The 231,326-nt window shown below is 45.6% G+C and overlaps 6 protein-coding genes and 2 long non-coding RNA genes across 14 annotated transcripts; 2 read left to right on the top strand and 6 right to left on the bottom strand.

Annotated features, from left to right (window-relative positions):
* Window positions 1-4,168: 4,168 nt before the first annotated feature.
* VMA21 (vacuolar ATPase assembly factor VMA21) lies at window positions 4,169-6,143 on the bottom strand. 2 transcript variants are annotated; one of them, XM_081336820.1, is made up of 4 exons: window positions 6,028-6,143; window positions 4,949-5,058; window positions 4,405-4,550; window positions 4,169-4,261 (listed from the first exon to the last, which is right to left on the bottom strand). In XM_081336820.1, exons 1-3 carry the CDS (start codon window positions 6,078-6,080, stop codon window positions 4,408-4,410), a joined length of 306 nt encoding a protein of 101 aa, XP_081192946.1. In that variant the 5' UTR covers window positions 6,081-6,143; the 3' UTR covers window positions 4,169-4,261; window positions 4,405-4,407. The 2 variants fall into 2 exon arrangements, with proteins under 2 accessions (XP_081192946.1, XP_081192945.1); XM_081336819.1 differs by lacking the exon at window positions 4,169-4,261 and having other exon boundaries at window positions 4,348-4,550.
* An 18,431-nt stretch (window positions 6,144-24,574) lies between these two features.
* HMGB3 (high mobility group box 3) lies at window positions 24,575-35,611 on the bottom strand. Its single transcript, XM_081336676.1, has 5 exons — window positions 35,477-35,611; window positions 31,777-31,940; window positions 30,204-30,343; window positions 29,103-29,277; window positions 24,575-26,225 (listed from the first exon to the last, which is right to left on the bottom strand). The coding sequence occupies exons 2-5, from the start codon at window positions 31,924-31,926 to the stop codon at window positions 26,073-26,075; spliced, it is 618 nt and encodes a 205-aa protein (XP_081192802.1). The 5' UTR covers window positions 31,927-31,940; window positions 35,477-35,611; the 3' UTR covers window positions 24,575-26,072.
* Window positions 35,545-37,657, top strand: LOC308673184. Its single transcript, XR_014027595.1, has 3 exons — window positions 35,545-35,767; window positions 36,367-36,556; window positions 36,888-37,657. It is a non-coding gene; the product is annotated as an uncharacterized lncRNA (long non-coding RNA).
* Window positions 37,658-48,403: 10,746 nt separating this feature from the next.
* On the top strand, window positions 48,404-73,893 carry CD99L2 (CD99 molecule like 2; the record flags this gene model as incomplete). Its single annotated transcript, XM_081336785.1, has 11 exons — window positions 48,404-48,473; window positions 56,532-56,597; window positions 58,589-58,627; window positions 59,511-59,603; window positions 60,810-60,893; window positions 61,906-62,001; window positions 64,967-65,032; window positions 67,638-67,664; window positions 68,580-68,699; window positions 72,209-72,274; window positions 73,665-73,893. The coding sequence occupies 11 exons, from the start codon at window positions 48,404-48,406 to the stop codon at window positions 73,730-73,732; spliced, it is 795 nt and encodes a 264-aa protein (XP_081192911.1). The 3' UTR covers window positions 73,733-73,893.
* An 8,223-nt stretch (window positions 73,894-82,116) lies between these two features.
* MTMR1 (myotubularin related protein 1) lies at window positions 82,117-110,167 on the bottom strand. 3 transcript variants are annotated; one of them, XM_081336289.1, is made up of 16 exons: window positions 109,977-110,167; window positions 108,919-109,024; window positions 104,221-104,271; window positions 102,600-102,675; window positions 101,184-101,278; window positions 100,093-100,200; window positions 98,406-98,504; window positions 96,928-97,011; window positions 95,222-95,371; window positions 94,256-94,444; window positions 93,618-93,803; window positions 92,928-93,134; window positions 91,860-91,952; window positions 91,061-91,174; window positions 87,960-88,136; window positions 82,117-82,881 (listed from the first exon to the last, which is right to left on the bottom strand). In XM_081336289.1, the coding sequence occupies exons 1-16, from the start codon at window positions 110,138-110,140 to the stop codon at window positions 82,723-82,725; spliced, it is 2,058 nt and encodes a 685-aa protein (XP_081192415.1). In that variant the 5' UTR covers window positions 110,141-110,167; the 3' UTR covers window positions 82,117-82,722. The 3 variants fall into 3 exon arrangements, with proteins under 3 accessions (XP_081192415.1, XP_081192416.1, XP_081192417.1); XM_081336290.1 differs by lacking the exon at window positions 104,221-104,271; XM_081336291.1 differs by lacking the exons at window positions 108,919-109,024; window positions 109,977-110,167 and adding an exon at window positions 106,888-108,827.
* Window positions 110,168-110,803: 636 nt separating this feature from the next.
* On the bottom strand, window positions 110,804-134,592 carry MTM1 (myotubularin 1). Of its 4 annotated transcripts, none has more exons than XM_081336292.1 (15): window positions 134,491-134,592; window positions 129,015-129,102; window positions 128,801-128,873; window positions 127,617-127,711; window positions 125,699-125,809; window positions 125,234-125,335; window positions 124,587-124,670; window positions 122,659-122,808; window positions 121,168-121,356; window positions 118,535-118,720; window positions 118,202-118,408; window positions 117,341-117,433; window positions 116,142-116,255; window positions 115,151-115,327; window positions 110,804-113,049 (listed from the first exon to the last, which is right to left on the bottom strand). In XM_081336292.1, exons 2-15 carry the CDS (start codon window positions 129,078-129,080, stop codon window positions 112,879-112,881), a joined length of 1,818 nt encoding a protein of 605 aa, XP_081192418.1. In that variant the 5' UTR covers window positions 129,081-129,102; window positions 134,491-134,592; the 3' UTR covers window positions 110,804-112,878. The 4 variants fall into 4 exon arrangements, with proteins under 4 accessions (XP_081192418.1, XP_081192420.1, XP_081192419.1 ...); XM_081336294.1 differs by having other exon boundaries at window positions 110,804-113,046; XM_081336293.1 differs by having other exon boundaries at window positions 129,015-129,105; window positions 134,491-134,568.
* Window positions 134,593-135,122: 530 nt separating this feature from the next.
* MAMLD1 (mastermind like domain containing 1) lies at window positions 135,123-214,819 on the bottom strand. Its single transcript, XM_081336835.1, has 5 exons — window positions 214,594-214,819; window positions 163,936-165,534; window positions 139,296-139,526; window positions 138,964-139,045; window positions 135,123-138,267 (listed from the first exon to the last, which is right to left on the bottom strand). The coding sequence occupies exons 1-5, from the start codon at window positions 214,645-214,647 to the stop codon at window positions 137,252-137,254; spliced, it is 2,982 nt and encodes a 993-aa protein (XP_081192961.1). The 5' UTR covers window positions 214,648-214,819; the 3' UTR covers window positions 135,123-137,251.
* On the bottom strand, window positions 159,594-162,139 carry LOC308673272. The gene is made up of 2 exons (XR_014027617.1): window positions 161,946-162,139; window positions 159,594-159,799 (listed from the first exon to the last, which is right to left on the bottom strand). It is a non-coding gene; the product is annotated as an uncharacterized lncRNA (long non-coding RNA).
* Window positions 214,820-231,326: the final 16,507 nt, after the last annotated feature.

Below are 231,326 nucleotides of genomic sequence, written 5' to 3'. Positions count from 1 at the left end.
AGACATTGCAAATAGCTGTAAATACAGGCTGGTTGTCAAAGACCCAATGTGCGATTAAGTGAGTTTGAGGCCGGGAGGGGCACCTGTCGGAATTTCCAAATCAGGTCATAACTAGCTGTCGGGAGGTCTGCCATAACTTGGAATTTTTGTAAGCCGAGGACCACTTTGGCACCGATTTGTTTGCATTTTTCCATTTCTGGTCAACCAGAATTCCCTCTAATTTTCCCTTCCACAAATTAACTAGTTAAGACACCGTTTGGCTTTGAAACTCAGACAGGGGCAAGAATGAGAATGAATCACTGGGGGTGGGGGGGAGGAATTAAGCTACATAGGCCCATTGCAGCAACCGGGCAGTTCAGTAAAGTGTCGACTTGTTTTTAAATTGCAAGGATTTGTTCTTAAAAGAAAAGTTGATCAAAACAGCACACCTACTCACCTTAACTCTCCCAAAGGTGATTTTTCAGGAGGCAACTGGACTTTCTTGTTTTTCTTTGAAGACGTTTGAAGAAAGTCGTTTTCTCCTGGAAAAAAAACACCTTTGGCACAACCATGACCTAGAGCAGGGGTCTTCAAACTTGGCCCTTTTATGACTTGTGGACTTCAACTCCCAGAATTCCTCAGCCAGGCACATTGGCTGAGGAATTATGGGAGTTGAAGTCCACAAGTCATAAAAGGGCCAAGTTTGAAGACCCCTGACCTAGAGGAATGAAAATCTCCATAGGCCAGGGGTCTGCATAGCTGGCTGAGGAATTCTGGGAGCTGAAGTCCACAAGTCTTAAAAGTTGTCCAGGTTGCAGACCCCTGCCATAGGCATTACATATCCCACTCTGCTGAAACTCAACAGTGACCCCTAATGGACAGAAGAAGTCTTTTATTGAGAGGTCCTTGTTGCTCTCTTGAGCTTGGTTTGGTTTGCTTTCGTTCCATGACTCAAACTAGGTAACATTAACGGTGATAATATCATCAGTTGTGACAGATTTTATTTTCCTGGGCTCCAAGATCACTGCAGATGGGGACTGTAGCCAAGAAATTAAAAGACGCTTGCTCCTGGGGAGGAAAACCATGGCAAATCTAGACAGCACACTAAAAAGCAGAGACATCACCCTGCCAACAAAAGTGCGTATAGTCAAGGCTATAGTCTTCCCAGTTGCAATGTATGGCAGTGAAAGTTGGACCATAAGAAAGGCTGAGCGCCAAAGAATTGAGGCCTTTGAACTCTGGTGCTGGAGAAGACTCCTGGGAGTCCCTTGGACTGCAAGGCGATCAAACCGGTCAGTCCTAGAGGAGATCAACCCTGACTGCTCTTTAGAAGGCCAGATCCTGAAGCTAAAACTCAAATCCTTTGGCCACCTAATGAGAAGGAAGGACTCACTGGAGAAGAGCCTAATGCTGGGAAAGGTTGAGGGCAAGAGAAGAAGGGGACGACAGAGAATGAGGTGGCTGGATGGAGTCACTGAAGCAGTAGGCGTGAGCTTAAATGGACTCCGGAAGACGGTGGAGGACGGGAAGGCCTGGAGGAACGTTGTCCATAGGGTCGCGATGGGTCGGACACGACTTCGCAGCTAACAACAACAACAACAATCATCAGTTACCTAGTTTGGGTCATGAAGCATCTGCGAGAAAACAACCAAGCTCAGAAAGCACCAAGAACTCCACAATCCTCCTCCTCCTTCTTGCACTGATGATGTTGCCTAGTTGGGTCATGATATATCTGAAGGAAACAACCCAGCTCAGAGAGCACCAAGGACCTTTCCTTTCAACCCAGAGCTACAAGTATTCTCCTTTATCGGAACCATTTTATTATCAGAATCGTATTTCAACCCAAGCCCAACCATCTTCATAATTGGGCATGTGACAGAATTGCTTTCCTTCCAATCCACCCAGTTACAAATGCTTGCTATTCATCGGTCTGTCCTTCCAGCACATTACCCTTAAGAGAGCTCCTTCATTAGACTGTGGTCGGAATATGATTTTTTCCCAACTGCTTCTGAAGAACCAGCTGTGAGGCTCCATCACTGGAAGTTTTGAATTGAAGGTTCATCAATCAATTCGTTCTGGTGGTTTGAGAATTCATAGCCTGGGCAGAGTTGAATCAAAAGACTTCAAGCCTCATGATTCTATGAATCACATACCCTCGTCTGCAGGAAGTAACTCATGTGCCAGGGACAAGAAACAGGAACTGGGGAAAAAGAGTCATAACTGAAAGCATGTTTCTGCTGCAAACCTTTCAAGAATTGATTCCTGCTGTGTTAGGACTGCAATTCCCTCCAGTTCTCAGCTACCATGCCGGTAGTTCCTATCACCATCTAGAGCAGGGGTCTCCAAACAGGACAAGATTTGTGGACTCCAACTCCCAGAATTCCCTAGCCAGCTATGCTGGCTGGGGAACTCTGGAAGTTGAAATCCACAAGTCTTAAAGTTGCCAAGTTTGAAGACAGTTAAAGACAGTTGTATATTCCACGGCACTGTGGGAGTTACTTTTCCCATCTGAAGTAAATACAGACTGGGATCACATGACACATGATTTACGCAATTTATTGTATAAATCAGATAACTGGGTTTGCACAAAACCTGACATCAGAAATCACAGTTTCCATACCCCAATGACTGAGTCTCACACAACGTGCTGTGTCAAAAACCAACCACTTAGTGCAACGTGGGAAACCCAATCATATCCTCGGTTGGAGTTCAGTGCAAGCAGATAACACAGATACATCCCATAATATACATCCAGACCAGCCAATGTACAAGGAAGCGATCAACGTCGGAGAAACACTGATGGTACAATATTTACAACTCGCTGGCTATCAAGGGATAATCCAGAAACTACTATACAGCCATTTCAATTCTTTGGGCTCACCAGTGAATCTGTATGACTGCATTTGACTGTAAATGCAACATCTGTAATACAACATAAACTTAATCAGAGAGGAGAAAATACGATCAGTGGCATAGTAGAAAAATATGGAATTTAAAAAGGGCCATGAGATCATTGTAGTGCAACATAAGCACCAGCTACATAATTTGGAAGCGCTCCCTGACAAAATGCAAATCTTGTTTGCAGCATCCTTGACTTGAAAAGCATGCATTCAGACCTGAAATATTTTTAATGTTTGATCTGAAAGGGAAAAGAGGTGTGTCTCTCTCTCTGGGAAACTCTCACTGAGCATCTTGAGTCCCCAAAATCATCGGTAAGAACAACAGGAGGAAATCTAGAACTCCAATATAATCAAAATTTATGGGAAATAATTCAGTTTCAAAGAAAGCACGGCTCCTGATCAACATTTGTGAAAAGTTCATTCCGCCAATTTGTGGGAACCACACGTTACTTGTGAAGAAAATCCTACACAAAAAAATTCCAGTCATGTCAGAGGCACCTTTGCAGCAGCACCAGTTGGATATCCAACCATCTCACCAATGAAAGGGGAAGGGAAAGAAAATGTTTTGTTATTTCACAACAAATAATGTACAACGTATTATGAATCCCCACACACACACACACTCCAAAACTGGCAACAGGAAGTTCAGGCTGAATTCCAATTTCAAAGTCGTTCAAACACATGATGTGCATGGTTTTCAGCAGCCATAAAAGAGGAATGATGTTCCCTTGCAAGACATTAAGGCAGTAAATTAACAGGCTGCCAACAGAAAGAGGCTGAAAATAGCAACTGATCAATCCAAAAGACATGTGATAAAACAAACTGTAAATTTCAACAGGGAGACATTTTCGGATGGCCAAATAATATTGCAAGACAATGAAATTGGTCATAAATGTATTACATCTTCATCCATTAAATAAGCAAGTCTCATCCTTAAGGGAAATTATTCCTTAATAGTGAATAACGGAACTGCATTCAAAATCATGGCATTTGATAAAACCCGGTATCTAATTTTAGGAGGGGGGGGGAGGGAAATCGCACATGAATAGCTACTACAGAGAGTAATGGTTGAACTTGGCATCATTGTTCTGCCATCAAACAAAATAAACATCCGTTCCAAAAACACCTGCACTTCTTAGCCGTTAAGACCAACCGTTCCAATGTCGGATCGAATCCAAAAATTGGTCTCCTTCCAGAGGACGCAGGAATCCAATCCGTTCACTGATACTGGAGGCTCACAAATTACCCTGGATGTTACCAAGTCTACTGAAAGCGTTATCTAGAGGTGGGTTCCAAAGTCATTTCTATTTATGGCGCAAAGAGTCAGTGTACTCAATTGCTCATCTTGCTGGTTTTCCCAACTCTGCTAAATTTTGCGACCCCTGAAATCACAGATCCATAGAAACAAAAATGAAATTTTTCCATCCCACCAATCCTATCCAAACAGGGACTTCTGAAAGGTTCTGTCTTTGAGGCTGTACCACACCCATAAATCTTCCATTGTCTGTCAGGCAGCAATTGACACCTGTCAGTCCTGCTTGCCCTCCCGCCACTGACGGGAGCCTTCATTCCATGCCACATACACAAAAAGAGCAAGGACAATGTGAACAGCAACCACGGCAACAATTGCAGCATAAAAGTAGCTGTCTCTGTTGGACATTCCAAAGATACCTGAAAAAAAACACAACAAAAAGACAAAAACATTGAAAACTTAACATAATGCGTACAGATTAATACAGAATGTTCTTCCATTCTTTTGTTAATTGAAGATTGTGACATAACCAGTTGTAAAATGTGTCTAATGCTCCCTGAAATTATTTCAAACCTGTATCATTCAAAAATAAAAACAGCTGCTTGACACCATGTAATAAGGTATATACATTCCTTATGTTTTAGTAAGAGCCCACAATGCAATGTTGCTCAGACTTGGCAACTTTAAAGACGCATGGAATTCAACTCCAAGAAGTCCACACATCTTCAGCTTGCCAAGAAAGACAAGCACTGTTGTAATGTAGTGACCCAGAGAGATGCAATGGAAAAAAATGTATTAGAAAACAAAAGACAATTACCTTCAAATACATACGCCTTTGTTGAGAAATACAATCCAATCGGTAACATAATCATTAAAGCTGTGAAGAAGAGCAGCGTCCTTAGCGTTGAGGCTAATGAAACTTCACTTCTACAAAAAAGCAAAAAAGCATTCTGTATCAAACAGAGCAGAGCAATTGCTTTAGCATGGAATATTTTAATTTTTTAAAGTATTGCCAAGAAATTGGGTTGAATCGTGGCCTGGTTATCATCTACCATAGATTAAAAAGTTTTCAGGCAATTGTTTTTTACAGAGCAATCTAATTTGAATTATTGCTGGGTTTTGAGATGTACACATCTTATTGCATTGGTACCAGTGAAGATACTTTCTTCAAGTTAGGCAAACATTTTATTTATACAAAAATAAACTGATATAGCCAATCTTAAATTTTAAAACCTACAGGAATCAACCAATGTCAGAAAAAACTGACCCACACTCTCTTTCTGCTTAGAAATGAAACTATCTTGGTACAGCTGCAAAGATCCAGTATTAGATCTCAAAAATATACCGTTATAAGATTGGGACTGGAAAACTTCGGATTCATCCAGAAACCTCACCAACTGACCTTGGCTTATCATTTCTGAGCCCCAGACCTTTTACCGCAGGGGTCTTCAAACGTGGCCCTTTTATGACTTGTGGACTTCAACTCCCCAGAATTCCTCAGCCAGGCACGTCATTAAAAACAAACTTTTAAGATATCGCGTTCTATTAACATTTAACATGGCCTACTGTACCTATTATCACCTTTTTTCTCTTAGGAATTCTGAAGTCCACAAGTCATAAAAGAGAAGGCTGCCTACCCCTGGCTTAAGAAAACACTCCCAATATTCAGAATATCATACCCTGAACTGTCCTGCAGCCCGGGATAAATGCGAAATGCCCACTCCTCCTTCCAAGCAGCCCAGCCCTCCTTCCCCTATGAAGAAAAAGGGCCAGGTATGCGAGGGGAGGGGGGGTCCCTCCATTTTGAAACCGGTCCTCCAATTAATTCCTCCTTCCTTCCCCGCATGGCTGAGCCAGAGCCTCCCCCCGCCCCAAGCGCGGCTCCCCCGTCCTCACCGGGCCTCGGGGGGCGAAAGCGCGTTCAGCGCCGCCTTCTCGTAGCGCTCCATGGCCGAACGCCGCCGCCGCCGCCGCCGCCTCCTTCTTCGACAGCCAAGGGAGGACGCGAAGGAGACCCCTTCCGGTCAGCTGACCGCGCCTTTTCCGGCCTCTCGGCTCCTCGCTCGTCACATGACCAGAAAGTAGCGAATGGTGGGCGGGGAAAAAAAAATATGAAAGCGTCTCACTGGCATGGAAATTCCTAGAGAGGCTTCCAGGGGGCGGAAATATCTGCAGCATAGAGAGGGCGTGCCAGAGCGTCCCCAATGCTTCTCCTCTTCTCCCCCCACCGCTCCCCACCACGTGCCATTTGTAAAGGGTGCGATTCCAGCTTCCAGAGTTCCCAGCCAGGCTGGGAATGATGGGGGTTGGAGTCCGAAGGTGTGATTGGAAGCGAGAAACTTTTGTTTTGCTGAATAGGAACGTTATAATAATTTCAGTGTTATAATAAATTTAAGTCTAAATAAAAGAAGAAACGGGCGACTGAGGAGGTGTCTGAGGAGCTGCCACAAAGAAAGAGAGAAGCAACCTGGAATTAAGGAGAAACTTCCTGACACTGAGAAGAATTAACCAGTGGAAGAGCTTGCAACCAGAAATGGTGGGCACTCCCATCACTGGAGATTTTTAAGAGACTAGACAGTCGCTGATGGTATATGTTCTCCTGCTTGAGCTGGGGGCTGGACTAGAAGACCTCCAAGGTCCCTTCCAGCTCTATTCTATTCTAAATGTCTTATGCCACCCAATTCCCAGAGACTGGTGCATGAGGGTACCATATTTGCCATCCTGACAGGTGAATGCAGAATTGAATCTGAAGTCTTGCATTGCATTTCTTAGGATGGGCTCCGCTGTGCAATTGGGATGACCTTTTAAGCACCCCAAATAGGATTCAAGTTGGCAGAATTTCCTTCGCTGAGTCGTGCCCAATTTTAGGACCTTTTTACCACAGCTAAGGGAATCACTGCAATTGTTAAATGACTCATGCTGTCCTTAAGTGAATCCAGCTTCTCTCATTGACTTTGCTTGTCAACGAGCCAACTCGGAAGGTCACAAATGGTGATCACGTGATCCCAGGAGGCTGCATTGTAAATACTTGCCAGTTTCCAGATGCCCATGGGGATCCGGTCACAGTTTTAAGTGTGAGAACCAGTTTTAAGGCACTTTTTTAGTGCAGTTGCAACTTTGAATGATTACTAAACAAATGGTTGTAAATTGACTATTATCTGTATTTATTTTGAAAGGAAAGGGAGAGAAAAGGTAACAGCAAAAGGGCAGAGTGACTATGATGTCCCCAAGAGTTGGGAACACATAACTTACATTTTAATAAATGTGGATCTCTACAGCAATAGAAAGAATGGTCAATCAGAGGATGCTCCCTCCTGAGATTGATCTATTGCAGGGGTAGGCAACCTTGACTCTTTTATGACTCATGGACTTCAACTCCCAGAATTCCTGAGCCAGCATAGTCATAAAAGAGTCAAGGTTGCTTACCCCTGAATTGCAAGACTCCATCTATAAATATGTCCTTCTTTAGATCTGTCCATGGTGCTGATCTCTATTTACCAATAAACACGGAATTGTAGTCAGAAAGCTCACTTGGAATTAGAAATACAGTAGGTATTCCAAAGCCAGCCTGTGACTTGGGATTCCTGCTTAAGGAACAGGTGGCAGCCTTCATGTAAATCCATGTTGTGTGCTAGTTGAGATTATTTTTGCATTAGGGCAGGCATGCCAAACTGCTGGCCTGCGGGTCAGATGTGTCACGCCGAAACTGCGCCCACCCCATTTCTGGCAATGGGGGAAAAGTCACGAGATGTCACGAGACCTCACATGACATTGCGAGTTTGACATGCCTCCATTAGGGGGTCTTGTTCATGACCATTCACTGCTGGAATTATGTCCAGCTTGCAACTGATGCTGTTTAAAGCCTGTGTCATCTAATGTAGCATTTCCCAACTTTGGTGACTTTAAAATGTATGGACCTCAGCTCCCAGAATTCCCCAGCCAAGTTATAAATGGTTAGCCTGTTAAATGGGGGTTAATTTCCACCATCCACCTGTTCTGCTTTTTTAATTGAGGGTGCTTAAGCCGCAGTGGCCACATTACTGGCTGAGAATCAGAATAGAAATTATTCCGGTAATTGTTTTACGGAAAATGAATGTATGGAAAACCCAGGCATCAGTTGCAAAGCTGGACACAATCCTAGCACCGATTGTCCTTGAAAAATTATGAATAGCCTATAAAATGTAGCTCTCGCATCACCTTGGGTCCTTTAAAAGACTTGATGTGGTTTTGTTTTTTAATATGGCAAAAAAGGAAAATCATTAAATGTATCCAAAGTACTTACTGTTAACTTCATTTAAGTAATTTAATTTTAATTCATCTTAACATATACATTTTATGATATCTAATTCACTTTTATCTTCAGATGGCCCACTGAGAACAACAACAAAAAACCCAGACATTTCTTACATGGAGGAATAAAATACAGAATGTGTGAGGCAATATTCTATAAGTATACAAGATGGTGATTTTGTGTTTCAGAAAGTACGTGAGAATTTAGAGCACCAAAACAAAGCCGCAACCCCAGTGTGATTTACAACACATATCTCTTACCCATAGAAATAAGATGCATTAAATCATGAACAATCTTACAGCGTGGAATTCAACTCTTAATTTATTGCTCTTCAGCCATATGCCTTAATGAGATCTTAAAAAAATATCAAATGCAAGACCTTTTAGCACAGAGTGCAGCCCATCTTCCAATCTTCAACACCACTAATTAAATATATTTGCTATTGAGACAAAAATGTGTTTGGAGAACTTGGAACAACCATGTTTTATAGCAGGGAATTTTAATAAAACACCATGTTTTCACCTACTGCTCCAATTTTTTAAATTTCCCACGGGACAAAGAAATGCACAATTTAACTCATCAAATGGGTAATAAATTAGTCAGGAGGTGCAGAATAAAATTATTCACAAGCCAACTCAAGATTTTAACTGCAACTGGGAAATTAGGAATGATCCAGTGGCATTTATAATGGGAGAAAAAAACCAGATTCTGCTATAGGTGGACAATTCTTTTGTTTTTTTAGAAAGGAAAACAAAACTCTTTTCATGCATCCAATTATTGTTCATTACTTTGTTCTTATTTTCAGGTCTGGAATACCACACAGGGTGCCAAATGGATTTGATTATTTGCTCGAACTATAAACCCATCCAATTCATATAGTGATCCTGGATGGTGTGCAACAGAAAAAAGCAACAATAAAATGGGGAAAAAACCAAGTAACAAAAAACCAAGTAACATTATATAAACCGAAAATAGAAAATGATGGCCGCTATAATAAGGACGACAGAGAATGAGATGGCTGAATGGAGTCACTGAAGCAGTAGGTGTGAGCTTATTGGACTCCAGAAGATGGTAGAGGACAGGAAGGCCTGGAGGAATGTTGTCCATGGGGTCACAATGGGTCAGACACGACTTCGCAACTAACAACAACAACATAATAAAGAAAATTAAAAGGGGACTCAAAATGACAAGTCATAAGTCAAGGATTTCCTGTACCCAGGTATAAATTTGCAGCTCTTGAAGGCTGCAAATTAGGGAAGCTACCTACTCATCACATCTAACAAAGCTGAACTGTAGAAGACTATGTGTGAATTGTCTCTGGTGCATAGGTTTGGTGCTGAATTTATGCATTTCCTCCCTCTCCTGTCACACCTTGGCTGTTCTCTCAAGGGCAGTTTTGTGACAGATAACATTAACATTCGGATTCTTCCTGCCGAAAGAATCACTTAGACTTTTCTAAACAAGCCGAGATTTCTGGCTCTGCCTGACAAAGGTTGGTTAGGAAAAGCACAAAACAGCTACAGCATATGTTCCTGATCACTTTCACCCATTTTGCTTTTGAAACATGAAAACAAGACTGGACGAAGGCTTCTATGCAGGGTTATGCTCATTTCCGCAAACATACACATTTTTCAGGGGGAAAGCTCGTTCCCCGAACTTGTGGTTTGGTTTCTGAACATTTTGCTACCAGCTAGGTAACACCTTCAGCGGAGTTTAGGTGGTGTGAGTGTTCTTCTGCTTATAAGGGCTTCAGGTGTGGGTGTGTCAAATGAGGGTCTGTCATGGGTCTTCTGATGGGTCAGGTGTGACCCATCACAGAATCTATCATGGACCCACCCTTCACGGTCATATGTCATTTTTTTCAGTGCCACTGTCATTTTGAATGGTCACTAAGTGAATGAACTGTTGTAAGTCAAGGACCTCCTATATTTTAGGTCTCAAAGGTTTGCAAAGGAAGCCCAGGTCCAACTCTGATTTTAAAACTTGGATAAGGTTTACTCCGACCCCCCAGGAGAGCAAAGCAGCTCTTCCTTCCCCAAAGGCTTCCGAGTCTCCGATCTCAGGAGGAAACGTTTGCCAGAATTTGACGGCTGCCAAGCCTGAGACAACCCAATTAAGAGAATTCTTTATTTTGCAGGGCGATTCAGACAGCTCGCTTGCAGAAGTGTGATTTTGTGGGGCTGCTGGGAAGCCTCAATTACTGTTCCGTCTTGGATGATGATGATGATACAGGCTTCACATTCTTTCCAAGGCATCTCTGCGCTCTTGGACGAGCCGCGCACGGCCAGATCGAGCCCGCTCTTGGGCTGCCTCAACTAGCGCACGAAACAGCAAGCCTGTCACACACCATCCCATAAGGACAAAAGAGAAAGAATTCTTCCAGTTGGTGGGATTCAACCGGTTCGCACCACTTTGGCAGAACCATTAGATAATTTTTTTTGTTGCCCAGGCCCGGGAATGGACTTTTGGAAGCGGCATCCACATGGAGAACCGGTTGTTCACATATTTGAATCCCAGCATTGAATCCTTCCGTCAGGGTGTGGCCCCCCCCAAACCCTCCCTTTTTGCAACTTGCAGGTCTCTCCACCCACCCACCCCCTCCAGAAATGGCTTTTCAAGTACAACATCAATGGCTGAAAAATATGCAATGGGGGGGGGGGGTCTGCAGCTTTTCATTGCAGAAATGAAGAGCGTTCCTAGAAAACCTGGCCCCACCTATTTCTGGGAGAGTCACCTACCCTTGACTCATTGACTGTGGCCCTCAGGCCTCCAAATTTATTGATTTTTTAAATGAAGCTCCTGGAACTTTAAATGCTGCAAGGCACCCGGAGTCAATGGCCACAGCGATTTGTTTAATAAATAAACAAAATAAAACTGACCTATTGGTTGAATGTCTTATGTGCACAGGGGGCTTAATCGCCCTGCCAAGAACAGACAATTCAATGAGGAGAGAAATGCAGTACACATGCACACAAACACATACACACTCCTACCTTCATCGGAGACCAAACTGTGTAATGTTAGAAATAATATGCTTGTAATGCCTCAGCCAAACTGTTCACCAACCAAATCTTTTGATGAAGACAGATAGGTGGTGAACATTAAAAGGAGACATGGTTCTCTCGTATGTTTTCTAGTGACTAAAACCAGAGTTTTTCTGAAAAGCCTTGATTTGGGACAGAGAGCGCCGACACCTGCTGCTATAAGACCACCGGAAGGTACCCTCACATCTGCAGACTCAGCGTGCCAAATAATAATTTCATTGGAAAAGCAAACCAGCTCTGGCTGCCAGTTTCACTAAGATAATAAATCTAGTTTCATCCTTACTTTGTTTAATCTGCTGTCAAATTAGCCATAAAGACTCTGAGTGCGATCTCAAAGAAAGATACGGGTTTTCTTTACTGGAAGTAGAGCTGGCATGGATTCAAAGAACTTCAAAAAAATGATAGAGGCTACAAAGGTTTATGAAACTGGGAAAATAAGCTCAGAAGATAGGATTGGCTCGAATTCCTGGCTTGCTAAATGCTGGAGTTTTCCTGTATTAAGTCTAAGCAGCAGCAACCTAGCGAAAATTTCCACCATCCAGTCTGCTGCCTCGGCTAATGTTCATTATTTTTTCCCCCTGTTAAAATGCAACATCAAACCTTTGCTTGCATTCCAACGGGAAGCCCCTCTGTCCAAGTTGATGATGTCACAATCAAATTCTGACATCTTCTTCCCTTGTTAGCCTACTTTTTCTGCAAATTTCCAAGGCTTGTGCCATGATGTTTCCACCCGGATCGCAGGTCAGCATCTCAGAGAGAAAAAAGGCACACCACATTCAGGGTGTCCTCCCGGCTCCACCATTTACGTTGATTAAACGGGATAGATCTAAAACAGCTCGAACACATTACTTGCGGATGCAACAATTATGTCAGGCAAATCCAGACAAAGGCTTTCATGCAGGAGAAAATTATTTTTGAAACTTTCTTGTTTCTTTGAACAGCAGCCAGGTACGGCAAAGCTCTGCGCTCAGGGGTAAAGAGCAAGCTCCGGGTTCAATTCCTACCATTTCTCAATACAGTGAAATCCCAAGGGTGCTTTTTCAAGGAGGCAACTGGACTTTCTTGTTTTTCTTTGAAGACGTTTCACTTCTCATTCAAGAAGCTTCTTATCACCACCATCCAGTCAGAGCCGAAGAAGCTTCTTGGATGAGAAGCAAAACATCTTCAAAGAAAAACAAGAAAGTCCAGTTGCCTCCTGAAAAAAGCACCTTTGGGACAACCACGACCTGGATGACGGAGAATCTCCACAGACATAATACAGTGAAATTTTTATTTTTTTTTATTTTTTATTTTAATTCCATTTATATCCCGCCCTTCTCCAAAGACTCAGGGCGGCTTACAAGCTTAGCAGTAGCCTTCATTCTATGTATATGCCTGCTTATTAGGGCTTTCATACACCCCCTCCAAGCGGCATTATTACAAAGTCAGCTTAATTGCCCCCAACAATCTGGGTCCTCAGATGTTTTGAAGACAGATAAAATGTTTTGAAGACAGATAAAACGGGAGTGGCAAACTGTTTTGATGGCCGAGGGTCTTGCTTAATTTGAGGAGGGAGGGGTGATGACAGAGCAGAGGCAGAATGAGAATAAAGACATGGGTGTAGAGAGATTCAATGCCACCATTCACCAAACTGCTGGAAATCTAGGCCACCAAGCAGTGGTAACAATCCCCTTTTCACATGTCTTGAAATTAGTTTAGCAGCTGCTATTCAAACCCATTTTTTCTGATTGTTTCCTTCCCGCGCCACTCAAAATAGACTCTGCAAAACAACTTTTAATCGGAATTCTTTTTCCCCTTTCCCACTTGGTGGCCTACATTAAGAAGATTTACTAGGGCAGCAAAGACATTTCTCAGGGAAGGTAAACAAAAGCAGAGGATTCTTCGGGAGTGTGTTATGCGATAATAGCATGTGGATTTAAAAATAACCCCAGGAAATGCATTTTCTTTGCAGCAGAACCATGCAGTGGACTGGGGAAAAAAACAAACCGGAGGGCTCCTGCCTCTCTTCTCTGAGGATTTCCTAGGCAGCATTTCTTACCCTCCTTGTCCCAGGAAACTCCACACTCTCCACTACACAAAAGCGCGAGGACTTGCAAAAGTCATAATGCAACCTTTATTCAGCCTGATTGGTTTTTGGACGAGAGACCACCAGGAAATGCCAGATCTCTAGGAGAAAGACCAGGAAGTTGGGGAAATGGATCAGAAAAAGAAAAAAAGACCAGGGGCGAACTACTTCCCTGTGGAAAGAAACCAGCCAGAAACTTCCCAAGAGTCCAATTCAAAGGCAAACGGGCTTTTTAGTTTGAGAAAAATCACACCCTCCTCCGGGAGGAAGCATGGATGAATTGAGCCAAAGGACAACGGTAAAGTACAAACTTGGAATGCTTGGAAAAGAGGCACAGGCTAAAAACCAAAGTCTTCCCAAGAGGGCGGTCCTTCCACCCGCCCAGACCCTAGCCAGCTGCAATAGCTTTTCTGTTGTGCAGTTGGTCAACGTGTTGCGAGCCTTCACACATCCCATTCTGCCTAAGAAGGTATAAAGGTAAAGGTTCCTCTGCACTTGCGTGCTAGACGTTTCCAACTCTAGGGGCCGGTGCTCATCTCCGTTTCAAAGCCGAAGAGCCAGCGCTTGTCCGAGGACGTCTCCGTGGTCATGTGGCCGGCATGACTAGACGCCAAAGGCGCACGGAACGCTGTTACCTTCCCACCGGAGTGGTCCCTATTTTTCTACTTGCATTTTTACGTGCTTTCGAACTGCTAGGTTGGCAGAAGCTGGGACGAGTAACAGGCGCTCACTCTGTTACACGGCACTCGGGATTCGACCCGCCAAACTGCCGACCTTCTGATCGACAAGCTCAGCATCCTAACCCGCTGAGCCACTGTGTCCCATAAGAGGGTATAAACTGACCTCTAAATCTGGTAGGGGACCTCCTTCTTTTTCGCAATTTTTTTCCCCTTCCCTGCACTTTGCAGGAAGAAAAAGATTGTTCAGACAACAAGAGGCCAAGTGACACGTGTCTTGGTTCCAGTTCGCTGGTATTGCCTCCGGGCAAGAGAGCGCCGCGACTTTGCCTTCCCTCCCAGGGAAGTCAACCCCGCCGCCGGACCCCACTCACCGGCACCGAGGGGGTCACCATCGCGTCCGCTCGGGATGTCGCCCACGCCGGCGAAGCTCGGGAGGGGAAGCCAAGAAGTGGCGCACCGGGCAGCCAGCCGCTCGCGTTGCAGCCCAGCCTCCCTCCGAGGGCGCAGGGCGGCGGGGAAGGGGAAGGGGGGCGCTCGGCAAGGATGCAGCGCTGGGCGAGCGGAGCTTCCCTTTCGTTCAGGCTTCCCGGCCGGGCGACCCTTCCAAAACGAGCCGGACTCCAAACAGCTCGGATTTCACGCGCGTCGGATTGCTAGGAGCCGAAGGGCGCGCGGATCAGCCGCGCGTAAAAACGCGTCTCCAAAGGCGCGCGGCTGCCAGCGGCTCTCCCCCCCCTCCCTCCGGAGGAATCCCCCTCCCAGTCCCAATCATTTAAAATTTTTAAATCAGGTAGACTTGAAACGCCTAATTCCAGCCGCTTAAGCAAAACAAGACCCTATTTGGGTCAGAATTGCGCGGGCAAGTCAGACTACATTCCCCCATCATCCCAGCCTGGTTTTCTACCGCGTTTCACCTTTGCATCTCCCATCAACTTGCGTAGTCTACCCCTCTGAGACACCCGCCGGAGTGATTTTGCTTTAATTCATGCCGCTTGTTCAATTAAAAAGCATCTCTTTGCAGCACAGATTTTTTTTCTTTCTTTCTTCAATTGCAGCCAGCGAGCAAAGGTTTAGCACTTACGCGGCTTTCTACCTCTCCCTCCATTCCCAAATGCTCATTTGCATTCATAAATTGTCACCTCAAAATACCAGTTGCGATTATTTTCCTTCTTCAAAGCGCGGATCGCATCGCCCAAAGACGTGGCACTTCTAATCTCTCCGCTAAAACAGGCGCTGCTTAAGGTAATCTGCAAAGTGCATTGGGGGGGGGGGACCGCAAGGGATTTCCTTCACTGCTTCTGAGGCTTCGGCCAAAAGACCGTTCTGGGAAGAGGGAGATATGTGTGAATGCGGTGAGGAGAAAGGTGGCCGGGAAAATATTAACGAGGGGGGGGGGGCAGACGACGTTTCAAATTCGTGTGTGTCACATCTAGCGAGCAGAGATCTTCAGAGCCCTTAGCCAGGGATGGAGAAAGCTGTTTCATGGTGCCACCACGTGGACTGAAGCAAGTGAAACCCAGGAAAATTTGAGGTTGGCATCGGGGTTGATGGCATTTAAAAAAAAAAGTGAGTGGTGAAGAGCCTTCTACCTTGCAAGGCGAAGATATTCTGGAGGAAATTACTAGGGGGTGAGAAGGAGTAGCAAGTATTAGAAGTGATTGGATGGATGGATGGATGGATGGATGGATGGATGGATGGATGGGAGGGAGGGAGGGGTGGGTGGGTGGGTGGGTTGAGGAAGGGAGGGAGGGAGGGAGGGAGAGAGGGAGGGGTGGATGGGATGATGTACTATTAGCCATTTTTAACTCCTAGCAATCACACAGATTCTCTCCATGATGATCACTCCCTAACCTGGTCCGTGAGGAGCCTAATAATAAATAAGTAATAATAAACCTTTATTGTCAAAGTACAACATGTGTACATTGAGATTAGCTGAGCTTCCCCCCCCCTGCTCTCTCCCCCCAACACACAGTGACAACAAACCCTCCATCCCACCACACTGTGTGAACCAACTACACCACACACCGGCCTCCCAAGTCAATTCTGCATAAGATTATGTCCAATGGTGCATTCATTGTCACCGTTACCAAATTCATCCAGCTGGTTGCTGGTTGTCCTCTTCGGCTCTTCCATCTACCTTTCCCATCATTATGTGCCCTTTTCATAGAGTTGGGTCTTCCCAAAATGTGTCCAAACCTAGATAAGGTCACCCAGGGTGAAGACCCCCCAAAGCCAACTGGGCTATGATTGAGAAAGGAGGGGGGTATCACCCTTGTCCCCCTCCCTGCAGCCATCTAACCATACAGGAACCAGAATCGAGTTTCGACCAGCTGAAAATTCCCTTTCCAGTGCCGCCTGCCACAGCTGGCACACTGGGGCACACCAACCTCCCCCATGCTCGTGTCAGTTGAAAAAGCAACGGGTGGGGTGGGGCAGGGGAGAAAAAGTGTCCGAGTCAGACTTCAAACAATGGGGGCCAAATTTGGGCCGCTGCGAATGCAAACCTTAACACGAAGCCTCGGCTAGCGAAAGCTACTGGCCGGTCACATGGACCTCACCGCCTCTTCCTCCTCCTCACTGGGAAAGGACAGTGAGGCCATTTGTCTTCTTTTAAAGAAAGAAAGGGGGGGGGTTTCTTCCTCCCCCTCCTCCCAAGTGCTCACTTCCTGTTCCTTTGGCTTTTTCATGACGCATCTGTGGGGAATGTCAAGAAACCAGAGACCAGGGAACAAGAAGGGGATTGTGCTATGGCTAAGCTTAGATGAGGCCTATCCAGATTGTTCTCTTCCTTCATCGTCTCCTCCCTTCTTGCACCAAAGGTTCAACAGAATAACGGAGTTGGAAGGGACCTTGGAGGTCTTCTAGCCCAACCCCCTGCTCAAGCAGGAAACCCTATACCGTTTTCAGACAAATGGCTGTCCAACGTCTTATAAACCTCCATGGATGGAGCATCCACAAGTTCTGGAGGCAAGTCATTCCAATCGGCAGGAAATGTCTCCTTAGTTCTAGGTTGCTTCTCTCCTTGATTAGTTTCCATCCGTTGCTTCTTGTCCTGCCTTATAGAATAGGTCGACCCCTCTCTCCTTTGGGGCAGCCCCTCAAATATTGGAATGCTGCTGTCTTGTCACTTTGGGTCCTTTTCTCAACACTAGATGGACCAGGGGTGACATGAAGTTTGAACGGCTTTCCCACGTCAGATGGGATCTCCTTGCCTAGAGGAAGAATGATCATTCTCATCCACAGGAATAAATCTGGTAGATTTTCATGGATCCAAAGCTCTGCTTGGTTCAACATTTGGCCTCTAATGAAGGAGCACACAAGCCCCCTTAGATACCAAGAGGGCCCACTGCTGTCCTCCATCATCAGAAACTCCCTGCGAATAATGTGGTTTTTTTTAATACCATTCTAATGCTTTCTACCATTTTTATTGTTTTAATTTTAATCGTATGTTTTTAATTTGCAGGCTCATTGCCGAGATGGGTCGCGATAGAAATCAAGTCAAATCAATCAAGAAACTAACACGCTGCAAAACTTTGGAGTAGGTTTTTTTAAAAAAAAAACCAAAACAAAACAAAACAGGGGTCTTTCACCGATAAGGGCAGGTGGCTATTAATGGGGAAGGTCCCCCTTGTCAGGATTTACAGCTGCTCCTCCCCCCTATCCTTACCCCATCAATTACAGGAAAACAGGCTTTACAGCCCCAAACCAATTGCTCTGTGAGAGCCTAATGGATGTACTTTAGCAGAGATTTTCTTCTCCAGCAACAGATTGGATAAAAAGCATTCCAGAGCAGCTTTTGGTCGGAGAGATAAATGGAAACAGGGAGAGCGGGAAAGAAGGATAACAAAGGAGTCTATACATTTTGCAGACAGGAGAGACAATTTCTAACTTACCAGGCTCTGCTTTGCAGGACAGGTATTCCAGTTCATCAATAGGCCATCTACATTTTGTGCAGAAAGGGCGCAGCTTGGTTGGTCCCTGGAACTACCCACCACTATGTACAGGCAGTCCTCGACTTACGAAGACAATTGACCCCAAAATTTCTGTTGCTAAGCAAGACAGTTGTTAAATGAGTTTTGTCCCGTTTTGTAACCTTTCTAAGCGAATCACTGCAGTTGTTAAGTTAGTAACGTGCTGGTTAAGTCCATCTGGCTTCCCCATTAACTTTGCCTGTCAGAAGGTTCCCCCCATGAACAGGGGAATCACATGACTCCGGGACATGGTCATAAATGTGAGTCAGTTGTCAAGTTTCTGAATTTTGATCACATGACCATGTGTGAAAAACGGTCATAAGCCACTTTTTTTTCAGTACTTCAAACAGTCCCTAAATGAACTTTCGTAAGTCAAGGACTAGCTGTAACTGATTTAATGTTTATAGCTGTTCTAGTTGTTTACACCTCCCAGAATCCACTGTAGTTGAGCAGCCAATGCAAAGAAATAATAAATATTAACTGCAAGCTTACAAAATATAGCAAGATGGACCCTTGTCAGTTACTGGCAATAATATAGAAAAGAGAGTCTTATCTTCCAAAGATCTAAACCTTGATTCCAAAACCTCTCCAGAAATTGCCATCAAATTTCTCTGGTAAGATTTTCAGCATGAGAAGGTATACAGTAAATTCTCACGTACAGAATTGTATCCAGAGGGAAATTGTGTTAATTGCATGGAATTTGTTTTATCCTTGCTGAACACCAAGTAAATTAAACTGCCTCCCGTTCTTAGGCTGATGTTGGCTCCCAGACCCTTTGTCCTTCTTGGGTTGTGGTCTTCAGCCACAACCACCTAAAAGAGTCCCCCTGTGTATGGTGCACATGTACAAGAAGTGTACATCCCACAAGAATTGCAGAATCCTAGCTTGCAAAAAGCAGCTTTGGGCCGTTTTTTGCAAAGAAGATTGGATTGGTGCAGGGCAACAGGATCGGGGATCTAATCGGCCAGTTGAGTAAGATCTTTGGATCAAGCGAGAATTTAGAAGCTTCTTTTAAATGCTTTCTTCCAGCATATTGGGTGGGGGGGAATGACAGCCAGAAGCTTCTGTGTATTGATTCTGGTGCAGGCTGTAGCCATCTGCCATCTGTTACCCAAACAAGACAGAAAAATCAATTTTGCACTACACCAGCTCCCCCAGAAAAAAAAGTAAAAAAAAAGGGGGGGGTTAGTAGGATTATTTGCCTTGGAATTGGGGGTGGGTGGAGGACAGATCAAGACACAATTGTTTCCTGTCTTATCTGAAATGGAAGAGTCTGCAAAAGCAGGCCTCTTGTTTTATTGCTCAAACAATGGATGTTCTGCTGATCTTTGAGGCAGACACATCCAGCCATGGGGAAGATGATAACTCTCCATGCACAGACATCTAAACCTCATTAAGGATGGTGATCAAGATTGCCGCATGTGTGCCTGTGTTGTGCCTCCTGCTAGAGAAACAAGACTTCTGGAAAATATTGAACACCATCAACAACGACAAAAATCTTCAGCAGAAACTCATTTAGGCCTTTAGTACAGAACAAATCCTGAAAAATGTTTTGATTGTAAGTGAAAAAAATATTCTCAGATGGGCTACTCTGATCTACCAGAAAAAAAGGTCACAAATGGGAGTTCTGAACACATACACATATCTACCTATGTAGATCTACACCCATACAGAACTATATTTACACAAACACGTGTGTTACTCTGTGTACAGTACTACTGTTTCCAAAACTCTTTATCAGTGGAGAACTATTGCAGAAGTTTCTAGAATTAGTAAATTAGTAACTTCTCCTCTTTCATATTCTATAAAGCAGCAGCTGATATCCGAGCAATAGTGAACCCACTGCTACCATCTGTTTGCAATACTGTTTGTATTTATTTGGGTCAATGGCAACTAAGTCCCACACCAATGTCAGGCGGAGATGACTTTTTCCATAGAGTTGAATGGATAGAGTAGTCACCCGCTCAGTAATGGTAGAATGGCTGCCTTTACTTTAGGCTGTTCTGACCATGTAACTCAATGGTATGGTGGATTTGAAGGTGGTCCTTCTTTAACAATGCTAACCAGACCAGAACTCTAGCATTAAGCGATGCTGTCGTAAGTCGAAAAACCACGTGACTGCATGGCTTAGCAATGGCAGTCCCTGTTGCTCTGAAATGAAGACTGTGGGGAACATTAAGCCAAGAGCTCAGGTGACTGACCGGAGACTTCCCGCTGGCTTCCCCATTGACTTTGCTTATGCAAAGCCAGCAGGGAAGGTTACAAAAACACGATTGTGTGACCACAAGACGCTGTGATGGCCCTCAGGACAGGTCATCACTGCACCCTCTCATTCAGGCTCATGGCAAGTTCTAACTGACCGAGCGTAAGTTCAAATTGAGCAAACCGCCGTTAAATGAGGACCACCTGTAATCAGGGTAAGGAAGACGCCACACAGACTCTCCTGCTGTTCCGTTTCGCAAATCAGGGTCCCCCTCAACCATCTTGCTTTCCCCCTCACTCCCGCCCCCTGCCGGACAAGGCCACCTGCAATTTGCAGCTGCTGCCTGAAGATGGCAAAACAACCCCACATTCCTAGTTTCATCTAAATCATGGGGCGTGTGTGTGTGTGTGTGTGTGTGTGTGTGTGTGTGTGTGTCGAGGGGAAGATCCATTTCAGCAAATGGAGAAGACTTGCAGTTAGGTGTTGTTGATTTATTATTATTTTTTGGCAAACCTTAGGATGCCCCAAGGGTCGTTATTTTCCTAGAAAGAGAAGTTAAGAAATTCCAAGGTCTGGGAGCCAAAAAGACAAAACGGGGCACCACTGTCCTTGTGCTGCAGTGGATTTTGGGGACCCGTGTGCAAAATGCAGAGACCAAATTGCCTTCAGTTGCACCGGGAGGCAGACAGACAACTCCCCCCTGGCTGTAATAACTTATGCTGAGCCCGTTTGTGGCCTTTTATCTTTTTTTTTTTGCTGCTCTTACCGTCTGCTCAGATTACTCCATTTTTATGTTTGTCAGCGTGGCATGTGAGAGGGATAATTTGTATGCCATGGATTAAACGGGTGGTGTAAATTATTAAATACCTAATTCATAGAGGCATTACACATACCGTATGCAGTATTTTTTTTTTTTACCCCCTTTCTTGTCTCTGGTGGCATCGGCTTGGTTTTGTCGAAGTCCCTTCTTCCTGGACCTTTTAGCAAGGAAGGAAAGGATCTGGGTTTGTTAGACAAGGAGGTTTTCCTGCAAATTAATTTTCTCCCTTTTATCCCACACAAGAGTGACCCTGCAGATCCTGGGAAAGAGACATTCTTCTCCTCTTGACAGGCATGAAGCCATGTGAAGGATTGCTTTCTTATCTCTGGTTGAGGCAGGAGGCAAGTCTTCCCACTGAAAATAAGCAATGTAGAAAACTAGCAAGCCCAACCCCAGGTTCCTCACTTTCCCACCAAATGCTAGCAGTCATAAATAAGGGAAACACGCAAACGTTAAAATGCATGATTTTCAAAGACTTGCCTATCCTAGAATCATTGGCTTCATTCTACTCAACTCACTGGCCAGGATAGGACTTCCCAGACCATCTGGGATCGATGTCTGTTCAACCTTGGCTTCAAAACCTCCAACGATGGAGCGTTGTAGGTCGATTCCAGGAGGCAGGCAGTTCCCCTGCTCACTAGCCCACATGGTCAGTTAACTATTTGGAAAAAGCCAAAGCCAGAACGATGGTTCACACAGAGTTACTCCATGCCATCTCTTCTGGGACAACCAGGTCTGCAAGGAAAGCCACTGAAAGCATTCAGACACACCACAGGCGCTCTCTTCTACACCCTTCTGGATCCCAGTTGCTTTTATTCATCGGGGGAAGGATCCCTAAACTGGAAGTTCCAGATTCAACCCCGAGGGTTTCTTTTAAAGAAAGGGAGCTGGGGATATATTTTGAGATCCACGTCGATCTCTTAAAACCCGAGATCGTGAAGAGGCAGGGCCAAAGCAGATTCTATTCAATCCACAGAAGTATTCTAATGAAGAGCTTCTCATCAGCAACAGGTTTAGGGATGGTCCTTTGCTAAATCCACCTGTCTTTCTCCTGCAAAAAAAAATAAATAAAAAATAAAAAAATCAATTCCTTTAGTCTGGGTCAAGATACATCTTTCCTGAAAAGGGAACAATTTTTGTACGTGTATTGCTAGCAAGAGGGAATGGAGGGCTCAACCCAGGCAAAATACAAACAGGAAGCGGATTTTTGCAAAAGACCGATTGCTGAGGGCAACAGTTAAGGATGTGGAAGCTGAATCAATGGGAGGTTTAACTTCAGCTGAAAAGGTGTTTTGGCTTTTGAATCAAGAGGGATGACGGACCCAGAGGGACAGGCGGCATTAGTTTCCCAGTCTCAGGAACTTTCAAGATGCTTGGACCTCAGCTTGCAGAATTTTGTGTGTGTGCGCTTAAAGTCGAGAACTACGTGTATATTTTTTTGGTTTACATGCTTAGTTTCATACAGGGAGTCCTTGATGTATGGCCAGAATTTGAGTCCAAAGTTTCTGTTGCTACGTGTGACATTTGTGAAGTGAGTTTTGCCCTGTTTTACGACTTTTCTTCCCACGCTTGCAAAGTGAATCGCTGTGGTTGTTAAGCTAGTCACACAGTTGTTAAGTGAATCCGGCTTTCCCCGTTGACTTTGCTTGGCAGAAGGACGCCAAAGGTGATCACGTGAGCCCCCCTCGGGACATTGCGACCGTCCTAAATACGAGTCGAGCATCCAAATTTTGATCACGTGACCACAGGGATGCTGCAAGGGACGTCAAGTGTGAAACAGTCATAAGTCACTTTTTTCAGTGCAGTTGTAACTTCGGTCACTAGATGAATTGTTGCAAGTCAAGGACTGCCTGTTTGCCAATTCACGTTTCTGTATGTTTCTGTATTTTTAATGTTTCCGTGCAGAATATTAAAGTTTATATGACAAAGCCAAATCAGTAGGCCAAAATGTACTACTGATGCCATTTCAAGGACTAATGATACGTTTCCACCATGCAGTCTGCCTTGAGCTTTTTTGTCACACTAAATCTTCCCATTCAGTGCAATATTAAAAATTTAATAAATAATAATAAATTTCTGCTCCGGGGCTGCTGCTGCTGTGCGCCCCTCAAATCCTGCTCAGATCCTTACAACTCGAACCCATTTCCTTTCTGGCTTTGATGAGAGCTCTGGACCTGCTTACATGGCTCCAGTGGTGACATTTTACAGATGTTTTAAGGGGAAAAAAAAGACTTCACCTCTTTCAACAAGGAAAAGACCAGAAGTGAGCATAAAGTCCTTACTTTTTTTTTTTGACAGACACAAAGTAGGAACTGTTAGTCCTTCCTTATTTAAGTGTCACTGGGTGTTTTTTTTAAATTCACCTTTTAAATAAATTCTAACATTCCAAGTAGGAAGTTTTTCTACCATGAAAAAAAAAGTGGTAAGAAAAACCCGTTACAACCTTCCCTGGAAGGTCCTAGGAAGGACTATTTTCAAGGCCTTGTGGATTCTTCTGCCAGTCAACCGCCATTTCATTTGATGGTTTTGGAACCTCACAAGACACCGCAGGTAATCAGTCCCGAGTTACAAGCAATGCTGGAACCAGGATTTCCGTCGCCACGCAAGGGGCTGGTTGTGAGTCGTGCCGTATCTGGCTTTGTTAAATGTGCAGAGCCATAAATTATCTGCATGCCAGCTTTATAAAAATTCTTCCTATTTGTTCCCACAACAACCCTGTGAGTTGGGCTGGGCCGAGAATGAGTGATTGGACCAAAGCCAGCCAGCCAGCCAGTTTTCAAGGCTAAGGCGGGACTAGAATTGACTGTCTCCTGACGATTGGCCCAGAACCACCGAGTTGGCTTTCATGCCTACCAGGGGACTAAAACTCTGTCTCCTGGTGATTGGTCCAAAATCACCCACCCAAAGCAGGACTAGAACTCATGATCGCCTGGTTTTCTAGCCTGATGCTTTAACCATTAGATCAAACTGGCTCAGTAAACTATGGTTTTGAGATGCAAGGGACTGGGTTGAACCTCCTGTAGTACATCAGACCCAAAGAATCTGACAGCTACATCCATTCTTATCCACCCAAACGAGATGCCTCTAAAATCTGGGTTCCAGATCACCACGTTATTTTGATTCTGGAAACTTGAAGGTCACAATGGAAGGCATTCCGACTTGTTAGTGAAATTAAGGCAACCGTTAACAAAGCAGAAGGGTCTTCCTTTCTCAAAACACCAGACTCCCCCTCCCCACCACAAGGCCACTGAGTTGCAGACCCAGGCCGACACACCAGTAAACACTCCTTCACCTTGTCTGATGACCAGCCGACTACCGGAAGGAGCTCAATGGGGAAAGAGAAAGAAAAAAATGCCATGACAGTTGAAACACAAGACAAAAAAAGGCACATTTTAATATTTACAAAGCATAGCATTTGGGCCATGAACGCACCCCACACACATCTATAAAGAAATCTCCGCTCTCCTTTCGTCACCTACCTTTGCAAATGGCGGCTTCGCACCACCGTAATGTATTCCCTTAGCTTTTGATTTTTTTTTCTTTCAAGTAATAAGATTCAAATTTGCATAGTGTCTTTGATCAGCAAACCCGCTCACGTGGCCGTCTTTCCTCAGATCAGCTGCCCATCCTAATCGTCGTTCTCGTGAGGCGGGAAGCGGCGCCATCCGCCGCCATCTTTTAATCCGCGGCTCAAGACATAACCTCGTTTAAAAGCAGGAACTCTAGAATATGGTCGAGAAGTTTTAAAAACGTAATACTGTTTATTTTTGCTTCAAAAACATTTCAGCATTCTAAACATACAAAAAAAACCAACGTAATGTTTGTTGCAATTATTTTTCTTTTCTTTTCTCTTTCGTTTCTTTTTTTTTAAGTACAGAGGCGTTTTTGAACTCTTCTGCGCCCTCCTCACTTTTAAAGCTGACCACGGAAGGAGACTTACAGGCTTGGTTGAAAAACTACCCCGGCTTTAAACTAAAAGGAAAAGAAAAAAGGAAAAGAAAAAAAAAAGGAATCCATACAATTTCTTGTTTTATCTCATGCCGGCTGAATCCCCCCCCCTCCCTTCTTTCACAACTAAGGATGGCTGCAGAATGCTATTTCACTATATACAGAGAGACAACTTTTAAGCTAAATGTACGCTCACCGTAGTGTAAATTAGATCTACTTTCGTGGTCCACGCTTTGAGACGCGGCCTTTTCCGAGGGGGGGGGGAGAAAACCCACAAAGAACCTTTCCCCCCCCCCTCGCTTAAAGCCATTTCCCCCCCTTCTCAGGGGCCATCAAAGCATGAACTACAAGAATTTGTCTAGTTTTTACAAACTATAGATATGTACAGTTTATAACCCAGGATTTTTCTAGCCAATAACCACATAGTTAAACACCACCTTACAAATTAAAAAATAAGATGCTTGAAACATTTTTAAATGCTTTGTTACACCGACAGGAAAAAAGTGCACAGAGTTAGGAGAACACGAGAGCGTCTTTGTTTCCATTTGCTTTTTTTTTTCTTTCCCCCTCTTCCTTTTTGTTTTTAAAAATGTTTGGAAATATGTACAACTTTGTTACACAGTCAGGACCCCGGAAGAGGGTCCCTAGCTACTGAATGTAAACCAGGTTACAATGGTTATTATTTCATATTGTTTCTGCGTTTTCTTTTTTCCCCCAAGAGCGCTTTTATTTATGGACTTCCAAAAAGGCTACAGTATTGTGATCAAAAAACCAAATTTGGGTGGTAAATCTTAATAAAGGGCAAATAAGGCACCATCTCAAGCAAGAGGCGCCAGTTTTTTTTTCTTTTCTTTTCTTTTCCAAATGGTGTTTCCCCTACTCTATGGTATTCACATGGAAACAAGGATTATACAGTTTCTCATTCATCATCTTCCTCCTCCTCCTCGTCTTCATCTTCCTCCTCCTCGTCGTCTTCCTCCTCCTCTACTTTTTTCCGGGCAGCTGCAGCAGTCTTAGCGGCTGTGCTCTTAGCTCCATCGAACTTGCCTTTAGATTTGTAATCTGCAACATCCTGTAATATCAAAGAGAGAAAGTTTGGTTCCCTTCCGCAGCACCAACACGGCATTTGCAATTCTGGCTGGGGGGTTAGGGAAAGAGCCAAAAATTAAACCTGGGTTTATTGGCCGAGCCAAGGCGGTGGGGCTTGTTTTATTCACTTTTTTTTTGTTTTGTTTTACAACTGCCTGAATTTGGACATGGAAGGACCCAAAGCTCCACTGCCTTGGTGGAGCAGTGGGCTAATGCCGGCTTAAGTAACACCAGCTGCCTGCAATTAGTGCAGGTTCACATCCCACCAGGCTCAAGGTTGACTCAGCCTTCCATCCTTCCCAGGTAGGTAAAATGAGGACCCAGATTGTGGGGGGCAATAAGCTGACTTTGTAATAATGCCGCTTGGGGGTGTGTGTGAAAGCCCTAATAAGCAGGCATATACATAGAATGAAGGCTACTGCTAAGCACATTGATTTGTGCTTCTTAGATTGTAAGCCGGCCTGAGTCTTCGGAGAAGGGCGGGATATAAATGGGATTTTTTAAAAAAAAGCTGATCGAGTTAGCAGAGATGGTTAAGTTGACTGCTTTGATTAAAGAAAAAAAACCCTCAACACAATTACTTTTATTTCTACTTGGAAAAGCTTCTGGATTTTATGCTTGAGGTAGGTGGGGGGAAAAATGAAACTTTTGATTTTGGGTTTTACCGATTAGATTGGTTTGTTGTTATAGAAATGGCCAGTTTATGTTACTACGTAAAAGTAAAAAGTTGAGGTTGGATACTAATCTCTTATTCTATTGCACCAAAAGGTGTAAGTCAGCATCTTTTCTTTCTCCCCTTTTCCCTTCCCCCTCTCCTATTTTCCTACTATTTTCTTTTGCATTTTATATTACAAACCAATACAAAAAAAAAACCTGCCTGAATTTTCACCCGATGCCAAAAACTGATGCTCACCAGCCACTCGCTAATCAGAGGCTCCTTAGCTAACCCAAAATAAAACACAGAAGAGGAACGAAGATACTTAGAAAGTTTTACTTCACAAGGAGAACTGTAGGGACTCCTCTTGGCTTTGTCAACATAACTAGCATTAAGCAGTCCCACAGATACTATGTGGTTGTTTCTACAACCCAAGGTTCATCTTTTAAGCACATTTAATGGCTTAATTCTTTTTAGCAGAACTTGGGAGGAAGCAAAAACAGTCAAAAACGGACTTCACATATCACTAAATTTAGGGAGTTAAAAGTCAGTTAAAGGTCACAAACGTCTCACATTACCTGCTTTTGACTTAGAAAGGGGAAAAAAAATTCAGTCACAGGGTGATTCTTTTAACAATCTCCTCACTTAGCAACCAAAGTTCCAGTCCCACCTGTGCTCCCAAGTCGAGGACTATCTGTAGAAGTTAAACTAGACACCTGGTGATTTCATGGTGTGCTCAACCTTTTGTTTTCATGGCCATAAGCAGGATGGCCTTGTTTTCTTTCAGGATGTTTTGAAAATTCCCAAGTCTAGCATCCTATTTCCAATAGCAAAATAGAATCCAGTAGAAAATATCTATAGCTCAAGGTCAAACACTTGGCGTTCCTTCAGCTTGGATGCTTTCCTAAGGATTAGCAGGTGCTCTACTACCAGTCGAAGTTACATCACCAGCGCAGGGGAGGAGTAGCATTCAACTTGGCCTGCCCATCTTAGCTGGGGTGTGGTTTCTGCTGCTGTTTCCTGCTTGTCTGGGTGTTGGCAGCCGAGAGGATTTGCTCCAGGCTACTCTGAAGTTGCACCAGATAAACGATCAAGGGAGAAACAATCTCCTAATCAAGGAAGAAGCCACACCTCAACCAAGACCACTCCCTCATTGCAACTGATGAGGTTACCTAAGCAGGTAATGAAATGTCTGCAGGAAAAACCAAGCTTGAAGAACATCAAGAGCCCAATCCTCTTTTACCTGCTTGGTTGGACTCCTGGAGGAAAAGCAGAATACGACAAGCACTAAATGCCAGTCTACCGTATCGCTCTGTTACAAGGGTGCTCTATTTGGATATAAACCTGAAACAGGCTTTGGATCTGGTTTGGGTGCTCCATTAATCATCACGATATGCAACAAGCACATTCATATCGGACTCGAAGCCCCATTTCTGCTTCACTCCTGGATATTGAACACGAGCACCTGCCATATGCAATATAATATTGTGATTCTAAGAGAGGAGAATGTTTGTAGCTCAGGATTGAACTGTGGGCTCCTCTGTGCTGTCAGAGCTTGGTTTTCTTGCAGACATGTAGTTACCTAACTAGGTAACATCATCAGGGCTAGAAGAGAGTGGGGTTGCCCTTATTTTTATAAACCAGTGGCTTGCCCTGTCAAGTTTTTGGTGGAAATAATATTGATGGTTAGTCGATTAGGATGTTGTTTACTTGATTGTTGGTCCACCAATACTGACAGGGCAAGCCACTGGTATATAGGCAGGCAGCAAACCACTCTCCCTTCTAGCACTGACGATGTTACCTAGTTTGGTAATGAAACGCCTGCAAGAAAACCACCAAGGTCAGAGAGCACCAAGGACCCCAAAACATAGTGATTAAACCAGCATTGTGCACACGCATTCTTAGATTTGCTCCCCAAATCAAGAATGGCATCATGTATTTGCTTGCCCCAGCCTGGCCATCACCTTCTCCCTGAACCAGGGGTAGGCAACCCTGGCTCTTTTATGACCTGTGGACTTCAACTCCCAGAATTCCTGAGCCAGCATGGCTCAGCTTGGAAACCTCTCCCTTTCCCTTCAGCATGGCTGGCTCAGGAATTCTGGGAGTTGAAGTCCACGAGTCATCAAAGAGCCGAGGTTGCCTACCCGTGCCCTGGACCAAAGCTACCCAGAATCCCTTCAGACTGCGACAGCTGCCCAACCTTACCTTCTCATACTTCTCCTTCAGCTTAGCAGCTTTGTTGTTGTACGGCTGCTTTTCGCTGTCACTGAGGTTGTTCCACATTTCGCCCAACTTCTTGGCTACATCTCCGATCGAAATGCCTGGATTGGTGGACTTGATTTTGGGACGGAATTCCGAGCAGAAGAGGAAAAAGCCAGACCTTGGGGAAGGGAGAAGATACAGGAGAGCTGAAAACGGGAGAGGGTCAGAAACTCTGAAGCAAACTAGTGTGAGGTAACTGGACCAAGGACCTAATGAGGCCCACAACTGTGTAAGAATTGTAATGCACGAGTCTCGAGCTTGCACGCCTTTATTCTGGTTTCTGACACAGATGTCAGAAGGAGCTAAAGAGGACCAGCTGGGACTTGGCCAAAGATCCAGGTCTGATCTTCACAGCCCCACCAAAAACTCCCCAAACACATCTGGGTTATGCTCAAGCAAGGTTGCAGTCCATACGCTTTAGCTAAGCTCAGTCCAAGCAGCTGTCAACATCCCAATAAAAGCGGGCAGGATAAATCGTCATTTGACGGATATTAACCCAGGTAAGATACTTATAATATTTTAGAAATCTGAGAATTCTCCATTTTAAATCTGTTTTTTTTAAAAATAAACAGGCAGGACTTGAGGAGCTATCCCTTAATAAGGCTAATCCTTATTAATAATTATTAATAATCCGACTGCAGTGATTTAGAATATAATGCCTTCTCTATCTTCCTGTATCGTAGCATTCAAAAACATCTGGATTGATCAGAAGAGGACATTCATCAAAGCAGGCTGCAGACTGTTGTATCAGTTACTCCCTACAAAAACCTCAAGTTTGGGATTAAGGCTTTTTAAAGTTTAGGAGGATTGGAAGAATTTAAAAAAATTCCCCCACTACGACCATTAAATTACCAGCTGGCTAGCTTTCACCCATGCAGACAGCAGCTGAAAGCTGCAGCCGCTTTAAAAAGCAGCTTCTTAAAGCTGCTGTTACAGTTCAGGAACGCCACGCTAGATCCATCCCCCGCCTTATTCAACGACATGCTTCCAAAAATGCCAAATTTCAGAACTGAGAAGGTTGGAGTGAAGGAGGCGGTTACTTACGGCGGCCTTTTGGGGGCATTTGGGTCCTTCTTCTTCTTCCCCCCTTTTGCCGGACCATAATCTTTCATTTCTCGATCATACCGTACTTTGTCAGCTTTCGCCATCTCATCAAATTTCCCTTTCTCTTTGCTCGACATGGTCTGAAAGACAAAACAAGAGTCCTAAAAAAGGATACTCAAAACACCAACCGACTCTAAATGAAGTCCTCAAAGTAGGTAGAACCACAGTTGAGGACAAGATACCCAAACTGAGAAGTGGGGAGAAAAATCCTTTGATGGGGTTTTTCAGGTCTCCGTCTAGCATCAGAAGAGACACCAACCAAGCACCTTGGCAGAGTGAAGGGTTGTGATTCAGAGCCAATCTCCCAAAGACAATATAGTGTACGGGGATGTGGCCTACCCACCATGCTTTAAAGCAGGGGTCTTCAAACTTGGCCCTTTTATGACTTGTGGACTTCAACTCCCAGAATTCCTCAGCCAGTCCACAAGTCATAAAAGGGCCAAGTTTGAAGACCCCTGCTTTAAAGCAACCATACAATATTTTCTGGGATTTTGTAGCTGCCAAAGAGGACCTTCTTCTGATTAGGACTTTCAGGGGATAAAAATGCAGCCGTTTTAAAGTATGGAAGATGGCTACTGCAGCTGTGTTCCACGTGCTCAAAAAAAAAAAACTTTGGGAAGATCAAATGTGAAGCTCTCCAGCTAACTACACAGTCTCAAAGCTGGCTAAGATATCTTTAACCACCAGCAGTTGGGTTAGTCTTCAAGCGGGATAGATAAAAATTCACTTTCTAGGAGTCGCTAAAAAAATAAAATAACCTGAAGAACCTTCTCTTTGGTATGGGTTACGTGAGCTACAGAGAGTATTCCAAACCAGTGAGCAAGAAATCTTTTCTTTTTCCCAGAGAAACAAGCCAACATACAACTGAGTAGAGTTCGTGCATCACCCCACAAAGTCCATTTGGTTTGAACTTGGGGACCGCTGTTCAGAAAGCATAGCTTAGTGCAGTCAAACCAATTATAGCTTTATAGCTTGGTGTAGCTAAACCAACTATAGTTTTATGCGTCCTGGGAAGCTGAATTTCTCACCTTCAACAGGGTAGTAGTGTTGTCACATCAGAACCCTAACTACGAATTCAGTTGAAATACAAGAAAACCAGAGATGTAGGTGAAATTCAGAAGGCTTGTTCAAAATAATTGGGCCGAGCCATCTTTTCATCAAGGGAACATCTAAAATGTTGATACCAAGTGGAAGACCCCCCCCCCAAAAAAAATATTGCCACAGTGGGCATGACCAACCATGAAAACACCCACAAACCTCCTTCTCTGGACACGGTGCCCATATCATAATTCGCTCCATCGAAAATAGGATTACAAGGAAGCAGTTTTGTTAAGGCCACAAATAGGAGAAAGTTGAAATAAGTAAGGAAAGGGCTCAGCTGCAGGGGGGGGGGTGAAATTTGAAATTTATTTCACCAGAAGTTTAATAGATGCTGAATTACTTGGCCAGCTATCCTGAAGATCTTTGGAATAGCAGGGAGGGAAGCACCAGAATTTATTCTCGGAGACCATACCTTCCACCGCTCCGAACATTTCTTGGAAAACTCTGCAAAGTTGACAGGAACTTCTGGATTTTTTTTCTTATGTTCTTCACGGCAGGTTTGCACGAAGAATGCATAAGCAGACATCTTTCCTTTTGGCTTTTTGGGGTCGCCTTTCGCCATTTTTAAAGGAAACACTTCAAAGCAAACAACAATTCAGCGTTTAAAATCAATCTTACATCGCCCTGTGCAGCCAAGACAATATACAAGGCTGTCCTCGGCTTATGACAACTTGAGCACCAAATTTCTTTTGCTAAGTGTGTTTTGCCCCGTTTTAGGACCTTTCTTGCCACAGTTCGTTAAGCGGATCATTGCAGTTGACAAGTTAGTAACCCGGCTGTTAAGTAAACCTGCCTTCATATTGACTTTGCTTGTCAGGGGGTCACAAACGGAATCACGGACCCCGCAACTGTCACAAATACATGTCAGCTGCCAAGCCTCTGAATTTTGATCACGTGACCATGGGGACGTTGCAATGGTTGTAAATGTAAAAAAAATGATCATAGGTCACAACTAACTGTTGTTAGGTCCAGGACTACCTGTGCACACCCTGCAGTCCTTCAATTGGTTAAGAAACGGGGAAATATTTTTTTAAATACGATACGTAAAATTTAAAAAAAAATGCTTTCCTCAGGAAAATCCCCAACACGCTCAACCCTTTTGCAGTCCATCCATCCCTTTAAAAAGTCTAATCGCTTGCCTCTTTTGCTGTTACGGCATGCACCATCCTCGATTCCCCGTCCCGCCCTCGACTGACAACTCATGAAAAAAAACAAGTGCAAACCAGCCAGGAATAAGCCAGAATATTTCAAGATATTAAACACGTGGGTGCCCACTTGTGGACTTGTAGGCTGGGGCTGGCCCACCCACTCCGATAATAAACTTCTGGAGAACTTCAGCCTTCCCATGTCAAGATAGTAGCTGCAGGCGATCTCTCCCTTATCTGGAAAACAGTTCAATCCCATTTAAAGATCCCCCCCTTAATTATTGCACACAACAGAGGACTGCAGTGCCGCTGTATCCAAAGAGATTGTGGTCATTAAAAGGTTGTTGGCCATTAAGAGGCTGGTCAGCCCAGCAGCTGCCTGCTAAGTTTGGAAAGAGGAAATTTTTATCTCCTTACAAGTTTCCTGCAAAGGGAAAGGATTTGCCAGGTCAAGAAAAAAGAGCAGAGTTGTTGGTTTGTTTTTCCTGAAAGGGGGGGGGGCAGAAGCAGTTTTCCTTTAGCTGGGGAGATGATTAAAACCCTCTTTCCCTTTTCCTGCCTGGGAACCTTTGCAATCTCGGGTTGCAAAAAGTTGAAAATCCTTTAAAAAAAACACCAAAAAAACACAAGTACTAACTCAGCACGCCTCCCCAGGAAAAATCCCCTCCCCTCCCCCGTTTTGCAAAAGTTGCCTTTAAAAATAAAATAAAAAACACACCACCCATGCCCCAGTTCTATATATACATCTTGGTTGTTGCACCACCACAATCTGTTTTAAAAAAAAAACAACAACACCCAAACACACACACACACAAAAGTTTCAAAGCAAAAGAAACGGGATTTTGTTCCGCTCCGGCCCTGCCTCTCCACCCCAAGGTCATTGGGAAAATAAATATATATATATGTATATATATATTTTTCCCCCCTTGTTGCGGGGGGGGGGAAGGTGGAACAACTGCCGAGGCACGTGGCCCCAATAGCCCCCCCCGCCTGAAGCCGCCCCCCCTAGAGGGGAACCTGCCCCGGGCTGCGCCTTTTTTTGGGGGGGGGTTGTTTTATTTTGCGGGCGCGCCGTGGAAAAGGGGGCGAAAAAGCCCCGTTTCCCCGGTCCCGATAATTCACCTTCCATTTTGTGAATCGCTTCTTGATGAAAGAAAGTGCCGCTGAAATGGGCCCCGGGGGGCCGCTGGGGGGCCAGCCGGGCCCGGGGGGTCCTGGGGGGCGCGGGCGAGGGTCCGCCGGCGGGGCTCCTTGGCCCCTTCGCGCAGGCAGCCCGGCTGGCGAAGGCAGGGAGAGCGCTTCCCCCTCGCCCATCACGGCCCCATTCGCTAAAATGGCTTCTCGAAAGGCTCGGCGAGCTGCTGGAAAGGGCTTAACAAAGCCACCGGCGCTCGTCTCCGCCGATTCAGCCCCCGGCTCGGCCAGCCCCGGCGGCCAGCCGGCTCGGACCCGGCTCGTTTGGTAGAAAAAGCGATGCTCTTTCCAACCAGCCCGGTTGCGGGCCGGAGAAAAGCCGGGGGGGTCCCGAGAAAGCGGTCGGAAAGCGGCCTCCCCCCCCTCACCCACACTCCCTGCTTAGCGCAATCGCCTGTCTAACAAAGGCAGCGCGCAGCCATTACAAGCCTCATTCCCTCGCGCCGAAGGGAGGGAAAGGGCGGAAAAAAAAGCCCAAGCCGGGCTCCCAGCGGCCCGCGAAGGGCACGAGCGGAGAGAGATAAAGCACGGGGGGCGGAGGCGAAAGGTTTGGGGGTTCGGGGGACCCCCCGCGCGGATTTCGCCCCCGCGTCGCTCTCCCTCCCCGTCTCTGCCCGTCTTTCTTCCTTGAGGTCTGCTAGGCGAACGCCAGCCATATTAAGGCACACACAGCAAAGCCTACGGCGGCAGCCCAGGCGCGAGGAAGGGTCGGCTCGGGCTCTGGCGGCGGACGGAGGGCGGCCCAAAGGACCTTTTCCCAGAGGGGAAATGAAAAGGAGGCGGAAACGAAAGGTCGGGGCCCGATCCCAGGCGGCGGAGAGAAAAAAAACGACAAAGGCGGGAAAGGGGGGGGGAGGGAGGGAAAGGGGGCAGATTTATTTCGCTCTCCCCGGGACGCGCAAGGACTTCTCCCCGGTCGGATGCTCAAGGGGACACCCATTAGCAATGCAAAAGACACGGCAGGGCATTGCGCACCGCCGGGCAACTTGGCCGTTGTTTGTCCCCCCCCCCACCCGGGCCGGCGAGAGACACGCGGAGGCGAGGCGGACAAGCGCAGGGTCAGCCCAGCCCGGAGCCGGATTCCTGCCCATGCGGGCTTCGGCCGCCGCTGCACCAGCCACGTTCCGCTAGCAGGAGCCGCGGAAAACCCACGCTCTTTCCTCGGGGGGGGGGAGAGGTTGCGCGCGTGGCTGCGTGGACGGAGGGGGAACGAGAGCGCTATCTCGGGCAGCCAGACGCGTTCCCACGCGCGCCCACCCTGCAGATTAAGGCAAACCCCCCCAGGGAAGAATTCCTAGCCCCCCCCTCTCCCGAAAGACGCCTCCGAAACCCGCACACGCGTCCCGAGCCCCCCCCCCGCCCCACACGAAGCAGGGGGTGGGTGGGTGGGAAGAAAAACTCCCGTGGCAGCCCGACCCGGGACCTCTCGGGTTTTTCGCCCCTTTCAAAATTAGGGGAAAGAGAGAGAGAGAGAGAGAGAGAGGGAGGGCGGGGGGGGGGAGAAAGAAAAAAAAGAGTCAGAAAGTTGATGGGAAAAGAGGCGGAGGGATAAAAGCCGGGATTTGCAAAAAGGGGAGGGGGAAAAAAACGACCCCGCAAAAATATACACATTATATTTAAAGGTTTTTTTTCCCAAAAAAAAAGAGGGAAAAAAAAGCAAGAGGGGGGGGGGTAGGAAAAATAAAAGGCGGCGCGGCCGGGAAGAGGCTGGGCTGGGCTGGGGCAGCTGCCGCCCCCGGGAAAAAGTTGCCGAGCGGGGCTCCGGGCGCCTACCTGTATTGTTCGCGTGAACGTCGGCAGCCGCGGAAGGAAGAAAGCGAAGCGCACACCCGACGCGCTAAGACTCAGCGCTCCTCGCCGCCGCCGCCGCTGCCGCCGCTGCTGGTCAGCCTCGCGTTGGCTGCCTACGAGAGCGGCCTGATTGGCTGCGGGGCTCTGCCGTTTAAAACAACCTCCTCGCCTGCCCATTGGCCCGGCCGCTGTTGAATATTAAGCAGCGGCGCGCGCCCATTGGCTGGGAGCGGGCAAGTCGTTCATTCAAAAAGAACAGCCGCTCGCTCCCAGGTAGGCACACACACCGCGCAGCGACGCCGGGGAGAGGGAGGGAGGGAGGGAGGGGGAGAGAAGGAGAGAGACACGGAGAGAGTGTGTGTGGGGGAGAGAGGGAGGGAGAGAGGGGGAGAGGGAGAGAGTGTGTGGGGGGAGAATGGATGAGAGGGAGGGGAAGAGAGAGGGAGAGAGACGGGGGGGGGGGAGAGAGTGTGTTTGAGAGAGAGGGAGGGTGAGAGGGAGAAGAAGAGGGAGAGTGTGTGTGGGAGAGAGGGAGGGAGAGAGGATGAGAGGGAGGGGAAGAGGGAGAGAGACAGGGGGAGTGTGTGTGTGGGAGAGAGGGAGGGAGAGAGGATGAGGGAGGGGAAGAGAAGGAGAGAGACACGGGGAGAGTGTGTGTGGGAGAGGGAGGGAGAGAGGATGAGAGGGAGGGGAAGAGAAGGAGAGAGACAGAGGGGGAGAGAGGGTGAGATGGAAGGAGAGAGGGAGGGAGAGAATGGTGGGCAAAGAGAGACAGAGAGAGAGAGGAGAAGGGAGGGGGACTTTGGGGAAAATGGGACAAAAATAAAAGGGGGAGCTGCCAAAAGAGGAGGAGGTTTCCCCTTTCTCCCTAGGCTACAGGGCTTGAGACAGACGAGGCTGCAGCACCCACGTGGGAGTTTGCGAAGTTCGAGTGAGTGCCGAGACTCTGAATCTGAACCCGGATCTGGAACAGAGATGACTTAAGAGAGAGAGAGGAAAGCCCAGTTAGCCAGGATTCACTCCGATTCAAAGGTGCTTGTCGGGTCTGCTGGCACTGTTGGGGTGAGTGACCCCAAAAGAAAGAGCATTCATACCTAAATCTTTGAAAGCAGGGTCTCTCAACCTTGGGAACTTGAAAAAGTATGTATGGACTTCAACTCCCAAACACTCAGGCTTTTTAATCCCCAATTGTGTCATTTCTTGACCTTACGAGCAAGATGCACTAAGCGCCTGTTTGATCTCCAGGGCCTGTGGCCTTGATAGCCAAGTCTCACTGAATTCAGCAGGGCTTACTTCTAAATAAAGATTCAGAATATTGCAGCCTTGAATGTATTTGCATGATCTGAAGGGCTTAATGTGACATTCACAGCCTTTTCTCTCTCTCTTTTTTCAGAACCCTCTGAGGCTGGCTGAGATGGGGAGTGGAGTAACGGGACTACATTTTTAAAGACATCGCCCCCCCCCCCCCGTAAAAAAAGATCTCTGCGCTGAGCTTTCGAACGGATCTTATTGGAAGGGATTTTATTTTGGCCCCAGAAAACCGGACGGGAATTAGATTGACTTCAAGGAGATCCTGATTTTTCTGCTTAAATCTTGACTTCTTTCTAATACCTGCATCCATAAGAGTTTCACATCTGCCGCCCCCACCACCCCTGCAAGGAACCAGTTCTCTGAATCTCGCTAATTAATATCCCCAGTCCACCCCAGTCACTTCCCAAGCAAATGCAAACACAGCACTAGAAAAAGGAACTCGCGACCGATCCTCGCTCTTACAACCAACGCAGAGTCCCCACGGACACATGATCAAAATTCAGATGCTTGACGACCGGCCTGGATTTATGAAAGTTGCAGCGTCCCAGGGTCACGTGATCAGCACTTGCGACCTTCCTGGGTGGCTGCCGGAGACCTAAATCAACGGGAGAGGCTGGATTCCCTTAACGCTCATATGATTTGTTTAACAGCCGTGGCAAAAGTCCTAAAATCAGGCCTGACTCACTGAAGAACTGCCCGGTTTAGCAATGGAAATTCTGCTCCTGGTTGTGGTTGTAAGTCTGTACTTAAGAGCACTTAAGGAGTTAGCAGCAGAGTAGGTGCAAGGTTTCTAGGAATAAAAAGGTCGGGATGTGAAGAAACACCAAGAGGCAACTCAAAGGGGCATGAGGGTCATCACAAGATAGGGAGGGTCGGTCTTCCAAGTAAATTTAAATGTATAAAAATGTGCACTCGTAGACCAAACAATAAAAATATTGGTGTGTGTCAAGAAACTATCAAGAAACAAAGAGGCATGGAGTCATCAGATTAGGAAGGAAGGAAAAGAAGGAAGAGTCTTCCAAGTAAATTTAAATGCATTAAACTATACACTCATAGACTAAAGAATATTGGAGCTAGGAATGCCGTAGCTAAATCAGGAGAAAGGGACATGGCTGCATAAAAACAAGGCCTCTTCTGTGCTTTTCTCCAGTTTTGATTTTCCATGTGAAACTAATGGCGTCTGTGTGGATCAAACATATAGCTGAACGTAAGGCCTCTCTAATATATGCGGGATGACACAGTAGATTTGTTTGTTTTTTTCCTTTTTAGGGAGACCCCCACTTTTAATGTATCTGATTGTTACCTCTATTTTTAGTCTGTCAGGGGAGATGGGGAAATTACAGCAATCCCCGAGAACAGAAGTGTAGCTGTATTTGCTTTGCTGCTAATGATTATCTAGCAGCGAAGGTCCGGTTTTCCCAGGAAGAGAACGGAATGACATCTGTTGAATTTCTGCCTTGTGAAATTGTTCAGAATCTGAGGAGCTGCCCTGGGGTGGGGGGAAAGGTGGCAAATGTGTCTTCCCCCCCTTCCCCCCCCATTTTTTTTAAAGAGCCATTTGGTTCTCCAGTCAAGGCTGTTGGACTTTGATTAATGACAGCTTTGTTTTCAAGATGTAAGTGAGCTATTAGTGAGGTATAAATCGTCAAACTAATGCAAATGTTTCTCAGCCTTGCCAATTGCCAACTTTAAGACGTCTGGACTTCAACTCCCAGAATTCACTAAATGGAAGGTCTGTTGAGACTCCACGGGAGGCCCAGAGCACTTGTTCTGCACAACCACAGGCCACAAACAAAACTGGTCCTAATTAACTTTAATAGGACCATCCACACGTGCATTTAACAGGTCCTGGCAAGGGATTGTCAGGCTTTTATCCGAAACTCCCTTGAACAATGAACTGGGAATAAGCCTGGAATTGATACTCGGTTGCTGCCGTCCCCTACTGATTGTCCTCGGTTTACAACAGTCTGTTTAGTGACCGTTCAAACTTACGCCGGCACTGGAAAAGGTGACTTTGGGCCTTTTTTCATAGTTACCACCTTTGCGGCATCCCCAAGGTCACGTGATCAAAATTCGGATGTTTGGCAACTGCTTCGTATTTACGACCGACACTGTGGTCACCTTTGGCAACCTTCTGACAAGCAGAGTTAACGGGGAAGCCAGGGGGGGGAAAGGGGGAAAAAACCCGTCAAACCCAGAAAAGAAAAGGATAAAATTAACTTTGGTTGGTTATTCGCTTCCGGCTTCCCCATTAACCCGAAGGCTAGTGAGCATCTCTAGGATGACCTCACTTGAAGGATTAAGTACAACACAGCGTCATGATTTCCTATGGGGAACCTCATTGCTTTGAGTCTCCTTTGGTGAACAGCTCCAGGTGCTGAAAAGGCCAACAATTTCACCTTCTTTTCCAAGCCCTGCTGATGGAACGTGTATTCCCAAGAATCTCCCAGTCGGGAAGGCATCCCGGTCACCGGTCTTATGAATTTGCATTGGGAATCCCGTGAGGTCAACCAGCCATTCTGTTATTCTGCTTGAACCAGAGTAATTGATCCCAGCTAGCGACAGCCCTTCCAGCTCTAAGAGGTCTGAAAAGAGGGTTCCCTTTAGCTGACTTGGCCAAGGATCTGAACAGAGACTTTCCCAGACCCCAAAAGAAGAGAAAAGATGCTAGACTTCTCTAATTTATACAGAAAGACCTCAGCTTACAGTCCCGCAGTTGGGAGTGAAACTTCTACGGCTAAACAAGGCAATTATTAAGTAAATCGTGCCTGACTTTACAACCATTTTTACGGGGGTCGTGAAGTGAAACACAACAGTTGTTAAAGTCAATCACATGACTCTTAAATGAATCCAGCACACACACACCCCTTGTCTTTGCTGGCTGGGAAAGTCACAAGTGGCAATCCCAGGACAGAGCAGCCGGCATAATAAATGCAGGCCAGTTGCCAAGCTTCAAAATGTTGGCTATGTGGCTGTAGGGACACTGCAATGGTCATAAGCAGATGGAAGTCACTTTTTTTCACTCCTGTTGTAATTTTGAATGGTCACTAGGCATAAATTGAGGACTTCCTATAGGCTTCAGATAGCTGTGCAGGCTTGAGGGAGGAAAGGAGGAATAGAGGAGTGGGAGGGAGAAGGAAGGAAGGAGAAAGAGGAAAAGAAGGAATGGAGGAGGGGGGAGGGGAGGAAAGAAGCTATCTAAGTCTATAGTCTACAGCTAAAGAAGTATGAAAGGGAGCGAAATTTGGTTTCTCTACCAGTAGCGTCTCTTCCTTTGCACAGCAAACTTAAAATGGGGAAACTGGCAACATTTGGGGGGGGGGAGGAAAAAATCTCAAAAGCACTTTCTGATTATGGCACTGGAGGAATCCAGCTGTTGCAAGTCAAAATTAATCACCAGTCCCATCAGGATCCTGGAAAACGTTTCACATCTTGAGCCAAAGTGGCTTTTTTGGATGCCAGCCAGAGGTGGAAATGGCCACTGTGACCCAACTCTTCAGCTGCTAATTAAGCTGCTGAAAAAACACAGATTTCCTGATCCATCCCCTGCAGTCAGCAAAACGCTGGGGTGGGAACTGTGATCCTTGAAATCTTGGCTCTTGCACTGCCGGAACCATCATCCTTGAGTTGGGTTGGGTTGGGTTGGGTTGACTTGAGCATGTTGTGGGCCCCACCAGTCAAGGAATTCCAACTGGTCCAGGAGAAGGAGCTTCTCAGTTGTGGCTCCTACCCTTTGGAATATCTAAACCCCCGAGGTGAGATTGCCACCCACCTTTCTGGCCTTTGGGAAGAGCCTGAAGACCCGGCTCTGCCAGATGGCTTGAGGGCCCAATGGGGAAGCATCCCACTGGAGGTGGTCGGTGAATTAAAGAGGGAATCCCAGCTCCCACCCACCCATGCGTCCATTTCCTTCCCTTCCCTATCTTCTATTTTTGAGTGTCAGCATGCCGCCCAGGGAATTCTGGGAGGTGAAGTCCCGAAGTCCTAAAGTTGCCAAGGTTGAGGAACACCAACTTAAAGCACGAAGGAGAGGGAAGCTGTGGAAGTCCTAGAGATTGTGGCTTTGTGGCTGTGCGACTCTCCCTCCAGGCATTTCCCAGGAGACCCAAGGGCTACCTTGTGCGGTGGATTGGCTGCTTGGAAACCCGACTGCTGGTCTTGATAGGCCAAGCTGCCATCCATGACTTCAGTTCTTATGCGAACCGGAAAAAAGAAGTTTGGATACAGATTGAAAGAATCCAATGAAACGTTCATCTCATTTCGTTTGAAATCATGGGGCAAAATCTCACAGGGATCCCCAAAAGCCCACCAGCTTCGTATTTGCTCACCCCTTATAAACAAGGACACGGTTTAGTGACTGTGCAAAATCACAATGTCACTGACAAAAGTGACACATGGCCATTTTTCACACTGACAACCGTTGTGGCATCTCCATGGTCACGTGATCAAAATTCATATTTATGACGGGTTACAATGTCCTGTGATCCCATGATCTCCTTTCTGATGAGCAAAGCCAATGGGGAAGCCAGATTCACTTAAACCACCATGTCACTAATTTAACAACTGCAGTGATTTCACTTAAGAATTGTGGCAAAAGTTATCAAATGGGGCAAAACTCATTTAACCAATGTCTCTGTTAGTAACTGAAATTTTGGGCTCAACTATATATACATATGAGGGATGCGGTGGCTCAGTGGGTTAGGACACTGAGCTTGTCGATCAGAAGGTTGGCAGTTTGGTGGATCGAATCCTGAGTGCCGCGTAGCAGAGTGAGCGCCTGTTACTCGTCCCAGCTTCTGCCAACCTAGCAGTTCGAAAGCATGTAAAAATGCAAGTAGAAAAATAGGGACCGCTCCGGTGGGAAGGTAACAGCGTTCCGTGCGCCTTTGGTGTCTAGTCATGCTGGCCACATGACCACGGAGACGTCCTCGGACAAGCGCTGGCTCTTCGGCTTTGAAACAGAGATGAGCACCGGCCCCTAGAGTCGGAAACGACCAGCACGCGTGTGCGGGGGAACCTTTACCTTTACTTTTATATATACATATACATATATACATACATATATATATGTGTGTGTGTGTATACATATACATATACATACTGTACACACGTACATACATACAGTATTTGTCTATAGTACATCGCCAGCATTTTCCTTGGTAACTTCAGTGTTTTGGACTGTCATCTCCCATTGATTGAAAGGAGAAAGAAGGACTCTGCTCGGAAAAATTCAGAAATGTTTCCTTAGCTCTTAAGAATAGGCTCTCTACGGCTCCTTCTGGTTTTTCTTGGGCACTCAAACCACGAAGGAAGAGAAACACACGCACCCTGCAGGACTAAAATATAGAATTATGTTTTCTTCTGCCTTCCCCTTTGGAATCCTCCAGTCAATTTCCCCCAAGTCGTCTCGTTTCAAAACTGATTTTAGTTTGGCTCTTTTTTTTCACCCTGCCACAACCCTGCTTTTGTTGATGGGAAACATTCCTTCGGTGCCCACAAATATTTGCCATGGGACGCTTGTGAGATGAGAAAAGGTCACCGGTTCAATGGACTCCTTATGCAACAATTGACGATCCTGGAGAAGCTGCTTGCCACGCTCGGCTTTATGAGACTGAAGCACTCAAAGGCTCAGAGAGCAGGGAGACAATTTTTCATGAGAAGAAGACATTGACATAGGCTCAATTCTGGACAATAGGTTTCCTCTCCCGTCACACAGAGTTTAGCTTTTCATTCTGTGCGGGCCTTGCTTCCGATGAAATGCCTTTCCCTTCGAGGCAACTCTGTGCCATCCGGTGAAAGGGAAATTGTGGTTTTTCAAAGGTTTGTGGAGATTCTCACTCATCCTGGTCACAGCTGTCTCAAAGGTGCTTTCACACACACACACACACACACACACACACAGAGAGAGAGAGAGAGAGAGAGAGAGAGAGAGAGAGAGAGAGAGAGAGAGAGAGAGAGAGAGAGAAGGCAACGGCTGCTTTTTGTGAAAGAGGTAGGAGATGACCAGGCTGAGCCTGAGGGAGAGGTCAAACACGTTATCTCCTACACAAGGTGGATAAATCTAGAATAAATTGGGATCCCAAAGGTGCTTTTTTTCAGGAGGCAACTGGATTTTCTTGTTTTTCTTTGAAGACGTTTCACTTCTCACCCGAGAAGCTTCTTCAGCTCTGACTGGATGGTGGGGAAAGGGAGGATTTATACTCCTTGCAGACGGCTGGTCATTTGCCTTCTTTTAGAGAGTCGTTGAGGCCCCTTAGAGGCTTACCTGTGTCCTCAGGGTCACCGGAGTGGTGCAAATGGGTGTGGAGCCTTCTTGGCTGCAGAATGTTTTCTGCCCTGGGTCCCTTGAAGACAGGCACAAGCTGTTGGGGATGAGTCTGGGTCGTCTGCATCTCCAACTGACGTGTTCATGGTTCCTGTCATCTGCAATCTTTTCTGGAAATCCGATCATACTCCCGCCCCATTCGAAGGGTGTTCATCCCAAAGTGCACAGCTAAATGTCTGTGGAGATTCTCAGTCATCCAGGTCACCTTTGGGACAACCATGACAATTAACTGGGATGAGTCCCTTGTCAAGAAAGCCACAAGGGGAACAAGACCGGACTCCCCCACAAAGCCACCGAGCAAGGAAGCCGATGTTCCAATGAGGTCCGGAGACAGTCATAAGCCACACCGTCTACCGAAGTTGTACATTGTGTGCTTCAATTGCTAATCACTCGGCCTGTTTTCAAGGTGACCCCTCCCCTGTGTAACAACTGAGTTATATCACAATTAAATTTGGCCATGGCACTTCTTCATTCTAACTTTTGACCAGCAGGGGTCAGGTTACTTATTTCACATAGCAAGATTCTGCCCCCTGTGGGTTTTTTTCCCTCTCTCTCTAAAGCAGAGATCCCCAACCTTTTGGACACCAGGGACTGGTTACTTAGAGAGAGGTTTTTCCACAGACCGGTGGAGGTGTGGTTTTGTGTGCTGCCTGCATCCTATGGATGGGGCTTTCTTTGTGCGGACCGGTTGCTGTCATGCTGTGGCCCCGTACGGGGATTGGGGACCCCTGCTCTAAAGGTTTTGCTTCATGCCATCCTTTTTATGAATCACAGGATCCTTGCCTTGTTGTCGGACCAATGCCGCAACCTCGATGAAACTCTGGATGAACACAATGGACCGTTTGTGGAAAGCGGTGGTGCCTGCTGGTTCTCTGCCTGGCTGTTTTTGTGAGTTTTGCTGTTTTTCAGATTAGAGACACGGTTTTTGCTACAATTTGTGGCTAAGCGTCCTTTTAAAAAAATAATATTTTTTTTTAAAAAAAAAGTTCTGTTGGGAACAAATGCATTGAAGAAAAAGCACAGGATGGAAAGTCATGTGTTTTTCTCCCCCAAATGAAAGCGACGGCTTTGTGTCTCATTTTAAAAGTCATTAAAACAGATTTAGAAGAATCCGTTTAGGTTTTCATGCGGCCGCGAAGATGGGTACAACTTGCTGAAGTGGGGAAATTGTCCTGCCTGTCTAGGGAAAGATCCATAGCTGCTTTTAGAAAAGATTAGAAAGCCTTTATAGATTTATGCGGAAAATGGATAAAAATGAATTGGGGATTTGGGGATTTATTGATTAAAAAGGGTTGTTTAGAGGAAGAAGGTTGAGCCAATTGGGTGTCACGGTTAAGGCGTCAGCTTAGAAGCTGGGAGACTGGGAGTTCTAGACCTGCCTTAGGTACAAAGCCGGTAAGGTAACCTTGAGCCTGTCACTCTTTCTCAGCCCTAGGAAGGAGGCAATGGCGAACCGCTTTTGAAAGATTTTGTCAAGAAAACTGCAGGGCCTTGTCCAGGCAGTTACTGAGGATCGGACACATTTTTGCAAATTCTGCAATTCTGCCACAGTGACCCCCAGCCCTGGATCCAGAACCGTCCACAGGCGGCTCGGGCAGTCCGGCCAGGCTCTTTCAGCATGGCCAGGTGGCTGTGGCAGCACTTCCCAGAGTCTCTTTGGCACGCAAGTCACACCTGCAGGGGTCAGAGAGGGGAGCCCCCTCCTCACCCTAAGCGGAGCTGCTACTGCCTTGCGTCTCCCTGCCCGCCTCTCCTCCCTCTTTCAAAGGGGCAGGGGGATAAAAGGAGGACAAGGGAGGTTGCAGCGCACCAGACATCCCCTTGCGAGTCATCTCACAGCCTGCCTTTGAAGGGGCTGCTCTGTATTCTGAGACATGCGCTCCGCTGCTCACATCAGCAACTCTGCCAGAGTGCTGAGCGGCCACAAAACAAATGCAGGGCTTTGCAGAGCTGACAGCCTTTTCTTTGAACCACCGTCTCTCTCTCTCTCTCTCTCTCTTTTTCTTTCTCTTTCTCTCGCTTTCTCTGTTTCTCTCTCTGTGTCTCTTTTTTCTTTCTCTGTTTCTCTGTCTCTTTTTTCTTTCTCTTTTTCTTTCTCTCTCTCTCTGTCTCTCACTTTTTTCTTTCTTTTTCTTTGTCTCTCTCTCCCTTTCTTTCTGTTTCTCTCCCTCTTTCTCTGTCTCTTGCTTTTTTCTTTTTCTTTCTCACTCCCTTTTTTCTTTTTCTCTCTCTTTCTTTCACACACACAGACACTCACACACATATACACACCCCTCTTGTCTTTCCTACCACTCTTCAATCTCTCTAGAGTACTGGTGGAGAAGGGGTGCCCCCCAAATTCCAAAAGGAGCAGGGCTCCAGGCCGGACACACAGGACTGGGGATTGACTCCCAAGCAATTTCTGGAGGACTGCAAGTTGTCTGTTCTTGTGTTGGTAGTCCTCAGCTTACGACCACAACTGAGCCTCAATTATGTCGGTTGTTAAGTGAGACATTTGTTCAGTGAGTCTTGCCCCATTTTCTTACCGCAGTTATTAAGTGAATCACTGCAGTTGATAAGTTAGTCACCTGGTTGTAAAATAAACCTGGCTTCCTCATTGGCTTTGCTTGTTAGAAGGTGGCAAAGGGGGAATCACGCGAACTTGGGACACAGCAACGGTCATAAGTATGAAACAGTGGCCAAGCATCTGAATTTTGATCACGTGATCCAGGGGATGAGGCAAAGGCCGTAACTGTGAAAAATGGTCATAAGTCACATCCTTCCTTCCTTCCTTCCTTCCTTCCTTCCTTCCTTCCTTCCTTCCTAACAATTAAACATGTGGAGCTTAATTGCAGTAACCATTACATTAATTGAGTCTGGAAGAAAAAGTTGGCTGTCCCCCCTGTTATTTTTTAAAGTGAATAATGGAAGGCAAAGACCATTCTTTTTGTTTTTAATTTAGTCAGGTTCTCAGAGATCATGTTTGCAAACACAGTACCTCCCGTGTCCTGCTCTGCATTCTTTGGGCCAGCTGAATGTAACATGGCGAACAGATCCACTTAGCACCAATCTGACTGCCCTTAAAAATCCAAATTTGGTTTGCTGTGACAGGGCGATCCATCTTAGCACAGCATTTTAATTTTTTTTCAGCTGGATAGCTTTAATTGATTCCACTTCTGGCAAGCACGTATGTTGATTGCAAGATAGCAGGACCGGTGAGAAATCTCTGGGTAGCATTAAAAGTTATAAAACGAGCCCTTCTTTCAGAGTTTTGCTAGGTATTGATCTATGTATACAGTTAATAGCGAAACGCCACAATTAGCTGGCTCCCTGGGCAGTAAATCAACTTTTCCTGGCTTTTAAAAATTAGCTTGCGCTGTCATTGCTCTCTTTCTGCGTTTTGTTTATGGCAATCGGTAACGTGGAAGCAGAATCAGCTGGTTGAAATAGGACCCGCACGATACAAAATACCATTTCAGAACAGCTTGCAATTATTGTAATAAATTCACGGCAGCCACTAATACCTATAGAAAAGGTTGGCTCAGAAGACGTTAAGGCTTTGCTGGAGTCTGCCCGCCCCATCCACTCAATGTCTACATTAAAAGCCATTGTTTAGCGATCTTTTAACAGTGGAATGTGTTTAAAGAGACAAGGCGCAAAGAACGGACATAAGAGCACAAAGATTGGGGTTAGCAAAAAACGTGGCCAGCTTGCTGAATAATCTTGTGGTTTTGTAAACCTGGTAGGTCATGGTTTATATAATGTGGCCTGTTGGGTGACTGGAACGCTGGTTAAGCAAATGATGGTTTAGCATTTTGGCTAAGCTGGCTTTGTGCGGTGTGGTTTCAACTCTAAACTTGGAATCAGTTATGTATTTTTTCTTCTTCATTACCGCGGCCAAATTAGTGATATTACCGCAGATACTTTCATTACGTTGACTAGCTGGGGAATTCTGGGAGTTGAAGTCCTCATATCTTAAAGGTTGCTAAGGTTGAGACACCTGATGTTTACCTTTCCTAAGAAGACTAACCTTGGTGTTCTTGGTCCTGCAACAAGCAGCTCCATTAAGACAGGAGAAACCAGAGGCAAATCCTGGCCAGTTTACACCACCGTGGCATCAGTCCCCAAGCTGCCAGTCTAAGGCTGCCTTCTCCTTCAAGATCCCCCTCCAACTGCCCTCTAGAGCCCCACTAACTCTTTCATTCCACCTTCCAAGGGTGCTGAAAGACTCCGGGCATCCTTCGTTCCTCCCTCCCTCCCTCCCATCTAGGCCAGGACACCAAGCCTGGGGGATGCTGATCCCTCCCTTCGTGGGCCAAGAGTGCGGCCATGCCTGCTGGGGTGACCCGACAGCAGGTTTCCCATATTTGAGGGGAAAGAAGAGGGGGTCCAGCTGTTCTCCAAAGCCCCTGAAGGCAGGACAAGAAGCAACGGATGGAAAGAAACTAAAGGAATGGAGGAGAGCAGCAACCTAGAACTAAGGAAGCAACCTCCTGACAGTCAGGATCATTCACTAGTGCAGGGGTAGGCAACCTCGGCTCTTTTATGACTCATGGACGTCAACTCCCAGAATTCCTGACTCAGGAATTCTGGGAGTTGACGTCCATGAGTCATAAAAGAGCCGAGGTTGCCTACCCCTGCACTAGTGGAACGGCTTGCCACCAGAAGCTGCCAGAGCTCCATTCCTGGAGGCTTTTCAGAAGAAACCGGGACAGCCGCACGTCCGAAACGGGACAGGGTATATTCCTGCCTGAGCAGGGGGTTGGACTAGAAGACCTCCGAGGTCCCTTCCAACTCTCTTGATTCTTCCCAAGGGGGGGGGGTTCATCGCGGAGGGGTAGAAGGGCGCGGGCGCCCCTTGCAGAAGCGGAGTCGCTCCGGGGCCAAAGGCGAGACGTGGGAGGGGGGCACGAATGACAGTGGGGGTGGGGTGGCGGGGCCTAGAGGGGGCGGGGCCGTTGCAAAAGCCTCTCCCTTCCCATTCTCTCCTCCTCCCTCCCCTCCCCCCCAGCTGGCCCAGCCCCGGGGGCGCGCAGGCAGCGGAGGGTCCCGAGCGCAGCCGAGCCGAGCCGCGGCGCCCCCTCCGCCCGTCCCTGCCCTCGCCACGTCCCGCCCCCTCCCCGCCTGCCCGGCTGGCGCGCTCCTCCCTTCGCCGCTGCGCCCGCCGCCTCCGTCCCTCTCCAGCCGAGGAAGAGGCTGCCGCCGCCGCCCCGCTCGCCTGCCCGCCTGCCTGCCAGGCGTCCTGCCCCGGCCCTGCGCCCCCATCGCCCCGCCGGGCCCCGAGAGAGCGAGAGATGGCCGGCAGCCGCCCCCGCCTGCTCGCCCTCCTCCTCTTCCTCCTCGCCGTCGCCCTGAGCGGCCGAGGTAAGCCTGCCCGGGCGCCCCTGTTGCAACCGGGCGCCCGCGGTCGCCTTGGCGACCTCTTCTCGCCCCCCCGCCCCGGGGTGGGTGTCTGGGTGGCTTGCTCGACTGGCCGGGGGCTTTGGGGAGGGGGGGCAGGTCGGCGGCATCCTCGGCTGGGCTGGGCTGGCGCATCATTGCGCATGATTCCTCTTCCCCTCTCCCCAGGAGAGAGAGCGGGGGGGGGGGAGAGCTGCCGTTAGGCCTGGGCCCTGGAGGGGGGGGAGGGAGGAAGATCGGTAGAATATCTTTCCCCCCCACACACACTAAAGCAAGCAGCCGGGGGCTGGGGGGGGGCGCAGGGAGGGTATAGCAGGCGAGGTGGCGGCGGCCTGCGCGGGATCCCTGGGAGTGGGGATGGGGGGGAGGGGAGGTGGGTTTTCCCCGCTGGCAAAGGCCCTGTGCCCCCCCCCTCCCGCCTTCAACTCTGTTGTGGCCAATGGTGCTGAGCTCGGGCTGCCCGGGGGGCGGACGATGTGGGGGGGGGCGGGGGCGCCTGGCGAGGCATGGCGCATTGCCGCAGCTTCTCTGCAAAGAGGCATTTGGGTTCGCCGCGTTCTCGAAGGCTCTTGGAAGGGGGTGAAAAAAGGGGGGTGGGTGGGTGGGTGGGTTGGAAGGAGAGGGGACCTGTTAAGAAACGGAGACTTGCGGGGGGGGGGGGAAGGAAGGGCGTGACACCCCCCCGCCCCCGGCGTTGCTCAGCCATCTCCTCTCCAATCCAGGAGGAAAAACAGGGTAGTCGAGCCGGGGTCGGTATCCGAGATTCTGGGTGTAGCACCGTCCCGGTGGGAATTCTCTCCCCCCACGCCTCTCGCTTGGGGAAAAATGAAAATTAACTGCCCGTGCACACCCCCGGCTTAGCTTTTTGCAAAATAAAACCAGATGGTTAGTATCCTCTTCCGCCGCCATCCTTGCCAAGGAGGGCGACCCTGCAGTATTTTGCGTTTCCGTGAAACCTTACAGGAGAACAATAGAAAAACCTTTCCAGAGCTTGGCGGGAGGTGAGGGGGGGCGGGGGGTTCCCTCTAGCTTGGGGTGGGGGGGAAGGCACCGATTTGGGGCTCCTTATCTGTGGCAAAAAATAAAAATAAAAAATAGAACCGGCTGCTTGCTTTAAGGGCTGGGAAAATCCCTTTGGACTGGTGTTTCCTGGCTGGGGAAAGGGAGATTTCTGTTCTCTTGAATAGGAGGACTGCTTTTCTTGCAGGAGAGAAGGAAGCAGAAAGGTTGGCCATTGTGGGAAGAACAGACTTGGAAATTTGTGGTGGGGGAAAAAAAGCACAAAAACGCCCTGGCTTATCCTGCAGTCTTTTTGGGGAGCCATGTGCATCAGCTGTTTGGGCAAAATTGCAGCCTGTGGAAAGAGCAATCTCGGGTTTCTCTTAGTGGGTCACACCCCCTTCTCTATCCCTGTCTGTTGACTGCCCCTTCTCGATGTACACGATGTACACCGTTCCTTTATCCAGGTTAAGGTTGCCATGCTAGGAATCATCCTTCGTAAGGATGCAACCAGGTTCACGTTCTCAATAAAAGGAGGGTCGGGATTGCAGCAAGAACACAAGTAGGTGAATTTATGAAGGAAAGGGAAATAACTTCTCCAGGGAATAATCAAAGCATTCCTTGGCTTTGGAAATTGGGGGTGGGGAGGTGGAGGAACATCCACATAAAAGGAAGAACTGCATAGACAACATACATACATACATACATACATACATACATACATACATACTGTACATTTTAAAAAGTGGTTTAAAGGAAGAGCTTGTTACACCAAAAAGATGCCACATGAAATGTATTTGTTGCACGGCTTCAATTGAAAAATGATTGACCAGTGAAAAGGGATTGATTATTGATTGGTCTAACTACTCAGCTAGCTTCTGAGGGTACCATCTCTCCAATATTTTGGACAATGGTAATGTACATAGGAATGTATGGTGAGGAAGGAAGGAAGGAAGGAAGGAAGGAAGGAAGGAAGGAAGGAAGGAAGGAAGGAAGGAGAGAGACGAGAGAGACGAGAGAGACGAGGAGGAGGAGCAGACCATGGCCAAGATCAAGACCAAGAAGAAGACCAAAAAGGGGAGGAGAAAGAAGTCACATTTCATTTCTTTAGTGCTGTCATTTATGTCTAGGGTGTTTACCGTACACAGAATAGTCCAAACAACTGAAATAGACAAAAAAATTCCAGCTGTCTATGGAATTGATGGTTTTCCAGGATCCTGCTATTTTGCCTTGCATTTGATCTCATAATTCACCAAATATTCTCTTTTGTCTTATCCCAAAAATTGTTCTGTTGTTTGCTTTTAATCTGTTGCTTTTTTCATAGTCCTTTTTTTTTTAGTAGCCAGCTTTCCAGGAGGGGTGGAAACAGAAAGAAATACAATGTGTTTGAAACTTGCCACTCAACTGAAATAAACTATTACGCAATTATTTTAGAAGACTTGGGCCACCTAATTCGCTAGGAAAGCAATTTGGGAGATTAGGTCATAAGGTCTTAAACAATACTAGGGTCACATTCCATTTGGAAGTGTGTGTTCAATGGTATTGTAAATCCTCTTTTGTCTGCTGTCATCAGCCTTGTGTTTCTAGTTTTGTGACTGACAGAGGATGTTCAAGAGCTGTTTATGAAGAGTTTGGCCCATCCCATCTCTTGGGAGATGTGGAGATCGAAAGGAAATCTGGTTTGGAGGCTTTGATTCAAAACAAGACCTACTTGTTGGTGGTGACACCTGATTATAGAACCACCATCATTTGCAGAAGCGTGGCGTGTGTTTGTCTTCATAAATTTTTTGTATGCTGAGCAACTGAACGAATCTGACTTTACACAACATGGTAGCTACGTTAGTAGAGGTGAAAATATTGAGAAGAACCAAGGAAATCCACATCTTTCAGCTATGGAAGAAGACAACATGATCCTGGATCAGTCATTATTGACCAACCCATCCTACCCCACTGGACTGTGGGAAAAATAGATGTCACCTCTTGTGCCTTTGGCTCCTGAGAACACGAGAAGATTAAATCTAACAAATGAATGTGTGATTCAACCATTGTTTGTGAAACTCTACTAAATCCAAACATGCCCCGTCCATTTTTTAAATTGAAATTTAAAAAGTAAAAGAAAAAGGCTGTTCATCCCTACATGGGAGACATAATCCCATGGCTTAACCTAAATCTTCTCCATTTGTGTTGTTTTTCTCTTTGTGGTTTCCCCCCCCCCTAAATCCTTTGTCCAGTAAAAACCATTTTCAGAAATTAACCAGATAAATGTTGCCACTTTTAACATGTGTAGAGATACCCGGAGAAAAATATTTATGTCGGAGAGAAGTTCATGTACAGGAAAAGAAGTGGGTGGGTGGGTGATAGGAGTGTGTGTGTGTATGTGTGTGTGTGTGTAGGGGGGGTTTCCCTTTCTTTTTTGTACCTGGAAAATTGGAGTGCCCCATTTCATTGTTAAACTTAATTCCTCAATCACAGTTCAGCCAGAGGGCAGAAGGATAAGTTGGGTTTTTTTTCATTAATTAAGGCTTAAACTGCTTCTGTCCATTCACAGCCGGAGTCAGCCTTTTCTAGCCACCCAGCCAAGAGCTGAATTAATTCCAATCTACATTTGTATTTATAGCAAAAGAGGGTAGCTCCCACCCCACTCAAGGTCCTGTCTCACCATTGGTTCCTAAAAAGGATGAGCGAAGAACGTTGGGATGGTATGCCAAGAGAATATGTTCTCAGTAGGGTCACCTGAGGTGTAAGGTAATCCCATCTGCCCAGGTCAACTGAACAGGCCTTGTATGTCGGGCAGCAAAGATCTAGGGAGATGCTGCAGGCAGAGGACCACTTCAGTGACCGTGGCCTTGTCAGGTGCAAAGAATCAAGACCGTACGTTAATTTGTAGTTCAGAAGACAGGTTGTTCAGGCTTATACACGAGAGTCTACTCAACCAATGTTCAACACTAAATTGGCACCAGCTAAGAGCCAATGGAACTCAAGAGGACTCGGACCGTTTGTGGCAATGTAACGACTCTAGGCTGGTGACTTGTTTAACTCCGCCTCCCAGTGCTGCGTGCTACGCAGGTGGTTCTCAATGGGTCCCTTGGTGCTGTGCGAGCGCTCCACAAGACAATGCAACTATTCCAATGAAAATGCCTGTTGATGAAGGGCTTTTATGCATTGCTCTGAAGTCCTCCTTTGTTTCTTTGATGCAACCTCTAGATAAAAGCTCCATATCCCCTTATTCTCAAACCTAGTGTGGTTGGGGGTGGGGGGAAACACCCTAATTAAAAAAAACATCCTTTCTTCAAAATGTTACTTTACTTGACTGCATTGTAAGTGAGTAATTTGTAAGTAAATTTCTCCTCTCTAAACATTATATGGGAAAATACTCTGTATCTCTCTTTTGTTACAGTGTTAAAATACAGTTAGGGACCTGTAGCGTTTTGTTTTTTTCCGGTGGAGGTCACATTCATGCTTTTGATGGCACGACTTGGGACAATGGCACGGATGAAAGTAGGGCAAAAACTTAAATTAGACTCCAATTTACATTTAATTAAAACTTGAGTGTGCTGGGTAAGGCGGCCTAGCATTTGGGGAGTAAGTTGCCCAGGCTGCTTTGATCTTTTGAGTAAAACGTGTGGACTGAACATTCGGGGGACTGGGCTAAGTTTGGGGGCTCAGATTGATTTTTCTTTGTAGCCTCCCATGCAATGCTGGGGTTCCTTAGGGAAGGGGGTGTGGCGGTTAAAACGGTCGTTTTCTACTGGGTGTGGGTTTTAAAATGGTATGTGAAGATAACCTTTTTATCCAAGGTTTGTGACTCACTGGGTTGTTTTGGGAGCTGATTGGGAAAAACAAAACCGTAGCTAAGTTCCAGTGGGAGTATGTCGTAAATCTAAGTAAACAGTGACTTTGTGCCCATTTAGATTTTTCCCTTTGAGTTCCTTTAAACTTAATGAAACTTGTCAGAAATATGTTTTGACCTATGCTGGGTCATAAGCATCCTTTAGAAGCCATTCTGTAAGTCCTCCTCCTCTTCTTCCTTTTTCTTCTTCCTTTTTCTTCCTTCTCCTCCTCCTCCTCCTCTCTGATGCAAATTCCATCATTGCATTGTTTCTGTGATGACATCACAACACTAGGGATGTCATTGTGGCTTCTAAAAGGAAGGAAGCTCCAAGGAACCTCTTGTTTTTCTCTTGCTCTCATGCTGGTATCAAAACAAGGATATGGAATCCTGATCAGAGCCTGTAGCTATAGAGTGATAGTTCAAAATGGGATCTGGCTGGACACAGCCAACGAGGCGTTAGGAGAAGCTTATAAACAGGACCCAAAGATGCACATCTTTTTCCAGCTTCTGTTAGCCAGCAAATGGTATTAAAACCAGTCTTTTAGGTACAAGACAAGTTGGCTGGGTGCCCACCTGTGCTAAGTCATAATTTATCTTGTCTGGCTTTTATTGATATGTTGTATGCCCCCCCAGGGATGCGGTGGCTCAGTGGGTTAGGACGCTAAGCCTGTCGATTAGAAGGTCGGCAGTTTGGTGGGTCGAATCCCGAGTGCCGCGTAACAGAGTGAGCGCCTGTTACTCGTCCCAGCTCCTGCCAACCTAGCAGTTCGAAAGCACGTAAAAATGCAAGTAGAAAAATGGGGACCACTCCGGTGGGAAGGTAACAGCGTTCCGTGCGCCTTTGGCGTCTAGTCATGCCGGCCACATGACCACAGAGGCGTCCTCGGACAAGCGCTGGCTCTTCGGCTTTGAAACGGAGATGAGCATCGGCCCCTAGAGTCGGAAACGACTAGCACGCATGTGCGGGGGAACCTTTACCTTTATGCCCCCCCACCAAAAAAAATGTGGTTATAGTTATAGTTCAATGTGTTACACTTTGTGTTTATTCTTTATTCAAGCAACTATGGCTGAAGCAAACCAACTTGATGCCTTCCAGATGTAATGAGGCCCTAACAATATTTTGGCTGGAGAATTCAAGGAGTTGAAGTCCAAATATCCTAAAGTTGCTGAGGTTGGGAAATGCTGATTATAGAGTTGAACATGAAGAGATGCTAGATAGGTTTTAGACACCTTGGAATCTTCTTAGCATCTTCTACCTTTACACACACAATTTCAGAACTGTTAAACTAACCCCAAGGAGGAGGATGTAGTTAGAATGATCAGGCTGGATATCTCCAGAGCAGCCTAGGTTTTTTTTTAACAGCATTTTTTAATCATACCCCTATCTCAAGAACGTGCTGGATTTATTTACTGGTTTTTGTGGTGGTTTTTTTGTGCAGTCTCTGTTGCACTGATTTAAACTCGTAAATACAAAATCAATATGGTGTTATCTGCCATTAAAGAACACAAAGCCAATAATCTTGTAGGGTGATTATAGATCGGAGATGCTTAAAAGAAAATTAAGAAATAAGAAAGTTGAATAACAGTAGCGCGGAGAAGGAATTATAACTGATCTTCGTACCTTGAAAACAAAATTTTCAGTCGTTTTCAAGAACCACTTGGCAACCTTGTATGAAAATGTTACCCATGGATATGGACAATCTGGAGGGCTGAAATTTGAAGACAGGCCGTTACTTGGTGAAACCCTTTGGCCCAGCCTACACAGAGTAGATGGAGAACAAAAACGGCTGAACCAGGGCTTAACCGTTGTGCCTTCAAAATCCTGGGAAATTCCATTTAAGTGTCTCAGGAGTTGGGGTTTTTGTTTTGGTAGCCTCTGAGATTGAGGCAGAGATGCTGGCTTCAATTAACGGCCAATATATTGTTGACTGTGGTTTCCAGGAAGTCTTTGTTTAATTCTCTCCCCCCCCATCCCAGAAACGCCAGCAAACCTCCGTTGCTTCTGTTCTGCACAGAGGCCACCCCAATAGTGGCTTTTGGGGAATGAACGAAGAGAAGGTTTGAGGGAGAGGGTGACCACAAGTGATGGAGCCTCAGAAGAATACGGCAACCTCAGTGGTTGGCTTGAAAAGCCGCCTAGAGAGAATGGTCTTCTGAATTTCATGCCCCTTAGGAAGGCATGGAAGCTCTGAAGCTGAAGCCAAACTTTGAAGCTGCTAGGGCAGGACCTCTGGCTGAAGGGTCACTTGTGTTCCCCTGACCATAGCTCACGGCAAGCATTTCATTGTCTTGCGTGAAAAAGCAGGCTTTTAATTGCATCACTTTGGGCTAGAATGGTTTGGGGGTCCTCCTTCAAAGAGAAAAGGCAAGAAGGGAAGGGCAGACGGATCTTGTATAGCTGTAAATGCAACTTTCCTTTTGTTCAGCTAGGTTTTGGTTTGTTGTTTTTTTTATTCCTGTTATTACGAAGAATTGTACAGGTAGTCCTCGACTTAACAACAATTCATTTGCTGACCTTTTGAAGTTATAACGGCGCTGGGAAAAAAATGACTTAGGAGCGTTTTTCACACTGACGACCGTCGCAGCATCCCCAGGGTCATGTGATCAAAATTCGGATGCTCGTCAACTGGCACGTACTTAGGACGGTTTCAGCGTCCCTAAGGGTCCCGCCATCCCCCTTTTCGGCCTTCTGCCAAGCCAAGTCAATGGGGAAGCCAGATTCGCTTAACAGCCGTGTTACTTAGTAATTGCGGTGATTCACTTAGCGACGGTGAGAAGAAAGATGGTAAAATGGGGCCCAATTCACAAGAACTGTCTCACTTAGCGACAGAAATTTTTGCACTCAACTGTGGTGGTGAGCGGAGGACTATCTGTCGTTTGAGGATGTGGCCTTCTGTTTGCATTCTCATCTGGCACCAAATGGTAATGTTTTGGAAAGCACCCTGTTGGGTTTTGAATAGGTGTTTAGGTCAGGGGTAGGCCACCTTGGCTCTTTTATGACTCGTGGACTTCAACTCCCAGAATTCCTGAGCCAGCATGGCTCAGCATGGAAACCTCTCCCTTTCTCCTCAGCATAGCTGACTCAGGAATTCTGGAAGCTGAAGTCCACGAGTCATAAAAGAGCCAAGGTGGCCTACCCCTGGTTTAGGAGAACCTTACTCATCTGCCGGTTTGTCTCTTTTGGTCCCCAGGATACGCCGATGACTCGGGCTTAGATTTAACAGATGCACTGGGTGATTTCCTCCCCACAAAGAGGCGTAAGTATGGCTCCGGCTGCTCCATGTGTGGGAGAGAGGGAACGTTGGCTGTGGATTAGGAATCGGAGGGGGTGGTGCAGTTAAGAGATGGGCTGGTCGGCTGGAAAGCCAGCAGCACAGGTTCGAGACCCCAGCTCCATGTGGATGGAGTGAGCTCCTGTCCTCGCCTCAGCTCCTGCCAGCCTAGCAGTTCGAAAGCATGCAGATGCGAGTAGATCAATAGGTACCCCTTTGGTGGGAAGGCAACAGCGCTCTGTGATGTCATGATGGTCATGTGACTGCGGAAATGTCTTGGGACACTGCTGGCTCAGTGGCCTTGAAATGGAGATGAGCACCAGCCCCTAACGTCGGCAATGACTAGCAGAGTAAAATCCGCAGCGGACTCCTTTGCCTTTGTTTTTTTAATTATTAGTAATCGGAAGAGTTTGTCAGTTCCCTCATTTACAGTTTAAAAAAAAACAAAAGGAAAAAAGGCCAAACTGAAAAAGAAGCGTTTAGATAAAAAAAAAATATTACAAAGGCTAAGTCTTCCCTAATGAATGGAATCATATGTCCTAACTGGGCAGCTTGAAAATATATTATCAAATTGGACATGCCACAGACTTGCTCTTTTCCGAGATCTGTATAAAGTCGTTTCATTTATTCTCATATTTTTTTTGCAGGAAAGCAAAAGCTTTCTTTTTTTTGGGGGGGGGCGGGGGGCGGGGGGGGACAATGTCTTAAATTTCCTGTTCTGGAAATTTTCCACTGGGAGGCCTAGAAATAGAGATGTACTAGCTGCTCTGTCACTTGGATTTGTCTGTCAAGATTCAGCTATGTTCTTTTTTAAAATCGTGACGGATAAGCCAATGGCTGGAAGTCCTGTCCTTTGACAAGGCAAGAGACAGAGTGGGCGGGACTGCAGTGCAAAGTGGGTGGGGCTATTTAATATCTGGGCGGAGCCTGAATATGCCAGTATGGGGAGGGGAAAGATTTGGATCCTCCCCCCCCTTTTTTTTTTTCAAAAAAGTCCCTTTTCATAAGGATGCAACTAAAAACATTTTTAAAAAAGGAGCGGATTGTTGGAGTTAAGAACAATACAAGTATGAAGCAAAAAGAAAAGTAAGGTAATAAGTAAATGGTAATAAAGAAACAAAAAAGGAAAGATATAAAGGAGCAGCTTTCAGTGTATTAATTGGTTACAAATGCATGTATATTTTATCCCCTCGCTTGCTGTCTTTCCTTATTCTACCCTGCCTAATCGCCAGATCTGTAAATCATAACTTCATTTTTCCCATTTTCAGCAAAAAAGTCCATAAAGGGTTTCCGGTCACTGGCATGAATGCAACTTGAATTGTGTTTTGTGTTTTGATTCCTGAAATCAGCTGGCCTGGAACTGGGCCAGAAGGGGTTTTCGGGGGCAGGGGGTTTCAGACCACGAGTTTGGGGCAGGTTTAATCTGCAAATTCGGCTTGTTTGTGCTGAAGCAACAAACCAAGGTTTAGAAATCACCATGGTTTAAATCCTCTTACGAAACCAGAAGCCCAACTAGCAGAAAAACGAGTTAGAGCAGGGGTCTTCAAACTCGGCCCTTTTATGACTCATGGACTTCAACTCCCAGAATTCCTCAGCCAGCATGCCTGGCTGAGAAATTCTGGGAGTTGAAGTCCATGAGTCATAAAAGGGCCGAGTTTGAAGACCTCTGAGTTAGAGCTTCAGATGACATGGAAACTCACCATTCTCCTTCCCCGAACGCCCAATGTTAGAAACTTAAATTTCAGATTTAATTTAATTTAAACTTTAAATTTTTAATAGCATCAGCTTTTTTCCCCCTGGAGCTATTAACTGTAGATCAGGATGGCCCTGCTCTAAACGCTTCAGAGGTAGCCACACTGAGGTTGTTTATGTCTTACTTATGAGTAAACCCAGCTAAGAGTGCAATGTCAGCTCAGGCTGGCTGGCACCTCCATAGAACAAAAATGTCATTTATTCTGTCTTTTTATCTTTCCCAGCTACTCACAAGCCGCCCAGGAAGACTTCAGGTGGCACAGGTGAGATGTTAGCTTTCTTAATTCTTTAAATTAACTACAAGTTCCATCAGCCCCAGGTAATTTGCTGGGGGTTTTCTTAACCCCCTTTCTTTCTTGCCAAAGAGCAATTAAGCAAGTTGCAAACACAAGTCGTCCTCTACTTATGGCTACAATAGAGCCCAAAATTTCTGTTGCTAAGTGAGACTTTTGTTAAGTGAATTTTGCGACCTTTTTTTTTGCCACAGTTGTTAATGTTAATAACAGGGTTCTTAAGTGAATCCAGCTCCCCCATTGACCTTGCTTGACAGAAGGTCGCAAAAGGGGGTCACAAGATGCTGGCACACCTGCGACTGTCATAAATTTGAGTCGGTTGCCAAAATCACGTGACCACAGGGAACTCTCCAAAGGTCGTAAGTGTGAAAAACGGCCAGAAGTCCCTTTTTCCCCCCCAGTGCCATCCTAACTTTGAACGGTCGCTAAATGGACTGTTGTTAAGTCAAGGACTACCTGTACAGGCTGAGCGTTTCATTTTGGGGGGGCAGGATATCCTCAATCTTTCTCTTTCAATGGGACATTGGCCTTTGTAATCCTGACAGTGGCCTACCTGGGAGGGGCGTTGGGAAGATAAAATGGAACAATCCCACGGCAGCACTCAAGAGAGTAGTGGCATTGCCTGCCAACTCTGCCCGTCTGGGGTGTGCAAATGATGTCGAGGTACACATAGAAACACAAAAAGGGGGGGGAATTTCATTGTAGTGCTGCTGTTGACACACACACACACACACACACACACACACACACACACACACACCCTGCCCAGCACAGTGTCCCAGGCATCTTAAAGGGAAGCAGTGAGGGTATCCCCTCAACCCCTTCTGACGATCTCCCTCGATTTCTCGAGCAGGCGAACTTGATCTGTCGGATTACTTTGATTCCCCACCGGAGAGAACCACCAGGCCTGCGAAGGCCACCACCGTCCCGTATCCACGGAAACCAGGTAAGGACACCCTGGGCCCCCCTCCCCTGAAGCCCTGGGGGGAACCCCAAAGCCTACTGAATGGGGTGAAAATACAACATTGGGTGGCAAAGAATTCCTTCCTTTCCTTTCCTTTCCTTTCCTTTCCTTTCCTTTCCTTTCCTCTCCTCTCCTTTCCTTTCCTCTCCTTTCCTTTCCTTTCCTTTCCTTTCCTTTCCTTTCCTTTCCTTTCCTTTCCTCTCCTCTCCTCTCCTCTCCTTTCCTTTCCTTTCCTTTCCTTTCCTTTCCTTTCCTTTCCTTTCCTTATTTCCTTTCCTTTCCTTTCCTTTCCTTTCCTTTCCTCTCCTCTCCTCTCCTCTCCTCTCCTTTCCTCTCCTTTCCTTTCCTCTCCTCTCCTTTCCTTTCCTTTCCTTTCCTTTCCTTTCCTTTCCTTTCCTTTCCTTTCCTTTCCTTTCCTTTCCTTTCCTTTCCTTTCCTCTCCTCTCCTCTCCTCTCCTTTCCTTTCCTTTCCTTTCCTTTCCTTTCCTTTCCTTTCCTTTCCTTATTTCCTTCTTTCCTTTCCTTTCCTTTCCTTTCCTTTCCTTTCCTTTCCTTTCCTTTCCTTTCCTTTCCTTTCCTTTCCTTTCCTTTCCTTTCCTTTCTTCCTCACTCCTTCCCTGCCCTTTTCCTTCCTTCCTTCCTTCCTTCCCTCCCATCCATTTGTGGAATACATTCGGATATTGTTATTCATTGCAATACAAACAGGATGACCACAGTCCACAAGCCAGCTTCTAATCAAGCCAGAATTCGCTAACATCCAAGTAGGATTGGATTTCATTGGAATTTGAAGGTGATAGGCAGCATGGGAAATTAAACACTATCCTGGGGTGGGGTGGGGGAAAGAGCTGGGCACAAGCTTTGCTGTTTTCCCTAACATATGGGCTAGGGCAGGGGTAGGCAACCTCGGCTCTTTTAGGACTTGTGGACTTCAACTCCCAGAATTCCTGAGCTGGCTCAAGAATTCTGGGAGTTGAAGCCCACGAGTCCTAAAAGAGCCGAGGTTGCCTACCCCTGGGCTAGGGGCTTGAGAAACTTGAACCACACAACTGATCCGGCACGCGTTTGGTCTCAGCTCTCAAAAACTGCAGCCAGACATATTTGTGAGGCAACTGACTGCGGGGGGGGGGGAGGGGGGGGCTGGAGCGAATTAGTGGCTGGGCTGACGGGTCTGTGTCCTCCGATCTGCAGATGATGGCCGCTGGAACATCCCCCATACCACCACCACCACCAAGCAGCCCAAAACTACAAAGCCACCCCCCAAAAAGACTTCAGGTAATTTTTTTTTTACCGCTATTAAACCTCAGAGGCACCATTAGCAATCTGGAAAAGGAACACCTGTTGCCTTGGGAATTCCAAGAACTGAAAGTGGGGACGAAGAACAGAAGCTGGATCTGGTCTTGAAAGAGAAGAGAGCGGGGCCTGGGGGCGTTTTTTTAGGGATGCCTTTGCTTAAAAGGTTTCCTCCTTACGATAGCTATTCTCTCTGCCTTCTCCTGTTTGGCAGGACAATATGTAGAAGACTAGACTGGGGTCTGGGAAGAGATGGATGGGTGGACGGATGGGTAGGTAGGTAGATAGATAAGATAGGTAAGATAGGAAGGTAGGTACGTAAGTGTATAGGTAGGTAGGTAGGTAGATAGGTAAGATAGGAAGGTAGGTATGTAGGTGTATAGGTAGGTAGATAAGATAGGTAAGATAGATAAGATAAATAGGAAAGTAGGTAGGTAGATAGATAGATAAGATGTAGGTAGGTAGATAGGTAAGGTAGATAGGAAGGTAGGTAGGTAGATATATAGACAGGTAGATAGACAGACAGACAGATGATAAGAGAAGACAACCTATTAGGTAACTAGCCTTAGAGGATTTGGGCTTCCCAGGCTGAATGTGGGGATTCAAACTTCTTTCTTTGATTTATGTGTTTTCCTGACATTCAGTCTGCTTTCTATAAAAGCCTTCACCAACTCTGACCCTCAACATGGAGAGGAGTTGGCTGCAAGGCCTTGGTGGTAGATTTTGGAACTCAAGGCACCTGGAGACGAGTGGGTTGGGAAGGGCTGGTCTTGGTGTCGAGGGGGATGACCATCACACGGATCAAATCAAACTCAAGGTGAACCGATGGGCAAGACTGTGCCTGGGAAATATCGTAGAAACCTGTGGGAATCCTAGGTAGATTCCTCCAAGCCTTGTCTTAACTTCTTCTAAGAGGTCAGGTCTTCCTCGGCGGAAAAGAACGGGGATGCTAGAAACCACGCAGCCCTAAGCCACCAATCTGCTCATTTTGTAGCGAAAGACCCAATGGATTTTGACTTATCTGATGCTTTAGATGACCAAAATGACAGACACCCTGGGGGTGGACCGCCTAAAGGAAATCCCGGTGGAGGTACGTTGATAATTCTGCTTTTTTGTTGGTCAAGACAAACTTCGGCACTCTCCCTTCTCTCTCTGCGCGTCCGCTGCAGTTGGGGGTAGAACAGCTGCCCATGGGATCCCAAAGCCTTGAAGATCTGCTCACCTGCTGGGCCCAGACTGTGCATTTTTGTTAAAGGAGGGTGGTAGCAGCTCTTGTAGGCATTGAGAAGAGACCGGGGACAGTGGTGGGAAAGTCTGCAGAGAAGAGAGGAGAGTTGAAATGGTCAACCTCCATTATATACAGAGCATCAGTTATATCATGGTGGCTCTCAGCTGCACCAGCCTCTCCAGGGAAAATTGCTTCTCATCAAGCTGATGGAAGAGACAGTTGTATGTTCAAGGGGCGGTGGACGTGATGGGATGCTGTTGATGGAATCAGATCCAGGATGGAAGGGGAACATGATGGCTCCAAAGCTGTGTTTCTCAACCCTGTTTAAAGACATATGGACTTCCAGCTCCCAGAACTCCCCAGACAGCATGGCATTCTGGGAGTTGAAGTCCACCTGTCTTAAAGTGGCCAGGGTTGAGAAACACAGCTCTGGAGGGTGCAGATTTTGCGGCAGGAGGAACGCCCAGATGTTAAAAGCCGAAGGAGTTTGTAGTATTCACCCATCTCCCCCTCACCCCTTTGAGCTTTTCTTTTCTTAATTAGATACAGCTAGTTCTCAACTTACGACTGTAATGGATTTTGCCCATTACGGTCGTTAGTCGCGACTGATCCCATTTTACAATCCTGCTGCGCTCATTTAAGAAAATTGCAGAGGTTATTAAGCAAACCCAATTTGTTCGGTATAAGGCTGATTTGGTCAAAAACCAGGAGTAAATGCTGATTTGGGGCAAAAATGCCATACAACGATGCTGCAAAGGGCCGTAAATGCGGATCAGTTGATGAGTACCCAACATGTGGCCATGTGACTGCAGGGATGGGGGTGGGGGTGCTGGCCATCAGAACTTCACAACCAGGTTACAGGTAGTCCTGGGAGGTCCACCTTAGCTTAGCAACCGGTCTTAAGCCCACCCGTAAATCCTTACAGGAATGATGGAAAAGAGAACAGCTTCCGGGCCCTGGAAAGTGGAAAAAAGTTTATATTGGCAGGTTGTTTTATTGCTCCAGGTTGAATTCTCGCTTTGGTTCCCAAGCCTAAATCAACCCCTTGCTATTTTCCATGATCAGTTAATGAATAAAGAATCCTGTTCCAGGCTCCAAAGGTGGAGACAGAAGAGGTGGAAAATCTGGTAAGGGGCGTCTCCTTGGTCTCCTCTGTCCCACCTGGCTCCTTTTGCTCGCCTTTCTCTTCTAAGCCCAGTCCCAAAATAAAAATAAAAGGTCCCTAAACATAAATAAATATAAAAGGAACTGGAACGGTTAACTCTTTGCATGAGATGGCTCAGGCAGCTGCTCTTCCAACTGGCTATTACCAATGCATGGTGTGAATTCTCTGTCCGCTCTAACCTGCGGGAACTCCTCATTCAGGCTATGGTTAGGGAAGGTGGGATTGTCTCTCCCCAGTCTCGCCGGCAGGAGCTTCGGCTTCTGAGTTCACCTTAGTACGAAAGAAAAATCCCTCTGCAGACCGAAAAATAATATGGGGCAGGAAGTAAACTCCTTCAGTAACACCAGCTGCCTGCAATTAGCGCAGGTTCGAGTCCCACCAGGCTCAAGGTTGACTCAGCCTTCCATCCTTCCGAGGTCGGTAAAAGGAGGACCCAGATTGTTGGGGGCAATTAAGCTGACTTTGTAATAATGCCGCTTGGGGGTGTGTGAAAGCCCTAATAAGCAGGCATATACATAGAATGAAGGCTACTGCTAAGCTTGTAAGCCGCCCTGAGTCTTCGGAGAAGGGCGGGATATAAATGGAATTAAAATAAAATAAATAAAAATAAATAAAAATAAACTGACCCAGAAACCATCTGTCTGCCAGGTTGCCTTTTCCTACTTGTAGGGCCTTGCATTTTTACCTAAGAACTCTGGGAATTGGTGTCCTTTCTTATAATTGGAAGGGATAAATCACCTCTGTGCCCAGGCAAACCAAAGACCTCTGAATAAGCAACCCTTTGTGACCCTTAATTTAATCCGAGGATTTTGAAGGCGTTCGTTATAAAAAACGAAACAAAAAACCTGGCCCGTAAACAATGTACTAGGATTCCCAGAGAAATGCTTCTAAACATCTCCAGAGGTTTCCATTTCTGGAAAAGTTTACAAATGACAACGGTCATCCCATTCTGGGGCTTACCTTCATTTGGAGCTGGGGGTCCAAATCTCCATGGGTGTTTGTGGGCTTCGCTTGGTCCTGAGTGGGAATTGCTGGTGTTCCACAGAATCTCTGTGGAACATCTGTAGAAGGTGCACCGTTCAGATGTGTCCAGGTAGCGTTGAACGAGCAAATGCTTTTTTGTGGACCGAGACCAGATTTTCCCAATAATGTAGATCCTGGTCCTCCAGACCAGATAAAATCCAAAATCAAATTAAGATGCCTTCCAATTCCTCCACGAGGTGCTATCATTCCCGTTAGGGTCCTTGTCATGAACGATCCGGAGAAGCATCTTCCATTATATGAGATACATTGCGCCAGATCCTGCAAAGGGCATGAAGGTGGAGATGGCAAGTGTGAAAATAAAGCAGTAAACATTCTGCGGTTAAAGCATTTCACTTTAAAAATAAAAAATAAAAATCTATTCTTCTGCATTTCTGGATTTAGATTAGATAATAACTAACATCGCCAAAAATCACTTTTAGTAACTTTGGTTCCAGCCAACACCTCCTTTACTAACCCGTATGCACCAATCTAAGAATCATTTTTTCTTTTCTTCTTGGATGCAGTCCTTTTACTCGTGGCTTAAAAAAAAAAGTAGGGTAAATTTGGTGGAAGTGGTTAAAAAAAAGAAGAAGACAAACGTGGAATTTTAAATAAGTGGATTTTACTTGGACTTCTCAGGGATTTCGGATGCCGACCTGATTGGGATCGTGGACGAAGGAGGTTATCAGCCTGATAAGAAGAAAGGTGGGTTTCTCTGTGCTCGGTTGGCTGTAGTGAACCGTGAGGAATATTGGGGAGTTGCTGTCGGCCACATCTCGACAGCTGTAAGTTTAGCTCTGCAGGCAAACCCCAACTTAGAACCACAATTGGGACCAGAATTTCTGGTTGCCAAGCCCCCCGATTTTGATCCGAATGAGAAGGGGACTTGGAGGTCTTCTAATCCAACCCCCCTCATCACATGACAGCGTGGATGCTGCAAAACCACCTGTAAAGGATTTCCAAGCCCAGAAGGTCCATGTCCGTGATCTAGTAAGACGATGCATGCAAAGATTTGGATAAGATCCACAAGCCCTCAGCTACAGATTTGCAACTGCAGGTTGCTTGCTCTTCTGAAGAGGAAACCTAAGGGTGATCCTTTCTGCCTTTTCATTCGGAGCCAGTCGGGTGGAGGAGGAGTCGGGCCCTGGGGTGTCCCGTTTTGCAAAGAGCCCCTGCTATGGTGGGTGGTGCAACGCACCCAGATCATTGGTACCCTGGAGACGTTGTCTGGAAGGTGCCTGGTGGGAGGAGAGCGTCACGCAGAGAAGCTTTGGGTCCTCTCCGGCTTTCGGGATCTGGCTTGGATTCACCGGAGTCCTTTCTGCATGAGAAAGAGTGCAGAGAAGAGCAACAAAGATGATTAGGGGACCTACGAAGAACGGTTGCAGGAACTGGGTAAGTCTAGTCTAAAGAAAAGTAAGGACCAGGGGGGACATGATAGCAGTGTTCCAATATTTGAGGGGCTGCCCCAAAGAAGAGGGAGTCAAGCTCTTCTCCAGAGCACCAGAAGGCAGGACAAGAAGTAATGGAAACTAATCAAGGAGAGAAGCAACTTAGAACTAAGGAGGAATTTCCTGACAGTTAGAGCAATTAACCAGTGGAACAGCTTGCCTCCAGAAGTTGTGCGTGCTCCAACACTGGAGGTTTTTAAGAACAGATTGGACAGCCACTTGTCTGAAATGGCGTAGGGTCTACTGCTTGAGCATGGGGCTAGACTAGAAGACCTCCAAGGTCCCTTCCAACTGTTTGTTCTGCTAATTTGCCGTTGAATGCAGTCGGATCCGTTGTCATGAAAGGCGGGAAACTAAGGCACATGTGTAAAATAAGGCACTGGGTTTCTTGGGGAGGGGGGCTTTAGATGCTCCAGATCGCAGGCATTCCAATGGCTGCGCCGAGCACCGCCACAAAGGACTCGTTCTTCCAAGCCACTCGAGTGTTTTCCTTCTCCAATTAGAGAATGGAGGAGGGGGAGGAAATTACTGCTTATGCTGCAGCGGGCAGAAATGTGCAGACAAAGCTTTCATTTCTCTGCAAACCGCACCCACTTTCTTGACTGCGCACGGTGCTAAATTTATAATCAATCTCATTTATTGCTACTGACGCAGCAGCTGCTTAATTAATACGAGGGCCAGCCGAGTGTCTGCACGCTCGCGCGCGGGGCTGAGATTTGCACAGCCTTGGCTCGGCACCCAACTTCCTTCGTCAACATATTAGGAGATAATTAAAATGGCCCCAGGATTGATTAATTGATTATTTATCTATTTGTTTAGCTCGGCACCCCCTGGGTGGCTTGAAATTGGCTTCTGAGGAAGTGGGGAGGGAAGTGGCAGGGGCTTCTCCCTGCCAATCGTCCTTGCTTTCAACTCCAAGGTGTAAATCAGTTGCATTTCAAGGAGACGATTTGGAGGGAGGCAAATGTAGGGCAGGCGTGTCATCGCCACTGGAAATCTGCAGGGTTTTATAACAAAGATCTTCCGATTCTGCTATTCGCTTAACAAACTTCAGGGATTCACTAAAGAACTGCAGGGATTTGCTTAACAACTGTGGCAACCCCCTCAAAAAAAGATTGTAAAATAGTGCCTACCTCATTTAACAACAACCTTGCTTAGCAATGTGAAAGAATAGAATGGAATGGAATAGAATAGAAATTAGAATAGAACATAATAGAAATTTAGAATAGAATAGAAATATATAGAATAGAATAGAATAGAATAGAATAGAATAGAATAGAATAGAATAGAATAGAATAGAATAGAATATACAGAGTTGGAAGGGACCTTGGAGGTCTTCTAGTCCAACCCCCTGCTCAGGCAGGAAACTATGCAATTGCAGACAAATTGTGGTTCAGTCTCTTCTTAAAAACTTCCAGTGTCGGAGCATTCACAGCTTTTGGAGGCAGGTTGTTCCACAGGTTAATTGTTCTCACTGTCAGGAAATTTCTCCTTAGTTCTAGGCTGCTTCTCTCCTTGGTTAGTTTTCATCCGTTGCTTTTTGTTCTGCCTTCAGGTTTCTTTGGACAATAGCTTGACTCCCTCTTCTTTCGGGCAACCCCTGAGATATTGGAACACTGTTATCATGTCCTTCTCTTCATTAAACAAGACATTCTCAATTCCTGCAACCGCTCTTCATATATTTTGGCCTCCAGTTCAGTCCAATTGTGGTTATAAGTCAAGGGCCACCTGTATCTATACTATAAAGGGGAGAAGATCTATAACTTGTTTCAGACTTTTAGGGCAGCCCTTCATAAACGTTGCCTGTTCTTCGTTAGTTATGGGTTTACTGATTGCTTCTTGTTTATTCTTCTGTATAGGAGACAGTGACAATGATTACAGTAACGGTAAGTAAGGATGCTCGTGGCAGTCTCGGCTTCTTTTCAAACAATGGATGGAGCAAAACTTGAAACAGGGTGAAGAATTCCCTTGACTTCTGGCCTTTTCAAATGTCCCTTTTAAAGCCCCTTCTCTGTCTTTCCCGGGCACCAAGCTGCAGAGAAGTGCTAGGTGGCTTTTAGCAGAGATTGGCCTGACCTGTTATGAGAGCGTGGGGATTCGGCTAGGGATCACCTCGATGCTCAGGAACCCGTTTTCCCACCCTGGTTTTTCAAACTCAAGATAACCATGGATTTGCTTCTTAGCTCCTTCTGCAATTCTTCCACGGCTTCTAACCCAATTCCTAAGAAACTGCATGACCCCAGTTGAACTGGTCCCTTTTTGGAAGGGCTCCCGGAGAACTAGACATTCTCATGTGGGCATTTGGTGGTTTTCTTAGAAACGGAGCAGGGCCAATGCAGAAACACCGTCGCCCTTTCGACTGTAAACAATGATTTGCCTTGAGTTCAACAAAAAAGAAGAAGCTTTGAAGAGCTACGTTTGTTCCCGTTGGCCAAGTCATGGTTTGACGAGTACGAAGCAATCTCTGGGATGCTTGTACAAGCAATAGATTATAGAACAATCCTAGCTTGGATCACCCGACCTGGTCTCTCTAGAAACATCTGAACGATCTCTCCTGTAATCCGTAGCCATTGGTCTTACAGGCTGGAAATCCTGAGAGTTGCAGCAAATGAGTCCATGGGGTGTCATCGGGGGGGGGGGGAAGGCTTCAGAAGGGGGTCCCTTCACCTGATAGTCAAAATAATGATATGGTAGAATGGACGTGTGGCAGGAACGAAGAAAAGAACTTAGCGGGGACTTTTAGTAAACATCTAGGATGCAGATCATCATCCGTAATGTTCCCTTGTCCTCCATTTCTGCAGGTGCCCTGGTGGAAACCGGGACAATTGCCGGCATTGTCAGTGGCCTTGCCATGGCCTTGATCGGCGCTGTCAGCAGCTACATCTCCTACCAGCAAAAGAAATTCTGCTTTAGCATACAACGTAAGTGTCTCTAATCCCCCGCCCCCGTGCAGGACGTCTTGATGCCTGGTGAGAAGGTCCCTCAAAATCCAGTCACTTTACCCAGGGTGGGGGTGGGGGTCTCAATCTCTTCTCCAACAAAGCCCCCAGTGGGATCTTGTTGACTTGGGTCCGCTCACTGACCGTTGTTAAATTCTGACCCTTGTATGCTGGAGAAAGGGGTTTCTCTTAAGCTGCAGAAGACCAACTCTGGCGTTTAGAAAGGAGTCCGGAGATCCATCTCTCAGCGGTCAGTATTGGTGAGGAAGCTGTTGATGGGGGAAGAGAGCTAGCCGCAAAAGCGGGCTGGTCTCGTGCCTGGAATTGGGAGACAGAGCAAATTGCTTCAACCTAGGACAGTGATGGCGAACCTTTTACAGACCGAGTGCCCAAACTGCAGCCCAAAACCCACTTATGTATCGTCGGGTGCTGGGTGGGCGTGGCCATTGGGTGGGTGTGGCCAATTGGGTGGGTGTGGCTGCGGTGGTCACGGCAAACTGGGTGGGACTAAAAAGTTCAATCCATCAATTCTAACTTTGCGAGATCTTTTTTTCCCCCCGCGAAAAGTTGAAATTGATTGATTGATTGAACCTTTTTTTTCCTTGCACACGGTGGCAGAGGCCTGAAAAAGTTTTATAAAACTCAGCTGAAAGTCTAGGACTGGGGCGACGGTGCGCGTGCCCACAGAGAGGACTCCGCGTGCCATCGGTAGCACGTGTGCCATAGGTTTGCCACCACGGACCTAGAAGCTCCTTTCTCTTCCGGGTAGGCTGCGAAGAGGCCCCATAGCTTCAGTTTCCTGTAGGGGCTGTGAAGCTGGGTAGTAGCTACAGGCATGTTAAGGCTGCTTTACATAAAATGTTGTTACCAACGGACATCCTCCCCCCCTCAAGAACTCTCCAGGAAGATAGGCTTCCCAACCCATTCACTTCCAATTCAGCTCCATAGCATGCATGGATCCCTTGAAATGAAGGACTACAACACAGTCCTTTCAGCAGTTGCAGGAAGGCTCCACACCCATTTGCACCACTCAGGTGACCCTGAGGACACAGATAAAACCTCCAAGTGGCCTCAACAACTCTCTAAAAGGAGGCAAATGACCAGCTGTCTGCAAGGAGTATAAATCCTTTCATTTCCCCCACCATCCAGTCAGAGCTGAAGAAGCTTCTGGGATGAGAAGGGAAATGTCTTCAAAGAATAATAAGAAAGTCCCATGAGGACACAGGTAAACCTCCAAGTGGCCTCAACGACTCTCTAAAAGAAGGCAAATGACCAGCTGTCTGCAAGGAGTATAAATCCTTCCATCCACCACCATCCAGAGCTGAAGAAGCTTCTTGGGCGATAAGTGAAACGACTTTAAAAAAACCCAAAAAACCAAGTAAGTCCAGTTGCCTCTTGAGAAAGCCCTTTGGGGGCCTTGAAAGGAAGATTCTGCTTTCTAGGGCTGCAGTGAGATTTGATGCCTGGCTAGCATCAAAGAAAGCAACCTGAACGGAGTTTGCAGGCGATTGAATTCCTGAAGAGCCCTCAACAGGCCCTCCTTTCATTGCCTTTCACCTTTGCCAAGGTTATTCAGGAGTGAGAATAAGTCTTAGCTGGCCTGGTTCCTTCCATTCGGTGGCTTGATACATAGTCCAGCCAAGGTTGAGACAAATTCGTTCTCCTGAGTTGACTCTCTCCTCTTGGGGAAAAACATTGCAATTTACCAGGATATAAAAGTGAGAGAACCAGTCTTTGGAGAAAGATCCAACCTATTGCAGATAGCTTTGGATGGTTGTAGGAAGAGGAACGTTGCCCCCTTTCTGTCCCCCCCTTTTTTTAGCAAAGTATCACAAACAGGAGTGACAGTAGTCAGTTGAACGAGCAGAATAAGTCCAGAGAAATGTGATGGATTGATGTATCCATTCATTTATCTAACCCCTGCGGTGTTTTCTTCAGTTCTCTGTTGGTTGTCAGCCACTATGCTGGGAGGAAAAAAAAATAATGAGTGTTATTATTTCTTGCAAAACCGAAAGGCTTATTTTATGGACCAAAAGTCACAGAATCAGAAGAATGAAAAAATATGATATATATATACACATATACATATACATATACACATGCATATCAGCCTCCCTAAATTCTTTGTTAGTAATTTACACAAATATATATATAATATACATATATATATAATATATATACATACACACACACACACACACACACACACACACACATATAAAGGTAAAGGTTCCCCCGCACATGCGTTCTAGTCGTTTCCAACTCTAGGGGCCGGTGCTCATCTCCGTTTAATATATATATTAAAGTGACAGAAAAGGACATTAAATGGGGGTATATGTTTGCATATGTGAACGTGTTCTCTGTAATGTGCACATAGAAATACACAGTCTCCAGAAGGATCATCCTTAGGTCTAGAAAAGCGTTGCAAAAAGGCGGCACTGAAATGCCCTGAAAAGGCAACAGGAAATTAAAGTTAATTATAACGGAGGATTACTTTCAGCCATCAGACGTGGCATGCTGGGATAATGTCAGACTTCGGATGCACAGCAATGCATGGCAGCTGCTGAAGGGACTTTTTATGGAAATGGTGTAAAACAGCCTCACCGTGAGGTTCCTATGTGGCATTTCTGATGCCCCGTTTTGGCCCGGTTTAATGGCAGAAACAAGCAAGGAGGCGACTTACTCATCTCCAGCTCCTGCTTCTTCCAAGTGGGGTCCAAGCCTGATCTAACTTGTTGGATCTGTTTGAAATGGGAGAAAAAGCAGGAATGCAAATATTTTAAAGGAAGAAAGAGGGAGGAAGTTTGTGGTAGAAATTGTTTAGGGGAGGTTGGGACAAGGCTGCCAAGTCCTGTAGGCCAGGGGTCCCCAACGCCCGGTCCGTGGACCGGTACCGGGCCGCAGCACACCAGCAACCGGTCCGCACAAACAAGCAAAGCCCCATCCGCGGGATGCAGGCAGCACACAAAACCACGCCTCCTCCGGTCCGCGGAAAATCTTCTCTCCACGGAACCGGTGATTCCCTGGTGCCCAAAAGGTTGGGGACCTCTGCTGTACACCATGCTGGGCTGGTAGCTCATCAACATGAATTCCTCACCTGTTTTGGAATTCAAGTTGGAGGTTTAAAAAACAATGTCAGAGAAGGAGAACTGGAGCCTAAAAAATGCCGTTTAAAATCCAAACCTTTTATCTAGTTCGCCCTTCTAGTCAAATGGACCAAAAAGTATTCCATTTCTTTCTTCCTCTGTTGGGTGCTGCAATCACCTAAAAGGAGTGTAATGAGTTTGCAAATAGAGATTTAATCTAATGCTGTAAATTAAGGGAAGGGTGCCTACTACAGAGTTGTTTCGTTGCTATCTTGGCTGTGTCTCTCAGGACAGCACTTACTAGATGCGTCTTCTGGTTTTCTGCGTAAGCTTCAGTCGTCTCACAACTTCTGTGCCAGTTTTAATTTTGGGTGTCAAGTCTCTTCTGCTCTTTGCTATTTTTAGAGGGCCTGAATGCAGAATATGTGAAAGGAGAAAACATGGAAGCGGTGGTGACCGAAGAGCCACAAGGTGAGTCAGTGTGTGTCCTTAAGGGCGCACACCGTGTCACAAGGGTGACACGCTGTGTCTCAACTTGGGAATGACAGCCCCGGAGGAGAGCTGCAGTGTGTGTGTAGACCACAAGTTGCAAATGTCCCTTTTGTTTCCAAGTATAACTTGGGCTTCTGCTTAGATGTCTTAGGCTTCTTCAAAACGTTTTGCTGGAAGTAAGCTCTTAGTAGGACTTTAAGCCTTCTTCTGGATTTCCCAAGGTGTCCTGCCTCTTTCCCCCTCAAGCCTCCCGTCACATTGTCTGCCCTTGCTACAGCCTGTAAAGTCCACAACCGTGGAAGGGGCCAGCTCTCTGTTCATAATGGAATCTGAACATCTGAGAAGTATGTGGTCTCCAGTAGAGATTATGTTGTCCGCTGGTCACCAAAAAAAAAAAAAAGACTCCCAGGGTGTATCCAAATGCTGGGTATGTCCATGATGGAAAATAAGAGAAATTTACCACGTTAGAAGCTGTTGTATGGCTGTGTAAATAACTCAAATGATCCTGTGATTGTTCTTATGAATGAAGGAAGAATACAAGACTCCTTTGGTGACCTAGGAGCATTCAATTCGGGAGTATCAAAATATTTCTTTTCTAATGATGTGCATGTCATAGACTCCTAGTGTTGGAAGGGACCTTGGAAGTCTTCTGGTGCAGCCCCTTGTCCGGGGCTTGAATCCTCAGACCCCAAATGAAACTTTGCTTGAAAATCTCCAGGGATGGAGCCTCCACACCTCTAGGAGACAGGCTAGTCCAGTGTTTAATCGCTGTCGTGTCAGGAAATTCATCTTTCACTTGAGTTTGGATCTCCCATCAATGGAATTTCCATCTGTTGGCAAGCTTGGCTCTTGAATCCCACTGGAAGCAAGTTCATATAACGTGGAAAGCGATTCTAGTACAAATGCAGGTCGCCCAAAACTCTCCAGATGTTTTGGACTTCACTACCATTAACACTCAGCAGGGCAAGCAATTGTGGGACTGTTGGCTGGAACATCTGGAGAGAAGTAGATTATCTGCCCCTCTTCTGGAATTTCGCAACTACCTACTACAAGAAATGATGTTTCTATTGTATGAGCCATCCAGCCAGGCAATTCTATACATATTTCCTAGCTCGTTGAGATAGTAATAGCACAAACTGGTATGATTACAGCTGTATTTATGGGTTGGGGAATTCTGGGAGATAAAAGTTAATGCATCTTAAAGTTGCTAAGGTTGAGCAACAGCAGCATCCTCCAGAACGACTGGAGAGCATATAAGGTGGGCTTCTACAGCTGCAAAGCAATTGAAATTATATAGTTGTGGCAAGTTAGCGTGTTTTGTATTTTCCTAGAAGACCAGGCTAAATTTTCTCTCTTTTTTCTTCCCTAGTGAAATATTCTGTCCTAGAACCACAAACAGCAGAAGCTCCGCCGCCTCAAGAAAATGCAAAAGTCTGAAAGCTCAGCTCTTTGGCTTAAAAAGAACCAATTGTTGACAGAAAAACAAAACAAAACATGTCACACACGAGCGTGCACACGTACGCACACACACACACACACACACAACACGCACACACTCCACTCACCTAATTTGTAATTTAGCTTTTACAAAACGTTTAATTTGGATTCCAAAGCTATTTAAATGTGCATTCCCCTGACTAGGGCAGGCTTTCTTTATTGTGGTAGGCGTGTAGACTGGTTGAAAAAAATAATGTTTTTTGAGGTTTGTTTTTTTTTTAAAAAAATATCGTTTTGTGAAGAATCGTAGGTTTACATTTGCCATGGGTCATGTCCAAGCTTTGGTCAGGTTGAATATGAAATGCAAAGGTTCTTCCAAGTGGTGTTTCATGGTAGACGTAGAGATGTTCATGAATGACATTTTGATGGGGCGGGGTTGGGGAGAGAGAGGTAGCAAAGAACAGGGGTGAGAACAGTTGAAGTGCCTGTAGATGACCAGGTGGGAAGTTTTAGCCAGAGTTCAGCTCTTGGTTACACATAGCGCTTCCACTGAGGTCCTGGTGAACTCTTTTGAGGAGATAGGTTTCAAGAAAAAATAAGACGCTTGCGAAGTCTTAATAGGTCGGGCCAAGAAGAGACCATAGCCCCACAGAACTGGGCTTCATTTCAGCTATGAACCATCTTCATTTGTTGTTTTGCTTTGATTAGGACCAGGGAACTGTGTAAATACACAACAAGAGGCTAAACTGGAACCTGGACCTCACTTGTTAGGCTGCTGTGCTGTGCTGACCCCTGTCCGGTCCGTTTGGACAGAACGCATGGGCTGCCAGCTTCATAGTGGTTTTCTACAACTTTTTGCAGAAGGCTCCAAAGCTTGAATTTTAAGAGATGAACTCAAGGGTGGGGGGGGTGTAGGGTGTACCGAGGAGAGTGATGATTCACTTGCACACCAGCCCTGTTCTTGAGTTCAATCTGAAGGGAGACATCCAGATAAATGCAGAATTAGTGGGCTAAAATTCAGAAAAGGGAGATGGTTTGGGTTCAGGAAATGCAAGCGATGGTTATTTTGAAATGTTGCTCCTTCAGGTTTTCAAAGTCTGCTGGTGCAAACGTTCTCCAGCAGGTAGCATCTCTCTGCTAGTATTTTTATGGACCTGTCATCACATCCCACTGAGTCATACTTTGGGCCTGGTGTTCCCCAAGGTCTCGGATCTGAGCTCAGCTGGATTGTAGGCAACCATATTTATTCAGTAGCCCAGTGTTTGAAGGTCCTTTTCAAGGAGAAGAGAAGATGCTGGGGATTTGAGTTCCTAACCTAGATGGAACCTGACTTTTACAACCTCCTTCTATACATGGAGGACACTCTTCTGTTTGCACCTCTTGGTACACCAGAAAACCTCAAGGTCCTTCTCCTAGGAAAACCCTTAGAACAAGACCACTTGGAGCTGAGCTGCAGGCCAAGATGGATTCTCCTGGGTGTGAATTCTCCTGTTGGCCTGATTGCTGGGATATTCCCTAGGAAAGTAAAGAACAAGATTGCTTTGTCATTTCTGGGAAGATGAAACCATCCATGGGGGTAGGGTGAGAAAGCAATTCCCATCAGCCCTCCATCCTGTTCATATTAAACCAGCTTAGTTGATTTGTCCCACTGTGCCTACGCAGTCACTGGTTGGGCTTAATTTCCTTGTCTCAATAATAAACCATGAGGGGAGACCTAAGAACAGTGGTAAGATCCTTGCTACTGTTCCTGTTCTCCTTTTGTTTGACTCATGAAGGGAAAGAGGGAAGACCACTCTAGCTCTACACCAAGGGTTTCCAACCTTGGCCATGTTAACACTTGTGGACTCCAACTCCCAGAATTCCCTAGCCAGCATGGGTGGCTCAGTAGTTCTGGGATTTGAAGTCCACAAGTCCTAAACTGGCCAAGGTTGGACACCTTTGCTCCACACCGTTGTGCAAAGATGTTTCTGGGGGAAAACAGGTATTCACAGAAAAAGGCCACATGGCTGCCTGTTTTCACTCTTTCCCAAAACAAACCTTGATCCCTGATTTGTCTTAAATTTAGCTGGATCCCCAGTTTATTTTTATATTCAGCAGGGGCACCAGAGGATGTGAAGCAAGGGGACTTTCTAGCCTTATTTTGGGAGAATTTTGATTATAACCACTATCGGTGCTAGCCCAGAGGAGCAGCAACAGCCCTCTACTGTGGAGCTGAGCAAGAAATGAACTTAAATGTTGGCCCATGTTGGTCATTCTCAACCTAAGTCCTGTTAGCCATGCATTTCACCATTGTAGCAAGGTGTACATTTTCACATGCAAGGTTATAGTATTTTTTTTCTCTCTTTAGTGCATGTAATCGGTCCATGATATGTATTACACGGTGTTGGGGTGGGAGGGGGGAAATGCGGGTGAAATACCTAATTCAGATTTCATTTTCAAACTAATCCTTTGTGATGTTTGTAGGGGACTTTTCTGGTAGGTTTCAGTGTGGGAATCATCAGAGCTAGAAGAGGTTTACATGGTGTGGTCAAAAAAGCCCAGGTGGTAGTCACAGTACTTAAAAGAATGGTCAGGATCATAGCTGCCATATTGGCGTTTTTTGACCACATTCTGTGAGCCCACCAGATCAAAAGACTCCATTTGATTGAGGCACGTTGGACCCTCTGTGGATGCTGCTGTGTATCGCGGAAATTTCTGGGTGAATCTCTTAATGTCAGGACCACTACCGGCTGTATCTATAGGGGTTTAAGGAAATCTCTTGAAATGTTATCCTGAGACACACACCCCCTGTATCCATGATGGAGGTGAATCCCATGGATTTGAGTGGAGCGTCAGTACGAGGTGGTTATAAATGCTAGTCCAGATGCTTTCGTTTAGCGTCATAATTTGCACTCCACAAGCATAAGACCTTTAAAGAAATGTGTATATTTTGGGCGTACTAAATTCTCTTATTCCACCCCATCTCCTCCCATGTTCTAAAGACTTCAATTAGGACTTGGGGGGCGAGGGGGGGGTGTCAACAGAGGAAATCAAAGGAGGACTGCAGCTTACTTAAGGAAGCCACCGAGATGACTTTTCTTTGGTGGGATTCTGCTAATGGAGGGATTCTCCTATGAAGGACTCATGGCTCGACGAAGAACTAGGTAGGAAAATAATTTTGAAGGTTCCCCATATTTGAGGTGGCCTCTAGGTACTAGAGAGTGAGGTCTGGTCTTGCGCTTCTGTTTTCCAAATTTCGTAGAGCAGAAAAGTCCAGGGCGAACTCAAACCACACAGATGAATCTACATCACAGCCTCTTCTCCAACTACTGCCTCTCTTTTTAAAGAAAAAGGTCAACGTACATCAAACATTAGACTAGGGTTATAGTGATGCATCTTTAGATAAAATAGTGGGGGAATGGTGGCTGTACTTGGACTAGAAATCATTTTCTCACCTAGGTGGAAGTTTTTTTTTCTCTCTTTCTTTTGGCCAATTATGGGGAAACGTTATTGTAGGTGTAAAAATTGTCTGTTTCGTTGTCTTTCTATTGCTTGTCCTGCCACTGGATCTCCATCTTGAAATACTGTGTCTCGGAGGAATTCCGCTACCCCACGTAGATGTTTGAAAAATGTGATGTATTGCAGATTCTATGAACAAAAACAAAAACAAAAATTGTCCCAAGTGTAAGGCAAAAAAGCTACCAGGTTTTCAAGATGTGGCAGTTGATGAACCTGTGAAGTACTTCCCTTCCCCAAAGTCTTTTTGTATGAATTTGGTAAATGGTTATGCCTTAATGTAAATTTTAGATAGTCCAATGGAAGGGACTACCTAACATCAGGTGCAAAGAGCAACAGTCACTGTTACTGCCTCCCCAGACTATGATCAACAGCACAGTCTTCCCCAAAAGTCAAGACTTTAAGTTCTTGTGCCCTGGTTTAGTTCTTCTCCTGAGCAACGATGGCCCAGGCAAAGTCTCCACGGGGTTCCTGTCTCCAGGCCACCAAGGCAGAGGATGAAGGAGTAGCAAGGGCTGCCTGGGGGTTGCCTTTCAGACCTTCAAACATCCTACTGTGGAGCAGGATGTCTACCAACTTGGGTCTAGGACAACTTGCTGCAGTCAAATCACTGCGGGTCAATTCAATGCTGTATTAATCCTTCCATTCAGTTACTTCTATGATTGGTGACCCCGTTTTCCCTTGAAATTATTGTAACTCTTGTCCCAAAGGGGCTTTCTCAAAAGGCAACTGGACTTTTTGTTTTCCCTTGAAGACGTCTAATGGAGATTCTCAATCATCCAGGTCAAGAGGCAGCTGGACTCTCTTGTTTTTCTTTGGCAATGTTTCACCTGCCATCCAAGAAGCTTCTTCAGTTGCTTTTTGAAAAAAACAAAAAAAAAACATCTCTGGGATAACCGTGACTCGGAGGACCGAGAACCTCCGTAGATGTTGTTCACTCTTGTATTTCTGGATTGGCTTTATGTTGTTTTTTTGACGACGGGTCACGGTTCCGTCGAAATTAATTTTAACTTTTTTATTGGTTGAGTTGTCTCGCGTTGAGTTGGCCACGATGAGTTGGCTGTGGCGAGTTGTCCCGTTCTGTACCAACTCTATTGCCCTTGAAATACCCAAAGGTTAGAAGAGAGAGAGAGAGAGAATAAAAAAACCCCATGTGCAGATTGTACAATGAAGCCTAAGATTCTGTGCATCGAGGCGGTTGCGTTGACTTCCTAGGGCCATTCTTGGGAAATCGAGAGATGCCAGGGATCCACATCAGGGGTCTTTTGCATGCAAAGCATGTGCTCTTTTACTCAACTATGACCTCTTCCCCGCTGGGGAATTCTGTCCATTGTCTGTATAATCAACCAACAGTATGTTTGGCTTTTTTCCTGGCCAAACCTCTCTGTAGCAGGGCCAGCTGTGTTGTACCACACCTCTGGGAAGGGGGAGTGGGTCCATTTCCGTTTTTCTACTCTGCTTTTTTATATTGGTAATTAAAACAGATCTGTGAGCTGAAAGGCCACATCGTGTAAGCGTAGCCAGATGTTCAGAGCAGGACAAATAACAGGCGTTTATAAAAGTCTTCCATCAGGCCAAAGATGTATATATATATATGTAGAGACCACATATTGTGCCCCAGATTTATATGCAACACGTGTTCTTGGTAGTCAAAACGAAACATCTAATTAGAGAAGAAGAAAAAAAAGGTTTCCTGTTAGGAGAAAGCCAGGAGGAACTTAGCCACTTCTACTTTTTAAAGGACTGGCCTAGTTTTTACCTTTCTTTCCTTGTTGGCATTTTCTTTTGGCAAATGTGGACCGCTGTCAGTTGTCTCCTTCTCGTACAACTGGCACTCTATGGTTTGCTTGTTGGCCTCTGCTGCTGCGGTAGGAAACAGCGTTCATCCGAAGGGTAGACCCGAAGAGCAGAAAAGGGAGCTAAAAGGAAAGGGGGTGGGGGAGGAAAAACGGGAAGGAAACATAGATCAGAGACGACCGATCAAAAATGGAGACGTCATATCCAAAGAAGCGAAAGCTTTTATTTAAGCAATACATACATACCGTTGGCTAATGCAGAAAGGATCTGTTCCCAGTTGAAAATTGCGAGTTATGTTGTCAAAAAAAGAAGAAAAAAGAAAAAAGGCAGACTCATTTTGCTAAAGTGCATATAAGAATTACGGGGGGATGGCTTGAATCCGAACCTGAATGCTGAAGTACAAAACTGGAAATTAAATAAATAAATGGGGAAAAAAAAAGTTGTAAACAAAACGGTGTCCTTGTGTCACTTCTGTGTATGGGTTCCACAACGCGCAGCCTATTTTCTCGTGTAAAGAAAAAAACAAAAACGCACCCCAATCTTGCACTCCTAAGGGACACAAGTATTTTTTTATTTTTTATTTTAATTCCATTTATATCCCGCCCTTCTCCGAAGACTCAGGGCGGCTTACAAGCTTAGCAGTAGCCTTCATTCTATGTATATGCCTGCTTATTAGGGCTTTCACCCCCCCCCCAGCGGCATTTTTACAAAGTCAGCTTATTGCCCCCAACAATCTGGGTCCTCATTTTACCTACCTGGGAAGGATGGAAGGCTGAGTCAACCTTGAGCCTGGTGGGACTCGAACCTGCACTAATTGCAGGCAGCTGGTGTTACTTAAGGAGGCGTTAGCCCACTGCTCCACCAAGGCTCAAGTAGTTCATTTTGTCAGCGTTCCAAGTTACAGCGGCACTGCAAAAAAGTGACTTATGAACTGCTTTTCAGACTTACGAAGGTTGCAGCCTCCCCACGGTCACGACGCTTGGCAACTGGTTCATATTTAGGACACCTACAGTGTGCCCCGGGAGGGGGTCACGTGATCCCCCCCTTTGGCGACCTCCCGACAGGCAACCTCAATGGGGAAGCCAAATTCACTTAACCACCGTGTGACCAGCTTGAACAACTGCGGCGGTTTGCTTAACAAGTGCGGCAAGGAACTCTCGCTTAATGACAGAAATGGCGGGCTCGGTTATGGCTGTGTAAGTCGAGGGCTGCCTGTATTCCCCTTTTACTGCACAAGGTCCGTGTCAAGGGGATGCCATCCTAATAAGAGGCAAGGGGAAACTTCTTGTGTGTGTGGTGGTGGTGGGGGGAAAGCACCATTTTTGTAAGCTGTCATGACAAGTAGTGCAACCCTCTCTAGAAGTGAAGTGGCGAAGGACGCAGCTGGTTAAGAATTTTGATGCATCTTTGATTCAAAAGTTACATTTGCAGCTTCCCCTTTGAGCAAAGCCGGTGAGTGGGGTGGGGGAATCTCCAGGAAGACGCTGTGTGCACACATGGTCCTGAACACTTGAGAGTAAGGATGAGAAATTGGCATCCATCAGCCACCCCCACCCCCTTCAAGCTTCATTACTGGGAGGAGGGTTTATTGTCTCCCCCCCCTTTACTGGTATGAAAGAGGGGTCAGAGAAAGTCAAGATCCCTTAAGGGTAAAGATGAGAATGACATGCAGTTAGGGATGGTTTTGTCCAGGCTACTTTGAGACAGCTGTGCAACATGTCTTGACTAAGCCTAACCCATCATTCATGACTTACCTTGGCAGGCCCTAAAATTGTGACACCAACTGTCTGTCACTAATGGTAGCCATGCCTTTTTAGGAGAGAAATAAGTAGAGTTGCTCAAGAGAAAAGGCAGAAAAACATAGTAGCTTTGATGCCAGTGGAGGTTCTCCATCCTCCAGGTCCTGGTTGTCCCAAAGGTGCTTTTTCAAGAGGCAACTGGGCTTTCTTGTTTTTCTTTGAAGATGTTTCGCTTCTCCTCCAAGAAGCTTCTTCAGCTGCTGCTTCTTCAGAGCAGAAGAAGCTTCTTGGAGGAGAAGCGAAACATCTTCAAAGGGAAAAAAAAAAAGTCCAGTTGTCTCCTGAAAAAGCACATTTGGGACAGTAGCTTCGAGTGTCTCAGGGCACCCAGAAAAAGTCCAACACGTGTAAGAACTTTCTATTTAGTTCCTTTGTTACAATCTGCTCTCTTTTCTAAGAAATCACTTGTAAAGATTGTCTTCTACATTAAAGGTGGCTTGGCTTTGCAAAGATCCCTTTGCAGTCCAGGGAGAGGCGAAAGGGGAGAGGGAGGAAAGAAAGAAAGAAAGAAAGAAAGAAAGAAAGAAAGAAAGAAAGAAAGAAAGAAAGAAAGAAAGAAAGAAAGAAAGAAAGAAAGAAAGAAAGAAAGAAGAGAAGGAAGGAAGGAAGGAAGGAAGGAAGGAAGGAAGGAAGGAAGGAAGGAAGGAAGGAAGGAAGGAAGGAAGGAGCTGGCAGACGCTGTTTTTTTTTAAACAAAGTCTGTCCACCTGCAGTTCACCTATTTAGATGTCTAAGAAAGGCATGTAAAGGCCATCGAAAACTAAAAAAACAACAAAAAACAACCCTCTGGAAAATAAATGAAAAACAAGCACGTCTGAGCCCAGAATTTGTATTGCTAAGTGAAAAATTTAAGTGAGTTTTACCCGAATTTTACAAATTTTCCCCTCCACATTTGTTAAGTGAATCACTGCGGTTCTTAAGTTAGTAACCCGCTTGTTACGTGAACCTGGTTTCCCCCTGGACTTTGCTTGTCAGAAGGTCGCAAAAGGGGGATCACGTTGACTCTGGGGACACGTCAACCGTCATAAATGCGAGTCAGTGGTCCAGCCTCCGAAGGTCAATCCCGTGACCAGGGGGTTGCTGCAAAAAGTCCCAGGTCCCTTTTTTCAGCCCCGTTGTCACTTTGAACCGTCACTAAATGAACCATCGTAAGTCGAGGACTACCTAGAACCCAGTCAATTCTGTGGCCTGTTTTGAAAGGGAGCAGGAAGTACGTGTAAAAAAAATAAGTGTCCAATAATCCACCAATTCAACGGTTCCTTGTACAACCGGGAGGTTTGTCTCCCAAGTGACGAATCCCGCTCGTTGCTTTTTAAACATCTTTATTCAAAATATACAACTGCTATAGGAATAATAATAATAAAAAAAACCATTTCAAAGTGCATCAGAACTGCCCCCCCAAAATGCAGTTGGCTGTGGCTTGCTTCCCCCTCCCCATTTCTCTTGAGAAACCCACCCGCCCACGTATGAAGTACCAAGGGAAGGGGACAGGCTTCGCTTCCCAAACGTGAAGCCAACTACTTCGTAAGACTTTTTTTCCCGTGGGGAGGCGACGTTGCAATCCGGCCTCCGCCGTCGCTTGCCCAATCGACTGATTTCCGGGTTCTGCTGCAAACTACAAGAAGTAAAGAGTCTGGCTATCCCTTCAAGGCTCAACGTTTTTTTTAAAAAGGACAGGTACGAAAGAAATGCGCGACCGACACCACTCTTCAGCGCGATACTGCAAGGAAATACTTTGGCTTTACTGTAACAGACACCGAGGAAAGGGGGGGGGAAGAGAACATCCCCCCCTCTGCCCTCCACACCCCCAAATCACACCTGGGGGGAGGAAGGGCGAGTTTCTGGCAGCAGGTAACATGTCTGTAGTAAACCTCGTGGGCTCGGCTGGGGGTGGGCGTGTCAGACGGAAGTGTGGACCGGTGTGATGGCGGGAGAGGAGCCTCGCTCGGAGGAAGACGAAATGGAGCGCTTGGCGGCTTCGCGCTGCAGCTCCTCCACCCTCTTTTGCAGCTCCGTCCGGATGGCGAGGAGTTCCTTCAGGTTCTGGTGAATCGGCATCTGTGGGAACGGAAGGCAGGTTTGGGTGGGCCTTGGAAGAGCCCAAAGCCCGAGGTTGAAGATAAGATCCTCTTGGTTGTCACTTTGTTTTACTGGCCCGCATTAAAAATGAACTTCTGTTGCCTGCTCTCAAAAGGAAGTATATTATCTACCCATAGACATACATAACACACATATACACATGCTGTCTACATCTCTCTCTCTCTCTCTCTCTCTCTCATCTCTCCATATATCTATCTCTTTATCTCTCTATCATCTCTATCATCTCTATCATCTCTATCTATCTATCTATCTATCTATCTATCTATCTATCTATCTATCTATCTATCTAATCTGTCTATTTCTCTCTATCCATCCATCCATCCATCTATAATCTCTCTCTGTCTCTATCCTCATATATCCATATATATACATATATTCATATATACATACATATATTCATCTTTTTGAGTCAATATCTATGGAGATTCTGAGTCATTCAAGATCACGATTGTCCCAAAGGTGCTTTTTTGTTCCTTCCAAAAGGCAACTGGACTTTCTTTGTTGTTTTCTTCTTTGAAAACCTTTTGCTTCTTGTGCAAGAAGCTTCTTCAGCTTCCTAGATGACAAGCAAAACGTTTTCAAAGAAAAAAGCCAAGAAAATCCACTTGCCTTTTGGAAAAGCACCTCTGGGCTATCTTTTGGAGTAATTTTAACTTTTCACTTAAAACAACAAAACCTACAACACCAGGGATGATCTGCAATGGAAGCACGGGTAATAAAAAATAAAATAAAGCAACAAAGAAAGATTTAAAAAAAAAGAGGTGACAGGCAGACCTACAGTATCCTAACTGGAAATTCCAGCCGAGAAATGTGGCAAGCCAAATGATGGCTTGAAATTTTTTTTTTAAAAAAAATAATTTAAAAAAATAATCTTCCCACAGTGGCCCAATGCTTGAAGAGAGCAAATTTGTGGGCTTCTCGTTGCCGGGAGTCACCCAAGCCCAGGCACTGCAAAGCTGGCTGGGGTATTCTGGGAGTTGAAGTCCACGTATCTTAAAGCCACAAAGGTCGACAAACGCTGTTTTAAAGTGTTAGAAGAAACACAGAAATGCCTTGCTGATTTGGGGGAGAGAAAAAAAAATCAAAAAGGGAGGGAGGGAGGGAGGGAAGGAAGGTTAACTCCCCAGCTGCAAAAGTAGAAACCACCTTGCAGGAAGCCTGACACATGACTAATTCAAGGTGTCAGGGGTTTGGCCTTCTGGGATGGATAAGCCCTGCCTACCTGCTGCATGGATGTCTGGTGGGCAACTGTGAAGACCTCCGAAGGGCACCTGATCACAGAGGGTTGAGCTAGTTATTTTTAAGAAGGAGCTCGTTCACGGACGTTTGAACACTGGGAGACAGCTGTTCGCTTTCTGTGTCATAGTTCTGCTCTTGTATGGAATCATAGCTACTGAAAATTCAAGCATGTCTTGGAAAGGTGTGTGTGTGTGTGTGTGTAGTTATTGCCATTGACGAGACAGAGGACTGAGCAGCTGCATTCACACACTACGTTTAATCCAGTGGCTGAATTTACCAGTCTTTCTGGTAAATTGTACAATATGCTGTGGCATAAATTAATTGAAGGAATTAGGTTGGTGAAACACACCGAGTCACACACAAGCACGCATGCCAACACACACCCCCGAGCTTAAAAGCCACTCAAATTTAGCCCGTTGCGGAAATGTTGCTGCTAGGAATCAGCCTTGGTTAGAGACACGTATGAATAAAATCTGCGAATTACGAGGGTTTTAAAGATGCTTCCCATCTACTGAATTTGGCTGGTAAGCGCAGCGGATTTCATTTCAGGATTTATTAGGTGCTTAATTAAGAAGGTCTCTATTACTCTCCCAGCACAGCTAATTATAAGAATCTAACCTGTAGATCACAAATAGGTGGGTTACACGGCTGCCCAGTGGGCAGGATATAAAACCACGCAAAGGGACTACGTTTTGCTAATGCAGCTTCTGTCTCACAACCAATGCAAGCTTCAAATTGCCACCATTTAATGGGGATTTTCTCTCCACACATTGGGGGGGGGGGGAAAGAGATGGCATCTCTTCCCCCTCCTCTTTTCCAGCATTGTGTGGTGCAGGGGGAGAACAACACGCACATCCACAAGGAGAAGCGCAAAAGGCATGGCTTGTTCTAAACCGTGTGGAACCAAACTCCACACAGGCTTCATGCGTCCCTTTGCTAGCTCAAGGACACCCATTCAAAGGGAAATTGTTCTGCAATGAATGTGTCGCTTCTGTAGGGCCTTAAATCTTCCCCCCCCTTCCTCCCCTAGGAAGAAAAACATCTGTCAAATGAAATGAGTATTTTAACCCCACTCTTTGATGCTACAAGATGGTCTCATCCACATGGAATGGTGTGAGAATGGAATTGTTGGTAAATCACACACATATTGGAGGCAGAAAGATAATGGGTGTTTTTGCCTTTGGGGAGAGGAGTTGACTGTGGCTATTCCCTTTTTGCCTTCTGGGGTGGGGGAATTGACTTTGGCACAGGTGTTGGAAAGCATTCAGGATTCTGTACTGCCACGGGGCAGGATCAAATACCAACGTGCTTCTCTGACTCAAGACCAGGGGTCTTCAGACTTGGCTCTTTTATGACTTGTGGCCTTCAATTCCCAGAATTCCTCAGCCAGCTATGTTGGGAGTTGAACTCCACAAGTCATCAAGGGGCCTTCATTCCCCCGCCTCTGCCTTAAAGGCTGCATTTAGGGGACTGGTATCAATGAGATGGGTTGGCCCCACCATGATCTACAACAGGGGTCTTCAAGCTTGGCCCTTTTATGACTTGCAAGATTAACTCTTTGGCATCCTTTGCACAGCCGACACAATTCCACAGCCTGCAGAACATGGGGTGGGGTCAAGAGAGGAATCAGCCGAGAGTTGCTATGTAGTCATAAACAGACCAGGTCCAGCCATTCTTGAATTCCAGCGACCCTTATTTAGCACCAGAACAGTGCTCAACCTAACCGCTAGTTGAGTCGATTCCGGTACATAGGCATAAATCCGTTTTAATGGGAAATTCACCTGTGATTCTACTTTCTGCTTCACAGAGCTTTGGCCATCCCAGATAATCCACGGCATGTTTTCCCTCAAGACAGCTTATTCCCAAGTTAGCTTATAGAGGATTGGAAAGCTTCCATCCGCAAAGCAGCTTCTGGGTTCAGAGGAATGGCTTATGGGGTTTGGGTCTGTTCTCTGGGGTTCTTCAAGACCGTGCACGCTCTTTTCACGCAGAAGGTTCCCGCAAGGGAACGTTCAGAGGCATCAGCACACACCACCCCTCTACAAGAACCGTCGCTACAAGATCTGGGAGCTGCCGATCTTGCGCGATGCCTGGGCAGCTGGCTTGGGGGGGGGAGGGGGGCCACGTTTCCACGCGGACCTCCGGAAACATCTTCTCAGTTTAACCTCCAAGTATTCAGGGAGAAAACTGAGGTGCAGCCTCAGTTCCCGTGGGACATCCCCGGGTGCCTGGCCCTCAGGTTGATTTGTGGTTAAGAGCGCATTCTTTCACGGTTTGCTTTGGAAGGAACAAGCAGATCACCTAAACGTGGCTGGCCAAGGCCCAGCATGAGATCTATCCATGTTTATTTCGGGAACTATCACAGATGGCTTTAATATCTGCATGAATAATTGATAAATGAAATGTGGACTACACTATCTATTTATACTTCAGCACCACGCTTTTATCTCTGGAGGGGGAGAAGCTTAGAACCGTTTGCTGATTTATCTATTATTATTGAGAAACTAAGTGCGCACTGGTGTCTGCTCTTCCCTACCAAAAGCTTTTTCCACACAAGGCTCTGTTCCCAGCAGTCTTGGTAAAACATTTCCTTCCCAAATTGTGGTTTCTTCAAAACAATCTGCAGTTGGTTGCTTCCCCCCCCCAAAAAAAAAATCCGTACCAGAGTGGCCTATTCATTAGCTGGCAGCCGACTTATAACTGCCAACCAGAACATCTCTCATCTAAGCACAGCATACGTTTCCTGCAATTTCACTTTTTAAAAAAATAATAATAATATATATATATTTTAAGGGACGCGGTGGCTCAGTGGACGCTGAGCCTGTCGATTAGAAGGTCGGCAGTTTGGCGGGTCGAATCCCGAGCACCGCGTAACAGAGCGAGCGCCTGTTACTCGTCCCAGCTTCTGCCAACCTAGCAGTTCAAAAGCACGTAAAAATGCAAGTAGAAAAATAGGGACCACTACGGTGGGAAGGTAACAGCGTTCCGTGCGCCTTTGGCGTCTAGTCATGCCGGCCACATGACCACGGAGACGTCCTCGGACAAGCGCTGGCTCTTCGGCTTTGAAACGATGAGCACCGGCCCCTAGAGTCGGAAACGACTAGCACGCATGTGCGGGGGAACCTTTACCTTTACCTTTATATATATTTTAGCAAGCTGATTTCCAAATGCATCCACCCTGAGAAGCTGAGAACTATTTATTCACAGGGTATGTTAAGGGATTTCTGGAGAAGGGCTGAGAGGCTATTCATTAGCTACTATTTTAGCAAAGAAAACTAGAGTCAGCACAAACATATAATCCGAGCTGGCAACCAGATGAACTTTCTAATAGGTCCTAGGAGGCAATTAGTGATTATGAGTTTTCTGCACCTAAAATGTCTTTCTGGTGCGGCAACACAAAATCTAAAGGTAAGGGATGGAATGCAAAGTGCTTACAATTCAAGTCTTGGAATCTGGCGACTGAAAAAGGTTCACAAGGGAATTCTCTATAAGTGTCTGGCCATATTAAGAACGTGCAGTGGATCCTCACGTTTTAACCAAGAGTTATGACTTCTACCTGTAGTTTTTAGTAACGACGACACAGTGACTCTGTCCTGAGCTGTCTCCAGATGAAAGGAAGTGAAAGAAAGTCCAGCAGATCCAATCTCCTGTCAATCACAGCTTTGATTACTTGTACGATATAGTCAAAACTCTTTAAGATTTCTAGTTAGTTCAGGATCACATGCTTCTATCCTTGGTTTTCTCAGTTTTAATTTGCAAAACGCACGCAAGCTGCAGGACACGTACGCAAAGCTTACCTGGGGTCTCATTCGGGGGTTCCAACGTACGTAGTAGTTGACCCACAATTCCAAGTGACTTAAGCTGGCTACTGGATAGAGAACGTGGTTCTTGTAGTTGACGTAGAAAGGGTTACTGAATTCCTCCACCTGGCTATTGATGTGGGACCACAAGGAGACCGTCTTGGTATTTATCTCCTGAGGAAAAGAAACAAGGTTATGAAAAGGTAAGCTTGCAAAAAATGATAAAAGGTAAAAGTAAAGGTTCCCCCTGCACATGCGTGCTAGTCGTTTCCGACTCTAGGGGCCGGTGCTCATCTCCGTTTCAAAGCCGAAGAGCCAGAGCTTGTCCGAGGACGTCTCCGTGGTCATGTGGCCGGCATGACTAGACGCCAAAGGCGCACGGAACGCTGTTACCTTCCCACCGGAGTGGTCCCTATTTTTCTACTTGCATTTTTACGTGCTTTCGAACTGCTAGGTTGGCAGAAGCTGGGACAAGTTACAGGCGCTCACTCTGCTACGCGGCACTCGGGATTCGACCCGCCAAACTGCCGACCTTCTGATCGAAAAGCTCAGCGTCCTAACCCACTGAGCCACCGCGTCCCTTATGCAAAAAATGATACTGCATTGTAACTCAAGAGGGATGACGAGCTCCTGCAAGAGAAGCAGGCGCCGGAGAGGTTGTCAGGCCTAGCTCAAGAACATCGTTGAAACAATCCAGTCGAAGTTTAGTTTGTTATTTGCAAATATTCTACAGACAGAATCTTGCCAGACTAAACCTATAATACCCTTTTAAGAGAAACATCCTGGAGGAGTCTTGGGAGGGGCTGTCCTGAATCTTACCTTCCAAAATCTTCCCTAATTTCCCCTTCCCACGATCCAGCTTATAGGAGGGCAGAGTTAAGTGCGTGATCAGTTCAGAATCCTTGCGTTGCCACAAGAGATTCAAGTCCAGCCCCCCCGCACCTTGAATTCTGTTGGCTCTTGTCCAGCGCCAATTTACTACTGATCATTAGCTGATCAGATTCTTGTGTATAGGTAGTCCTTACAACCATTCATTTAGTGATTGTTCGAAGTTACAGTGGCACTGAAAAAAAAGGGATTTATGACCATTTCTCATACTTATGACCACTGCTGCATCTGCATGGTCACACGATTAAAATCTGGATGCTTGGCAACTGGTTCATATTTAGGACGATGGCACGGTCCTTTGGCGACCCCCTGACAAACAAAGTCAATGGGGAAACCAGATTCATTTAACAGCCACGTTACTAACTTAACAAGGGCAGTGATTCACTTAACAACGGTGGCAAGAAAGTTTGTAAAATGGGGGCAAAGCTCACTTAAGAAATGTCTTGCTTGGCCACAGAAAGTTTGGGCTTGATTGTGGCCGTAAATTGAGGACTAGCTGCATAGGCTGCATAGAATATTCTCAGCCGTTACTGGTGGTTCCCAGGTCAGTACAAAACGGGCAAGGGTTATTTGGGAATACTAAGCAATCGTGTTTTTTAAAGGTAGTATTTATTGGGAAATTCATCCACTAATATTTAGGCATGTCTGGTAAATGACGAGCTTGGGATAGCCATGATGTCGCAGTGAATGAATGACGTCAGTTTGGGGGCAGTGGGGTTGTGAAATAAGATCGAAAGGAAAAAAAAAATGAAATTGTCTGGATGTCAGCAAATACCAGAATTTAGAATCAATGAAGTGTACAGGGAATAAAAAAAAGGTATAATCCTTATACCTACCTAAATATTGTGGCTGCAATTAAATGGCTACGTTTAGCAGGGTTATTAAAATTCTAAGTCAAGCCCAATCTTCCCTTTACAGCCATTATTAAATCAAGGGTTCAGAATCGGAATCCGTTATCTGATTCCTCTCGCAATTCTATATTCCTCTGGTGCTATCGAGCATCTCTTTGCACTACAGTTGCCTCTTAAATGGCGTTTTCTTTTTTTCTTCCTTCCTTAAAAAAAGAGGGAACGGCACTAGATTATCCATTCATGGGAGGGAGCTGGCTGATAGTCAGGCGGTTTTGGTGGGGATGTGCAATTCAGCTCCATCTTGTGGTGCAGCTACGCAATTGGATTGTGTTCATTCAAGCACCATCTAAAGCAGGGGTGTCAAACTCAATTTCATTGAGGGCCACATCAGCATTGTGGTTGCCCCCGGGGGGGGCGTGGTCAGGGTGGGCGTGGCCTACTGGGTGGGCATGGCTGGAGTGTGTATGGCCTACTGGGTGGGCATGGCCAGCTCTACATTTTAATTTTATTTTATTTTATTTTAATTCTATTTATATCCCGCCCTTCTCCGAAGACTCAGGGCGGCTTACAAGCTTAGCAGTACATCATTGGCATCAAGTGTGCCTATGGGGGCCTGGGCAGGAGTGGGACAGATCTGGGGGTCTCTGGCAGAAGGAGGGTCTCTGGGCCAGGGCCAAGGCAGCAGGGGCCGTTCCCTCACTGTTTCCAGGATGGCTTTGGGGGCCACATGAAACCACTTTGCGGGCCGGATCCGGCCCCCGGGCCTTGTGTTTGACATGTCTGATCTAAAGCAGAGGTATTTCAGCCAGACCCTGCCTCCTCTCAAAAACGGAGAGGAGAAATACTACCTGAGAGATGCTTTGCATACTCCTCTTGTAGAGCTTGAAAGGATTTAAATGTTCATCTCTCACTTGAAGTCTCCTTACAGATTTCCTGAGAGCAAAACTAGGCACATTTTCCACTCAAATGTAGACATCCATAACCCAAACACTTTACTGTCAGATCATGCGCTTAAGGTTGTAGTTTCGGCTAGAAATGTTAATTGCTCTTAGGGGTAGAAATTGTGTCGCCATCAAAGACTTCAATGCTGTGTTTGTGGCGTTTGGTGCTGCTTCGCACTTCAAGTGAGCGACGAACCTTTAAATCCTTTCAAACTCTACGGGAGGAGTGTCCGAGCCTGGCAAATTGAAGACCTGTGGACTTTAATTCCCAGAATGCATGGCTGGCTGGGGAATTCTGGGAGTTTTAGTCCACAGGTCTTCCAAGTTGCCAAGCTTGGATACCCCTGGTCTACAGCAAAAGGAAAAATTACCCGGAATATCTTTCTCCTTTTATCAAATCATCACGTTCGCTATTTACCTCTTTTATTCGCTGATGTTCCGAGTTGTACAGAAAGGTGCCAAACAGACAGCTATAAAGATGATCCAAAATGCTGACCAAAAACAGCTCGTTGAATTCGAACGCTGCTGGAAACTAAAGCGGGAATACATTTAATTTTTTTTTCTCCCTCCCCCCCCCATTACTAGAAGGCAAATCCACTTTTCATTTAAGCAAACAGATTTTCATGGACTTAAAAAAGACACAGGGTCAGGCGCGTTACAACATGCTCAACTAGGCTAGCGCCGTTCAGTTACGGTCACAGTAACAGAGGTGGAAGGGACCTTGGAGGTCACCTAGTCCAACCCTCTTGTTTAGTAATGCCAAGAATTACTTTTGTTTAGGAATGAGCTGAATTTAAGGGCAAAGATTAGAATTTTTGCACCAAGTCACCCATTAGCTCAAGTACTATCGCTTCCAAAAACGATACCCTCAAAGCCTTAAGAAAAAGAAGCCTTGTTATTAATTTCTTCTGAATCTGCAAATCTCAAAGAGTTTGCACACATCAATTAGATGCGTTTGATATGTAAACTGGCTACTGGACCACAGAGCTACAAATGATGGGGGCTATTGAGAGAAAAATGAGTTTATAGATTCAGGGACAAATTTATTGGTTCCGTCTGAGATCATGATAAGCGGAAAAGACTACAAAATCACTCTGGATTTTCTGTTTGAAAAATAGTCTAACTCGAACCATCTCTATGTCACTTCCAAGAGTTATTCTGAGCATGGCAGCCGAAATGGGTTAAAAAAGTAGAAAATAAATGAATAAATATGTCACCTGCTTTGTCATTTGCCAGACACAATCTATGAACTGCAGGAAGATAGGAGATCTGTCAGAATCTGCATGATCGTTATCCCCTTGACCAACTCGCTGTCGGAGGGAAACAAACGAACAAAAAAGGAACTTAGAACGCTGGGGAATTCTGGGAGTTGAAGTCCACCCATCTGAATGTTGCCAAGGTATGAAAAACACAGTAAGTTGCTGTGATGCAGGAACCTAGCCCGCCAATGATGGGCACGGTCAACTTCCATTGATGTAGAACAGAGCTGGGCAATTAATTTTCCCAAGGGGGCCACATGAGAAACTGGTATTTTTGTGGAAGGCTGAACCAATAAGGGCTGTGAAAGTGCACAGGCATGCATGCATGCACGTATGTAAATTGGAAAACAGCAGTCATCTTCAAAATAAAAGCAACCCATGCTGGCTGGACAGCGACAGTCAAAGGGCTGGATGTAGCCTGGGAACCATAAAATGCCCAGGTCTGGTGTATAATGTTAGCAGTGGATGGAAAACATTTGCAAAAAGGGAGCAGCGTTCATAACTGCAATTGGAAAGCATCAGAATGACAATAAAGGTTATCTTATCTTATCTTATCTTATCTTATCTTATCTTATCTTATCTTATCTTATCTTATCTTATCTTATCGAACCCTAGAGGAACCCAAAGCTGCTTTTTTCAAAAGGCAGCTGGACGTTTTTTTCTTCAAAATGTTTCACTTCTGATCCAAGAAGCTTCTTCAATTGAAGAACTGAACAGAAGAGCTTGAAGAACTCCAACCAAAGAAGCTTCTTGGATCAGAAGCAAAACCTTTTCAAGGAAAAAAAAACACAACCCAAGAAAGTCCAGTTGTTTTTTTTGAAAAAGGGACAACCATGACCTGGATGATGGAGAACCTCCATAGACAACTGAAGAGGAGGTTTCATGGCGCTAAACCAAAATCAGGATGGAGATCAGCCTCTTAATGAAACATTTTCACTGGATCTTTGGAGTGACTGCTGCCCTTTTGAATTTCCAGAATAAATCCTTGCAAAGATTTCCTCTCCGGCTTGCTTGCGTGACACTCACCATGGCGAAGCGATGGCCAAAACTCATCCATTCCTTCTCCAAGAGGACTTCAAAGCCTTTGATGGTTCGGTAATAGCTGTCCAGCATAAGCATCGCCAAGGAAGTCAACTGAGCGGTACGGTCCCATCCGTCGCTGCAATGTACCACCACCGAGGTTTTGCCTGACTCAATTTTGTCAGCAATTCTCACGGCTCCGGCAAGAAGCATCTTTTAGGGAAAAAAAAGAAGAAAAACCGTTCTGACTAGGGCACAGGTCTGCAACCCGCGGCTCCAGAGCCGCATGCCATGTGCAGTCAAAAAAAAAAAGTGGGACTAAAAAAGTTCAACCAATCAATTCAAATATGCAGGGTAGGTGCATATCTCGCCTTGGCTCCACTCTTCAGTCAAACCCTGCTCTGTGCATGCACGCATGTACGCGCATGTGCACACATTTTTTTGCGGCTCCCAGTTTTTGCTTTTGTGAGGGAACCGGTTCCGAATGGCTCTTTCACTGTTTCAGGTTGCTGACCCCTGGACTAGGGGCTTCTGAGAACTGAAGTCCCCAAGTCTCAAAATGGCCAAGGTTGGACCCCCCCCCCCCCCGCTCTAAAATAATTACTTTGACATGATATAAAAATCTTTCCCGGTGGAGATACAAGACAGCCTAAAGGAAAGCACAGGCCCAACGTGGCCCCACTTTTCATCCATTACCCGGATATATTCCAGCCAGTGTGTACTCTCCACGTTGGACAGCCACCGGGATTCATCAATGCTGGGGTAGACGATTTCTTTCAGTTTGCGCAGCGATTCCCTCATCACGTGTATATTTGGGATTTCCAAGAAGATCAACTCCACGTTGGGATAGGCGCTTTCACTTTCGTACCCGCCGCCTTTGGCCTGAAAATACAATGGGTTTCCCTCATTCCTCTGTGTTACGTTGAGAGGCAGTATGGTCTAGTGCAGGCTGGCTCAGGAATTCTGGGAGTTGAAGTCCACGAGTCATAAAAGAGCCGAGGTTGCCTACCCCTGGTCTAGAGTTTAAGGCACCAGGCTAGAAACCAGGAGATGGTGAGTTCTAGTCCCGCCTTAGGCATGAAAACCAGCTAGGTGACTCTGAGCCAGGTACACACCTATCTCTCCTCCCAAACACCTCACAGGTTGTTGTGGGGCGAATAGGAGGAGTGTTAAGTACGTTGACTACCTTGAATTATTGATAAAAATGATGCAGTGGGATTAAAATAAATACATAACAGAAAGTTTTTGACAATTTGACATTTTGCTTTTAAACCAGCTTGCTTTTTTGGCTGGTTGGAAGCTCCTTTAACCTCCTCCCCTGATGTGACTCCCACCTTGTTGGCATCTGCAACGCTGTTTTGCCTGGCGTCAAAGATGAATAGCTTGTGAGACTGAGCGTTGGCATCCATGATGGTCTGCAAGTACTTCTCATCTTCTTTGCACTGCTTGTCGTTTGGCCCAATGAGAGGCTGGCTGCATCTGGTGAGGGTGGCCTGGCTCTCTGGGTGAATCCAGGATAACACCTAGATTAAGAGTGGAGAGTGGGGGAGAAGAGAAAGAAATTAACTAGCTTATAAATGAAGACTTTGCTGAAATTTACTCTATTCAATGGGATATATGTAGAAGATGCAATTAACCAACTGGAAGCAATCAGATACAAAACAGCAAGAGCAGAACAGAATAACAGAGTTGGAAGGGACCTTGGAGGTCATCTAGTCCAACCCCCTGCTCAGGCAGGAAACCCTATCCCATTTCAAACCAATGGCTGTCCAATCTCTTCTTGGAGACTTCCAGTGATGGAGCACCCACAACCTCTGGAGGCAGATTGTTTCACTGTTTAATTGTTCTAACTGCCTGGAAATTTCTTCTTAGTTCTTCACAAGAGTCGTGATGGACCAATTGTTAGAATGCAGCAGTGCAAGCTGACTCTGCCCACAGCCAGGAGTTCGATCCCGACCGGGTCAAGGTTGAGTCAAGTGTTCCACCCTTCCGAGGTCGGTAAAATGAGGACCCAGATTGTTGGGGGCCATAGGCTGACTCTGTAAACCGCTTAGAGAGGGCTGTAAAGCAGTGTGAAGCGGTATATAAGTTGAGGTACTATTCTTCCTCCGCTTTTAAAACCCACTGTGTCTTCTTTCAACACAGATTTCCTTAGTAGAGATTCAGCATATAGCCTTCAAGAGAGATCTGGTTTATTTTCTTCCTCAAATTAAGCATTCATGAAAACACATCGGCTACGGTATGAGGGTGCGATGAAATTTGACATCAACATTTCCGTTTTGAGTCTGAATCTTACTTACTGGAACTCTGCCTTTCGCTCTAAACGCAGCCACACGGGACAGATCTTCGTCTTTGACGCTGGTTGGCACAACAAGAACAGCAGGATATGTGTCGCAAAATTCATACATGCTGTTAATTTTGGATATTTTCCAGCTCTCGTTGGGTAAACCCTGCATTGAAACAAAACATTTTTATATACATCAAATTCGGATATGACATACTGACTGTAGAATCCCCGAGGAATGAATCATAAGCGAATTGTGATAAATAATTAAGTACAGTACAGTGATTTTTCCCCCTGGATTAAAATTACACAACTGCAACAATATTTGGGAGCACAGCAGGCATGTAGCTTAAAGTCTGAAATTTCTGGTGCGTATATTAAACATGTGTACACCTATTATTTTCCCTTTTCTTAAGCCATCATTTTAATGTATTGTATCCATTTAGCTCTACTGTGTACTGTAAACAATCTTGAGTATTTTGGCAGAGAATTGACACTCAAATGTAGGTACTTATTACAATCATTTACAATGTACAATAGAGCTAAATGGATACAATACATTAACATGATGCCTTAAGAAAAGGGAAAATAACAGGTGTAAACGTGTTTAATATATGCACCAGAGACAAATATTCCTTGGTCCTGTCCTTATCGCCTATATGTACTTAACATTCAAACTAGAAGATGTATGTGCACCTTTTGTAATAAAAGGTTATGCAGTTCACACGATATAAGTCCAGAGTTGCTCGATAGCGAGACGGGAGGCATATAAATTTAATAAATAAATGAAATAAATAAGGATCTACTGATTAACCCATCCACATGATTTCTACCTCGCAGGAAGAAACGGGATTGGCTTTCATACTGTTTTTAACTTGAAGTACCTCGCACCTGGATGAATGAAAAGATGCACAAACTTCTTATACCCCTCTAAGTTGATAAAGTATGCTTGTAGTTGAGAAGGCCTTGGTGCTCTCTGAGCTTGGTTGTCCCAAAGGTGCTTTTTCAAGAGGCAACTGGACTTTCTTATTTTTCCTTGAAGAGGTTTTGCTTCTCACCCAAGGAGCTTCTTCAGTTCAGAACTGAAGAAGCTCCTTGGATGAGAAGCGAAACGTCTTCAAAGAAAAACAAGAAAGCCCAGTTGCCTCTTGAAAAACCATCTTTGGGACAGCCAGGACTTGGATGAAGGAGAATCTCCATAGACATCTGAGCTTGGTTGTTTTCCTGTAGATGTTTCACTACCAAACCAGGTGGCATCATCAATGCTAGTCACCTAATTACCGAGTTACTTAATGTGGCAACGTTACCTAGTTTGGTCATGAAACATCTGGAAGAGAGCACCAAGGACGCCTCGTTTTGACCCTGAGCTACAACTATTCTTCTTCTTGATACTCGTACTTGTGCCTTCACAAAGGGACCAAAGGCCAGAAGGATCTGAAACTAAGGACGAAGATGTTCAAAAAGAGTCCACACGAAGCTGGATAGACCTTCCACCCCAGTCTGTTCAAAACTTTCGACTCCAATTTATGAGCATTTATCCATCAACCCGTCATTTCTAGACTTCTGTTCGAGAATTCCACATCCTGTCTTGGGATGACGAAAAGGACCTTGTCTACACGACCAAAGAATTACAATGGGGAGGGCATCATTTTTATTGTAAATGTTATTAGGGGTGTCTCTATGTTGGGTGATCTTGAAAACATGAAAATCTACCAAACTTACCTGTCTTTTATACTCCGCCACCGGATCATAAACCTTCCAGCCATTTGTAGGAAATTTCTCTTTGTAACTGAATGCAAAGAATGGCTGGAAAGAAAAGCGCGAGGTTAGGGGTCACTGAAGTTCATTTTTTGATCCCCATACAGAGATTTAATTCTGAGAATTAGGAATGGTGCTACCTGCCAGCAAACGGAACTACTCAGACTCATTTTTAACTTCACAAGTAACCCTTGACTTACAACCGTTCGTGACTTATGACCGTTTTTCGCATTTACGACTACTGCAGCATCCGCACGGTCACGGGATCAAAATTCAGATGCTTGGCAATTGACTCATATTTGCGACGGTTGCAGAAGGCCCTTTTGCGGCCTTCTGATAAGCAAACTCAAAGGGGGAGGCTGATTCACTTAACAACCGTGTTACAAGTTCCAATATCTCAGGGGCTGCCCCAAAGAAGAGGGAGTCAAGCTGTTCTCCAGAGCACCTGAAGGCAGGACGAGAAGCAACGGATGGAAACTCATCAAGGAGAGAAGCAACCTAGAACTAAGGAGAAACTTCCTGACAGTGAGAACAATTAACCAGTGGAACTGCTTGCCACCAGAAGTGGTGAATGCTCCAATACTGGAAGTTTTTAAGAAGAGACTGGACAGCCATTTGTCTGAAATGGTACAGTTTCCTGCTTAAGCAGGGCGTTGGACTAGATGACCTCCAAGGTGCCTTCCAACATTATTATTATTGATCATCACACAGTCAGCCAGATGTTCAGACTGGATTTGGCATTTTTGTCTCCCTATCGAGTCCTTACCAAGGACCTGGGACAGGCAGATGTGGATGTTTGATGGTATTACAGATATCGTCGCAGGATGGAAGCAGTTCCCAGTAAGGCCGCCTTTTGCAATTGACTAATGGCGAATTTGTCAATGCCAATGGGGTTCAAGTGGTGCTCCAGTAGTTTTGGGATTGCACATTATTATTATTATTATTATTATTATTATTATTATTATTATTATTATTATTATTATTATTATTATTATTATTATTATTATTATTATTATTGTTTTGTTGTTGTTGTTGTTATTATTATTATTATTATTATTATTATTATTATTACTATTATTCACTTAGCAGCTGCAGTGATTCACTTAGCAACTGTGGCAAGAAAGGTTGTAAAATGGGGCAAAACTCACTTAACAACTGTCTCCCTTAGCAGCAGAGGTTTTGGATTCCACTGTGGTCGTAAGTCAAGGACTACCTGCATTCTTTTTCCAGAAATCATTAACCGGCATAACATATTCTCACTCAAGACAGAAACCTTATTCTCACTCTATTCTCCCCACAGCTGTTACGTGCAAAATTAATCTACTGTACTGACATGGGTAATATTTTAAGCTTTGTGATTATGAAAAAAATTGACGTATTGAGCTTCCTTCACTCTTCCTCGCGTGTTTTGCCAGGGCGAAGAACTTTTCATTGATGCTTACCAGCCCGTGAGAAAGGGGAAACGCTCGGGTGACCAGGTTCTGGAGAATCTCCTGTCTATGCTCTTCCTGTTTGTAAGCCAGCCGCAGGTTTCTCATATCCTGTCAAAAGACATCTTTGTTACATATGAAAAAAATTACAGCACTTTACAAATATGGAAATTTAAGCCTTTTGCACTGGCAATTCTCGCTAGAGAAACTCATGTTTTTAATTCATGCTGTGGGCACAGTAAAACCCCATCCTAAACTTTTGGCTTCTAGGACAAGAGTTATGAGCAGCTTGGGGAAGTTGGTGCTCAAAGGGATCGCAACAAAACCAACTGGTAAGTTGATCGGACCATCCCCCCAAAAAGGAACAGACATCTTCCTGACAAAATGAGATTATTTCTGGCCTTTTCTTCTAAGATGGAAAAAGAAGCACATGGAGTCACTTGTCTGAGATGGTATACGGGTCAGGGCTAGGCAACCTTGGCTCTTTTATGACTGGTGGACTTCAACTCCCAGAATACCTGAGCCAGCCATGCTGAGGGGAAAGGGAGAGGTTTCCAAGCTGAGCCATGCTGACTCAGGAATTCTGGGAGTTGAAGTCCCAAAGTCATAAAAGAGCCAAGGTTGCCTACCCCTGGCATAGGTTTTCCTGCTTGAGCAGGAGGGCTGGACTAGAAGACCTCCAAGGTCCCTTCCAGCTCTATCCATTCCATTCCATTCCATTCCATTCTAAACTGAATTTAGATTATCTAATAGAAGAGAGTATTTGTAACTCAGGATTGAATCGTGGGGTCCTTTGTGCTCTCCGGGCTTTGAACTTGGATCCTCACAAACAGAGCTTTTATTTTTCTTCACAGAATTCTTTCATAATGGCTTTTTTACCTTTTCTAGAGTAAGACATCTTAGGAGAAATTCATGGATCTTTTGAGTGTCTGCTCAACTGGTTCTACTCTAGCCTGTTGGCGAGAAGCCTAACACCCCGGCGTTATTTTTGTACAGAAATCAAAAAGTAGAATTTCTGCAACAGAAGATGGTACTCTTCTGCTGCAAAAAAGGGATGGCAGAACCTGGAGACGGGGTCAAAAGAGGGATCAGCCTAGAATCCCTACGTAGCCACAAGAGAACTAAATCCAACCTCCCTTGGATTCCGTGGACCCTTATCTAACTCTAAGCAGAGGCTGACTGTTAGTTGAGACGTTTCCTGTGCACAGGCTTTTAGCAGTAGTGGTACCTTGATACTGAACTACTTTGAAACTCATCCGATTTTGTACTCAACACATTTTGAGGCAAAAATTTTGTCCCGATACTCAGCGTTTTTTTGGTACTTGACCCACAAGCTAGAACATCTCAGTGTCCCCTGCCTTGTGACTCACAACATTATTCCTTATGGGAAAAGTTTGCTTGATACTCATCGTTTGTGTGCTGATGGCACCTCCCGGAACCAATTAATCATAAGTACCGAGGTACCACTGCAAATCAATTTAATTGTATCTTCCTACGCGGGCCTGGTCTTCCGCGCCTGGCAGTCTAACCCTCATTGCACTTTAATTCACAAAGTGCACAACTGACTCTTTTCACTTCTATGCTAGATGCTTGTAGCTCAGTCACAAGGAAAAATCTCCCAAAACTCAGGTACACAAAGAAATGAAAGCACTCGAAAAGTGGGAGATCCTGAACACCCTTCCTCAATATCCAACTGTACCTTGCAAACAATCTCTATACCGCAAGAGTTGTCTCCGTGGCTCTGGACTCCAATCTTTTCAACTCTACTTATTACTCCGAGGGGGACGTCAAGCACAAAATGTGGATCCTGAAATTTTGAGTGAAAAAAATAAATAAAAATAAAACATTTAAAAACAACAACAATGCATCATGGGTCAATATTTAACATTCCATCAGCTAGGACAGACATGTCAAACACAAGGCCTGGGGACCGGATCCGACCCGCGAAGTGCTTTCATGTGGCCCGCGAAGCCATCCTGGAAACAGTGAGGGAACGGTCCCCACTGCCTTGGCCCTGGCCCAGAGACCCTCTTTCTGCCAGAGACCCTCAGATCTGTCCCACTCCTGCCCAGGCCCCCATAGGCACCCTTGATGGGAACGATGTAGAGCTGGCCATGCCCACCCAGTAGGTCATACGCACTTTAGCCATGCCCACCCAGTAGGCCACGCCCACCCGGCCCCCTGAGGGCAACCGCAATGCTGATGGGGCTCTCAATGAAATTGAGTTTGACACCCCTGAGCTAGGACAAGACAAAATGGATTCATCATGTAACACTGAAAACCAGTATTATTTTGCTTCCCTTGTGGTTTTTTTCACTCATCTAGAAATGATTGTTTTCCTGGTTTATAAGGTTTAAAAAGCAAGAAAGAGCAAAAGGGCAGACAAGACTGAGAGGTCTCGTGCTCTCTTTCCTGAATTCTTCTTTTTAAGGTTTTTTTTTAAAAGAGACAAGATAGTGACTTATCTGAAATGGTATAGGTTCTTCTGCTTGAGCAGGGGGCTGGACTAGAAGACCTCCAAGGTCCCTTCCAGCTCTATTCTATTCTAATTCTAAAAAAATAATTTGTGGCAGGACGTGTCAGCTCACCTCGGGCCTCTATGCTTAGTTTATATGCACATAAATTTTTGGTGGCAAAAAGTGTTAAGAGCAAAAAGGCTCCAGAATGGTGTTTCTCAAACGTGGCACCTTAACGTGGCAGTTGAAGTTTATGCCTCTTGAAATCGCCAAGCCTGAAAAGACTCCTTTGGAAAGAAAATGCAAAATGTGCAATAACGGAACAAAGACTCACCCTCTCGACGTTCTTGAAATACATTTTGTAATCCGTCACTGTCAACGTGCCACTGATGGCTCCGAGGAATGGACAGATGTAGACCACATCTTTAGCTGAGGGAAAAAGGTGACATTTTATCGGCGCTTACATCCCTTTATTGAAAACCCTTTCACGCAAGACATGAACTCAGCTTTCAAATCCCAATCTGAATATGGCATTACGGGTGGAATAAAGTCCAGCAAGGTATAATAAAGGGATTAAAAAAAAAAATCTTCAATGGCCCTTCATTTTACAGTGTCGCATTTTTACAGCAGGAAAGTAAAAATTAGAAAGACAAGCCATGCCAGTTTTAGGAAACGCTAAAGGCACAGGGATTCCCCTTTCAAACAATTAAATATTTAAACACAGAAGATGTCTTAAATTTTAACTTTATACAAAATATACATTAATTTTATACAAGATCCATACCAAATATGGATGGAATGAAAGAGCCTGGTACAGTCCTTAAATATTTTTTTATTTCCTTCCACATAAGTTGTTTTCTAATGGCTTTATCACCTGTTCTCATATCCAAAGAAAAGATCGATATGTGTGTGTGTGTCTGTGCGTGTATAAGTCTTCCTGATATTACTACAGAGCAAGTACAGTATTATCACAAGTATTATGTTGTTCTACCATCATTGTTGAGCAAATAATCTCCAGTGAGGGAAAACTTGAAGACCTGTGGACTACAACTCCCAGAATTCCCCAGCCAGTCAGTCTGGGGAAACAGCAAATGCAATTACAACCAGCTCACCTTTATCCCAAAGGTGTTTTTTTTCCAAAAGGCAACTGGATTTTCTTTTGAAAATGTTTTTCTCATGCAAGAAAGCTTCTTCAGTTCAGCTTCTTGCATGAGAAACAAAACGTTTTCAAAAGAGAAAAAAAATAAGGAAAGTCCAGTTGCCTTTCAGAAAAAACACGTTTGGGACAACCCTGACCTGGACGATGGAGGATCACCACAGACATTCAGTTTTACCTTTAATTTTTCAATGGACTTTCAGACAGGAAAAGAGACGACGGCCACCCTTTCCTTTCAGAGTATTGGAACATTATCACCATTTTTTTTAAAAAAGAAAACCTACAACAAAACACGGGAGATGAAACTGCTGAGCAGTTAAGTATCTGCGGGATTACACTTCAGACATCCATCTCAGGGCTTGCTTAATTCTATGTTAATTTGTAATTAAAATTCTTTTCAGGCGGAGTCGCCTTTTGTGTTCAGCGACTGCTGCGAGAGCCCGCTTGGGCTGGAGGGATTAAGGATTCAAGATGAAATCTTGCAGCCGAGTCGAACCGCGTTCTGGAAGGTACCAAACCACAAGAGAGATGCCTGGCTGTGACATTGAGCCGCCAACTAGAACGCTGGGGCCGTCTTTTAAGGGTCCCACTTACCGATCGCTTTGATGGACTCCCCGGGAAAGAGCGGGGCTTCTTCCATCTGGGCCAGCTTGTTCCCATCCCTCAGCGCCTGGCAGGGATCCAAAGGTAGAAATTAAATTTCAGGTCTCATCTGCACAGCTTTCAGTGGAAAACCACTGCAAGTTGCTTGGACTAGAAAGTTACAGAAGCCACACAAATTGCAGCTTTTTTTTTCCTTTTTCTTTCTCCAAGCAGATCACGTCAACGCTGCGGGGGAGGTGGGGAAAGACACTTGTTTGCACAGACAAGGAGCCAGGAGATCACAGGATCCTGCCACCTGGGTTCCAGTTCACCACCACTACGCCGGTTCTGTGATGGGTCGGCTATGGCCGATCTGGCTAAGCAGGTTTTTGGTTGAGCGGGACGGGGAAGGAGTTATGCTGAAGTTAGACGTGTGGTACACCTCACTGCAAAGGAAAAAGGCTTTCGGGATGTAAGATTTTGGATTTTGTAAGATTTCCCAAGCAGGGGTAGGTGAGGAGATGGTGACACGGTGGCCGATCTTAGATCTCTGGGCCTTCATTAGGGCAGGTTCCACGGAGCGTTCATGAGCCCAGGTGGCTTTGCTCTTGAGGACACGTTGACGAAGCAACAAGGGTTAAGTGGCAAAACATTTACACAAAAGTCAGACTGATTATCCCAGAAGCGTGTACAAAAGGTTGTAAGCTCCTACGGATCTAAAAGGCTTCAGCAAGGCTTAGGGAAACGGAGGCGGTGTTGTAAGTCGAGCTTCCTAAGGGCTCCTCACCTGCTAGAAGTCTTAAAGAGATCAAATTTGTACTGGAAGACGGTCCCTCTTTCCTCCCTGCTTGCGTTAATCGCGCCTCTGAGATGCCAGGATACCTTCTTACCAGCATCGTATGGAATTGATAATGGAGGAAAGAGGGTTTCCGGGGCCCTATGGCAAAATTCAAGCGCCCGTGGCTGTCTTCTCTGTCTCATGGCTACAGGGAGTCCACGACTTATGACTATCGTTGAGCGAGACAGTTAAGGGACATTCGCCCCATTTTATGACCTTTTTTGCCACCGTTGTTCAGTGGATCGTTGCAGTTGTTAATAACATCGCTGTTACATGAATCTGGCTCCCCCCCCCCATTGACTCTGCTGGTCAGAAGGTCGCAAAAGGGGACCAGGTGACTCCGGGACACTGCGACCGTCATAAACCTGAGCCAGCTGCCAAGTGTCTGAATTTTGATCACGTGACCATGGGGATGCTGCAACGGTCATAACTGTGAAAAACGGTCATAACTCCACTTTGTTCAGTGGTGTCGTAACTTCGATCACTAAGCAGATGGTTATAAGTCGAGGACTAGATGTACTCAAAAGTTCAAAGTCCCTTGGGGAGTCAGGCTAGCCCTTGTTAAACCAACCCCACCCCCTCCCAGTGTAGTTATTATCTCCTCGGCAGGAATTTATTTGATAAGTTCTTCAAATTCACAGCCCTCGTTGGGTTTCCGTGTTTCAACTTCTCTGTTCGGCTGTCAAGCTCTTAAGCAACAGGCTGACCAAACCCCGAATGTCTGCCCTTTTCCAACGCCCCAAGGAAACGACTGGCTGTTAAGTTAGGGAACGAAATAGGAGTATAAATATAAACCTGATCGACTTCTGCGTCAGAAGGATAACCATTGCGTCCATCCTGAATCTCCTGAATTGCAAGGTTGCAGCAGTGGCAAGCAGAGAAGTAAGAGGAGGGAAAAACATGCACAGAACAGGTGAAAGGACAGAATGTTGGTATTTTTTTTATTTTTATTTTTTTGCAAAAAAAAGACAGTAGATACTTTAACATCAATGCACTTGGCCAGCTTTTTCACACCTTCCTAAATCTAACGCATTAAAGCCTGTGTATTGGCACCTACGAAATCTGTTACTTTGGTTAAAACAAAACGAAACAAAACAAATCAAAAAAGGAATAAACGGGAACGCATGCATTTCTGCCCTTCTAAGAGAGCGCCTCGATCTCAAGTTTGTCCTGTCCTTTTGACACGAGACATCTTTAACCTTTCAAACAGGAAAAAAAAGGCAAAATGCAGAGGGAGAAGTAGCCCACATGCTTAAAACAACAGAAGAAAACTGATTACAGCACATCTCGGTAGCAGAAACAGAAACCATGCAAATAATCTGAAGATTAAACCACGACGTTTCCCTTCCCTCGCTGGTCCCATTGAAGCAATTTTGCTAAGAATGCAAGGCAACTGTCTGATTAATACAGAGGTTTTGCAACCTGCCAGGGTTTGGCAGCAACCAGTTCTGATTGGCTAATTAAAATGTCAGTTTGAAATGGTTCTGCCCATCACTAGTCTCCCTCCCAGAGCTGTGTCAATCCATGAGTGATGCTCTATCGCTGTTCCTCAAAGACCTTTGAGAACGTCCAGGTCAACTGATGTCTCAGAGCAGGGATCTCCAATCTTGGCAACTTTTAAGACTTGTGGATTTCAACTTTCCAGAATTTGGGAATGAACTTACCCCAATGAATTTATTCTGGGAATTAAAGTCCACAGGTCTGAAATTTACCAAGGTTGGAGACCCCTGTCTCAGAGCACACATGGTGCAGAGGGCTTTGAAGGGCTTCCTCTAGAGCAGGGGTCGCAAACTCCAACCATGGCTGGCTGAGGAATTCTGGGAGTTGAAGTCCACGAGTCCTAAAGTTGGCAAACTTGGAGATGCCTGCTCTAGAGTTGCAGACCTCTCTCTTTCCCTGGCTTTGAATGTCTCCCTTATTCTGTCCACTTAAATGTCCACGTTTCGTTATGGATCTAAAAAAAAAACCTGGATAAATTTCATAGCTAGTCTCATCTCGGTCTCTTTCATTCGGAAAACAGTATTCATTTGACCTTCAAGCAGTCAGCAGCCAACCTTCAGAAGGTTAAGGTAGATAGGGCTTTTAAAAAGCAGAATTGAGCTGCTGTGTTTTAAGTCTCATCTGTCAGAGATGAAGTGCCTGGAATTTAGCAGAAGATCTGGCAAGAAAAAAGAAGCTAGAGAGAGTTGGCTGAATGCTTAACAATCAAATAGGGAGACGAGGGGGGAAAACACGTTAACACTATGCAATATGTAACTGAAATAAAAAAACCTTGCCTTTTACAAATAAAAACTTAAGAGCAGTGTTTTTAGGGCAATGGTTTTCACCTTGATACTTTATTTTAAGATTCCCTATATGAACCGTACTTTATTTATTTATTATTTATTTATTAATTTTATTTGTATACTGCCCTCCTCCCGAAGGACTCAGGGAGAAGAATCGTACTTATTGTATGATTAAAAGTCTCCTTATAAATCAGGGAAGCAGATAGTAAGTAGTCCAAGTTTTTCTCTTTTTTTTCTTTTTATGCATTTCTTGCTTGTCTATTTGATAATTTGAAAGAGGAGAATTTTCTGGGAAAGCAGAGCGAAGCCAAAAGCACCGAATGAATCCCTATGGAGATTCTGAGTCATCCAGGTCATGGTTGTCCCCAAGGCAACTGGATTTTGTTTTTCCTTGGAAAGGCTTCGCTTCTCGTCCAAGTAGCTTCATCAGAACCGAAGAAGCTTCTTGGATAAGAAGTGAAACCTTTTCAAGGAAAAACGAAGTCCAGTTGCCTTTTGAAAAGCACTCTGGGGACCCCAAATGAATCTGTTTTAACAATTTGGGAGCCACCGCAGTGATAACCACCTCAGATCCTTGAGTTAGACTTCCTCTCCGAAGAGTTTGACAATCAAGCTTGTGTAAACAGAGGCATGAATTGGCCTCTTTGTTGACACACAGACTAAATTAAGGCTTCCCTTAGACTTTTCTTTCCAACCACTTGAGCACGCTGCATGCCTTACGGCTGCTAATATTATCCTCTGCAGTCTACAGCGTGTAAGTGTCAGCTGGGAGGACCCATTTTGTCAGAATTAGTAGGATAAAACGTAAGTTGCCTTCCCTTGCCTTTCCAACCTAAGTGAAATAGATGCACACTCCTACTCTGATTTTTATCGTTCACAAAAAAAACCTGGAATGTATACGTAACATTTCTATGGCAAACAAGCTGTTATGCTGCATAGCGAGATGGCCCAGCATCTTGAAAAACGGTCATTAATGAAGTCAAGAAGAACAAACACCAAGGGACACCAAGTTCTGAACACAACAGAAAAAAAAAATACACAAACAGGTAAGAGTCTAACTTGCTGACAGCCACATATATTCTTACCCTTATGGTGGGCTTCCTGTACACCTGTTAGTTAAAATACAGATATTATCCAACAAATCATAGATTGAAATACTGATTTTAGGCAAAGCTACCTTCATTCAGATGTTTTCAGAAACCCAGTCAGGACCCTGTATCTACACGATTAATTATTACAAGACGGATGGATTACAAGATGAACGAATCAAGGATCTTCAAATAACCAAGCGTCCTTCCCTTTTATCCCCAAAATTGTGGAATCTCATCCCTTACACTTTTTGAAGGTGTTGACAAAAAATATCAAGAGAATCAGAAGCATAAACACGAAAGTGAAATATCTAGTCAGCAGAATTGGGATAATAGCATTTAAAAAGTGCAAATTATTTCACTGATTTTTTTAAAAAAAACTGTCATTAAAAGAAAAACAAAAGTAAGGTGCAGATTTTAACATGGATGCGCAAATAATTTCATTCCTTCCAAACTTCTTATTCTCAGGAAACAAGCAGCACTGAAATATTTAGATTTATTCTGCATAATTAAATAATAATCTATCACTATTGGGTAGTCTCCTGAATAAATTTAGGCAACTCTTTAAGCTCTGATTGCTTCAGTCAGGTAATTAATTTAACAAGACCCAAAGGTAGGACTAACATTTATGGTCTCAATGCTATTTCATCATTGTGTATTTATTTGTTCTTGATTGTACCACCCTAACAAAATGCGAGAAGTAAATATAATTTTTCAGGAGCTCTAATGGCAGAGTTTGACCCAGACTGGAGAGAGTTCTCCAGGAAGTTAGCTAAAGATATTCCTTCAGGTTCTCAATGGAAAAAACCAATAAAGAAAAAAATAATAAAAAAGACGAGATATATGGAAAATGATAGTTTAATTCCAATTCCATCAGCCAATGTAACTGCAGAGATAACTTATCTGTCCAAATTATAGTGAATATGAAGATTTGGCCACAAACAAACAAAATATCATGTAAAAAACTGGGGGGGGATTGGATATTATCTACAATGGATTCATCCATATGGGGAAGTTTTGCACCCTAAATTCACACTTTGCTGCTGACATACAATCTTTATTCTCCCAGCAGGGTAACCCAAGTTTAATAATATTTATTATTAATAATATGTATTAATAATAGTCATTAGACTCTAAAAACACAATTGGGAAATCAGGTAAATCACAAGTCAAATGACTGCAAACAGTTGTAAATGCAGGTCTGGTGCTGAGCACCCAAAATGCAATCACGTGATTGAGGGGGGCATCGTTGTGAGAACTTCATATCTTGGTCATACGTACTTTTGGGAGGGGAGGGGGAGAATCTGTTATAACTTCAGACGATTGCTAAGCAACTTGTCGTAAGTTGAGGATTACCACAATTGAGCCCCAAAGTTCCAATGTTGGGTGAGACATTTGTTAAGTGAGTTTTGCCCCATTTTACGACCTTTCTTACCCCGGTTGTTAAGTGGATCACTGCACTTGATAAATTAGTAACCTGGTCGTTAAGTGAATCTAGCTTCCCCGCTGACTTTGCTTGTCAAAAGGTCGCAAAAGGGATCACGTGACCTTGGGACACAGCGACGGTCGTAAGGATGAACCAGTCACCAAGCATCTGAATTTTGATCACGTGATTGATCACACATGGACGCTAGAAGAGTTGTAAGTGAAAAAAATGATCGTAACTTCCTTTTTTCAGGACTGTTTTAACTTTGAGCGGTCACTAAGTGAACAGTTGTAAGTCGAGGACTACCTGTGTTACATTTTAGCTGACCTGTATGACAACTCTTAGTATACAGGTAGTCCTTGGCTTAGTAGTGACCATTCAAAGTTGCAAAGCCACTGAAAAAAGTGACTTATGACCATTTTTCACACTTAGGACCGTTGCACCATCCCCATGGTCACAGGATCAAAATTCAGACTGTTGGCAACTGTCTCACATTTAGGACGGTCGCAACGTCCCGGGGTCACGTAACCCCTTTTTGCAACCTTCTGACAAGATTCACTTAACAACTCTGGCAAGAAAGGTCATAAAATGGGGCAAAACTCATTTAAACAAATGTCTCGCTTAGCAACATAAATTCTGGGCTTGATTTGAACTACTGACGAGATACATTATATAAGTTAAGGCAAAAACTCACCCGGTATTCTCTGGATACGGTGTCCGAGAGGACAGAACCGGAAATTTGGCTAGAAATTGTAGCAGCAATGAGTTGCTTGCACCACTCAACATGGGACCCTGTAGGGCTAGAAAAGGACAGAGAACAGGTATTGGGACTGTCTAAAAACGGCTTTCTAGCTAGACACATACTCCTTGACTTACAGCCATTAGTTTAGTGACCGTTCGAAGTTACGACTGCGCTGAAAAAAGTGAGTTAGGACTGTTTTTCACACTTACAACTGTTGCAGCCAGGGCTTTTTTTCTCATAGAACGCCCAGAACGGAGTTCCGGCACCTTTTTTGGATGGAACCTTGTAGGGTAGGCAAGGCGGGTTGTATGACATGTGTGAGTTCCGGCACCTTTTTCTTTTACAAAAAAAGCACTGGTTGCAGCACATATTTAGGACGGTCGCAGTGTCCCCGGGGTCACGCGATCCCTTTTTGCAACCTTCCAACCAGCCAAGTCAATGGGTGCAGTGCACTGCGCAGTGATTCACTTAACGACGGTGGCAGGAAAGATGGTAAAATGTGGTTTAGCAGCGGAAAATGTTGGGCTCCGTTGTGGTCCTAGGCCGAGGACCACCTGGCCTTCGTTTTGGGATCTCCCAAAAGAGCATTTTGAAAAATAGCCTTTTGCCCCCACTCTCCCTCATGCCCACCCCTTCCCAGCCCAGCCGGACTACAAGACCCATCAACCTTCCCCAAAGAGCGACCCTCCACCAGCTGCTCTGGGCTATAACCCCCCCTCCTCTTCTTCAAGGCAATGCCAACTCCAGACAGCCGGCGGGGGACCACAAAGCTCATCATGCCCAGAGGCCCAAGGCCAGCACTCTGCGCCCCTTCTCCCCCCACCCCAGAGCCGCTTCTCCCCCTCATGCCAGCCCCGGACGACGACAAAGCCCATCCTGCCCCGCCCGGGGGGCAGCCGGCAGAGGAGGGCGACCCCCGCCCGGCCCGGCCCGGCCCGGCCCGGCCGCACGCCATGGGCCCTGGAGTCGGCCCTGCGCGCGCAGGCCCGGCCTTCCCCGGCCCGCCTCACCTGTCGGCTGGCTGCTCGGCGCCGGGCGAGGCCGCGGGCGAGGCCGGGGCCGCCGCTGTGGGGGCCGCCAGGCGGGAGGGCCGACGGGCCGCGACCCCGGGCTCCAGCGACCCCGACGCCCCCGGCCCGACGCCCAGCGCCGCCCCCGGCCTGCCGCCCTCCATGTTGGGCGCGCCCGCCGCCGCCGCCTCTTCCGCGCCCCGGGCCGGGCCTCCTCGCCGCCCTGACGCCGAATTGGGGGATGCGGAAAGGGCGGGCGTGCAAGGCCGGGGAGTGGAAGGGCGAGCGCGAGTGAACGGGGAAGGTGCGTGTGGGTGTGCGAGGCTGGGAAATGGAGGTGTGTGGGTGTGCGAAGCTGTGCAAGTGGAAGTGGGGCTGTGCAAAATCGGGGGAGGAGAAGAGCCGAGTGGGAAGGCAAGGCTGGAGAAGGAGGGGAAAAAAAAGTGTGGGTGCGCCAAGCTGGGGAGTGGAAGTGCGATGCGAGTGCAAGAATGGAGAATGAACAAGGTGTGTGTGGGTGTGCAAGGCTGGGGAACAGAAGGTTGTAGGTAATGATGGGGCAATGACGGCTTCACAGGATACCGGATTCCTAGGCGGCTTTGCATTTCAACGGGGACCCTTGTTGCCACTTTCCAAATCGGTAGACTTCAACTCCCATCGTCCCCAGCCAGGAATTCAAGGGCAGCAGCAGTGCAAGGAATGCCTATCCTGGACCTTTCCCAGCCTCATTTCCCACCCTAAACTCAACAAATTCACGGGACTGATGCCCTCCCCGCCCCCCAGCCTGTATAACTTACAGGAAATAAATCAGGAAAAAATTAAATGGTTTGATTTTTATTTCATATGAATTATGCCAGTCTTTTTTTGTTTTTAGAAAAAAATGAGCATTTTCACCAAGTTACATTTTCACCCTCAAACAACATTAAATTCTCTACAAATCAAGACCCAGCAATGCCTTGGTGAAATGCAAGAAATGAAAAAGGCAAAGGCATTTTAAACCCCTTTAGTTTAACTTCCTCCCCAAAACAGTTGACAGCTGTAGTGTTTTACTTTGTAAAAACAAACGTGTCTCAATTCATTCACCCCAGTCCAAAGGAAACAGGTATTTCTTGTAGATTTACCACCAACACCAAGTTAGGGTAGCAAGGGGAAAAAAACATCTTATAACTTGCAAGCAAATGACAGTTATGCTTGAGTCTGCGTAGCTTTTCGGTTTTCTGCTCTAGCGTTTAAAATAGAATGATGGGTTAAGTCTAAGTTTTTTGTGATTCAAGTTATGTATTTCATTTCTCCAACTTGCTTCCCTTTAGCAAAGTACCCATTGATAGGTGCAATAAAAGGTAGAACACCAAAGCATCACCAAAGAATGATATTTTAGAGGACAAACATAAAAAGGGAAATAATTCATGCTCTAGCTAGCTGAAATTACTAAGTATTTTAGTCTATCCCTGAAGAAATAGTGCAAATTTCTTAGTATACAATTTTATTCTATTAATGTGCTCCATTTACTCTTATACTGAAAATATACTATTCCTAAAATATTCCAATGTCCTCTAAAACTAAGAAATTTATAATATTTTGGAGTTTGACTTTAAACTTTAGAATTATATTATTTACACTTTACAGAAAAGACTTCCATATCCTTAATTTACACATTTATCCTATAATTTCTGCCTTATAGTTTGCAGATCAAAACTTACACATAAAGTAATTTACATATGGTAATCCCCCTTCCCAATACATTTAAAATAAATCATGTTAGCTACAAACTGTCCTCACAAATCCTATGTTTCACTTGTTCTGAAATGACCAAATACCACTTTGAAAGTTTATATCCCAAGCAAAATAGGCATTAAAAGATCAAGTTACAGGGATTGTGCTGATTTTACAAGTGCTCGGTTAAGTTACGCTTTAAAAAGATTCCTGAAAGGAACAAATCATAAAATTTGACAGAAGACCAACACAATGACCAAAAAGGAAAAGAAAAAAAAGCCCCACCCTGCAAATTTTAAATGTAGGGATCAAACAACTTTGTGGTCTCCAGATATTCCACACAATCTCTTGCTGCTAGCAATATTATCTGGGGCTAATAGCAAGCAAAGTGCCATCAGGAGGAAGATTCCAAGTTGTTTTACCCCTGATTTAAGTTTTTTTTTCAGTGCACAAACTTTCTGCAAATTGTTTTAACGTATTTCAGGAAAGACTAATCCATTACAGAATGTCAGTCACACAGTCATGCTCGCTCGCTCACACACACACACGCGCACACACACAACAAACAACTCCCTTCGTTTCAAAAATTAAAACGTTAATCTGCTCTGTAGATAAGGCTATCGCTTAACAGGCACACGTTTTCAGGAAAGTTTTCAGTTACTGGTAGCTCGCTGTTGTGAATGCATTAAAAATGGCCTGTGATCGGAAAGAAATTGTGTAGTAAATTGTTCCTTGAGGCCAGACTGTCTTGCAGGTGGTCTACCTTTAAACTCTCCTCTCCAATCATCCGCACAGAGGGGTGATTCAGAAGATCCACACTAACCCAGACCGTGATGCAGGTAAGCCTGAGCGAGGTCACACCCTGGAGATGGACAAGTGAAACCATGCTTCTCCCCAAAATGGTGATTAGTACTGAAACCGCTAGCTAAATATATTTGGATGCTCCAAAGTAAACAGCAACAGAACAAAACAACGCTTTAGGATAGTGGGATAGCATGTTCCCAGGTGGAAGATTTCCAAAGGCACCTAAATCCACTTTTAAAAAGCTCCCCTGATTTTAGATCCTCTCCGTAGGGACAAGCGTTCTTGAAGAAGCTTCGGATAAGGCATCGTAGTTTTCCTTTCGTGTCCCGCACCTCTGAACGAGCACCGTTTTCAGACAGAAGAGTGAAACCTCTCTCTTCCTCCTTCAAAAGTGAGTTTGCACATGCGACATCAATTGAGAGGAAGAGGAGGAGGAAGAGGAGGAGGAATTGGACAATTTGGGGTTGCTTGTGATTTGCAATTCTTCCAGCCGCTTCATGTAATCATCGCGCAGAGCTAGAAGTTCCATATAACGCTGTTCCACTGGGTTGGGCTGCTAAACAAAGTGAAAAGGTCTTAAAATGACAGAGTTTGGCCATATGCAATCCCCCCCCCGGAGAAACTGACTTCCCACTCCCCAATGCATTTATTCAATGAATTTTGACAAATAAGAAAAGGATAAAGGGATGTGGTGGCTGAATGGGTTAGGACGCTGAGCTTGTCGATCAGAAGGTCAGCAGTTTGGCGGGTCGAATCCCGAGTGCCGCATAGCAGAGTGAGCGCCTGTTACTCGTCCCAGCTTCTGCCAACCTAGCAGTTTGAAAGCACATAAAAATGCAAGTAGAAAAATAGGGACCACTACGGTGGGAAGGTAACAGCGTTCCGTGCGCCTTGGGTGTCTAGTCATGCCGGCCACATGACCACGGAGACATCCTCGGACAAGCGCTGGTTTTTCGGCTTTGAAACGGAGATGAGCACCGGCCCCTAGAGTCGGAAACGACTAGCACGCATGTGCGGGGGAACCTTTACCTTTACAGGGCATTAACCAGGATTCAGAGAAGGCTGGTTAACGGTGACCATGTTGCTGATTCCTGCTACGATTTTCTGCCTTTTTGTTTTTGAAAGCTTCAGTTGTTAAGTGAATCATGTGGTCATTAAGTGAATCTAGCTTTTGGCGATCATGGTACCCCAGGATACTGCAACCCCCGTCATAAATATATCCGAGTTGCCAAGCGCCCAAATTTTGATCCATCTGTGGGAATGCTGCAACGGTCATAAACAAGGAGGACTGGTGGTGATATTTTTTTTCCCCAGTGCTGTTCTAACTTTGATGCAAATGGTTGTAAGTCAAGAACTAGCTGTAGTATCCTGGAATAAGCCAGGATGGTTCTGCATATGCTGCCAAACCCAGGGATCTGGTTTGCGGCATCCCTTGCAAGGTAAAGAAGAATGGAACAAAGTGGGGGTTACGTGAAACAAACCACCTCTCGAGTCGTACGAGAAGGAAGAGCGAACTGTGTACGAATTCAAGATTGCACTGACTGGCTTATTCGAAGCACAACACTTGGCTGGCTCTCTTTGCTTTCCTGTCCTTTAAATCAGAGTTTATCCAATATGCATTTCCCCTCCCACCCTGAAGGAGAAGCATAAAGGGGGCATAAGAAATTCACCTGCCCTAAAAGGCTTAATGCTCCTAGTTCACACATTATTGGTCACTACCGCCTTTGCCTAACGCAAGTATCGTACTCTGTTTTTCTGCAGTAAACTGATGTCTTGCTCTGCATCCTTTTCAAACTGCTCCTTTTGAGTCCCGCAAACATCTTCAGAACAAACATTAAGCCAGGAGGACACGACGCTGGCCTTTCTTCCCCGATGCCGGCCTGCCGGCAACAGCCTGAAAGGCCCACTGCAGGAAAGAAACAGCTGACTTTGTTCCGGCGGCTTTTTTCTCAAAAGCTGCCCTTGTCGAGCAGAGCAGCTCTTTTCTCCTTCCGCTCTGGGCTCGACTGCCAAATTTCAAGGAGAATAAGAAACGTCGCGCATGGACCATCTTTTCCCACTTAGCAGATCCACTTTGAAAAAGATGTTACCCATCAAGCCACAAAAACAAGGGAAGAGCAACCTTAAGACCACTCTGGGGTTCGATAGTGAAGTACAAGCTTGGCTTTTGTCATACAAGCAGTCCTCGAGTTATGACGGCGCTCAGCAACTTTTGGGAAATACAATGGATCTTGAAAAAGCTACGTATGACCCCGATCCTAAGTTCTGAGGACCGAGCCCCCCCCTTATAGTCAGGACCAACTGCAGCTGTTTGCAGCATCCCACGGTCACATGGCCGCATTTTACATTTTTGCTGGAAACTGGCGTTTACTATCAGTTCCTAACCGGAAAAAAAAAACCTCAAGTGTTTGCTTAATGCCCCAATGTTCACTTAACGACTTCCCCCCAAGCGGTCATAAATCAGATACAGTCACAAGGATGGGGTGCATTTTTAGCCATTGATCCTGATCCTTAAAAGGGCTGCCAGCCAGATACGGAACAGTAGAAGAGAGAGACGGATGATGTGTAACAGCTTTGTAAGGGTATGCTTGGTTAAAAAAAAGAGAGATGATAACTCTATGCTACATGTGCTTTTAAAGTCAGCTGAGATGTTTTACCTGCTGCCTAATCCGCGGATTCCATCGGATGTAGTAATTAACCCAAAGCTCCAAGTGGCGCATGCTGGCAACTGGGTAGAGCGCCCGGTTCAGTTCTTTCGTATAAAAGGGGTTGGTGTATTTTGACTTTGCACTATTGATCAAGGACCACAGAGACAAGGTTTTCTCGCTCAGCTTCTGCAAGCAAAGAAACAAACCAGAGCCAGTTTCAGCAACAACTGTCTGATGGAGCCAGGCTGCGTGCAGAGTTCACACGATGCTCGTCTTCCATCAGTAGTTGGAGAATACATATTCAAAACCATTCTTCAGATTCACACCACCTTGGTTAGTTGTAATAATAATATTAACATTTATATGTGTGTATGTATGTATGTATGTATGTATGTATACACACACACACACACACACACATATGTATATATATATGTATGTATGTATGTATGTATGCATATAGCATGTGTATATGTATGTGATGTACCTATATGGGTACATAGATATTTTCTGTTGAGAGCAACAGAATTCCATTTTTAATGTGGGCCAGTGTGGTCACAGTAAAAAAAATGACAATAAAGATGATCTTATCTTGTAATTGTGTGTGACTTGGCAACCCAATTCTTCTAAGATGCATGCAAACAATCCTTGCTTAATAACTGCTTGCTCAATGACCAAGGTTACCCATCCTCAAAGTTATATCTCCAGCAACAAAGCCTTGCCCGTTCAGGTGACGTGCACATCCAGCATGCGGTTCTTTTAACGACCGTGATTCATTTAACAACCATGACTCACTTCACAGCTTACAATAGGAACTGCAGACTCCATTGTGGTTGCTGAGGACTATCTGCATGCAGAAACATCCACCCAAATACTGTCCCCTTACACAGTATTTATGACTACTCCTACCACTGTCCTATCACCCAAAGTTGCTACTAGATCCGGACATGCAAGCAAATACATAGAGCTTCCATGTTCTATCATCAACATGTTAACTCACCTCTTTCTCTCTTACGGAGTCACAGCTGTACAAAAATGTACCAAAGCGGCAGCTGTACAAATGATCCAGAATAGTAATCAAAAATTGTTCATTGAATTCGAAAGCTGTGGGAAACTAGGAAAAAAAACAATAGGCAAAAGTTTAGGATAAGATACAAAGTAATGTAAACAACAGTTCTAAGCAGAATAGAGTCCAAATTATTTATCATTCCTGTTATTTCTGGTTTCCAAGTTATTTTCAAAGCTGCTTCAATGTTACATTTCGCCACCCTCTTATCATACAAACATATAGCAGCTTCTAGCTGCTTGTATGAAGTGCCTCAATAATAACACAGGCTGGTAACATTAAAATAATTATGGGAATGCTAGAAATTAAAATTTTGTAATCATCCCTACAATGTATCTTAAGGAACCCTGGTGGGGCAGTGCTTAGAATGTAGTATTGCAGAGTAACGTACTGCTCGCTGCCAGCAGTTCGATCCTGACCGGCTCAAGGTTGACTCAGCCTTCCGAGGTCAGTAAAATGAGGACCCAGATTGTTGGGGGAGCAATATGCCGACTCTGTAAACGGCTTAGAGAGGGCTGTAAAGCACCGTGAAGTGGTATATAAGTCTAAGTGCTAGTGCTATTGATAACTTTGCCCACTGCCGAGGGTTCAATCCTGACCGGCTCAAGGTTGATTCAGCCTTCCGTCCTTTTGAGGTTGGTAAAATGAGGACCCAGACTGCTGGGGAGGGAACACACTGACTCTGTAAACTGCTTAGAGAGGGCTGTAAAGCACCGTGAAGCAGTATATAAGTGCTAGTGCTATTAAAAAAATGCATTTGAGAAGTGCCTTCTTCACAGTGAAAAACTGGGTAGGCAACAAGGTCATTCTGAATTCCAGGTACTTCAGATAAGTCCTCAGACTTCAACAGTTTGTTTAGCAACTGTTTGAATTTATGACGGTGCTAAACAAAAGGGAATAATGACTGCACCTCAAAGTTTCAGCCAGTGTAGTGTGCCTCCCCGCAGCCAGGTGATCAAAACTGGGGTGTTTGGTGACTGGCTAGCATTTACAATTAAAATGCAGGTCCCATATCTTGCTGTGTGGTGTTGTGTCTTCATACAGCGCCTAGATCCCATCCAGAAAAGACACTAGTAACTTAAATTACAGCCAAGCCAATTAAATCTTCACCATCTTTAAGGAATGCAGCTTACCTGCTTGGACATTTGCCACACACAGTCAATAAACTGGAGGAAGATGGGGGACCGATCAGCATCCGCGTGGTTTTTGTCTCCGTGACCGATTCTCTGAAGCGAAAAAGGAAGGAAAAATGAGAACGGCTCTAACCAAACGAGTTAGCTTTGCTTTAGAAGGAGCAAACTCTTTCACAGACTTTTGTGAACAAGCTAACTTCCCTTATACAGAATGAAGTAAAGAAGAAACCCGGTTAAATTAGACTGAGGGTTTTTTGTCAGTATAACGCTTTCTAACTGAAGTGGTTAAAAAAAGTTATTTTATGATACAAGTCCCTTTTGGAAGTTTGCAGTATACGGCAAGAGTCTTAAAATCTAAGTAAAATCTAAGTTCCAGGCAACAATACAACCAGAGGGAAAGAGCTCCACAGGGTTCTATAAAACTTTACGACTTGTGGACTTCAACTCCCAGAATTCCTCAGCCAGGCGTGGTTGGAGACCCTTGCTGTAAAATGTCGTTTTATGAAAACATAAGCAAGACATCTATGGAGATTCTCAGTCATCCAGGTCATGGTTGTCCCAAAGGTGCTTTTATTCAAAAGACAACTGGACTTTGTTTTTTCCAAAAAACCAAGTCCAGTTGCCTTTTGAATAAAAGCACCTTTGGGAAAACAAAGACCACAAACACAGGAGCAACAGACTTGGTCTGCCACTGTGCCCAGCTTTTCAAGTCTCAAAGCAATGTTGGCATTATCAGCTAGCAGTTGACAAACGGCTACTCACAATGCAGGCCACTAGGCTAACTGCATGGACAACGTGCGTCAGTTTAAACGGGATTTAAGCAAAACTGATTTAACCAGGACTTCCCGTTTTGGTTCTTACCGAGGCAAACTTGTGTCCAAAGCTTATCCACTCCTTTTCCACCAAGACTTCAAAACCCACAACGGTTCGGTAGTAGCTGTCCAACATCAACATGGCCAGAGAGGTGAGCTGGGCGGTGCGGTCCCAACCATCGCTGCAATGCACCAAGACCGAACTCTTTCCGGAAGACACTTTGTCGGCGACTTGGATGGCGCCCGTTAGAACCAGCTGACGAGGAAGCAGGGAATGAAACTTGAGACGGGTGGGGTAGGGCCCGCCCCCTCTTGTGAGTTTAATTCAAGAACCCGGGACCCCAGGCCCACGTGGCGTCGGCCTGCGGAAAGTCCTCTGTACCTTGATATGTTCCAGCCAGTGGGTGGACTCCAAGCTTGACAACCAGTGAGATTCTTCCACCTGAGGGTAGACGATGTCCTTGAGCTTTTTCAACGACTCCCGCATGACGTGAATGTTGTGGATATCTAGGAAGAGGAGCTCAGCGTTGGGATAGGCATCCTCACTCTCATATCCACCACCAGTTGCCTTGGAGCAAGAGGAAGCGAGTGTTTTAGTTTCCTTCAGACATCCATCGCCATACATTCCCAACACAACTGGCAGGTGTGCAAAAATAAATAAATAATCCCGAGAGCTTAGATCAGGGGTCCTCAAACTTGGCCACTTTTAAGACTTGTGGACTTGCAACTCCCAGAATTCCCCACGGCTGGCTGGGGAATGCTGGGTGTTGAAGTCCACAAGTCTTAAAAGTGGCCAAGTTTGAAGACCCCTGGCTTAGGTGATCTCGCTGTCCACGCGCAGGGCGAAATCGTCCTTCAGCTCTGATCAGAATGCAAGCATCACCCTTGTGGGCTCCCGACGCATCAATTAACATGGGAGCTAATTAATTAATATTATGTGGAACTTTGCAAACATTGGTCTGGTTCAAAGCTCCAACAGCACTGAGAAAGGTGGGTTATGATGGGTCCTCACACTTATGGCTGTTGCAGCATTACTGTCATTAGCCCTGGGATCAAAATTTGGGTGCCTGCCAACTGGCCTGTATGGTTGCAGCATCCCAGGATTACAGGATTGTTACTGGTGAGCTAACAACAAGCTAATGAGGAAAGCTGGATTCACTTAACGACTGCTGTGATTTACTTCACAACCAGGGCAAAAAAAAAAGTCATAAAATCAGAGGCATCTCGTTTAACAACCATCTTGCTTAACAATGGAAATCTTGCGTTGTAAGTTGAGAACTATCTGTAGTTATTTGTAGGCCACCTATCCGAGTGACTCTATGGCCCTTGAAATATCTACATTAAAAGCATCCAAACATCCACATTCAAAAATTCCCCAAAGAGGAAGTCATTGCAAAGCCATTTCCTTCTACCTTTGACAAAAGTTGACTTTCTAACAGAGCCTACCTGATGAAATGTGATCAGTTCTCCAGCAAGGACTGACTTAATCACAGCCTCAGGATCCTCTAATCCCACTAGGAATCCAGGCTCCCCTAATCAAGTATTTCTAAGTTTAAATGTCGGCGTTAAGATGGTTATTTATTTTTTTGCCAAACAGACTTAATCAAAGTAAAAGGCATTACAGGAAAATAACAGTTTTCATAACCTTCCTCACCCAATCTAGCGGCTAAAACGGTTCCACGGGACTGGAGAACACAAGACAAGAAATACACGTCGTGTGAAATTCCAAAAGCTCCAAGCAAAACTTTCCAAAATTATTTCCCAAATCAGACTTAAATCAGCCAAGTTATTTTATGACTTTGGGCCAGTCCCTCTCTTTTTGCCCAGCCACCTCACAGGGTTGTTGTTGTTGTGAGGAAAATAAGAGAAGGGAAGCGTATTAGTTATATTTGCTGCCTTGGCTTGCTTTCGAGGTAATAAAGATGGGATTAAAAACCCAAATAAATTTAGGTAAGAGCGCTTCCGTCTCTCAACAGAATTCAAAACATGTTGCTCCAGAAGCCAATATTCTCTGCCTTTCTGGAGGGAGTTAATTTTAACTGAGACAGTTAATTTTAGCTATGGAAGGGACTGAGTAATCCTGGGTGTGCCTGGAGAAACAACAAAGCAAAAGGGAATAGGCAGGAGGGAAGGAATGCAGCCACTAGATTTCTCATAAAGAGGGGGAAAAAATCTGCATTTTAGCTTACAAGCACTGAACTTTTCCCAAGTTTTCAGTCAAGATGACTTTTGAAAGAAAGCTTTTATAAAGAGGTTATTTTCTAGGGCCGGTCCTGGCTATGGTAAACAAGGCAGACAGAACACAACAAGCATGCACACCCGAGTATACTTTTTAAGTCAGATTTTCCCCGTGAATCCTTCTATTCCTTGAGAACGGGCGGGAACTGTTTGCTTCAGAAGTCATCTACCTCTTTAGAGAATTAGACAACCCAACGCTTTTATCCTCCGCGAGGCTGCCAAAGCATTCTTCTTTTAAGCAAGCATTTAGCAATGGGGGAGGGAGATGATGGATGGTTCCCCCCCCCACTGGCTTTATCGAAAGTTTAGTCACTTGGAATTTACTGTGAGTGTAAATAGGGTGGAGCTGTTTCAACACTGGGGGGGGGGGGGAAGAGAGAAAAAAAAAGCCTCATCCTTTGACTCCTGAACTTTAAATCTCGTTAGCAGGAAGTTACATTCTTCCCACATCCCGGCAGATTCTGGGGCTGTGGCCACACGATAGCAGCTTGGTCAACCGCTAATGTTGCCCAGGCAGGATGGAAAAGGCTCTTTGGCCTGTCAAAGATCCAGGAAGCGTTTTTTTCGAAGTTCTTCAGCCATTCCTCTTGTTAGCACTTTCCAAATCTCTGGATGTGTTTTAAAAGGACCATTTTTCAAAAGGCCGAGCCAAGACGCTCTTTGACTCAGCAGGGTGCCTGGGGATCTCCAGAGGACCGGGAAGAGGACTAGCCGCCGGAGTGAAGCAGCGTCACCGAAAAGGGCGTGCGTCTCGACAGGAAGAGGTTGGCTGCATACCTTATTCGCCACGGCGTTGACGTTGGGCCTGGCGTCGAAGATGGTCAGTTTGGACAGCTGGCCGTTGGTTTCCCTTATGACTTCCAGGTACCTTTCGTCATCTTTGTTCCTTTTCCCACCCATGCCCACGAGGGGCTGGCTGGAGCGGGCGATGACAGCCTGGGTCTCCGGATGGATCCAGGACAGGACCTGAGGGAGCAATGCAAATATTCCCTCAGAGCCTGGCGGCTTTCCACAACGCGCAGGTAGCCCTCGACTTACGAGAGTTCATTTAGTGACTGTTCCAAGCTACGACGGCACTGGAAAAAAAGGGACCCTTTTTTTAACCCTTTTATGCAGCATCCCCACGGAGACGTGATTTGCATTCGGGTGCTTGACAACTGGTTCACGTTTATGACGGTCGCGGTGTCCCCGGGGTCACGCGATCGCCTTTGGTGGCGGACTTCTGGGAAGCCAGACTCACTTAGCAACTGGGCCACTAACTTAGCAACTGGAGTGCTTCACTTAACAACCGTGGCCAGAAAGGTCATAAAATGAGGCAAAGCTCCCTTAACAAATGCCTCACTCAGCAACGTAAATTCTGGAGCTCAGCTGTGGTTGTAAGTTAAGGACTACCTGTATATCATCAGGGAACTAAGCCCACTCTCACAAAGCCACACCGATAGTGTTGCCTAGTCAAATGTGAAGAATCAGGGACCGCACGTTAAATTCCAGTTAAACTATACACAATGCTTGGCATTAAATTGGTGCTAGATAAGAATGAATGGAATTGTGGGACGGGGGAGAGGGGCTGGGCATGGATCCTTTATGGACATGTAACGATTCTAGGCTGATTCCTTTTTTTGACTTCCTTCCTCTGGTTCTGCTTGTCCGTCTACATCAGGTCATGAAACGTCTGCAAGAAAACTGCCAAGCTCAGAGAACACCCAGTTCAACCCTGAGCTACAAAGAATCTCTTCTATTGTTTTCCAATTCTGGGTGCTGACAGGTCTCAGAAATAATCCTTGATAAAGTTATGAGGGATCAAAAGCACAGTACATTAAAATTCCCTTTGGCAATTAGTTATTAGCTAATGGAACAGTGAGCTGAAAGAGAAAGAGAGAAAGAAACTAACTCTGTTTTGATGTCATTCTTTCTGCAGAATAGTGAAAACGTAGAAGGCCAGATCCTGAAGCTAAAACTCAAATACTTTGGCCACCTAATGAGGAGGAAGGACTCACTGGAGAAGAGCCTAATGCTGGGAAAGGTGGAGGGCAATAGAAGAAGGGGACGACAGAGAAGGAGGTGGCTGGATGGAGTCACTGAAGCAGTAGGCGTGAGCTTAAAGGGACTCCAGAAGATGGTAGAGGACAGGAAGGCCTGGAGGAACGTGGTCCATGGGGTCGCGATGGGTCGGACCACGACTTCGCAACTAACAACAAGGTTTTATTTTAGATCGTTCTATTGCACCCTTAACCACAGAGACCCATTTTTGTAGCTGACGTCGCTTACCGGTATGCGACACCGGGATCGAAAAGCAGAGACCTTCTTGAGATCCTCGTCCGTGGTGTTATACGGCACCACCAGGAGCGACGGGTACGTGTCGCAGAGTGCATAGTGTTCGTTGAGAAAGGTTACCCTCCACTGGAGATTGGGCAAACCCTGAGAGAGAACCAAGAGGATCTTTGCAGGCTCTCTTGCCATGGGAACAAGGTGACAATCAGCAAAGAGGAACAATTTGTACATTATTCCGGTCACAGGGTGGCAACAACCCATCAATTTACCACCAGCATCTCTACGGTTGGGGACCCAGAGCAACAGATGGGAGGTTTAAGACAAAATGCCGGTGAGTTTCTCCTCCCTGTTTTTATTAATGTTATTGTAAGCCTGCTTGGCAACACCAGATTTTTTTTTACTTCTGATTAGCTGATACTGGAATACACACAGGAGTGTCTGACATTCATTCTTGCAAAAAAAGAAAAGAAAAAAAAAGAAACTCTTTTCTTCTACAGGAAAAAAATGTGATTTTTTTTAAGACTTGCCCAAAAGAGCATTAAAAATAGCAACGGAGTAACCACGGGGAAGCACCTTCCTCTACAACGTGTGTGGGAAGTCAGGTGTTCTGGGTGGAAGAGAGTCGCCGAATTTATTGCAATTTGCGCACGTTTTAAGGAGGGACTATCACCTCTCCTCCCTTTAGATTTGTCTTTGTTTATCAATCAGTAAAACCCCGTTGTGCTTCAGTGCTGGTTTCCAGGTTAAAGGAATTCAAAATTTCTCCTACCTCAGCCTACAACTCCCAGGTGCCCTGACCATTCATAAGGCTGGCGGGACCTGGTGGGAATTGTAGCTCAGTAACATCTGGCAAGCCAACATCCTCCTTTTGTGTTTGAAATATTTATTGCACATTTAGGAATAAATGACATTGAAGAAGCTTCAGTGCTCAGACAGTAAACCTAATTGCTCAAGACAAGATGACCTGACAGGTCTCTTTTCTTAAATTTCTGATTTGTAACAAATGGGATGAAGAAAAGGAGTAACACCCATCTCTTTACATGTAAGAATTGCTTGGCACAGCAATGAGATGGGCAGCATATGAATTTAATGAATAAATGAACCAGCATATTTGCTGATCTGAATTCTCGCTTTTCTTCAAGCCTGAACCAAATGCTTTACCTCTATCGCACAATACCAGGTTTTTTTAAAAAAAGAACAAGGTAATACAGAACGTCAAGGTTTTAATGTTATAAAAATCTGTTCCAGATGACGCGCAGACATCTACTCATTTATCCATCCCACTTCTTAGTGATGGTTTTTAAGTCCTTACATGGCATGGGTCCGGAATACCTCGGGGACCACCTGCTGCCGGCGTCGACTCCCCTCCGCCCCGTGCGCTCCCACAGAGAGGGCCTCCTCAGGGTGCCTCCAGTCAGAGAATGTCGGCTGGTGGCCCCCAGGGGGAGGGCCTTCTCTGTGGGCGCCCCGGCTCTGTAGAATCAATTGCCGGTTGAGCTCCGGATGGCACCGGATCTCCGCTCCTTCCGGCGTGGGTTAAAGACCCATTTGTTTGAACAGGCTGGCCTGGGGAGTTACTTAGGGTTTTAATATTTGTATATATTTTTATTGTTTTTACTTTGGGCAATAATTTAATTCTTTTTTAACTTTTGTACTTTTGTAGTTTTATGATATGCCCTGTTCACCGCCCTGAGTCCCTCGGGAGAAGGGCGGTATAAAAATTTAATAAAACCTAAACCTAAACCTAAACTTCACTTGCATGGTTTTGTCGTATCTTAAAAACAAAAAAAAAAACCAGCGTGCTGCCTATTTTCTGCTCTTTCAGTTCAATTTGGCCACAGAAAAGAAAGGAAAACATATACAGAAAACCTGAAAAATGAGGGTGGAGGAATGCAAACGGAGAAGAGAAAAAAAAATAAGCTTACTTGTCTTCTGTATTCAACCATAGGATTGTAAACCAGCCAGCCACTTTCAGCAAACTTCTCTTCATTCAGAAAAGCAAAGAAAGGCTGAAAGGAGAACAAGAAAAATTAGAAAATGGAATATATATATATATATATATATATATATATATATATATTTCTCTGCAAGTGCTACTAAACAAACTGCTTGACCTACGTTCTTTATTACACAAAAGGGTTAACTATCCCATTGGAATCTTGTTTTTATTTTATTCAGGAGAAACATACAGCCAAAGAGAGTTTACCTTTCTCATTAAAGGAGGCTGAAGAATGTCCCAAAACATTGGCAAGAGCCAAAACATACAGGAAATTACATACTTTAGGAAGAGAAGTTATTTTTCCCCCCCAAGTAAGAGGCCTGAACTCAACCATTAACTCTGAACAGGTACGCACCTGCTAGTAACCACCCTAACGAATCCAGGAAAAATACCGTATTTCCTTTATCCTTGCCATTTTTAAATGTTTTTAGTTGTACACGACACTGTCAGAACAGGCAGCAAAGCTAAGAGTCAAGCGTGAAAACGATTCCCAAATTTGCTTTTATGTACTGTAGGCAAACCATCTGCCCCCCCCCCCCGCAACAACCACAAAATAAATTCAGAAGAGTTTACCAAGTTATGCGACTGTGGAAAAGCGTATTTTGTCAGGAGCTCAAATATATCTCTTCTGCTGTGACCTTCTTGTTTCAAAGCAAAGCGTAAATTCCTCATATCCTACAATTTAAAACAAACCCATTTTTTAAAAAAACAAACAAAAAAGAAACAAAAACGAATGCATGCAGTCAAGGATTAATGTTAGGTAATTTGCTCTAGCAGCTTTCTGAACTAAAGAGGGAGGTTTTAAGTCAGAGATGGGTAATGTAGCCCTTTCCCCCCCCCACAATATCTACTTCTCTAACTGTAGACTTTAATCCTACCAAGAGCATGGGGTGCCACCATTTCTGCTTTTAAGAACTCCATTCAAATTCAGCCCAACCCACCTCACAGGGTTGCTGTTGTGGGAAAAATCCTTATTTTCAATTCTCTTGGTTACATTATCTCACGTAAGAAGCTATCAACATTATTTTGAAGTCTCACCTTACAAGTAATATCTAATCCGTACGAATTCTCTCCTCTGCTCGAAGCGCCCCCCATTTTCTCAATCCTTGAAATAACCCCCAAAGGCACGTCTAATACCACTATTGGATCCTGAATAGATAAAAAGATAAAGATCACATTAAAAGAGGGGATTCCCAACAGACTGCATTTCCGTACCTCTGTTTGTCATAAAACACTTTTGTATCTTGAAAGCTAACAAAGGTATCAATTTAGTGGGATGGACGCTGTCAGATTTAAAAAAAAACACAGCCTTAATGGGCCACTGAGGCAAGAAGCATCAGTATAAAACAGCCGTCAACATGAAGCATTTAATAAATACATACTAAATTGCTACCTACTGCAACTATAATAATCCCAGGAAATTTCAAGAGACCTGACCTTTAAAAAATTAAAATTCTGCCCTGTATCTCAGCTAGCGCTCTTGTCATCAGAGGAGGATATAAAAAGAGAAACACAGGTAGTCCTCAGCTTATGACTCGGTGATTGTTTGACGTTACAACGGATCAACCTTGAGCTACTTACAACCCCAATTCAAAATGCGGTCCTGTGACAGCATTTAGGGAGCTCGGCAACCATTTATGTGATTTACGATTTTTGCTGGAAATGGGCACTTCTGGTTTCTGGCAAAAAAAAAAAGCCTTAGTGAATTGGTTCACTTATCAACCGCAGCGCTCACTTAACGACCGCAGCGTTTCCTTTACGATCACTGCAAAAAAGCTCATAAAACTGGCCAGGATCATGGGATGACCTGCTTAATGACCAGAATGACTAACCGGTGGGCTCAATTATGATTGTTTAAGTCAAGGATTACCTGCCCAGCTTTCAGAATTCAAGAAAAACAGAGGGTGGGTGAATGTCCCTTTGGGCTGGACAATACACTGCACTGTTCCATTCTTGACTTTGGCCAGGAGACCGCAAAGGGACTCGTGACTCAGGCTAAAAAAAAAAAATGGTCTCCAGAGCCGTTAAATCTCTTTTGGAATCCTGATGCACTTGTGGGCAAGTAGAAACACATGTCTAAAGCCCTGGGTTGAAAAGGATAATTTGGCTTAAAAGCATCTGGTGCACATCTAGAGAATCTTGTTTTCCATTCCGTTACCAGGCTGAACTAACTTCCTTCCAGAGAAGAAAACAAGCCATCGATTCCTGCTCCGTTCAGATCACTGGAGGTGGACAGAATAGCAAAATACTGTTGGAAGGGACCTTGGAGGTCTTCTAGTCCAACCCCCTGCTCAAGCAGGAGACCCTATACCAGGGGTGTCAAACTCAATTTCATTGAGGGCCGCATCAGCATTGTGGTTGCCCTCAGGGGGCCGGGTGGGTATGGCCAGGGTGGGCGTGGCCTACTGGGTGGGCATGGCTAGAGTGCGTATGGCCTACTGGGTGGGCGTGGCCAGCTCTACATGGTTCGCATCAAGGGTGCCTATGGGGGCCTGGGCAGGAGTGGGACAGATCTGAGGGTCTCTGGCAGAAGGAGGGTCTCTGGGCCAGGGCCAAGGCAGTGGGGGCCGTTCCCTCCCTGTTTCCAGGATGGCTTCGCGGGCCGCATGAAACCACTTCGTGGGCCGGATCTGGCCCTCGGGCCTTGTGTTTGACATGTCTGACCTATACCCTTTCAGATGAAGGGTCTCCAGTGTCTTCTTAAAAGCCTCCAGGGATGGCCTTACCAAGGCATTATAAAGCGGTCTTAACACTTTGTGTGACCTTGATTCCATCCCTCTGTTAATGCAGCCCAGGACTGCATTATGAACAAACCTGTCATAATTCTGATTCGGACAACAGCAGGTATCAACTGCCTCACCAACTGCAAAATGCCATTCAGCCGAGGTCAACCCGGCAGAGAAGTTCGTCACAGCAGTTGCCTCCAACACACAACAGGCCAGTCAACTTTGCTTACCGATTCCACACTTCTCAAATAGAGTCTGTAGTTTGTGATGCAGACTCTCCCTTTAACAGGACCATTGAAGGGACACATGTAAATGACTTCCTTGTCTGTGGAAGAAAAAGCGGCTTTGTGTTTAAAATACAGCAAAGTAATCAAGACAATATAACATGAGATAAAAAAAGGCAGATTACTGGGGGACCTGGAAGTGAAATGAACTACCATTAATGGAGGATCTTGTGTTGTGCAACGGAGCATAGATTGAATAACCTTTTCGCAGCTGAAAAGGCAAGCACACAGACATTTTTTTTAGAAAAATGTAAATTTCCTCCTTGTTACTCAAGTATAGTAGAATTTTCTGAATTTACCTTTGAAATTCTAAAAAATGCACATTTCTCTAGCAGCGTTGATTAGCAGAGTATATATGGAAAGGCTCAAATGCTATTGTGGCCGATAAAACGGAAGTAAAACTGTAATTATACTTCTGAGTTTTAGGGAGAAGACATAAATTTAGTTATTTCTGTATCTTTGGCCAAATGAAGTGCAACTCTAAGGGAATCCTAACATGCTTTTGACTACATAGTGAAGGATCGACAAGATACTTTGGAAATGGATCGCTCTCAACCCGGACCGACTCTGAGTATGCTCCATCGACCCAACAAATGCAACAAAAGCAGAGCAATCTAGCTGAATGGTTATTTCTCAGATATACCAGGGTGCTATAAGATTCAAGAATGTTATCCTTAGACAGCACATAGCTTTATTCTTTCTGAATTAAGTAACGTGGGTTTGGGAGCAGGCGATTACAAGCAGCTCTCAGCTTACGACCAGAATTTTCTGTTGCTAAGCAAGGCAGCCGTTAAGTGAGTTGTGTTCAACTTTTATGCCTTTTTTTTGCTGCTGCTGTTAAGTGAATCACAAGGCTGTTAAGTGAATCCCGCTTTCCCCACTGACTTTGCCTGTCAGAAGCTGGCTGGGAAGGTCACAAATAACGACCTACGATTCTGCAACTGTCATAAACACCGGCCAGCTGCTAAGCGCCTAATTTCTGATCCCCTGACTGGGGATGCTGTGGACGGTTGTAAGTGCGAGGACTGTTTGCAAGTCACTTTTTTTACCATTGCTGCGGTAACTTTTTAGCGGGTGCTGAAGGGTTGCAAGCCGAGGTCTACCTGTGCACCCTCTGGACTCGTGTTTACCTGTGACTCTCGTTTCCCCTGGCAGACGAGGAACTTCTTCATTGTGTTCCCAGTTAGTTCTGTCTTTCACGGGCTGGTGGGGAGAAATAACAAGGGATCAACCAAGGGATTTTTGCTTTGTGGGCAAGATCCCACACACGGCAGTCCTGACAGAAGCTTGTTAACATTTAACAATTACATATCTCATCTCAAAGAAGCCCAGGATGACACTCACTTTTTTAATGGAGGCACTTTCCAAGGAGTTTGAGTTGCATCGTGGCGTTGAGGAAGAGGAGGCCATGCTGGAGAATGGCGGGGAACCCCTGCTGAGAAAGCAGCCAGGGAAAACGTCAAATCAAATCTCTCTCATGGACATATATTTATTTATTTATTTATTTAATTTGTATACCGCCCTTCTCCCGAAGGACTCAGGGCGGTGAACAGGGCAATACATAATAAAAACAAAATACAAAAATTAAAAATTATTAAAAATTAATTAAACAGACCCAACACAGAGGCGACATCGATTTTAGAGGGACCACACACACACACACACACACCAGCTATTTCAAAGAGGGGTTCCCCTTTGCAACGTTTTATAGGGGAATGGAAGGCTGACAAAAACAAGGGGGAACAAAAGCTGTTGCCCCTCTCCTAAATGTATCTTCCTCTTCCTAAAAAAAGATACATGGGAAAGTTAATTTTTCAGCCAGGGGTCAGCCAGGCCTGTGCAAAGTGGGATGCAAAAGGAAAGCTGAGCCGATTCCTGTTAGATGAAAGGAGGTTAAAAAGGCAGAAAGTTTAACTCAGTGAAAAGATACCAGGAAAAAAAAATCTGTTGTCAGCACCAAACCACGTTTGCAAATTAAACGCTCCGTCCAAAAAAAGGAAAAGAATTAAATGCTCCGTCAAAAAGAAAAGAAAAGCAAAGAAAACTACAGGACTAAATTGGAAGTGTGGCAATTGTGGTTGATGCTGCTGTCCAACTGTGATGCCATTTATGGCTGACGGCTTGAACGAAGAGTAATTTCTCTCCCTGGCTACAAAGCCATTGTTGTAAGTTGAGGACTCTCTGTGTTGCATTCATTAGGTTTCCCCTACAGCAGCAGCAGTCAATGCGCTCGGATAGAGGAAAACCTTCTAGCATTAACACATGGTGGGGACACAAGGCCGGTCCAGAATTGGTGCAGACCAAACCTGTGAAGTCCGCGAAGTCCTTAGCGTAAGGGAGTTGCAGACGGTGCAAACGTAAAGCATTGCATTAATTCAGGGAATAGCTTCGGAAAGGAAAAATGAGGATGCTGTCAAAATGTTCTGGAATATAAAGCAACCCTTCACGGAGATGAAAGTTGCATCGCCACTGATAAAAAAAAACCACAAACACACCAAAAAAATCGTGCACAGTGAGACCTGTTCATCGGCTTGGCAAGATCTGCCCGGGAGGGCTGGCCCATCTTTTTAGGATGAGTGCGCGGTTATGCCTCGGAAACGCAACTCTCCCTGGAATTGTCAATCAGGAGGCAAACAATGTAAGGGCATAAAATCAAACAGTCTATATGTGATGTGTCAGGAAGAGTTCCAACCTCCCGATTTTCCGTGTGAACATCTTAGGGAGAAAATTAGACAATGCAGAGATATCAAAAGAGCCCGAGCCGGGAGACAGATGCCGTTTCTTTCAGGTTCAGAGGCTGCGGGGTTGTTCCCCGAAAACCAAATCTCTCCCAAGACCTACGATCAGGGAGATGCGTCGGGCTGAAATAATTTCAGGAAAAACAGAGCCAGCCACCAATTTTAATGCCCTCCTGACTGCTGCAACCTTATTTCATTTCTGCTCTCTTTTTTCCCCCTCAGCAGTTCTCTATACAATGAAATTGAAACCCAAAAGAGGGAAGAGAGAATAACTTTCCCTCTTCGAATTTGTGTTCTCCTACAACGACTGCCACTTTTTTTTGGGGGGGGGAGACGGGGATAAAGGACACGAGAATAATCTGGAACCGACACTGCGCCATTCTCCAATTTCTGAAATAATACATTTTAGATTTTTAATAAGGGGATGTGTGGCTTGCTTGGAGATTCGTACGTACAAGATAGTTCTCATCTTACCCCATTTCGTTTGGTGACCATTCAAAGCTACAGCAGCTCTGAAAAAAGGGACTTAGGACCTTGCATTTGGATCAAAATTCAAATGCTTGGCAACCGGCCTGGGATTGTGAGGGTTGCAGCCTTCCACGGTCAGTGACACCCAGTTTCTAAGGAACAAAGTCAGTGTGGGGAGCCTGGTTCGGCCTAGTGACCACACAATTCCCTTAACAATGGCAGGGATTTGCTGAACAACTATGGCAAAAAATGGGGCTTGATTCACCTTGCAACCACCTTGCTTAGCGATGGAAATCCTGGCCCCTGTGTTCGTAAGTTGAGGACTACCTGCATTGTGTATCGGTACAGCGACTGTTTCCAGAACAGCGTTTAAAATTTGTAGACATGACGGCCGTGTTTCTTGCTTCCACCGTCCCTATTTTTAGATGCAAAGTCCTCGTCTAAGACGTTTCTGGCTCAGAGAAACAAACGCTGTGTTCGAAGATTTGTCTATAACTGAGCCTATATTAAGCGTATGTGGACTGAGATCAGTGATGACTCTAAGTTAATTATAGTAAGAAAGCTAACCGATGCAGCCTGGCTTATCTGGAAGCGAGTAGGATAGAACCACGTCAAATTAATAAAGAGTGTCGCAAGGTGGGGTTACTGGATGCTTTTTCACACAGATTTTGCAGAAGCTCCTACTTCAGTGGTTAAAAGCAAGGCTTAACCCCACAGGCTTTCTTTCCGGTAACTTGAGCATTATTCTGCAAGGGAGATGGCATTGATTAAAGACTATCCAATAAAAAGGGAAGGAAAACCTTTACACGGCCAGAAAATGTTCTCTTTCAAGGAGAAAACTAAGAAGTGGGCTTCTATGGGGGTGTATTTTCAACTGTGATCAGCTATTAAAACAAAACAGGATTTTTCTGGACATGCAGTCCTAAAACACTAGCGCACAAAATCATTCTACTGGAAGCTGAACGTAAATAACAAATCAGTAAATCCTTCTCTGATTTTAATAATTGCAGCCGAAAACTGCCAGAAGGCCCAGGAAATAAAAGTTTGAGCAAGCCTTTTTTTTGCTTCCTCAAAATAGCACTTTAGCAATTCCAAGGGAGTGCTTGTACCTTCCTGTGCTCTCCGCCAGTTGTTTAAAACACAGCTATGTTTTTCATCCTGGCATTTTTTTAAAAAAAAAATTTTTTTTTTGGATATCAAGTTACCTCCCCCAAGAAACAAAACATTGTAGAGTAAAAACAGAAGAAGCTGAAGCTACCACGCCAGCCTGCGTATAGTAATTATGTCTTAGTAAACTTTACTCTGAAAAGTCTAAGAACAACACTTGCTTTTTGACTTGGCTTGCAGTTGTGGAGACTACAGCGTAACAATTTGGAAAGATGGCCCTGCATGAGGACACACACACACACACACACACACACAGAGAGAGAGAGAGAGAGAGAGAGAGAGAGACTGAATTGGAATCTAGTCAGGCACACAGGCCATTCATGCTGTATGACTATCTCCTTGGATGCAGAAATACTGAGATGGTATCAATGCTACAGGAATATAATACAGAGTCAATGCTACAGGAATATAATAAGATGTATTAACTTTAAATGCAGCTACATTGATTTCATCATAAATACACAAGAAAGCAAACAAAGCCACAACACTGTGAGTCATTCTAACACCATTGCATTCCTAAGAACAGGAGTTCACTCCCTCCACACAGCTTAATTTCCAATGCTGAATCACTCAGGAACACAATCTCACAACACTGCTCTCCATCATTTCCCCAAGGGAGCCCAAATGTGCAAAATGATCTAACCCACCCACATTGTGGGTCAGGCCATTCAAGTTTTCCAGTCTTCTCCCCCTTTTTTTTGGGGGGGGGAAGGGGAAATTTGCACAAATTCCCAAGCCAAGGAAAAAGCAGTACCTCTTCAGGCTTAGATTCCTTGCCTCCTTCATCTTTATGGAAAGTGGGAGAGGGAAGACCCCCATGCATATGGACACAATCTACATACACACTCTCCAAGGCTAATGAAAGTATACAAGAAAAACCACGCTGAGGATCCTTTCGGCACAGATTTCATGGCAATAGCACACTGCACTCTTATCACAGGGAGGCAAGCCCCAAAACTAAACAAGGCAAAGAGCAGAGCAGAAACTCCACACGTGGGGTGGATCCATATGACAATCCAGAGAAGTAGATTCATTCATATAAAAGAAAGATAGCCCGGATCTAAGTTCATGGCTACAATTGAGCAGTTAGATTGCAACAACCTGCCTCCAGAAGTTGTGGGTGCTCCAACACTGGAGGATTTTGAGAAGAGATCGGACAACCATTTGCCTGAAATGGTGTAGTAGGCTTATCCTGCCTGAGCAGAGGGTTGGACTAGAAGATCTTCAAGTGCCCTTCCAACTTTGACTCGGTTAGAAAAAAAGGAACACGTGAAGCAACTCTTGAGATGGAGAGATGTGGATTAAGATTGCCTTCCAGGGGAGGTTTATTTTATTTATTTTACATGCCACCCATCCTTCTGTCGAGTGACTATGACATTGTTGTTAATATTTATCAATATTTGCTGTACTAAAAAGTTAAAAAGGACATCTTTGAGACCCCCCCACTGCACCTCACCATGGTGGCCTGGGATATTCAGTATGTTATTTTTTTTCTTTCCCAACACAGGTGCAAAATCATGTTGTCTCCCAGGACCCCCAAGCGGGTCTTGGAGGGGTCCTAATGAAGATGTATACAGGTAGTCCTCAGCTTACGACCACAACTTGGCCCCAAATTTATGTCGCTGAGTTTTGCCCCATTTTGTAATTTTTCTTGCCAGGCCTGTTAAGCAAATCAACGCAGTTGTTAAATTAGTCACACGGTTGTTGAGTGAACGTGGCTTCCCCACTGACTTTGAACGGTCCCTAAAGGAACTGTTGTAAGTCGAGGACTCCCTGTATAAGGAATGAATGAATCTATCTATCTATCTATCTATCTATCTATCTATCTATCTATCTATCTATCTATCTATCTCCATATCTATCTATCTCCATATCTATCTATCTCCATATCTATCATCTATCTATCTATCTATCTATCTATCTATCTATCTATCTATCTATCTATCTCCATATCTATCTATCATCTATCTATCTATCTATCTATCTATCTATCTATCTCCATCTATTTCTCCCTCTATCTTCTATTTAATATCGATTTTCTCTCTCTCTCTCTTTCTATTTAATATCTATCTTCTAGCTCTTTCTAATTTCTCTCTATTTAACTTCTATCTATAATCTATATTCTTCTGTCCATCTATCCACACACACACACACACACACACACACACACACACATTACTTTGCAAAGCAAAAGACCCCCGCCCGCATTTCTTGTGAGCCCCTCCTCCCTGCCTTTGGACAGGTAGCGCCTCAGCGAAGGGAGAAGCCCCCCCCGAGAGGCTGGCTTTCTCCTTGCGGGGAGCCCCCCCTCCCCCCGGCGACCTGCCCAGCTTGTGCCGCCTTGCCAGGACTCCCCCACCCCAAAAGCCCCTCCTCCCACGGCGGCCCTCCTCCGCCTCTCCCCCCGGGGCAGGCCGGGCCGGGGTCCCGCCGAAGCGCCCACTCACCCGTTGCTCCGCCGGCGGCCGCTTCAACCTCACCGACCCCCCCCTTCCCCGCCGCCGCCGCCGTGGGCCTCGGTCACGTGACGGCGGCTGACAGGAAGCCGCCGCCGCCGAGCTCAGCCAGCGAACGGGCAAGCCGAGCGCGGCGCGCGGAGCTCGCCGGGAGATGGAGTTCTCAGCCGGCCGGAAAAGGCGCTCGGCGCCCTCGCGCGGGGAGCGCTGGGACGTGTAGTTCTCCTCGCGCTCCCTGCGCTGGAGGGAAGGAGGCTACCAGGCTTTGCACATATGTGCAAAAGTAACCCATGGTAGAATGTCTCGTGGGTTTTAAAATCTTCCATACAAGACTTGATCTTCTTGTTCGGAAATAATATGGTCAATATTCATCCAAGCTGAGTTTTACAAATTACATATATCTATCTTTCTATCTATTTATCTAATTATTTATGTCACCTGCCTGCCTGCCTGTCTGTCTGTCTATCCATCTCTCTCTCTCTCTCTCTCTCTCTCTCTCTCTCTCTCTCTCTCTCTCTCTCTCTCTCTCTCTCTCTCTGTTTTGTGTGTGTGTGTATTCTTTCATTCATCTATCTTTTAAAAAACAGTTTTTACAAAGCAAATAACCGAAAACATTCAGTGAGTGCAATTTTTCCCTGGCAGTTTATTATGGTATGAAGGAAAAAAACAGTTTGGTGTATTTGACATGAATGTTATTTTACAAATGAAGGAGGTGGTTGTGGCTATTAAAATATGGTTACACAAAGTAGGAACATATTTTTTTTGAGGAAGTGTACAGTACAATGGATTTTTTTTGATAAACAGACTTTTTAAATATACAATGACAGAAAAAACATCCAAAGTTAAGTTATGTTGTGTTTTTATCGACATCTTTATCCCAGGGAATTGGGGCGGGAGAGGGGGAATCTGTATTTTAAAAACAGAATACAAAAAATCATCATCATCATTTGGAGCCAAGAACAAAGCATTGGTATGCTACAAATATACATGGTTGAGCTGGGCAAATCAGAAAGACCATTGTTTTTAGATTTGGGCATCCTGGCATATATAATTTTGTAAAATAGCCTTGGCATTTTAATATCTACTCAAGACCAACATTTAATGATTTCTCCAGCGGCAGCTTGGTGTAACCTCATCCGCAGGTCTTGTTTGTTGGTAGTTCCTGACTACCAACCATTCAAAGTTACGGCTCATCCTAACAGCCTGGATTCAAAGGTCTGATGATGTTGGCTCCATTTGCAGTCATATGGCTGATCTGGTGCTCAGTAACACGGCCACAATTATGGCTTATTTACATGATCATATTTTATGATGGTTTCCCCTGAAAAACTGGCACTTCCGGTTTTTCAGCAAAACCACACCAATAAGAAGACATTGGTTTGCTTAACGACCGTGGTGTTGGCTTAATGACCGCGGCGGCTACTTTGCAACCACATTTTCTTAACGACTGCCAAAACAAAGGCGGCAAAGATGGGTTTTACGTCTGTCATACAATTATCACGGACAGACACAATTATGATCCTGTGTCAGGGACTGCCTGTACTCTCATTGGGGGAGCCTTTCCGATGAGCATTTCGGAAGCAAAAAACTACTCCGCAGCTCTCTTTGATATTATTCATGGGGTTCCTTCACACATACAAACAAACACATTGCTCGAGGTTTCTAGGAATGGCTGCGCAGACCCCAGATGTTCAGTTGTGTCCCTGCCTTGGGATTCCTAATATTTGAATAGGTTCTTTTTTCAAAACGAAAACAAAAAAAAGGCCAGGTAATTATAGGGGAAACTACAAAGCACTGGTGTCTTTACTTAGAGGTAGCACAACACAGGAGCTGTTAGAAAACGAAAACAAGAACTAGGCAGGTGTACAAATAAAGAGAAAGATAAACAGGGAGGGCTGGAAGAGAGCATGGAATAACCTCAAATGTTTGCTTCTTGTGAAATTGATTTTTTTTCTTTTTTACAATTTCCAAGATCGGCTACTTTGGAGCAATCAGGATTTTGGGGAGAACGTTTACGCCGCACGTTTTTTACACAGACCAGATGGGACTCAAAGGACCATGTTCCCAATGTGGGCCACGCCCCACCCCAAATTTTGCCTGTCCCCTTAAAATCCTGCCGTGAGAAGAGACTCACTGCGTGAAGAAACCCCCAGATGAAAAAAAAAAACACACAACATTTTTCCATTTCATGTAGGAGCTCGTTCCACGGAGCTATTCTGCGAAGCTGTTTTGGCGGCTGATCAAAAACGGGGATTTATCCAATTTGCACTAAGAAGAAGGAGGGAAGTTAAGAATCACTGCACATTTTTCTTTCGGTTTATTCTGTTTTCCAGGGCACCCCCCCTCATTCATACGTTATGTCAAAACATAAAACATTTGATGCTGTAATACACAGTATTACTGGAACTAACAATAATATTTGCATATTTAGACCAAGGTGTAATTCCTATAATATAAGAAAAAAAAGTAGTCTATAAGGTATTTACAACGTCCAGCAAAGAAGTATAAATACTTCCATATTTAATGTTTAGGAAAACATAATTTACAAAATATTCAAATATGTACACGGCTGTTTGAAAAAAGGAAAAACTTAACAAAACAAAACCCAGAGGATGTTAAGCAAAGTGGAAATCCTTTTTTTTCCCCTTTCGATTCGGAAAGAAAGAAAGGTTTACAATATGGTTTTGTCCCTGCTTGGGTTCCGTTCCAGATCCTGCAAATTATTTACACATCCTTCCGTTCCTCTGGAGAGTCAGACATGTCCGGCACTCTGAATGTGCTGCCCCAAAATATCGTCTATCAATGTCAAACTATTTAGCCAGTCTTCGTCAGTGCCAACACTGCTCTTCATCAAAGAGTCAAGCAAGTCAGCTTCGCTGCACGCCCCGGGTAACATGGCGTTGCTCTGCTGCGGTACAAAGTCGTATTGCGGCGACAACTCCAAAGGAGCGTTCATCCTGTTGAACGTGATGGAGCACTGCCCTGCCGAGGCTGGATAACTGGGTGGCCCAACGTTGAGTTGGTTGAATCCCGAGACCCCTTGGGGCATGGATTTCAGAACATTCATGGCAGCTGGCAAAGAGCCTCTGGTTAAACCGTGTCTCAGATTCTGATTATTTGGAGGGATTAAGCTTTGGTTCGAAGGTCCAACGTTCATTTTTTGCATCTGTCTGGCCTGCATCCCGGGCACGATCTGGTTGGGGGGAGGCCCGGCCTGGTGGGAAAAGGGTTGGCTGGGGATGCTTGACCTGACGTTCTGCTTGGAGAAGACGGGGTTGTTCGAGAACTGGTGCAGGGTGGCCTCCATCGGATTTTGAGTGGGCATCCTGGGGACGACCGTGGGCGTCCACATGGGTGCGGAGGAATTCGAATAGATGGCAGGCATTCTGGCCATGGCTGGTTGCCTCAAGTGCTGCTGGGCAGAAGAATGGGTCACCAGAGTCCCAGCGGTAAAGGTGGGAGCGGCCATCACTGGCCGGGCTGCGGGATGGCTGTGCACGGTCTGACATCCTGAAGTCATGCCCAAGGAGTTCTGGCCTCCTCGCAGCGGGAGGTTGAAGTCGGAATTGGGGGGGAAGATGGCCAGCTGCTTGTTGGGGTTATGGGGGATCATCACCATTGCTCCGCTGCTCTGGTTCACGGTGGCTGGCCCAAGGCCAGGGGCCAGCGCACCCTGCAGCATCCCTTGGGCTGGAGGCATCAGGCGGTGGGTGGAGCCAGGGCCTTGCATGGTCTGGCTGCAGTCGGTCGCCATGGACTGCGAGACCGCTGGGAAGAAACGAGAGGATCTCGAATTAGCCAGGGAACAGACGCGCGCGAGTCATGTCTTCAAACTCATTACATTATTATCATTCTTATCTTTTATTCATTAAACATGAACCTCAGTCAACCGAACACTAAAAACTGACTGGCGCTGATGGTTGACAGGGGTTGCTGCCACCATCCTAGGTATCAACCAGGTACCTCCTTAAAATGTAAGATGTTCCCAGTAACGCAGTTTTTTTGTAGCATTGCTGGAGTTATTGCAGGAAGCTGCAATTTCCTGATGTATTTTGCAAAGTTTTGGGACATAGTTCCCAGTGCCCTGATGACAATGGCTATTACTGTTACACGCTTCATCCATAATCGTGCAGTTTCAATGGCCAGGTCGTGATGATATTATTATTATTATTATTATTATTATTATTATTATTATTATTATTATTATTATTATTATTATTATTATTATTATTTCATCTCACTTAGCAACAAAGGGTTGGGGCTCAAGTGTGGTCATAAGTTGAGGACTACCTGTATACTGACTGCTTCTATAACGAAGACCAGTTCCTGGTGTGTCTTATCACACTTGGCCAACAAACCTGTTCTGTTCATCAAACCTCTGCAAGCAGAGCGTATTAAACTCACACGACCATTTCCTTTTTTTTTAAAAAAAACGACACGTTGTGCTTGAATATTCCTCCTTACCGGGAAACTGGTTCATCTGCTGGCCCGCAAAGGGACTCCTCTGCTCAGTCGCCACGCCCATCACGCCGTGCCTCTGCTTTTCCTAGGAGCAACGACAACAAAAAGCTGTATCCACACGAGGTCCATTTCCTTGGCAATGCAAATGCATGCAAAAGTAATTGCTTCCCATTTCCAGCTATAGATTCATGCAACTTTCTCCCCCTTTTTTTAAAAAAAATATCTGCCTTTGGTCTCTTTCTACACTAGTGTTTCTCAACATCACCTGCTTTACGATAGGTGGATTTCAACTCCCAGAATTCCCCAGCCAGCATGATAAAAAAAACCCCACCAACCTGGAGCTGATGCTGTTGCTGTTGCTGTTGTTGTTGTTGTTGTTGCTGCTGCTGCTGCTGCTGCTGTTGCTGCTGCTGCTGTTGCCGCCGTCTCATAATTTGCTGTTTTAGGAGTTGGTTTCTCAGGGTGTAGTCATTCACCAAGGGCGGAGCCGGGGCGGGCACTGACCCTGAGTTGGCGGGCACTCCTGGCTCCTGCATTCGAGCCCCAATGCCAGCAGGCTCCTGGTCCTGGAAGAGAAGGAAGAGCAAGAATCAGGACCCCTCCCGTCAGATTGCAGCATAGCAAATTCATTCAAGCCTACACAGGTAGTCCTCGACTTACGACCACATCCGAGCCCAACATTTCTGTTGCCAAGTGAGACATGTGTTAAGTGAGCTTTGCCCCACTGTCGGACTTTTCCCGCCACGGGTGTTAAGCGAATCACTGCACTTGTTAAACTAGGGACGTGGCTGTTAAGCGAAGCTGGCTTCTCCCCATGGACTTTGCTTGTCAGACGGTTGTCAAAGGGGTCCGTGTGACCACAGCCCCCCACCCCCCTGGGAATGCTGCGACCGTCATAAATACGAGCCAGTCGCCAAGTGTCTGAATTTGGATCTGCAACGGTTGTAAATGGGTCCTAAGTCACTTTTTCAGTGGTGCTGTAACTTCAAACGGTCGCTAAGCGGACGGGTGTAAGTTGGGGACTGCCTGTACAAAAGAATCTGCTCAGGTTCAACACTTTAACCAGGTAAGGGTCAATGGAATTTGGGATGGGATGGACTCCAGATGTTTGTGGGAACTGCACTGGTGTCAGGAGCACCGAGACGCTTCTAGGTCGAAAGGATTAGCCGTGAGAGCGGCCAAATAGGGGCGCCTTTCATGTCCTCGGCAATTGCTGGAGCAAAGGACAGGAACTCAGCCCTGCCCATGGCAGCTCTCAGGTCTCCAACGTGGGCTTGCTAACCTCGAATCCAGCGTCCTAACCAGGCGAGCCACCGTGCTCCTTGTTTATGGGAACGTAAGGATTCTAGGCTCTTGACATATTTAACTCCACCCCCGGCTGTGCCTGTTCTCCTACAATGCTCTGCTGAATCTAAAGAGGAAGATGAGCATCAAGGCTTCTAGAGACCCTGGTATGCCATCCCAGAATACACCCAGTAGCTCTACAAGTGGTCCTTGACTTATAATCACAATTGGGAGCAGAATTTCTGCTGCTAATTACATTATATTTAATAGCAATATGCTCACTCTTTATAAATGCTGTCATTTTCCCTATCCCGTTAACAATTAACAATTTGATGGCCAATGTTGGGTAGCCTCTTCAAGGTCAAGACATTTGTCGAGGCTCCTACTTATGCAACCCTGAAAGAAATCTATCCTTGAGTTCCTTGTACATTCTCCTTTCCCAGAAAAGAACTTTCTGTTTTTCTAATTGATATTCAGACTTCCTTCAAAGCCGTTTTTGAGTTTATTTTTAGAGGAAGCAAGGATGTGCAACTGCAAAGGTTGGGTTTTGATATGACTAATCCTTCCTTCATTTGGCAGCCTCTTTGGCAGCCTTGATGCTCCTTGGAAATCTGATCTCATCGTAGGATGTCCAGAAAGACAAAGAACTTGAGAAAAGGGCAGCAGAATAAAAAAGGAGAGATTTGTCCACAATTTTTGGCCATCCCATCCTTCAAAAGCCAGGTCAGCAGGTACCACCCAGCAGAACTTGACTAACCTTCACTTCTTCTTGAAGAAAGCAAACCAAAAGCATCTTTTCCCTCAATCTGAGGAAGAAGAAGATGCCTGAACACCATTGTAGTTTCAGTTCCTAACCCTCAACAACAAAAAACAGGTCCTCTCTGAACATTAAAGAGTCAGGCGCTAAGACAGAAAGCGAAAGAGTAGGCACTACCAGCAAGTTTGCATTTGCCCAGCTCCTGCCACGTAGCAGTTTGAAATCATGCAAATGCGAGCAGATAAACAGGTACCACTTCGGTGGGAAAGTAATAGCCTTCCATGCATCTTTGCAATAAACGGCCACATGACAACAGAAGCATCTCCAGACAACGCTGGCTCCGTCGCTTAAGAGACGATGATAAGCCTTCAGCATCCCCTTACAGCTCCTTCCTCCAACAGTGACAAGTTACCATCTCTTTAATCCGATGATCCTTCATGGAGAAAAGAGGAAGAAATACTCCCTAAAGCAGCTCTACTTATTACACTTCCCAGGAACAAACAACTGTCCTAAATTCCTCTCACTGGGACTTTCAATTAAGAATTAAGACACCAGGCTGGCCCTCTTTTGAGGTGCATACTTGGGTCATCTGCCAGAGACCCCAAAGTGGCAAAAGCTCCTGTCCAACAAGATAATTTTATTCATTGGTCTGTTTTACAATCTACCTAGAACCACGGGAGACAATTCTCCATGATCCCTCCAGCTTAAGAAAGAATGGCTGATGCTTCTGCTCTGAGACTTTCCAGAGAGTAGAAGTGAGGTCTATGTAATGTATGAATGCACACCAATTTATAAAACAGCCCAGCCTGAGAGCCAACTGCACCATCCACCTTTTGTCCACCATCTGCTTTAAAATTCACCAGTCTCCTGTAGCCTTCTACATTATTGATGACCCGTTGTTATTGCTGGCGCACATGTTGCATAGCCAGACTGTTTGAAACGGGACCACACTTCCTTTGTTTGGCACATGGAAGGCTGGACCCTTTGTTTGAGAGGTGGTGTTATCAGGAGATAAGCCACCAAGAAGCAGGGGAACTGCTGTTGGACATCTGATCGCAAGGGCCATGCCAAAATGAGGAAAACAGGAAGTCAGGCCGGAAACTTTGGACTGTGTTTATGGAGAGCAAAGCAGGACGGGAGGCAAGTAGAGACAGGGCGACATTTGGAGAGTAAGAAGCATCGTTGGAGAATTCTCTCCTTCCTGGTCTTTGCTTAATAGAAGTTTTTAATCAAAGAAGGTCCGGGAAATTGGTTGAGTTTTTGAGTTGACCCACCACAACTGCATTGACTCACTGGAAGAAACTAAAGGGGGCGGTGGAGGGTTAATTGTGTTTGCCCATCCCACAAAAGCAGCCAAGAGTTTTGTGGGCCTGCAAAGAGTCAACACTTCACAGTTGCGAAAATAATAATAATAAAAAAAATGTTATCCTGGAGACTATCTCTACACCGTCTGGCTGGCCAATTCAGCTCCCTGGTCCCAAGCAAAGTTACAATTGCGCAACAGCGTGAATTCCACAAGAGTCTGTGCAAAGCTGCACGATGCTTCCTTTGTTAAGTAGATGTTGACTTTTTGTATGAGGCGTTCGTGATAGGAGCCACCAAAGCAGGCCCTCCAGTCCTGCTTACAAAGCCAATAGCTGTTAAAAAAAATAGTCCTGGAGTCCTCCTCAGAGTCAAGGTGCAGAAGGCAACCAAGTTGGACGTCTGATGGATGCCAAAAATCCCTGTGGCCTCTCATTGGTGCTGAGATTCTTATTCTGAAATGAAATACTTCAGAAATTGGCAGCAGGTCGAAGTATTTCCATGCGGGTTGAGGCCTGGACAGTGCCTGGCCGGTCCGTTTCCCTGTCTTCACGCCAATACCGAAGACATGGCTAATATATTATTTCCACGGTCACTTTGAAGAAATCTCCTCTTGGCATTCAACGGGCACCTGCAATTTGGAAACTTCACGCCATCCTTGCGTACCTTGAGGTCCATAAGTGAACGGCACTGAGAAGAATGACCTACGGCTGTTTTTCACACTCGTAACCCCTGCAGCAGTGGATCATGCCATCAAAGTTCAGACACTTGGCAACTGACTCATATTTATGACGGTTGCACTTCTTGACAAGCCAAGTCAGCGGGGGAAGCCAGATCCACTTAACAAGCAGTGTTACTTAACTTAACAACTGCAGTGATTCACTTAACAGCTGTGGGAAGAGAGGTCGTAAAATGGAGGAAACCTCACTTAGCAACTGTCTCGCTTAGCAACGGAAATGTCAATTGTGGTCGTAAGCCGAGGGCTAACCTGCGTGGGAAATTATAAAGGCCGAGCTGAGCAATCCATTCCGGGATCAAATGACTTTCATTGTATCAAAGCATCCTGTCCATAACTCCTACCCCACCATTGTTGAGGAAGGGAGAAATAGGGGGGGTCTTTTTTGTTGTTTGTTTGTTTTCAGGAAGCCCCTCCCAAACATGTGAAAGTGTTTGGGAAGAAAATTTGATAAGGAAAATGGAACGGACTGCCACCCGCCACCCCCGCTTTCCGAAAGGCCCGGTTTCAGAGCAGTGAAGAACAATAATATTGCCCAATAAGGACAACAGAGAAAGAGAATCCTCCAGAGTTTTCAAAGATTGTGTTTTCCGAGAAGACAACAACGAAAAGTTCTTAATTTTCGCCGCTAGTGGGAACTGTAGCATCCCCTTTTGACCAAAAAACAGAGACAAACAAGAGAAACAGCTGCGAGGAACACCCACGTGACCAAGACAGCATCAAAGCTTAAGGAACGTGTGTGTGTGTGTGTGTGTGTGTGTGTGTGTTCTGTGCATGTTTTGTTATGTGCACACAAATGCTTCTGTTGCGCCGCTTCCAAGGAAGCTCATTTGCTTTTGCAAATTTAAAGGCCGGGCCAGATTGCATGAAGTATATATATAAAGGCTATTGACTGATTAAACGAAATGTTTGTGGTCATTTTTCTCCTTCTAAAAGATTTACTCGCTGAATGAAGCAACTAGGATAATTCGCAACACTTATTCCTTTGGGGAAAATAAAGGCAACCTGTGGGATATTCCCCCCCACCACCACCAAATTCTCCGACAGAGTGAAGAATGAACCACGCTACCCAAAACAGGCAGAACTGCAAGTTGTCAGTTGCAGAACTTCTGACTGTAATGTTTTCTTTCTGCTGGACGTGATTGCTCAGTTCTCCCCCTGTCAATGGGGACCTTATTTTGGTAGGTTTTATCTAATGAAAATATAAAGATTGGCCAAGCTTGTTGGGGTGAGTGGACTTGACACCAATGGGGATATGGGGGCACCAGTAAAAGACCTGAAGATCTAGGATGGGAACAGACCCCCCTGCGGAAAATCTAAGAGTTGACACTGCTTGATGTCACATAATCGATCCATCGATCGATCAATCCGTCAAATAATCAATCATACTGGCTAGGACTCCTGGAATCCAGGCAGTCCTCGACTTACAACAGTTCATTTAGTGACTGTCCAAACTTACAGCGGCACAGAAAAAAGTGACATATGATAGTTTTTCACACTTATGGCCGTTGCCGCATCCCCCGTCACATGATCAAAATTCAGTCGCTTGGCAACTGATTCATATTTATGACGGTCGCAGTGATTCACTTAACAACCGTGGCAACTGAAAATTTGGGCTCAATTGCGGTCACAAGCCCACGACTACCTATAGATCTGGAATGTGTCAGGGAAGGCTAATTTAGGCAAAATCTAAACTGATAAGAATTCGAGCAATCAGTTAAATCCAATCATGCAGCTTTCAAACCCTTTTCAGCAGAGTATTTTTTTTTAATCAACTGGGTAAACAGGCTCCATTTTTATCGTGCAGAAGACCTGGAAGACAGGAGGGTTCAAAGCAGCCCTCCTAGCCCTGTGTTTCCCCCCCCCCTCTCAATGCCATAAATCCTAATCTGGCTTTCCAATCTGGCTTCTGGTCTTCTGCTCTCACGACAGGCAAAGGCAACTTAGAAGAAAACCCTGGCTCATTATATTTCCCCTGCAAACCTCCAGACTGACATATCGTGAGTGATATACCAATAAGTGGTCGTTGCTGGTTGAGTTATAACTTCAGTCGATTGCTTCTCCATCTGTCTTCAAGACCTTCCCCCCCCTTTCTTTCCAAACAGCAGTTTGTTTCCTTTTAGGCTTGAAGAGGGTTTATGACCTCGGGTTCTCCTGGGTGCAATCCTGGATAATGAACTTTTACTACCAAGGTTATCAAGATACACTTGAATGCTCAGCCCTACCGCTTACTTCCTTTGGCTGCAGCTGATGGAAGAGCAAAACAGCCTCTGCTCCCTCTAGCTAGAAGTCGTAAGGAAAGGAGGCAGTTGTGCATTTGCCGATGGCATGCAAGGCGGGGAATTCTGGGGGTTGAAGTCCGTACATCTTAACCAAAACAAACAAACAAACAAAAAAAAAAACACGCTCAAGCTGAGAAAGACAGATTGATTGGGCTGAGAGGAGCTGGTGCAAAAGTTATCCAGTGAATTTCCATGGCTTTGACTGGAAAAAAGCCAGGTTCCACACGCCTTAACCACTACGTCACACTGCTGCAATTTGTTAACATGAATGCAGCTGTCATTTAAATGTGGGACACATTCCTTTTTTGTTTTTCCAGGAAGTTTGAATGATGCACAGCCAGGAAGCCCTCCCAAGTGGGGGCGGGGGGGGGGCGGGCCTAGAAGACGGTGCAGTCAGCCAAAAATCCCATGTAATGCAAATGTTATGAAAAACAGCTCAGATTAGCCACTCCGAACCATCTTTTCTTCAGGAAATGTCCATACCACCAGTTGCAAAATGTGACCTTAATTTATGCATGTAAGAAAGGCAGATTGGTTTGCTAATGTTAATTGGGTCTTGAGGACTAATAACCTCTTGATGTTTCTTATCACACAAAGGGGTCCAAAGTGGTGAGATAGGATAACGATGGATAATAATAAACGGTGCATTCAGTTATCCGTGTGCTTTCATCTTGGAGCAAGCTAGGAGTGAGATAAATGACCTCTAAGATGCCTCTCTACCAACTTTAAGACCCCCCCCCCACTTTCCAGGCTTCTGTTTAGGACAGTCCTTCCCCAACTCATTCAAGACCACGTGAAGATTTTGTCACGTTTTCCAGTCTTGGGAGTTTGGTAGATGATAGGTTGGGAAAAAATGGATTTGAAAACAGTTCTCTGGTTTATTTTCTTTTGCACCAACTGCAGAAGCCGAGAGCTGCACACAGCCACAAAAGTACAAGGACTTATCAAATAAATTAGGGCCAACTTGATATACGAGATCATACGCTTATATGATTACGGTTGTAATTACATAATAATCTACAAGAGTAATCATATAACTGTATCATCTCGCCTAGCATGGCTGCCCTGATTTATCTGATTATTCATTATCAAGGTAATTTGATTATTGGTTATCTTGCAACCCCCTAGAAACTTATGGATGGCCCTAAGTATATGAGGTTTTATTGGAACGAGGCACTGTATAAATTCCATTGATACATAAAGTCTCCTCCTGCCATTTCTAGCCTCAGTAGCTCTGAGCAGGTGGGAGGTCTGGGCTGGGAAGCTAAGCAGGATTATATTTCATTATACTTCCTTGGAGAGGGAATGGGGGGGGGAGAGAAGTTATAGGTCAGCTCTTCGCCTGGAGCTCCTCCATCCTTTTCTCTGCAAACCCATCCCGTTTTCCCACGGGAATGCCCCTCGAAACACCGCGAGAGGAATGCAAAGGGCCAATTTGCAAATCAAAATATATCCTCCCCTCTGACATCCTTGCATCTGTCTAGCGGTGAGTTTGGCCACTAGCTGCCAGGGGGGTCTCAGGTGGCCCTTGCCATTTCATGTCACGCTTTCCAGATGTTGGGAGACCACAACAACGTCCATCACCACAACAGAGCACCCCAAGCAAGCTTTCTGGGGCCTGCATGCGAGTTTAAAAGCAGAGGTGGCTTCTAAAGGGTGGTCCCTTGCAGGCCAACATATTCTGCAGATGTTCTGAGGGCTCCAGCGTTAGAACCAAGCCCAGTGTTCCCTCATCTCCTTGACGAGAAGCAGACGTCTATCCCGGCTTTATGAATTATGGAAGGGGTTCACTCAAGTCAACGCTTTCTCCATGCAAGCGTTGGTGACACATCGGGCGAGGAGGATGGAAGCTTCTATTAAGCAAGGTTAACTTCTCTGGCAAACGTACGCCGTCTGCGGTGTTCTCCACTTAAATCATACCGGGCACTGCCAACAAATCATTACATCCATTCCAATTTTTTGATGGCCACCAACCACAAGGAGAGAGACAGAGAGAGAGAGAGAGAAAGAAAAACAAACAAACAACCACCCAATATTAAATATATGGAACAAGGAAGAAAGGAGATAAAAGAACTGAAAGAAGTATGAAGGGAGAATACTCCTTCTCCAAGACCAGATTTTCCCTCAAAAGATTCTTCCGAAAAGAGGTCAACTGCTATGACTTTCCCGACGTGGGCAGACCACAACACCCATCATCCGTTGCCTCTGTATTGATCGTACCGGCTAAGGCTGATGTGAGCTGGGCATCCCCCAGTTAGGTTGCTTAGAGACATTCAGCAGGTTTTCGTTTGAGGAAACTCCAGAACAAGAAATTGATGTGTTGGTATTTGTAAACAGGGCTTCATTCGTGGTCCAGAAAGAGAGTCGCCAACAGGAGCAGATCGCTGTTACCACTTGTGAATCCTGGCACTGTGAATTTGGAAATAAAAGCTGCATTTGCCTCCATTAGCTTGTAAGCTAGATAGCTGAAACTGGAAGGAATGAAAAAGTGAGTCCACACAAGTTTTGGGAACTTCTCCCAGTCTCCGAATGATGCAGAACGTCCATAGGTATGTATGGACTTTTTCCTCAAGATATGGTGAGTTGCTCATCCCAAACTGTTTTGGATCCCTCTTGCTACAAAAGCGATGGTGTCCAAGGTCATCTGATCTGGGAGATAAAAGTTGTGCAACTCTGTCATTATAGTACAACGGATTAGATTGTGAGTGGACCATGATGAAAGCTATGGTAGCTCACTTTGGGCTGCTTGCTCTTTCTCAACTCAACAAACTTCACTGGAGCGTTGCTGATAGGAAAATACAGAGGACAACATGTTAAGAAGAATTCAATATTCCTTTGAACTTGTCAGACAGTACTTTTATTTCTATACTTCAGAAATAAAAGAAAGCAGCGATCCATTTCTTGGGACTTCAATCTTGCCTCTCACCAAAACAATGGAGTTCTTTGCTGGCATTTGATCTCATGGGATTTTTTTATATGCTTCTTCAGTGCTATATTTGTGGTTTCAGATAATAGCGTGTTCATCTTCTTCATATTTTAACTATTGTTGAAGATTGACTGGTTGCAGCCAAGGGTCACAAAATATGTTGTGTGTAGCTTTTGGCGGGCATGTTCTGAAGCTTAATTGTTATGATCCTCAAGAGTCCACAGGTATCAAAATAAGGTTCTGACAGTCCCCACGCACCCCTCCCCCCACACACAAATTGAGGTCTAGCTTTTGGCAGGCATGTTCTGAAGCTCAGTTGTTATGGTTCTCAGAGTCCATAGGCCTGAACAAAAGTTCTTCTACAATTCTCACCACCACCACCACAAACTTTATTTGCAACTTGAGGTTCTTGGAGACCGTAAAAAGGACCGGAGTGGTTATGCAATCCTACTTCATTTGTTGTAACGATTGGAAATTCTTCCCCCTGTGACAATTAAGCTAAGATCGAACAACAAGTCCAGTGATGCAATATAAGGCATTATTCATTGAAAGGAAAGGAATACAAAATAAGGATTATCCCCATTCTACTGGCTGTCCCTGAAGATCAAAGCACAAATGGCAATTCACCTTAAAATGTTACTTTCCATCAGTGCCAACAGCCATTTCCTCTCCTGCATTCTTCTGACATACAAAGTTGTAGCTGAGAGACTAAGTGACAGACTCGGAGTAAAATAATAATAATAATAATAAAAAAGACCCAGTGTCATTCAAACTAGGAAGACTCTTTGGCACTGGAAAATATTTTGTCCCTCTGCTTAACGACACAATGGCCAAATTCCAGTTCTCCTTTTAAAATGGTTTCCTGTCAGAAGTTCTGGAGATGTGCGTGTTGAAAGAGTTGTTCTGCTCCAGGGAGAGAAACAGAAACGGTATATACAATGCTGGACTTGCCAAGAATTTTTTAGAACAAAAAAAAAAAAAGAGAGAGAGGCAATACATGTACACACGCACACAAAGTTGGCAGACAGTCTGGCTAACAAGACTGGAAGGAGGAGGAGGAGGAGGAGGAGGAGGAGGAGGAGGAGGAGGAGGAGAAGGGAAGAAGGCAACAAAGAAGGTTCTCCAGAATGATGGGGTGAAATTAAAGATGGTCTCTGGAGTCCTAGGACATTTTATAGCCTAACTAACACGTTTATTCCCCCATAAGCTTTCACTAAACCAGCTCTTATTTCAGATTCATAATCTATGTGGAAATCCCATACCATACATTTCTAGAGTATTTCTTGAGTTTTCTAGAGAAAAAGGGGGCAAATCCCAGCCCCACAAGTTCTCCCCTAACTGTATTTTGAAATATGGTTGGGAAATCAGAGGCAAACCAAGTACATGAAGCTTCTAATAAGTTTTTCATGCTTACTTGGCTCCATCCCGCCTCTCATAAGAAGTTGACAGTGTCAACCTGCTTCTTTGGTGACATCAGTATGTTTCTACCATGCTTCCAGTCATCCCTGGAGGCCAACAATGGTGACGACAATGATGTAACGCTTGCTCCAACTCTGCACAGAGTAGTCACCCTGGGAATGTAACCTAATAAATGAGATGGGGAATTCAGATCTGAGAGTCAACTCTTGAAATCACTAACCGTTTTGTTTTGATTAAAAATAGGCACGTCTTTCAAGCAAAAAAGCATGTTTCTCTAGGGGCAAAGGAGAACTTTTCAGGTGTCCACATTATTAAAAAAAGGGGGGGGGTTACAAGATCAGAAGGCAAGATCACTACAATAGCAAAGAGTAATTGTGAATCCGGATGGAACTCAGTAGCATGAATATGACATTGGGTGAATTAAAAACCTACCCTAAATAATAAATATCACAACCCATAGCCTGCAAACCAATATTTCTCAATCTTAGAACATAGAATAAGAGAGTTGGAAGGGACCTTAGAGGTCTTCTAGTCCAACCTCCCCCACTTGAGCAGGAGACTCTATACCATTTCAGACAAATGGCCATCCGCTCTCTTCTTAAAAACCTGCAATGATGGAGCAGCCTCAACGTCTGAAGGCAAGCAGTTCCACTGGTTAATTGTTCTCATCTTGGCTACTTTAATTCTGGGAGTTGAAGTCCACACATCTTAAGAGTTTCCAAGATTGAGAAACACTGCTCTAAATGTTCTGGTACTACGAATCCCAGAAGCCCCAGCCAGCATGACCCCCCGTTGCATTGTAAAGGGCCAGGACATCCAACAACAGTTAGGTTACAGTTGCATCTAAGGATATATCATGATTCTTTCATCCTAGCATGGTACCAATGTAAAACCCAACAGAATGGAATTCAACCATCATGCCCACATGATAAGCCGGGCTATTGCAACTAAAACTAGGTTTACTGAACAAGCTGAGTCCTCAGGGAAAGGGCGGTATATAAATGCAATAAAATAAAATAAATAAAAATAAATTTTACCAAACAAGCCACAACTATTTTGGCTGCCCCACAACTTTCGCTTCCATTACAAGCAAAACAGTTTCCATAGGGAAAGGATACGTTGCCTTAGGAATGAGGAAAACAAGCTTTTCCCATGTAAATCTCAAAATTCACCACGCATGCCCATTTTGCAAAGCTGATTCCCCCTTCAGTTAGAAGGCTTCTTATGTACAGGTGGTTTGGTCATGGAAAAAAGAAGCAGCAAGCAACAAAAGAAGGCATGGGCGACCATCGATGGTCTAAAGGTAAAGGTAAAGGTTTCCCCGCCCATGCGTGCTAGTCGTTTCCGACTCTAGGGGCCGGTGCTCATCTCCGTTTCAAAGCCGAAGAGCCAGAGCTTGTCCGAGGACGTCTCCGTGGTCATGTGGCCGGCATGACTAGACGCCAAAGGCGCACGGAACGCTGTTACCTTCCCACCAGAGTGGTCCCTATTTTTCTACTTGCATTTTTACGTGCTTTCGAACTGCTAGGTTGGCAGAAGCTGGGACGAGTAACAGGCGCTCACTCTGCTCTGGATGGTCTGGATCACCATAAAAACAGAAATGTGACAACATTCTCTCCATCCCAGCCCAAATAATCTTGCCATACAAAATACGCAGCCACCGAAGTTTACATTAGATTATTCCATATCAACCTGGAATTCTGCACCTTGCCTTCTTCACCTCCTCTTCCTCTGCCATGTTCTGGGATGGGCAGATGTCCAACCAGCTCCAATAATGTCCACAACAGGAGGTGGCCATCTGGTGCCATCTAAGTATTTTGGACCTCAGCCAGGACAATGTTTTTTCATTGTCCATGCTGGCTGAAAGGAGTTGAAGCCAAAATGAAGGAGGACACCAGATTGCCCGATCCACAATGACTTATTGGAGTTCTCTGGAATTTTAAACATCACTTTTCCAAAAACTGACCAGCTAGCTTCTGGTACCAGCAAAGAATCATTGGACTTTCAGTATTTTAGCCACCAAAAACAGTTTATTCCATGATTACATCTGGGATTGTCTTTGTGGACTGAAAAGGCCTTCTTCTCCATCTTCTGGCAATTTCTTCAACATCTAGATCTTCGGAAGTCAAACTCAAAGCAACCATTTTATTTGAAACGTGGACTTCCTTGCACAGTTGTTTGGCTGTTGACAATTCAAAGCTATTTAATGCTCAATCAAGTTTATTTTTTTTTAAAAAGGCTAAACTGCTCAGACTCCAGGCTGTTGGACATGGTCAGGGTGAGGAGAGATGATGGAAAACAGTTTGCTACTATAGAAGAGAATAGCTGTAGCTCAGGGATGAACTATGGCAGGGCTCTTCAAACTTGGCTCTTGTATGACTTGTGGACTTCAACTCCCAGAATTCCTCAGCCAGGCACAGACCCCTGAACTATGGTGTCCTTGGTGCTATCTGAGCTTGGTGGTTTTCTTGCAGGCGCTTCATTAGCCAACTAGGTAGCATCTTCTGGCAACTGTGATCATTGAAGGTCAAGAGAAGCCAAGACCTTGGAAATGTTGAAGGTCTCCTTATCAGCCCTCCACACCCACATAATCATTGAGAGCCACAGCTGGCCAGAACAGAAGAGGTTGCATTAGATTACCTAAGATGCCAAGACAGGTGTTTTCACCTGCTTGTATGTTGGGAGCAGAGGCTGAAGTTGCGAGTTCAGATCCTCTTTTTTTATTATCGTCTCTTCTAAATGTGCACAGGAAACACGAGGAGGAGCTTTGTTCTTTAGTGGTGCATCTTTATGAGCAGAAATTGTGTGTGTGTGTGTTGCTCTGTGTTTCTGTATGTGTGTGTTTGTTTTGCAATATTTTGGCTGTGTGTATTTATCTCTATATAAGTGTGTTTTTATTTTGCAATATTTCTCTGTATCTGTATATGTGTTTCTTTGTTTTGCAATGTTTTTTATTCTCTGTGTCTAAATCTAATGCATGGGCTTTTGTTTGTTTTGCAATATTTCTGTGTATCTATATCTGTGTCTGTGTAGTGTGTGAATGTGTGTGTGTTGTGCTTGTTTGTTTTGCAATATTTCTGACCTGCCCCAATACAAGTAGTATCCCGGGCAGAGCATGACAAGATCAAAAGCACAAAATAAACAACAATGCCCAAGGCAAAATTAACACATCATCCATAAACAAGGGTCACACTTAGCCAAAGTAGGTGGGCAGGATTTAATTTGACTGGGGAGAAGAAAAAACCCCTAACTTTGATCTAAAAAGCACAACTCACCCACCCACCCAAAATCAATTAAAGGCAGAGGTAATGTTCCTCTCTGAGTAATTTAATCGCCCCCCCCCCCAACTCTGTCCTGTTAAAATTGGAAACTAATAGCAACTTCTCAACAGGAGCCAGTCTTAAAAGCTTTTCAAGGCCTGCTTAGAGATCTGTCTGAGAATATACAGAATATATCCTAGTCAACGCAGTCCATAAAAAGGGTATAAAATCCGACATACTTTAGCTGACCAGTCCTGCTCACTTCAGTGAAAATCAATAATCCTTGGCAGGCACAAATTCTGCACAAAATAGGGCAGTAAATATCCAAATAAAACAGACATTAAGCCCCCTGAATTGACCAACTCAGCTATTGTTTTCTGAACAAAGGACTTTGCAGACTTTCTAAGACGCGCCTCCCCCCCCTCTTTCTTTTGAGAAGGCAAAATGAGTTTTCTACTTTAGCACTCTCACACTTTGCTCAGGGCAATTCCTCTGCCACAAAGATTGTGATATATTCATGAGTAGAAAAGAAGTGTGCATAAACCCCAAGAGGAGAGAGGGTGGATGAAAAGCACAAATGAAGCTATAACTCTCAAGTGCAAATGTCTTTTAAGAGGGAGGACCTCTGGTTAAATCCTTGTCCCCAACTGTTGGGTTTTCGGTTGCTGAGACACAATCATCCCCTTTTTCCCAGCTGCAGGAATAAATCTGATTTTCAAGACAATTGCCAGTTTGGGGGAGAGAAAATCCCTTGGCAGATATACCTGCTCATCACAGACTTTGGAAGTAAAAATCTGCAGGAGGTTACCTCCGAATTAACTCCCTTCCTTCTGATCTTCCTGGCTAAGGCTGGCCCGTTTGCCAAAATGCCGAAAAAGAAAAATAATCAGAGACAGTTGGACTTGTGCTCTGAATGAGCTTGAAGGGAACTCTAAAGAACTGAGTCAATTGCCCAAATTAAATCTCTATTCAGCTTTGATCAGAGCTATTTCTGAGTTAGTGTAACAGACATGGGGCATCTCTCGGTGGGGAAAAGAGGAGACCAACTCTTCATTAATATGCAATTATCCAGTGAATGTTTTCAGATTTGAATGCCATCAGCACCCAAAAGCATTTGCAGACTGGAAGGAATACCGAAAATGTGTTTATTTACCCGCTGGGAGGGGAAGGAGAAAAAAAAAAGAATCGACACTGCTTGGAACCACATCAAAAAGAGGAAGAAGTGTTTTGCTACTTTGGAAAATACCGTATTTTGCAGCAAAGCTCCCAAGAACAAGTGAATTGATCTTCTTCCTCCTGATTGGACCCTATTTAAGAAAAATGCTAGAGGTGCAACATGAAGAGAGGAACAAATGGGGTGTTTTTATTTCATGCTTTTGGTTTTAGCATCGGCTAAACTGCAGAGTGAGCATCACGCACAGAAAGTGTGTGCTTCCCCCCCCCTCCCTTTTTTTTTAAACCCCAGACTGAACAGGGCTGTTTATTCACGGGGTTCTGCTCCCTCTTGTATTAGCAGTCAAACTGTGAAACATCTGTTTCCAGAGCTGCAGATGTAGAAGGAACTCAATGAAGGGAATTCAGTCTTAGCTCCCCATTCAGAGAAACAATGCCAGTTCCTGCTCACAAATGGGGCTTTGTTTTTCCCCCACCCACACACGAAAATTTCTCCAAAATGCCCAGACAAAGAGAGAGAGAGAGAGACAGAGACAGAGAGAGAGAGAGAGAGAGAGAGAGAGAAACTCAGCTCACTTTCCTCAGAAAGTTATTTCAAGAAGCTACACTGGAAAACAGAATATCCCAGCGCATTATTTGTTTAAAATAAAAAATGAGCACGACAACAGGAAGAGGGGAGGGAAAAATCTGCAATGTGCTTCCCACACCATGCCCAACTAAGGCTGCAAGAAACAAAACTGTCACCCACACCCACCCACGCACACACAGAGTCTTCTCCCAATTTTGATTCTTTTTGTCAATAGTTACACAACTCGGAAATCCAGGCGAGAGCCCTGATCTTAAGCCGAGCTAATGCTTTCTGGGATTTGCCTGAACCAAGGCTACGCCGAATTCATACATCATCGCAATAAAAGCCGTGATTACGATGGTTGTAAACTTTTTTGGGGTGGGGGCTTTCTAGTGGAGGGAATCCGGCCGAGGGGAGTCAGATTATAAACAACAGCATATGGCAAGACGTGTGAAACAGGGCACCCTGTTCAGCAAGGCACACGCGGGCGGGGAAGTCATGGCATAGCAGGGGAAAAGGGGGAAAAAAAGAAGGACATCTGGTTAATCAGCATTAGAAAAAGAGGTGCATTTTTTTGGCTAAGTGCTTTCTTGAAAAGGACAATCCAAAACTCTTAAAATTCCTACCCGGATTTTACAGCGCAGGTCTAAACTGAAGTGCAGAGAGTCCTCGACTTACAACAAGTTACGACAGCACTGGAAAAAAGTGACTTAGGACCGTGTTTTAATCATTGCGGTCACATGAACACAATTCGGACGCTGGGCAAGCGACTTGGATTTATGACCGTCGCAGTGTCCTGGGGGGGAGGTTTCGGGTGAAGGGATAACCTTTTGCGACCTGCTGACAGCAAAGTCAGCGGGGGAGCCGGTCTCACTTAATGGCCGTCTTACTAACTTAACAAGCTGCCGCGATTCACTTTAAACACCGTGGCAAGAAGGGTGGTAAACTGGAGCAAAGCTCACTTAGCAATCATCTTGCTTAGCAACAGAAAATTTGGGTTCGATTGTGGTCGTAAGCCGAGGACTACCTGTATACCAGACGTTACATAAGAACACACTGAGAGGCAAGGTGGTGTACTGCAAAGGCAGTGCCTTTCCCCCCCCCCCCATCTTAGGAAATTTTAGACTTCAACTCCCAGAATTCCCTAGCTCAGGGGTCCTCAACCTTGGCCTCTTTAAGGTTTGTGGACTTCAGCTCAGACTTATGCACTTCAACTGAAGTGCACAAGTCCACAAGTCTTAAAGTTGCCATGTTTGGAGACCTGGCTAGGAACATCCTATGAAAATTAACCCAAAGAACCAACTTAGACGTGTGGAATCTCATTGACCAGTGAAGGCATGAGCAGCCATTTCATCCCTCAACACCACCCCCAACTTGTTTGTTACACAATGAAATCAGTCTAGTGGAATGTGGACAAAAAAGGACTTGCAGCCAGCATTCTAGACTCCAGAGGGACTCCAGTTCACAGCTTGCATTCAAGAAGAATTCTTAAATTCAACCCTACCACCTTCTGACTAGCTCTTCTGGAATTTTGAGGACACACTAAGGACATCCCAGAAGACCGAGGGGTGAGCCTGCTCCTCACCACTTGTTCTCAGCCTCCAAGAAGCTTTTGTTTCATCTCTGCTTCTCTTTCTTCCCCTGTTCCTTCTCCTCTTCCCCCCCCCCCGCCCCTGCTCTACCCCGGGGCTTCCTTCCAAGCTAAACCTTGGTTTATAACCACCTTCCAATTTGATTTTCTAAGAATGCTGCTGAGGTCCTGAGTTTGAGCCAGTGGTATTCTTGGAAAAGAGACTTTGTTTGAAGATGGCACTTTCCTAGCTTTCCTTTCTTTAAAACAAAAAAAAGGGAAAGAATGCAAATGAATTCAAAGAGAATGAGGCACGGAGCACAGCAGGTCTTAGAAGCGATGTTGTTGGTTGGCATTTATTAACATTCCAGGGTTCAAAGTAGCTGCTCTAGTAAGTCCCGATTCTCTGAGTAGGTTCTTTGCAAACTGTTTTCTCTTCTTCGATCACCGGAGGCCTTTTGAACACCTTCCCGCTCAGCAGAAAGCACATCCTCCAGAGCCCAGGTGTCTTACAACTTGAAACGCACCCCGCCCTGCCCCAATCGATGCTTGTCAATGTTTAACAATCAAGGCTCTGAGCATCAGATGAAGAGAGATTAGACAAGATCTGATCCCTCCCCATTGTCCCAGAAAAGAGGCATTTTTGATGAAGCGTCTGGCTGGGCTGCAGACAGATCTAAGATAGGAGTGGTTGGAATGAAAGCACAGGCCGGTCCAAGAAAGTTCGTCTTTTGGAATGCAAGCTCACGTCTCTAAAATGTGTTTCGAAAGACACGTAAAGAACGCGCCCGCCCGTGCAACCCGCCTCTCTCCCCCATGGTCCACCTCCAGCAGCGGCTCCCCTCTCGGCGTTCCTGGACCCGCTACAAAGCCCCACTTTCTGCTGATTGTTCTATCCTCTTCCTGGCTATTGTCCACATTCTTTTCTCTGTGCAATGCTCACCACGCTCCAGGATGAGTAGGAGACAAACAGGCCAATCTGACTCACATCTGCATAATGCCTGCGCGCAAGAGAAGGGGGCCCCCGCTTGAAAGACTCTGGAAAGAGTGTAGAGTGTAGAGAAGCGATGATTAGGGGAAGATGGTGGAGAGCCAACGTAGGAACGAATACCCCCAAATTACCTACCACCCCAGAGGACTGCTTTGAGAAGAAGGGGCTAAGGAACACAGTCTGTTGCCATTGACAGAAGGGCGGAGGAGACATACATAAAACTCAGCAGGTGAGAATAAAAAGAGGAAGAAAGGTTAATACAATAATGCGCGTCCGATTTATTTAATACCGGGAGAGCGCATGGCAACAGAAGGAGCACTATAACCATAACAGCAGCGGCTGCTACCTCTGGGTGAAAGTGAATGCTGGAAACTGATGGAGCATCTGGAATATTTATTTTGATGTTTCAATGGGGAAATGCAAACACAACAACGGACTCCATAAGAAGCCGAATCATCCCGTTGCTCTTTCTACCTTCCCCAGATTTAAATTTGAATTTGCACCTTTTTCTGCAGGCTGGCGGGGACCTCACATGGCAGAGGATAACAAGCGATTAAAAGGCAACGTCCTCTTGATTCATCAAGAGTACTAATTTCTTTTGTCAAGTGCCTGATTCATCATGGGAGATGAACTCCTTGCTAGTAGTAATCAGAGAATCCAACCTGTAGTGGAAATTACTAAACCACATTCCTGTGTGGAGTGACTTCACCGATCCAGAATGTACACCGGTGAGCCTCATCGGACACGTGGAATAGGCCCAACCCAGGGAACTTGTAGGAGGAGAACTAATCAAGGAGAGAAGCAACCTAGAACTAAGGAGAAATTTTCTGACAAAGTGAGAACAATTAATCAGTGGAACAGCTTGCCCCCAGAAGTTGTGGGTGCTCCATCACTAGAGGTTCTAAGAAGAAATTGGACAACCATTCATCTGGAACGATATAGGATCTCCTCCTTGAGCAGAGAGGTGGACTAGAAGACCTCCAAGGTCCCTTCCAACGCTGCTATTCTAAGTTTCTGCAAACTCACTTTCAGTGTCTTTAGTTCACCTTGCAAGGGATTTTAATTTAATTTAATTTAATAATTTAATTTGTATACCGCCCTTCTCCCGAAGGACTCAGGGCGGTGAACAGGGCAATACATAGTAAAAAACAGAATACAAAAATTAAAAAGCAATTAAACCATTATGCCCATAATAATTAATACATATTAAAATTAGAACTATTTATAAAAACCCAACCCCATCCCATCAGACCAGGCCAGCTTGTTCGAAAAAGAAGGTTTTGAGATCGCGCCGGAAGGAGCGAAGGTCGGGGGCCATCCGGAGCTCAACCGGCAAGCGGTTCCAAAGGTCTGGTGCGCCCACAGAGAACGCTCTCCCCCTGGGGGACACCAATCGGCATTCTTTGATCGGAGGCACCCTGAGGAGGCCCTCTCTGTGGGAGCGCACTGGACGGAGGAAAGTTGACGCCGGCCGCAGGTGTTGCCGTAGGTAATCCGGACCCATGCCATGAAGGGCTTTGTAAGTCATCACTAACACCTTGAACCTCACCCGGAGAGCAACCGGTAGCCAATGCAGCTCGCGAAGCAAAGGTGTAACATGGGAGTATCGGCTTTGGTGAAGGATGTTCCTCCTTATTTTTCTGTTCCCCCTATCCCACGATTACGTCATTGTTTTCCCCTGTGTGTTTTTGATCCACCGAAGTGACCCAGTAAATGGGAATGGGAAGCATCCTCAGGATTGTTATTGCTGGGGTTTTTTTTATTTTTTTGTCACAATGAGATTTACCGTCTGGAATGAAAGATGTCTCTCCATCCAAGCATTTCAAAATCACCTATGCTACTTTAGATCAGTCCCTCTTCACGCCAGCAGCCACACCAATGACCCCAACGTCCTCAAGACCTTGCAAGAGAACATTTCAGTTGGCGCAAGCAATCCTGCACCTTCTCAAAAATGCTGGTGTGACATTTTGGCATCAAAGGAGATCAGAGGGATCTGCAAAGCATGGTCAAGAAAATCAGGACGAACACCACAAAATTATGATCGGAGTTCTTTCTGTTATTGTTTTTAAGGTATGTTGCCTACACGGGGCCAAGCTTCAACTGTAGCATTGTGGCCCTCATCCCGATATTTTTGAGTTATGGACATCCCTGAAGATCCAAGAAATCGAGTCCAGCATCCGTATAAGAAACCTGCAAATTTTTCCTGGTATTTAATATCCACAGCCTGTAATTTGGGGTCTAGGATAACTCACCGCAGCGAACTCGCCACGGCCAACCCACAGCGGGACAAGAGCTACACTAATATCAAAGAAATGATGGAATAGAATCATTAGAGAAAGGGAGGAGGCGCAGAATGAAATGGGAATGGCAAAAAAATAAAATTTATTTTAAGAGATTAAATTGAATCGCTAAATTGTCCCGTGGCGAGAGGGTTGTGGTGAGTCGTCCCATTTCACAGTAGCCTCTGATTGCAGAGAATTTTCACCGTTGCTTTCGAACCTCGCATCTAAGCCTCAGTGCATTTTGTAAGGTACCACGTCGATCAAAATGTCTTTGATCGGTTTCAAAGACCTGTAAAACGACAACAGTTAAATAAACCCAGCCACGAAGACATTTGAGACGACATTTAAAGAAACCCCTTGCTAGTGAACTGAATGAATTCATATCACAGGCATATTCAGGGTAATTAAGGGCCAGGTGGAGCCCCTTTCAACCCAAGCTTAACTCTTAAATCATTTTGTGGACACAACCCTACTGGGTTTCTTGTCAAAGATAAGAAATGGTTGAGCTTTTCTGCGAAAACTAAGCAAAATCAGATAAGTTTTGATGCACTTTATGATGTTCCCTTAACAGGCCTCTCCTTTTTCTTAAAAATGAATAAAACCTCATATCAACATATGAATGATGATGATGATGATGATGATATAAGGGACCTTGGAGGTCATCTAGTCCAACACTTGTGGACTTCAGCTCCCAGAATTCCTCAGCCAGCTTTGCTGAAGTCCACAAGTCTTAAAGTTGCCAAGGTTGAGGACCCCTGTCCTATACCATTTCAGACAAAACGGATGTCCAGTCTCTTCTTAAAAACCTCCAGTGTTGGAGCATTCACAGCTTCTGGAGGCAGGCTGTTCATGAATAAATTAGTTGGTTCCCCCCCCCCCAAGCAGTTAATCAACAGATCCTTCCAATCGTCCCTCCCAAGAAGAACCATAGGAAGAAAAACTTGTTAAGATCGCTAGAATGGCAATAATCTACTTATCTCTCTACAGTTTGCTTTAGGGGGTCCCTCCTTGGAATGCCCGTTTTTGATAAATGTCATTACAGCTCTTTAAAACAATTGTCCTGATCCTTTACTGGCTTGTTATTTAGAGATGGCTTAAGCCGGCCTATCATTGTTGACATAATGAACCTTATAAGTCTTTCCTAGTAAACACACACACAAACACACACACACACACCAACAACCAGCCAGGCATTAAGTTTACTGAGCTGATTTGAAAAAATGTGAATATTCTCAGTGCTCTTGTATTTATCATCACAATAGACTTGGACTTTTATTGTTCTAAGAAAACATTCCTGCGCTCTTAGCACCGGCATAAGTGGAGGAAATTGTGAAAAGGAAATAAATGGAATTTTTATCCCTCAGCGGAAGGCACCATAAATCCTCCAGCCTTGAGCACCTGTGAATTTGCCCTTTTTCCTACAGCAGGGGTGTCCACCCTTGGCAATTTTAATACTTGTGGACTTCAACTCCCAGAATTCTCCAGCTGGCCAAATGCATCCAGATCCAGTTGTTAAATAACTGGTCGTAAGTCAAGGACGAGACTGGACCGCCACTTGTCTGAAATGGTATAGGATCTCCTGCTTGATCAGGCGGCTGGACTAGAAGACCTCCAAGGTCCCTTCAACCCTAGGATTCTATGGTTCCATGATCCTGAGCAGGGGGCTGGACTAGAAGACCTCCAAGGTCCCTTTCAGCTCTATTCTGATTGATTGATTGATTGATTGATTGATTGATTGATTGCAATGCAGGCGACTCCCTGACACCCAACACTCAAGTCTTTCTCACAAACTGTTCCCCAGCAGTGGGCTCTCCATGCTAATCACTTGCTTGCCAGCCAGATCCCTGGAGTGAACTTGCCTCCAGTTAAGTCTTTGCTTTATTATTGAGCATGTAACCAGATTCCCTACAGACAGGAGGATCACCGCATCGGGCAGAAGGAGCTCAGCTGCTGCTCCTTCCTACTTCAGCTGGCTTCTGCAACTGCAGCTCGCAGCACAGTGGTTGCCCACCCTGTCGAGGGCCCAACAGCTAGGTTTTAATCTCCGGATGCACAATAATCCCTGTAGGTTGGCACCCTACACCCTTCATGGAAACCCAGGCTGAATATTTTCCTAGGACCTCGCCCGCAACAGCAACTGGATCCACATACCGTAGTTCTAAGAGATTAAAGCTGCCACATGGTTGCTTTGATTTAGCCCTCTTCGTGGACCCAGCCATAAACCCAGAGTTAAAACAACTATAGCTTGGTGGTACATGAATCAGAATACTCTCTTAAATCAATACTCCCAGTTCTGGCCCTGTCGGTCCCATTTCTATTTATTTTTCCATTTATTAGCAGTCCGTCTTGCTAACTGCAATTCTTGGTGGAGAGCATCCATTTAAAAGCCAACAGAAACATCCTTCCACAAAAGATGGCCACGTAATGATGAGGACCTTAACTAATCTTTAATTCAGAGGGTTGAAACCATCTTTCTTTCTTCAGCTCAGCCACACCTGGGAAGTGGGTCTCATGCACAAGCAAGGAACAAACGGATCCCAGGATGAGTTGTCACTTGAGATCAAGCAGATCAGGCTCAAACTGTCATATTCTGGACACCTTATCAGGAGATCCAGTTCTCTGGAGAAGGATGTAATGCTGGGAAAAGTGGAAGGAAGGAGGAAAGGGAAAGTGTCATGGTGATGGTTATGTCATGAGTTGAAGGACCAGATGGGGGACAGATAATCACGGAGAAAATCCATCTATGTGGCTTCTAAAAATCAACACTGATTTCATGGCATATATCCATCCATCCATCCATTCTTCCCTCCATCCACCTAACCCAATTCATCCATCCCGTCCTGTCCCATCCCATCCCTCCATCCATCCATCCCAAGCTTGTCAAGCTAAGGTACTATGTAGTTTTGGGATAGTCAGAGTAATTTGTTACCAAGAGGATGTGCTTGTTGACGTTAGACTTTGGTCTTCAGCCCTCTTAACAGGTGATATTGGCCAGGTGCCTTTCCCTCTCTTCCAAAGCAAAACTTATAACTATCAAAAAGAATTTGTATCTTATTTGGACAAAGCTGGAAAGGAAAGTTTGCTCAAACAAAGCGGAGACAGTAACTTACTCTTCCTTCTAGGTACATACAACCTACGCAAGTTTACTGAGTAAGCCCAGGCAAGTGGAGAGATAATCATGTTTTTCTCCTACTCAAAGAGTTTTCACAGAGACACAGACAGACAGTCCAAACAACATACTGTACCAATTTCAGAATTAAGATCCAAAATGGCCACAGAGAAATTCAACCAAGGCTTTAAAGCTAACAACCAAGCCACAATCTGCTTTAGTCAGCTCTTCAGTCTATTGGAGCCTGACCCTCAGGAGATGCAAGTCCCTACCCTTCTGCCAAACGTTGCATTGGTGCAGACACATATTTTTTGTTGTCATGCTGCCCTTTTCTGGAGCAGCGTTTCCCCCTGAGATTCATATGGTCCCGACTGTGTTAAACGAGCCTTTAAAGTAGACCTTGTTAGGAGCTGGCAATCTTCTCATACGCTGATCTGGTTCTTAAATTTTCGTTTCTTACTCCTAGGGACACCTTCTGATGATTTTATGATTTTTCCAGTATTTTATATCTGTATTTTAAGCTGCCCAGGATGGTGTCAGACTGGGGCGGCCGGTGAATCTCATTTATTCACAAATAAATAAAATACAGACACACAGGTAGTCCTCGAACTTACAATCATTTGTTTAGTGACCGCTGGAAGTTACAACAGCACTGAAAAAAAAGTGAGTTATGACCGTTGCAGCATGCCTAGGGGGTCATGTGATCAAAATTCGGACACTTGGCAACCGGCTCGTATTTATGAAAGTCGCAGTGTCCTGGGGTCACGTGATCCCCTTTTGTGACCGCCGGATGAGCAAAGTCAATGGAGAAGCCAGACTTGCTTAACAACCGTGTGACTGAACAAGTGCAGTGTTTCCTTTACCAGCTGCGACAAGAAAGTTCGTCAAATGGAGGCAAAGCTCTCTTAACAACTGCCTTCCTTAGCGGTGGGGAATTTTGGGCTCAAGAATTGGGCTCGTTAAGTTGAGGGCCTCCTGGATTTAAATCAGGAACGCTCAACATTTTCCTGCCGAAAACCACTGCTAAACTGGGAAGATCATGTGCAGTGTGTGCGTGTGTGCGGGGGGGGGGAAACAAAAGGGAGGCAAGCCATGCTGCCCTCCCCCACCCCACCTCCCCCCACCCCCAAAAAAGAAAGAAGTCAGAGCCAGGCAGGATTGCCAGCTGGAAAAGGAGGGTCAAAGAAGTCAATGCAGACCTGCAAGGTTTGTTTACACAAACCTTCTTCACCAAGGAGGACCGGCAAAGATGAATAACAGGGAAGGACTCTGGGAGGTGGACAAAGGACAAAAGCACACCCCCTGTGTAGGCTTACCTGCCGCACTTGTGAGGACAGCGGGGATGGCTGGACGTGCCGTTGTTGCATCCGAGAGGGTTGCATCAACTGCCGCAGCTGTTGCTGAAGGAACTGGTTGTTGTTGACTTGTTGGGACTGCGGAGAAGTTGCAGCTTGTTGCTGAAGATAATGCATGAGCGACTGCTGCCCCGAGTTGGAGGCCATAGGCGACATCTTCTGGGCAGGGTTGCTCTCCGAGTTGAAATGGGAGAGGGGCTTGGTATTGCTGAAGGAAAACTGCTCTTGGGCCACGGGACCTTCGCTCCCCAACCCCGGCTGAATGCTGTTGGAAGACTGCGTCATGATGACGTTCATGTTCTTGGACTGGGTGGAGGGCATGGGTTTGTAGAGGGAACCCTGCAGGTTGGTGGGGTTGCTGGTCGGGGTGGCGGTGGGGATCAGGTTACTTTGAGGGCTAAAAGGTGGTTGGTGCAAAGCTGGACTAGAAAGCTTCTCTGGCCTGTAGGGTGAAGGTCCAGCATTCGGAGGCCCCAAAGGGTTCGGAGAACTTTTAATGCTGTTGGGCAGGATGGAGTTTGGAGGGCTGAAAGATTGCTGGTTGAGGACCGGACTGGAGAGCTTCTCTGGCCCAAAAGGAGGGGACAGACCACCGGGTGGATTACTGTTGGACGTGATGCTTGAGAGCAAGGGGTTCTGCGGACTCTGAATATTGCTTCCTGGAAGGCTGTTAGGAGTCATGCTGGAGATCATGACATTTTGAGGACTGAAGGGCTGGTGGTGCGGAGAAGACCCTTGCCGGTAAGGAGGGGAAAGACCTTGAGAAGATATGGTGGGCCAGTTGGGCGTTGGGGGCTTGGACGTTGGGGCTTGCTTGCTGGCTAAGTGCTTCAATTGCTGGGCGTGCCAGTTGGTCCCAGGCATATGCATGGCTTGAGTCTGGCCCTTGTTGGCTGCAGTTGAAGAAATGGGCGAAGCAACAGCCTTGTTTTGAGACGGAACGGAGTAGCTGGCTCCAGAAGAGGGCGTCATCTGCGGGGACCCACCGCTTGGGTTGCATCCAGGAGAAAAATCTTTGTTGGGGAGATGGTTGTCCAAGGGAGTGGCCTGCGGAGAAGACTTGGAAGAGCTGTTCATGGCTGTGGGAGGGTGGGCCAGGTTGCCCAGGGGCTCTTCAGGTTTGCTCCCTAAGATCTTCTCGAGGTCCAGTTCGTTGGGGGAAGGGTCTGGCATCTTGGTCAACTCTTCCAACAAATCTTGCAGTTCTTGGTCCACAGCATGCATGTTGCTCCCTTTGTCGCCATAATGGCTGCCGAGTGGCCCTTTCTGCCCAACCTCAGCGTTAGGTGGAACGGAAAAGGGAGAGCCAATCCCACTCCCGTTCATGTGGTTATTTTCCAGGAGCATTCCGTGTCCGGGCATCGTGGAGCTCCCGTGATTGGCCGAGAACGGAGAGCTTTGCATATCGGGGCATGAAACAGAATTGGTCCCAGGACCCATGGAAAGAGTGACATCCTCAAGACAAAGTCGTTTACTCTCGCTTGGGAAGAGGACGTCAGGCATGGCGCCGGAGGCTGGCGAAGCGTCATCTTCCACTTTCCTCTTCACGGATCCCTGTAACTGCAAGATAAAAGGGTTTTACTAAACAGGCAGGAAACGCTGAACTTTGTAGCACAACCTTGGCTTAATGGTGAGAGCCGGTTTGGCCTAGTAGTTAAGACACCAGGTTAGAAGGCAGGAGACCGTGAGTTCTAGTCCTGGGACATGAAAGCTAGCCAGGTGACTTTAGGCCAGGGGTCCTCAACCTTGGCAACTTTAAGACTTGTGGACTTCAACTCCCAGATTTCTGAACAGAATTCTGAACAACTGAATGCCTGTACAGAAACCTGGCCCAAAGCTGGCACAGCTTAGCTAACAAAGAGTATTAAGGTCATAAGGAGACAGATCAACAATCTGACATTCCTTACAGGCAGAGTGTTTGGAATAATCCACATATTTTCTAATCCAAGCACAACAATGCAGCCGGAGCTATCTAAACAGACTCTACCTAACTATAGATAACTTTGGAAGGGCCCCCAAACAAAACAGTTTCCAAAAAGGAGAGAAACTAGATGCACAACAGCATGAATGAGTGTCTTCTTTGGAAGACGTTTTCACATGCACAAACTCTACATTAGCATCTATAGCGATGTGACCCTCAGTTACACGGGGATTTGGGGATCCAGGAATTGTAATGCAATCAAAGATGACTTTCAAATAAATTAAAAGAAGAACAGCTCTCCAGGGATTGCTTGAGATAAGCCTGCCCGTTCACACACACCTCAAATTTAATTATTGTTGGTTCCTCCCGTTCGAAAGCTATAAACTGCTGGGCCAATGGGATTAGATCAGATTAGACCATGAAGCCCAGTATCTAGATTTAGTTTTTGGAAATGATCTAAGTGATTCCGGAGGAGGAGGAAGAGGAAGAGGAAGGGGAAGAAGAGGAAGAAGAGGAAGAAGAGGAAGAAGAAGAAGAAGAAGAAGAAGAAGAAGAAGAAGAAGAAGAAGAAGAAGAAGAAGGCACTAAAAAGATAATTATGAAGACTCCTCTATTCGTATAATTTATGTAGCACTTTAAAACATTTAAAGGATTTTCCTTATGATATTTAGCTTCAGATAAACCCAGCTGTTAAAAAAAAAGTTTGATGTACATCAGTTATGGGAAACATAAAGGACCCCCTTTACAGCAGTGCAAGTCATAATTAACCTTGCTTTAGAAATCTTCCAAGTTCATTTATTACTACCTTCCTTCACTTTTTAGGTAGCTTGGAAAATGTGATGCCCCAAATGAAATCACTTTGCTTATAAGCTTTGCATTCTGCCAGTCACCAAGAGCCTTGTTTTAACTTGCCAAAGTGTGCCAGGAGCTTTCTGAATCCACAGCCAAGGGGAAGGAAAAAAAGGCAGATGTCTGAGCAGAAAGAAGTGACTTATGAGCAGTCCTCACGCTTTACAAGGTATACTTTGGATCTGGGTTGTAAGCACTGGAGGAGAAACCTCACATGTGGGACCTCTGCAGCCAAAAATGACCAGCCCCTTGGCCTTTCATTGGTGATGTAAGTCATATGGAACATGGCAGCTTTCAGAGTGGAGAACAAGCTTTCAGAACGGTTAATGATAGATGCCTTCTCAAAGTTATGACTGCAGACCTTGTCACTTCCTCCAGTCTAATTCATATCCTGCCTTGCATAACTTCTGCACAAAAAAAGGGCAAAAAGAGACCAGCTCAGCAGCCAGTTAAAAGCTACAGGAGTCTCCAAGCTACGTTAGACGCAGGAGAAAGGAGAAATCTTTCCTCAATTTCAATATGCTTCCATCAGGAGATTCTCCTCCTTTTAAGTCTAGGTCAACGGTATCCAACCTTGGCAACTTTTAAGACTTGTGGACTTCAACTCCCAGGGGTGTCCAACTTTGGCAACTTCAAGACTTAGGTCTATGGAGATTCTCAATAATCCAGGTTCATGATTGTCCCAAAGGTGCTTTTCAACAGGCTGGAATTCTTTCAGAAGAACCGATGAAGCTTCTTGGATGAGAAGTGAAATGTTTTCAAGAAAAAAAAGGGAGTCCAGTTGCCTTTTGAAAAGCACCTTTGGGTTTAAGACGTAGGGACGTCAACTCCCAGGGGGTGTCCAACTTTGGCAGCTTGTGAACTTCATGGCTGGCTGGGGAATTCTGGGAGTTGAAGTCCACAGCTCTTAAAAGTTGTCCACGGGTCTTAAAGTTGTCAGGGCTGGACACCCCTGGTCTAAATGAAAATTCCACCCAAGGTGAACGTGTTTCTCAAGCTGATCTGATTTAGTAGAAAGGCAAAGATAAACGTGGCGGGATATTTCATAATTGGCAGTTAAGGGGAAGAGGAGAAACATCTTGCAAAAAATAAATAAATCCTACCGCTTGGGCCTGCTGGAGTTGCTTTCAATTTAAATTTCTGTCTAAATCATAAGCCAGCTTTTTCACATTCTCACCTTGCATTTTTATAAACCATTTGCCGCTTTTAGTTTCTAAAACAGCTCTACCCAAAGAAGCAAAATCTTACCATTTCCCACTTTTTGATTAAGAATCAAACAACCCCGCTTCTCTTTCAGTCTCATTTCCTAAGGGAAAGGTAAAGGTTCCCCCCGCACACGCGTGCTAGTCATTTCCGATTCTAGGGGCCGGTGCTCATCACCGTTTCAAAGCCGAAGAGCCAGCGCTTGTCCGAGGACGTCTCCGTGGACATGTGGCCGGCATGACTAGACGCCAAAGGCACACGGAACGCCGTTACCTTCCCACCGTAGTGGTCCCTATTTTTCTACATGCATTTTTACGTGCTTTCAAACTGATAGGTTGGCAGGAGCTGGGACAAGTAACAGGCGCTCACTCTGTTACGCGGCACTCGGGATGGCTTATTTCCAGTCATGCTAGGTAAACACTACCTAGTCCTTTCCTAAATGTTTCCTTTGCCAATAAAAAGACTTTTCTGTTTTTGTATCTCGGTTTCAGCTACTCTAAATTTTGTTTCAAATCTCACTGCTGGTGTTTTTAAACTTATTTTATTGGTGGTGGATGTTGCTTTTCTCTCCCATGCTTACAAATCTTACAGATCAAGATGATGACACCCACAAAGGATGTGACCCATCTTCCATCCATTTTTTTCCTTTTAAATCTTTTTTTTTTCATATTATAAAACACTGTCATCCCCTTTACGGCTCTTTATCAAGTTCTTATTTTGCGTTAACTGCACAACTTAAGCAACCCGACGTTCGTTAATATCTCAGAAACCACATTTAACATTGAAGTAATTTTCTTCCTCATCTTTAAAGGTTTAATTGATCTTAATCATCACCGTGTTAAAGAGTTTTCAGTTTCTCTTGTATAAATACCACTTCATTCTGTTATTATCTGTATTCTATAATGTATTATTTGCACTTTATAATGCAATTAAATAATTAACTTAGAGAAAGACAAGAAAATGAAGCCTAGGTTTTTTTTTAAAGTTCCACCCTTATTTTTAAGCATCACGCATAAAAAAAAGGGTGTGTGTGTGTGTGGACTTTTTAATTGTACTGGTGTGGCTGCCATCTTGACTTTTTTTGACCTGCAGACACCTTTCCTCACCAATCCCTGCACCTGTCTAGCTTCCCCTTTTTAATCTGTACCCCTTTCTTAAGATTTAATAAAGAGCGCTCGAGAGAGATTCTCAGACTTTACTATTCTCAGACTTCAGCAAAAAATTTATCGTAATGAATTTCTCCCAAAAAACACACTTTCTCTTTTTTCTGTCCTGCCTAGGAAAACCCATTTAAAATAAATAAATAAATAAAAATCTGCAGAGAATATTTTGGGCTCAGCAATATTATTCACCTACCCAACTGCACCCTAAACTCTTATTCCAGCCCCCCCCCAGGTGTAAATACCTTGGCGATTCAACAGAGGAGAACAAAGCCAGAAAATTTGCATCTGAGGGAGGCCTTTGTAAGGATCAAGACAATGGCGTTGCCTCGGCATGCCAAAACCTCTGCGAAGGATGTGTCTTAATTAGTAATCCAAGGACTTAACAGCAGCCACACTGGGCATATTGTTTTGTTGTAACTTTCACATTTCATTTACTGACAAGTGTTATTAGCTTGACAGCTGAAGAAAGACTGTAACCCTCCCCCCTCCCTTCCCTTTTCCCCTCCTCATTTTTTTTCTTCTTCTCTAGCTGCAAAGCTCATTTCCCCCTGCCCCCCCATTTCTGGCTCTAAAATCAAGATCAATCTCCCATTTATGTTTCTCCCCCCCCCTCCAATCTCTGGTGCTTCCCTTTACCCCTCTCTCTGATGCTTCCAGGTCTCGTTTTCTGCTACCTTCTCTCAAAGTGCATTAACTTCAAGATCCTCTGCTTCCTTTAACCCAATTTCCTAGGCTACGCTAATTCCTCGTGATGATCCAAGCCTACTGAGAAGCAGACATACTCCAGCGGGATTACGTTGAAGGGACAGGGCTGGCAGATGGCATTTTATACCAAGGCAGGCTCTTTTCCACCGGTTGCGATTCCCCATCTGCAATTTGAACATCTCGAGATGAGCAGGGTACACGGAAGACTTCTAGAAGAACCCATTCTCAAGGTATGATGAATATGGTTTGCATGAAGCACACGACTTTGCATGGTTTCTCCTCATATAACCAACTATTCAACAAAAGAGCAAGCTCCAGGTGGAACTGTGGAGTCCTTGGCGCTCTCTGAGCTTGGATGTTCTGGCATAACGAAATCACAGAGTTGGGAGGGACCTTGGAGGTCATCTAGTCCAACCCGCCGCTCCAGCAGGAGAACCTATGCCATTCTTAGACAAATGGCTGTTTGATCTCTTCTTAAAAACCTCCAGTCTTGGAGCACCTACAGGTAAGGTAATTGTTCTCACCGTCAGGGAATTCCTCCTTAGTTCTAGGTTGCTTCTCTCCTCAATTGGTTTCCATCCGTTGCTTCTTGTCTTGCTTTCTGGTGCTTTGGAAAATAGATTGATCGTCTCCTTCTCTGGGGCAGCTCCTTAAATATGGGAACGCTGCTATCATGTCCATGAGTCATAAAAGAGCCGAGGTTGCCTACCCCTGACCTAGACGTACCCAATTCAATCTTCAGAACAGGCTGGGCTCACTAGCTTACCATCTACAAAGTTCACACAAAGTTCACAGAGCAGCAGCACATACATACTGCTATTTTCCAACTCCGTTGGGATTGTGTAACTTGTCTCGAAAAGCCGGCCGAGTTAGAGGGAGACAGGCTATTGTTGCTAAGGTCTACATCAGCTCCGTTCGTGAATGGAATGAACCATTGCTGGATGACATTAGGATCCAGAAAGAAAGATCGTCACGGATGTAGGTCACATCCTTCTCTGCTTTAGCTGATGTTGCTGTGAGTTCAACAAAGATGTTCTACCTGCAGCCTTAAACATTTCGCTAAGCGCTTTACCCCTTTCAGGCATCAAATTCAACGCAGGCTGTTTTCACCTACGGCACTAAGCCTTGATCTATCTAACCCTATTTTGCTGAAATAACCACCACCCCCGCCCCCGTTGGCCAGGTTCACACAACAACATGCTCAGCCAAAACAAAATAGATGCCATGGTATATTTTGGCTTGGCCCAGTCTTTGGAAACCGGTTCCAAACCACTGCATTAGACCACTGATTGATTTAAGTTAAATGCTGTGTTTAAGCTGAGTCTTGCAAAATAATAATAATAATCATCATCATCATCATCATCTGAATTCAGAAGTCCTGGAATCAAGAACCGAACCCAACTTGTGGTCTTTAACACAAGGATTCTTGGGCACTGTATCTCAGAGCAAAACATTCTTGGATCTTGGCCTAAAAAAGACACACTTGTGCCCATTGTGGTAAAAAAAAAATAGCTCTAACCTTGATCGCTCTTGGAAAGTCAAACACAGGGATTATTTGGTAGACTCCCAGTGGTTAATTATTGTGAAATTCTAGCTCCTATCAAACCAGCAAGATGCTTTCAGTTGGCTTAAACAGAGATTTACTGTATGTTGTACAGCAAATTACATTCATGTCCCAGAAAAACCTATAATAACAGAATAATAAGAACAGAATAGCAATAGCACTTGAACTTATCTACCGCTTCACAGCCCGCTCTAAGTGGTTTACAGAGTCAGCATATTACCCAACAATCTGGGTCCTCATTTTATCGACCTCAGAAGGATGGAAGTCTGAGACAACCTCGAATAACCCATTTGGAAGGGATCTCGGAGGTCTTCTAGTCCAACCTCCTGTTTGGTTGGAAACCGTATACCACTTCAGACAAATGGCTGTCTTAAAAGCCTCCAGTGATGGAGCACCCACAACTTCTGGTGGCAGGTTGTTCCACTGATTAATTATTCTCACTTTCAGGAAATTTCTCCTTAGTTCTAAGGTTGCTTCTCTCCTTGATTATTTTCCATCCATTGTTTCTTCTCCTGCCCTCAGGTGCTTTGGAGAATAGACGCCATCTTCTTTGTGGCAGCCCCTGAGATATTGGAACACCACTATCATGTCACCCCATCGTTGCATCCTACTTGGATACATTGTCAAAAAAAACCCAAACCCACAGGTGCTTAAAAGTGACAAAAATATAAGAGAAAAAAGATTTTAAAAATTACAATTTCAATTTTTAACACCATCTTTTAAAGTCTGATCCAAAAAGCCAACCCTTTTACTACACCTTGCTTCCAAAATGTGTGACATTCACAGTAAAGCTCAAGGTCATTGTCTTTTTTTAAAAAAGAAAACACACACACACACACACACACACACACACACACACACACACACACACACACACACAAGGACAGACAAATTGATGGGACTAGCCTGAAAGCCCATATATCATACAAACCTCCAAACAACCTTCTTTAAAGTGGCAGGACAACCGTTTGTTTCACATATATTAATTCTGGACACTTTAGCTAGGGATTCTGGAAGCTGTATTCCCAAGACACATGGACCACACCAGGTTAAGGACATGGAAGTGTGAATAAAGGAGAATATTTGTGGCTCTGGATTGAAATGAGGGGGTCCTTGGTGCTCTCTGAGCTTGGTTGTTTTCTTGCAGACGTTTCATGATCCAACTAGGAAACATCATCAGTGCTAGGAGGGAAAGAGATCTTGGGAGGGAGGGGAAGGAGGAGGAGGAGGAGGAGGAGTACTGTGGGGTCCTTGTTGCCCTCTCACCTTGGTTATTTTCTTGCAGACGTTTCATCACCAAATTAGGTAACATCATCAGTGCTAGAAGGGAGTGGGATATGATCTCATATGCTGTACTTCCTTACCCGGCTTCTTGTCTCCTTGGTAGTTCCAAGATTAGGATAGTTTTCTGCCTGATTGTTTGTCTGGTGTTAATCCCTGCTTATCTGGGTGTTGGTTGCTGGAGTGGATGCATTCTGGTCTTAAACAGGGAGTAATCCCCACCCTCACTAGCCATGATGATGTTACCTAGTTTGGGTAATGGAAAGTCTGCAAGGAAACAACCAAGCTCAGAGCACACCAAGGACCCCTGATTGGATGCATGATAAAGAGCCCGGCTTTGAGGGAGAGGGGCGGTTCAGAAATATGAATCTAAATAAATAAGTCACGAGCCTTTACACAGCATTAGAGCAATGTTTATCTTTTCTTTATTGGTGCATGTGTTTTCTGTGCGTGCAATGCGTGCAAAGTGAAGCTGGGAACCAAAGACAGTGCTTCTCTCTTTTAAGGAAATATTTCCATTGTGGTTATAAAAGCCCTGTTGTGCACCACCCAGTGCTTGTCTAAGACGCCTGCACCTCACACCACAATACGTTCTTCTGTTCATTGCTGGCTTTGTTCACCATGTAATCCAGCTACCACGGTTCCTGAACCATGGCTCAGGGCTGAATTTGTTGAACAAACCATGTTGAGAAGAACTCATGGATTACCGAGTTAGCCAATGTCTTTTTTTTTTTTTGCCCCTTCCGAAAAGTGACCATGTCAAAAACATCTTTCCATCCTAGCAGTGATAAACCGCTCCCACAGGGAGGGTCTTCTCAGGGTGCCACCGGTAAGAGATTGCCGGCGGGTAACACCCAGGGATAGGGCCTTCTCAGTGGGGGCGCCTGCCCTTTGGAACCAGCTGCCAGTGGAGCTGAGGACTGCCCCCGACCTCCGTTCATTCCGCCGGGACCTGAAGACCTGGCTCTTCGAGCTCTCTGGCCCAGGATGAGGATTAATTTTATTTTAACTGGGGTTTTATTTATGCAGGGACAAATATAATTTTTTTAAAAAATTTGTTTTTAACTTTTGTATCTTGGTTTTTTAATCACCCTGTAAACCGCCCTGAGTCCTTCGGGAAAGGGCGGTATATAAATGTAATAAAATAAATAAATAAATAAATAAATAAATAAATAAATAAATAAATAAATAAATAAATAAACCTCTCAAGACGGGACAATCAACCAGATCACGGTTATCCCTAGGGTGATTTCCCCCCCCCCAAAAAAAAGGCAACTGGACTTTCTTGTTGTTGTTTTTTCCCTTTGGAGAAGGTTTTGCTTCTTGTCCAAGCAGCTTCTTCAGTGTTTTTGAAGTTACAACTGAAGAAGCTTCTTGGATGAGAAGCGAAATGTTTTCAAAGGAGAAGGAAAAAAGAAACAAAAAAACGAAACCCAAGAAAGTCCAGTTGCCTTTCAGGGTGGGGGGGTGGGGGGGCGGGAAGCACCTTGGGGGCAATCTCTCAAGATGTTTCATTCTCTCCACTTTTCTTTCATCATCAAAACACATCAGGCACATACTGTGAATCACCCATCAGGGTGATTGGGAAGTTCCCTCTCCTTTCCCAACCCAGAGATTATGGCTAGAACAAACCAACTGTTTAAAAGGTCAGGACATTTAAGCTCCAGATAACTTAGCTTAGAACGAAAGAACTGCTGTGGGCTTTCCATTCTGAGATTTCTCCCTGCGCCCCGCCCCAGAAGAATCCTTTTGTGCCTCCCGAAAATTAGGACTGACAATTGTCATCTTCTGCCCAAGATGAACCCCAAAATGGCCAAAGGCACAGGCACGCTGGTAGAACACTGGATGCCCATAAATGCATCACGGCTGGCAGCAAATTCTGGATTCCGGCCGGAAGAGAGAAGTTAATCCACCCAAAGGATAACTCCCCTCCCCAGGAGAGACGCATGCCAGGATCTGCCCGAGTTCGTTTTCTCTTTTTAGTGTGAAAAATCAGACGGAGCCATTCTAATACGCTGGCAAAATACCGATGCCACCCCCTCCATTGCTCCGAAGGGAAAACAAAACGCTGAACGGGCTCAATTACGGCCTGGCAGAGGTTCTTAAAAGAGCAACAAGGCAGCGTTTTGCTAATCTCTCCATTCTCTTGCCCTTTACAGCATACGTCACCCTCTGAAGAACACCACGGATGAGTCCGGAAGCCCGAAGGCCCAAGTGGTCCCCCTTGGAATAAAGTGATAAAGAGGAATAATTGCATTAAGGGGTCAAGAAGAGTTTGGGGAAGGGCCTAGCCCTGGCAATCTTCTCCCAACTTGGCATCCATCAGATCAGGGGAGGACTACCCCTTCCAGCTGTTGCAACTGCTCTGGGGATGAATTGCCCGTTGCATTTCAAAATATCTGGGAAGCATCAGCCAAGAGAGAGGCTAGAATAGAATAGAGCTGGAAGGGACCTTGGAGGTCTTCTAGTCCAGCCCCCTGCTCAAGCAGGAGAACCTATACCATCTCAGACAGGTGAATGTCCAGTCTCCTCTTAAAAACCTCCAGTGATGGAGCACCCACGATTTCTGGGGGTAAACTGTACCACTGGTTGATTATCCTCACTGTCAGGAACTCTCTCCTGAATTCCAGGTTGCTTCTCTCCTTGACCAGTCTCCAACCATTGTTTCTCGTCCTTCCCTCTGGTGCTCTGGGGAACAACCTGGCCCCCTCTGCCTTGGGGCAGCCCCTCAGATACTGGAACACTGCTATCATGTCTCCCCTATTTCTTCTTCTCTTTAGACTAGCCAAACCCAAGTCCCGCAGCCGTTCTTCGTATGGGGAGGGGGCATTACAATGGGATCCGATCTTAGGTTTCTCCTTTAGCACTGTGCAGGATCCAATTCCTTCCTTCTTTCTTTCCTTCCTTCCTTCCTTCCTTCCTTCCTTCCTTTTCTTCACTCACTCACTCACTACTCACTCACTGCTCTGAAAAATATAACCATGTCAAAACACTTCCTTTCAATCTTCCTTCCTTGTTTCACATTAAAATATTATCCCAGCTGAGAAGAGTAGAGGAAGACCTGTTTTTTTAAAAACCAAATTCATTTGTTTTGCAAGTTCCCAGTTCGTTACAGTGTGGGTTATGAATCTGAGATCACGGCTGAAAATAGGAATAACCTGGGGAGTGAGGAAGAAAGGCTGGAAGGGTGAGGTTCAGATTCTGCCGACTTCCATTCTACAATCTTCGGAAGAGATAGACTCTTCCTTTCTGACAAAGTCCTAGATCAGAGGTCCCCAACCTTTTGGGCACCAGGGATCACCGTTTCCGTAGAGAGAGGTTATTCCATGGACCGGAGGGGGTGCGTGGTTTTGTGTGCTGCTTGTATCCTTCAAATGGGGCTTTGCTTGTTTGTGTGGACCGGTTGCTGGCATGCCGTGGCCTGGTACCGGTCCATGGACACGGGGTTGAGGACCCCTGTCCTAGATAATTTCATGAGGCGAGCCGGCAGGCGCTATCAATTAAACATACAGAAGAATGTATCCCATTTTCAACAGTACAGATAGTACTCCCTTGCCAGCTGCCTCGTTTAGCAACAGTTTGAAGTTATGAAAGTCGGAAAAAACCCACTTTGCAACCAATCTTCCTATTTGTGGCCTCCTACAGTCATGCCATTGCTCTTTGTGAGCGCCATCAAAGTTTGAAGTTACAACGGCGCTGAAAAAACTAATTCACCGGTCCTCACGCTTACAACCGCTGCAATGTCCCCAATAGCCATGGGATCAAAATTCGGGCACTTAGCAACCAACATATATTAATGACAGTGGCAAACATCCTGCAATCACGCAGTCTCCATTTGCAACCTTCCCAGCCAGCTTCCAACAAGCAAAGTAATGGGGGTGGTGGTTTTGAGCTGGATTTGCTCACTGACCGTGTGATTCACTTAACAGCCACGTTGATTTACTTAAAATCAGGTACGATTCAATTACCCCCCCCCCTTACTTAGCAAGGAAAGGTCTGGTCCCGGTTTTTAGTCATAAATCAAGGACTACCTTCATGGCATTTTAGGATTGGGGAGGGTTGCAAAAAAACTGTCCTTTGCGGCTCCCAGAGAAATGACTTTGCTCGGCACGGGGGGGGGGGGAAGAGAGCAACTTGAAGGAACAAAATCCATCTGGCCACGCATCTGTTTTCTAGGACGAAGGAAAAGGCCGCATCGCCTCGTCCTCCTTGACACAAGAAGCCATATTAACAACCCCGAAGAGCAACGGCACAACCGCTCACAATTTTAAAACTTCCTCTTTTCCACCGGATTACAACCGTCAGGACAAATCGTGCAGGGGAGGGAGGGAGGGATGAATCAGATAACAAATGTGGGAGGGGGGGTGATGTCATCTTTATATCAAGGACACACATTTTCGGGCAAAGACGCAGAGCTATTGTTTGATATGTAAAGCACACGCGGTCGCGCGGCTGTAGAGAACGCGGCGGCTGCCTTTTCTTGGTGAGGGCTGGGGTGGAGTGGGGAGAAAAAAGCCGAGGGGACTCCCTAAGGTTCCAGGTCGAGCCATAAATAAAGCCAGATGGATAAAGATTGACCGTGAGATGTGAGAAAACCAAAGCAGAACTCAACTGCCACCTTCTTCCTCGCCACCTAAAACAAGGGTCCCCCCAATCCGTGGACCGGCAGCGGGCCGCAGCATGCCAGAAAATGGTCCACACAAACAAGCAAAGCCCCATCCAAGGGATGCAGGCATCACACGAAACCACACACACACACACACACACACACACACAAACACTGGTCCTTGGAAAAACCTCTCTCCATGGATCCGGTCCCTGGCGCCCAAAAGGTCGGTGGCCTCTGTTTTAGGTGATTGTGCACCTGTAGTCCATCCACCTCGCAGCTGATTGTCGTCTTCTCTCTGTCCTTGCACCTTTCCCGGCATCAGAGTCCTTTTCCAGAGAGCTGGGTTTCTGCATAATACATCCAGTGGTGGGATTCAGCCAGTTCGCACCACTTCGGCAGAACCGGTAGCTAATTTTTTGTTGCCCGGGCCCAGAATGGACTTCCAGAAGCGGCATCCAGGCAGAGAACCGGTTGTTCATGTGTTTGAATCCCACCACTGAATATATCTGATTACTGAGAACAAGAGCCTCCTGCAACACTAAAGGTCAACTACAGGGGGTCCTCGGCTTACGATCCACAACTCAGCCCCAAATTTCTGTTGTGAAGTGAGGTCTTTGTTCAGTGAATTTTGCCCCATTTTTGCAAACTGTCTTGCCACCGTTGTTAAGTGGATAAATTGGTAAAGTGACTCTGACCCTGGGACACTGTGACCGACTGTCAGAAGATGGTCTGGTCTGAAGAGGCAAATGATAGTTTGTGTACTGAAACGTCTGCAAGAAAACAGCCAAGCTCAGAGAGCACCAAGGATCCCTCAGAAGACAAAGATGAAGAAATGGAATCCACTCCAATATTCTCATCTCGTCTTCCTTTCCCATACCCCCAGGCGTATATCCTGATCTCTTGGGTTCCTGTTCTTCAAGAAAATCAGATTTTCCCTACTCCAAATTTAATCAAGCGAGGAGAAATTTCCCAAGGGGGAAGAAAGAGGGCTCTTAAAATTTGAAAGGTGGCACCTCATGATATTTTGCAAGCAGTCACACATCGTGACAAGAAAGTCGAGTTGCCTGCTGGAAAAAGCGCCTTTTGAGACCGTATGCGTGTATCTATAGTTCAGTTTTAATTCATCTTTTTTCATTTTTTTTCAAGCTGACCTTTGCATTTTTAAAAGCCTGCTTTTATTTAGGCACGGAGTGTTTTATGAGTCACTTGTTGAGACGGGCAGCAGCAGCAGCAGCATCCATTTGCTGAACATGTCCGTGCAAAATGTGAAGCCCATTTGATGCATTAAATGATCGAAACACGTTGTCTGTCGTTGGTACACCCCAGGAAAAGTCGCTGAGAAGGTAAATTGAAAAGAGAAAAGAGAGAGAGAGAGAGAGAAAAGAAGGGGCTGGCTGGAAACGCAGGCTCACTTCATTTATTACAACTCTCCAGTTTAGAAGAAGAGTCCTCTTGGTTATGTGAAATGACGTTACCTCGCTGCCCAGGGCTTTCTAATTCTGTCCTATAAACAGGAAGGAAACTGGCGCACTTCTCCTTAAGCGCTGATTCATCTCTGCTCTATTTATTCTGGAGTTCAGCAAAGCTCTCTGGAGGAGGAGGAGGAGGAGGAGGAGGAGGAGAGCCTGAAAAGTTCCCACTTCGCTCTGTTGGGGAGATCCCAAAGAAGAGTTTTTCTTCCCACGATGCACCTTTCGCAGCATGACCTTTCTTTAGAATAGAATAGAGTTGGAAGGGACCTTGGAGGTCTTCTAGTCCAGCCCCATGCTCAAGCAGGAGAACCTATACCATCTCAGACAGGTGAATGTCCAGTCTCCTCTTAAAAATCTCCAGTGATGGAGTGCCTACGATTTCTGGGGATAAGCTGTTCCACTGGTTGATTGTCCTCACTGTCAGGAACTTTCTCCTTAATTCCAGGTTGCTTCTCTCCTTGGTCAGTTTCCAACCATTGTTTCTTGCCCTTCCCTCTGGTGCTCTGGGGAACAACCTGCCCCCCCCTGCCTTGGGGCAGCCCCTCAGATACTGGAATACTGCTATCATGTCTCCCCTATTTCTTCTTTTCTTTAGACTAGCCAAACCCAAGTCCCGCAGCCGTTCTTCGTATGAAGCAGGTCATGTCCAACCTTGGCAACTTTTTAAGACTTGTGGACCTCAACTCGCATGCTGGCTGGGGGAATTCTGGGAATTGAACAATTGAGGAGGAGGAGGAAGGGGGGGCTTAGCTGAGAAAGTACCGCTATCAGTGAGAAGATAGCTTTGAGTGTCAAGGAAGTGGGAATCCAGAAGAATGATAGGTAGATAAAGGAAGAATTTGGCTTAAAATGAGAGATTAAAATGACTGCCTGTTGCCATTTTTGCCTAGCCAGATAAAATGGCTGGGAGCCAAGTGGGTTCATGGATTCAAGGGAAGGGAACAACTTTGGTGAAAAACTGCTCCTGGAGAAGGAGACATCCCCACTCCTGCAATCTCTCCCCATCAGAAATCACTTAGAAATTAGACATTCAATACAGCCTCCTTTGCCTTCAAGCTAGACATGAGCCACCTGCCCGTCTATACTAGGTAGGAAAGCAAATTGGGGGTTCAAGACTGCTGTGGGGATTCCCCTGCCCACTTTGGGCTGTGATGACACCCCCCCCCCCTTTGCAGGGTCCCAATTTCCACTTCCCGGGGTAAATTTGCAGACACAAAATCAGAAGAGGCTCCAATTTCCGCCACCCTCAAACCCTATTTGCAGTTGACATGCAGCAATTTATCAGCCAGCCAAATTAGCTTCCAGTTCAAGAAGCTAATTAAGTTGATATTTAACTGGAAAGTGCGCCAAAGCAGAGAAGTGGGAGCTTGCAGTACTTTGGAAGTAAACCTTTTTTTTCCCCTGCTGGACACACACCCAGTTTTTGGGGGGAAGGATGACGAGATATCTCTCTCTCTCTCTCTCTCTCTCTCTCTCTCTCTCTCTCTCTCTCTCTCTCTCTCTCACACACACACACACACACACACACACACACACACACACGTTAAATAACTGCAGTTCTACTCTGACGAGGTTAAAGATCAATTATTTGTCTCAACTAAGAGCCCTGCTGCCTCTTTTCCTCAATGCCGGAATATTAAGGAAAGAAGAAGCAAAAAAAAAAAAAAGAAAAATGCTGACAAGCTGAACAGATCCGATGGGTGTCCGAAGCTTTAATAATTCATAATAAATTGCTAGATCTGTCTAGGCTTAAAAGGCATCGCTTGCCAGGAGCAAAATACAAGGGGAGGAGATAAATAATTACAACTGGAGGCCAGTCACATACCGAAAGCTCTAAAAAAAGAAAAGAGCTTGTTAAAGCAAATAAAAAATAAATAAAAATAAGTTAGAAAATGGGAAAGGGGGAAATGAATTCGAATCAGCAAGGGCTCCCAATTCGATGCAGCCAAGAATTGTAAACATGGTAAGGCTTCTAATCTCCATTTTTGTTGGCAGGAAATACCCCAGATGTTTCTCCTAGTGCAGGGGTGGGGAACTTTGGCTCTTTTATGACTTGTGGACTTCAACTCCCAGAATTCCTTGCCTGCACAAGGGATGGTCAAAAGGACCAGCCTCTCATTGTTGATCCTGCCTCCCAGCATCACCATCCCAACATCTGTGGGACGGACACCGAGTGACCTACGTTGCCCTTTGCAGTTGGTTGGTTTAACTAGAGAGCTGCAAAAGGCTTCAAAGGCAAACCATTTTGTGCTGAAAATACACTGTTTTCAAAGGGAAGGGGGGGGGGAAGAGCATTTCAAGCAGGAAACAGAAGGGCCCACGCTGGTGCCCACACGGTTGAAGGCGCCTGCTTTGAACGCCATGCGTTTGAAATTCAACGTGCATTGCAAACCCTCCTTAGAACTTGAACCCAAGCCTCCCCTGCCAGTTTGTTTGGCTTGGGCAAAATGTCCCACAACAGAGGCTCCTGTTTATCTACCTCATTCCCGCCCGCTCCCAACTTTGAAAGAGTTGCTTTCAAACCCCTCTTTTTAACATGCGTTTGTTGGAAGGGGCAGAGGGGAGGTGGTTGTGTTCTGGACACAACTTTTCCTTGCTGGGAAGCCCCCCCCCCCAAGTTGTCTCTGCTCTGAAGCCTGAAGCAAGCCACCCCCAAGGAATTATTTTTACAAGGCCTTTAGGTTTTCAGCTGAAAGTCCAGTGGAAAGCTGGGCCTTCATCTTGCTATAATACATGCAAGGAAGGACCTCTCATGAAGGCTTCCTCCAAGTCCTTCTCGCCTCCCACATGGATTTTAAAAGCAAATCCTTTTGCATCGAGTTGCATAAAAATCAGGAAAACACGCCCCCCCCAGGACCATTTTTTTTTCTTTTTGCAACACAGCCCTGGCTTTTGACACCCTTCTCTAGGAGACCAGGGAGATGGAGAAACAAGGCAAAGGAATGGGTTTGCTTCCTGATTAGCAGAGGGAAGTTTGTAAGATCAGCTTGCCACTCTCAGCCACTTTGGTTCTTTGACTTCTCCCCGCCCAGACTCTCCCACAAGACAAAAGAATTATTTCTTTTCTCTTTTTTTGCAGGTTATTTGAGAAGGCTTTGACCGCTTGGTCTCAAGTAACTGGGGAGGCTACACAAAGGGTCCTCTAACACAAAACAAGTTCAGCTGGCTTTTCCCAGAGGGAGGGAGGGAGGGAGGGAGAGAGGGATGAGAGAGAGGGAGGGAGGGAGAGAGGGATGAGAGAGAGGGAAAGAGATGGAGAGAGGGAGAGGAAGGGAGGGAGGGGGAAGAGAGAGAGGGAGGGAGAGAGGGAGGGAGGGAGAGAAAGAAGGAGGGAAGGAGAGGCAAAGAGAAAGGGAAAGAGAGAGAGGGAGGGAGAGAGAAAGAGGGAGGGAGAGGGAAAGAGAGAGGGAGGGGGAGAGAGAAAGGGAGGGAGAGGGAAGGAAAGGGAAAGAGAGAGGGGAGGGAGAGAAAGAGGGAGGGAGAGGGAAGGAGAGAGGGAAAGAGAGAGGGAGGGAGAGAAGGAGGGAGAGAGGGAAAGAGAGAGGGAGGGAGAGAAGGAGGGAGAGAGAGAGAGGAGGGAGAGAGAGGGAAAGAGAGAGGGAGGGAGGACTGCCAATATTGTCCCTGGGCGTATCGTGACACCACCCTGAGACTTTGCAAAATATATGACCATTTCTAGAAAGGATGGATAGAAGAGTGAAACCCAAAAGATCACGTTCACACTTCTAATTTTTTTTTTGTCTCCCAACAACAGCGCTCAAGAGCCAAGCCAAGGGAAGACTAGAGGAGGAGGAGGAGGAGGAGGAGGAAGAGAGTGTGGAGTCCCCTTGTCTCTCTTGCTGGCAACATCTGCCCTGCCGCAAGCAAATATCGCAGGAGCCACCTCGGCGGATGGGAAATTAGCAAATGATTCAAAGGCAACTAAAAATAGCGGCAGGCAGGCAGGCAGGGCTGGGTTTTAGCCGAGCGAGAAAGTGTTAGTCAGAGGCAGCGTCAGTTGATGTAACAGGCTGGATCGGAGATGTGGGTTTTTTTATCCGCCGGGTGCAGATGTTTTCCCCTCTCTAGGATGGCGTTTCTCAACCTTGGCAACTTTAAGAGAGGTGGACTTCAGCTCCCAGCATCCCCCAGCCACGTTAAGCAGAAATAGAACTAGGTTGCTGAAAGAGGCAGCACACTTCCAGGTTCCACCCTGGCCTGCCACCAAAAAATAGAAGAAAAAGAACAACTCTGCACAGTCAACGCAAAGAAGGTTCAATTCTACTTTAGAAATTAAGAGGCCAATCCTTTAGGGCCAGGAAGCCAGCGAAGAAAGAAGGAGGAGGAGGAGGAAGAGGAGGAGGCTCATCTACTGATGAGAATATATATATACCCACCGAATGAATGCAAGTGCAAAACTGCAGGTGCCAAACTCCGCCCGCTTGTAGAGAAATGATAAATTGGGTCATCCCCACAATAGGTTGGACGTCTTCCGCTCGCAGACATGCAAGGAGCCCAAACTAACAACAGCCTGCTAATTAGATTCCCTCCCTTTGGATATTAAGGACCCATTTGCACGATTAATACGGATTACCATTACTTGCTCCATGAATCAAATTAACCCATTTACCAAACAGCAAACCCTCCTTTGGGCCCTTAGGAGAAACAGATGGGGAGGGGGAGGAAGACTGGCCTGCCCCCTCCCTCTCTGATCGGAAAGCTGCATGACCCTTGAAGAGGAGACTGGGGGGAGGGGGGGGCTTAAAATTTTGGAAAGGACCATAACAGGTAGTTCTCAATTTACGACACCGGAGCCCCAGTTCTTGTTGCTAAGTGAGACAGTTCAGTGGGTTTTGCCCCATCTTATGACCTTTCTCACCACGGTTCAGTGAATCCCTGCAGTGGCTAAGTTAGTGACACGGTCGTTAAGCGGATCTACATGGACTTTGCTTGTCAGAGGGTGGCAAAAGGGAAGACGTGAGCCCCTCGGGACGCTGTGACCGTCGTAAATGTGAGTCAGTTGCCAGGCAGCCAAATTTCGATCATGTGAACGTAAGGGTGGTGCAACAGTCCTAAGCGCAAAATACGGTTGTAAGTCACATTTCTCAATGCTGCTGTGACTTTCAGCAGTCACTAAGTGAATTATTGTAAGCCAGTGCAGCTTGCATTAGTGCAGGGGTGTCCAAACTTTTTTCAAAGAGGGCCAGATTGGATGAAGTGAACATGCTGGAGGGCCGAACATTTTTCCGAACATTCTTTGAACAATTGCAATTAAATGCAAATGAATTATTTTATGCCAAGTTAATTGCAAATGGCATACTTTTCATTTTATAACATTAAGATCAACTGTCAGCTGAGTTTTCACAATGTATTTTAAATAAATTTAAAAAAAAACTTACCTGCACTAATGTGAAGGGTGAAACTGAGATCATCTTTTCTCCTACCCTCTCAAGTTGGTTTTGAATGTGGAATCTGATTTAGAATTTTACCCATCCAGTTGTGTATCATCTGGAAACTTACAGAATTCATCATTTCCCCCCCACAAGTCACTTTTAAAAAATAAAGGTAGGAGACGGAGGGCTGAATCTAGTCACATCCCACCTAATCTCTCTTTCTAATTTCATGAGAAAAAGTTGCCAATCACTTAGCTAAAGTGGAATTGAAAAAAGTGCAGGCAACTGACTTGATCCCTGCCAGAAATGGATGTGAAACATTCAGAGATCAAGGAAAGAAAGAAAGAAAGAAAGAAAGAAAGAAAGAAAGAAAGAAAGAAAGAAAGAAGGAAGGAAGGAAGGAAGGAAGGAAGGAAGGAAGGAAAGAAAGAAAGAAAGAAAGAAAGAAAGAAAGAAAGAAAGAAAGAAAGAAAGAACTCCCCATTCAGACGACCAGCGGGTATTTATAAAACCAGAAACCGTTTTGATTTGCAATGCCCCATTTTAAGAGAGGCTGCAGAGTTTCCACAGGTGGCCTCTGGAAGTTGCCTGAAGCATCCAGGGTGGGATTTAGAGTTAAGGTTCTGGGTAGAAAAGCCGCCTTTTGCAACCTGGGCTGATTTCCGAACACGCCTGACTTGCAGGAATCAGTGCAAAGCAGAAACCGAAACTAAACGGGCTGCATAAAAAGGACTCGCATCCACTTGAGCTTCACAAAAGCATCGGAAACCTTCGCAGACCGAATATAATCTGTTTTGGCTCCTCTCCAGTCTGATCTTCAAAGGGCAACAAGTGCTGACGTGAGCCTCTCTCTTTCTCTCAGGGGAGGGGGTGTTTTTTTATGGTGGTTCTCACGATTTCTTTTACGAACAGATGAGCATCCAGTTGTGTCCTTAACGGAGCATAAAACTTTCTCCCGCAGAGGGTGGAAAAAGCAGAGTATCGTGTGTGTGTGGGGGGGGAGAGGCAGAGATAGGCTGATTTTCTGGCTATGGACGGTGAACTGAATGAAAGCCCAATGAGGGGAAGGAGACAGATTCTGCAGTGGAGGTTGGGGGCGTCGCGCCTGCGCTGCTCGTCTTCCAGGTTTGGGCGGTGACGCCAGGATGCGGCCCTCTCAGAAGGGAGGGCCGCATTTACATAGAGCAGGGAGGGCTGTCCGAGGGCCATATTAATCCGCCCCGCGGGCCGCAAATGGCCCGCGGGCCGGACTTTGGACATGCCTGCATTAGTGTAATAGTGGGGCTTGGGGGGGCTTATTCAAACTACATGTACCACCTTAATTAATCAGAACAATTAACCAGTGGAACTACCTGCCTCCAGAAGCTGTGGGTGCTCCAACACTGGAGGTTTTTTAAGAAGAGACTGGACAACCATTTGTCTGAAATGGTATAGGGCTTCCTGCCTGAGCAGGGGGTTGGACTAGATGTCCTCCTCCTCCTCCTTCTTTTTTTCTTCTTCCTCCTCCTCCTCATTACCTGAGCATCCACAAAATCCAGGGAATGATGGAGACACAGGATTTGCACTGGGATCCATTCACACAGCCTTAAGCAGGTCTCGCTGGTTTTTTAGATAGCGTCTATAATGGTGTAGTGACAATTTTTAAGATTTGTGGACTTCAACTTCTAGAATTCCTCACCCAGGAATTAAAGTCTTAAAGTCATCATCATCATCATCATCATCGTCATCATCATCATCATCATCATATCATCATTCTTTATTCATTTCCAATTGGGATTACAGCCCACTGCTCTTAAAGTTGCCAAGGTTTGAGAAACACACGGCCTTATAACTGATCACTAATTCTCCCCACCCCCCACTCCCGCACCAGCTCCAGGATTACAAGCCACACAATTCTTCCCTAAACCAGCCTCATTTTAGGAACACCAGTACCCGGATAGCAGGAAATATTCTGCTGTAACAGAGTAGTATTCCATTAGATGGCATCTTAAGTCTTCGTTAAAGCAAAGTGATTAGGAACATTCAAATTAGTGGAGGGGGAGTTGTTTGTAAATCTTTATTTAGCCATCCTGCATCAGATGCTATGAATCATATCCCTGATGGCTTGTCTCAAAATCTAGAAAGCACGGAAAAGCAGAAAAGAGGCAAAGGTTCTGAATCAGCACATAACCGTTGGTTGTTGCAAAGAAAATCATGGGCAGGTTCACTTCCGGTCCTGTGACTAATTTTTTTTTTTGGGGGGGGGAGGTAGGTGGGTGGGTGGGAAGGAGAACTAGATGGTTCTACCCCATCCCTGGACATAATAATAATAATAATAATAATAATAATAATAATAATAATAATAATAATAATAATAATAATAATAATAATAATAATAATAATAATAATAATAATAATAATATCATCATTCCTCATTCATTTCCAATTCTGATGACAGACCCCGAAAGGCAAGGATAGAAAAAAGAAGGCCTTTGCAAAACAAACAAATACAGCTGGCCCTTGTCCCACCACCACAACGGACTCCAACATTTCTGTCGCTAAGCGAGACACTGCTTAAGTAAGGTTTTCCCTCTTTTACCACCTTGCTTGTCCTTCCCCCCCCCCTTGTGAAGTCAACCCCTGCAGGCGTTGAGAACGCGGCTGGTTAAGTGACTCTCGCTCCCCCTGCGGTCTCGGTTTGTCCGAAGGTCGCAAAAGGGGAAATCACATGATAGGGGGACGCTGCAACTGTCGTAAATACGAATCGGTGGCCAAAAGTCTGAATTTTGATCACGTTGACTTGGGGGAGGCTGCAACGATGGTATAATAATAATAATAATAATAATAATAATAATAATAATAATAATAATAATAATAATAATAATAATAATAATAATAATATAAAAGTTGGAAGGCACCTTGGAGGTCATCTAGTCCAACCCCCTGCTCAGGCAGGAAACCCTATATCATTTCAGACAAATGGCTGTCCAGTCTCTTCTTAAAAACTTCCAGTGTTGGAGCATGTGGGGCCATCGGTCACTTTTCTCAATGCCGTTGTTACTTTGAACGGTCACTGAACAAACTCTTGTAAGTAGAGGACTGGCTGTCAAAATGGGGAAAAGCACAAGCGAACGTCAATAGCCGGGGATCAGCGGCCAGCTTTCCACCGGCGAGGGTTTATTTACAGTTTCTAGCACCAATGTTTGCTGACAGCAGCTGGACCCAAGGAAAAAAAGTAGGTCAGAGCTGAGCTACAATCACATCGGAGGATCCCATTAGACAAGCTGGCAGGGTAATATGGCCAGCCAGGAAACGCGTAATGCAATCCTTGGGATGCATTTATTTCCAGCAAGCCCTCATCTACTGTTCAGCACCCCCACCCTCTCTTTGCATTTCTTTTTTTTTCCTCTCTCTCTCTCTCAGATTTTGCATTCGTTCTGGATTGGCGAGAACCCACCAGAGATATATGTGATTCACAGCATGTGAGGCGAGGCAGCTCTCAACATTTACACACCCATCCCCAATCGTTTTGAATCCTCCTAATTGCTTGCTTTGGCAAAGCCTTAAGATGCCCATCTAATGGAACACTAATCTGTTGCTGCAACACACATCGGGCACTAGCTGCTACTGGTTTTGTTTATTTATTTATTTATTTATGTTCCTAGCACCACGCTGCTACTGGTTTGTTTTATGTATGCATGTATGTATGTATGTATGTTCCTAGCACCACCGTTGCCAGAGTGGAAACCCAACCTGTACATCCAGGAGGTGAGAAAACAATTAGAGATTGCCCTATTTAGGATGCAGAACAAACAGCCTCAAGGAATCTTCTAACTACAACCAGCATATTGATCTCCATGGGATTAGAACACTTGGCTCCGCCCAGTGCCCCAGTTTTGCGTGTTTGAAGTTCTTAGTATGAGAGGTATAACGCACGTCCGTCAAGAAAAGACATCATCTGGCCCCAATAAAATTTTATCCAATGCAGTTTCTTGAATATTTATCCCCCACTCTTTTTTTATCTTTCCCATATCGTGTTTGTATCTGTAGGTAAGCCCATCATGGCTTACCTACAGATACAAACATGATATGGGAAAGATAAGAAAGAGTGGGGGATAAATATTTAAGAAACTGCATTGGAAAAAACTTTTATTGGGGCCAGATGAGAAACAAATAAGGAAATTGTATAGTTTGCTATCGGGGTACAAAATGTTTGAGGAACAAGTTAAAGAACCAATGCTGATATGGGCTAAAAATTTGGGATATGGCATAGATTTTGATATCTGGCAAACTCTCTGGGATAGAAATAAAAAGATAACGCTGGCCTCAGCTTATAAAGAAAATTTATATAAAATGTTTTATCGGTGGCCTCTCCCCCCAGCACCGTTAGCCAAAATGTACAAGACAATATCCCCTAGTTGTTGGAAGTGTTCCGAAGAATTAGGTACTTATTTTCATGTTTGGTGGTCCTGTAATAAGACGCAAAAGTATTGGCAAAGGATTCGGACGTGGCTAGAGGAAATATTAGGATGGAAAGTCGAATGTAGACCAGAATTTTTCCTGCTTGGCATAACAAAAGAGAAACATAGCAAAGAGGAGTTATATTTAATAATACATATCATCACAGCAGCGAGAATGACATTCGCCCAGAAATGGAAAAACAGTGAAATACCGGAAGAGAGTGAAGTGATAAGTAAAATTTGGGCGTGCGCAGAAATGGACAAGTTAACTTTGGAAATTAAAAATAAAGACCAGTCAGATTACTACAAAATTTGGAATAGGTTTTACTCATGGTGGGAACAGAAAGGAAGGTCACAACAGAAACACACAGGATGCTGATTTCACATATTACTAGAATAAGGTGGTTGATAAGATTGAATATTCTATAACTGTATATAAGTGATATGTACATAAAGTGCATATGTGTATATAAAACACAAAAACGATGTAATGACAAGAAGGATTGTCAGACGGTTAACACCTTGTCCAAAGTTTTAAATAATAAAATGTGTTATAAAGAAAAGAAATCAGAGGGGATAAAATTATGTCATAGCGGCTGAGGAGCCCATCTCATCTTCCTAGCCTCCGGTTGCTTTACCCATCTCTCTTTCACAACCCTCGAAAGCCACCTATCCCAAGGGTCAACACTCCTCCTGTCTCACCACATCTCCACCACGTTCCCCGTGCGAGCTCAGTAGTCAACCCTGAACCCCTCGTCTCAGCCACAAAAGATGGTTCCTTCAAAAATGACCATCGGTGGAACTCCAGGTCCTCAACGTTCAACACCAAGACTCTGAAGATGACAACGCTAACATGGTTCCTTCCTCCACATCTCCAAACAAAGGGGGAGGGGGCAGCTTTTTCTAGTCATGCGTTACTCTCTGGGACGAGAACCCGCCCCCCCCCCCCATATGTGGAAGAGAGATCTCCAGAAGAGATGGTTGCATGGCGAGAGGAGTTGAGCCAAAGACACAACGTTGGTGAGTGTGGACTTCCAGAAAACAGAGGTTGGCCGTAAGAAAAAGCCTCTTTCCTTACGAACCAACCTAGGCTGGCAAGGTCACAACGGCCATCAGGGTTGCTACAACCGTCATAAATACACGCCTGTTGCCAAGCCTCTGTGGATGTCTTCAGCCAGGGCACCGGGCAAATCTCGTGCTATTTTTTTTTTTTGCAGAAAAAAAGCAGGCAACACCTGGGTGAACCCTGCTAGTAGAGGTTCAAATTCGAGCAAAACATTTCTTGCGCAGCTGATCCTCGAAGAAGGTCAGCTAAGAGCGAGCCAGCGAGTGACTCTCCCGGTTTTGGCCAGCGGACAAGAGGCAGAGCCGCGATACGGCTCCCTGCAGAATTCAGCCACTTACTCTTGGAAGAATGTGGATCTTAGGAAAGAGAGAAAAGGATATTTGACAGGAACAATTTCAGCCGCCACCGGCATAAACAAAGCCAAATGAAAAGAGTTTTCGGGGTTTCGCTTTGCACGGTTTCTGCAAAGGCTTGGAAGGAATTGCAAAGACCGGGGCATCTTTCAAAAACGGACACTGGGCCTGATCAACTTCCCGATGGGGACGTCTCTTCCGCGTCACTCCTTCAAGTGAGGCGGGCTTGGGAATTTTTCTTCCTGGGAAAAATGTCCCCCTCCTGTCTCAATTCCCTTCCAGCAGTTTCTCAGTTTCATCACATCCTGGCAGGGAGCGCTCGCCTTGCCGCCATCCATTTTAGTGGCCCTTCAAAGTTACGACGGGCCTGACAAGCATCACCGACGACCAGTCCTCGCACTTACAACCAACGCAGAGAGATGGTCCTCAGCCTGCAACGGTTCACTTAGGGACCGTTCGAAGCTACAGCGGCACGGGGAAAAAAATGACTTGGGGCCGTTTTAAACACTTATGGCCGTTGCAGCATCGCATGGCGGTGTGATCAAAATGTGGGCACTCGGCAACCGGCTTGTACCTATGACGGTTGAAATGGGCCCAGGGTCATGGGATCCCCTTTTGCGACGAGGCAAGTCAGCAGGGAAGCCGGATTCACTTAACAGCGGTGGCAAGGAAGGTCGTAAAGTGGGGCAAAATTAACTGAACAACTGCCTCGCTCATCAACCCAAATTTGGGCTCCACGGCGGTCCTAAGCTGGGGACTACCTGTAACGACAGTGACAGCGACAGCATATTTGCCGCAAATGCAAATATGGCAGTTAATGAATATTTTTCACGTGGTTATCACTACTGTAGCAGAGCTGTGAGAAAGAAAGAAAGAAAGAAAGAAAGAAAGAAAGAAAGAAAGAAAGAAAGAAAGAAAGAAAGAAAGAAAGAAAGAAAGAAAGAAAGAAAGAAAGAAAGAAAGAAAGAAAGAAAGAAAAGAAAAGAAAAGAAAAGAGACCAATTCAGAAGCTTTTCCAAAACTCAATGGAAATTGTCCCACGTAAGATACACTTTGGGTGCCAATTAGTCCCCACAAACCAAATGTTGCGGAAAACCCTTTTTTCTTAGCCTGCAAACAAATCAGAAAAGCAAAATTTGTCCTAAAATGCAAATACTTAAAAGGGAAACAGTGAATGTGATTCGTGTGACCAGATCGCCACCCTGCAAAAGAAGTTGTTCAATGTACTAACTGATTTGTCCACATTTTTCATAAAAATCAGTGCAATTAGTAAGCAACTGAACGTTAGAAAGAAAAATTGATTGCTGGAGAAGCCTGCCAGAAAATAATCAGTTCAGTCTTCCAGATCGTCTCTTTATAATAAAAGTTATTTAATCACTTCCAAATTGTTTTCCTATTAATAACAACATTAACAGCTCTTTTCTTCATAATAGCCACTGTTTTTTTCTCAAAAAGTCCTCTTTCAAAATTTCACCCTCTAGCACAATTTTTAAGATCTCCACCCATCCCAGTTCCAAATATGGAAACACAGAGATTTAAGGCAGGGCTGTCCAAACTTGGCAACTTTAAGACTCGAGAACTTTAACTCCCAGAATTCCCCAGCCAGCATGCCACAGATCTTAAACAGTTTTCAAGTCCCCAGATCACCAAGAATAATTCCTAACTGCAAGATAGCACAGACCCAAAATGAATGTTTCTTGCTTGAGTACTGCCTTGCCATCTACTGCTTGGTTTTGAAACCAAAGAGGAGGAGAGGGGGAGGGGGAGGGGGAGAAGGAGAAGGAGAAGGAGAAGCAGCTATTCATTATTCTGTGTTCTTCACTGAGAAAATGCAAGGTCTGGACATACTTAGAAGGGGTTGAAAATCAGAAGGTCGGCAGTTTGGCGGGCCGAATCCCGAGTGCCGCGTAGCAGAGTGAGCGTCTGTTACTCGTCCCAGCTTCTGCCAACCTAGCAGTTCGAAAGCACGTAAAAATGCAAGTAGAAAAATAGGGACCACTACGGTGGGAAGGTAACAGCGTTCCATGCGCCTTTGGCGTCTAGTCATGCCGGCCACATGACCACGGAGACGTCCTCGGACAAGCGCTGGCTCTTCGGCTTTGAAACGGAGATGAGCACCGGCCCCTAGAGTCGGAAACGACTAGCACGCATGTGCGGGGGAACCTTTACCTTTACTGTAAAGTGGTCTTTGATCCAAGGAGAATCGTCACCTACTCACTTTCCTGCCTTAGACCCACATAGAGAAGTGAAAGCCACGACATGCACCTGAAGCCTGAAGCCCTGCCTACCTGCATGATGTCATCACCCAAGCAGCCTGAAGCCCCACCTACCCGCGTGATGTCATCACATCACTTCTGCCCCTTTGCCCATAGTAATGCGAGACTTGCGATCCCATCAGCTCCAGCCCTGAAGGATGCGCCTCCACGTGTTTGTCTGGAATTCCAGGATTCTTGGCAATGACCAACGATCACGTTGGCTATAAATTCCAAATTGTAGCCTCAGCACTCTGCCTCTTCCCCAGAGTTTGACCCCAGGCCTATCAGGTGGCCACACGGCTTCCTCAGAAGCTCTTTCTCCCTGACTTCTGGCTAACCAACCAGCAAATTCCAGAAGGCCAACCCTTCCCCACTTCTCATCCCTTAGAAAGCCATGACAGGTTGTGCTCAACTTACAACACTCTCTTCAGAGACCGAAGTAACAACGGCACTGAGAAAAGTGACCCAGGATCGTTTTTCACACTTACGACAGTTGCAGTTTCCCAGGGACATGTGATCCCCTCTTGTGACCAAGCAAGGTGAGGGGGAAGGCAGCTTCACGTAATAACCGTGTTACTAACTTAACTGCAGCGATTCACTTAAGAACTCTGGCAAGGCAGGTTGTAAAATGGGGCAAAACTCACTTAACGACTGTACTTGCTTCGGAACAGAAATGCCGGACTCAATTGCGGGCGTAAGTCAAGGACCTGCGTATATTCTTGTAACAAGAGAGAGGAAAAATCTGCTTTGCACACCAGCTGTCTTTTTTCTTTCTTTGTGCTTGCTGAAGGTCCGAGGAGGGGAGATGGTTGGCAGCCTCTCCCCCCCATCCCGTCTCATCCCGTTTGGGGCCAAGATGGGCCCGACTCCCCTGAGCTTCTGGATCAGAGAAAGAGAGAAGAACATGCTCGGGAACATGCGTGGCAAGTGGTGCACTTCATTAACCTCATTTGCTTCACACACCCAGCCAAGCTGCGGATGACGGGGTCAGCCGGTGCTCAGAATGGATGACAGGCCTGGCAAGGATGCCGCCAAGGTCACCCCAGACACGTGTTTTTGGATGCTATTCTGCGGCACTCCACTTTCAAACAACACCCCCTGGCAAGCTGAACCGCACCGGCCAGTCCCGCCTGTCCGGCTGGTTTTCTAGACTGCTAGGTTAAAAAAAACAAAAGCCAAAAACCCAACTAAGTAGGAAACCCAGGCAGAGCTCCTTACTACGCATACAGAGGTGTAGTAGGGCAAGGAAGAAATGGATGGACTTTGAAGTCAGGACGGTCCGAAGGCTTGGCTGTTTGGGTATCCTTTAGCACAGAGGTCCCCAACCTTTTGGGCACCAGGGACCGGTTCCGTGGAGAGAGGTTTTTCTGCAGACCGGAGGGGGCCTGGTTTTGTGTGCTGCCTGCATCCCACGGATGGGGCTTTGCCTGTTTGTGCAGACCTGTTGCTGGCGTGCCGCGGCCCGGTACCGGTCCATGGACTGGGGGTTGGGGACCGCTGCTTTAGCAGAAAGAGCAGCGAAGCTCCTGGTTCTCTGGACGGATGACAGACGAATGGGACGCACACAATGCAACCCACACCCTTTTGCAGCTGTGATAAAGGCACACACTCGGGCTGCATTGATTTCCCGCCCCTCTCTGGGGAAGGAAAACACAAATGCCATTTCCCCCCCACCCCCACCCCAATTAAGTTGCAGCAGAAGGATTTAAAAAAATGCAAAGGGTAGCTTCAGCAAAGGCTAGGGCCCCCCCCCTCCCTCTCCCCAAAATACGGCTGGTGGAATTTGTATCTCTGAGTCTTTCTTTCTATCAAGGATCTTGGCAACCCAAAGGACAGGCTGTGGGTCTGAAAACGCCAATGAGGCATCCCTTGTGGAAAGCCGCAATTTATATACAGGCGGTCCTCCATTTATGACGACAACGGAGCTCCCAAATTTCCATCACTAAGCCAGACGTTTGTTAAGTGATCTTTGCTCTATTTTACATCCTTTCTTGCTAAGCGGATCACGGCTGTTATTGAGTTATAACAGTTATTATTATATCAATAATAACCCCCCAAGCGGCATTATTACAAAGTCAGCTTATTGCCCCCAACAATCTGGGTCCTCCTTTTACCTACCTCGGAAGGATGGAAGGCTGAGTCAACCTTGAGTTGAAGTCCACCAGTCATAAAAGAGCCAAGGTTACCTACCCCTGATTACTAGACATACCCAATTGAAGCTCCATGTTGTGGAAGGTCACCAGCCCAGGGGAGCCGGCATTTAATTAATGGTTTGGGGGAATGACCTTGGGAAGAGGAAGACGAGGCTGCTTAGCAATGGGTCAGATAAGAGAGGCCATCACCTACAGCTGACTAACTCGGGGAGAAAGAGACTCAAAAGAGACCACATCCAATTTTCAGCCAAAGACAGTGAGAGACTTGTACAGATCGTCCTCAACAGCAGTTCACTTAGTGACCATTCGACGTTACAATGGCACTTGAAAAAGTGACTTAGGACCACTTTTCACTCTTAGGACCGTTGCAGCTTGGACTCAATTGTGGGTGTAAATCGAGGACCACCTGTACCTTCAGGCTTGCAAAATTCTATTAATGCAGCCTTACGACGGAGCAGAATGAGATTGCCGAGACCCGTTTCCTGTCTGGTCTACCTGGGAAGGTTGACGCATCTGGCTGGATCTGGCCCACACGGATAGATAACCTTTTTGCAAATCCGTTACTTTTGTTTCTTGGGGGGGTGGGGGCTTGTCATTTTTGCCAGGGTGCCCCCCAACCTGTTCTCATGACCCCTAATGCCCGTGTGAGCCTCCCCCAGGCCCTCAATGAAGATCCCTCTTCTAAATCATCCCTTCAGCGGAGGAAGCAAACCGGATGCTGAGTAACTGGCTGACCTCAGCTTTGAACCAGTCCTGAGCAGCCTGCTCTAAAAACTGACGGGCAAGTCCCAGTGTTTGCTTTCCTCCCTCTCCACCCAGGAGGCTCTAAATGCCATTAAAGATCCCAACCAGTTCTCCCAAGAAGAGGAGAAAAAAGGAGGAAAAAAAAAAAAAAGCAAAACCCGGTGGCTTTTTTCTTGCAGTTAAATTACACTTTGACAAAGGAGAAACAGAATTCCGTTGTGATGACTCACACACCCTCAGCAGCCGGGGATCCAGCCTGCATTTCTGACTGCAGAAGGGGCACAGAGTTGTGGGTTGTTGCTTTTTTTTTTTTTTTTTGCAAGGGATGCAGGGCTTTGCCAAGAAAACAACAGCGTTTTAAACCGGGCGCTGGAAGAGAAGCAGCAGCTGGAAAGAACAAAATTGAATTAAATTCGCTATCTTGTTTGTTATCTTTAGGCAGGCTGCACCAGACGAGTATCTGATCCACTTTTTGGAAACAATTATCTAACTGGATAGACAGGAAGATTGCTTTTGAGGGGATGAGTAGGGGGACAGGGACGTGTGTGTGTGTGTGTGTGTGTGGGGGGGGGAGAAACCTGCTTAGCCGAACCACCTGGGGCAAATTTCCCCCTTTAAAGCCAGTCCCTGAAATGCAAAACCTGAAAATATATGTCACTTGTGCTTTCCGCTGCAAGAGAGACAGTTGCGCAACGCAATTTTGGGAAACATTCCCAAGTTTTGTTTTTTCTTTTCTTTTGAAAGGAAGAATAAGCAGCTCACCACTCCCTCCCATTGGTTTCCCGAATATTAAGATAATACAGTCGGGAAGAAAAGCCATATTCTCCTGCTGGCATGTTCTTCAAAGCCTTGGTTTGTTTTAGGCTAGTTTCTTAAATAAACCACAATCGGCGAGGCAGTCCAATGGACCCAGTTTATACAACGTGCTAAGCCAACCGTGGTTCACAAACGAGAATACATGTAGTCAATTTACGACCAGTGATGGGATTCAAATAGGTGAACAACCGGTTCTCTGTGTGGATGCCGCTTCCAGAAGTCCATTCTGGGCCTGGGCAACAAAAAATTAGCTACCCGCTCTGCCGAAGTGGTGCAAACTGGCTGAATCCCACCACTGCTTATGACAATTGACTTCAAAATTGCTAAGTGAGTTCTGCCCCATTTTACGACCTGTCTTGCCACAGCTGTTAAGTGAATTTTGCTGCAATTGTTAAAGGAGGGACAATGGTGGCTGCTAAGGCAAGCAGACTTCAGCGGTGGGGCGTCAATCCTTTGCAAGCCCAATTTTAATGCTCCCACTTTGCAAATATGCAAGTCCTCCCGTCAGAAAAAAGCACCAGGTCTAGCAAGAAAATAAAAGTAGCAGTTGCTGGAAAGGAAAAGCATGTAGCAGTTGCAGGAAAATAAATAAATAAATATAGTGTAGCCGTTGCAGGAAAATAAAAGAATGTAGCAACGGTGATAAACTTTAAATAGCCATCCTGAACTGCTAACCTGATGAAAACAAACAGTGAACAGTTTTTTTTTTCCCTTCAAGAGAGGAAAAGAAACAAGAAACAAATAAGCAGCCCTGTGGCCACAAGATAAGAAGAGACTGTTTAACCAACTCCTGCCAGCATCATTAGAGAACAAAATCATATATGTATATATTTTACATTTGACTTTCAGCATAAATATTTTAGCATCCAGCTTTAAACCCCCGTAAATTAATTTCAAGAGCCAGCGCTAAATAAGACCGCATATCTCCTTGGGCTTTTGTTAGAACAAGCTCATGTGTAGCAAACTGTGAAGAAAATGTAGTAATTAGAGGTTAAATTAATCCCTGACAGACAAGAGGCTTAGTAAATCCAGAACCTTGTCACAAAGCCAACCCTGAAACTTGCTATGAAACACAAAGCCACCGAGGTGGTTGCAAGGCATTTCGGTCAATCCTGACAACCTCTTGGGATGCAGCTATAAAGGGAAGACATCAAAAATCCATTTAGGCGGTCAGCTCTCCACCCTTTCCACCAGCTAAATTGCAACAAAACAGCACCCAAGCCTCAAATGGCTGGTCGCCTCCCTCAAGCCACCTTCATCCTAACAGCTGGCAGTTAACTATCTGGAGATTTCGTGGCCTAGCCTAGAGTTATGAAGCATTCCAGTTTTATTTATTTACCTCTTAAATAACTTTACTGTTTTATTTATTTACTTCTTCAATAAGTTTGCTTCTAAACCTAATAGCGGCAAATGCCCACTGGAGGCCGGAGAAGGAGGAAGAGATGGTCTTCATACATTCTGGACACTGGAGAAGAAGAAGACACTCAGTCTGTAACAAAGATGTGTGTGTTCTCTTCCACGGGTTCCTGATTGAAACCCCCTGATGGTGAGATTGGGGTACCCTAGAGATCAGGAACGACCTTAAAATTGAGCAACCCATAAGAACCGTTTAATAAAACTGTTTTCAAGTAGATTCAGTTGACTTGACCAGAGACCATGGCAACCTTGACTTCAAAAAAGTGCCTAACTTCAATTCAACAGTATATTTTTCTATTTTTCTTTCTTCTTTTGAGACACCTGTTTTGTTTTTTAAAAAAATGCTGGGGTCCTTTCTAATGATCAAACATGTTAAGCCTTTAACAAATACTTCCAAACTTCCTTTTGAGATGCTGACGTCTTCAGCAGGCACTTAACTATATTACAATCTGAAAAAGTCAAACCAGAAAAACTGCTGGTATAATTATAGAATGCTGTATATTGCTGTTGCCATACATGCATGTTGCTATATATATTTAGATTAAATGCCCAAATCCCTTGTTCCTGGGGGACTTTTAAAGTTATATTTTAAGTGACTTTATCTTCATTATATAATACCGAATGGAGATTTTTTTTAAAAAAAAAATCTGGTTTAGCATCCTACGTGTATGATGCTTGATGTGGCCAAACAGCAATGCCCGTGTTCTCAGGAGAACACAAAGCCACAATTTTGTTAAGCGTGATTTGTTATATAACTTCAGATAGTTGAGTATACCATAGCTAAGCCCCAAACAAGAAAAACAACACTATGGCATACCATAACATGTGAATGCAGTTGAGCCCTTCCCATATTGAACCTCAATATGAGTTGTGAAGCCAGATCAAGACCACCTCTTGATCTTCATTCAGAGCTCCTTCTAGTCCATAATGGTGCATGCCTAGAATTCTTGAGCCATCATGACCAGTGAATAATGCTCTGTCCATCTTTATCCACTGCTGCCCCCAAAATACATCAGCAAACTTTCCTACGGATGATGGGAGCTGAGGTCCATTAGGAAAAGTTGGTCTGCAAGTATCATTGGGAACTTTATAGGCTTGTTTCTGGAGAGGCTGGTAGGCACGGATCTTCGTCTATGACCTCGCTCAATCAAAATATCTCCTCTGTCATCAAGTAGATAGAATTCAATGTATGCTTCTGAGGAACCTCATGATATCAAAGGGCATAGCTACCAAGTTCACATATTATGCTAAAATCCATATCTTGCTTAACTGAGGTTTGTTGGTGAATCACAAATGGCTTGTGCATAGAACACAGCAAGGCAAAGCCAAACAAAAGCAATCATGGTGTAAATAAGATAGTTGGACTGCTGTTTGGGTACCAGCTTCTTTTGCTAAGCCATCCTGCATTTGGTTTATTTATAGCTAAGCTCAATATGTGTGTACTCACTCATTAGCTCATTATAGCTTAATAAACAAGTCACAGCCTCCCCAAATCATGGCTTAAGCTCAGCGCAGAACCCATTCATGCCGTTCAACTGCAACTACCGTATTTCCCTGAAAATTATGAGCATAACTTTTCAGGATGCTCATAACATAACCCCTACCCCCCCAAATAAGCCTATTAGGATCATCAGACAGACAGACACATTTAGTATTGTATTTCCCCCAAAATAAGACCTAACTGAAAAATAAGCCTTAATGCATCTTTTGGAGCAAAAATTAATATAAGACCCGGTCTTATTGTGGGGGAAATGCGGTATCTACTGAGACCACCTTTGTGTTTTTTTTAAAACAAGATATTTCAATTGCCAACCTTCTGGATGATTTACACTCATTCACAAATTATCTCAGCTCTGCAAAAGAGCCTTGTGATAATGTTTACACGACTATAATCGCCCAGGTTAGATAAAAAGCGTGTTGAGGTGCTGATCTTGGCAAAAGAGAAGTGCTCTTCTTCACCTCTGATTCACCCCATAAACATGCACACCGATTAGAGGCCGAAGCAAGTTCAAGCATCGTTAACCCAAGATAACTGATTGTGTAAACACGTCCCCGGTGGTTAAAAGTGTTGATTTGACTTTCTTGGCTAAGAGAGCTGCTCTAGGAAGGAGTCAGAAGAGAAGACGGCTGCTAATTTAACTTTGTTCAATTATCTGTCCCCACTACTGGTTATATTGTACTGGCTAAACTTTAAATTGCAGGTGCGTGATAGGTGCCTTCTATTATTTTCATATGGGTTTCTCTTAATGTGGAGAACTTCTGCAGAGCTTTAAAGCAAGTTGCCTAAAAAAAATCTTGAAAGGCTTCACGGCAAAGGAGCAAATAAACTAAGGTTAGGTCTCAAACAATCTTTGTTTGTTTGCTAGTTTCCCCTCCTTCCACTCTTCGGAGATGTTTTGCCTTCTCAACCAAGAAGCTTCTTCAAAACTGAAGAAGCTCCTTGGATGAGAGGCGAAACGTCTTCAAGGAACCAGTTGCCTTTTGGAAAAGCACCTCTTCAGGTGTCCTTGACAAGTGAGACAAGACTCCTGGTAACAGCCTTATCCAAACTAGTTTGAGACAAGCTTCGGGGAATGCACTGATCCAGACAGCCAAGTCTAGTTGTCCATCTCGGGTTGAAGCCCAACATCCAGAGATCCAGCATTGGAATCCAAAAGGATCCCTCTTCTCACCTCCAGTCCCTCACCAGGCCTGCTTGACAATGCAAGGCAATCCCTAATTCAGCCTGGGGAATCCATGCCAGGAAACCCACCCACCCCCCATTGTGGCAGAATGAAAACCCCACCGAATCTCTCTCATTGAAATGACTTATGGGGGCATTGGCTGAAAGCAATCATAAAATGCAGGCGCCTTTAAGCAAGCGATCAATTCTGACCTCCGTCCTGGTGCGTTTGTTGCCTGCTTCCTGTTTTGCTGGCAAGCAAAAATCCTGCTGTTCCTAGCAGATGCAACCAAGCCACACACAGAGACACACACAAACCCAGATGAGTTACAGAAACACGGAAGCTCTGCTTTTAAGTTACACGATGATGGCTAGGTTATACAACAAACCCCCCACCAGTACCTGTCTTGGTTCTGTAGGCTGGCCGCCTAATGACAGCCTTTTAAAGAAGGGAAGTGGGCACCTGGGGTGAGGAGAAAGAGGTCTTCTTCAAACTGGACTCAGCTACAGGTAGTCCTCGGCTTCCAACAGATCGCTTGGTGACCGTTCGAAGTTACGGCGGCAGTGGAAAATATGACTTTGGTCCGTTTTTCAGACTTACGAATGCCCAAGGGTCACAGGGTTTGCTTTCAGATGCTTGACAACTGATTCATATTTATGATGGTTGCAGTGTTCCTCTTTTGTGACTTTCTGACAAGCAAAGTCCAGGGGGAAACCAGTGTCACTTTACGACCGGGTTCACTAGTTTAACAATTACAGGGATTTGCTTAACCAAGGTGGCAAGGGAAGTCCTAAAATGGGGCAAAACTCACTTTCCCACTTTGCAACACACCCTTCTGGGCTCAAATGTGGTTGTAAGTTGAGGATTACTTGTACTATGGACTTTTCTGTAAGTATTCAGTATTGGGGGCCCCCGCTATTTTTTTTTCCTTTGACCATCGCAATCCTGCTCAGCTTTCTTAGATCAGAAACTGCCTCCAACTTGGTGCTTTTCCAGACTTTTTCCTTCGTTAACCCAAAATCTCTTGCGAGAAAATCTTACTGAATTTTGAGGAGTGGTTATAGGTTCCCCTGCTTCCACAGAGTTGCTGATCAAATGGTCTTAACTCAAAGGCTACCTGAGTTATTTAAAAGCAATACCATGGAAGGATGCTGTTTCTATGCTGCCCGGAGTCACCTTGTAAGGGAGGTGGAGGTGGGTGGCATACAAATGTAATAAAAATATAATAAAAATGATCTTAATGGCATTTCAGCCAGTCACTATTGGTAATTCCAATGAGTTTCAACTTAACAGGTATCCTTTGGGAGATTTTTGAATATATTTTAATGCCCATGGAAATCTTTAAGACAATTTAGGGGTCCCTGTTCTCATAGGCAATGAGGTTTGTGTGTGTCATTATCCAGAGGAAAAAAAAAACCCTACCAATTTGCGATATCTTAAGAACACTATCTAACATCCCCTTTCACATGGCGGGGTTGGGTTCACACCTGCTTTAACTCTGAATGGGATCTGCTTGGTTTAGTCTTGCTGCGTTGCTTTAATCGGGCCAGCCGTGGCTTAATCAACCGGCAATGGTTAAACAGGCCAGAGTTTAGCGTGTTGACCAGCTTAGCAGTGACCACAGGCAACTCCTATCCCCTTCTACTCCTCGCCAAATGAATTGAGCCAAACCATGTCTCCATTTGGGTGAACCACAAATCTTTGACATTTGAGATGAGCACTGGCTAGACTGTGGTTTAAGGAGGGGGGGGGAAGGGAAAAACCGAAAACTCTGTCCCTGCTTTTCAAAAGGAAACATGCAGACATCACTTTGAGCAACTATGGGGGAATCCGCAGCCTTCACCAGGTTTCCTGGCCACAACTCCGAGTATCTTTTGCATTCTGTCTAGGATTGCTAGAAGTCAGAAATGGCCATATTCAATCAGCCACTACTGATAGGTGAGATTGTACCAACAGAAGAGGATATTTGTAGCTCAAGGTTGAACCGTTGGTTGTTTTCTTGCAAATGTTTCATTACCCAACAAGGCAACATCATCAGTGCTAGAAGGGGGTTGTATATAAATGGAAAGCAAACCTCCTTCCCTTCTAGCACTGATGATGTTCCCTAGTTGGGTCATGAAATGTCTGCAAGAAAACTACCAAGTTCAGAGACCCCCAAGGACCCCATAGCCATCCTCCTCCTCCTCCCTCTCATCTTCTCCTTCACCCAAACATGGCAACAGGGAGTCATTTTAACCTCTCATTTCAAGCCAAGTTCCTCCTTTATCTATCTATCATCATCTTCTCAGTGATAATGGTACTTGCTCAACTAAGATCTTCTCCTCCTCCCCCCTCCCCCTCTCCTCAGGTATCTGGATAACTTTTATGAAGGATACAAAGCCGCCGCAATCCAGTGTAGGGCCACGTAGACGCCAAACCAACATTCTTTCAAACGTTGCCAGGACCCTCTATATCTCAACTGCCAAAAAGACTCTTTGGCACCCACAGATACGCCATTGCCCCATTTAAAAGAAGAGCTAAAGGAGAAGCAGGGCTACCTAATTCAGCCCTGCTTCTCTGCCACAGATGGACAGCCACTTGGTGTTTGGATGCCAGTTGCAGAATTCTATCAGATATCTTCAACAATTTCCCTTAAATTTAAGATGCACGTTTCCGAACAGCGCCTAGGAAGAATTTCCCACGTGGACCCCACACGTTTTTAAAAGAGCCATATAAAAACACTGGGGAAAAAAGAGACCCCTCCCCCCTTTTTTCACAGCTGACTGGCGCTGCCTTGGTTATCTGTCAATAGCACTGGCGTATATTATTATTAAGAGAATTGGGTGGCATTGTGCTGAACTACGGTAACCAACTTGGCGTCCTCCGTCGACATATGGGACCGTCTATTCAGACTCAGCATTCTATCTGCTTCAACAAACACCCGGCGTTTTTTGCTTGGATAAGATTTTTTTTTTTAGTAACATCCATTATGCCCATATCAACATTTGTGGCACCAAAATAATTGCTGCAGAGCCTGGGGGCTGGGAAGCATGCTCCTTTTAATGTAAGCTCCTCTCTTTAAAAAATAAAAATAAAAATCAATATTGATATAAAATAGTTGGAAGCCTGTAGAAGCCAATCTTTTCATCTGAAATGTATTTGTTATTATTTCTCTATCAGGTTATTCTGGAAAACCAGGTAGCCATGATTGCTGATGAGCAATTAAGGAATAATGGTCTTTTACGGAAAGATAGAGGAAAGAAAAACTTAGCAGGAGGATATTATTCATTCCTTAAATAAACCAGCAGCCAACTAGAAATCTCTTGAGCAGAGTTGGCCAGTCTTGGCAACTTTCAAGACCCGTGGACTGCAACTCCCAGAATTCCCCAGTCAGCCTAGTCCTCAGACAGCATAGAATTCTGGGACTTGAAGTCCACATGTCTTTAACGCTTGAGAAATACTGTTTTGCAGGAATACCACTGCCTTGTTTGAATAGATGTAACCACAGTCCAGGTAGTCCCTGACTTACGACCACAACGGAGCTCAAAACCTCTGTTGCTAAGTGAAACCTTTGTTAAGTGAGCTTTGCCCCATTGTGTGATCTTTCTCGACATGGTTGTTAAGTCAGTGACACTGCAGTTGTTAAGTTAGCAACACGGTTGTTAAGCGAATCTGGCTTCCCCGGTTGACTTTGCTTTTCAGAAGATGGCCAAAGGGGATCACGTGACACACACACACACACACCGGGCCCGACACTGCAACCTTCGTAAATGTGAGTCGGTGGCCAAGCATCTGAATTTTGATCACTGTGAACATGGGGATGCTGTAAGGGGTCCTAAGTGTAAAAAACAGTCCTGTCACTTTTTTCAATGCTGCTGTAACTTCGAGCAGTCAGTAAATGAACTCATATATAGATCTGACCTACCAACAAGTTAGCCAAGAATTGGTCATTTTCACGTCCCTTGTCCTTTGCACACTTTTCAAGGTTCATAGTTCTCCGCTAGCAGCCAGAGAGGAAACAGCAACATGAGATTCTTTTTAAATGCAGATGGATTTCCTCTCCTGCTCTTTTGCAATCCCATTCCAGAAAGACCTGTTTCCAAACAGCCTGTGCTGCTCTGCCCTGGAAGATGCCAGAGGAAACTCCGCATGTCTCCACTCTGGAGGATGAACAAATGAATTCAGAATCTGCAGACGTTCGCGACAGAAAACCACAAAGGTTTTCCAACAGAGACTAAACAACTGAAGCTGGGGAACCCCGACGTTTGAATCTCCATGTTTATTTTGAGAATTCAAGGAACTGGCTTTGACGGGACAAGCCAGCCTAAAATTTCTGTTGCTAAACAAAGAGAGTTGTTAGGTGACTCTTTGCCCCCATTTTATGACCTTTCTTGCCACAGTCATTAAGTGAATCATTGCCGGTAAATTAGCAACATGATTGTTAAAATGAGTCTGGCTTCCCATTGACTTGGCTTGTCAGCTCAACAAAAGGGGATCGCATGAACTGGGAACGTTGCAACCATCATTGCCTGTTGCCCAGCCGCCAAATTTTGGTCATGTGACCATATGAGGATGCTGCAATGGCTGTTAAGTATGAAAACAGCTTGTAAGACACTGTTTTTCCCATGCCGTTGTACCTTCCAATGGTCACTAAGGGAATAGTTGTAAGTGGAGGACTATCTGTATGTCAGTTACGCCAGCTTGAAATGAACAGACAAGGTATTACAAGCTAGCCTAGGAAAAGTCCACCAAGTACAGACACCGGTTAGATTTCAAACGGCTCTTCATACCTAGTTGAGTGTTTCTTCTCCCAAGCCCAACGGCGGGCAACTCATGACCCAGCCGACTGGAGGATGCTCAAAGGGTAGAGGACCAAAACCCTAAATACACACCTAAATTCCCAATTGGTTGTGTGTCTTGTTTTTAGCTGCACTACTCATTGCTCACTGCTCAGTTGAACCCGTGCGGTCATCTGAAGGTGGAACAGAAGCATCACGTTGACCTCTTTGCATTCCACCATCACCATGACTCAAGTACAGTTTAAAAGTTCTCCCTACCCTTCTTCCTACAACAGGTTCACAGGAAAAATCTCTCCGTTCCACTCTCTCTCTCTCTCTCTCTCTCTCTCTCTCTTTAAAAAAGAGTTTTGTTTTCTTTTCCCAAAGTTGAAATTAAAAAAAAAAGGGGGGAGAAATGTCAACATTGCTCGTTGTTCTGTCCTTCTTCATGTCTCCTGCCACCTCGGGTGGCAGAAGAGGCAAGCTTTAATGCTTGTTTTTCAACCCTGAGCAATCAAACAACTTCCTGGTTGAGTTTAAAAAGCGTTGTGACCGGCTGCAAGCCTACACAGCTGTGTCACCACCAACGTCAGCAGCAGCGCGGAAAACATCAGAAGCGCCCTTTGCTCATGTTTTCCTAACATGGAATATCCTTGTCACTTCTGCTCCTCTCTTGCTTCTGAACCCAGAAGCGTCTTTCTCTAAATCGATTCCCCCCCCATGTGCGTGTGCACACACACATGCACACGCACAAAAGAGGGAGTCACTGTTATTTCCCTACAAACATATGGAGATGGAAAAGGTGGGGGTGGTCCCTGCCAAAAGCACGAGGAAGTTGGCTTCCTCTCGGGTCCAGCCAGCCCGGTTTTCCTGGGTTAACCCTCTTGAGAGTTTGAGCAAGTGATTTCTCAAGGCTTAAGGAGCTGGGTGTGTGTGTGTGTATGTGTGTGTATGGCTTGGCAGGCAGACAAGATGGCTGGATAAAAGCCGATCTCTGCTATTGACAAGGGGCTAATTGCAAGGTTTGGCTGTGGGGGAGGAAGGTGGCCGTGAGCTTACTTTTAAAAGTAAGGTTTGCACCTTGGAGCAGTTGAGGCAAGGCTGCCGAGTAGCCATTCTCTCTCCCCCGTCTGGGGCACTGGGAGGACTAACTACAAGGAACAGCTGTCTTCACTTATTACTGCTGAAATAATCCTTACACAATGGGGGTGGGGTGGGGGTGAGTGAGAACAGACCGACCGGACGGTGCAAAGAGCCAAAACTACAGGTGTTTCTTTCACTTGCCTACCAAAAGCAGAGCGTCTTTTTCCTTGATGCCAACTCTATATATTATATTAAAAGCACAGGTAGTCCTCAACGTACGACCACAATTGAGTCCAACATTTCTGTTGCTAAGTGAGTTTTGCCCCATTTTGCACCACTTGCACCGCTTGTTAACAGAATCGTTGCAGGTGCTAAGCTAGTAATGGGCTGGGTAAGTGACAAGCATCGACTTTGCTTGTCAGCGGCATCATAAATACAAGTCGGTTGCCAAGCATCTGAATTTGGATCCCATGACCACGGGGGGGGGGGAGGCTGCGGCGGTCGTTAAGTGTGAAAAATGAACCTAGGTCACTTTTTTTCAGTGCCATTAAATGGTCACTAAACAGTTTGTTATAAGTCAAGGACGACCTGCAGATTAACCCATACAGTGTGGCTGTAGTATATTCTCTCTGTTGCTTTGCACGTACACCAAGTGCTTCTATATACCAGGGGTAGGCAACCTCGGCTCTTTTATGACTCATGGACTTCAATTCCCAGAATTCCTGAGCCACCTGGCTCAGGAATTCTGGGAGTTGAAGTCCATGAGTCATAAAAGAGCTGAGGTTGCCTACCCCTGTTCTATACCAAAGACATTTTTTGTGTGTGTCTAATCCAGGGGTAGGGGACGTGGTGGCTCAGTGGGTTAGGACGCTGAGCTTGTCGATCAGAAGGTCGGCAGTTTGGCGGGTCGAATCCCGAGTGCCGCGTAGCAGAGTGAGCGCCTGTTACTCGTCCCAGCTTCTGCCAACCTAGCAGTTCGAAAGCACGTAAAAATGCAAGTAGAAAAATAGGGACCACTATGGTGGGAAGGTAACAGCGTTCCGTGCGCCTTTGGCGTCTAGTCATGCCGGCCACATGACCACGGAGACGTCCTCGGACAAGCGCTGGCTCTTCGGCTTTGAAACGGAGATGAGCACCGGCCCCTAGAGTCGGAAACAACTAGCATGCATGTGCGGGGGAACCTTTACCTTTACCTTTAATCCAGGGGTCTGCAACCTTGCTATAGCTGGCTGAGGAATTCTGGGAGCTGAAGTCCACAAGTCTTAAAAGTTGTCAAGGTTGCAGACCCCTGGTCTAATCAAACCTGGCCAAGTCAAGTATTCAATTAAATAAAGTATTCAAAAAAGGCTCTCCCTTTTCCTTGATGCAAACCCTGGTTGCCTTTTGTCCCTGTGGGGAAACCTACCAGTTTGACTCCTAAGCGTCAGAGAAGGGGTCCCCAACCCCCTGTCCGTGGACCGGTACTGGGCCGCGGCATGCCAGCAACCGGTCCACAAAATCAAGCAAAGCTCCATCCGTGGGATGCAGGCAGCGCACAAAACCACACCGCCTCCAGTCCGTGGAAAAACCTTTCTCCGCGGAACCGGTGGTCCACCCAGGTGCCCCAAGGTTTGGGGACCTCTGCATCAGAGGATCCCTTATCAGCCTTCACCCTTTGCCCTCTTCTGCACCCAAATATCTGAGGCGGGATGAGGTGGGGGTGGGGGGAGAGGGGGTGCAAAGCAGAAGAAAGGCATCTTTTTAGTATGCAAACGAGAAATCATCTAGCTGTGGGGGGGAGGGGAGAAGGTGGGGGGGAAAGAGAGAGCGAGCACTGTTTCTTTAAGGGATGAGCTGATTAGCTGGCAACCAACAGCTGGTCACTCCACCAGATTCAAGACCATTTTAGTTGCCTCTCTTATGGAGGTACCATATGTTCCATCTCTCTGTTCAGCAGCTTTAGTTTCCAATAATCTTGCTCCAGAAGAGAAGCACAAAGAAAAAGAGAAAAAGAGGAAGAGGAACTTAAAAAGAGGGAGGGGGTGAAGGGAGAGACCCTGTTTTGCACTTGGTGGATTGTGGAGTCACATTTATCAAGACTTGCTGCACCCAGCGCTCTTCTCAAGTTCTTGAGAAGAACGGTGGCCTTCAGCTTAAGCAAACTTTGGGGATCCATCAAAGGGCTGTCTTCTCCACATGGAGGCTGAAGGGGACATCACAGGAAAACTATCATGGCTTTGACTTTGATTGGTCTCAAGTAAGCTGTCCCTTTGGTTTGTTTAGTCAGCAGACCATGGTTAAACCAGCTAGGCTTTAGCATAAGAAGCAGCCAAAGTAGACAGCCCCAAAGACAAGCGGTTGGGAATTGTCTTCTGAGTCCACCCTTGGGGGATTCTGGAGCTGAAGAATTTTTTTTGGGGGGGAAAGAACTGCTCAGGTGATCAACAGGAAAGGTATCGTGGTCTTCTGAACACCCACAGGATTTTTACGTTAAGGAACGAAAGCACAGCCTTCTGGAGGTGCAACGTTCCACCACCCGACTTGTTCCAATCGCTCTTTCCAATCGCTCATTTGCACACAGTGGTTGCCAGCCGAAGCCCTTCCTCTCACTGGAGGAAGTCCAAACTCAAAACTCATGATCCGTTGCCTTTCCACACAGGGCACCCCCAAGAAGAGCCTTGGTGGAGCAGTGGGCTAATGCCTCCTTAAGTAACACCAGCTGCCTGCAATTAGTGCAGGTTCGCATCCCACCAGGCTCAAGGTTGACTCAGCCTTCCATCCTTCCGAGGTAGGTAAAAGGAGGACCCAGATTGTTGGGGGCAATTAAGCTGACTTTGTAATAATGCTGCTTGGGGGTGTGTGAAAGCCCTAATAAGCAGGCATATACATAGAATGAAGGCTACTGCTAAGCTTGTAAGCCGCCCTGAGTCTTCGGAGAAGGGCGGGATATAAATGGAATTTTAAAAAAAAAAGATTGGCACTTTCATTCCCATGTCCAAACAGAGCTGGACTGAAGATGCCGGAGATCTTTCCACACATCCTTCAACAAGCTTTCTAGCGCTTCTGTTTTCAGAGCTTAATGAGCACTGGGTCAGTCCTGGGGAGTTCTTCTAAACCGGGGTCTTCAAACTTGGCCCTTTTATGACTTGTGGACTTCTGGGAGTTGAAGTCCACAAGTCATAAAAGGGCCAAGTTTGAAGACCCCTGTGGTAGGGGACCAAACAGACCAACTAATAGAACAACAGAATTGGAAGGGACCTTGCAGGTCATCTAGTCCAGCCCTCTGCCCAAGCAGGAGACCTCACACCATATCTAATAGATGGCAGTCCAGTCTCTTCTTGAAAGCCTCCAGCTATTCCCATCAAGAAATCTTGCCGTTGGTGAACTGTCCATCCCAGACATCTCTGAAGGAGATGCTCGAATAAGAATGGGATCAAATCAAGGAACTATTGCAACCAACTGTCCCAGAAACAGTGACATCAATCCTACAAAGTTAGTGCATAGAAGAGATAAAGGAGATGCTGAAGCTTTTTCAGAATTCCTCCTCCATCATGTCCTTCTCAGGTGAACCCATCCTAAAACCTGGACAGGTTCCATTTATTGTTTGATCATAAGGTTCTTTCTCCACCTTCATCTTTCTCGGCTCATCAAATCAGTTTTTCTCAGAAGAGTTACACTCCTCGCTAGAAGTCACACACCCATTTGAAAACTACAGATAGTCTTCGGTTTACACACGGTTCATTTAATGACGGTTCAGAGTTACGACGGCACAGGAAGACCATTTCTCACATTTAACACATCATCGCGGCCTCCCCGCGGTCACGTGATCAACATTCGGAGGCTTGGCAACTACTTCATATATATGATGGCCACTGTGACCCCGGTGTGTGTGTGTGTGTGTGTGTGTGTGTGTGTGTGTGTGTACGTGATCCCCTTTTGTGACCTTCTGACAAGCAAAGTCATTGGGGAAGCCAGATTCGCTTAACAACCTTAACAACTGTGACAAGACAGGTCGTAGAATGGGGCAAAACTCACTTAACAGCCGTCTCGCTTAAGACCAGAAATTTTGGGCTTAACTGTGGTCGTAAGTCGAAGACTGCCCTCCTTGATAAATGGACCCACCCATTCCATACAGCCCTAGTTTCCCCTCTCCCCCCCCCTCCCAGTCACGGTCCACAGTTAGTTTAACCCAGCATTCTAAGCTAACATTTAGCCAATCCTATAATGGCTTAACCTTCCATGTAAAGTCAGCCATACCTTCTCACTGAGTTCCGGGGGCCAAAGCCAGCAACTTCCTGATGCGCTCTCTTTATTGCTTATCAAGGATGGTGAGTTTACACCCTACATTTCCTGTCCTCTTTTATATCAAGATTTGAGGTAGTCACTTATATAAAGACTGAGAAGCTATTTCACCCTGCAAATCTGTTCCAGTGGGCTGCCTGTTTGCCTGTTCTCTTTCTCCCACATCTAAAGGAGTTCCAAAACTAACATGCATTAGGAGTTAATCAGAGATTAAAGAGCTAAACATAGAAAAAAAAATGAAAGAATTATATAATAGGAAAACAACATATTTCCTTACGAGGGGGAAAAGCCAAGTTTCCGAGCTGTAGCTGTTCAGATCAGCTACATCTCCACTCACAGGAATTATCTTGTGGGTGGAGGAGAGTCTAAAAACAGCCAATATTAGAAGAGGCACCACCGGCCCTCATTTTTAACGATCCTCTCGACAGAAAATCCATATTTTGGGATTGAGAAACAGCAACCAGGCTGGAGTCTCTGTCGAGCTTCACGGATTGCCCTGACTAAACCAATGTGTTTCAATTCAACCTTGCCGGTTGAAAACTTCAACTCCCAGAATTCATGTTGGCTGGGGAATTCTGGGAGTTGAAGTCCAGCCATCTTTGAGTCGCCAAGGTGGAGAGGCACTCTGCTCTCCAGCAGAAGGAGGCGCTTCATCTCTGATGAAGCTTCTCATTCTTCGGAATGGATAGCTGCTTGTTTAGCCCAGGATGCTGAAGTGGCTCACCCACCTTCCCTGCGACGCACTTGGTTAGTTTTTGGCATCCCAGGACTCCAGCCGCGGACAATTCCCCCCTTCTTTCTTGCACCAAATGAAAGAATCACTTCTGTGTTGGCTTGGTCTTCTCTGTTGACACCCAGAACTACCTGGCAGAGGAACTGCCAGCTGGAGCCCAGACACACCTGCCCTTCTCCCACCTTTCTGAACAGGTTATTGGACAGGTAAGCCAAAGCACACACCCCCATCCTGCCAATACACACAGGTCAGTTGAGCAACTCTACCACGCAGAGGCCCTTGGCTAATTTCTAAGCTTGCAGACCCCACAGACAGAAGATCTCACCTCCCCTTAATATACTGGGGTGGGCCCCTGTGTCCGGCACTACAGTATATCTCTGGTGAGTAAGGGGGGGTGGGGTGGGGAAGGTTATTTACAGGTAATCCTCAGCTTATGACCATCCACCATTTCCATGGCTAAGCAAGACAGTTGTCTGGTCCCTTTTTCTCATTCAGGAAGTGGCTGTGAAGGGAACCTGCCCCCCCCACCTTTGCTTCCCAGGAAAGGGGATCACATGACACTTCCGCAGTCATAAATGTGAGCCAGTTGCCCAGCGGCCAGATTTTTGACCACGTGACCCTGGGGAATGCTGCAAGCAAAGGCTGTAGGTGTGAAAAACAATCCCAAAGCCCATTTTTCCCCCAGTGCTGTTGTAAAGTTGATCGGTCACTAAATGAACGGCCGTAACTGGGAGGACTACCCCTATTGACTTAGTCTTGAAAGAATTTGCTCCCTTTCTTAGCAATTGTAAAAAAAAAAGAGAATTGGGAAGAAGTCGGAGCCCTCCCACCCCCCACCCCCACCTCTGCAAGTTGGTGAGAAGGAAAACCCACAAGGGGAGGCTGGCAATGGAGAGACCCCCCCCTCCCCACAACCCATTAATCTCCCGGTACCAATGCCAGGATGAAGACACACAGTGCCCCTTCCTCCCTCCTTCTCCTAACTCCAGCCTGCAGGAAGGAGCATCTGAGAGAAAGCGGCTTTTAAAATGTATTATTCCAGGCAGGAGGAGCACTCTGAAAAGAAAAAGAAAAAAAAAGGGGGGGGGTCTGTCATCCTCTTTCTCCTCTCGTGTCCCCCCCCTTCTGGGATTACTCTCCTCCTGATCACCCTGGTTACACAGCCACCCCTAAATACACACAACCCTTAGCCCAGGGATAACAAAAACAGGGGCTGTGTGATACCAGCCTGGGGGAGGGGGGGGGAAAGGGACCCAAACCAGAGGACACTGTTCCCCCCCTTCTCTCTCCCTTCAAAAGTCTCAATTGGGGAGGGGTCGTCTGCAGACCGGGTGGCAAATTCATGGGGGGGGGGAAAAGAAAAGAGATCCCCTGCAATTAATCAATCAGGAGGAGAACCAGCAAAGCGGCCACTGGCTGCCTGCCTGCCTGCCTGCTCTTGTGGGTTAAACAAGAGAGACAGCTGAAGTCTCCAGTCAACAACGCGGCCCTTGTTAATTCTGCAAAGTGGCTCCTTCAACCTTACCTCTTAATCACTGGCTGAGAAATCAAAATACTTTTTTTGGGGGGGGGGTTGTTGTTAAAGAAATGAGTCAGCACGGGTGGAAAGAGACGGAGGAGGACGAATTCACCACAAAGCAAAAAAAGAAAAAAAAAGCAGCCAGTGTCAGAACTAAGGAACTTTGGGAGAAGCGTTTCCAATCGAGTTGTAAAGGAAGTTTGATTGATTTATTGATTTGTTTTCAAACCACCCCCCCCAACACACACCCACCCACCCGCGTGGAGGTGGAAGATGGGCAAGCAGAAGAAACAGACAACAGACGTGGACCCCCTTACAGCAGTTTGCCAGGATGGCACTGGTGTGTGTGTCTGTGTGTGTGTGTGTGTGCTTCTGATTCATCTCTCTTCACCCTTTAGGAAAGGATGGAGGGGAAACAGCCCCCTGGAGATTTCAGGATGGGTCCCAATCGCGTGGGGAGGGGGGGGCAAGAATCCTTTTAAAGATAGAGACCTACCAAGATTTCAGAAGCAGCCAAAGGGGGAGGAGGGGCATACACAGAAGGAAGCTTTAACGATCCTTCCTTTTTCCTTTATTCGGCTCCTTTGGCTGCAAAAGCCTCCTGGTAAAAAGTCTCGGGCCGGCGCGCGACTTCTACCGACCCCCCCCCTCCGCTTTTTTTCCTTCTTCTTCTTCTTCCTTCCCGCGAAGCCCCTTCTGCGCAGCCAGCCTCTCATCCGGCATAAAGGGAAGCGGGCTCCCCCCTTGGCGGGGAGGGGCTGCGGGACCCCCGAGGCCCCGCTCCACCGGCTCGGTCCCAAAGGGGAACCCGAACCCATCGGGCTCCGCGTTTCAAACCCTGGCGCACAATTGAGAGCCGCCTTCGCATCTCTGCCCCCCCCTCCACACCCCCCCCCCCCAGCTTCGTGACAGGCTGAAAGGAGCAGCCGGGAAAAGCGGGGGGGGGGCTCCAGAACTGCGGGGGGAGGGGGCGGTCGAGCCCACCCCCTCTCTGCCCCGGGTGCCAGCGGGGGGGAATGCGGGGGGGGCGGTGGCCCCACCGTCCCTGCGTGGGGAGGGGGTGTGTGTGGCGAGGACGAGCGAGTCAGAAGCGCGTCTCCCCCGCTTGGTCGCCTCCGCCGCCGCCGCCGCTGCTCCCCAACCGGCCCCGCCGCCGAGACAGCGGCACTTTGTCTGCCTCCGCCGAGCGAGCGAGCGCGCCTGCCGGCCCTGCCCTTCCCCCGCCCGCCCGCTCGCTCGCTCGCTCGCTCGCTCCGGAACGAGCCTGCTTTCCGAGAAGCCGCCCGGTGGCTTCCCTCCCTCGCCGAGCTCCCGCCGCGGCCCGGAGCGAAGAAGCAGCCCGCCGGCAGCCGGGCAGCCAGAGACCCTCCCCCCCTCCCGCCCCGCCGCTTCCCCGGGCAAGAGGGGAGGGAAGGGAGGGAGGGAAGGAGAGAAGGAAGGAAAAGGGGGAGAGAGAGAGAGAGAGAGGAAGGAAGGAAGGAAGGAAGGAAGGAAGGAAGGAAGGAAGGAAGGAAGGAAGGAAGGAAGGAAGGAAGGAAGGAAAAAGGAAGGGAGGAAAAGAAAGGAAGGAAGGAAGGAAGGAGAAAGGAAGGGAGGGCGGGAGGAAGGAAGGAAGGAGGAGAGGCAGGGAGGAAAGGAAGGGAGGAAAAGAGAGGAAGGGAGGAAGGAAGGAGAAAGGAAGGGAGGAAAAGAGAGGAAGGAAGGAAGGAAGGAAGGAGAAAGGAAGGGAGGAAAAGAGAGGAAGGAAGGAAGGAGAAAGGAAGGGAGGGCGGGAGGAAGGAAGGAGAGGCAGGGAGGAAAGGAAGGGAGGAAAAGAGAGGAAGGGAGGAAGGAAGGAGAAAGGAAGGGAGGAAAAGAGAGGAAGGAAGGGAGGAAGGAAGGAGAAAGGAAGGGAGGAAAAGAGAGGAAGGAAGGAAGGAGAAAGGAAGGGAGGGCGGGAGGAAGGAAGGAGAGGCAGGGAGGAAAGGAAGGGAGGAAAAGAGAGGAAGGGAGGAAGGAAGGAGAAAGGAAGGGAGGAAAGGAAGGGAGGAAAAGAGAGGAAGGCAGGCCGTGGAGACCGCTGGCCGAGCTCCCCCCCACTTCCCCCCCGCCCGGTCCTGGTCCTCCCCCGAGAGGCGTCTCTTTCGCGAAGATACAATGAAACTCCGGGACGAGAGAAGGCAGAGCGGCCGCCGCGCGTCTCCCCCCCCCCCCCGCGCTCACCGTGAGGTGCGGCTCCATGCGTGGTGCTTCTACCCGCGGGGAAACTAGGAGCATCTTGGAGCGGCGCTCGCCCAGCGCTTGACATCCACTCGGAAGCGCGGCGGAGGGAGGGGCGAGGGGGGCGCGGGCCCTGCCGCTTGCCTGCCTCCTTCCCGGCTCCGGCTCCGGCGTGGCCCTCCCTGGCTCGGCGCGGCTCCGGCCTCAGGTCCCCGACGAGTTCATCCCGGCGGCGGCTGGGCTAATGAGCCGCGGCTGTCTGGCTCGCCGCGCGGCGCTCCCCGACGGCCCCCGTTTCCTGGCCGGGGGGGGGAGGAGGCGGAGCGGGCGAGCGGCGCGGCAGCCCATTGGGCGACGTCAGCTGGCGGGGAGGGGCCCGCCCCCCCGCCGCCCCGCCCCCCCCGTCTTAAAGGCGACGCTGCGCTCCGCCGAACCGCCCGGCTGGGCAAAGCGAGGACCGGCCGGCTGCTGGCGGAGGCGGGACGCTGCGCCTGCTTCCCCCCCTCCCCACCTCCTCCTCCTCCTCCTCCTCCGCGCAACTCCCGGCCTGCGCCGACCCGCCATCCTGAGCGAGGGACCTTTAGGACAGGGGTCTTCAAACTTGGCCCTTTTATGACTTGTGGACTTCAACTCCCAGAATTCCTCAGCCAGCAAAGCTGGCTGAGGAATTCTGGGAGTTGAAGTCCACAAGTCATAAAAGGGCCAAGTTTGAAGACCCCTGCTTTAGGAGATCTCGGCGCAAAAAGTCCGCGCAGCCGGGCGAGAGCCAGCCAGCCCGCCACCCCCCCCCCTCCGCCGCCTTCTCCTTCTCCTCCTGCTCGACGCGACGGGGCTGGGCGGAGAAGCGGCCGGCGAGCACCGACTCACTCGCTTATTCACGGTCAGCCCGGGCGGACCCGGGGGAACTCTCCGGACCGGCTGCGCCAGCCTGGCCTTCCTCTGGATCCGGCCTCCTCCTCCTCCTCCTCCTCCTCGGTGGAGAGCCGGACCTTTTCCTGGACGCAGCCCGGGGGCGCCGAGAGCGGAAGGGGAAGCGCGTCCCCTGCGGGCTACGCGGGGGTTGCAACTCCTGGAAGCCTGGGCTGCGGGCCCGGGGAGGAGAGCATCCCGTCCTGACCGGCTGGACAGCTCCCTGGGTACTCCAGCTCCCATAATCCTGGCCCAAGGAGGTTGAGAAGAAAACCAAGAGTTGTACATTGCTGTGCTAGATATGGCTCCCTCTCTGGTGGACAGGTGGACGTCTGTGGTAGAAGAAAGAGGAACTGTCCATGGGATGCTGTGGCACGTGGGCCATGGCCTACCTAGATCTGGGGCTTTTGGGTGGTTGCAAACCTTGGGCTCGCCCTGGGTTGGAGAAGATCAACTCTCAAGGCCAAAGGAGTGGCAAAGGGTTCAAGGGCAGAACACCAGTGAGACCAACCATCGCTCTGATGGGCTACCAGGGTGAGAGTAGCAGGCACGCAACTCTACGGTGTTAGTGTGCTGGGTCAGTTGACAGTCTGTGAACTGCCAGTTAAGGTTGAATGCTGGGTGTCAAGTCAGTCACCAGGCTGTCTGTCTATTCATTTGAGTCCTCTAAATAAACAAAGAATTACATAAAGGGCCCTTGGTGCTCTCTGAGCTTGCTTGTTTTCTTGCAGATGTTTCATTACCCAAAGTAGGTAACATCAGTGCTGTAAGTAATTATACAATAATAAATAAATGATTCTTCTCACCAGTTTAAAAAAGGCAGCTCCAGTCGCTCAGATTCTTTACCAGGGAACTGGTGCCATAACGGCGTTAAAATCCTTTGTGTCCTCTCTCCCAAAGTGATCCGTTTTTCCGGAAAGTCTGCACCGCTGAAGCTCATGCTGTGGTTTTAAGGATAATATTGTCACCGTCCTCTTTTGGCGCTAAAGATTTTTCACTATAAACTATTTTTGAACAGTACTATCACCGTTTAAGCAAGGCCGTGAGTGGAGAGCTGTAGACTAAAGGGAAAAGGGACGCCAACCAAACGATTTCCACTCATTTTAATCTCTCCCCATTAGAAGTAAACTCTCCCTTGGGCCAAATGGAGCTTTTGGAGATTTCATGGAAACCTCCATGTGGTTTTCTTGATGATACAGAAGTATTTGCTCGTCCCTGCTTCTGGACTCTCCATTCAAGTGTCTTTCTGTCTTTCAGATGTTCTCAAAGTTTGCCATTCAGGAATTAACCCAGATCAACCCTGCTTAACCTTTGGGATCAGCCTGCTTCATTTAGACCCTGCCGAAACATTTTCTTTAAACGTTCAGACTCCCCATTGCATCTTTCACATACGAGGCATGGCTGAGGGTTTTCTGTGCACTGTTCAAGCGGCAAATTCCAACACCCAAAACGAGGTTAGAAACATTTACTTTGCTCGGGTTGAACAGAGCAGAACCCATAGCCCTGGATGTCTCTGTATACGGGATTGCTAGAATTGCCAAGAGTCAAGACAGAGCTGAATGGGTACCACCATCATCATCTGGCAGTGGGGAGGGAGGGAGAGGAAGGGGGGGAGAGAGAGAGGAAGGGGGGGAGAAAGGGACAGAGAGGGAGAGGGGGAAGAGGGGAGGAGAGGGAGGGAGACGGAGAGAGATGGGTTAAGGCAGGGGTCTTCAAACTTGGCCCTTTGATGACTTGTGGACTTCAACTCGTTTGAAGACCCCTGGGTTAAGGCATCAGGCTAGAATTCAGGAGAGTGTGAGGTCTAGTCCCACCTTAGACATGGAAGCCAGCTGGATGGCTTTGGGCCAATCACCAGGAGACTGTTGTGATTCAGCATCAGCCTGTGGTTCCAGCAGCTAAGTCGTGGATGATTCTGAAGAGGAGGAGGAGGAGGGGTTTGGAGAGCCTTTGGTGTCAGAGGAAGGGTCTGATGCACCGCAGAACTCTCAGCCTGGCCCCTCCCATCTTGTTCCTCCTCAGACTCAGCTGTGTGAGCATGAGGGATTGGAAGAAGATGATCCACAGTTGGCTCTGTTCAGGGACGCTAGGAGCAGGAGGCAATCTAGCAGAGCAGAACAGAGGAAGGCAATGAGGCAACTCGGGAGAAGGCAATGAGAAGCCACGCCTTGGCACTGCTGATAAAAGGGGAAGGTGTGGGAGGTGCTGGTTGCTGAAGGCAACCATTTGAAGATCTTCTGCTAGAGTCCTGGTCTGTTATTCTTGTTTAACTCTTGTTTAACCTTTTTGGTTTAAGTCTTGTTTGAACTTTTTGTTTAACTTTTGTTTGAACTCTTTGTAAATAAATTTGGTTGGGTTTTTTCCAGCCTGTTGACTATAAAAAGGGGTTGTCCCTGACATTCAAACAGGGCCGGTAGTAGGCTGGAACAGAGCAGTGACAATGAATTCTAGTCCTGCCTTAGGCATGAAAGATGGCTGGCCAATCACCAGGAGAAAATGAGTTCTAGTCCTGCTTTAAGCATGAAAGCTGGCTGGGGGACTTTGGGCCTATCACTCACTCAACCTAACCCACCTCGCAGGGCTGGTTATGGGGAAAATAGGAGGAGGAAGTAGTATTAGATATATTCACACACACGCACCCTCCAAGTCATTTATAAAAATAATAAAATAAAACTTAACAATAAATGAAAATGGAAACAGTCTAGGACGGTTCATTCTATTCTATTTTGCTCCCCCAAAGTTGAGCACGTGACCTAAAAATGCAAATTTGGCTCTGCTCAGGTTCTTGGTATGCTGCTTTTGTCATTCTGATGGAATGTTATCTTAGCTGGAAGAAAGCCATTTTGAAAACAATACGCAGCAATTTCTTCAAAGCAAGTGGGGTAGTTTGGTTACCTGTGATTTAATTGCCAGGGACACGATGAAAGCCCCGTCAGTTAGATTAGCTTGCTGGCTTCTTTCATTGGCGCTCAGTTGCAACTCCTGGGTTGCTGCTCCAGCCACCCTTCTTTCAGAGTTACTCCACCTTCATTTCCAACCCCCAGCCCCAAGGAAATAATGGGATCCTAAGCAGCCTTTTATGTCTGGTTCACCCATTATGCTAAAGCATGCTTTATTTCACCCTGGAGTATTTCATAAACGGGGTGGGGGGGGTGGGGAATCCTATGTGCTCTCTGAGCTTCGTGGTTGGCTTAGAGACGTTCCATTATCCAACTAGGTAACATCATCAATGCTGGCAGAAGAACTGATGATGTTATCCAGCTGGGTAATGAAACGTTTGCAAGGCAACAACCCAGCTCAGAGAGCTACCAAGGATTCCACAGTTCAGTTTTAACCTACATCTGTTCTCTTCCACAGATTTCATAAACTGCAGCGAACTAGCTGTGTTCAATTGGCTAAGCCAAAAGACCTCGGGCGGAACAAAACCGCAGCCAGGGTTTGGGTTGTTACTGGTTATTTACACAACCAGGAAGTCGGTTGGATATTCTTGTTTCCAGGTCTTCGTTGGCACCTGGCTGACGCTTAAGGCTCAGTTTAAACTGCTGGTTTCTACCCTTCAGTCTCCAAAGCAGATCAATACTGTATCTGAGATGCAATCTATCAGCCGAAAACTTTAGAAGAACGTCTATTCTAGGTCTCTCAAATATCTGTGGTCAGCTTTGGAACTGCGCAAGGAAAGACATTCTCAAGGGCACCTGAATCTGGAATTTCCTACTTTGGGGGCTTAGCTGTCCCCTTCCTTCCATCTTTTTGATGGGTGAGGGGAAATAAAAGTCTTTGAAATTATTAGATCTATTATTTTTTAAAAAAGTTGTTTTGCTTTTTAAAAAGTACTGTTCCGAATGTCCCCAAAGTGCTTTTTCACGAGGGAACTGGACTTTTCTTTTTTTTCTCTTTGAAGATATTTCGCTTCTCATCCAAGAAGCTTCTTCAGCTCTGACTGGGTATTTATATTCCTTCCATTCCCCACCCTCCAGTCTGAGCTGAAGAAGCTTCTTGGAATGAGAAGGGAAACATCTTCAATGAAAAACAAGATTAAGTCCAGTTGTCTCTTGAAAAAGCACCGTTGGGGCATCCAGGACCTGGGTGACGGAGAAGGTCCATAGACTGTTCCGAATGGTTTTGATTTGTGAGGTTTCTGCTTTGGTGCTTAAATGAGGATCCTGTTGCTATATTCTTTTATGGGGAAAAACCCCCCAACATCTAATACTGCTATTTTTAATGTGTTGTTTGGTCCATTGCATTGCACTCAACCTAGAGTAATTGTGTCACCTGCAAAGGCCAATGTTATTTATTTTTATTACCAATGCAGGATGTTGAAGAGGTGGTCCCCTCTGTTTTTAGAAAATGCAGAACAACCCAAAACAATCATTTTGCAAGTGTCTCCCAATTAGATAAAACTTCTGGCTTCCTCTTATTCACAACCTTTGCTGATTGTGTTTCCCCCTTTTAAGGTGCATTGGGGGGTGGGGGGGGAACGAGACCAACTCTAATCCTATCAGTGCAACAAAAGTCCTTGTTTGCTGCTGCAGGTACAAAGCAGCCTGAGATACACCATTTATGCTCAAATTAGAGTGTTTAATTACCTTTCCAAGAGATTGCATTGTGTCCAGTGGAACCCGGGGGCGCTGCAGCCATCATAGGAACAACCTGCCTCCAGAAGTTGTGGATCTCCAGCACTGGAAGTTTTTAAAGAAGAGATTGGACAAGCGTTTGTATGAAATGGTATAGCAAGGGGCTGGACTAGAAGACCTCCAAGGTCCCTTCCAACTCTATTCTATTCTAAGGTGCTGGATGAATTATTTTAGCTCATGCTTAAAGCATTCTCCCGGGATCATGTCAGAGAAGAAGCATCCAGCAGAAAGCTTTGAAACACACACACACACACACACACACACACACACACACACACACACACAACCGAGACAGCACAGGCGCACATACCATGTTCTCACAGTGAAAAAATGCAAGAATTCCAGGAAGCCGGGGAAATCTTGTCATTTGACCTTTTTTCCCCACCCCCTTTGCAAGAGAGATGGGCTCATAAAGAATGATTTCTAAATGGTTTCTAGCTTTCCAAACATTTCCAGAGATTTAAAGTCTCTCCTGGCTATTGTCAGCCTGCTTCCTCTATGGGTAATAATAAAACCATTTTTTTAAAAGCGGTGTTTTGTTTTGTTTTTTTTCCAAAATGGCCACACACCTCGCCTTTAAAAGCACCGGACCAAAAAGTCTAATCTAAAAAGCAGCTTACGATCGAATCGGTGGCAATTCTTTCATTTGCACTGAACGAAAAAGGGCCACGCCGGAAGAATTAAAGCAGTACAGGCAGTTCTGGAGTTACGACCAATTGCTTGGCAGACTCTTCAAAGTTACGAAAAAAAACCCTCCCGGGGGGGGCATTCTTATGACCTAGATTCAAAGTTATGACGGCTGCCCCCCCCTGCAGTCACATGACCACACTTTGGGCACTGAGTAACCAGGTTGAATTATGGCTGATTGCAACATCCCGCAGGAACAGGACTGCTTTTTCAAATGACTGTTCTGCAGAAAACCAGCAAAATTCAATTTTTCCGCCAAACCGGCCCATGGTAAACCATTGATTTGCTTAACAACTGCAACAAAAAAAGGTCATGAACTTGAGTTGGTCACATGGGTGACCCAATTTATGACGGTCACGAGTTATAACTGTGTTGGGCAGGCTCCATAATGGTTGTAATTCAAGGACTAAATGTAAATTGGTGGAACGCCTTTTTTAATGCCTACCCTGCTGACCCAGTTTTTCTCTGCCTACCTCGCCAGGCTGTTACGGGGATAACATCTTCTCTGAGTTACAGGAAGAATTTAAACTGGGGTGAAGAGTTTGTACTGTGGTCTGAATTCGAATCCCCCACCTCCCTCAGTGTAAACATTTGCAGAAGGAAAAAAAAAGATACTCTTCTATTGAACGTCTTGACAGGGAGATTCAAAAGGAAGCAAAACTGCAACCCCCAAATAAAACTATCTCCGTTTCCCCCATTCTTTCTCTGTGAAATTATCTTTTCCATGTCGTCTGGATTACCAGAATCTGATCCTTAATCAGACTTAAGTCAAAACTCAGGCTTGGGGGAGGGGGGTGAGCTGCCCTTCTGACATTTGGCAACCTGGACGTTTGTGGGTGGACAAGTTGTGCCGTATGTTTTTACTTTGCGTAGTGTTTATTTGGTGGTTGCTAAATTCAGGACGGCAAAGAAACAGCACGCAGCCACATGAATCACAACCCGGGAAAATTGACGGTAATTGCTCAGTAGGTTCAAGAATTTGGAGCAAGGAAAAAGAGAAACACATCCATTTCTTCCCCTTGTTTTTCCCTCCCAGCCCAGGCAACCAACTTCCGGAAAAGGGCGAGTGGAAAGGATCCCAAAGAAATCAATGGCACTTAAACACACTTTACTCTGCCCTGGATTATGTCCAGAGTGAAGTTAATTATTAATGCCACGTGTAAAATAACTTGCAAGGCAATCGTAGCAAACTTCCATTAAGACCGATTGGCCAACAACAGGCTTCTTAATCGATCCTCTTGCGGAATGCTCTCGACATTGTGTAGGGCAGCCAAAGCTTCATGTTTGAGCACAGAAGGAAAATGTGGGTGAATTCTGGCTGGGGAACCACAGCACACAGGGAATGACACGGTCATGATATGCCTTGTATATGTAGCAATCATGTATGAAAAACATATCTTCCTTCCTTCCTTCCTTCCTTCCTTCCTTCCTTCCTTCCTTCCTTCCTTCCTTCCTTCCTTCCTTCCTTCCTTCCTTCCTTCCACCCTTCTGTCTTTCCTCCCTCCCTCCATTTCCTCCCTCCCTCCCTCCCTCCTATTTTAATTATCCACCTCCTTCCCCCACTTTATCTCAGTGCTGGTGAGGTGTTTTGCAAAGCTTCTGGACTTCTAAATCAAGTTATGGGTTGTGATGTCTCTGGGAAAAAGACCAGAGTCATTTGCCCTTTGCTAAGACATTATTAGCACTCAGCTCCCGGTTTTAATCAGTGTGGCAAACCACAACTTAAGCCAACCTCCTGGATCTGAGAGAGAGAGAGCCCTCTTTGACATCTCTTTGGAAATGACAGCTTACTATTTCATTCCTAGAAATTCCTTCCTCCTACAATTTGCCCTTCAGGTTTTATGCAACATCGTTTTGTCTCTCCGTGTCTCTCTCCTCCTTCCAGCCATGATCCAGTGAAATCCTATTGAACTGACCTATTTTTCTCCTAAAGGACAAGTGAGCTGTGAAGAATATCCAACCTTGATTTCTGCAAATATTCATAACTATTTATTCGTGGTGCTGTGATTTATTTATTTATTTTTTGCCTGTGCTTTTCCTTTCTACGCAATTCTTGTATTGTTCATATCGCTAGTTCATATTTCATTTTTATTCGTGGCTAACTTCCTTTTTTATTGAGAATTTGGGGAACCCAAATCGGTAGATAAATGTTTTAAACAAATAGTGACTTTGCTAACGCAAGGAGCAATGCGCAGTTCTTAGATCCCAAATTAAATTAAGTAATTCATGCTTATTTAAGATGGTCTAAGCAAGTGAACACTGAACTCTTATTTCACACACCGTTTGAATATTTGCAAGAAAGCACATATTTGCAAGAAAGCACATTGTTCTTAGAAGGGTTACTGAGTTCATCACCATAGGAAAAAGAAAGGTCCCAGTTTTTATAGATCCAGGAGGATAATTTGGCATATCCAACTCCAGGCACAAGGAAATCTGCCAAGGATTTCATGCACAGATCCAGATTTTCTATACGTACCGTATTCCTGCCCCAAAATGAAAGAAAACCCTGGATCGACTTGCCTGTTGGAATCCTTAGGTAGGGACTCTCATCTGCTTTGTTTTAAGCATCTTTCCCCCCTAGTGAAACGGGGGCTAAATTATCTGGGGCAAAGAGATTTTAATATCTCCCAAGGAATCACACTTATTGAAGGGGACAGCCTATAAATTAGAGCTTAAGTTAAAAATCAATTTCTAGATAATACGCATCCCTCAAAGACAGATTGTTTGGTTTGCCGGGGCCTTGTATCAAAACTTTAATTAGAGCCCCTTTTAAATAAAACCTGTCGTACGTTATATCGCTAATTGACTTGACCCGGGCGAGTTGGCTGACCAAGGGAGATTATTCCGTCTGCTCCGTCTGCAGGGAAGGGGTGCTAATAAAATGTATGCTTTCAGTCTTCCACAAGTCCCTATTGTGTATTCGAGGAAGGTGCGGGCTTGGAGCTAGCCCCCCACCAGTCCAAAAGAAAAAAGAAAAAAGTAATATCTCAAAAACCAACTGCTCTTCTTTGATGCTCACGCACCTTGCATTGAATCAGTTGGCTGTGTCAGGAGAACCACTGCGCCTGCCTTTGGCATCAGCTGAAGAAGAGGCTGTGTTCACATTTCACAAAAGCCACAACAGAAATAGAACAACCTGAGAGAAGTGGGGGGAGGGTGGGGGGTGAAGGCAGATCCTATCTTGGAGGGAGAATTCAAGCAGATGTGTAGAAGAAAAAGAAGAAGATATACCTATATCTTGGCATGGTTGAGATGGGAAGAGCACAGGGCTCTTTTGCCTGGATTAAGATGGTTAAAATGGTTTTAACCTATTTGCCCAGGTATGTGGGTCAAGAAGTTAGTTAGCCCCAGGTGGGTTGGTTACTGGGGGCCAGGGTTGGCTGCTAGTTTGCTGCTTAGTTTGATGGAATGCAAAGCTAACAAGGAAAGAAAGAAAGGAAAAGGTTTTGTCTTGAAATGCCATGAAGTTCTACATTTCCAAGGGCTAGGCAGGAGGAGGAGGAGGAGGAAGAGGAGGAGGAAGAAGGAGGAGGAGGAGAAGAAGAAGGAGAAACAGAAGGAGGAGGAGAAGAAGAAGGAAGAGGAGGAGGAGAAGAATGAGGAGAGGAGGGGAAAATATGCCTAAGAATATGATCTCCATGTCTTGTGACCTCCCTGCAGTTCAGCGGTACTGAAATACACCTCAAACTTTGGGGGCTCCCCCTTTCGTGGTGTCCCTAATACCCGTCAGTTCCCTTCTCCATCCTGCCCCAAGTTTCAGCAGCGACACCTGCTCAGGTGCTGAGGATTCCCAGTCTCCAAACCTGTCTCCGCCTCCCACACCCTGAGTGGGGCAAGGAGGCAGTCGGTGGCACCAGGTTCACAGACACCGAGGTCAGAGGGAAAGGCACAGAACTCAGCTTGAATGCCAAGGAAGCTGGCTTCACAACGTCTCTCCAGCAAGGGAAGAGAGAAATAATTTGTTTGGCAAAAACAGGGCACTGTGAAAGGGCTGGACAAAGTTGGATTCATTTGCAAGCTCAGCAGATGTTCGGGCAATGAATGGAGAGATTGATTACAGAGCATCTCTGGGGTGCAAATGCCAACCCCATCCAGTGGCTTTGAAGGTCTGCAAGATAATGTTGAGATTCGGTACCCAAAATATCTCCATGTGATCTCATTTTCCTAAATCTAAATATAGACGGGCTTCTTGCATTTCCCAGCTTTGCTCGCTATCCTTTCTGATGGGGAGGGGGAAAAGAGGGGGAGGAAGGGGGGGAAAGAAATCCCTCCTAATTGTAATCATTGCCTTATTTTTGTTGCTTGCATTGCTCCAGATGTGGACATTAGAACTTTAGTCTTAATTAAACTTAATCTATCATCAATCACTTTGCTGGGCCAAAGGTAATAAATGACCACCTTGTTGTTTGTTTGGTTTTTTTGTTTTTTTGAAAGGTCCCCTGCTTGGGATAGACTAGAAGGCCTCTAAGGTCCCTGCCATTCTGCATTCTGAATCCTCCTTGCTGGGCACAGCATAGCTTTCCCCCCGCCCCCTCCTGTTTATTCTAGATTTTCTTTCGGTTCTATTCTATGCTTTCTCTTTACGGCTGAGGGTTTTAAAAGAATAAACTGAAGTTTTGCCATTGTGTGTGTGTGTGCCTGTGTGTGCCTGTGTCTGTTTATAGAGTAGAGAGCTGGCAGAAGGGGACACCTTGATCCCTTTGAGTTGATGGATGCCAACCGTCTCCGTTGGGTGGAGCAGGGGAGAAGAATAAAGCAAGGGCGGTTGGGCAGGAAGGGAACATTACAAGTCCTCCCTCTTAATCTTCCACCGTGCCTGCACTCCCACAGAGGAAATATCTGTTAAATGCATTCATCGGGGCCACGAGAGGAAGCCGAGTGAACGATGCAGATTAAATCTCTCGGAATAAAAGCGTTTCCACTGGAAAAATCAAAAGGGTTCTCTCTGATCTGCTAGATCAAGTCAGGAGAACCCCATGGGATGGAGGAGAAGTGAGCGGCAGCTTCTGCTTGTCCAGCACGCTGATGGCTTGAGGAGGAATTATAATTATCATTAATTTACATACAGGCAGTCCTTTCGTTCAGGGACCGTCTGAAGATACAACAGCACGGGGGGGGGGAGGAAAGTGAGTGACGACCCCGTTTTTCACACTTACGACCCTCATAGCGCTTCCACGGTCATGTGATCAAAATTCAGAGGCTTGGCAACTGGCTCATATTTATGACTGTTGCAGGGTCCTGGGATCATGTGATCCCCTTTGGTGATCTTTCGAGAAGCAAAGCCAATGTGGAGGTCAGATTCACTTCCCAATGGCGGTGGTTCATTTAGCAGCTATGTCCAGACAAGTCATAAAATGGGGCGAAACTCATTTAACTGTCTTGCTTAGCAACAGAAAGTTTGGGTTGAATTATGACTGTAAGTCAAAGGCTACCTGTAAACCAGAGAATCCATCTTCCTTTTCAGGGGAAGATTAACTCAAGACACATGATAATCCATGATCCACAACTAAGAGCAACAAAGAGGATCAGGGGACTGGAGGCTAAAACATACAAGGCATGGTTGCTGGAATTGGATCTGTGTAGTTTTAATGAAGAGAAGGATGAGGGGGTGACATGATAGCAGTGTTCCAGTAACTCAGGGGTTACCCCAAAGAAGAGGGAGCCAAGCTATTCTCCAAAGCACCTGAAGGCAGGACAAGAAGCAATGGATGGAAACTCACCAAAGAGAGAAGCAGCCTGGAACTAAGGAGAAATTTCCTGACAGTGAGAACAATTAATCAGTGGAACAACCTGCCTCCAGAAGCTGTGAAGGCTCCAACACTGGAAGTTTTTAAAGAAGAGATTGGACAACCATTTGTCTAGGATGATAAAGGCCACCTGCCGGAGCAAAGTCCAAAGTCCCTTCCAACTTTATTATTATTAACTAGTATGGCTGCAAGGTGACTTGGATATCCAAGCGAGGTAATGATGAGGTGGGGACCCATGTTCCATCCATCCAAGCTGAATGAATTATTAGTGTTTTAAGTATTATTAAACAGCCGTGTGTACCTTCCGGAAAGAGTTTAAAGAGTTTTGGAGGCTTGGCCACGCTATCTTGACCATGTTTACTTGAGAATTATGTGTCACTGAGTTCAGTCGGTTCCATTCCCAAAGGGGTATTTACCACTCCCACCAAGGCGTTTGGGTCATTGCTGAGAAGAGAAGGGTGTACGAGGCTGGCTTCAACTGAGAAGGACCCTTGGACCGTGGTTTTCAGGGCTGCGGTCACTCGCTGTCAAGCGAGCTATGCAGTTTCAGGCTGGAGTTCAACCTTGGCAATCTTTGGCATGCGAAACATGTGTTTGGCTGAAGACCTCCATTAAAACATAATGAGAACATCTGAGAAGATACCTTGAGCCAGCAGATGGACTTCCCAGTTCAGAATTTTCTGCACAGAGTCTGGCAGCCTTTTGCAGTCATCCTCGGAGGTTGATTTTGAACTTGGCCTGCCTTCTTCTTCAGCTTTTCTCAAGCTGCCGTCTCCCAGGTGTATTGGATAAAAGTTCCCAAAATTCTCACACTGGCTGCTCTAGCTCAGGTTTTGGGAAATTGAAGAAGAACACCACCTTTCAGGCTACTATGAGGCATAAACCTTCTGTAGCTCTGGGAATATTATAATCCTAGAGGAAACAAGTTGTAAGTCCACCTTCATTGACCTAGAACAGGGGTAGGCAACCTTGGCTCTTTTATGACTCGTGGACTTCAACTTCCAGAATTCCTGAGCCAGCATGGCTCAGCTTGGAAACCTCTCTCTTTCCCCTCAGCATGGCTGGCTCAGGAATTCTGGGAGTTGAAGTCCACGAGTCATAAAAGAGCCAAGGTTGCCTACCCCTGACCTAGAAGAAGACTTCTTGACCTCAGTTGGGCTTACTTCTAAGTAGATGTCATCCTAAGATCTGCTGGTCACCCTGGATGATCCCAGACATCTTTATGACAGCCTGATCACGAAGTCAACACTTTCCATGCCTTTCTCTCTCTGCCGTTCCTTTCCTACATTTGTTTATAACTTTATGAACCAGCTGGGGACAACAGCTGGTCCCTTCCCAAGCAGTGTCTTCCCTGTAGGATTTGGGAACTCATTTGTTCTGCTTGTTCCTGAGCCCTGGAGATTTGAGAGAGAGAGAATAACTCAGTAGGCTGAGTAAAATTAATAGGCCAGGAAGAGTTAGGTAATATCATCAGTGATGGAGGAGTGACATTTGCTGGCTGGACATCTAGTTTTTTGCTCTGCCAGTCTTGGTTGGTAAACAAACCAGAAACAAACTAGTTAATAACTTGTCTGGATGTTGGCTTTAAAGAGGGATAACTCAGGACTGTTGGTATCCCTTCCTTGACTTTGGCTTGTATTTTTTAAATGGTAAGTAGATGGCGGTTATTTCTATGAGTTTATTGATGGCTGATCTATCTAAATTATTATAGGAATAGAGGTCTCTCTCCCTCCCCCCCCCCCGTTTTTCATTTGCTCAACTGCATTTCAGATGTTCTTGTTTATTATTTTCAGCTTTCTCTTCAGCTTCCCAGCCCTGGAGTATTGTGGAAAATATTGTTTTTCACTCTGCCCCAAAGGAACTGGGATGTCCTTGGGGGAGAAAGGGATTAAAAAGGGAAAGAAAGAAAGAAAGAAAGAAAGAAAGAAAGAAAGAAAGAAAGAAAGAAAAAGAAAGAAAGAAAGAAAGAAAGAAAGAAAGAAAGAAAGAAAGAAGGAAGGAAGGAAGGAAAGAAAGAAAGAAAGAAAGAAAGAAAGAAAGAAAGAAAGAAAGAAAGAAAGAAAGAAAGAAAGAAAGAAAGAAAGAATTCCAGATGTGCATCATGGAAGATTTTCCTGTGGATAAAATGAGGTCAGAGGAGGCCTTGGCCACCTGACACCAAATCTAGATATGTAATCAATTAATCAATCAATCTATGGGGGAAACTAGAGAACTGTTGCTCTCCCTTAATCATGCAACAAGTCAAATAAATACATGGTGGACATGTAATTTGCACCCCAAGACAAGACAGTCTTCTAAATAATCAATTTTCAGGAAACTAAAGCAAACAAACGGAACATATGTTCAGCCACAACTGACTGACAGCTGCCATAACAGATTGTCAGGTTTAAAGAGCTGGCCGGTTAACCAGCTGATATAATGAGTTAGATGCCTAGCTGCAATTGTGTGTTCTTTCTCATCCTCCCAGGCATCTCAGCCTTTGAAAGGCAGCAAAACCACTTCTCTCCAATTCTTTAACCAGGTGCGCACAGGTGTGTGTGTGTGTGTGTGTGTGTGAGAATGAAACAAGGATACAAGAATTCAAGAGGTGCACACGAATGTGACCATGGATTGGACCCTCCAAAGCAGCTGTCAGCAGCGCAGAATTGCCCATGACATAAACATCAAGAAAGATTTGCTCCAAAATTATCTAGGCACAGGATCTCTTTCTTGCCGAGGTCCAGGCCGATGGCGGTGCTGAAAAAAAAGAAAGAAAGAAAGAAAAAAAGAAAACAGGTGCCTGATCTTCCGTGTGATATTTTTTTAATCAAATTCCGTTTTTTGATGGGATGCCTTTTGCCGAGTTTAAGGTCACTTCAGTCACCGCCGTGTTAAGGTTTTTCAATCAAACCTTTTAAAGGCCAGCCCTGTAACTGCTTTTGAAACATTTCCACGGCTCCGTTGGAGATTGTCGTGGGACAAAGATTTTCTCCGCACGTTGATGGACGATCGTCGGAAGAGCCACACGGGAACGTTGGAGGACAACCTGGGGTCAGGCCATAATGCCCAGCCCACGATTTATATTTTGCACCGAAACGGCGGTGGATAATAAACCTGGAGGCAATGGCGCTTCAACGGCAGTGCAAAATAGAGAGATTTCAGATTTGGCAAGGGCAAAGGGACAAGCCGCAAACTAAGTGGACAAGGACTCACTGGCACAACAGAATTGTGAGTTCGAATTGATGCCAAAGATTCACAGAGGTCTCCTTCACAACCTCTAAGTGGAAGTTACGACTTACTCAGTGGCTTCACCCAGTTCTGAGTGCAAAAACCAAGAAGTACAAGTCGTTGTCAACTTACAGCCATTCATTTAGTGACTGTTCAAAGTTACAACAGCACTGAAAAAATTGACTCAGGACCTTTTTTCACACTTACGCCCATTGCAGCAGCATCCCCCATGGTCACGTGACAAAATTCAGATGCTTGGCAGCTGGTTCATACTTACGACAGTTGCAGTGTCGCAGAGTTATGTGATCCTCCTGACAAGCCAAGTCAAGGGGAAAGCCAGATTCATTTAACAGCCGTGTTACTAAATTAATACTTGCAGTATTCAATTAATGCTGTCTGAGCTGGGTTGATTTCTTGCAGACATTTCATGACCCAACTGGGTAACAACATCTCTGCTAGAAGAAAGTGGAGTGTGTGGAGAAGAGGAGGAGGAGGAGGAGGAAGATGATAACGTCTGTTCTTGGTGCTCTCTGAGCTTGGTGGCTTTCTTGCAGACTTTTCATGACCCAGTTAGGTAACATCATCCGTGATAACTTATTAATTATGTCCTGATCATGAAGTTTTAAGCAAAAAAACCAATTAAAATTAATGACACTAATATCAACAAAATAACCAAACTTTTGCCCTCCATGCTGGTTTCGGGACTGGTAAGGATTTGAGATTTTTATTTATTTATTGTTTTTTTGATGAAGAGCCGCAGAATTTCCTCCACAGCTAATTTTATTGTAGGCCATTGAAATAAACGTTTCCAAAGGGAGCAGCTGGCATCTCTTTTCATAAAAGATTCCCTTTCGGGAGGACTATTTCCAAACAATTTCACACTAGCTCCATTCACAGGACTATAGTTAAGGCTGTGTCAATTCTTCTCTAACTTCTTTGTTTTTAAAACTTTTGAGCGGAGCCATAATTACTGTGAGCTGAAATAGCTTCGCCCTATGGATTTAATAGGCTTTCTTCACTTTCTGAAATATTAATCAAGTCAAGACTTTTCTCGTCCATCATAGATAGGGCAATATAGCAGATGAGTTAAACAACAGAAGCAAACAACAACAACAAAAAACAAGCAACAACCTTGAACATAATTTAAACGTTTCATGTAAAAATAGCAAAATACCATCAAGGTTAAATTCTTCTTTGACTTTACCAACCGGATCAATTTCTCTTAAGAGATATTGGATAAACTTCTCTTTAAGAAGCAGGGAAGCGAAGCACTGCTCACTAAATACACGTAAGTCCTCTTCCTACTTCCCCACTGACTTTGCTCGTCAGAAGGTCGCAAAAGGGGATCACGTGACACACACACACACACCCCGGGACCCTGCAACGGTCCTAAGTACATGCCCATTGCCGAGCCTCTGAAATTTGATCACATGACCACAGGGATGTTGCAACCTTTGTGTGAGAAATGCTCATACCTCACATTTTTCAGTGCTGTTGTCATTTCAAACAGTCACGGTTGTAAGTTGGGGATTACCTGTAGGAAGGGGACACC

Source organism: Vipera berus, assembly GCF_964194415.1.
Source record: "Vipera berus genome assembly, chromosome: 11".
Lineage (NCBI taxonomy): Eukaryota > Metazoa > Chordata > Lepidosauria > Squamata > Viperidae > Vipera > Vipera berus.
Note: the sequence above shows the minus strand (reverse complement) of the source record. Positions and strands in the feature narration are given on the sequence as shown.

Coding starts and splice junctions, on each gene's coding strand:
- VMA21 (XM_081336820.1), bottom strand. CDS start 6,080: ATGGAGCGCTACGAGAAGGCGGCGCTGAACGCGCTTTCGCCCCCCGAG. Junction 5,059..6,027: donor CTTTCGCCCCCCGAGGCCCG/GTGAGGACGGGG, acceptor GCTTTTTTGTAG/AAGTGAAGTTTCATTAGCCT. Junction 4,551..4,948: donor AAAGGCGTATGTATTTGAAG/GTAATTGTCTTT, acceptor GTTTTTTTTCAG/GTATCTTTGGAATGTCCAAC.
- HMGB3 (XM_081336676.1), bottom strand. CDS start 31,926: ATGGCGAAAGGCGACCCCAAAAAGCCAAAAGGAAAGATGTCTGCTTAT. Junction 30,344..31,776: donor AATGTTCGGAGCGGTGGAAG/GTATGGTCTCCG, acceptor TTTGTCTTTCAG/ACCATGTCGAGCAAAGAGAA. Junction 26,226..29,102: donor TGAAGGAGAAGTATGAGAAG/GTAAGGTTGGGC, acceptor TTGATATTACAG/GATGTTGCAGATTACAAATC.
- MTMR1 (XM_081336289.1), bottom strand. CDS start 110,140: ATGGAGGGCGGCAGGCCGGGGGCGGCGCTGGGCGTCGGGCCGGGGGCG. Junction 94,445..95,221: donor GAGCGAAAGGCAGAGTTCCA/GTAAGTAAGATT, acceptor CTCTTAATCTAG/GTGTTATCCTGGATTCACCC. Junction 88,137..91,060: donor AACATCAGCGAATAAAAGAG/GTAAATAGCGAA, acceptor TCTTTTCCTCAG/GAGATAAATACCAAGACGGT.
- MTM1 (XM_081336292.1), bottom strand. CDS start 129,080: ATGGCCTCCTCTTCCTCAACGCCACGATGCAACTCAAACTCCTTGGAA. Junction 128,874..129,014: donor AAAGTGCCTCCATTAAAAAA/GTGAGTGTCATC, acceptor TCTCCCCACCAG/CCCGTGAAAGACAGAACTAA. Junction 125,810..127,616: donor ATTTGAGAAGTGTGGAATCG/GTAAGCAAAGTT, acceptor TTATCTATTCAG/GATCCAATAGTGGTATTAGA.
- MAMLD1 (XM_081336835.1), bottom strand. CDS start 214,647: ATGCTCCTAGTTTCCCCGCGGGTAGAAGCACCACGCATGGAGCCGCAC. Junction 139,527..163,935: donor TGTCCTCACAAGTGCGGCAG/GTAAGCCTACAC, acceptor CTTCTCTTCCAG/GACCAGGAGCCTGCTGGCAT. Junction 138,268..138,963: donor GCAGATGAACCAGTTTCCCG/GTAAGGAGGAAT, acceptor GTTTCTTCCCAG/CGGTCTCGCAGTCCATGGCG.